Source organism: Cyprinodon tularosa, unplaced genomic scaffold (genome assembly GCF_016077235.1).
Source record: "Cyprinodon tularosa strain WSP-4 unplaced genomic scaffold, ASM1607723v1 ctg276, whole genome shotgun sequence".
Classification (NCBI taxonomy): Eukaryota; Metazoa; Chordata; class Actinopteri; order Cyprinodontiformes; family Cyprinodontidae; genus Cyprinodon; species Cyprinodon tularosa.
This window is the reverse complement of record NW_024038981.1, coordinates 357,342-645,699: the sequence shown is the minus strand read 5'-3', so window position 1 is coordinate 645,699 and position 288,358 is coordinate 357,342. Positions and strand designations below refer to the sequence as shown.

The window sequence follows — 288,358 nt, the reverse complement described above, 5'->3', positions numbered from 1 at the left end:
TCCGGAGCCGCAGTCGGCGGTCTCCTCTGTTCCAGTTCAGGAGCCGCAGTCGGCGGTCACCTCTGTTCCAGTCCAGGAGCCGCAGTCGGCGGTCTCCTCTGTTCCAGTCCAGGAGCCGCAATCGGCGGTCTCCTCTGTTCCTGATCCGGAGCCGCAATCGGCGGGCTCCTCTGTTCCTGATCCAGAGCCGCAATCGGCGGGCTCCTCTGTTCCAGTCCAGGAGCCACAGTCTGCGGTCTCCTCTGTTCCAGTTCAGGAGCAGCAGTCTGCGGTCTCCTCTGTTCCAGTCCAGGAACCACAGTCGGTGGTCTCCTCTGTTCCCGAGGTGGAACCACAGTCGGTGGTCTCCTCTGTTCCCGACACGGAACCACAGTCGGTGGTCTCCTCTGTTCCCGAGGTGGAACCACAGTCGGTGGTCTCCTCTGTTCCCGAGGTGGAACCACAGTCGGTGGTCTCCTCTGTTCCCGACCCGGAGCCGCAAACGGCGGGCTCCCCTGCTCCTGACCCGGAGCCGCAATCGGCGGGCTCCTCTGTTCCTGATCCGGAGCCGCAATCGCCGGGCTCCTCTGTTCCTGATCCGGAGCCGCAGTCGGCGGGCTCCTCTGTTCCTGATCCGGAGCCGCAGTCGGCGGGCTCCTCTGTTCCTGATCCGGAGCCGCAATCGGCAGGCTCCTCTGTTCCTGATCCGGAGCCGCAGTCGGCGGTCTCCTCTGTTCCAGTTCAGCAGCCGCAGTCGGCGGTCACCTCTGTTCCAGTCCAGGAGCCGCAGTCGGCGGTCTCCTCTGTTCCAGTCCAGGAGCCGCAATCGGCGGTCTCCTCTGTTCCAGTCCAGGAGCCGCAATCGGCGGTCTCCTCTGTTCCTGATCCGGAGCCGCAATCTGCGGGCTCCTCTGTTCCTGATCCAGAGCCGCAATCGGCGGGCTCCTCTGTTCCAGTCCAGGAGCCGCAGTCTGCGGTCTCCTCTGTTCCAGTTCAGGAGCAGCAGTCTGCGGTCTCCTCTGTTCCAGTCCAGGAGCCGCAATCGGCGGTCTCCTCTGTTCCTGATCCGGAGCCGCAATCGGCAGGCTCCTCTGTTCCTGATCCGGAGCCGCAATCGGCGGGCTCCTCTGTTCCAGTCCAGGAGCCGCAGTCTGCGGTCTCCTCTGTTCCAGTTCAGGAGCCGCAGTCTGCGGTCTCCTCTGTTCCAGTCCAGGAGCCGCAGTTGCCGGTCTCCTCTGTTCCAGTCCAGGAGCCGCAGTCGGCGGTCTCCTCTGTTCCTGATCCGGAGCCGCAATCGGCGCTCTCCTCTGTTCCTGATCCGGAGCCGCAATCGCCGGGCTCCTCTGTTCCTGATCCGGAGCCGCAATCGGCGGGCTCCTCTGTTCCTGATCCTGAGCCGCAATCGGCGGGCTCCTCTGTTCCTGATCCAGAGTCGCAATCGGTGGGCTCCTCTGTGTCAGTCCAGGAGCTGCAGTTGGCGGTCTCCTTTGTTCCAGTTCAGGAGCCGCAGTCGGCGGTCTCCTCTGTTCCAGTCCAGGAGCCGCATTCGGCGTTCTCCTCTGTTCCAGTCCAGGAGCCGCAGTCGGTGGTCTCCTCAGAGTCTGTTCCAGAGCTGCTGAAGAGAGGACGGGTTAGCCCCATGGGGCCCCTACCTACTGAAAGTGGGGCATCATCCTCCTAAGAAGCTGCTTCGCCTCCGGCCCCGCGGTCGGCCTCCAGAGCGTCAGCTTCGCCTCCGGCCCCGCAGTCAACCTCCAGCCGGCCACCTAAGACTCTGCTCCGCTGCCGGAACCTCGGCCGGCCCCCAGAACCTCTGCCACGTCTTCGGCCCCTCAGTTGGCCACCTAAGACTTTGCCTCGCCGCCGGCCCCACGGTCGGCCACCGGAGCCTCTGCCTCGCCGCCGACCCCACGGTCAGCCACCTGAGACTCTGCCTCGCCGCCGACCTCATGGCCGGCCACCTGAGACTCTGTCTTTTGAGTCATCAGAGACTTTTGTTGTATTCGTCCACCTTAAGTGCATTGTTTTTTGTTTCATGGACTCTGATTTTGTTTCTGGCCCTCCTTGCCCTAGTGCCCCCTCCGCCCGCCCTGGGTGGGTTGTTTTTTGTTTATTCTTTTTTTTCCTCTCATGGACTGTTCAGAGGGCGTCTGGAATCCGCCCTTGAGGGGGGGGGGGCTCTGTTGGGATCCTGAGGCTTGCCCACCAGAGGGCGCCGAGGATCCTCTTCTGTTTTTATTTGTTTTCTGTTAGGGACCGAGGTTACTGTTGGGATCTGGAGATTTACCACCTTTCTCCAGCAGAGTGCGCTGTGGGTCTCCTGGGCTGGAGCCCTCCAGCACACCTGAAACTCATCAGCCCATCAGGAGACCTTCCTACATAAGCAGCAGCCAGACCTTCCTTCAACGCTGCAGTATTGACCAAGTTTGGTTAGCGAAACCTGAGCCTCTGTTAATTTATAGAATCCTAGTACACTCTAGAGAGAAACTAGATTCTAACCTGCCTCTGTCTTCTCTGCCTTATAGGAAACCTGATCGAAGTCTGAAGCTCTGGATGAGCTTAGTCTGGAAACCTGCCTGCCTGCCCAAGGAAGCCAAACCAGAAGACATCAGTCTGGATTCCTCCAACAGCTCTCAAGGAAGAGCTAGGAAACCAAGTCAAAATCTGAAACTCACGAGTCAGAAGCTAGACGCTGCTGCCGCTGAGCTCCCTGCTGAATCTACAGTCTCTGGACCCCCAACAGCTCTCAAGGAAGAGCTAGGAAACCAAGTCAAGGTCTGAAACTCACGAGTCAGAAGCTAGACGCTGCTGCCGCTGAGCTCCCTGCTGAATCTACAGTCTCTGGACCCAACCGGTTCCCCCTCTCTCAAAGGATCTGCCAGAACCTAATCTAGGTACATTCTGAATTTACACACTCGAAAAACCATCTCGCTGCCTGGCTAATCAAACTATCCATCTCTGCAGATGTCAGTGATTCCAGTCCCGGACCTGTACCAGAACCAGTTCATAATTAATCTGTGTTTTTTCAATAAACTCTGTTAAACTTTTACTCAGCTTCCTGTGGTGTTCTGCATGTGGGTTCAGCCTCTTAAGCCTATCATGACACTAGATGCTGTTTATCAATGTTTGAAGCATCACTGGCTCTGATCAATGTGCAATTAGGACTTTTTTCCACTTTGAAAATGTTTGCATATAAACTTACCAGCAACTAAGACAGAAGGTAAATATGTTCCTATTGAACCAAATATAGTCTAAATATGCCTGTTATATGTTGACGTATCATGGGTTTTCTTTTGAAGATATATAATTGTGCAGAGGTAAACAGGTAAAACCCACTCTTATTTTTTTTATCTAATATGCTCTCTCTGTGTCATGCAAAATAATACATTCAAGGGACGGCAAATAAATGTATTGTATTTACATGTGCACTGGAACTATAAGAGGAACTGACACTGAGTATTTTGAAAAATTAACTTCACTCTACAAGTTGTACATCTGGGCTGTAGTTACTCTATGTAGCCCATTTCATATATTTTTTCTGTCTGAGCCACTCAGACCCCCACATACTGGCGGTATATATATATATATATATATATATATATATATATATATATATATATATATATATATATATATATATATATATATATATATATATCATTCCTCAAAACTACAGCAACACAGCAACATGGTGAACATAAAAAAAAAATCATAAATGTAGGAGACAGAGAACATGAGCTATGGGGATCATCAAACCTCCACTGGCTCAACTAAGCAAGTTTTTTCTCATTGCACTAATAACACTTTTAATAAGAAATTTTCCTGTTAATTTAATTTTAACAGCAGTTGGAAGGGGGTAGGAGTCTGTCTGTGGAAATCCACAAATTAATGACAGTAGATAGGGAAATGTAGTTTCTATAATTTGTTTTGCTTATAGGTATAGACTCTAGAGAGTAAAACTGACATTTATTAGTTAATTTCTAAAAATATATTTTACGTTTCTCTCTTCTTATCAGGGAGGGCGGTGCCCCAGCGCCCCCTATGGGCCGGCCGCCACTGGAATCATGCTTACGGGACGGATCAGGTAGTGACAGCTACAGAGCAGATTGGGCAGGAGAGGAAATGGTGCACAGAAACAAAATATAACGTCTGGTTAATAATAATACTTTTCTGTGGTAACTTGCCCTTACTTCAACATAATTGTCACTTAAGCCTCAGGATACGCCTTTTATAATTACTCTTGTAATGTTGTAGACCCTCTATAATTATTTATTTTATTGAATTACTTAAGTGTGCATATTTTATCTTGTTTATTTAATATTTATTCTTCAAGTTATTTATAGCCGTTTTTGAAATGCCATACTTTGACATTGGGCTACTCACTTTATGTTAACTAGTTGAAATTTCTAATAAAAATTTAAACGTGATGTCGAAATGGCGGAAAATGGTTGAACATTATTTTTTTTTCATTTCTATCATTTTAGTTTTTGACTGTGTCAATATTCTTCTCTAAAGGAAAAAAGGATAAGATGGAAAAGGCAGAGTCAAACCGAGCTCCATTTTGGGCCAACCAGCAAGAGATACTGTGCAAGAACTGTAAATGTTTTAAAAGTCAAACGTTACTTCAAGTATTGTATAAGATTATAATATTGTCTTAATTGATTATAAATATGTTCAAAAGCTTGCCTTCCATAACAAGACTGAACAGATTAGGCACTATTATATATCAACATAATAGTGTGATAGACAAATGGGTGCGTATTTTAAATTCTCAAGTTAATTTAAAGCAATTAATTTCAATTACAATGGAATGCCTTTTGTGACACATTTCTACCCAGTTGTAGATAGAAGCTTCAAAAGAAAGATGACATAAAGACCCAGTTTACAAGTTTATAATGCCTAAAATGTTTTGCAGGGAAAAATATATACATATTAAAATTTAAAAATTAGTGTGCAATTCCTTTATGGTTGTGATGGTCTGAGCAGTCAAAGGAAATTCAGGCACAGTTTTAGATTCAAAAAGTCTTCTTATTGAACCCAAAACAAAGAACTTGGGTCAATAAAGAACAAATTACAAAGTTGGGCCCATAAAAGAGGTCAAAGTAACAGAATTTAACTCAGGCTAACAAAATGACCTACTGAAACAAACAGACCTCCTGCATGAGACAAATGGGAAACTTAAATACTGGCTGATCAGGCCACATAGAAGATACCAAGGGGAAAATACACAAAAAACCTACCTGAAGCTAACAGAGGAAAATCCCATTCCACCCTCTTGCTGATGACACTGCATGAAAAGTGAGATTTTCGTCCCCGTAAACCCCCGTAAACTCCCGCAGATCTGCCTGATTTTCGTCAGTTTCCGACAATTTGCAACCCGTGCTTGTCCGCGTTTGTCGTGCCACAAATTGTCGAAAACGTACCGTGACATATGTGGAGAGCGATCAGCTGTACTAATGGCCCTAATTAGCATATGAATGCAGCAAGGCTGGCCAGGTCTGGCTTGAATAACCTACTCAGTATTGGCTGAAACCACTATTCTCAAACAAGTAAAATCGCTCGTGATTGGCAGCAAAACCACACGTGGCCACGCCAGGCTTTAATTTTCTTACTGAGTATTGGACGGAACCACTTCTTTTTAAACAAGTAAAGTCGCTCGTGATTGGTTGGCATATATATATATTTACATATAAATTTACATATATATATTTATTCATATATATATATTTATTTATTCATTCATATATTTATTCATTCATATATTTATTCATTCATATGGTGTGTATTTATGTTATCCTACACTACTACACAATTATTATGCTACCATCAAGGACATGAATGAATTTATACAGGAAATGAAGATTTGCCGGGAAGCTGTTTATGCAAAGAAAGAGCTTTATTAAAACACACACAACTATATACAACGCGTATCCAAACACATGCGTTTCTAAAAATTAAAACTCCGTGAACGGTCCGTTTGCTTCCTCGGGGTTGGAGGTAACTGGCAGCATTCCCTCCGAGGCAGGTCCGATGTGCAGACGCCTACTGTGCGTGGCCCTGTACTTCGGCATCGCTTCTAACCGGGACTGCAGCTTAACACAGAGTTCAGTGAGATCCGGCCTACGAAATGGCGGCGACCGTACAATCCATCCAGAGACACCGCCGAGGAAGGCGGACTTCCAGAGTTCCACTTCCTCATCTGCTAGCACACTCTGCCTCGCTTTCAGCAGCTGAAAAAAAAAAAAATGAATCAGCGCACTGCGTATGGACACAACACATCTATCAATGCACCTGAAAAATAGTCACCAAATAAAGTCTTACCCTCTTTCTTCTGGCCCGACTCCGAGCAGATTGCCTCCGCACGCAGCGTGTGGCTGGCTGCGTATATCTGAAGCTCCTGCGTACCGTCTGAAAATACGTCTTACAGGCAGCTGGAAAACAATTAAATGAGAGTGGTATGAATAAAAAATCAAACGCAAGTCACAGTAACAAGGAAGGAGAAAACATTAAAACAAGTCACTTACACACAATGTCGTCTTTATCAACATCGTGCAAATCTGGACTTGCCGAGATGGGAGGTCTGTGAAAACAAAATGTAGAGCTATGATCGGTATCCATCCGTATCCATTTCCTTTTACCGCAGAATGAAAGCATATTCTTTAAATCTTACCCTTGCTCCGGTTCATAGCGCCTGCAATTAGTCTCCGAGTTGTGAAGACGGCGTACTGCTACCTGTAAATCACAAAAAATACACTTTAATAAAGCTTGTTCTAGCAAGGCTACTATTAGCCGCTATTAGCCGTAGCTCAGGCTAGGCCGCTTTTAGCTTAGCAGGCAGTAATCGAACATATATTTACCGCTAGCATCTCTTCTTTGAGTTCGTCTTGTTCGGTGCAGAGTCGCCATCGCGTCCAAGAGGAGTTTTACCCCGAAATCCAGACGCTCCAGACCGCCTGCACAAAGCAAAGCATACATCCTCCACTGTGGCTGCACACCCCGCCGCTCTGAGTTTCTTGGAGATCGTAGAGCGCATGCGCGAGATGAACCAGGGTTTCCGCGGATCAATAAAAATAATTAAAAAATCATTCTTTTTTTTTTTTTTATCAAGGCCTTAATTGGCACTAAAATTATTTAAATATGTTTATCGAAGTATTTATAATTCTTTAATAAAAAATGCTTATAAAAACAATTTCGTCAGATATATTATATCGCTCCAGGCGGAGAAAAAGCTAGAGGATACACTGCATGAAAAGTGAGATTTTCGTCCCCGTAAACCCCCGTAAACTCCCGCAGATCTGCCTGATTTTCGTCAGTTTCCGACAATTTGCAACCCGTGCTTGTCCGCGTTTGTCGTGCCACAAATTGTCGGAAACGGACTCTGACGTATGTGGAGAGCGATCAGCTGTACTAATGGCCCTAATTAGCATATGAATGCAGCAAACCCGCGCGGCTGGCCAGGTCTGGCTTGAATAACCTTCTCAGTATTGGCTGAAACCACTATTCTCAAACAAGTGAAATCGCTCGTGATTGGCAGCAAAACCACACGTGGCCACGCCAGGCTTTAATTTTCTTACTGAGTATTGGACGGAACCGCTTCCTTTTAAACAAGTAAAGTCGCTCGTGATTGGTTGGCATATATATATATATATTTATTCATATATATATTTATTCATTCATATATATATATTCATATATTTATTCATTCATATGCTGTGTATTTATGTTATCCTACACTACTACACAATTATTATGCTACCATCAAGGACATGAATGAATTTATACAGGAAATGAAGATTTGCCAGGAAGCTGTTTATGCAAAGAAAGAGCTTTATTAAAACACACCCAACTATATACAACGCGTATCCAAACACATGCGTATCTAAAAATTACAACTCCGTGAACGGTCCGTTTGCTTCCTCGGGGTTGGAGGTAACAGGCAGCATTCCCTCCGAGGCAGGTCCGATGTGCAGACGCCTACTGTGCGTGGCCCTGTACTTCGGCATCGCTTCTAACCGGGACTGCAGCTTAACACAGAGTTCAGTGAGATCCGGCCTACGAAATGGCGGCGACCGTACAATCCATACAGAGACACCGCCGACGACGCCATCTTCTTCGTCGGACATGAGGTCGACGGTGGCGGACTTACAGAGTTCCACTTCCTCATCTGATAGCACACTCTGCCTCGCCTTCAGCAGCTGAAAAAAAAACAATGAATCAGCGCACTGCATATGGACACAACACAACTATCAATGCACCTGAAAAATAGTCACCAAATAAAGTCTTACTCTTTCTTCTGGCCCGACTCCGAGCAGATAGCCTGGCGGCCTCCGCACGCAGCGTGCTGGCTAGCAGCGTGTATCTGAAGCTCCTGCATACCGTCTCATAATACGTCTTACAGGCAGCTGGAAAACAATTAAATGAGAGTGGTATGAATAAAAAAAAAAAATCAAACGCAAGTCACAGTAACAAGGAAGGAGAAAACATTAAAACAAGTCACTTACACACAATGTCGTCTTTATCAACATCGTGCAAATCCGAGCAAATAGGAGGTCACCGCCTCATTGTGAGGCGACTGTAGTCTGAAAAAAAAAAAAAAGTACAGCTATGGTCGGTATCCATCCGTATCCATGTCCTTTTACCGCATATTCTTTAAACCTTACCCCTGCTCCGGTTCATAGCGCCTGCAATTAGTTTCCGAGTTGTTAAGACGGCATATTGCTTCCTGTGAATCACAAAAAATACACTTTAATAAAGCTTTAGGCTAGGCTGCTTTTAGCTTACCTAGCTAGGCTAGGTTGTCTTTAGCTTGCCTAGCTAAGCTAGGCTGCTTTTAGCATAGCTACCAGTAATCGAACATATATTTACCGCTAGCGTGGCGTTGTTCACCCGTCTTCTCTTCCTCGAGTTCGTATATCCTGCAAAGTTGCTCGACTGCAGAGCCGCCATCTTGTCCTCTATGGACTACAACCTGGAGCGCATCGAATTCTCCAGCTGAGTGAGGCGTTCATTTATGTCGGCAGTATGTTGGGCAAGCTGACGAGACAGTCCGCTGATAGCAATCAGCAGTTTCTTCTCGTCAGTCTGCGGGCTGGCCGAAAGTTGTGGACTAAGAGCAGTTGGAGGCGAGTTGAACGCGAGACGTCGTGCAGCCATTGTTCACGTAACAACAAAATACAAACACGGTAAATGGAGATGAAGTTCTTCTAAGTGTAGTAACACAAACATGTCTGCTAATATGCTGGTCTCGCGAGAAGTCGTAGTGCACAAAAGCTCACACGTGATTGGACGATGGGGCCGAAGGCTCATCAGGCTCCTCCAATCACATACGACGTCATTGTTATACGGAAGGACTCGCGAGAAGAGCTCGCGTCGCTCCATTCTGGAAGGTGGCGGTAATGCACCTATAAATTGTTTGCAATTGCAATTGTTTGTCTCCATAAGATTGAATTTGAGCAGGTGGACATTAGAGATAATAAATGCAACAACAAGTTTTTGAATCAATATTCTATAAATAATATGTACCCAGGAAGAACAAAAAGCACAGCTCTCTAACAAAATTTTAAGAAATCTATGATAGTCAAAATTAGGACAAATTATTTGAAATTCCCAATTCCTCCTAAATATAAAGAATTACAATTTAAAATAATAAATAACATATATCCTTCAAATGAGTTTTTAAGAGAGAGATTTAAGTTTAATGTTGAGAATTGTGGCTTTTGTACAACTCAATTGGAAACAACTAAAGATCTTTTTTATGAATGTAAAGAAGTATTAAACTTATGGGATCAACTTCGAACCTTTCTGTCTTCTAAAACAATAAATTTAGATTTTATTTCCTGGCAAAACATTCAATTCGGTTTATCCATTAAAGAAAAAAAATTTTGAATTTTTAATCAATATTCTAATAATTGTAACAAAGTATTATATCCATAAATGTCGCTATGCAAAATGCTCCCTCTCAATCTCTGCTCTCAAAAATGAACTTTCCCTTTTCAAAAGATGTCTGAGAAAGATGCAGAATTTAAATGCAATTAAATTGTTTGAGTTAATTGAAGAATTTCAGTTGGTAGTCCCCACTGATTAATTTACTTTAAACCCTATTATTATTTTATTTATTTTTATTTATTTTATTTTATACTTTGTTCCAGCCTGTGCATTTAATTTTATTTTTCAAAAGCAGGAGTTGTGATATTTCTTCTTGTATTGAAATATTTGTTATTGACTTGTTGTTTGAGATTGTTATTGTTTTCTTATATATTCAATAACAAAAAAAAAAAAAGTGGAAATCTAAAAAAATAAAATTAACAATTACAGCCAACTGATTCTGATTAAAACTAATTTTTGAAGTAAATTATTTTGTGTATTTTCTTTTACATAACATTTGCATACACAGTAATCTAGCGTACTTTAATTAAATAAATCAATTCAAGCTAAAATGTAAGAGTCTATAATTAGGCTATACTGGGCCTGATCTATTTCTACCATCTATTTGGAGGATATTTATTGCCACACTTTGGGCCACTTAAAACCAATTTAGCATGCTGACCTATGACCTTATGACCACAGTGTACCAATCTTCTGATGGCTACTTCCAACAGGATAATGCGCCATGTTATAAAGTGAATCATCTCAGAATCATTTCTTGAAACTTTTCCACTTAAGTAATTGTGAATTGAGCATATTGACAGACAACATTTTATTTTTTATCTTAAATGCAAATTTAAAAAAAAATAATTACTGCTCTAAATGTATTGCTCTGTCAGCTAAAGATCTGTTTTGGTCTCTATACTTTAATTAAATAAATCAATTCAAGCTAAAATGTAAGAGGCTATACCTGATCTCTTTGTATCAGAGATTTTCTTACCCAAATGCAACCCTGGTTTGCATTTGTATAGCTCACAGCATGTTCATTTACATGTTAAAGCCTCCCCTAGAATTCCATGGGGGGGAGGCAAGGGGGGAACACTGCCTAAGAAATTCCACGTCAATTTCTGACAATTTACGGGAGTTTACGGCAAGGCCTGCAAATTGCCGTAAACTGCCGCTAACCTGAAGTTCCACGACAATCTACAGTGCCGTATATTGACGAAAATCCCACTTTTCATGCAGTGATATATATATACGTATATATGTGTGTGTGTGTGTGTGTGTATGTGTGTGTGTTTACATACATACAGGAGTCATGGAACTCTGCTTGCAGCTCCTTCATATTTCATGTACACTAATAACTTGTGTACATGGTTCTTGATGATGGCATTAAAATCATTTCAAATAGCATTAAAATAGCATTAAATTAGAGTCACTCATTCCTGTATGAACCCTGTGAGCGCTTAATTTAATATGACATATTAAAAAAATCCCACCATCATCCAGCACATGTTCAGTTTCTGCCCAAATATATATATATATATTTTTGTAGATTTTTGTAACGGGGATAAGGATAATTCAAAACTGCTTTTTTTTTTATGAACTTGTTCACTACTTCCAAACTCAGCATCTCTTTTCATTCCTGTAATAAGAAGTTTCTTTTGAATGGATTTGATTAAAGTTTAAGTCCCTCGGTATAAAATAAATATTTTGATGGAGATGAGAAATCTGCTTCCTCGTTGGTGAATAACCAATAGTTTGGATCCAATCATTTAAATAAACGGTGTTAGTTTTTTTTTTTTTATATATATATATAAGAATTGTGCTATAATTTCTAGTCACCGATCTGTTGCTGCTATATTTTAATTTGACGAACCGGAATTTGTCGATGTTCTTTTTCCTGTTTGGTGCGATTGCAATTGCGGATCTTGACCTGGCCAGACCGTATGACCACAGTGTACCAATCTTCTCATGGCTACTTCCAACAGGATAATGCGCCATGTTATAAAGTAAATCATCTCAGACTCATTTCTTGAAACTTTTCCACTTAAGTAATTGTGAATTGAGCATATTGACAGACAACATTTTATTTTTTATCTTAAATGCAATTTTTTTTTTTTTATAATTACTGCTCTAAATGTATTGCTCTGTCAGCTAAAGATCTGTTTTGGTCTCTATACTTTAATTAAATAAATCAATTCAAGCTAAAATGTAAGAGGCTATACTAAGCCTGATCTCTTTGTATCAGAGAATTTCTTACCCTGAAAGATGTCACTTGGGGTAAAACCCCCCCTGCAACCCTGGTTTGCATTTGTTTAGCTCACAGCATGTTCATTTACATGTTAAAGCCTCCCCTAGAATTCCATGGGGGGGAGGCATGGGGGGAACACTGCCTAAGAAATTCCACGTCAATTTCTGACAATTTACGGGAGTTTTCGGCAAAGCCTGCAAATTGTCGTAAACTGCCGCTAACCTGAAGTTCCACGACAATCTACAGTGCCGCATATTGACGAAAATCCCACTTTTCATGCAGTGTGAGTAGTGGTGTAAACCAATTTGCAGTTTCAATAGGCTGGCTCCACCCCTTCTCCACCTCTGTTCTCCTGAAGGACAGGAGCAGCCGGCACTGAGGTGACTCAAAAACAAACACTTATTCGTGCGCACTTATTCCAGAATACAGTGTTATGCCTTTACTTACAAAAATAATTCTGTAAATTAAATCCTAAATTTAAATAAATCCCAATATAAATGTAATGAGACTGGCTGACCCATTGTGTGATGTGATCAAATGTTACCAGGAGATTGGAGGAGAGCTGCTGTCAGCTGGATAAAGTTTGGATAGATTCTAAGAATAAATTGGTTGTTTTTCCAACCAATCTAGTTCCTTAAAGCTAATTTGGTTGGAATAAACAATGTAATGATCGAAATCTGAGCAAACCACCAGACAAAGCCAGTGTTAATACGTTAGTGTTAAGAAGTATTTTCTCCCAGTTTGTACCATCTACATGAGTGGCATCCTCTGTAGGGGACAGGCTCTCACGCTAGAGGTTGATGGTTCAAGACCTGTCTCTCTCTTTTGAAAGTTGCGATTAAACTTAATTATTTTGGCTGATGAGACTAATTTGCATTGTTTTGCCCAAGTAAAAATATAGATTGGGAAAATTAGGTCGGTTTAGTAAAAAGATTGGTTGAACACAACTTCCAACCTGATTAAAACCAAAAAACATGGAAAAACTATCATGTTTGAATAAAAATGACTAACACCTTTCATTTTGTTCATCATTGGCCAATTTGCACAAACACTGTCACTGTCTGCTTGAGTTTATTTCACTAAAATGGCAGAAAAACTGTGCATCTTAAATGATTGTTCTAAGAAATTTTACACTTAAAAAAAAAACTTATAAAAATTTTATTATACACACCAACCATTAACAATTTCAAGGGAACTTAAAAGGGGAAAAAACGAAAAACAATTGCAAAAAAAATCACAGATTATATTACAAACTGTAGTTCTGCTGTCCACCAGTAAGTGGTGACATGTTCACAAGAAGCCTCATGAACTGTGGGGATGGTTGAAGCAATTTGGCCAAACGGTTCAATGCCTCATGAGGCTTCATCTCACCATCACTACTCATTACATAGGGCTCTGCGCAATCTATCAGCCCCGCCAAAACCTTCTGAGAAACATCATAATGTTGTCATGGTTCCATTTTGGCCTGGCTATTCCCCTCCTGTTATTTTCCAGCACCTCCTCCACCCACACAGCTCAGCTTCCACTCCCTCAGCAACTAGTCACACCTGTTAAACACCAATTAATCAACATTCACTCCACCTCTCGCTGTTCTCTGTGGATTACTGCAGCTGATGCTCACACCTCCAGTTCTAGTCTGGTACAGCCTCTGGTTACCTTCATCCACAACTCATTACTTTCAATTCTGAAAAATCTAATTTAAAAAAATTGTTCTTTAACTATTTCCTCTGCTTACATCCCAGCATATTTATAATATATATATAACCGAGAGAGCGGGTTTATTTCTAGGTAAATGCCCTCACTTAAAGGTATCTCCCTCTGGTGTATACCGGTATTGGACTTAAGTTGTACAGCAACTCCTAATGTGGTGTACAGTAGTTATGTTTTTTTGTTTGTTTGTTTTTATAATGAAAAAATTAAATTAAATAATGACAAATTTAATTAAAGTATGAATATTTTGAATTAAATATCTGGGTGGCTTCTGTTTAACAAATTAAATACTTAACCAATTTTGAACTTTTGTGAAATGGACTTGCTATTCCCACGCACAGCTTCAATACTTCCTGAACCTTAGCCAGCTATTTTGTTTCCTGTCTTTCATTGCTGGACAAGCTGATTAATCCAGTGTGTCTAGCTGGTTACTGGGATTTTTTTTCTTTATAGCCCTCTTCTGACTTCTGCCTGCTCTCTGCTTTACTCTTCTTAATAGATTTCTCCCTTCTTTTCAATAGTTCTTTCCATCAGCGTTTGTATTTCCCGCCAATCTCATTTAGTCTTCTCTCTATCAGTCTCCCATCTTCTTCATCTGTCCTCTTCTGTCAGTCTAAAACAGAGACATTAGACATAAAAACTTACAATTTAATAGTTAAAGATTTATATTTTACACACCTTTTGTAAGTTGGCCACTTTTAGATTAGCTATTGGGGCTTTCCTAGGATATTTTCATCATACATACTATTCTTAATACTAATATTATTATTATTATTATCGCACGTCAACAAATACTACACAAACCGAACATTAATCGCAAGTATCAGCCTAACCCTAACATCAGCACAATGTTCACATGTAAATTGTTATAAATTCTAAAAAAAAAATTATTAAAAAAAGGAATCACTTTAACCAAAACAAAAATTGTTAGAGTTAACCCCCCCCCAAACTACTGTCTGGAAGAGTTCACTGCTGAAATCTGCCTGCCGGCTCTCAGGAGCTCATCTGAAGAATCTGCTGTCTGAACCTGCCTGCCCGCCGTCAAGAAGAGTATCGGGAGTACCTCTGGATCTGAACACAAATAAGTCTTTCATTATTTTTACATTATATTACAATTAAGTCTTTCATAAATTGGTCTAAATCTGTAATACTATCAATTAATTGCTCTCTACAAAATCCCTCAGGTCTACAATTGCAATCAGGAAATATCAAATATTTGGGAATTACTGTGTCATCTAAACTAGCTGAGTTACCAAAACTCAACCACATCCCTCTTTTAAAGAAAATAGAAGAGGACCTAGAAAGATGGAAATCGCTTCCGATCTCCCTTATGGGTCGGGTAGCCTCAATTAAAATGATGGTCTTACCCAGAATTAACTACCTATTTTCAATGATCCCAAATAAACCATCAACCGAATGGTTTAAATCTCTAGATTCTTCCATCTCTAAATTTCTTTGGAAGGACAAACCCCCTCGTATCAGCTTAAAAACACTACAGAAAACTAAAGACAGAGGGGGACTAGATTTACCTAACTTCCAACACTACTATTTAGCAAATAGATTACAATACATCTCTAAATGGATAAAACATAATCCCTTAGATGAGCCCTGGATAGACACAGAACAGGATATATGCAGTAATATAATAATCTCAGATTTGCCGTTTATTAGCTCTAAGATCAAACGGCACCCATGTTTCAAAAATATTAACATCAGCTCTTCCCTGACAGCATGGTGGGAATTTCTAAAAATAACGAAGTCATCACTTATCCCGTGCAGTCGTACACCCATCTGGAATAACCCTGACATTCTACAAAACAATAATGTGTTAAACTTTCCATACTGGAAGAATAAAGGTATTACATATCTGGATCATTTGTTTGAAGGTACGGAGTTTATCACATTCGCTAGATTAAACTTGCAATATGGCATTAACAAAAATAAATTCTTAGAATATGAGCAAATCAAAGCTATAATTAGACATAAATTTAAGCATATTGATGGAGGTTTAATAATTCCAACTAAAATATCAGAGTTTCTAGAGTTAACCCCCCCCAAACTACTGTCTAAGTTATACAGGACACTGACTAAACTGGATGATACAATATCTCTTCCTATTACTAAATGGGAGGAGGATTTATCAGTCAGCTTTGAACAAAACATCTGGGCTCAGATATGTCTAAGAACGTTTAACATGACTAGAAACCCCAATTTACAATTAATACAATACAAAATCCTCCACAGAGTGCACTATACAGGTCAAAGATTATTCAAGATGGGTTTTGCGCAATCTAACATCTGTCCACAGTGCACAGGCAATCAACTTGATAATTATTTTCACGCGTTATGGTTATGCACGCCGGTTCAGAGATTCTGGGTACAGGTATGTAAGGATCTATCACTGTGCCTGGGTTGTAAAATCCCAATTTCCCCTTCAGTTTGCTTGCTGGGTGACTTTGAGGGAAGCTCTATGGGAAAAAAATCGGTTTGTTTGGCATTCACTGCATTATGTATCGCAAAGAAAACTATCCTCATGAATTGGAAAAGTAAGGATAAACTCCACATCAATCAGTACAGAGATCTGTTGTTGGATCATATTAATCTTGAGACAGCATCTGCATCCCCATCAGACCGATCTCTCTGGGCTCCCTTGATCGGCTCCATCACTTAGTGTAGTGGGGGGCTATGGGGTGCGTCTTGTGGGGCGCGGGGGCTAGTTCGGGGGTCCTTGGGTCCTGGGGGCTCGGGGGGGTGCTCGGAGCGGGGTGCCTGGCGGGTCTGGCCCGGGGGACTGTTGCCCCCGTCGGGGCGAGGTCTGGGGCGCCGCGGGGGGGTCCTGCGGTGGCCGCGTCCGGTGCTCTTGGGGGGTTCTGTGGTGGCGGACGTGGGCTACTGGCCTGGTAGCTGTGCTGCTGCTGGGTGGGGCTGGGCGCCGGGCATCGGTTCTTTTGTGGTGCTGGCCGGGGTGCTTCTGCTCTGCGGGGCGTCGGGGCGTACCTCGTCTTCCGGTGCCGGGTTGCGGTGGTTGGCCGTGGTGCTTGCCCTGGTTGCGTCATCCGGGGGGGTGCGTGGGTGGTCGCGCCTGTGGCCGGGGTTCATGTGTGTCTGTTGTGGGCTGGTTGCGGGCGTCGGGGGTCCCTTTGGAGTGCCCCCGGGTCGGGGTGTGGCTTCGCTCTGTTGGGGCGGGTGCCGGTGGCGCGTGGTGCGGTGCATCGTGCGCGGTTTGGGAGTGGAGGGTTGCTCGGTGTTTGGCCGCGGGGGGGGGGACGGGCCGTGGCCGGCGTGGCCGTCCTCCTCTCGGCGGCCTGTGGGTGGTGCGGGGCCGGAGCGGGGTGGGTCGTGCTGCTTTCGCGCCGGGCGCGGCGGGAGTGGTGGGGTTGCGTCTGCTGCTCTCTTTTTGCTGCTTGTGCCGGCTTCTGGAGGCTGGGGCGGCCTTGCTGCTCTGGCTCTCTGGCGTGCGCCGGGTGGTGCTGCTCTGTCCTTTGCTTTGCCTTGCGGCTGTGTTTGCTGTGGTCGGTGGGGGCGGGGTGGTTTCGTTGTGTTTTTGGGTGGGGGAGTCCGCCTGGGGGCTTGGTTGGTGCCGTCGGTTCGTCCATGTCGGCCTTCCGGTGTTGTTTCTGTTGGGGCTGCTCGGGCCCGCGCATGCCGGCGGTGCGCTGCCGGGGGGGTTCCTGTTTGGCGGGCTTGCTTGTCTCCTGGGAGGGCAGGCATGTTGACTTTTCTGGGGAGGAGCATCTGGGTGGAGGGGTCCTCGTGGTGTGGCGGTGGGTGTTGGGCACTGGCTTGTTTGCGGCCGTTCTTCTCCAGTGAGGGGGAGATTATTATTATTATTATTTTTATTTTTTTTTTTGTGGGAGGGGGGGTGTGGGCGGGGGGGTCGGGGCTTGGAGTGGGGCTCGGGATTTGCGCTTTGCTGTGTTGTGTGGCTTTCTTCTTCTTCGGATTGGTGCTGTGGGACTGGTGTCGGGGGGAGTCGTTCGGGGGCCGGGGTCGGGGTGGGGGCGCTGGGGCCGGCGCCGGGGGTTTTTGGGCATTGCCTGGCCCTACTTCTGGGTGGGTCTGGGGTGGGTCCTGGGGTCTGGGATCCCTGGGGCGCATTGCCCTTTGGTGGGGGCCCCGGTGGGGTTTCGGGGGTTCGGGTTCTGTGGGGAGTGCTGCTTGGGTTCTGGGCCGGTGTACGCCCGGCTGTCTGCCCCTGCTGCCACGGCCTCTGGTGTGCCGGGGTGCCTCGGGGCCTGCTGGGCTGGGGGGGGGGGCATGGACATTACCACCTATGGCATGGGCTTCCCCCCTCACGGGTTTGCACTCTGTATGTGGGGGATGGGGTGGGAGGGGGAGTAGGTATGATCTCGGCCTGGATGTCTTCTGTCGCTTGTGTGGTGAGTAGCTTGATTGTTATTGTAGGGGAGGGATTACATCTCCGGAGGGGGGGTGGGGGGTGGTGATAGTGGGAAGAAGATCTTGGAAGCGCTTTGGGTCTTCCCTTGGGGCCTCGGATCCCTGGGGCCTGGGACTGGATCCGCTTCGGGGTGGGGCTGGCTGTTGTTTGGGGATTTTCGGTGTCGGTGCCGGTGCCTTCGCTACGATGCCGGTTCCTGGGCGGTGTTTTTTTTTCCTATGCCGGTTCTGTGGTATCGGTTCGGGGGGGGGGGGGGGGAGCTGCACGGCATAGTGGGGTGCGGGTCTTGGGTCCTGTTTTGGGCCGCGGTTTATCCGCTCGCACTTCTCCTCTTGCATATTTATTTTAATTGTAATTATAAATGTATTAATTAATTAATTTATTTACCTATTTATTTATTTTTTATTTATTTATTTATGTTTTTTTCTTTCTTTCTTTTTTTTTCTCTTCCTCGGTGGGGGGGAGCGGTTGCGGGCGGGTCGGTGTCTGGTGTCCGCTGTCGCATTGTGGGGGCTCCTTTTTTTTTTTTTTTTTGTGGGGGTTTTGGCATGTCTGTTTTCTCGGGGGGCGGGCGGGCCTGCTGGGTGAGGGTCCTGCTGGCGGCGCGCCGCTGGTGTGTGGTGGTCCGGGCGGCTTCGGTGGGGGTGGTGTTGGGGGGCCGATGTGGGCGGGCTGGCTGCGCTGGCTGGGTATACGGGTCGGTTTTCCCTCTTGGAGGCATGGCGGAGCTGCTCTGTTCCCGCTGATCGCGGCGGGTGGGGCTGCGGGGCGGGTGGGGGCTTGGAGTGGCTATGGCCGGCGCGTGTTGGGGGGCCGGGGCGGCGGAGCTGCTCTGGCCGCCCGCGGCGGGGGGGGGGGGGGGGGGGGGGGGTGGGGGGCGGCGGACGTGGCTGTGCTGCTTTGGCTTCGTCCGGAGGGGGAGCGGCGTGGTTCGCTCCGCTCTGGCTTTGTGCTGCCCCTCGGGCTGCTGGGGGGAGGTGGTGGTTGCGCCGGCTGCGGTCTGCTTTTCTTGCGGTTTTGCGCCGGCCCGCTTTTCTGCTCTCGGGCGGATTCTGTGCGCGGTGTGTTTCGTTGCGCGCTGTTGGCATCGGTCTTGGTGGGGTGGGGCTGCGCTTTTGGCCGGGGGGGGCGTTTTAGGGGCGGTTGCCCCGTGTCTTAGCCCTCTGCCAACTTCTTGCCTCTGGACCCTCCTGGTTCCCTCCCTCTGCTGCTTCACCTGAACCCCGTCACAGGTACAACCCTGCTCAATACCTCTGACAAAGATCCTCTGCATCCTGGCTAACCAAACTGTCCCTCTCTACAGAGAGTCCTGTGTGACAAGTCCTGGATCATTTACCCACATCTGTCAAATAACCTTGTGTTTATTTTCAATAAACAGTTGAACTTTTTATCTGTCTCCGAGTTGTTCTGCATGTGGGTTAGAAATCTGAATCCCATCATGACAGTTGACCTGGATGAAGATACACAAGGAAAACGAGGGTTTCCTTTATGCTCAATATCTTCACAGTGAGAAGGAAAAAAAAAACAGTGAAAAAAAATACTGGTATCTTAATTACTGGTGTATTTTTAAATCTTTCAGGATCAAAGGCTGAAAATAAACCACAGCAACACATAAAAGCCCTCTGACAGGAATCCTGAGATATGAGAGCAGCTGACACCAGATCAAAACAACAGGCAACTTGCCAATAAAGATCAAATAAAAACCAGTTCAACCAGGAAAATGCCAAGAATGAAAATGTTCTCACACCCATAAAAACATACATAACCAAAACATTTAGCATTTGTAATGGAACATGTTGTGGGCTGCTTAACACTAGAACTGCCAAACAATACAAACTCAGTTCCTGCAGTCTGGTATGACTAGTTTAAGGTATGGTGGGGGATGTTCTTTTTCCAGATCATCTAAATCAGTGGTCCTCCTAATTGTTAATCATTCTGGTGATATGTTTACATACTGTAAGGCCGTCCTATATTTCTCCATGTTCACGTACCGGTGGTGAGTCTGACATAGTGGAAAAATTGGAAATCTTCTTTTGTAAAGAAGGCTTGTATGAGTGATCTAAACAGCAACTTTTAAACATAGGAGAAATGGGCTTGCGCATGCCTTTACACCCGTTTAATAGGCGTTCCCTCTCAGGAGCGAGTACAAGGTTGTGCATGTGCTTTTTTTTTAAGTGGAGCGGTTAAGTCTTTTAAAAAATTTATGAAAAATCCTCCAGTATACCTTTAACGTGACCAGGGACGTGGCTAGACCTATTTTAGGGTGGCTGAAGTCATCCCTTCGTTGGTATTAGCCACCCCATAATTATTTTGCGATTTTTATTGTTATTTTTTTATTTATTGATTTTTTTTCCATATAACCCCAAACAATTGCAGTAAAGCACTGAAAACGAGCCACCAAGAAGGCAAGTTAATCTGAAGATAAGTTCCTGTTAGTTTATTTACAAACACAATTATTTATACAATTATTAATATCGTTAGGATATTCATTTCCTTCATTGGCTCCGCGTCCAGCGTCACGTCACGTGGTACACGGCCATCAACTGGACCATAGCAGCTGTGCAGTGCAGCAACAGCGCGCCGGGGGGGAAAAGGACACAGAAGGCGGTGATTGAACTCAACAAACAAAGACGGCGGTAGGAGCTAATTTGGCGGATCACATAAGCTGTACATTGACTGTAGTAGCATGGCTTCTACATCAGGAGGAAGTAGTGGAAATGAAATGGAGTGGATGTTATCGAGGTCAGCAAGAATGAAAAGAGCAATCAGAAAGAGACATGAAAGGGCAAGAAGTTGGTCGGATGAAAGTGAGCTAGGAGCGGAAGGAAGTAAAAGGACAAAAATAAACCAGAGAGTGAGTTCACGGGAACAAGATAACAGTAATACAGAAGTGGAATACAAAGTTGTGGTGGAATTTCAGCAAGAAAGGGGTTATATTCATCCGATAAAGATAACCAAAGCAATAGAGGAAGAGATAGGGAAAATCAAAACGGCCAGAATCATGAACAACAGAAAAGTGATAATTCAAGCTATCAGTGAGGCACAACAACAGAAGATAATCAAAATGAAAACTCTGATGGGAGAACGAGTTAAATCACATATACCAGGTTTTATGGCAAGGTTGAGAGGAGTAATCTCAGGAGTTCCACTTGAAATGACAATGGAGGAGGTGAAGAATGAAATCAAAGGAGGGAAAATAACAAATGCCACCAGGATTAAAAGTAGAAGAGAAGGGGAACTCAAAGACACTATGGCTGTGATATTGCAGTTTGAAAATAACATGCCAGAAAATATACAGCTAGGATTTATGAACTATAAAGTTAGAGAGTACATCCCGAAACCGCTCAGATGTTTTACCTGCCAAAGAATGGGACACATTGCAAAAGATTGTAAGGGAAAAATTAGATGTGCAAGATGTGGAGGACCACATGAATTTGGAAAGTGTGACAAAGACGCCAAAATCAAATGCTGTAACTGTGGTGGTGAGCATAGTGCAGCCTATGGTGGATGTATAGTTCAAAGGGAAGCTAGAGAAGCCCAGAAAATAAAGATAACAGAAAGAGTTTCTTACGCAGAAGCATTAAAAAGAATAAAGAAAGATAGTAAAAGAGGAATGAGGCTGGGAGAAGCAGATCAAAGTTACACTTCTCAGAACACAAATCAAGGAATGAATGGTCAGAGACAAATACTAATGCCAACAACAAATACAAATAATACATGTTTACATAAATGTAAAATAGAGGAAAATACAATGATGGTGAAAAAAGAAAACTTTGTAGCATTTATATGTCATGTTATTAATGTTACAGTCCAAATGAAGAAGAAAAGTGATAAAATAAAAGAAATAGTAACAGCAGCAGGGAGATTCCTAGATATGAAAGAAATTCAAGCAGATCAAATACATACCATTTTGAGTGCCACTGAAATAACAGAAAATGGTCAGGATTAGGATACAAGCTTTATTGATGGTCATTCATATTCTACAATGGAATGCCAGAAGTATAATAGCTAATGGACAAGAATTTAAAAAGTATATTTATGAATTAGAAGTAATACCAGATGTAATATGTATACAAGAAACATGGTTAAACTCAAACTTGGATTTTAAAATTCCTGGATATAATATAGAAAGACAGGATAGAAGTAATGGTAGTGGCGGAGGATGTGCCACTTTAATTAAGGAAGGAATTGCTTACAAGAAAAACTCATTAAATAAAAAAATAGAATGTGTAAATATAGAAATATTTAATTTAAGGAAACAAGGAAATATTAAAATCATTAATTATTATAATCCGTGTAAAAATCTAGATAATGAAATATTTAAGGAAATAGGGAAAATACATAGAAGAGAAGTTTGGTGTGGAGATTTTAATGCTCACAACAGTCTATGGGGTAGCAAGAAAACGGATCATAATGGTGAAATAGTGGAAGAATTAATGGATGAAAGGTCATTAGTTTGTCTTAATAATGGAAAAGGTACAAGAATAAATATACATAAAAATTCAATCTCATGTCTAGATATTACATTAGTATCTGACTGTCTTGTTAGTGCATGTGAATGGGATGTAAATGGGGAATCTACACTAGGGAGTGATCACTTTCCAGTGAGTACAATAATTAATGATAATATAAATAGACAAGAAGAGTTTACATTAATAAGATGGTGCTTTAATAAAGCTGATTGGTTTAAATTTAAAACAAAATGTGAAGAAACAAGACATATAGTAACATTAAAAGGTAATATTGAAGAGTGTACAAATCAAATAGTAGAAAATATTCTAAATGCTGCAAATTACAGCATACCAAAAATAAAAGTGAAAGGTCAGAAGAAAGTAGTTCCTTGGTGGAATAATGAATGCAGTAAAACTATTAAAGATCGTAATAAAGCTTTTAAAATACTACAGAAAAATCTAACAATCGAAAACCTTATTGATTATAAAAGGAAAAGAGCAAAAGCTCGGAAAACTATAAAGGATGCAAAAAAGAAAACGTGGAGAGACTATTGTTCATCAATAGGTTCAGAAGTTAATTTACAGAATGTGTGGTCAATGTTTAGAAAAATGACGGGGAAAAAGAACAATGTCAATATTCCATCCTTAGTCAGAGGACAGGAGGTATTGGTTTTAAATAAAGATAAGGCAGAGTTATTAGGAGAGACATTTGCGGCAGTTCATAGTGGTGATCACTTGACAAATACCCACAGAAGGCAGATGATTCAAAAACTTGGAAATCATAAAAACTCACTAGAAAAATGTCAAAAATATATGTCAACATTGGATATGAATATAACCATGAAAGAAATAAAAACAGTATTGAAAGGGACAGGGTATTCAGCTCCAGGGGAAGACCAGTTATGTTACGCTATGTTTCGACAGATTCCGGAAGTAACACTGAAATTAATATTAGAATTATTTAATAAAATATGGAAAGAAGGAACAATACCAAATAGTTGGAAAAGGGCAATAATTTTACCATTTAATAAGCCAGGTAAAGATCCTTCCTATCCAAATAATTACAGACCAATTGCTCTTACTTCCCATTTAAGTAAATGGATGGAGAAAATAATGGTTAATAGATTAGGATACTATCTTGAGAAGAATAATCTAATAAATGGATATCAATGTGGATTCAGAACTGGAAGATCAACAATAGATGCTCTAACTAGAGTCAGTAATGACATAGAGAAAGCTTTAAAAATGAAGGAAATAATGATTATAGTATTTTTTGACATAGAAAAAGCATATGACTCACTATGGAAAGAAGGATTACTTATAAAAATGAAACAGATGGGAATAGGTGGGAGAATGTATAATTGGATAGCAAATTTTCTACTAAATAGAAAAATAAGAGTAAAAATTGGGAATGACTATTCAAATGAATATAATGTTGAAAATGGAATACCACAAGGTAGTGTAATTAGTCAAATTTTATTTAATATTATGATCAATGATATTTTCTATGAAACTGATAAATGTATAAAATCTGCACTATATGCAGATGATGGGGCCATATGGATGAAAGGGAAAAATATTAAACATGTTGTAGAAAATATTAAAAAAAGCAATTAGTAAAGTTGAAAAATGGTCTTATGAATGGGGTTTCAAATTATCAGCAACCAAATCTTGCTATATGGTTGTCACAAAGAAGAGAAATATTAATATAGAAACAATAACATTATATGGACAGACTTTAGAAAGAGTAACAGAATATAAATATCTAGGTTTATGGTTGGACAGTTCTTACTCATGGAAAACACATATAGATAACTTAGAAACCAAATGTAAAAAAGTTATTAATATATTAAAGGCTGTGGCTGGAAACAATTGGGGGGCAGATAGACAGTCATTATTAAGCATATACAGGGCTCTAATGAGAGCAATAATAGATTATGGCAGCATTATATATGGAGCAGCAGCTAAAACATCATTACAAAAAATAGAAAGATTACAGTGTAGGGCTTTACGAATATGTACAGGAGCAATAAAAACAACACCTATTAATGCTCTATTAATTGAAAGTGGGGAAACTCCACTTGAAATGAGGAGAATTAAATTAGCTTTAGCATATTGGATGAAAATTAAAAGTAATATAGATAATCATGTGAATTCAACTATTCTGCAAAATTGTTGGGAATATGTGAAGTTCCAAAGTAATGGATTTGGATGGATGGTTAGGAAATGGATTAAAAAGTATAGACTAGAAGACAAGGAAATAGCTCAATTTAACCCAATTAGCGTTATTCCTCCATGGCTAATACCTGAGGTTAATGTAGATTTGTAAATCAATACAATGAAAAATGATTGGAATATAAATGAAATAGGGATAAAAACTGATATTTATTTAAGAACTACATATAATAATTACCTTAAAATTTATACAGATGGTTCTAAAAATCTAAAAGGTTATGTGGGTATAGGAATATATATCCCAGAGTTTAAAAAATGTATTCACAAAAGAATATCAGATCAATTGTCGGTATTTACAGCAGAAATGGTGGCAGTTATATTAGGCTTGCAATGGGTGGAGGAGATTCGACCAATCAGGGTGGTGGTGTGCACAGACTCTAAAGCAGTAGTGGAAAGTATTAAGGGAGAAGGAAATAATAGAAAAGATTTGGTATTAGAAATTCATCATATTTTATTTAGACTATATAGGGGTGGCATTGATGTTTGGTTTTGTTGGGTGCCGGCACATGAAGGAGTAAAAGGCAATGAAAAGGCAGATAAATTAGCTAAAAGGGCTTTAGAGGGGGAAATAACGATTTCAATTCCTTTTGGAAAAGGGGAAGGGAAATCACTTATTAAAAGTAAAGAAATGGAGGAATGGCAAAAAATATGGAACGAAGATAGGAAAGGAAGAAGATTATATGAAGTGCAAAAGTCAGTTCGAATTCGAAACATTAATGAAAGAAACAGAAGAGAAGAAATAATAGTTAGTAGATTAAGAATAGGTCATACCTACTTAAATGACATGCTTTACTTAATAGGGAGGAAAAATAGTGAGAAATGTGAGAAATGTGGTGAAAAAGAAAATGTAGAACACATACTGATGAACTGTAAGTTATATGAACACGAAAGGGAAAAATTAAAGAGAATAGTTAGAAGTATAGGGCATGAATGGAATCTTAAAGGAATATTAGGAAATGAAGGAAACATAACAGATATTCATAAACTAAGGAAAGCATTGTTTTTGTATCTTAAGAATACAAAATAAAAAAATAGAATCTAATAGATGTGAAGTAACGCTGCTACACACTCATGGACAGTAGGTGGCGGTATGCACCTTAAAGTTGCTTGTGATCCGCCATAATAGAAGAGAAGAAGAAGAAGAAGCAACAGCGCGCCCTTTGAATCTCCACACAGTCATCGAGCTTGATTAGGAAAGTTATGGTTGCGTGCAGATACATACGGTGAGTTTGCCATTTGATGTCAGCGGTTTACATTTTCTTCACTTTACCTGGAGTGAGGAAAGAGAAAATATAGGCCTAATAGCTTGTCTGATTCAGTAGGAATTACGTTACCATGGTGAACAAAGTCAGTGGTGTGGGAAAACACGATGTTGTTGTAGCCTACTAGCATCATTATAATAGTTTTGTCACAGGAGCAGTGATGGGCAGTAGCGCCGCTACATGTAGCGAAGCTATTAGTTTAACTACATTTTCAAGTAGATTGACCGTAGCGTCGCTGCTTTATTTATCAAGTAACTTTCCTGTAGCGACGTTATTGTTTTGATCAAGTAGCGACGTAGCGTCCACAAACGCTACAAAATCCAGGGCAAAACTAAGAAATGAAACCAGGTTTTCTATTTCTAAACAACAATCAGCCACAAAACTACTGTAAATAGCAGTTTCAGCTGACGCTTTATAAGTGGCGTAGTAGCACAGGCACACTCCGTAGGGTTAAACAAGCGCACCTTTTCCGAGGCTGTCGTTCTATTGGCTGGAAAGGTTGCTAGGCAACGATCCAACTGCAGTCAGAGAGCAAAACAAATCCGCAAGCAGAGCGTAACTGAGACCCGTGCAGAGCGGAGATGGAGGCAAGCGAGAGGAAAAAATATCTGTGATAATATAGAAAATATCTGTTTAAATCTGAGAGAAGAAACAAAGATTTTTGAGAGAAGAGAAAATATTTGAGAGAGAGCGCATGTTTTGAGTGTGAGCATTATAAGTTTTGAGTGCAAGAAGATGAAATTCTTTTCTCTAATTGAAGTTATGTGCTCTTGCATTATGGCAGGATAATTCTCCCATATCTATGTGCCACCAGTCTGATAGGGCGACACTGTGTGATATGGTAGTGCTTCCTTGGGTTGACTACAGTTCTAAGTTGTACGTTTCATATACTGTTGATTTTGTGTTTTCATTAATACATTGTACTTAAAAATACTTCCTTTATTTGCATTAAAACTTTGTCAGACTGATGTGAAAAAGTCTCAAGGATATCCTTCTTTGCAATGATGCTATTGCCTATTGCCTACTGTCCATTTATGCAACTTGTATTTTGTGGTTAAACTTTAGATTAAGCAGAAATCTATCAAAGATAATGCTGCATTTATTGTTAAGTTCCTCACATATATGTGTTTCTCTCTGTGCCAGGTGTAGAGAAAGACATGCCAAAGTCCAGGTCACACACACACACCAAGCACACACACAGAAACAGGGTTATTGCAAAGCAGACAGGGGTTCCTGACAGGTTGTGGGTGCAGGGGAGATGGGGAAAGATGAATGGCCAGGTTAAGGGTTTATGAAGATGTTGGGAGTCTGTTGGTTAGACAACTGTCTTCTGTAGAAGGTTTCCATTATGATGAGTGGCGAACCACTTGCCTTCTTCCATTTATGCAGTAATGCATGGCACCTACCATTTACTCTTTGTAATTTAGCACATTTTAACTGGTGTAGTTTAGTTGGTGAAGTAGCATTAGTGAGGGAAGTGTTTCCCAGGTATGTTGCTCTTAAAATAATGAATTTATAGACAGCGCCTTAGAAAGTGCACTGAAAAAATTTCGGCGCGCGCTATGCGCGCGCAATATCTTACCTAGGGGCTAAGCCACCCATGTCTCTCAAACCTAGTGACGGCCCTGAACGTGACTTTTCTTATTTAAATACTGCAGTTTTAAAATGTTTTTTTCAAATCTTATCAAATTACATTTAAAAACCACAATTCCTAAATCTGAACATAATACCTTTCTTAATAACTCATATAAAAACGTAATTCCTTATTCCTTTTCTATTTTCTTTTTTACTCAGCATTTTACAATCGTTTTCTCAGTTGTATTTTCCTTATATTTTATCCTTTCTATTTACCTTTTTCATGACCAATCTGATCCAAGAGCACAGTGGAGACCAGTTAGACACATTGGTGAGTCTCAATGGTTAGATTGGTGACAAAATAACCAATGGGGGAGCTGGGTACTTCTGAGGAGCAACTGTGATTGGTTCAACTGGTTTCCGGTATGGTTATGGACCAGAAGGGCCACAGAAAGGTAAAAACGGAGAAGGTAAAGCAAAAAGAAAATCCAACTGCAATAAGAATTTCAAAATGCAAGGTTAACAAGAAAATGGAAATAGAATAAGGATTTTTTTTTATGTGTGATTAGGAAATGTCTGTAAAATTAGATTTATGAATAGAGGTTCTTAAATATCGATTTAGAAATAGTTTTAAAATACATTTCAAATTGCATTTTTTTAACAATGGATTAATAAATTCATTTTACAATTCTTCTTACAACTCTTTCTTGGACTGCAAAACAATAACTGTGTACATAGATAATGACCAGCAGCTATGGCAGTTTTTCTCCATATCCTCTTGAAAACAGCTACAAAAATATGGGAATCCTGTGCACAGCATATGGGTTTACCGTCCATCAAGAAAGAAAAGACAGCATCTCATTTTCATCTACAGAGGTCCAGAAGAGAGAGTGAGAAGAGTGGCTGCCATGTAGAGACAGAGCTGGCAACCAACTGCAACTAGCAGAATTTGCAGTGATCACTTCTTAAACTGTTAGTTGCTATGCTAAAATTATTGTTGTAGAGAGTTTTTTCATTAAGACAGATGTGGAAATTACCTCTAATGGTAGTCAAAAATAGTGGAGAGCTTTAAAAAGCATGAAGGGTATTATAGGCATATTATAGGCGTGACAGGCAGCCAGGCTCCATCCCCCACCAGAATAAGTATCCTCTTTGTATTTTAAATGTTTTTGAAAGCAACATATAACAGTGAGTAAGGTATTGGTAGCTAACACACAGGTTGTAATTATAGCCTGACACACATAGCACATGCCCCTCCTCCCAGCATTATGTTTGATAGTGTGAACTTTATGCATTTTTTCTTTTCCCACAGATACCGACAAATAGAATATGTCCTTGCTTCCCAGATAAAGTTAGTTGATTCGCTTTGTCACTTTTTTTTGGCAAAAGGAAAATAAATTGCGCTGGGCCTTCACTTAAATCCTACTATGCTATTTGGGCATGAGCAAAAATTCTGCAAGCTCCCAGAAATACATAACACTCTTAATAAGAGGATTTTTAACCACACCATGTAAAGGTGAGACAAACATTTATTATTACCCTTTTGAACTTAGAAATGCTTCAAAAATAGTAAGAAAAGTAGAGAAAAACATAATACTTCAAAATGAAGGCGGAAACTTTAAAATGCCTCTATTTTAATCTTTCTGATCAGTAGAGCAGTTTCTAATTTTACCACACCTGTAATGATATGTTTTTATATTTCAACTGTATTCACACCTATTAAATGTTTTACATTTTATTGCAATAGTCCAAATGCCCAAATAAAAATATTAGCCCAAATAAAAATAAAACATTTTTTGCCAGTTTACATTTATTATACTGATACAACAAACAGCTCTCCTACCAGAGGAGGGGGAAAAAAACAGGCAGCTTCAACAAAAAAAAGCTAAATTTTTAACAAATGTGCAGTACATTGTAAAAATAATGTCTGACAGACGTCAAAGTTTGAAAATGTTGAGGGTAAGACCAGAATAGATTTGAAACACACCCGTCTATTCAAATAAAGTAGGAGGGTCCATAGATCTGTTGAAATAAAACTGCTGATGTTATAACAGTACCTGTATTATAGGGGGGAAAAAGTCGGTGGAGTTCGCCTTGTTTGATATATGTCAACATTTGCATAAGTTTACATTTTCAAGTAAACAAAATGAGGAGATGCAAATCATTCTCTTTTCTAATAGTTTTTGTACCTGTTTTTTTACTTGTTTTGTACTTTAACAACATTGATCCAGAGAAAAATACAGGTATGTTTAATTTAAGAGTGTTGGTTCATATCGCTTTGCTTAAAGTAAGTGTGATTAACTCGTATACTGCTTGTACTGAAGATCTTGCCACTACTTTTCCAGTCACTTTTATTTCTTTCAAATGTGAAGAAATATAAATTGTTTTTTTTAAATTAATTTTTCTTCTTTGATTGTCTATCTTCCTGGCAGTCTTTTGGTCTATCTAAATATTTATTAAAAAGGGCCAATATTTTTATGTTTAAATGTAGAAATCCCAATGTAATTTTACATGCATTACATAATTAGAATATTTAGAAACTAATTAAATGAACGGTTAGAAAAATATTTGTTTCATTTCTATTATTCGTTATTATTTAACACTTGACTTTACCACATTTCCATGTGCCAAGTTCAACATAATTAAATTTTATCTCTTGCTTTAGAATTAAAAACCATTATAGTTATGGAAAACCCAATGATATGAATTTGGATTTGTGCAGTTGTCTGCAGCAGACTTTTAATATGTACTTTGGCACATGACAAAAAAAAAAAATAATAATAATAATTTTTCATTTTTGGGTATGACTTTACCAATTACAGTGAATGTGAATGATTAATTAGTAAATACTTTAGTGTAGATAGTTTTTTAATGATACATAATAATTTACTATAGGCTAAGATAATACATAAGGTTGAGTTGGGAAATAGGCAATCCACAAAAAAAGGATTTTGTCATGGGTTTGGTTCCAATTGTCTTGTTCTTGGCCCAACAAAGGCTGACAACTGGCCTGGTGCCGGGGCTCTGATCTGTTTGATTAAACAAGATGAACCTGTCTGTTCTGAAAAATTTCCATGTCCATAACAGAAAAGAATGTGACATTAAGACAAGCACAACGAAAAGAGCTAAGAAGAAAGATGTGTGAGCTTGGCAAAGAGACTCTTTATGGAAAGATACTTACAACTGGAAAAAACTTTGAGAACTTCATTGTGGACGACAGCCGCAAAATCCTCTACTGTTATATTCCAAAGGTAACATCCACCCAAATACACCTGTGTTATTGTACAGTTTCTTTTCATTTTCAGCTAATTTTTTAAACTTGTTTAATCCATTAATTTTGACATTTAATTTTATCTTAATTCGACAAAGTGACCTAGTGTGGCCCCAATGGAAATATCACCTTAAAAATGAATAAACTTTGAAAGTTATGGTTTTGTGATTTAAAGAAGATTGTTGCTTAACTTATAGCAAAATCCATTTTAAAAACTCCTTGGGAGATAAACTCTTTGGGAACCAGTGCCTTATGGTGAAATTTTTTTTTAGGGTGGCCAGGCAATAACCAATGTACACTGAGGGGTGGGCAAAAGTGGATTGGCACCAGAACCTCAAGGTCAATCTACACTGTTGCAACAGGAAAATTAATGAGCAAAACATCCATATTTCCTAAATAAAGATAAACTATACTTTCCTACAGCCTTTGCTAAAAAAAACATGCATATATTTAAAAATCCATGCTTTTTAGATAAAAGGTAAAGTGGATAAAATTCTTTCAGGTTTGAGTTCTGGGGTGAACATCTTTTCCATTGTCATTACTTAACTATCATCCTGCATAAAATTGATATTTACAAGTACTTATATCTATATAAACTGATTATTTAATACGTTTTTATAGAATTATTTATTTATCTATGAATTTACTAAAGACTCCTAGATGTTGCAGAGACACATCATTTTCTCTTTACCCCATATAACACAAAATCTAGTTCTGAAAAGAGCAGCAATTCTGTACTTATCATCTTTAATGTTAATATATTGATCTGAATAATTAACCACAGTGTTTTTGTTATCAAGTAATATGAATATATGAAAAATAGTAAGTAATATATGATTAACTAAAATGTTTGGAATATTCCACTTGATTATTAGGGGAGAAACAATGGTAGGGGTGGCCAATGATTGGCTAAGAGTGGGCATGGCCACCCCTGGCCCTCAATCTAGATCCGCCCCTGGTCACACCTTAAAAAGATTAGCACTCTTTACACAACAGTAAACACTGTGGAAATCAGAAAAACAATTGTTCAGCGGGAAACTCTTTCCCTAAGTTTACCAGAACTATAAACTTTTTTTGATCTGTTTTGGAAAAAAAATTAGGCTTCTCAGACTTTAAGAAAGTTTAACACAGGCTATTTTGTTTGATACGTTTTTGTCTGGATGGCCTAGCCGATAGGCTTTTGTCCTTTGTGTTTTTGAATTCCATATGAATTCCCAAGTCTGGCACTTTACAGTTACTCTTATAGACTAAGTCACAGAGTCTGTTTATCAGTAATTTATTTCTGAATATGAGTTCAGGACAACTTATCTTGAGCAGGGGTTGAAGAGTGAAGTACATTTAGGCATGTAGTCTGTTCTTCCCGATGTGGCCCCTCTCTTTGGAATTCCATCAGCAAACAGAAATAGTTTTTTTGCCAGTGAAACAGCCTTACCAAGGCAGGCTGGTTTAATTTCTGTGATGTTCACTGTTAATTTAACATTGTTTTAAGCACAGGTTGCCTGCACAAACTGGAAAAGGATCATGTATGTCTTGAAAAAGGGCGAGCCTTACATCGATCCTCTATCTGTTCATCGCAATAGTGTACATCAAACAAAAGCACTGGACTATCTGACAGACTTCAGTCCAGAAGAAAGGGAAGTAAGTAAATATGTTTATGTAATGGTCAAATTTAAGGTATCAAATCTTGCAATAATAAAATACAACTGTAATTTTATATCTTTTCTCAATTGCCAATTTCCTTAATGCCATACAAATACTCACCAAAAGCATGGGTAATACTTTTATGTGGATAAATATATGGATAGTATAATAAGCAGAAATAAAAAAGACCAAAGCTATCTCTGCCATAGCAGTAATACCAATAGTAAATAGTAATTATTAGTGAGGTAGTAGCATGATTTGTCTCAAAAGTCCAACAGAGAAAAGATTAGTTTTCTTATACATTCTTTTACATCAAATAATATCCTACAGAAGAAAATATATGCTTCATCCTGCCTCATCATCAAAATGGTTCTTTGGATATGAAAGGTTGCAGACCATGGTCTAAAGGAAGTCTAATCCACAGATTATTTGCAAAATTTAAGAATACTCAGTAAACCCAATGCTTAAGTAGAAGGTACAAGGACATCTAATAAAAGAGGCCGAACATTAACAGCTTTCAAAACAAATAACAAAACAAAAGTTTTAAGTTGAGTTCTAAAATGGACAGGAAACCAGTGAAAAAGAGATAAGGCAGGGGTGATGTGTTCACTCACCTGTGTTCTGTAACGCTACAGATACTTCGAGAAGACAGAGAAGCAATATTATTAAGAGTATTACAATAGACAGGTCCAAAATAGAGAAGAAAAAAAACATTGATGGCCGTTTTCAAGTCGGGACAGTTAAAACAAAGATTGCTTTGGCCAGTAGATGCAGATGGTGAAAACATTATTAATTGTAATGTGTGCTTACTACACATTTTTTTTTTATTAATCTTTCTCTGTTTGATATTAAAATTTATATTTTGAAACTAAGGTCTAGTTTGTTTTTTGTTTTTTCTACAGATCAGGCTGAGGACTTACACAAAGTTCCTCTTCGTTCGGGACCCATTTGTTCGCCTTATCTCTGCCTTCCGACAAAAGTTCCAAAGCATTGATGAGCCCTTTTATAGCATTTATGGAAAGACAATGGTGAGACTGTACCGTAACCAGTCTGATCCTCCCAAGACACAGAGAGAGGCAATAGCTTTAGGATTGCAACCAACATTTTACAACTTTGTTCAGTACTTGTTGGACCCACGAACAGAAAGATATGGCCCCTTTAACGAGCACTGGAGACAAATGCACCACCCGTGTCACCCCTGCATGTTAGAGTAAGAATCTTTTTCTTTCTGAAAGTGAAAGAAACATTTGTAAAAAAATATATATATACATATATATACATATATATATATATATTTAAATATATATATATATGTTGAAACAAATAACTTTAGAAACTGTGTTTGTTTTTTTACAGGTATGATTTTATTGGTCACCAGGAGACACTTGAGGAAGATGCTGGAGAGCTTCTTAAAATGTTAGAGGTGGAAAACAAAATTCAGTTTCCGCCCACTAAAAATGCAACTACATCTGATTTCATCAAGGAATGGTTTAAAACGGTGCCTCTGGAGGACAGGAGGATGTTGTACAACCTTTATAAATGGGATTTCAAAATCTTTGGATTCAGAAGACCAGATGAAATCCTAGATAGTTAATATTTATGTTGAGGTTTTGGGTTTTTGTTTCTGAAATATATTGTGTAAATGGGATTCCCTTCTGAAGCTGCTACCCCGCGACCCGACCCCTGATTAGCAGAAGAAGATGGATGGATACAGTGTAAATAAAAACAATGCATCTGGATGGTTTTATTAAATAAGTATTTATGGCAGGTTGGGTTGTGTGTCCATAAGGCATTTAGGAGTGTATCATCTATATAATTCTTTGTACTATTTAACTGATTTTTATGAGGGGCCGTTTAGGACAGAAACTATTTTTCCTCTCACGTACACCAATAAAACCATGCACACACCTCAGTAGACACACACACACACTCAACAAAAATATGTTTTCCTCTCAAACACATTACTATGACATGCACACATCACAGTAGAAACACTCACACACTCTCAAAAAAACTGTTTTCCTCTCAAACACACTACTATGACATGCACACATCACAGTAAAAACAGTCACACACAATCACAAAACTAAAATTGAATATATGTCTAATGTGTGTGTGTGCACTAATACTAGACTGTATGAGAGGGCATAAGTGTGTGTGTGTGTGAACTAATACTAGACTGAATAAGAGGCTATACGTGTGTGTGGGTGTGAACTAATACTAGACTGAATGAGAGGCTATACATATGTGTGTGTGTGTGTGCGCGCGCGCGCGTGTGTGTATGTGACTGATGTAGCAGACTGAATGAGAGGCTATACCAATGTGTGTTTGTGTGTGTGTGTGTGTATGTGTGTGCGCGCGCGCGTGTGTGTATGTGACTGATGTCGTAGCAGACTGAATGAGAGGCTATACCAATGTGTGTTTGTGTGTGTGTGTGTGTGTGTGTGTGAACTAATACTAGACTGAATAAGAGGCTGTACGTGTGTGTGGGTGTGAACTAATACTAGACTGAATGAGAGGCTATACATATGTGTGTGTGTGTGTGCGCGCGCGCGTGTGTGTATGTGACTGATGTCGTAGCAGACTGAATGAGAGGCTATACCAATGTGTGTTTGTGTGTGTGTGTGTGTGTGTGTGAACTAATACTAGACTGAATAAGAGGCTGTACGTGTGTGTGGGTGTGAACTAATACTAGACTGAATGAGAGGCTATACATATGTGTGTGTGTGCGCGCGCGCGCGTGTGTGTACGTGACTGATGTAGCAGACTGAATGAGAGGCTATACCAATGTGTGTGTGTGCGCGCGCGCGCGTGTGTGTATGTGACTGATGTCGTAGCAGACTGAATGAGAGGCTATACCAATGTGTGTTTGTGTGTGTGTGTGCGCGCGCGCGCATGTGTGTATGTGACTGATATCGTGACAGGTTGAACTCTCTCACACACAAGTACAAGCCTCTCATTCAGTCTGCTACGATATCAGTCACATACACACATGCGCGCGCGCGCACACACACACAAACACACATATGTATAGCCTCTCATTCAGTCTGCTACGATATCAGTCACATACACACATGCGCGCGCGCGCACACACACACACACACACACATATGTATAGCCTCTCATTCAGTCTAGTATTAGTTCACACCCACACACACGTATAGCCTCTTATTCAGTCTAGTATTAGTTCACACACACATACACTTATGCCCTCTCATACAGTCTAGTATTAGTGCACACACACACACATTAGACATATATTAAATTTTAGTTTTGTGATTGTGTGTGACTGTTTTTACTGTGATGTGTGCATGTCATAGTAGTGTGTTTGAGAGGAAAACATAGTTTTTTTGAGAGTGTGTGAGTGTTTCTACTGTGATGTGTGCATGTCATAGTAATGTGTTTGAGAGGAAAACATATTTTTGTTGAGTGTGTGTGTGTGTCTACTGAGGTGTGTGCATGGTTTTATTGGTGTACGTGAGAGGAAAAATAGTTTCTGTCCTAAACGGCCCCTCATAGATTTTTATGCATGTTGTGCACTATGTTCTCTTCTACTTTGTCTCTTTCTCTATGACTTTGACTGCAAATATTATGGTAGGATACACTTTACAAGAATTGTTGTACTACAAATGTTGCTACTGTCTTATTAAAGTATTTGTACTAGTACAACATTGGCATTTAATTTGAACATTGACCACTGTTGAATAAAGGAGGCAAAATCTTTCAATATTTCTCATTTTTTTGTTTGAAATTCACAAAAACTACCAATACAAATAAAATGAGAATAATCTCTATTCATTTCCCAGTAGACGATTAAGCTTTTAGCAAGTCAAAATGGAAAAAAAACTTTAAAATATTTAAGTAGAAACACATGACACTAGATTTAGTGTCTTCAAACAAGGGCAGATAAAAACAAAATATGTACCTTACTAAAACCCCATACATTTGGTAAAATATATATTTTTTATTTATCCAAAAAAAGGCATAAAAGTCTAGTCTAGAACAAATGAGTTAGCATTTATTTTGTTTCAATGACTCACAAAATATAAAATCTTTGTTTATTATTAAATATTTATTGACAGAGCCCATTAGAAGCACATTTGATGGTAGGAGGAAGCGACCACACAGAATCTATATATCTATATATATCTATATAGATATCTATATATAGATATCTATCTATCTATATAGATATCTATCTATATAGATAGATATATATATAGATATCTATATAGATATAGATCTATAGATATATATATATAGATATATATATATCTATATATAGATATCTATATAGATCTATATCTATATAGATATCTATATATATATCTATCTATATAGATATAGATAGATATCTATCTATATAGATATCTATATATAGATATCTTTATAGATATATATAGATATTTATATAGATATCTATCTATATATAGCTATCTATCTATATAGATAGATAGATATCTATGTATAGATATATATAGATATATATAAATATATATCTTTATATATAGATCTATATATATATATATATCTATATATCTATATATATATAGATCTATATAGATATATATATATATATATATATATAACACTTTTATTTGGGTGTGATTAATTATTTCACAGTCCTAATTTATTTATATTTACATACATACTTTTATAATATGAATATTATTGTTATAATAAAATATGAAATACTGACAAAAAAGGCTTATTGTGTGGCAACCTCTTGGTGTAGAAGCATAATCCAGGTTTCAAATTAAAGGTAACACTTTGAAGTTTCATCTAGACTATTTGGATTATATATCAGGGGTAATTACACAAAAGTTCCTATTTTTAAACCATTATAAAAGTGACATTTATTTGCTATTAAAATTGGTACAATAGTCCCCTTCACAAGTATATATAGAGGTAGCATGTTGAAATCCCCACCTACACTACTGTGATGGTATACACATGGAAGACAGAGATTTAAAAAATGACCCAAAAAACATAGCTTGGCTAATTCCCTTTGAAAAGGAAGGTTTTATTGAGCTTCTGTGTAATGTACAAGAGAGCGTTGTCCACAAGGCCATCAAAGCGGACAGGAAGGTAGCTGTGGTCATGTACTAGCGCAGGAATGTCAGCAAATGGGGATGGAAGATCTTCTCCTCCTGCTTACACATTATATAACCTGCAGAAACAAAAACAAAAGTGACCAACAACAATTCACAGTGTATAAGATTGATATATCAATATGTGATTAAATTTCAATGATACACATGCCCTTTGAAGATGAGCTGGAAAGTTTAAAATGTTTGGCACAACACCATCTTTAAGTCTGACAGTCTGCTCTGTACGGTCAAAATCCTCACTCCTGAAGTGCAGTGAAGACGCCTGTCATTTGCAACAAAACCGTCCCTTCTTAGGGCAAGTTCCCACAGCCTCCTCATCTCTCCGTTTTTGGGAAACCTTAAAAATGTGAGAAATGTTCCCAGATGTATAAATTATTGTCACATTTCCAACCCTTTTTCGTTCTTTTAACATTAAGGATAAGCACAAAAATACACACCTAAATGAAATTTGTTTGGGGTAATTGTATGTATGTATGCACTTGAGAATAACACAACCACACTAAACTACTTATAAAAAGTTGTCCAAATGAAACTAATACAAACTTATAAAAGCTTTGAGTCAACAAAAATCTTGTAATACTATTATGTCATAGCAAAAGTCTGGCATCTTCCTTTTAATAAACCCAGCAAATTCCTGTAACATAATGTAAGATGTTTTGACAAACCAAATCGATTGGAAATCATATGCAATTTTGCCTCTTCCACTGATGTAAAGTTGCTGGTTAACGTTAGCAGCTAGCTAAACTGTAACGTTAGCTGCTAACTTACTAACGTTAGGTCTCACTTTGCAGCTTCTTGTTATTAGCCAGCTAACGTTAGGCTAATAATGAAAATACAACAACACTCAGATTATTATTAGCCAACTAATAACTACAACCACATCCACAAAGATTGTAATTTACACCAAAGATTAATTGTCATACAATTGTTATTGGTGTCAGTAAAACCTATATGATTGACCAATAGTCTCAGCCTTGATAACTTGCGCAAGTAGCCGTGATGCACAACTATGCTGCACGATTAAGTCATTTTTCGACAAGAAAATCTGCAATTTCGACATGTTCAAGCATCAAGAATAATAGCCACGTTCATAATGTTTGTAAGAAACCAAACTGTTTGTAAATCCGTCAAGAATTCAATGAGATAAAAGTATTTGTGTTCGTGCTGATCACTCACCTTACATTAGGTACCACAGAGCAAACCAGAAAGCCTGCCTGAGGCAAGATGGCCGCCGGTGATGACGTTTGAGACTCCGCCGTAAGACATCTAGCCTTTATTATGGATATCTATGGCTCAAAGCAGTAAAGCTCAGGGCTGCTGGCCTTCTTTATGGGAACTTCCTCTCTTTCTACTTATCTCTGATGGAGACTGTAGAGTAAAATCCTCCACCTAATATTTGGGCTCCATCGTAAAAATATTGACTAGGCTACTGGAATTGATCTGCTCACTGTTTGTGTCAAAGTAAGTACTAGTGTGGTATCAATTATAGCCAAGAAAATGCCCGGCCATACCTGCTCCTGCTCTGTGATTGATATTTACCTTAAACGTTCTTTGACATCTGTTGGAAGAAAAGGGGGTCATCTTACAATTAATCTATTTAGCTTTATTCAAAGTCTGCAAACCCTTTTAGAAATATAAGAAATTTGCTCACTCCCCGTACCAAAAAAAACACCTCTATTGTTCCCAAATATGCAAAACCTCACCCTGCACATTGTTGCCTTGCACGTCATAGACTGTGATTGAACTCAAATATCCAATATTTGACACATTATGTACGGCAAAAGATGATGTGCAAACAAAACAGCTGGGAGTTTTAACACGTCACAGTATGTTCCGGTATGCATAAAAAGAAGAGAAACATTCTTGGGTCAATGGTCTTTTAAGAGCTGATCTAAAACAGGTTTAAGAGGACAATAAGAGAAGAGAATTCAGCACATTATCTGATCTGGAAAAAAAAAACTTGCCTAGCAAAACATTGTGTTAAAGCAGCTGATGCAGGAAAACTTAAGCTGCTACTCTCTCAGGCTTTAAGCAGGTATACAGTCTTCTGGAAGTCTGTTCCAGATAATTGCAGCATACTAGCTAAATACTGTTTCTCTGTGTTTGGTTTTATTTCTTGGTGTACTCATAAGCATCCTCTTGACAGGGAATGTTTTTCTTATTTTAAGGAATGTTTTTCTGTGAATTTACCTCAGAGTTCCACAAACTGGTTGTTATCCAAACTATTGATCTTAAGACCAGTGACTATATGTTAGTTCACAACTGATTTATTCTCCATTGTTCGCAAAAAATTTTAACATTGTATCCATTCATGTTTTGCTGATATATCAGTGACTGTAGCAAAGGAAGCAGAGCTCCTCAATCTGCCTCCATCATTCTTGTCCCAAAGAAGCCTCAAGTCACCTCATTTAACGGCTACCAGCCTGTTGCATTGACTCCCATCAGGATTAAATGCTTCGAAAGGCTGATAAAAGAACACATTGTCTCCAGACTCCACCCAACATTCTACCCATTCCAGTTTCCCTATAGATGGTACTGCTCCACTGAGTACAGGCTCCCCTCAGGGCTGCGTCCTGAGCCCCCTGAGCCCACCTTGAAATTTGCAGATGACACCACGGTGGTGGGCCTTATCAGAGATAACCATGGCAGGGACTACAGAGAGGAGGTGGAGCAGCTGGTGGCCTGTTGTAGAGTCAACAGCCTGATCCTGAAGTTGAAGACAATGATTCCTGAAGTCAAGATCATCGTCAACCTCAGGAAGAACCGGCCTAACCAAGCTCCAGTGCTAAACAACAGCTCAGTTGTAAAGGTGGTCAGCAGCACCAAATTCCTGGGGGTTCACAGACAACCTCTCCTGGACTGTAAACACCACCTCGCTGTTCAAAAGGGCACAGAAGTGCTTGCAGTTCCTGCAGAGGATGAGGAGAGCCCACCTTCCCTCACCCATCGTCACCACCTTCTACAGAAGCACCATAGGAAGTGTTCTGACCAGCTGTCTCACTGTATCGTGTGCAGGCTGCAGCACCAAAGACTGGAAGAACATGAGAAGAGTGGTAAGGACAGCAGAGAGTATCACTGGGGCTCTTCTTCCCTCCATTACAGACATTTCATCCCAGCGCTGCGTGTCCCAAGCCAGTAACATCATCATTGACCCCTCACACTCCCACCATGGACTGTTCTCCTTACGGCCCTCCAGGAAGAGACTTCGCAGCATCCGCTGCAGGTCCAGCAGATTCTGCAACAGCCTTTCCCCCACTGCCATTAGAATGCTGAACTGATGAAAAAAAAAATTTAATCAAGTCACAGACTCTGCATCACACTGATAACACCAAACTAAAATACTGCATATTTGCACCATATATACTTGAAATGCTCTGAACTTCCATTTCAATGCATTTTCACACCATGTTTTTTCTCCCGCACTGTTTATATTTGATCACTGCTGCACTTTATGGAATATAAATATTAATTTCTCTGCCCAGCTGCTGCTTATTTACTATCTAAAGCTTTAAAAAACAAAAATGTTGTTTTGTATACACTGTGTTTATACAAAATGAAAATAAAAAACTCTATAATTACACCACTGATTAGAATTTGTCAACATGAATTTTCTTTTTCTTCAATGAGAACAATGTAGTAAGAACAATTAAATTGGACAATATGAAAAAAAACAAAAAACAATAAAGCCAGCAGACTTTCTGAATGGCAGCTTATTAATCATTACAATTCTCAGCATAGTTTATTGCTTTACAGATGACTTAGCATTTAACTCAACTTTGAAACAATGTTAGTTTCTCTATATATTGCACCTAATCGGTTTGAAGATAATTTTGAATCAAAAATATTTGTGCGTTGTAACTTTGGAGCTTTTTTTGGATTTTTTTCTATCTTTTCATCATCACACAAAAGTTACACCTCTTGTGTATTTCACACAATAAAATGGAAATTAATTATTTAAAAATCATACATTGTATTTTTCTGGATTTTTGTTTTAGATTCCATCACTCACAGTTGAAGAGTACCTATGATAAAAATTACAGTCTTCTACAAGCTTTGCAAGTGGGAAAACCTGAAAAAGCTAGAAACTTTCTTTCGCTTCTGCACATGGTCCACGGTGCAATGTAAAGACACCATTGATATTACATTCAATAGGTTATCTGGCCTAAATCGAAGAGTAGTGGCACACACATGTGGAGCTGTCCTTGAGCTGCCAAGCAACTATGTGTCATATCCTGAGTTCAGAACCGAGCTAGACAACATCTTTACAGGGGACTGTTTTACGATGGACATTCTGTAGCATTATGCACTTCAGTGTTATTGTCCTTCAATTTGAATCTGAAAAAATGTGAGTGGAGAACCCAGGCAATACTGTAAAAAAAATTTTATTTTAAAAAGAGTTGCCTGTAAAAAACACAATGCTAGACAAAGTAATAGGAGTATTACATCACACCACCTTAAAATAAAATAGAAGTGACAAAAAGTTCAGAGTCGTTACGTTTATTTCTGACAGCTCTACAACGTAGAAGCTTGATTAAAAACAATGATTTAGTTAATCACAGTAGTTTGATGTTCTGTTTCTGGATTAAAAACTGCAATTGTTAACTTCTTTTCAGAAATTCCTGTTGTAGTATTTTCAAAAGGAGAAATGTACATTCCGAGTTTCATAATTAACCAAATTCTAAAACTGATTTCATCCCCGTATTTTTCATACACACTACTGAAAAGCTTTCATACGAAAGCTTTTTAGAAGTATTGTAGATTATCCTCCCACCACCACATTGTGTTAGTATTTCTTTTTCTTGCTTTATATTATATTACAGTTTATGTTTAAGTTGGTTATTTCTTTTAGACAGGTATTTTCTAATGGGTGCACACTTTAGTTAATGTCTGTCTGAATGGTTTATTTACACTTGTTTTTTTGTTTGAGGTGCTGCTGATACAAACCAGCTGGAGGAGGAAATCTGGAGCATACCATTTGTTTTATGAAAGACTGACGGGTGATACTTGTTTCAAGTGGTTTTTAATTATTTTTGTCACTTAAATACTCACTTATTATTGTTTCTGCTAAGTAAAAGTTAGTTTTGATTTATTTGTTTCATAGAATGCTTAAGTTAATTTTGTATTTATTGGTTCTTTTGTTATATCGGGCCTCCCTCATGTGGTAGACTTGGGTTACTCCATCCCTATTTAAGCAGCCTTTAGTTCTTTGTTTGCAGGTCAGTTTTTTTGTTTGAGTTGGTTTCCTCAGTTGACCTCAGTTAAGTTGGGCCCAGATCCATGTTATTTTTTATTAAAGTTATGAGCCTTTGTTAACTATTTTTGACACAATTAAATTAAAGTTTTTTTGTTTGTTTTTTTCAAATTTTGAACACCGTTTGCCCTTATTTAAGTTTGGTCCCTCACAAGTGCCCTACTGAAAAGCTTTCATATACACTACTGAAAAGCTTTCTCCTGCACATTCTGCTCTTTAAACACCTTTGGTAATATGAATCTGCTTCTGAAATTATGCAAGAGCTCTTTAACGCTGTCTCTTAATTTGAAAAGAATCAATGCCTTGTTTTGAAAACTTTTCAATATGGGATGGTGTCAGGCTCTTTTAAATAGCCCTTGACTTTTGATTTTCACTATGGGATTCAAAGTAAGAACTAAAAGCAGCCCACTGGTTTAGCGCATAATCCAAGCTTTTGCCCAATGACAGACATCTTGTAGGGCAGTGCTTCTGCACTCTCTGCTGTGCTACATTGCAGAAGTCCTGGAACTCTTTTAGTTCCTCTAGTCTTTTTGAACTTTTTCCGAAGCAATAGTAAAGATCAATGATCAATTCTTCGGGTGACATTCAGAGCTCTTTTGCACCGTTTTGGCACATACAGTTGTGGTCAAAAGTGTACCTACACTTGTAAAAAATCGTAATGTTATGGCTGTCTTGAGTCTTCAATAAGTTCTACAACTCTTATTTTTCTGTGATAGAGTGATCGGAACACATACATGTTTGTCACAAAAAACAGTCATAAAATTTGGTTCTTTCATAAATTTATTATGGGTCTGCTGAAAATGTCACCAAATCTGCTGGGTCAAAAATATACATACAGCAACATTAGTATTTGGTTACATGTCCCTTGGCCATTTTCACGGCAACTAGGCGCTTTTGGTAGCCATCCACAAGGTCCTGGCAAGCTTCAGGTCGAATGTTTGACCACTCTTCTTGACAGAATTGGTGCAGTTCAGCTAAATGTGATGGTTTTCTTGCATGAACCTGTTTCTTTAGCACTGTCCACATGTTCTCAATGGGGTTTAAGTCAGGACTTTGGGAAGGCCATTCTAAAACCTTAATTCTAGCCTGGTTTAGCCATTCCTTTACCACTTTTGATGTGTGTTTTGGGTCATTGTCTTGTTGGAACACCCAGCTGCGCCCAAGACCCAACCTTCGGGCTGATGGTTTTAAGTTTTCCTGCAGAATTTGGAGGTAATCCTCCTTCTTCATTATCCCATTTACTTTCTGCAAAGAACCAGTTCCACTGGCAGCAAAAAATCCCCAGAGCATAATACTACCACCACCATGCTTGACAGTAGGCATGGTGTTCCTGGGATTAAAGGCCTCACCTTTTCTCCTCCAAACATATTGCTGGGTGTTGTGGCCAAACAGCTCAATTTTTGTTTCGTCTGACCAGAGAACTTTCCTCCAGAAGGTTTTATCTTTGTCCATGTCATCAGCAGCAAACTTCAGCCGAGTCTTAAGGTGCCTTTTCTGGAGCAAGGGCTTCTTTCTTGCACGGCAGCCTCTCAGTCCATGCCGATGTAAAACACGCTTGACTGTGGAGACTGACACCTGTGTTCCATCAGCTTCCAAATCCTTGCAGACCTGCTTCTTGGTGATTTTTGGTTGACTCTTGACCATCCTGACCAATCTCCTCTCGGCAGCATGTGATAGCTTGCGTTTTCTTCCTGATCGTGGCAGTGACACAACTGTTCCATGCACTTTATACTTGCGTATAATTGTCTGCACAGTTGCTCTTGGGACCTGTAGCTGCTTTGAAATTGCTCAAAGTGACTTCCCTGACTTGTTCAAGTCAATAATTCGCTTTTTCAGATCCACACTGAGTTCCTTTGACTTTCCCATTGTAGCTTTTGTAGCTGAGTCTAATCACTGGGTCAAATGAGCCCTATTTAAATGGGCTCATGAGAAGTCAACAGCTGTAGTCAATCAGAATCACTTCGAAGAAGTGAAGAGGCCATGACATGAAGCTAATTTGATTGACACAACTCGCTACATCACCAAAGTTGACACATTTTGTTGCTGTATGTATATTTTTGACCCAGCAGATTTGGTGACATTTTCAGCAGACCCATAATAAATTTATGAAAGAACCAAATTTTGACTGTTTTTTGTGACAAACATGTATGTGTTCCGATCACTCTATCACAGAAAAATAAGAGTTGTAGAACTTATTGAAGACTCAAGACAGCCATAACATTACGATTTTTTACAAGTGTAGGTACACTTTTGACCACAACTGTATGTTTACCAGGTGACAAGGACAGCCAACACTGTATATGTGAGGCGCCTGTGCTTTTACTCTGGACAAGACAGAGTTTTCTTTTTTTTTTGCCAATCATGACATTGCATTTGTCAATGCTGAATACTATGCCATTGTACTAATCAATGCCCTTCTCTTCCATGGATGATGCAATGCAGTTGAATATATTTTCAGCTTTGGCATCATTGGATATTGGCATATCAATAAGTCCAACTGCCACCTTATCCTGTGCTTCACTGTAATACCTGGCTAAAACAGCACATTCCTTCTCGCACATGATGTCATTGCTTTCATCTACCAAAATGCTGTATGGTTTTTTTTCTGTGCAAAGTAGTTTGTACATATTCTCTGAACATTCAGGTTCCAGGGTTCCAAATTCATATTAGCTGTTGCTTTGGTGAAGGAGCAGGCATAATGTTTAGCTATTTCTGAATCTGCAAACATCTTCCTGAACAGCTTGCCAGTGTGCCTTCAGACATTGAATGGCACATTGTGTTCGACAACAAATTATGTAAAATACACCTCAGCTGCAGTGACCTTCTAAGTGAGCATGCTCTGAGCATATCTGATGTTGAACTAAAAAAGCTGGGACTCTTTGTGTCGGATTTAGACAGGGGGAACAGATTATAGCAGGTAGCCTGCTTTAATCTCTTCCCCCTTGCAACTTAACAAAACAAAGGTCTATCACCTCCAAAGTTCCAGGAGTGATCTGTTATCATAAAAGATGTGAACTCTTTTTGTCCAATTTAGACAGGGGGGACAAATGAAAGCAGAGACAGACAGCCCTATAAAATCTACATCAAACACTATAATTGATGAAGTTCAAGCCTAGTTCCAAATCATAATCTTAAGAATGTGTATATTCCTATGCTGGATGTGTAGAGTTAATGGGGATACCAATTCTGGCAATATGGGATGAAATAAAACGCCTGATGTTAGAAAAAGACTGTTTATTAAGGATACTACAACATAGAGAAATTTATAAGTTAATACAAAACACAAATATAGATTGAAGTACTAAATTTCACATAGGAAAAAGTAATTTTCCTTGTGGATATAGTCTTTAATAATTACACATACACTTCATTTTCTATTTAATTTTTATTACAAGTATATGGTTTACAACAGTTTTCATTGGGATGAGAACATTTAGACACTGAAACAACGAGAGATTTTTTTAAGGAATGTGTTGAAACGAACAAGGAGCTGTTTGCTTTCAGAGGAAGGAGAAGACGCTCGTGTTTATATATTCTTTTAATCAGTATTACTGGCGATATTCTACTATAACATGTGAATGGAAGAATAAAGCAGAAAAGCTCATCTTTCATAAAAATAAAACCTTTCAAATTTCATGTTCAGTACGTCGGAATTGAAGCGGAGTTAACTTGGTCAGCTCTTCCTACTCTGGCCGCGCTCCCGAGGAGGGGATACAAATTTTCTACCTTGGCACGACACCGGTGTGACATTTGTGTCAAAAGTAAAAATAAAGGCGTAACTTGAAAAGTTGAATTTGTGACTCACAGCAGCAGGTTTGTGCAGTTGTATTCATTGATTTGTATTTGTGTTCAGGAGAAAAAAAGAAATATATATATATATATATATATATATATTTTGTGTGTGTGTTTTAATTAGTTTTGCATTATTTTTTTTTTTATCAACTGTAGTAAAAATGAATGGAAGACATTTTTGATGTGCAACTCAGAGAACACAATTTGTTTACTTGTACTCAAGAATTTTGAAAGGTGTAACTTTTTTTTGTAATTGTGACAGATTAAAAAAAAATCTGCAGTTACAAAACACCAAAGTTACATTGCACAAATAATTTTTAAATAGTTCCGAACCAGTTGAAGCAAAACTGAGAATGTAAGAGGTTTTTGATGTGCAACTTGTAGAACAGAATTTGTGTACTTGTACTTTAATTTTGAACAGGTATAAAAAAATAAATTTTAAATTCTACGCATTACAAAACTTAGAATGTAACTCTCTACAACTTCAAATTCACACTTATGCACAAATAGTTTTGAAACAATATACCTTCATAGAAAACAGCCAATCAGGAAGAGAGAAGGCAGAACTTATGGCAGAACAACCAATGAAAGTGGAGCTAAACAGTAAAACAATAGGCAATACAATCGCTGTTTTGTTTGGTCAAAGGCCAAACAGCTCACAACTCAGCGATCCATTCTGACTTATTTTTTTTTTTATATCATGCAAGATCAAAGACTAAAAATAGTCATTTTTAACTGAAATGTTTGACTTGGAGTTAAATGACTTTCATTAATAAATTTGTATATTTTGAATTAAAAACAGTGAATTAATTCTATATGTGTGGAAAGTTCATTGTTTGACCAGGTTTTGAGCTTGAATCAGAGTATTATCTGTCGTCCTAGCACTCAACCGTTTGGGCATGTGTTTAGAGAACATATAACAATCCAAGTTATTTGATTTAGCGACAGAAATTCAAAGAAAGATTTAATCGCAAAACAGGAGAAATCCAATGTTAATGAGTGAATGCTCGTTAAAATTGTTAATGAAAATCAGTGTGGCCTAAACAGAAGTTGATTTGACACTCATTTACATGTCATTGCAGTGCATCTGACTCAGATCTTCGTTTGCATTTGGAGAAATATCTTCTTCTTTAACCAACAAACAAAGTGTTCACGAAGGGGCACAATGTAAGGAGTGTTTCCTTGATACTTGATAGTTTGCGGGTGAGAAGAAAAAGTGTTGACATCCATTCTGACATATTGTGTTTCCTAATATCATTAGGGATTAAAAACTAAAAATAGACCACAGCATCACACAAAAGGATCCTGAGATTAATCCCAAGATTTGAGACCGTGTAACGACATGAATAAAAACAACAAACACAAAGCTCTGAGGCAATTTGCCTGTCGTCATCTAATAAAAAAACTGTTACATCAAACTAGTTACACCCAGGTAAACATGGGTCATAACGATAACCACCTGTCATGGAAAAGTTTGTAAATTAATTAACTCTCATTACTGTATTGAAGGTTGATGTAATGCAACTGTTTTGTTCATATGTCAATGGAATCTGTGTGGAATACTTTTACCTGCCTTACACCTCTAAATGCAGTTTGCCAGATAACTACAAAAACAGAAGTTTTTGCATTAACCATTATCTTCATGAGAAGCTGGTTCTCATAGTTTGTCTTGTAAAGTGTAGAATCTCCTCCACACAAGGACTAGCAGCAGAAACTGAGCTGACTGAACAGCAAAATCTAGTTACAAAACTCAACATTGTCACATTTCACCGTTTCAGAAACTCAATATTTTTAATATATTAATCAAATATGGAGAAAAAACAAATGCAGTTTGAATAATTAAGGATTTCAGCAAGATAGTAAGAAACGACCAAAGTCTGTTTATTGTTTTTTATTATAAAAGATGAAAAAAAAAAAAAAGCAACAATACATTTAGGTTAAAATCCACTCACAGAATGAGGTGACAGTGTTTCTGAATTACAAAAAGGTCCATCCTTTAAGACATCATTTGAAAGACTTTTTCCTTGTGCCAATAACCTGGAAAGTTTGTAGGCTCCCAAACACTGCCAGAAATCTGATCCTCACTCTGTGAACCTCCTAAGAACTATAGCCGTGTAAACAGGGACAGCGCTGTCTCTGGTTTGGCAGACAACTCTTGGTTCTTTAGTCTCTGACAGGGATATCCTCGTCTCCTAGAGCCCAGGACCAGTGCATATGATCTGGGCTATGTATGGCTCAGCAGTCCCTTTGGTGCCTCTGGATTTGTCAAGGTGTGCAGTGTTAGCGGTGAATTAGGGACACCTAGTTACAAAGACAGGAGCTAAGACTGAAGTGCACTTTTCCTTTGCAGTTCCAACAGTACAGGTGAATGAAACAACAAAATATGGCTTTTCCATGCCTACACAGGTAGACATTTCATCTTTGATTTCCTTGTAACATTAGACTTACATCAGAGTTTTTATGACAGCTGACTTTCATATTGACAACAAAGGTATTTACATTTGAAATTTACATCCAACCAATGTAAGCTGTGGCTCTCCTGAGTGTCTAAGACAGCAGTGTATCACATACTTATATTTTCTGCTCTGCCCTTCAGTCAATTCATAGAAGTTCAGTTAGAGATTATAAAGCTCTGTAGTATCTCTTCATGTCACAGCTCCCATTCAAAGGCATTTGGTAGTACCTACAGTGGTATTCAGATTATTTGCAGGCTGAGGAATGTTTCCCTTCATATTGAGCTTTCTTCACATTGAGCCATTGGTGCTTGAAACTCTAACATAGGGAAACTGCTGAGGTCGTCCTCTAGTCCCCTCCTCTTATCTCTCGGCTCCTCATTCGCCTCGTTTTCTCTCCCAGGCTCCTTCTCTTCTCCCTCTGGCTGCACCTGCCCCCTCACCCCCGTCCTTCCCCTCAGCGCATTCGATAATAGAATTTCAGAGTTCAGCTTCAGCCCGCTGCTGCTTGTGTCACAGTCTGCGTTCAGTGAATGCCCATTACTTGGGCTGCTGATAATCTGGCCACCGCTGTAGCTGTTAGCAAGGTGGCCACCGTTACCTTGATTGCTGAGGAGCGTAGTGGTTGTGGTTGAAGTAGTCTTGCCATTTTGCTTTCCCATTGATCTGAATCCTTCAGAAACCATGCTAGAACTGCTTTGGGACTGAGGAGTTGTCGATGAGCCAAGCAAGTTCCGCCCTCTTCCTGATGAAAATGAATTATCTGGGGCGTGATGGTCCTGGTGTTTATTGGTCTGCTTCCGGTATACAAAGTTGAGAAGAAACGCTCCACACATTAGACCCAAGAAGAAGAACAAAATGTAGACTGCTAAGACATGTCTGCTTCCCGCAAGGGCCGTTGATCCTCCAGTACTGGGGCCATCCAGGTTCAGAAAGAAAGCTGCTCGGCGGCAGGGGGTCGGGTCTCTGATGTTGGGTCCTCCCTCCTAAAAGAGACAAAAAAAAAATCTAATATCATTCAGTAACCTTATTTCTTTGATGAACTAAAAATAACAGCTTTAAAAGCTCTCCTGTGGAACCAACTACCAGTTTTAGTCCGTGAGGCAGACACCCTGTCTACTTTTAAGGCTAGGCTTAAAACGTTCCTTTTTGATAAAGCTTATAGTTAGAGTGGCTCAGGTTATCCTGAGCTATCTCTATAGTTATGCTGCTATAGGCTTAGACTGCTGGAGGACACAGGGACCACTATTTCATAATTTTGCTTCATTCTATCTCTATTCTTCCAGTCTGCAAAATATGTTAGTTTAATCTCTAACGTTCTGCTCTCTCTACTTTTTCTCATAGTAGCTTCATCTGGTCTGTTCCTGTTTGGCTGTGACACCATCCTGGAGAGAAATATCAGCTGTGCTGCTGCCATCAACACCTTTGTTTATAGATGTTCGAGATCAGCCTGTTTTTAAGTGTGGTCCTGTTTCTCTGACTGTGACTGGATGTGCTCTCCTCATCCTCTGACATGGGAGCTGGCTCGGAGCTCGTCTGCCTGACTGTGTGTTTCCTGGACAGGGGTGCCTGTGGAGCTGATTGACAGTTGTATTTTGTATCTCTGCCACTTTATATAGATTTTTTTTTATTATTAAATCTTTGTTGGTCTATCACATAAAGACCAAACAACATGATTATTTTTGTAAGAAGATATAGAATTGAAAATAAATATGTACCTGACAGATGCAAACATATTTTCCCACATTTTCATCTGTCACAGTCACTGCCAAGTCAGAGTGGTGTTGCCTTGTGTGTCTGTGGGGAGGATACTCCCAGCTACAAGGACGAGGGGAAAGCTGGACACATGGCAACAGGATCCGCACCCCGATGGAGACTTTCAGCTCCCTGGTGGTTGGATTGCATCGTCCTAAAATAAACAAAACAAAGAGCTTAAAACAATATTCACAATAAGACATGAAGGTTTTAGAATAACTTTTTTTTTTTTTTTTGCACATAATATATTGCACATGGATTTACTTACCCACTGGTGGATGACACTTTTTTAAGGCCTCATCCACAACGTCACCTGGGCCGGGACTGGAAACAGAAAACATTTCATTTAACTCAAGGCAAATTTTTGTTAGTTTTGGTTCTGATTTTAATTCCAAGCCTTATTTTGGTTAATTGATATCTAATTGTTTTATCTTGTTGTTCTCATTGTTCAATTTTGAATGATAATCATGTGAAGCAAGAAACTATTAAACAAAATGTAACAATGGATAGGGCTATTTTATTAAGCAACCACTTTTAGTTAGTGATATTAACTGACAATTATTAACCCAGACTACAAAAGAAAAAGTAAATGAAATTAAATTGACCTAAGATAACTTTGATGAATTTTGTTATTTCTATAAAGTCGCTATATATGTGTTAACCAGGGGTAAATGTTAGCCAAAACGCCCCCATAATGCGTAGCAGTAAAAATTCAGGAGCGGTATACAGTACTGAACATGGAAGAACTGCTGCTATGAACCTTCAGCTTCAGCTTACTGTTAAGAATCTCACTGGTCTGCAGCTTTTAAGTCTTACACATGCTAATTTACTATGATATGTGTCTGGTGGGTTCTAAACTCTGACAAACTCTTTTCCACCAGCTGTGCTTAGCTCTGTCTGCACCTAAGCTTAGCCCTGATGGTGAGCTAAGGCCACTCCTTGCTCTCTCAAAATCAGCTGGACTCTCGGCCGTCTCTGCCCTCGCAACTTAATAAACTGTATGTAAATGACACAACACTATCAGCCAACAGGGCAAAATCCTTATGTCCAACTTGCAGGGTTTCATTTTTTCAGCCCCCAATAGGTGATGCAAAAGTTTTTTTTTATGATTTCTACCAAAGGAATCCCAAATATAACCATAGCAGATATTTCATTATTCTCGCTTTGGAATACAGACCCAGAAAAAAAAGACATTTTGACCTTGTTTGAGCATTTCTTTGTGTATTTCTATCTATTTGATTTGGAAATAAATGTGTCCTTTTATCGTCCTTTCTCTATGTCTTTTTAATATTTACATTTTTACATGAAACTCTGAATTGTCATGTCATCATTAGGTAGTCTTGCAGGTAAACTATGTAATTTGTATTATCAAGTCTCTATAGTGTGTTTTTAAAAAAACAACTCCAAGCTCTGTCTGTTAGGCCTAATCAGGTCCCTGAGCAAGACCCTTAACCCCACACTTTACCCCCGGGGGCTGCACCATGGCTGCCCACTGCTCCCCAAGGGGATGGGTTAAATGCAGAGAGGGAATTTCATTGCTCTTTACTTGTGACAGTGTAATGAAGATAAAAGCTGGAAAGTAGGAAAAAAAATATCTAACTGAAATATCAAGTGTTTTAAACAAAAACAAAAAAGACTCATAATTTCCTATTTCCTGATAACAGAATAAGGGCAACTATCCATCCATTTTCTGTCACGCTTATCCCAAGCGGGGTAGTGAGAGATGCTGGTGCCTATCTCCAGCTGTCTACAGGCAAGAGGCGTGGGTACACCCTGGACAGGTTGCCAGTCCATCGCAGGGGCAACTAGTGCCACAAAAACATCCATATTTAAACCAAATAGTTGTAATTGATTCAACCTTTTCACTTAGTGATTGTTTTTTTGTTTTATATTTGCCTGATTGCTATAAATGGTAATCTCTGCTTGATCGTTATCATTAATCGTTATTATAATTTATCTTTCTTTCTTTACATTACACAGTTTCAACTAAATTAGTGTATTCTTTAAGACCAAAAGGATTGAAGTTTTCCTTACATGCACTGCTGTGTTCTGATATGTGTAATCTGGCTTAGTTTTCCATTTTCAAACAGCTTCTTGTACTTTGACATACTCTTAATACTTACTCTGTGTCTGTAAAGCTGCAGGTTTGATCTTCTTCGCTCCACTCACAGCCCACTCCTCTGGCTCTGGCACAGATCTCACAGCTGGAATATAGAGCGCAGCCTTCAGCCTGGACTCTGGCCACAGACAGCGAGCTTCCCACCAGTGCTTGGCCCTGGAGACACAGGAAACCTTAGATACTCAAAGGAGTCTAAAAATAATCATTCAGTTTTAGTCAACAACAACAAAATATATAAAAGCTAAAAGAAATGTGAGCCTTGAGGTACAAAAGCAGCTGCTTTACCTGATATAGTAATATATTGTTAACAGGCTCTTCTGATGAGAAGAGAGGAATCTCTTGTAGTAAAGTTGCATTTTGGCCCGCTACTGCCACCTGGTGGAGTTCACCTCGATCTACAACACAGAAAGAAAGGGTTTACTTTTAAAATGATTTACTCCAATAAAATAAAAAAGATCAAACTCAATAAACAATCAATAAACTGAATTTTGCTAATCTGTGTTATTGTATACATACATAAAAAGTTTTTTAAGACAAGCAACCCCGATTACTGTTTGAGCTTTTTAAAGATTTGTTAAGCTTTTCAATGAGTTTTGGGAGAAATCTAATGGCTTCTTTGTCAAGTTGCCTTCTAAGATTTAATGCAAAAAATTCTTTATGCCTTGAGCTTCAGAGAAGCTGTCATGATTTTAAGAAATTTATCTTAAAGTTAACAGGAAAACGTTCCCTTTTTGGTTTATATACTAAATAACCCAAGACACATTTATATATATATATACACATATGGTATACTTAAAAGTGATTAAAATTTGAATGTTCTTTCAGAATTTTCAGTTTATCAATCTTCTCTGACCTGTTCCAAGATGAAGGACAAATCCTCTTTGGTCCTCTGCTTCACCCATTAGGGTAACCGCTAGCTTGGTGTATTTAATTCCCTTACGCACCAGCACAGGTGCTGCTGTGACACTGTTCTCCATTAGAGGATGGTCCCTCACAAACGTCAGCACCTTGTCAGGAAGTTTCAAAGAAGATTCGAATCCTTCAGCCCTTAAAGCGCTGTTCAAACACTGGGAATTACACGAAGAAAGACAATAGTTATACAAGGAAATAAACTAAACATATGTAAAGGGAAGCAGGCAGCTTGGTGATAGTTTAGTACCTGGCCTGGTCTCGGAGTTGGGACCGTCTCAGGAGTATTCCAGTTCTCACATGTCTTCTTTAGCTCTTTAAAGGGGCCGTCCATCACTTTGATGATGTCAAACTGACTGAAAACACACACCGCTGAAACATCATTGGGCTCCCTGTAAAAGGAAAGGCAATAAAGGTTTAGTTAGGTTTAAGGGTTTAGAAGATTGCTCTGTTTTAGTTGCGGATAACACTCTCATAATTCAATGGTTAAATATATCCAGAAAACCAGTAACATGATACTGATATTTACTGAAAAATGTTTGCCTTCATGTCCATTACTTAGTTGTTTTTATAGATATGAACAGGAAATGTACAATTCCTATATCTACAGATTTCTTTGGAACTGGTACTGGCGATGTCATTGAACATGACATTGCTTAAAATAGCACAGGGTCTTTCTAAAGTAATTATAGTCCTTGACATTTATCATCGTTTTTTACTACATATCTTCATTAATTTTATTAAGACTTTAATACATATATGAAGAAAATACTAAGATTATTCATACTAGTGAATATTTGGACAGACGAAGGAAAGGTAGTTTTGAATAAAGCAAGTCTGCTGTGCATTTATCAAGTACAAAAACAAGTAATCTAAATGAATAAATTATGGTTTTCAATATACAGTTTTATTTTCTTACAAGTGGTGGGCCTAGATTATCTTTTTATCTCGATTAATTTTACTGTAATCTTGGAATTTATCTAGATTAATCTACTGTAGATTAAAATGGCTCATTTGAATTCTGCCAAAGGGCTTCATTAATCAAAATTACTTTATTAATCCCTTGCGGGATTTTTTTCTTGCAGTGCAACCGTTTACAGAAAAGAGAAAAATAAGATTTTAAGAAAAAATAAGATATAAGAATAAAATAAGATAAGGATTAGAATAAAATAAGGTAAGCGTAAGAATAAAAAAAGATAAGGATGATATGTGTGCAAGACCTAAATAATAAAAGTAAGTCTTTGAACAGTTTTCTTAAGCCAGGTGGTGTGTTAGACCAGGCACTAATCTCCTATTTCCAAAATGCATCACAAACTCTTTGAAAAAGCTTTTCTTCCATTTTCGCCGGCCATATTTTTCTTTAGATTTGTATTTTCTCCCTATTTTCAGAAGATATACTGATTAAAGCTGTTAGATGTAAAACAAGTCAAGTTATCATATTATAAAGTCACATTGCTTTAAACTTCTCCACAACTATATTCTTTATCTTTCTAGTATATTTATAGATGATGCTTGTTTAGCAAGTGGCGCACAGAGCAAACAGCAAAAAGGGAATGTATATTTTCTCCTACCACTGGGAGGTAAACAGTCCATAGAAGTGTGTGCTGCTGGGGTCTCCTGGAGAGTGCCGAGCTGTGAAAACATCGGTCAGGATGTTGTAGCGTTGACCGCTGGGTTTGTCCTCACACACCAGCTGGGCCTTGAGGAAAGTGGTCCATCGCCGCTGCAGAGTCTTCATGCCTCCCACGTCAGACTGAACAAGTAACCAGCAGAGATTTAGTCGACTAAAATCTTAGATAAAGAAACAAGTTATCAGTTGAATCTCTGGATTACCTTGCAGACCCGTACCACCCTTGGCACTTTGGTATACAGATCGTGCTCTTTTGCCATCTCCGTGAAGAAGAAGTAGATTTTGTCATCATCTCCAGTTGGGTTGCTGTCAGGGGTCTGCTCTATGTAGGCTGAGCTAACAAACTCTGGATCTGAACACACACCCCCCCACCAAAAAAAAAAGGTTTACTCATTTCATTTGCATCATGTGATACTAAGATGTATGTATCAGGATATAAACACAATCTTACAATGGAGCCAGTTGATGGACTGTTCAGTTCGGACACGCTCCTGCTCAGGGCCAGTTGCCCTGGAGATATCATAGGAAGTTCCCAGGAAGTTACTGGTGGCTGCAGTGTATAGGATTCCATCTGAAGAAAATAAAGTGAAAGTATTAAAAAAATCTACAACTAACCGGGCTTGGCAAGCAGAGGATAAACAAGATAATTAATCAGAATGTTTTCCACTTGCCTGCCATTACAGCTGTGTAACGCTGGCTGGGTTCAAAGGGACACTTGCCCTTACCAGACTCCACCTTCACGTCTCCCTCCGCTGTTTTTTCCAAAGTGAAGGAGGAATGCTGCTGTAGGACGACATTAAAAGAAAATAACTAAACTGCCACTGTTTAAAGGAGCTATAACGGTGTTAATTAGGTTCTAGGGAGGGGGAGTGCTGTGGTGCTGGGACTCAGCTGTAAAATGTTTTCGGCCCTCCATGATTTGTGGGCGTAGCAGAGTGTTGCAATACTTATTGTTTATGATAACATCATCGCACAAATGAAATTCTGCTCTTGCTCTGTGTTTTGATAAGGTAAATACAAATATAAAATCTGGCTTTAAGTTTTAAATACCTTCTACAGACAGTACTGGGATTCAGGGCAAAAAAAAATTTTTTTTTTCATGTAGGCCACTGAATCTTATCAGTGTACGGCAACTGTAAAAGACTAAAAGGCTGCCTGGACAAAGATATCACCACAACAAGAAGGACTAAAAGTCAGTTTCCTTATAAGTTATCAGTTTATTTTTATTAAAATCCTATTTATCATAATATTTCTCAAAAAGTAAATAACTGGTGAGTGTGTACTCCAAAAGACAGCTGTAGCTCTATGGATAGGTGGCTCTAATAAGCCTTAAACTAAAGAGGTAAATTCCTGTTCGTCCGTCGATACGACGAGGACCATCTATTCATCCTTGATGGAAGGATGACAGATGACTTGCGCTATGACTTTGTTTAAAGTGAGGAAGAGTTACTCAACGTCGACCTCACTCTCTCGTCCGAGACTAGTCTAGATCCAGTGGCAAGACAGGGTAAGACAACTGGAGCCTGGAATGGATGCAGCGGATGGCCGTGGCATCCTACGTGTCCTGTCCCGCCCTATGCGCCCCACAAAGCATTGCTGGCAATCGCCTTTCAGCCCGTTGATCACAAGAGATAGTTCCTCCGCTCTGTCCGACAAATCCAGACTTCACACACTGGGTGGACAATCCCCTAATAGTTGGTGGACGAGGATCAGCAACTACCACATATCATGCAGTATGCTCACATGATAGTGGAAACTTATGGTGGTGGAAACGCCCAGCATCCCTCCATGATAGAGGATAAGACCTCTATCATCCCACTACCGGCAAAGAGGTAAATTACGAATTATACAAACACTCTCTTATTTTCATTTTTGCTAAGTAAATTGGTAAACAATCCATTCTTTTTAATTCACCGAGGAGTTTTTATCACATTAAATCTCAATGAAATGCATTAAGGGAGGGATAAAATATAAATATAAAAATAGTTTTGCACAAGATTTGAAAACAGTTTAAGAAATAAGAGATGTAAGATAACAATGGACACACTAACCAGAAATGCACACTGGGGGTCAAATGCGTAGGTCCCACACACATAGATGCGACCATCTTTCAGGAATTCCAATAGACGGATGTAGTTGTTGCAGTCAACCTGCAGAGGGAGCCAAAGGTACAGGAATTAAAGCCAAGCCTGAGCTCAACCCCATGGGTCAATTTACAAAATACAATACTTTTCTTCTAAACATTTCTGTGTAAACACTTTCCTTAAAAATAGTCATAACATATCACCCATAATTTAAACTAATGCACAAAGAAAAAAAAATTATATTCCAGCATATGTTTCTTTTTTTTCCTTTTTTTTAAAGATGATTCTGACCTTAAAAATGGTTTGGAATTCTGGTTCTTTTATGAGTCACATTCTTTCAAAATAATGTAAACAGAAGATTTATCTGTGTCTTTAACTGGATATCTGAAACCCCCACAGCTTTAGGTGACACTTGAGATCACAAGAGAAAACCGGCAACAGTCACCTTGACTCAAATCCCTACAATGAGATCTAAAGGGATAAATAACAGAAAAACCTGCATATATATTAGTATTTTTCTCTTTATTGTCTTTCTGAACTCTGTAGTGGAAAAATACCCTCACAGTCTCACCTCATTTAGCGAGAAACCATGACGCAGGTAATTTATGCCGAAGCTTGTGTGTGTGTACAACACAAAGATCGCCTGTTTTTCTGGACGTGCTCCAGGCCTGAGTCACCTCTTCCCCAGGGAACAGATCTTCTCCAAAGCCCTGATCATGTCACCTGAATCACCCCCACCTCTAACTCTCAACAATCACAGCTGCTATGCTGGTTCAGCTCAGTGGGAGGCCCAAAGCAAACCAGGAGGTCGAGGAAACCACACATTAAATATGGGATTAAATCAAATTAAGGATTCAATTTTAATACTTTAAAAAGAAATTTTTTTTTTCTTAAAAATTAAGTAGGAATTTTATAAAAAGATTACTTATTTAACCTTTTAAGACTGAAACATCATTTGATGAGCAGACTGATGCTTCAGTAGTTCAACGATTTTCCTGAATTTACTTCAATAGTTCACGCACTCTGTATGCAGATGTGACGTCAAGCACGTGAATGCTAAATGGGTCCTACAGTACCAAGCAAACTATCAAAGTATTACACATGACTGATTTTTATTGATACTCAGGAGCGACTGGCATCAACTCGGCTACCAAGTAAGGAGAAAAAAGTAAAAAAGAAAAAAAAATATGAGAATGAGCAAAAGAGGGCTGCAGTTCTGTGCTTTTGCCAAAGGTGGCAGTATTGATAGAAAACTGTAACGCATCTTTAAATTAACAAAGCAACATGCCTTTACGGAATTTATTGAATGCAACAGAGCCAGATAGATTAGGGTGTATCTTTCTATTAATGTTGCTTGGTGTGGGACATATTTTATCCATATGATAAATAAAATATTAAAATTGTCATTTGGACATCCATAATTGGTAACTAATCAAATCCTACTAGTTGAAGTCAGGCATTTGTATAATTCACTAATTTTCTGTATGCATGCTACCATCTTCACTTCTATAAAAGCATGATCACAAAGTGTTTTCCATGCTAGAATATATAACACAACTAAATTAAAGTGCTGTCATAAAACATACATCCCCATACTTTATTTGGATTTTCTCAAAAAAGTTGATCCTTTCCACTTTAATTTCACATGCATCATACAAGCTAGAGTTTATTAACCAATAAAAAAAACTTTTTTGCAAAGCCGAAACTTTTAATCTTGATTAAAAACTGAATTTACTCTCTAAGACAAAACAAATGCCTTCTGTAGACATTTATGTGAGATAATGTATGTATTTATTTAAGCCTTGATGTGCAATTCTGATCCTGTGTGGATACAATTAGTTTTTTTTACCCAAAATCTGTTCTCTGCTTAAATTGTTATACCATCGTAAGTGCATCCAAGAAAAGGCCATTAATGGCCCAAAATGAATGTGGCATGAACAGTATGTCATGGAGAAGAGAGTCTGATTGAATTTATAAAAAGTGACTATTATCTTAACTTTTCTAGTTCACCTACATGTCTGCATCACTTCCACTATAAACCACATCCTCTAAATGTGATGTTACTGTGAAAAAAGAAACGTCTTGGTTCTAGGAAGACTTATCACTTTTATGGTGATGAAAACCTTGATAAAAAGTGATAAAACCCTTGCAAAATAACCAGGAACACCAACATATACAGGTGATCTTCTGTTGAGTCTGTTGCCTCGGTTTTCTAATCATAGTCTACTGTAGCTTTTTTCTCACAGTTGCTTCCTCCTGTCTCCTTTCATTGTTCTTATTCCCTCTGACTCAGATATAATCTTTTAATCAATGTTTTTGCAGGAAAAAATATCCCTTTTTATTCCTGCTTTTATCAGTGAGTTAGCTCCCTTCTTTCTTTACATAGGAACAAAGAAAGCTGTTCAAAGCTATGAGTAAAACAGTTTAAACTGACTTTCTGAAAACCCAAAGGTTTACTGAAACTCGGTTGAGGGGGAGTTATTTCACAGATATTCAAAAGTGAAGTAGCTTTTTCAATCAATGAAAAAACAAGGCATGAATCAACAAATACACACTGAAACTAGAATTTTAGACACAGTAGAATCAGATGCAAAGCTTGACTGTATCTGTGAGCTGTATTTAATCACTTTCCAAAGACAGTTAATGGACATCTGTGACGTTAAATGCAGCCTGTCTCTCTGCTACTGCCTCTTTCCGAGCTAACACCTCGTATGGGGCATTGGCATCAGTCCCAGATCCTTCTACCTGATGTCCAGCAGCTTGAGGTTGTAAGACACACCCGCACACACAAACACATGTATGCTACTGAAAATAGGTGCAGAGGAAAATGCATTAAATCTCACCTTATAGTACCTTTTTAAGACAGAGCCTGTCCCAAAAATACGCAAACAGATTAGAAAATGTTTGAGGTATTTTAGGTATTTTCTATCAAAGGAAACAATTTTCTTTTCTTTAATTTGATCATTTCAATCTCGAATATATTTGACAGAGAATAAGACCACAAATATCCCGGAAAGGAGTTTCATTAATTTAACCTGGTAAACAAGGAGTTACCAATATATCTATTCCTTATTTTCCTGTTTTGTATTTGTTAGTATTGACATTAAGAGTATAGTTGTATGCTCTACATTTTTTCTTTTTGTATAACTGGATATATCATGTTAGTTTCTTCCTTGTGTTTATCCCAGCGTGCTCCTCTGAATGCCTCTCCATCAGCCAGAGCCAGAGCTGGAAATGAGTAGATAAAATTCACCTGTATATCTTTATTTAGCTCATAGCCTTCACTTGTTATCTCTGTTATTTAAGCCCAAAGTTTGATTATGCCACTTAGGCTACGTTCACACTGCAGCCAATTTTTTTGCCCATATGAGATAAACGATTTTTTCCAAGTGTGACCCAGGCCACTTGGCTATGTGGCACTAAATCCGATAGATATCTGATCTTTTCAAATTCGACATGTGTCTAAATGCCCAGGTCACATTCATCCACCCTTAACGTGACTAATACTCATCAAAGGCTGCTATTATACATCGAATCGGGATGAAACACATCAACCATGGCGGATAACAATGCAGAGAGGAGTCTTTCTCTTCCTTTTTAAAACGATTGCATTGTTAATGTTCTGGATCCATTTGGAAAAGAAATTAAAGATTGCTAGATGCGCTCCAGCACAACAATCCATGTTTACCTCTGTAAATACAGAACACGCACGCTACTTAATGTTATTGCGTCGTCGACTGGGCATGCGGGACACTTAAGTTGTATAAATGCAGTTCATACAGCAGTTTACATACAAGTTGCATATATTTAGAAATGTGAATGACCACAGAAAACAAACAGATTTAACAACAAAAAACGGAATTGAACATTGAGGCTGGCAGTGTGCATTCAGTATTATAAGGTGGAGCTGAAAGGGATAGAAAAAAACAAAACAAAATTATGATTTTGAAATTTGACTTTTTTAAACTGTATTGTATTCATAAACCAGAAACTTTTCGGTATAGCTGCTTTTCTATTATCCACTTAATTGTAAAAATTGTTATGATGAAAATAAATTTACCAAAAGGTGACACTACAATAAAAATAAAAAAGTATTGTTTTGGAAAAAAGTTTTAATTCTTCGATTAGGGGATTTTTTTGCTTGTATAAAAACTGCAATAGAAATATAAAACATTACCAAAGTCATGTGATCTGCAGCTGGTGGTGCTTAAAAAAAAAAGAAGCAGACTGGAGAATGTAGTTGGAGGATAATGGCGCCCACTAGACCCATGGCTGAAATGTGGATATACACTATATTGCCAAAAGTATTTGCTCACCCATCCAAATTATTGGAATCAGGTGTTCCAATCACTTCCATGGCCACAGGTGTATAAATTCAAGCACCTAGGCATGCAGACTGTTTTTACAAACATTTGTGAAAGAATGGGTCGCTCTCAGGAGCTCAGTGAATTCCAGCGTGGAACTGTGATAGGATGCCACCTGTGCAACAAATCCAGTCGTGAAATTTCCTCGCTCCTAAATATTCCACAGTCAACTGTCAGCTGTATTATAAGAAAATGGAAGTGTTTGGGAACGACAGCAACTCAGCCACGAAGTGGTAGGCCACGTAAACTGACGGAGCGGGGTCAGCGGATGCTGACGCGCATAGTGCGAAGAGGTCGCCAACTTTCTGCAGAGTCAATCACTACAGACCTCCAAACTTCATGTGGCCTTCAGATTAGCTCAAGAACAGTGCGCAGAGAGCTTCATGGAATGGGTTTCCATGGTCGAGCAGCTGCATCCAAGCCATACATCACCAAGTGCAATGCAAAGCGTCGGATGCGGTGGTGTAAAGCACGCCGCCACTGGACTCTAGAGCAGTGGAGACGCGTTCTCTGGAGTGACGAATCGCGCTTCTCCATCTGGCAATCTGATGGACGGGTCTGGGTTTGGCGGTTGCCAGGAGAACGGTACTTGTCTGACTGCATTGTGCCAAGTGTAAAGTTTGGTGGAGGGGGGATTATGGTGTGAGGTTGTTTTTCAGGAGCTGGGCTTGGCCCCTTAGTTCCAGTGAAAGGAACTCTGAATGCTTCAGCATACCAAGACATTTTGGACAATTCCATGCTCCCAACTTTGTGGGAACAGTTTGGAGCTGGCCCCTTCCTCTTCCAACATGACTGTGCACCAGTGCACAAAGCAAGGTCCATAAAGACATGGATGACAGAGTCTGGTGTGGATGAACTTGACTGGCCTGCACAGAGTCCTGACCTCAACCCGATAGAACACCTTTGGGATGAATTAGAGCGGAGACTGAGAGCCAGGCCTTCTCGTCCAACATCAGTGTGCGACCTCACAAATGCGCTTCTGGAAGAATGGTCAAAAATTCCCATAAACACACTCCTAAACCTTGTGGACAGCCTTCCCAGAAGAGTTGAAGCTGTTCTAGCTGCAAAGGGTGGACCGACGTCATATTGAACCCTATGGATTAGGAACGGGATGTCACTTAAGCTCATATGTGAGTCAAGGCAGGTGAGCAAATACTTTTGGCAATATAGTGTATCTCATGTTTGCATCCATCGCTGTACGTTTATTTTATTTTTGTTGTTATTGACCTTGTTAACTTCCTGCTCACATGCTTTCATCTGTACACACAAGCAAGTAAGTTTTATTTATGAAAAAGTAAAAAAATAAAATTGCGGCCATATTTTTTTCAGAGTTTGAGCTTGAAGAAATGTTTTCACATTTCACGAACTTTGAATTTTTGAATTTAACAGAATATACAATGAAAATGCAGCTTATTTAAAATTTTTTTTTGGGGGGGGTGAATTTCTAACCTTTTTATGTTTACCAGGGCATTTCAGTTGGAATAGGAGTCCCAAAAAAATTTAAACATACAAAAAGCTTTAAATATGCAAAAGTTTTCCACAGTACATTATAGCAAGTTTCAATCGGAGCTTTTTATATCTAAACTAAACCAAACATAAGATGTAGAGCATTCATGGTTCTCACCTCTGTCTTTCCCTTCCCCACACAAGACTTCCTCTTCTCTTTTGGTACAGCCCAGTCAATCTAAAACCAGGGTGAGAAGAAAAATGAAATGAATCATCATTAGCTGCTTACCTGTAATGGATTGCCAATCAATGTTAGATTACTCTTAGGGCCGGATTTATCAAGATCCAATTTTGCGTGCAGTAATTTGCGCTCGCAAACTGGAATTTTGCGCGAGGGGCTGAACCATGGTTTGCGGGTGATTTAACAAGAGTGATTGCGTAACTGGTGGCAGGTGCAAAACTGTTGGAGACGCCCTATTTAAATGATGGTTTTGCGCGTTTTGTGGTTTGCGGCAAAGTAGTTTCTAGTCTGTACAAACTAGTGCATTAAGAAATTTAAATCTTACAGTGACCCCCAACAAAAAAAATAAATAGGTAAATATATATATATATTATTTATTTATAAATTATAAATTGGCAACCTTTATTCCCTAAGGTGGTATGTGCTGCAGTAAAAAAAAAAAAAAAAAAAAAAAAAACAGGTGTTTTGTATTGGCCTGTGACTGTGGATGAGATCCCCGCAGCATTTGGCACGTTGCTCCACAGGCGCAGGGGGAGAACCCCGACCCCGTCAGACAGCTCTTCTGAAAAAACGAGATTGGGAGATCCCAGCTCACGCTGCAACCGTACGCTGGAATGACCCAGATGCAAAAAAGTGCAATGTTGCAAGGAGTTTTGTGATATCTGGTATTGCGTGGGTCCTCCTTGTGCCTGGCTCCAAATCCATTCGGAGTTCCCCCAACAGCTCCAAAATGGCAATATGCTGGATAAACTATATGTTTTGATGATCGTTTCCTCGTTCATTGCAAAAATATTCACACGGAGTGAAAAAATGCGTTCTCTGCGTCTCCTTGCTTTATTTCCATGTCTCCTTCTTGCGACAATAACCGCTGCCATGTGTGCGCAATTACGCATACAGACCATTTGCACCTTCTTTTGAAACGTGTTAAATATAGAGTCAGATACCGTTAGCAAAATTGCGTTCAAGTTTGATAAATCACTTTGCGACTGCTAAATTAATATATTTACATGTTCTCCTCCCACAAGACGCACTTTAGCGTGTAAACGCCCCATATTGCATATTCATTGCAGAAAAAGTACTAAATGGATCAGAGGCGCTATTTAGCACGTTTTAAAGACCAAATGCTATTAGCACGCTGTTGATAGATCAGTTTGTACATTTTTTAGCGTGCGCAGTGAAATAGCTCACGTTTTAATACACGCAAACCTTTGATAGATCCGGCCCTAACTCTTTAACCCTCAGTATATGCAGAGATGTGCTACTTCTGTACATCCAAATAGGCTGATCTTTAAAGGTAGTATAACAAAATTAGAGCGCTCATAAGATCAAGAGGCACAATCTTGCAATAATTTACAGGAAGCCTATACTTCTCACTCAGTGCGCCTGAAACATATAAAAGGACTAAATCAGTAAAACATAACAGGTAAAAATACTTTGCTGGATAAAATCATTCAATACTGTATGAATCATACATGAGCAACCGAAGTGGAAAAACTCATCAGATTTTTAAAAAGCCTTCCAGTGGTTTTGCACTGTCTTATATTGTATTATTTTCAAACAAACTCCTTCCTCTTTCTATAAAGTTTCTAATAAATCATCCAGACTAAGACGCAGTATGCAGGTTAATACAGTTAATCTAGATAACTCTGGATCTATTTGGATGCACACAGTTCACAAGGACATGCAGGTTCACTCTTGTCTGCTCAAGTTTTACCTTTTTCGGTGGTTGGTTCAGGTTCTTGGTATCTATAGCTAGTATGGCGTCCCTGGCACCCAGGAAGAGGGTGCCTGAGGAAGGGTCAAGCAGGAAGGAGCTGAAGTTTGTCACACTCTTGAATGTCTCTCTCCCCAAAATGTTATCTGTCCAACAAAACACATCAAGACATATGGTAAGAATTAGTACAATTTCTTGGATGAGTAAATTCTACCACTAACATCTCAGATCAGGAGTCTTTCCCCATGTTGGTTTCGCAACATCTCTTTGGATTCTTTGCATCTGTTTTGCATTTCTGTATTCTGGAATCAAATTCTAACCCCCAGGAGAATGTACAGTAAACAATAGACTGGTATCTAAATAATACATGGTGTGCTACATCAGCTATATTTGTCTCCTCTTCTGAAACAGATCACATAAATCAAATCCCAAAAGCTTCTGAATAGCGCTTCAGCTCTTGTTTGCTCTCTCAGTCAGTCACCCTCCCTCCTACTCTTTCCTCTTTACAACAAAGCATCATGTGTGTGAATGTGTTCGCACCCTCACTAAAGAGAGCAAAAAAGCAAAGCTGTGTGTTCAGCGTCTTTGGAGATCTAGTGGAAGACTTTGACTGCAACCTGTTTGTGTTTGAATGTGTGAAAATCAGACAGAATTAGCAACTTTTCATGAAGGGGAAGGAGCACTGACCTTTAATGAATAAAGGTTGGACATAAGTAGAGACAGAGGAGTTTCACGCACACAAACAAACAAACAGTTTAAAGTATACGAATGAAGACATTGGTCTACAAATACAAGCACGAGCTGAGAGGAAACAGCCATAATGTAACCCATGATTACAGAGGATTTAATACTAATGCTGATAAGTCAAGCATGGATGCTAATAAAACCAAGAACAATGCACAACAAACAAAAAAACACAAATAACTCAACTGATCCAAATCATAGCTTCCAAAGTTTGCATGCATAACATATTTTTTCTCCCTTTTAAGATTAAACAAGATTAAGACCATTTTGTAGATGTAAGATGTCACTTTACGGTTGGCAATGAAACAAACACACATCAGTTAGCCGTCTACAAGGTTGCAATATATATCTAATGAGCCTGCATTGCTTCTGGACAACTGGGCAACTTTGTTTACTCACTAAGACACTTATGTGTTCATCTGTGAGGAACAAAACAGTTATAAGAAATGTAAAAATAAATCACTAAACAGATCAACTGCTTGATATTGAATCTGACTAAATGTTTCCTTCTTCACGTCAGCTAGAATTAGAAAAATTACTTCCATTTACTAAACATCAGACAGAGGTATTTTTGGCGGGGGTGGTTAACGCCTTGCACAAGTATGCATGCATAAAATTTCTACTTTGCAGAAAACTAGTTTTTATTTAGATCTGAGGACACTTTGCAAGATTTAGTTCTATATATATTGAGTCTTGTTCCCTCTTTCTCCTAGTTGAAACTGTGAAAAAATACCGCAAATAACCATTGGAAGGACAGAACATTTTTATTTTAAGTTTTCAAAAAGAGCCAGAAGGATATAAATGATCAAATGAAGGACAGCAAATCACCTCGGTTCAGTGTTAGGATGTTTTTATAAATTATACAAAGCATCATCCATCTTTTTAAGCCTGACATTTCTAGTTTTATGTCCACTTACCCACTTTTTTTTATAAGGACTACCTGCACAATTGGCTGTGATGGTCAGTGCAGGACAGGACAAGGACAAAATATAAAATGATTGAAAAGGAAACAGAAGAAAAACGTCAGAAAACTACTGATACTGAGCACTTTAAAAGACGACTGGATGGTTTGGCTGCAAACCCGTATTGATAAATGTTTAAAAAATGGGTTGAGGAGCACTCTCACAGCTGTTTCCCAATCTCTGCATCAATAATATAGGAAAATATAGTTATGATGATGGAGACACAAAAGCAGATATGAGCCTGTTTGCCTGTGGAAAGAGTTCAGAGGAATAAATAACATTCATCTGATCATACATGGAAGTCAGCATTGAAGTAAAAGCTTAGTTTATATTCTGAAAATGGCAAAAACTGAGAATTATTAGAGATTACAGAGAGTAGTTCCAAATGCAATTTGAAGCAACAGGACTGTCAAAGTAGCGGCCTGTCAACTAAAAGATTTACACAGGAGCAAATGAGCGCCACGTCAGGGTATTCTAATAAATGGAAGTCAGAGTGGACATGGTTTTCCACTTAAGCCCGTCTGTCTGTCCTCTCTGTGTGGCTCTGTTCTCAGAAACGAGAAGATCTCAAAACACTGACATCTGCCAGTAACCCAATCACAGACACGTTCTCTCCTCTCGCCTCTGTCCAGACTCCATCATCAAGATAGTCTGTGTCTGTTTCCCATAGCATTTCACATGAATGTCATTTCTCATTTACTAAGAGGCCATCTGTTCGGCTAATGGCCTCCAGGCTGTCAAATCACAAGAACGGCCCTTATTTGCCTACAGAGGCGCCCTGTGATTCCTAGAAATTAATCAAAGTGAAGACGGAAATGTTGAGCAATACAATAAAATCAAATGTTGAAACGTTTTAGGCCCGGTTTCACTACCCTCACCTGACTATTCTATTGTCCTCTAAAAAAACACCAAGAGAGAAGTAAAAAAAGCTTTTCTTCTATTCGTGTCTCCTCCCGCCTCAGAACTGAGATCACTTCTTCAATCCCACAAAGCAGCATATTTCTTCTTGTCTGCACTTAAACATGTATGCATGCAGCCATGTGCAGTAAAAGAGACATAAGTGTTAGTGACACGTGCCAAAGGCAAGATCTGGAAACATGTCCTTGTGAACTCTCCTTACTGGATGTGTAGGACACAAACATACACACACCCACATACACACTTGTACATGATGCCACTACCTGCTGTTCACCCTAATGTAGAGATGACTCCTAGAGCTATGCCATCTGCCTCTATATTGTCAAAATGCAGGACTCTGAAAGCCATAGCTACAAAACAGAGGGTTACACTTTAATCTTGATGATACTAGCCTTTATTAGTGCATATAAAATCCCATATACTAGGTCTGTGCTGCATAAGAACTTTATTTTGGACCTCCCCCTCTTTATTTTTAGCATTTCTAATTGGTGTATGGGCAATTCAATCACATTTTAGTTTAACAAAAGTAAAATCATGCATAAAAATGCCTATATGTAATATATCAAACCACTAATTAGCCCCTGTATAGCAAACTCCCTTCCTCCCACAGTCCAAAAACATGACTGTTAGGTTAATTGGCTTCTCTAAATTCTCTTTATGTGAAAGCACTCCTCTATCCGCGATTGTACCTGAGGTAGTCATGGAATCTGAACCGGGTTTAGACTGCTTTGATCCAGTTGAACTCTCTGAATTAGCAAAATTATTGTCTTCATCTAAGCCTTCAACTTGTATGTTAGATCCAGTTCCAACCAGGTTATTTAAGGAGGTATTCCCTTTGATCTCCTCCTCCATTTTAGATGTGATTAATCTATCTCTGTTACAGGGATATGTACCTAAAGCTTTTAAGATTGCTGTAATTAAACCTCTGCTTAAGAAACCGTCTCTTGACCCAGATGACTTGGTCAATTATAGACCTATATCCAATCTTCCTTTCTTATCCAAAATTCTTGAGAAAGTAGTTGCCAAACAAGTTTGCGATCACTTCCACCATAATTAACTTTTTGAAGAGTTTCAGTCTGGCTTTAGAGCTCATCATAGCACTGAAACAGCTCTGGTGAAAGTCACTAATGATATTCTCATGGCCTCAGATAATGGACTTGTATCTGTGCTCGTCCTGTTGGATCTTAGTGCTGCATTTGATACAGTTGACCATAATATTCTTTTAGAAAGACTTGAATATTTTGTTGGAATTAAAGGAACAGCACTAGACTGGTTTAAATCTTATCTATCTGATCGAATTCAGTTTGTTCATGTTAATGATAGATCTTCAACACGCTCAAAGGTTACCTGTGGAGTACCACAGGGATCCGTGCTAGGACCAATTCTCTTTACTTTATACATGCTCCCAATTGGTAGAATTATTAGACAGCATGGGATTAATTTCCACTGTTATGCTGATGATACCCAGCTATATCTGTCTATAAATCCAGATGAAGCTAACCCATTACATAGATTACAGGCATGTCTTGAAGACATAAAAACCTGGATGACTCTTAACTTTCTGCTTCTGAATGCAGACAAAACAGAAGTTATAGTCTTTGGACCAGAGTCTCTGAAAAAGAAACTGATTAGCCAGTCACTTCATTTGGATGGGATTAAACAGATTTCAGATAATAAAGTAAAAAATCTTGGTGTTATTTTTGATCAGGACCTGTCATTTAAATCCCATATCAAAGAGGTTTCTAGAATTTCCTTCTTTCATCTGAGGAACATTGCAAAAATTAGAAATATCCTGTCCAGGGGTGATGCTGAGAAACTAGTCCATGCATTTGTTACTTCAAGGCTGGACTATTGTAATTCTTTACTATCAGGAAGTCCACAAACTGTAGTTAAAAGCCTTCAGCTGATCCAAAATGCTGCAGCCAGAGTTCTAATGAAAATAAAAAAGAGAGATCATATCTCTCCTATCCTGGCTTCTCTTCATTGGCTTCCTGTTAAATCAAGAATAGAATTTAAAATCCTCCTTCTCACATATAAAGCCTTAAATGGCCAAGCTCCATCTTATATCAGAGATCTGATTGTTCCTTATGTTCCTAACAGAGCACTTTGCTCTCAATCTGCAGGTTTACTAGTGGTTCCTAGAATTTCTAAAAGTAGAATGGGAGGCAGATCTTTTAGTTATCAGGCTCCTCTCCTGTGGAACCAACTACCAGTTTTAGTCCGTGAGGCAGACACCCTGTCTACTTTTAAGGCTAGGCTTAAAACTTTCATTTTTGATAAAGCTTATAGTTAGGGTGGCTCAGGTTATCCTGAGCTATCTCTATAGTTATGCTGCTATAGGCTTAGACTTTTGGAGGACATAGGGACCCCCATTTCATCATTCTGCTTCATTCTCTCTCTGTTCTCCTATTCTGCAGAATCTGTTAGTTCAATCTCTAACCTTCTGCTCTCTCTGCTTTTCCTCAGAGTAGCTTTGCCTCGTCTGTTCCTGTTTGGCTGTGACGTCATCCTGGAAAAAAAAACATCAGCTGTGCTGCTTCTATCAACACCCTTGTTAATAGATGTTGGAGATCGGCCTGTTTTCCAGTGTGGTCCTGTTTCTCTGACCGTGACTGAGTGGATGTGCTCTCTTCGTCCTCTGGCATGGGAGCTGCCTTGGAGCTCGTCTGCCTGGCTGTGTGTTTCCTGGACGGGGCCGCCTTTTACAGCTGCTTTTTGTATCTCTGCTTCTGTCTCCTTGAACCCCAGTCGGCCTCAGCAGATGGCCGCTCACACTGAGCCTGGTTCTGCTGGAGGTTTCTTCCTGTTAAAAGGGAGTTTTTCCTCTCCACTGTCGCTACAAGCATGCTTAGTGTGGGGGATTGTATTTGAGTCAATGAGTCAATGCAATCAACTGGTTTTCCTTAGATAGAAAACTTTGTATCAATTTGACTGTATGATCTGGTTGAACTGTAAAGTGCCTTGAGATGACATGTGTTGTGAATTTGGCGCTATATAAATAAACTGAATTGAATTGAATTGAAAGTGTGTGCATGAATGGTTGTTTGTCCTGTTTCTCTCTGTGTTGCCCTGCAATGGGCTGGTCACCTGTCCAGGGTGTATCTAGACAGCTGGAGATAGGCGCCAGCACCTTCGTGACCCAAGCTGGGATAAAGCGTGACGGAAAATGGATGGATGGATGGATTTTCCTATTTAGCCTACATTTGCAAAGACCATAATTAGAGTTGAGCAACAAAGTTGGGCTCTTCCTTCTTTTAATTTCACTCACTATTTCATATTAGCTTTGGCATTTAGCTTCTACGAAAGTACACAAATAGTTTTCTAAAGGACAGTTAGGAAATATTCCAGTGGACTAGTACAATATGAGCATGTAGATTCTACATGACAAATGGCAGATTTAGAACCATTGTCCTTGTCGACATCCGAGTCACGGGGACGGCAGCAGTCTCAGTAGGGACTCCCAGACTTTCCTCTCCCCAGACACCTGTCTCAGCTCCTCTTGCAGGAGCACAAGGTGCTCCAGGGCTAGTCATAGTCCCTCAAGCATGTCCTGGGCCCTCACCTAGGCCTCTTCCTGGTGAGATTTACTTGGAACACCTCCAGAGAAAGGCATCTGGAACAGATGTCCAAGTCACCTCAGCTGAATTCTCTCCAGATGGAGGAGGAGTGACCAACTCTCTACCAACTCCCTAAGCCACCCCAGGATGAAAAAACATCAAAAGAGTGACTAGCTACCCTGTGGAGAAAGCTAAATTCAGCTGCTTATATCCAAGATCTTGTTCTTTTAGTCATGATCCAGATTTCATGACTATGCATTAGGTGAGGGTAGGAATGTATACCACCCTGTAAATCAAGAACTTTGCTTTTTGGCTCAGCTCTCTCATCACACAACAGACCAGAGCAGTGTCTGAATTATAGTGGCAGCTACATTGATCCATTCGTTGATCTCCGCCTCCTTCCTACTGATGGAGGGGAGATCAATCCTAAGTTACTCTCTTCCAAGCTTAGGAAGAAAATCCACCTTTTTCTAGTCATGTACCATGACCACGGACTTGGAGGGGCTAATGTTCAACCTACCACTTCGCGCTTGTCTGCGTATCGCCCTAGCTTATACTCTCGGTTTGGCAGGAGGGAGCCAGTAAAACCACGTCATCAGCAAACAGTAGAGACAAAATACGTTGGTACCCAAACCAAACCCAGTCTCCCTTGGGTGTGCCTTGAAATCCTGTCCATAAAGGTTAAAAGCAAGACTGTTACAGACGGCAGCCCTGTCGGAGTCCATCTTTACCAGTACCAGGTCTGATTTAATGCCGGACCAGACTCCTGCTCCTCAAGTACAGCAACCGGATGGCCATTAGTAAAGGGCCACCACTCCATACACTGGAGCACCCTCCACACACCACATGGGGCATGGTGACACGCCTTCTTCAGGTCCACAGAATACATATCGACAACTTGGGAAAACACCCATGATCCCTTAAGTACTCTATACAGCGAATGTAGCGCTGGTCCAGTGTTCCAGCTCTACTAAAACCACACTCCTCCTCCTAAAGTCGAGATTCGACAATCTACAGCACCCTCCTCTCCAGCACCTTCAAATTCCCCTTGTTATGAAGAGGAACCACCACTCCAGTCTGCAGTCCAGAGGCATTGTCCTCGACTGCCACGCAAATTAGATGTATTCAATTAAATATGGGATTCAAGTAGACCTTTCTCATTCCCAATATTGAAAATGCTTTTATTGCGATGCCACATATTATACATCTCTAAGTAGAGGGACAGTGTTATTGTTTCTCTATGTCTCTGTGTTGCCCTGGGATGGACCAGAGACTTGTTCAGAGTTTACCCTGTTTCCCATCCAATGACTACTGAAGATAGATGGATGCAAGGATTACCTTGATTTATTTTCATTGTGCTTGACGATTTTCAAAATTTTGTATTATTTCCTCCTGTTAGATATCACTGGTTAACTTCCAACTCTCTGCACCTGTTTTTCAGCTACAATCAGCAGATAAGTCATCAATCAGTGATGCTTCCTGGACTTTATCAGATCTTACTGCTGTTTCCTGTTCCCAGTCAGTTTCTGCTGGCTTACGTCAAGTTGCTAGTTTCACAGTTTATATTTGGACTTTTTGGACTCTCAGTACCATTGTTTTCATTCCATTCCATTTCTGATTGTAGCTTAGGGGCCAATGAGATAAATCCAGAGATAATAGCAAACTGTTTCCCTTGTTGCCACAAGGATTTTTTTTTTTTTTTTTTTTTTACCTTTTTAGATTTTGGGATATCTGTGGATTATCAGATATCAATTATTTTGATTTTGTCCACTTTAGCTGAAAATGGTTTAGGCCTCCAGCGTTATTAAAATAGGAACTCTATGTCTAATGTAGGACTGTGAAACATGAGGAATCTCCTTGGATATGTGTAATTTAGAGTCATATTTAAACATTTATGTCCTTTTATAACAGTAAGAACAATTGAGATTTTGCTATAAGACAGTGACAGCGATTTTACTGTAAATACACTGTAACTTTTTTTAATTATCTTAGATAAGTTGAGAAAAAAATCTAATTCAATGTGAACAGAGAGTGGTAGAACTATAAATGAGTAAGTACTCCTAAAATACAAAATTCTCTCCCCTTCCATGAATCATTCATTCATAATACATTAAACATGACAGAGAGGCTTCCAGGGAAGGATACCAACAGTGTGTGTGTGTGTGTGTGTGTGTGTGTGTGTGTGTGTGTGCGTGTGTGTGAGTGTGTGTTGGTGTGGGTGTGTGCATGCATGTGTGTGCAAAAGAGTGAGTGAGATTGTGCATGCACTGGTTGTCCATTAAGGATTTAATAATCTGACTTTTGCTCTGAGGGACCAACCTCAGTCCTGTGGCTGCAGGGTACTGAGGGACCAAGTGGGAAGTGATAAATTATACACCTCCCTCCTTCTTCTGTCAATCAAAACTGACGGGATGGAGAGAAAGCTGCAGGGGGAGACATATATTCCTGCCCCCACAGTCTCCAACGCACACACATTTACACACAAGTGTTCCGTGCCCGCAGAGAAACAGGACACAGCTGCACCATCACCACAGTCGCACAGACACACATGTTTACAGCCATTCAGTGACATTTTAAATTAAGCAGCTTCAGCTTCCTCTAAATGATATGTTGGCAAAACTACTTTATAGGTTAATATAGAAATCAAGCCATTTGTGAACGATCTGAACAAACCGGTACTCTGAACCCCTCCATATTTGTACCTCGCCATAAATGAAGGCATCCTAAAGAACCAACACCACTGTGATCCAAAGAGGAAGCAGTCTTCCTGTTCTTTCATAAACACCTGTTGAGAGTTAATGATTACAGAAGACATTTCCTACTGTTTCACATATTACTCAGTTGAAAAGCCAAGCATAACATAACAAAAGTCTTTTGATTCTTTTACTGTGGAATAATCTGTTAGTTGTTTTTGTACATTTTATTCTTTGGCCAATTTATAACTTATTCAGTTTTTCTACAGATTACTCGAATCAGTCATGATGTAGTGTATTTTTAGATCCTTTTTTTTTCTTTTTATTGCTTACTCAAAACAAAATTCATCTCGTGGGAGTCTGTAAAATAAAGAGCCAATCTATAAAGAGCTAACCATGTATGGCTTATTCATACCTTAAGGTGAAGATCTTTAGTTTTTGTTATTTTACTGTATACTGTATGACAGATTAAATCGACTGTTAGGGGAGGAAAATCTTGTTTTATTGCTGAAACTATGAAGCTGAGCTGGAAACCCTGTTTCCTCTATTCACATAAAGTACTCTAATGTACAACGATGTTCATAACTAAAGCTCAAATGAATAAAAAAAGATGTATAAAAGCTTAATAAAAAAAAATGTAAAACCATTTTAGTTGTAGCAGAGTTTTGTAATTCAGATGGCAGTTAGGAGCTTCCTGTTTAGCTTAACTCAACGATTTTGTCATGTAATGTTTCTACTTTATAATAGTGTAATTTTCCGTTTGCTACAGTTGGTCCCTTTTCTGTAAACCACTTCATTGTCCTGGATATAGTTGTTGCAGTCAATGAAGGAATGGTCATGACTATAGGTGGCTCAATCTGGATTTTTCATGGCTGATTTCTGTTTTTGTTAGTTGGACAATTATTTAACCACCCCTGTTTTATTTGTCATTTTATTGTTTGTAATTTAACAAAAAACAAAACAAAAAAGGTTATGATACACCTCTATCTAGATATCCAGTCCTTGTGACTTTGAAGAACATATATCAGGTAAAATGTTGAATGTGATGCAATAAGCTGGTTAAGATTCTCAGTCATCCAGGTCATTCCAAAAACGTAATAAATCAATCCACTGGACTTTGTTTACAAGTTTGAAGAAGTTTCGCTTCCCATCCAGGAAGCTTTTTCAATTCAAAATGTCAGAATTAGCATTGAGTTTGAGGCTTTACAGAGGGGACCAAAAACAAACGGGTCAGCAACTTAGTTTGGGTTTTTTGTTTGTCTGCAATACCTGATACTGGACTATGTCTCTGAAAGACTCTGTCTCATTAGGGGCAATTGTTGGCCTGACTGAACAGGCGAGATGCTCCGGTCCCCTGTGTGGGGTTGTGAATCAAGATTCCTGCCCACAATAATTACACAGTATTGTATGTAATGTACAGAGAAATCCAATAAGTAGACAACCCTTTATTTAACTTTCAATACAACTAGGTAAACAAACCCAAAGCCAAGAAGAACTAAAAAATAGTGTAAACCATTACACCTAATCTCGTTCTTATCACAATAGCCTGATAGAAACCAATACACTGTGCTACTATAAAACTGGGTTACACTGTATACACAGCAATAGGCAAATAAATCTGCTAATATATCTCAGGCCAGTTATCAAATGTAACTATCAGTATGACAAACTATCACCCAGTGCTTTCCTCTTTCAATAAAAAAGCGACTCAACTTCTGGCTAACATTCTGATAGTTGTGTTAGGTCTGATGCATTATCTATTATAAAGACGCCTCTAATTAAAAACAAATTAATATGGGTAAATATAAGCAAAATATAAGCTTAGATTCACTGGAAGTGATATATTTTGCATGTTATCCAATCAGGGCTCTAGTTCCTTGCTGGTTGCTTCAATATATGGAGGCTCAAGCCTCAATGGAGATATGCATACAGACAGACAGGCAGCATCAGGGGAGATTGCATCCGAAAGCGGGATCAACAGCTGATTAATGCGCATTATACTCATGAAATCAAGTGCATTTTAGTGCACCTTTAATACAGTTTAATTTCTATATTTATCAAGGGAAAAAAATGCATATTTGCACAATTACTTATTAAAATTTACAGCAGAGGTTTAGCCTCCCTAGTACTCAACGAGCAATCGCCGCTAGGTAAAACCTTTCACAGTCTGAAACCTTGAGAAAGCTTAAAAATATACTTCCAACATAGAGAAAATGATATGTAATGTGGATGACTATTTTGGGGGTCAGGCTGGAAATAAGTGAACTTTTGTAATCTTGGCATAAACTAAATATTCATAATATAAATTTTAATTATACATCTACTATGACTTTAAGTGGCAGCTGGTGACACATGGATTGCTACTTATCAATAAAAAGTGCCATATAGAGTAGCTTTGTACCCTTAGTTTAGGTGAATACTATAAAAGACGCCCTAAAGAGCAACCTGTTTGCTTTCATCCTTCAGCTGTGATGTAAGAGTTTGCAAGAAACATGTTTGAGCAAGGGGGGAAGCCATTAGTCACAGCTCATAAACCCTTTTGTTAACAATTCCTTCACTCCAAAAGCTGGTGACCACTTCCACTGCAGCCTCACTCCTCTCCACTCAGAGGTAAAGACATCAAAATAAGCCAAATGACCCAGAGGCAGCCTTTGCATCTCGTTTGAGGTTCAGCTCAAGTGGGGGCAGCATCACAAACATCAATATGGTCCTGAGGGTAATGGAGGATTATGAACCATAAAAAAAGAGCTGAGAGAGAGCAGAGGAGTTGAAATCGATAAAAAATGTATGAATAAGTATAAAGGTTACAACAGCTGATTGTACACTTTATCATTTAATGGAATGTTGTTCTTCTCCTTTCATTTTTCAGTTTGTTCCCTCTATCCCTTTCTTGTGCTCAGGTGGGGATGGGGGAGAGAATTTGCGTGTTTAAATTTGGATGAATTTAGATGACTCCTTTATTGCTTTACCTTCAACTCGTCGCCACAGTATTCCTGTTTTAAACCTCCCACCCTCACTTCCATTTACTGCCCCCCCAGTTTCCAAATGTCTCTCCCACCCCCATTCCCCTCTCCCTCTGGCTGTGGATGATAAGCGGTGGCACTACTAATCAGGCTTGCCCTAAATTCGCCCATGCCCCACAGGATTAGCTTGTGTGTGCGCTGTTGATTCAGAAGCCAGGAGTAGGATTCACCACTTTGCAAAGATAGAAGTAAATAAGCCCAGTGTGAATGAGAAACCCAACTTCTGTTTCAATGAGTCATCGGGTAGACATAATTGTGCTATTTTTAACCTACACTAAATAAAACTGTATAGCTTAATAATTCAGCAGTGTGTTGTATAGGTATTTTTCTCAGAATATTTCCCAGAGGAGGATAAAAATATTTCTTCCTATTAAAAAAGACGCTTACAGCTAAAAAGAAGCTGAACTTTAGACAACCAACCCTAAAGGTGAATGAAAAGACGTAATAAGTACCCTTTTTTCTGAATGATACGACTATCATTAAAGAGAATGACTAATGGTTAAAAAAAGAGATGATTTTCAAACAAAGAAAATCACACACCTGCCTCACAAGCTTTGGTTTTCTTGGTGCTTGGCTTAGACTAAACAAGAGGAAACATCCTTGTTTCCTAGGCCAAAAAAGAGCTAAAGCAGACATAACAAGCCTGAAAAGAGCAGTTGTTCTTGCCATGTTTTTACAATGTAGAATAAAACAGTCTCTTCATTTTTCACTCAAAAAGCGGGGGCTGAGAGTAAGGTATGGGTCTGTATAAATGTTCCTATTAGATGTTTTAAAACCTTGAAAACATTACATATTTAATGGATTATATCTTCTACTTAGTTTTTAAACCTCTGTTTTTCCTACTGTTTTTAAACCTGTAAGAATACAATATATGCTCTATTGACTGGGTACACAGCCTGCATCCTGTGCTCATTTGAGTGATTTACAGATGTTTTCCCTCTGGTACAGATTAAAACAACAGGACACAGCATGTGCAAAGAGAAAGACAAGCAGCATAACAAAAAAAAATACCAAAAAAGTACTAGATTTACCAAAATGTCCCCACAGCAAGCTTAAGACATTGAGAGACTGTTTAATTTACTTAGCTTCATAAAAAGATTTAAAAAGAAAACTATATTTTTTATCTTCTGAGCCCACAACCACTCAAAGTGCCCACGCATTTCTTATTAAAACAGCCAAAACCACACAGTGGCAGTGAACATCTGCATGTGATAAAAACCTCACACTCAACAGTCTGACAGCATGTGTGACTCCTTTAAAGACAACTGTTCAATGTCACATACGAATCGCTGGTCATCTCTGGGGTCAGAGTGTCGAAGCTGTTCAAGCCAGAGGAAATTAACTAATGAAGACAAACACCAGGGCAACAACATCTGTGAACGATAATTTAGTTTTAACGCCGCTCTTCTGAATGATCCGTACTATTTTCTACGTTGCCCTGTTTTGTTTCGTTTTTTGGGAGGTTTTTTTGTTAGAGCTTATTTTTATCTCTTTCCTGTTTCAAATGAAAAAAGTGATGATGCTGTTCTGATGAAACTGGTAAACATAAAACCTCAGAGGTTCTGACTAATGTGTGCAGGGTGACAGTGTCCTAATTTAGCTCCAACTGTTGGTACAGTATATCAGTAAGCAGGAGAGTTTATGACCGACTCACTTGTGCATATAGCCGTTTAATATTTAACAAAGATAGCTTCCTGTCTCTTGCTAACACTGATATTTCTAGAACTGGCCTCCTAAAAGCTAACATTTAATTTATGCAAATAGTCATAATATTGTCTTTATAATCTTTGAACGAACGCGATTACATTTTATGAAAACATTTAAATTAAACTGCAAAGATAATCACTGTAGTATGTCTCTGTGAAAAGTAGTAGAAGCACAATGGATAGGAATACCCTATTTCCCTTTAATGTCCTATATTTGGTTATCACATTATATATTTTTCATTCAGTGATTACTTCATAACTATAATTCCCAATATTTCTGTATTTAAATGTATCAGTCAACAGCAAGTGCACTGAAGCTTTTTAGAACAAATGTGATTATTATTATGAACATATTAGACATATGCGTAAGGTTCTGGGGTTAAATCCCGGAGGAGCCCCCAATGTTTGCAACCCTTGTTGAAGGCCATAACAAAAAGGGAGACACACCATGTATGAGAAAGCTAAAATAGTAAGCTTTATTTATATAGCACCTTTAATAGACCAAAGTCACATCACATACAAGCACACCCACCAACAGGAGGGGACAAAGGAGTAAATTGTCCCAGGCCTAGAACAGAGGGGGCATTGACATTCTGACCATTAAAAATACAGGCAAAAATTATTTTTCAGCAAATATTTGTGATAAAAATATTTGATATTAGAGTAAATAAACCCGACAAAAATGACTGATTCTGAACGAGTAAATGCAGTGTGTTTCATGGTAAAAAGTTAGCAGCAGAACTGCCAGCAGATTCATAGGGCAGAGAATTCCCTTACTATCTAACCTATTCTACCTCCCACACTGGAAGGGGGAAAATTGTTAGGGACCGGCAGGTCAAAAAAGGCCATATTTTGTCAAAAAATGCCATATTTTGCCTATAAAGTACAGAAAAGATCATATAATGCACTAAAAGATGGGATTAAAATATCCAACATAAAATGCAGAAACTTTTATGTAAGATTTCCAGGGCATGAAAGAAACTGTGCACAAATATTGTTATTGGAAATGGGAGAACCTGCTTCATATTTTCCTATCTCTACCTGCGACTGGCTGGAGGCGGGCAGGTATTCAGTAAAATGAAGATAATTAAAAACTACCTGTACTGTAGGATGTCCCAGGAAAGGTTCAATGGTCTGGCAAATGCATTAGCCTGACAAGAAATTAGATTTTAAAGACATCATAAATGACTTTACCATTTATGATGGGGGGAAACTCAAGATACCTTACAATAGTATTTAGAAAGCAAACCTGTGCTCTATCAATGAAAAGTAACATCAGCTTTTTTAATCCTAACAGGTTTTGTTTAAACAGGATTAGGTTTGCCTCTTTTATTTGAACCAATACATAGTGACAGAAAAAACTAATATGAAAGAATCATTTAAATATATTTTATCGTGATGGAATCATAGATAAATTAAAAACAAAACAGTTTTACAATTGCAGCTTCTGAAATTAATATAAAAGAGAATATGGAAAATAAAATATATCATTATGAACTTATTTCAGCCATAAGCTAAGTTTTATAGCCCACTGTTTTTTAAACTGGATCCTCAAGGCACACCGCTCTGTATGCCTTGGATGCCTGATATCAATTGATAACATATTAACATGCTTTCCTGAAATGCAAACATCTGAATCAGGTGTGTGGAAGCAGAGAAACATCTTAAACACGCAGTGCAGTTTGCCTTGAGGACCACAGTTGAAAAACACTTTTATAGCCAACCACTCTGGATGATCCATTTTCTGACTGCCTAATAAACACTTGGGCATTTGACATTGGTTCCTTTTGGATTAAAACAGAGGCAGAAGCAATTACTAAAGTATCAATTTGATAATTGTTTGCTTTTCATTTTCGAATGAAACTTAACTAAAATGGATCACAAAATGAAAATATGGAATATTGAGAAGTGATCCACAAGGATTTCAGATAAAGACAAGGATTTTAGACGGATATGTTCTTGAAAGATTTACAGAAATAGGAGTTTTGATTCCCTTTAATGCAGTAGCTATCAATCAAAGTCACATTTTCTGCTAATTTTAACATGCTACTTCCTTTTCAGTTCTGTCCTTTGCAATGGAGTCATTGTGCCCTTAGATTGAAGCAAAAGGCAAAAGGTCATGCCACTAATAGTGATCTCATTGTCTCAATAAGATGTAAATTGGTGGAAAATCATTGGGGGTGAATGAGCATCAAGGATAACTGTCTTATCAACCAATGGCTAATGGCAGCTCAATTAAAAAGCCTCTCAATCCAGTTTAGTCAAAGAATCTGCCCTTAGGGACTGAAAAGAAGCATAAATGTCCCATGCGGATCATGGTTGTATTGCCACATGAAGGAGAAATCTACAGCACAGACACCTACTGGGTTAAATATCTTTTTCCATCTTAATAGTCGATCTTTCTTTTTTAAATTTGTCCACAAGATTCCCAAAGTTCAATCACAAGGAAAAAGAAAATGGTAATGAAAAGTAATTTATTTCAAATTTATGAAAACACAAGACTTCTGGAAAAAAAAGAGGAAAGGTAGTTCAGATGTGGTTGAAAAAAGGAAAAATGCTTCCATCTATGGAACCAGTAAGGCAAACCACAAAAACACATGCCAGGTGACCCCACATCCTAAATCTCATCATCTAAACCTCCAACAGCGTCATTAACATCTGTTTCCATGGAACACTTTTCCATCGTGTGTTGTGTTGGGATCTGGTTGCTGGGTTTGAGTAAAATAGTGGTTTTAATTAAACCTGCACTGCAGGACATTTGTCTGGCAAATCCCTCCAGTCTGAACCCAGTGTTGAATGTTCTGAACATTACTTTTAATTTATGAAATAGGAAAGATTTTTATACATGGAAATTCTTTTCACTTAATACTTCCATTGATTATTTTAATGTCTTCTCCTAATCAAGGGTCTTATTAGAGGGGCAACATGTCCCAGAAACCAGACCACCCGCAGATCTCTCCAGCTTATTCAGAGAAATCCTAAGGCATTCACAAGCCTGAAAAAAACAGTGCCTTCAGAGTCACTGACTCTACACAGTTTATCCAGCTAGGTAAAAATTATTGAAAAACCTTCAAGAGAAGATGCTAAGGAGGAAGGACTCAGCTCCTTTTTAAAAATCGAAGCAGCAGTTCTACTTCAAGTTAGCTCCTCTCTCAACTAGCCCACAAAAAAAAGCCTTGGATCTCACTCCTCAGGCATGATCATTGGTGAGGATCCCATTAAATTAAGAGATTTGCTTTTTTGAGGCCTGTTCTTCGCCGCAAAAAATGTGCCCTTAATAATGCAGCAGAGTATCCGCACCTGTCCATTCATCTCCTACTTTGCCTTGTCTTCACTGAAAGTAAAGACCAAACACTCAGGCTGGAGGGGTAGTCTCTTTTTCAGTCATTTTAAAATGCTGATTTAGCTGTTAAAATGTACCTATAGTTTAAGACGGTACGTAACAATTAAGCTATCTGGGATGATAGCTTAAGGAAAAGCATGAAAAATTCTGGAATTTTACATAAAATGTTTCTGTACAAAAAGAAAAAAATGGAAGCGCACTTGACATAAAGAAAGTTGTGAGACACATCTCAGATAATTGTTGCACAGTCAATGATAAGATGCAATTGGCAGAAGGCTGATTGCATCTTATCATTGATATATGACATATATATAAATATATATCACAGAGTTCTGTGTCATAACATTGGCGATCTATTGGAGTGTTTTGGTTTTTTTTTTATATATATAGTGGAGTTTCAGTGTGTTGCTGCATGTAGAAGACCCCCACATAACTAAGATGTCCTTTTAGTACATTTATCTTAGGTACTATTTTACTTCTGAACAGCAGACAAATACTTAATTTAACAACAATGTTAAATAAATCTATATTTTGTGTACTCTATTGGCTAAAAAAATGTACTCTGCACCCTTATTTTGTTATGGTTTGTAAATGATAATTAGCAGGACTATCTTATTTTGATGCCCATTGTTGCAAATATGCAACAAACCCTTTGTATTACGTACACAGCCAAAATAGCATGTGCATTCCCCCAGTGCCAGTTAGTACACATTCATTGTGGACCTAGGAACATTTGGCAAGCTCTTCTTTCCATATAACTGGTTCCTAAAGATGCATTTTATCTGTAATTGCTAAAAATACGGTCATAAATTTGTAATTAACCCCATTTCTATTCATATAAATTTGGCATCAAGAGGTTTATCAGATAGCTTGGTTTTATGATACAGTTAGGACTCACTTGTGCCTTTTTTAAGAGAGCCATTTGTTCTAATTTTGTAAATAAACACATATACTTCTAATAATGTTTCTTATTTCTCTGTTTGTCATTAGTTTAAGCTTGTTCGGTGAGAGCAAAGTATTTAAAAATGACCTTATAAATTTGGGTAATGAAACATACCATCATCATCCTTGCAGCTTCTGTGATGTTTGTACGTTTTTCTTGACGTGAAGCAAATTTGCCTATATGCCAAAAATGAACTTGGACACATTTTCGAGCTACCAAAACACTCACCAGTAAGGGGATATTTTAGCTAAACTGGAAAAGAGTAGTAGTCATTGTTTTTGTTTTTTCAGTTTAAAGCATCTTTTGAAGTCTGTATGTGATATTATCTTCTATCAACTGACAGCTGGTGCAAATATTTTTGGGATTTCTTTCTTTATCCACCAACTGGCCTCCTTCCAGGGACAGTGGCTGTTCTTCATCATATGTTCTTTGCTGAAAATCGCTTCCCTTAAAGGGAAGGACACTCCAAGCAGCAGCAGTTCTCTTTCTTATGAAGTTGAAAATAACAATGGACGCTTTGTTTCAATGACATAAGTGACACTTTTGGTCTCTGTCATATTATTAGAGTAATTGCCTCTTGCTGGGTTATATGCACTCCATGGTTGCCAGCGTGCTGCAAAGCAAAAGCCATGAAACAGGCACCTCACCATGTGGCAGCAGGTGTATTTATACAAGGAGTTTCAGTCCAGCGATTCTCAGCAGACACTGACATAAACATGGCAGCCTTTCTGACCTGTGATCCCTTCTCCATGCAGTCAGAGACTTTCACACAGGTTTAGCTCCACATCAGCTGATAATTCACTATGACTGTGTCCCGGTGCTACAGGGGAAGAACCTTGGAACTAAACAAAGATTCATTATATGCAGTGAGATTCCAAAACAAAGAGGCAAAGGAGAAGGAATCTATAACCCAAATGCTACTCGATGTTAACTTTACTTCCACTATTTATCCTTTCTGCCAAAATCACAAGCTTCATCAGGGTCATCACATTGCCATTTGTATTTTAAATTGCATCCATTAACAGCTCACTGCCTCCCTTACTCCCACTATAAGAGTGTGTCTGAGTGTTTTGTTAACTATTTAGCATAAGATCCAATCACAAAACTGGAAGCTCATCAAAAGAAGAAGAAACCCAAAGAGCGTGGAAGAAAATAAGGAGCAATGGAAACAGATTAAACAAATCCATGGGACTGATCCGAAAATATCTAAATCTGCTCATAAAGACAAAATCCACAAACGAAGCGTAAAACAACTAAATATAAAGCAAATCTGCAGTATAAGGAGGGCATAATTTATCTTTCATTTCATGAATCATTATGTTGAAGGATATCTAATTAATGTAAAACTATGTTGATTCACCAGAAGGTAGCAATAAGTGAAATTATAACAAGCGATCAAACTGAGACAAAAACACTAAGGTTCAAAAAAACCTTTTGAAAATAAAATGTATTTGTATCTTGTTTGTTATAGAAAATCAATATCAGCCTGTTAAAATTTGTTGCTTCCCGACATTTAATGACCAAATTTGTCAAACTTTTCAGCTAATAAACAAAAACGGCTGGGTGCCTGCTTGAGTTCAGCGAATCTAGAATTTCTTAAGTAATGAATCAAATTCATGATGGAATTTCTTGCCCAAGTGCTTGAATTTTCCATGACCAATGATAAGCACTATCTAGTAAAACAGCCCTCAAACTCTTCTACTTCACTCTAGATTGTTTGCAAGATTTGAGTTGGGCTAAAAATACTTTAAAATTTCTTTTTATTCATTTATTTCATTGCAAATTAATTCAACTACAGCAAGTTGGATCAACTTGTTATAAAATATGAATCATGCACAATGCTGAGAACATTCATAGGGACATGTAGAGTTATCAATAAGATTAGACTCACTCTTTTCTTTGTGTCATCCATGAATTGCTGACACCCCATATTGAAAGTGCATGGTGGGCGGTTATGGCTCTGAAATCTATCAAGGGTCCTTTTCCGAGGTTGCTTTTACCAGTAGCCCCGCTGCGGTTCACTTCTGGTGTCTAAGGTGATATATGTCTGCAAAGGTCAAATGGTTAACTGCTCTGTTCTTGTCAAATGAGTGCTGAGCTGCTCTGTGCCTCTGCTGTGTGTGTCCTGCAGCAACTCTCAGGACTTAGAGACCAAATTGAAAGAGCAGATGGAGAATTGCACACTATGAATCTCTGCACTACTGACCAATGGTTTCAAATGTATATATTGTGGAGCGGCTAGTGAGGCAATTCATAATCTAAGGTTCAAATCCACATGTAGAAAGCTAGTTTAGTATTAGTAAATTTCAAACCTGATATTTTTATTTTTATTATTACTACCCATTAATTAAGTCATGATTTTCTAAATGAAATGCCTTTATTGCCATAATACAATTAAACTCCTAAACTTTTAAATGTGCTCTGCATTTATGTGGGTAATGCATGAATATTTAGATTCTTAATTATTTACTTGTTGTCATTGCATTAGCAACAAATACTCCATAAAGGTTAATCTATTTGAAGATATGAGGCCCTAAATGTATTGTCCACCCTTTTCTTGTTGAACCACCACACCTTCTACAGAACAGACAGACTGGCCTGAAGACAACTGCTGTTCAAAGACATCAGGGTGTGTGCTTGTCATTATGCATCACAACAATAGATTTGCATAAAATCACAAAGGAGGAATGTCAAAAGACTATCAGGTACAGTAGGCATTATTCTGTCATTGTCTGAATGTCAAAGACTTCTGCATCAGAATAGCACAACAAGATGAAAAGTCTCTTTATGTTCCTTCTGAGTGTCTGATCTCTGTACCTTTTTGCTGTTGCTTAAATGAACGACCTGAACAAAAAACTTTGTATTTCTTCATATCAAAGGACACCCACATCACTTTTGTATCATGTCAACATGATTTTAGTTAATTCCGTACTTTAAGTACTGAGATTTGTTGAGACTTAAAGGGACTCAGAAAATTCATAATGTTAATTATTATCTATAAACATTAATAACTCAAATAGACAGATTACAGGCAGGAACTTTAACATTTTAATGACGATTTAAACTAAACCCAGAACCCGAACCTGATCTAAGGACTTCTGGATTCTTTTTATAGCTCTTTTTATCTAATGATAACCATCATTAGATAACAGAATGATATAAAACAGATATTGGTAATAGATGGATGAATATATGCTGACTGTTGCCTTATAATCTTAATAACTACGACTTTTACACAACTTGGTTTTAAATTTGATGCATAAACTTAATAAAAAACAATGAATACCCCCTCTGCATTCATTAGAGTAACCCAAGTGATTCATATTTGTTCCTCCTGACTTGTTTGTGTTTATCTTTATACTACTGGGTGTTTAGTCAGCATCTAGATGAATGTCAGTATGCTGCGCTTCACTTACTTAAGAGCGCCATGAACATGTTCGTACACATCTGGGATTAATATTAAAACTAAACAAACCTCTAAGGAAGCAAATCTGTCATTCATGATGTGCTGCAAACTAAACAAGGAAATTTACACAGCTCCTTTTGACATGTTCAATGTGTACACTTTAGGATGTTTACAGCTGTAATGTATTTCCATCAACCATCGATTTAGTTGTGGGGTTTTTTGTCAGCAAAACTTTATTGAACTACTTGTATACTGACAGTCACATCCAATGTGACATCTTAAGTTCTCTTTTGCAAGGTTGGGTTGTTTTGTCGAGAATCATTCAGATGGCAATCTAATGGCGTCCACATTTAGGTAAAAAATTTTATTTCAGAAAATTATCTCAGTTAGGATTCAACGTTGTCTGTGTAACCATAACGTTCTTGGCAAAGCATGGCACATTTTTATGCTTTTCCTTCCGTGCATAAAAGGATTTTGTAAACATTTCTGTCCAACCTGAATTTAATTAGACACATACTTTTAAAGTAAATTAGGGACTGAAGATGGTTTGCAACCCTATCAGCGAGACACATCTGTTCACAGAACCTGCAAAGAGATGCTTGAAGAATGTGTTTCTTTATCCCTAATTATTTCTTCATTTTTGTATCATCTGTGTACGTTTCCGTCAATTATGAAGCAAAGCTGCTCAGCTATTTCATCAGTTGTAACACTTTCTTTTTTACACAGATAAATACAAAAGATTTTGTATCGAAAGACAATTTTTATATCAGCTTTATATCTTTCTCTCTATTTTAATCAAATAACACAATATCACTCTCTCAATATTCGACACTCGATTGGAAATTTCCATCAACATCTAGCAATAAAGGTGGGAAAACCAAATAATTTTGTGGTAAAAGACTACCAAACACAAACACATATTTTGCAGTGCCAAAAACACACACACACATAAAGAAAGGGCAGTAGGCTAAGTTATTTAACTTATTTTGACATGGCTGAAGTTGTGCTGATTCACAGCCCTGTCAGTGAGCTGAGTATAGCAAGCAACGCATCATTAAGTTGTACTCCAACATAAGGTGTTTTCACAAGCTCAGGTCATAGACGCTGAACGCAGCTGAAGCATTTCTAAAACAAAGGTGGAGACTGAACACAGGAAGACCGTTCACATGATACTTTTGCTGAGGTGGTACCACGGGTGAGGCAAAGTTCAGAACCGCAGCAGCAAGCATGCATGCTTCAGCTTCAAAGAAGCAATGAACATGAGTTGGTGTGTTTACTTCTACCTAAAAACAGTGCATTAACAGGGAAGGTTTTGCTTACATGAACAGTTTTGTAAGTATCAAGTGTAAATGGAAACTCAAATGGAGGGAAAACCATCTTTCCCATGAGGCTAGGGCACCTTTTTTTTTTTTTTAACTATGTACATCAAGCTGTACCAGTGCAGGTTTCACTCACATTGATCGGATGTCAACCCGGTTTGGCTCCGTTTTGAGGCACGGAAACAGAAGCTAACCTGAGCTTATGAATACAGAGGAAACTGACCTTTTTTTTCCGGAAATTTTATCTCAATTCCAGTTGAAGCTACTATCGAAGTAGGCAAAAATAATTGTCCTGTTTCACAGAATAAGGTGGTTAATGAGACCTAATCACACCTTTTAACCCCCTACACGATGCACGATCAGGCTGAAAGTCGGCCCAATTGAAAAATTCTCCAACAACTGGAGAATTGACCGAAAAGGGCAAAAAATTGTACAGTGTTTGCCCGGTTGTAAGTGCAATGAAACAGCCTCCTTTGCTAGGAGGAGATAACCCCAGTTAATTAAAAAGCTAATTACGTATTTAGGCTCTCATCAACTGGGAACTTTTTTTTTTTCCTCAACATACCAGATGTTTTTATATTTAGAGTAATATGTAAAAATGAAACTGCCTTCTAATGTTATTCACACAAAAACAGCAAAACAATCATTAAGTACAAACATGTTAGCAATATTTTATGCTAGAAAAGCATCTTAAAAAAAGCTAAAGCCAAGTGGAGTAATTAAATGTATTTTACATTTAATTACACTACATAAGCCAAAGAACCAGAAAATAACCAATGCTGCATGAACAAAATGGCAAAATAATAAAATTTTAAGGGCGTATTTGTCCTCATCAAAAATAGTAGATTAAAATTTTGTATTTCATTGGATGACGTTAACAGTACCATTTTTATAATTTGATGTATTTAGAATTAGAAGTAATTGAACTTTATTTATCTCACATTGGAGAACTTTACATCTGCATTTAACCCATCCCATTGGGGAGCAGTGGGCTGCAATTGTGGGGCACCCAGGGAGCAATCTGGGGTCTTGCTCAGAGAGCCAGAGTGGTCTATAGGAGTGGGTTTCAAACTCACAACCTCAGGATTCTAAGCTCTATGCCCTAACCACTAGGCCGACACTCCCCCTTAATCATATAGTAATGATTTTTTTTAGCAAAATTATTTTACAAAATTGTAGATGATTTTTCTCTTCACAGTATCAATATCAAACTAATCTATGAGGCAATGATTATATTCATCTTAAGCATTCATCATTTATTCGTGTTTCTGTCTACAAAACTAATGCTGAAAATAATCCAATTATTCCACAGAAAGCTTTTTTTTTTATCTTACTCTTTTCCCCTCGTGTAATTAATGCCTGACCAGAAATCAATAATCCCCACTCAGTGTGTGAGTGGATGCAGACACTCAGGGATACCTCATTGACTACCTCTATGCTAATGGGTGAATGTTTGCATGTTTAAAGCCGTTTCACTACTCGCCCTGGAAAATACCAAAGGCACCCAACAGTCAGAGGGTAACGCTTTTAAAGTCACTGTGGTCTTATTCTCTTCTGCTGTGAGATACTGCTGTGCATTTAGGGGAAATAGCATCTATATTTACCTGAGAGGTTGCAATGGCTTGACATTTATGGTGAGGAAGACATATGCAGCTATTTATAATTCTGGTTTCACATATGCATACACAGCGGTGTTAGTTGAATGATGCATTTCAAGCCATTAAGTACGACTTTGTCCTTATAAACATACAGAGCAAGAATATAAAGATGCAACATTTCTTAATGCTTATCCTGAAAACACTGCTAACCATTATTATAGGGTGATATAAGGTGACCATTAATGTAAGCTTTGTAGTTAATTTTCCTTTGCTTTTATATAATAGGAATAAAAACAGCACTTATTCAGATGTGGACACCTGAATAAATAATGCTCTACCCTTCACCATCATGATGGTGGTTTTGCTTTTGTCTCCTCATCACATAAGCCCTTTGCTCTCATTATTAAAATGCCTGCTAACAAGCAGGGGACTCTTAGATTAATGTCATAAATCTTTCTCCTTTCCCAGGTTACACCTTTTCCTTTAACATAAAAAGGTTTATTTTTCTAATTTTTGCTTGTATGCATTATTTTATTGCATGCACACAGGTCTAAAGGTCATTTCCCACGTCGCTTTGCAGCTCTACTGTGACGTCATCATTACTTTGGGTGACAAGGGGAAATATAGAGGCGGGGTTTTCCTTCCTGACACAATCTCCAATACAATGGAGACCCACACTTCTTTGGTCCATGCAGGAAAAATCTCCTGGATGGTAACTCCATCTGAATTAGTGTGCATGTGTTTCTAAGTCTTAATGAATTTTGTGCTCCTGAATAAACCTCTGAGGGTAAAAATGCAGAGAAAAAAGTCTAGTTCCTGAATCGAGGTCAGGACTGGCTCCACCTGCAACAGGAAGTAGAAGTAAAGCTAAAGGGCAGGAGGTTTGTTTGTGAATTCTGACAAGCAAACAGAAAGGAGAAGTTTGAAATCATTGGTTCCTTTATCCCTATAAAATCTGTGTATGTCTCCTAAAGCATAAGATAGTAGAGCTTAGCTGCATTCAACTCACAGTCTACATGAAGTGGCAATAAATGTAGAATTCAAATAAGGAAAAAAGAATAAAAGAGCTCCAAACGCTAACAGGTAGGTGTTACAGAAGTCATTACAGTAAGCAAAGCAGACATAAAGATCGTATCATGTTACTGTGCAGCTGAGCTGTTACCAAGGAAAACCAGGATGTGCAATGAAATACACAAACAAATTACCTTTATTTTTCACACACATATGCAGAGCCTTAAGTACAGGGTGACTGATAGTCAAACCTTTGCATGTGTGGATGTGAACATTTGTGTGTGTAAGTAATCTGAAACTAAAACTGGGTTAACCTGAGGTTTAGTCATTAACCAGTTTGCTGCAATCCAGAAAAACAAGATAGGAAGGTGAAGAAACCGAAAGACCAGCAGTTCATTGTTGTGGAGATGTGGTTACAGCATTACACGCATACGGTTCCTGTCTCTTTTGTTTTCAACGTAACATCCTGCCCAGGCTTCCTACTAACAACTCAGTTACTGATAGGTTTTTCTGTGAGTTACAGTTTTTACCAAAATGATCAAACCTGGACAAACCGTTGGTTTCGAAATGATTCCAAATGACTCTTTTTACTTCATTTGTATATTTGATTTTGGTATAATTTGAAGTGTGCTATCACTATCACTGATTAAACCATACAATTTACAGTCAGCCCTCTGCAAATTCTCCTTATACCAGGCTTGACCATGGCAAGGGTTGAAAAGGCAATCATACAGTTAATGTAAAAAGAATGGAAGAAAATAAAAAGTTAAAAGATGCTTTCTTGACAGAAACAAATTTTAACGTTGGTTTTGATTGATTTGAGGACTCTAAATCATTTCCTACTACTGTTAAGAGCTGAATAATAAGAAGGATGATATACAGATAGGATATTTTTTCCTTTCCAACGTTTTATCGTCATCACACTGTCAAAAGTACAGAGCAATGAAATTAACTCTCTGCATTTAACCCATCCCCTTGGGGAGCAGTGGGCTGCCACTGTGCGGAGCCCAGGGAGCAATCAGTGGTTAAGGGTCTCTGCTCAGGGACCCAGAGTGACAGTCTGTGGGAGTGGGGCTCAAACTCACAACCTCAGAATTCCAAGCTCTATGCCCTAACCACTAGGCCGCCAATCCCCTCATATGATGAGATGTGGTAATGTACAGCTGATCTTAGAAACAAAGACACTAAAGCCAAGGCTGTTGGTGAGGAAACCGCCATGATGGAAAAGAAGGAGAGTAGTAAGAAAAACATACAATCACAATCAACACTGTCCCTTTTATAGATACAGTTAAAAATAAATAAATACATAAATAACAAAAGATAAAATCACCAAGTTACAGCAGCATTAATTAATGAAATTACCAAAGGAGTTGATAAAACAATCAGAACCAGACATAGACACATTGTGATTGTAACTTCTACTTCATGTAGACATGAACACATGCAATACCAGCACATACTGTTTGATAAAAGTGCACTCTTCTAGATACTACAATATAGTGTCTGGATAGAAATGGTTTAACTCAGTGGCATTTGATAAGATATCTCCATGTGTGTTCTGATAAACAAAGCTGTAATAACATTAACGACACTGTGTAACTATAGTGACCTACTTTTAATGAAATCATTTCAGCCACTACAATATTATTTATGCTTAGGTAAAGAAAGCTCAAAAGCAAATGAATAGCTATTGTAATTATTCTGTTGAAAATGTTATTATATCTACACATTTACCAAGTGTTCAGCCCTATTTTAATATTTTCACAATATGCTGACCACCTCAAATGAAACAATATTATCCACAGATGTAGATTTATGCAGAAGTTAATGCTGCGGCTTCATTTTTCTAGTCTGTTCCTTTTCACAAAGATTGATGCACACCAGCGTGTTCTCTACCTACAATGCAAAATTCAGTCTAACACTAATCACATTCAGGAGCATCTCTGCTGAAATGGACATGATGTTGCAGACCCTGTTTCCTTTCTAGGCTCAGCCCAGATGATTTGTAATGACAATTGAAAAACAAACAAAAAAAAAACAAACAAAGAAGACTATCTGGTACATATGTGAGCAAACAGGTTTGAAAACTGTCCTCACTGCATTCTGCTTCATTGTCTGAACTAATCAGAGGAGGTGTGACTCAGGCAAGATGAATTACTTTCTTTTCTGCAGCTCCTAGCACTACGATTGCAGTGCATGAATGTGAGTGACTTAAATGGAGTCACTCACGTGCAGCTGGGCATAAAAAAAACAACCCTGAAAAAAAAAAAGCAAGCAGCTCAAACTTAGGGAGAAAAACTGAAAAAAAAAATTATGTCATCACATTTTCGCTTTGCCTGAAGACATACTGTGATGCACAAAACTCTAGAGATCTGCTGCGCGATTACATAATCATCACAAAGATCAGTCATCCATGCGTGAGGACAGTGTGTGACCCGACGAAGAGGAAAAACACACGAGCTTTACCGTAATTTAAAGACTTGTAATGATATTTGGCTTTTGCAGCATCACTGTTGACCTTTCAAACATTATAAATAAGGCCCTCGATCTCTCTGGTGCTTCTAATTTACCTCCAGGCCAAAGCAAACAGGGATAAATCCTTCCCTTCTTCTCCTTTATCCAGTTTCTGCCCTCTCTAAAGGAGAGGCGCTTTCTTAAGTTAAATCACCATCTCTCCTTCACATGCCCTCCCTGCACAGCAATGTTCCCCTCAGCCACATCTCTCTGTCAGGACTGGCTCCATCCACCCTGTGAGCCAGCAGGGGAGACTACTCTTATCTAATAAACCCTTGTCACAGAGATTAATGTCCAATGATGATAGCTCTCCACCTTGGACTGGGTTCAAACAACTGTCCGCCTGATTAAAACCAAAGTACAAGACGGAGACAGAGGAAGAGAAGGGGAGAAAGACGAGGAGCCTCCAAATCCAACAACAAAAGTTGACATCTTGTTCTTCCAGGAATTTTTAGTTTTGTCAAATTCTTACTGATAATTTTCAATTTTCGCAACATAAAAAAATGGTAATAAAAATCACAAAGCAGTGTTGCTTTGACAAAGCCTTGGGAGTTTTCTTGCACAAAAGTGTCTTTCATTGCAGAAAGTTTTAACATTCACGGTCCTGATCCACAAAGATGAGCAGAACATGCATAAATAATTCATTTCAGACAGGATTAAAAATTAAAAGGCTTTAATCTTTTAAAAATGACCTTCTTTATTTTGCGTATGTATTTAATAATCTCATGGACATATGCATTCGCCCCCTTCAAACTCTTTACCTCCTCAAATAAAAACATTTATTTCAACTTAATAATGGTGAAATGTTTATAACTCAGGACTAATTGGTTGGATCATAAATTAAGAAATACACAAATTGCCAATGATATAAATGGATTCAAGATATACGTATACTGTAAATTGCACCATCATTGTTTTTTACATGAGGGAGTAAAAGACAAAATCATGTATGGATCCCCTAAACTTGTTGAGAAATTGAATTGTGACAAAACCCCACTCACTTAATTTTTTAGAAATACTTAAATGGTTCTATACCATTACTCTTTAGAGAGAATTAGATAATATGATGTCATTTACTTAGACCTAAACACCTTAAGACAAATAAAGAGGTTTGTATTGCTTTACTTTGCTTTTGAAGTGGCATAAGTAAGGTACTTTTTAGATGACGCCCTGTTCTGCTTTTACCGGCTAAAGTAAATGTATATTAAAATCACAAACAAATTAGATTTAGTGGTCTATAGCCAATACATTACTATCGCCTATAAAATGAGCTGTTCTAAAAGAAGAAAGAGAGCAAAAACATTAACTTTATGTACCTAAAAATACATATGGTTTCTAGTATAACATAAAATTAATTCCTCATCAAAACTCTCTCACTGCATTCAAGATTTATTTAACTAAAAAAAGAAATTTTGCCTTATTTAGATTTATTTTATGCATTTAACACATTGAGAATGTTGTACTACCTAACAATATGACATAATCTTCAGTAACCTGAAAAACAAAACAAAAAACTTATTACAACAGTGTTGTTTTCTTAAAGTTTGCTCTTTAGGTCAATGTAGCAGCTTAAACCTTAGCGCATTTAACTGTAGCATGTCGGTGACTCTTAGCTGAAACAATTAATGCTTAGACCAAAGGAAGCACGTAGTTTTCTGCCTTTGATAAGTTATACAACTTTGCTGCATTCGTATTGTTGTTTTACGCAGGGACAGGGTTGCAGGGGCAGCAGCCTCAGCACAAACAGCTGAGAGACATAGTCCCTCCAGCGTGTCCTGGGTCATCACCTGGGCCTCCTCCCAGTGGCACTGGGAGCCACCTCAGCTGACTCCCATCAATGTGGAAGAGAACCAGCTCTACTCCGGGCTTCTCCCGAATGACAAAACTCCTAAACCTATCTCTAAGGGAGTGCCCAGCCACCCTGCAGAGAAAGCTCATCTCAGCGGCTTATATCTGGGATCTTGTTCTTTTGTTCGTGATCCAGATATAATGACCATAGGTAAGGGTATGAACGTAGAACGACCAGTAAATCGAGAGCCTTTTCGCTCACTTCACCGCAACAGATTGGTGCAGTGTCTGCATAATAGTAGCAGCAGCCTTGATCCATCTATCAATCTCCCCCTCCATTCTCCCCTCACTCCAGAACAGGTCCCCAAGATACTTAACCTCCTCCACTTGAGGCAGGAACGCTCCTCCAGTTTGAAGGGGACAAGCCACCTATTTCAAAAAGCCTCAATGAAGACAACGAAATGGAAGCGCATGATGTTGCCTGGTATAGCACAGCTGTGACCCCACACTGGAGCCAGGCCTAAGGTTGGGGTTCATCAGTTAGAGCCTTGTGGTCAGGTTCTGCTTCGTGGGACCAGGGCGGGCCAAGCCCAAAAAAGCAATGTGAGGCCATCCACCCAGGGGGCCCACCACCTGAAGGAGGAACCATAACGGAGCGGTGCAGAAAAGATTAGGCCAATCCACAGTCACTGTCCCTTTCCATTTAACAAGGCTTGTAGTTACAATGAGAACGTCTCACTGACCTGTGATGACCCAGATCAAATGACTTGGAAAGGGACCCAGGTTAAAATCACCTTTAATTGGCTCACTGTGGGAACATCAGACCCGGGTCGACCCATTAATTTACATGATGCCATTGAACGCAACTTTTGGACGTCAACACACCTCGTCAGTGGCGTCTGATCTAACAAGTTGAAACAACTGTTTACATTTGACAAACATGGCGCAGCACCGGTAAGAGGGATTCAGGCAGATAAAAGAGTAAAACAATAAGGAACCATGACTACGTGCTGGCTCACTTCCATCTTCATTGTTTACTTTCCTTATTTCTGTTGAACTGGTGACATCATCAATGTTAATCCAGCATGATGGTGTCACCAGACATGCAGCAGTGGGGGCACAGAGAACAAGCAGCTTGCCTTGTCAGCCGGGGGTCAGACCCAGCTTCTTTTTGCCGATGGGAATGGAGCCAAATACCGCGGGTCACTGAAATTAGCAAGTTAACCCTGGATTGAAAAGGATGATTCAGGTGTTTAATACAAAACTTTAAATCCTCCAAATTTCCACTGTATTTCTGCATCAAAACCAAGGGTCTAACACAGAGCTTAGCACATTTAACACAATACTGAATTGAGGTCACAAGGTTGCAACCAACATCATCAATTAGAAGGAGCCCTCTTAATCTTCTCTACCCCCTGTGATTATAATCTGCACTAGGCCATAAAATCCACCTCTTTCCTGCAGCATATTCACACCACCAAAATCCATGTTAACAACTGCGAACAGTCATCTGCAATGCTTTCTTTGTTTATCAGAAGTGCACATTTCATAACTTCATGCAAAAGTTCAAACAAGTGTGACACAATTATAAGAAAACAAACTGAAATAAAACCAGCACTGTTCCACTGAAGGTGTTCCACCCAACTTCAGGGAGCTAAGTCACGGATGTCAACACTTTAAGCATGCAAACATGTGGTTGCACCTGTATGAGGGTAAACACCTGGTAGGAGGAGCTTGCATGGCATCGTCCTTCAAGCAAAATAATAAACATGGAGGGAAAAGCTAATAACTCAGAGAGACAAACAAGATGGTAGAGGTTCAGACCACAAAGGCTGGTTGTTTCCTGTCAACTCTATTCAGTACGTGTGTGTGTGTGTTTGCATGAGTTTGTCTCTGTGCACATAAACATAAATATTCAGTGCCTGCACACAGTTGAATTCAGTTGGTTTGCTGCAAAGCAAGATTAATGACCCTAAGCCCATTCCTGGTAAAAACAAATATCCCTGTGTGTCTGTGTGTGTAGTTGACCCAAAAAGGAATGCTTTGTCCTTTGGCGCCTTTTAACTGCAAGTCATCATGTTGGGGAGGACTTCCCACTTATGAGCAGAATTAGATTATATCTTTAAAGGGTAGTAATGTCAGTGTCACATATTTATTATTGTCAGAGCGATGTTCTTATAAGGACATGTGTCAGCACATCTTTTAGTTCCTCTGTGTAGAACCACTTCCTGTCAACTCTATTTTCATAATCTCAATGATGAATGATATTAAATACATATCAGTGCTTGAAAGCACAGAGATTTTCAAAAAAATATTAATCAACACACGTAAACAAAAGAAATTAAAATAACAGCAAGTACATTAGAGGACATTAAAGAGTCAACAATGACAATGCGTTTAACATTAAACAATGAAGTTAAAATAAAGGGTATTTCATAAAATGTTATAAAAATCTGTGATAGCCTGGTGAACTGTCCAGGGTGTACCTTGTCTTTCTCCCATAGACTGATTAAAATCACATCAGTTAAGTCAGAAGTAACTTAGGAAATAAATCTATTAGAACTAAACCAAAGAAAATCAAAAACAAGAATTAAAACTAAAATATATAATCAGGAAGTATAAAATAAGAAAAAACATAGTAAATATGAGCTTTAAGAAAACTTCATAACTTTCAAATTTTATGTATTTAAATGAACCATAAAACCGTAGCACACCGCAGACTTTGTGACCTAAAGAGTTTATGCGTGTGAGTTATTTTAAATGATTCCTCAGGCCAATATAAAGTACTTGACACTATCAATGCTAAAAGCAGGGCTCCCCTCTCGAAATACTGAATATTTTAAGTTGGGAGATGAAGCACTGTAGTTGACCAGGTCATATGACCCAGAAAAAAGTATCGCTTCACAGCCATAGGCTCTTATATCGTCATGGAGCTAAGACTAAGCCCTTTTCTCTACTATTTTTCCGCCTGCTTGACTGCTACTTTCTGAGGAGGATAAAAACAGAAAACGTGAAAGGCACAAGGGAAAAAATTGTCGATCTTAGAAAGGAGTTTGTTTGTTGGCAAAGACTAAAAGATGAAGCTGGATGTAAAACCGATCCTCTTTTCTCCACTTTATTATTAGACTGTTAGGTATTTAGTAGAAGCAAAATACAAGCAGTTATGTTTCCAGCTCTTCCAAGTATCTCTAAAGGTGTATCTACTAAGTACAACAACAAGTAAAGCACAACAACAATGACATGCAAACTCTCTGCACATTCTTAATGCAAACGTGTCAGGGTGAATAAAACAAACACACCCAAACCGTGACAACCAGTGTGACACTGACTGTAAACAGACTTATAAATACAAAAGCAGGCACATGCCCTTGTATTTATTGTCTTGTGAAAGTTCAGAAACTAGGTCCTCAAACAATAAAACAAAATATAAAAATGTGCCTTTAACATCTTGGGTCAACCTTCAGTGTTCTGTGACCTGATCATTCCCACTGTTTTCACCATAAACATTGTAAGACGTGTCATTTACAGGGTTCATTAGCCTTTTACTTGGGACTAAACTAAATAGTTCTTTAAAAGCAAAGATATGGGCTTTTATTTTTAGACTGAGCTCTTTTATGACCTTATAAAGAAGTTTCATGGTAAGTGTTGCTGTGATAAACCACATTCATGCAAATATGATTTCCACCATGAGTTCAACAAGTGTTTCATTTCACATTCAAGCAGGAAGATATAGCTTATATGATGCATTTTCCCACAACAAAATGAGTAACAAAATGCTTCTAGATATTTTAAATTGACTAGGTTTTTTTTTTCTAATATCATCAGTGTCTTAAAACTCATATAATGTACAGAAAGGTGGGTTGAAAAATATGTAGTTATTTGTATAAATGTGTTTCAATTCTAATTGTGTTTTAAAGTCATACATTTTTTTCTACATCACATAATAGCAAAATAAGTTAATTTATGTCTATAAACCATTACATAAATAAAGCTATGGTCTGTTCACTTAAATTACAGATATTCTTGAGAATATGTGTAAAATATAAAAAAATATATTGTTTTCTATAGATTCATACTGTATGAAACAGATGGTGTACATTATTATTTGGTGCTACAATAAGGAACTTGTACTGTATATAAATAACCGCTTCCCATATTTCCTGGGTAAATCATTAATGCTGTAAATCTTTAAACGCAGTAAAACTAAAGTAAATAATAGTTGACTCATCCAGAGAGACAAGGTGCTACTGTTGACTGGTAACCCCTTCTTTGTGCACATTTGCTTCAAAACATGACTTCATAATCATAAGCAGTTAATACACTAACTCTGTGTGCCATTACGTTACCACCCAGGGCGACATATTGCAAACACACACATACAGAAACCCACTCAAGCTTAAGAAAAACTCATTATTAAAGTAATTGACATAGGGTTCAAATGTTAAAGCTTATTAGCAGTTAACAACCCCCCCCCGTAAGTACACACACACACGCACACAGTTTGGCTTCACCCATATGTTAGGGTTGGATAAGTACACAAATCTTAGTGTGATTAATCTCAGTGTTTTATTTTATTTACTATTAGTGCAAAAGCAAAGCCCCTCATACTGTCCCTGATAAATGGCTACTCCTCCTTCAGTTTCCAATTAGTTTTGTATCTGCGGGCTTTCATTTGCAACGATCGTACTGATAATGAGGCTTTAAGTGGCCAATATATTTCACGTTTGACCTGCCAGTTCTAACACAGGCAAAAGCATCTGAGTAATCAATGTTTTAAATTACAAAAACAAAGAAACATGCTTCAGGTTGCTTAAAAAAGGTTGAATAGGGGGGCATATGTTTCTTCACATCTTCTACTTTTTAATTGGCAATATTGATTTTTGTCAATTCCAATCTCATTTTATCAACCTCAGTGTAAAACGTTACAAGAGCTGCATTCAAACTATTTTTTTCTTGCCCTCTTGCTGAAAGTGACTATAAAATCCAGAACTGTCTGAATCGTTTTACAATTATATAAACCCCATTGTAAAATAATGGGTTTTACAAGGGGTTCTTATGCAGATTCTACATTAAAAAGCTGTTGTAGTGCTAATTAGTGATAAACGCCATGGATTGCCACAATGTTAAGTAATTCTGCAACATTATCCTATGACGCCATGTTTGTGAAAGAGAAGTTTCTATAAAAACGGGCAGTACTGATACTTTAAATAACAAAAAATGATTGAAACAGAAAGTCTGCTGTAGTCTATTCCTCCTGTCTGTTATTTAGAAAAAAATCACCTCACTTTTACTGCAGCCCAAATAAGGCATTAAGTAATTAGCAGTGTTACGATACAGTTTTTGGGCATGCTACAAAAAACTAGAGGATGATACAGATGATTAACTTCATTCATAAATAACGTCATGCCAAAATGTTGGTTTGCAAAAGTTAAAAATTCTCCTAAATGTAGGAAAAGCTATTACTCTGTGCTAGTTGGATGCACATTTTATTCACTGTAAACCATATCTAATAAATGTAACAGGGCTGCAGGGTGACAAAGGAAGTACCACTGTAGCCTTACAGTTGGAGGGCTTGAATCCTGCTCTTCCTATGCATAAGTGACTTCTCACCAAATACTCTGACTTCCTTATATGTGTTGGGTTAATTAGTTACTCCAAAACTGTCCATGAATGGTTTCTGTATGTCTCTGTGTGGTCTTGTGAGGAACTTGCAGCCTATCCAGGGTATTCACAGCATTTTGTTCCATGGCTGATGGGTTAGATACCTACCATTCCCCCAGGTCCATGGAATAGAGGGAACAGACGGTAGATGCATGGAAGAAAGTTGAATGTGATAGACATGGAAAGTTGGTGCAAAAAATCAAGCTTTTCACCCAATAACGGTAAAGAAGGAGCTAATAGGAGGGTGTTTTCATTTTACCATCCAATGAATATGATCTGTTAGTAGAACATGATATATTAGGGTTGAGAATGCAAGCAACTCATGCTAGTTTCCTTTGAAGCAGACAAACAAGATAAGATGAAGGCTTGAAGATGAAGAGAGATAATGTTCATTTGCATCAAAAAAAAACGCAATGGGGTCAACTGGGTCTCTAATAAGGGGGTCTTTCAGTAGTGGTGGAGCTAGGCAAACAGGGATGGCAAGGTATTATTTGTGTGTGGGGGGGTTCAAAAACAAACTACAAACAATAAATACCTTCTGCAAAATGTATATTTATTAAACTAAAGTTGTTTATTTTCCAAACTGTATACAATGATGTACTGTACAATGTATTATAAATTAAGTATGTAGCTCCTCGGACTAATCAAATCCAGTAGTAAACAAAAATTTGAGCTAAATTTGGACCTGTCAAAACAGGGCAGGACAAGCAGCGGTGCACACTTAAATGTGTACCACAAGAAGAAGAATAATAGAACAACAAAATAAAAAAAAAATAAACATACAGCCCTTTGCTTGTGAAAGGGCCTTTAAAACTGACTATAGTTGACCACTACCCAGTGATATGACAACACCAAGTTCACAAAAACTTTCAGAACAGCAAAATTCTGTAGTTCTGGTGAGATAGATCTAAATGTTTTACAGAGACTTCCATATTTAGGGAATTCGTCCTCCTTGACTCAACACTGATTGTGCCCTGGTGACTTAATCTATCGTCTGCCATTGTTGACCTATGGTGGGTTTTTTATTAATTTCACAAGCCAAATTTCACTAACTGTAAAAAGTTAATGGAAAACCTCTTTGTAACGTACCAAAAACATACAAACTCAAGTAGAGAAGCTGGTCCTGCTCAACCTACATACCAGAAAAAGGAAATGCTTTTCATTGATCCTGTGTGCTGCTGTCATGTTGTGTTTGGAGCGGTCTGGAGCATGAAGGAGCTGCATGTCAGCTTATCCAATGAAAGTGCAGCAGAGACATGCATTCAAGTCTGCTTGGAAATTAGATTTATTTCTTCACAAATGATACAGAATGAGGTGACAAAGGAAAGGAATGTATTTTGGGCAACCAATTACCATTAAAAAAATATTTTTTTTTTGCATGAATTGTTGGAATAAATGGAGGGAATCCATGCATGGAAAGAAGGATCAAGCAAACATGGTGCTTTAAAGGTGGGGTTACAGTATGCTGATGCACGTACAATCGGCATGGAAACTGAGGCGCCACTCATTTTGCCCGCAGAATTTATACTGGACCCCTGGCGGGCTCCAGGGGTGGCATGTACAGCACATACACCAAGCTTACCAATCTCACTACAAAAATACAGCAGTTTACAACTTTTGCAAAGCCCCTGTGCTGTCCAAGAGCGACAGCCATTTCTTTTTAGAATTCGCAAATGGGAGCTGTTACTCGATTGCCATGTTTTTTCACACAGATCTGTCCGCATATTCAAAATTTTCCTGGTGCATGGTGCATAAATTCTGTCAGCCCAGATGCTAGGAGGCGCATGGAAGTAAAAAAGATGGAATTTCACCACAAGGGCCTAGTCAATCATCAACGGAGCTGTAGGCGACCGTGCCAATAGATGCACCATCATGGTAAATATGTCTTTAAAACAGCACTCATATGTAGGGATGTCCATTTTCTTTTCCAATACCATACAGGTATTGCAGCTCTAGGCATGTCAACACTGATTGACCTGATACGATAGCTGATAGCATACTTTATTACTTTATTTTTTAATGTAGATTGGTAAATAACAAAAAAGGCTTGATCAAATTATTTTACTTAAGCACAGAATATCATGTATTACTAACCAATGGGTCAGATAACATTTTTATCAGAAGTGGATAAAAGCATTTTTTCTATCCACTTGATTATACTCGAGATTCTAGATGCAGGCTGGGATCGCGACATCCCTACAGATGTCGGCTGTTGATGCTCTTTGTCTTTTCCTTTGGGATAAAATCAGAAGTGCTTGCTATGGATGAGTCCTAAAATTGCTCAGTGACTCATAATTATGACGTCATCCCAATATTCAAGGAGAAAAGACCACTTCTGTAAACCTTATTGCCTCTGTGTCTCCAAGCAGCCTCTGCATCAGGCAGCATTTAACTAATCAGCTCTGGACTGCAGGGATGTAATTTTCATTCTGTTCCTTGTGAACGAGGGACCGGTTGTATAAAAGCACTTAATCTGATTAGATTCACCAAGACGGGGGCTGCTGTGGTGTCATGATGCCGACTGACTGCACACTCTGAGGAGTGAGGTCATTCAAAACCTTTAATTATAGTTTTTAAATCCCATCTAGATTAGTGTCTAGATGTGTCATTGCGAATGTATTCGATAGTTCAAACCTTGAAAGGTGTAGTTCTAGTCTATACCTATACAAGATGTGTGTTGTCTGTAATTTACTGGAGCTTTGATCCTGATTATAAACAAAACAAAAGCTCAGTTGATGTGTTCTTAGTGTGAAAGCACCATCTACATCTACGGTGTGGCCATGTAGTGCTTTGTAATGTTGATATGCTTTCTAGATCAGTGATAATGCTTTCAGAAGGCTTTCCGGCCTATGATTCACGACACACGAAAGCACACATGGTCTGTCTCTCATTGTAATGTTAAGCTAAAAGATGAAAGTACAGTGTCTGTCTGGCACTAAAGACCCTCTCTCAGCGCATCTGTATTCCCCATGGACACACAGGCACGCACACACAAAATACACAAACAGGCTCCACAGACACCTCAATTATGATAATGTGGATCAACATTAATGTAGCCTTACAGCACAGTGGGTTTGCAGCGATGTTGGGCATGAATGTGTGTGAGCATTCCAGACAGCAGGAGAGGACGGGTCTTTACTGTACCTCATTTAACACAGGTTACTCCCAGCTGAAACTGCTGTGTCTCTGTACAGAGAGCCGGAACCAAAGGTAGAATCTAAAGTTTAGTATGAGTGAGAATTCTTTGTGAGTAAGAAAAAAACGAAATGGCTTAATTGGTAAAAAACCCTATAATATTCTCTTTCCCTTCATAATAAACAGCATTAAACTATTTTGCTGCAGAGACATCACAAATATGCAGAGGAGTGTTCTTTCAGACTATTTGGATCCTCAGACTATTCAATACAGATGCACAATTAAAAGAAAAGGCTTAAAACTCTAGGAAAAAGTCAGATTATTTATCTAAACATAAATTATTTTTTAAACATATAAAGCTGATGATATACTTTAAATCTTCACCACTGACCTACTTTAAAAGATGTCCCCATTCTTATCTTTCATCCAAAGCAAACATTTCCTTCTCTCCATCTCCTCCCCCTTTGCTTCCTACCTTCTCCTTCTCCTCCTCACCCAGACTCCCTCCCTGCTTTCTTCCCTGTAATTACCACCTCAGACTCCAATTAAAAGAAACCACAATAAGGAGAACGGAGGAGGGAGGTGGTTCAGGGGGGAGGTACTGTATAGGGGTAAGAGAGGCAAAGATTTAATGAGCAGTTTGTCCACAGAAGAACAAGCAAATGTAATCTTAATAAGCTATATTTATTGTAATACCAACTTCCATTTGTTTGGGAAAATTAACCACACTATCGTCGCTTCAATCAAACTTTACTTCAAAACATTTTCGCTAATCCCAACTAACTTAGAGATGATGCTCTGTTTCTTATATGTTTAAGGTCAATTTAACAATTGAGTATGGCTGTTTTTTAGGCCCCAAAGGTCATGAACACAAAGTCATTCATGAAAACAAACACTGTCCTTAGTTTTTACAGCATCCTACTGTAAATACATAGATTTTTCCTAAACTTTAGTCTAGTTCTAATTCAACTTGATTCAGTGTCTTGCAATATGACCATCTACATTGTCTAAGTTGAACTTTTGTGCCAGTTAGAATTATGTGTACAAAGAAGATCAGTTAATAAACCTTTTCTTTAACCTTCCAAAGGCTATGCTATATGTCAATTTACCATGCATTTGTTCCATTAGGATTGCTAACTCTCAGAGGGTTGGTAACTTTTTTAGTGAACACCATTAGGCATGGAAAAAACATTTTAACATACTGTACAAATAAAAGTGGTACAATTCACTGAATTCAAAGCAAACAAGTCCTTGAATCAAAATATTTGGCTCAGTAGTTCTGATTTATCTCACATGCCTGCATCCTGTACAGTAAACAGGAGTTAACAACTGTGCAAATAGAAACACTTTGGATCCTTAAAAAAAAGGTTAAAAATTAACATTCACCATCAGAACACAAGTAGATGCCGAATCACAAATCCTTATATCAAAACTGGATAATAAATCTTATTCAGGAAATGTCAAATGATCAATGCATGGGGTAAGAGTTAAAGAAAAGTCTGATTGAGAATCCCTCATATAACATGTTCATCCAGGTGCTTGTTTAATTGATGGTTCGTTTAATAGAGCACTACAATATGTGATAGCTTCATCTATAACACTAGATGTCCTTTAACAGTAGGTTCATGAGATTTTTCTATACGTTGCAAATGAAGGGATTGATACGACCTATTACTGCATCTGAACACCTTTCCATTTATGTCCCCACCTTCCTAGAGGTGTTTATCCGGGAGCGTTTGTGTTTGAGTCGAGATGGATTGCTGACAGCTTGCCTTTGTGTTTGCCTAAGCCTGTTTCCTGTCATTAAGGATCCTAGTGCACACACACACACACATATGGTCTTCCTGATACACAAAAACACAAGTGCACGCTTCCTAATGTGAAAACACAAATGAGACAGAAGGTCAATACGCCAAAAGAGCACCAAAACAAGACAGGACGACTGAAAATTAACGGGGGGAAAAGAAACACGATATGGACTTTGAAATTTGAGCTACACATACACACAGATGTAAACTAATACCACAGGACCTTTCAGTTGTGGAAGATTCGATCAATCCATAAACTCAGAGAGCGCAGCAGGGCAGCCCTTACTGTCAAGCTGTCATTGAGTGAGCAAGCTTGTGTGTATGTGAGAGAGGATGAAATGGGCCTCATACTAGTGTGCCAACTGTGACTGCCAAGACACAGACACACAAACACATGCATACAAAAGTGTGGGAGAAGGAGTGAAGAGAGGTGCTTTGATTTACTTGCCTGCCAAAGGGAGACCTGGCATAATTCACAGAGAGGAAATGGATATGAGTCCATTAAATGCACACAATTACAGACACACACAGACGCACAGCGGCCACGGTGGTTTATTATTTTATTCAAAAGATCCGTCTCTTCCGTTTTCTTAGAATACTGTGCACCATATGAGCTGCTGCCACGAATTTAAAACAATGCGTTGTACAGTCACTGTATGTATGGCTGAGCAGATTTCCTTTCGTATCTTCAGAAATGTGTAAATAAACAACACATCCTGTAAGAGCAGCTTCTAGTTCCTCTGCAAACCGGATGAACCAAGTGTCACTTTTGTAACCCCTGGCCTGTTAAACCTGAAAATCCACCTTCTCTGTTTCTGCGTCAAAAGGACCTGAGTGTCCAATTCTTACACTTTAGTTGCACAGATGATGCCTTAGCCCTTTGTATTATGAAGGCAAGTCTATTTTAATTAAATAGAACAAATATTTACCACTTATCTCATGTTACCTCTCATTCTCACTATCTTTATATGTTGTAAAAGCAAAGAATAAAAGAACTTTAACCCTAGATTTGCTGTGTTATAATGTAATAATGCACCACATCTCAAATAGGGCTGCATTTAACAGATATTGAGCAAATCAAGTTATCTACCGATTATTTATTCAATTAATTGATTAATAATCGGCCAACAAAAGGTTCCTTATGGGAGACTTTTAAAACAATTTAACCAGTTGAAACTAAACCTTTTCGAGTTCTGGATGAGCATATTGACAGATCAGAAGTTTTTTTTTTATCTTAAATTCAAAATGTTTATATATATTTTTACAATTTTGATATAATTACTGCTCTAAGGGGTTGCTCTGTCGGCTAAAGGCACGTTTTAGACTCTCTATACTCTCAGTCATTTACTATATAAAATCTCATAGCTAAGGTATGGCTATTCATTTTGTGAGTTATAAAATCAAAACATTTGCAGGTAGGTAATCTAATTTTTACTATGATGAACATAAATGTAAGATGCTAAAGAAAATTTTAAATATCAGCTCCATTATAGTTTTGACATTGTTTTAAAATATTAGTGGAAATAATATAACTTGATTTTACACATGACACCTTTTTAGCAAGCAAAAATGGGAATTAGAAGATAGAAAAATGCTTTTGAATGAACTATACCTTTAAAAACTATATATTCTCATCGCCCTTCCAGTTTTACTCTTATAATCATTAATCCATGGATTCAAATGCTGGACTATTTGGTCAAAATATGTAAGAAAAAGGTGAAAAATATATGCAAGGTAATTAAATTAGAAGTTGCTATAAAATCCCTCCTACTGGACCATCTATTGGTGTTTTTATTTCTCATATGTTCTCCTATGTTTTGCAGAAGTTCATACTTCTGTAAAAAAGACAGCTCCAAATCATCTATCTTCTATTTCTAGACTGAGACTGCAGTGCAATCGGATTATTTGCTGTTAGATTTGTGAGATGTTTGCTGCAGAAAACAGAAGATTATTGAGCTTTCCTTCAACTTCCCTAACGCAATGTTTAGTGTCAACAATGCAAACTTGTAGGAGAAAGCAGCCCACACAAGCAGCCGGCTCTGACCAATTACAGTCGAGCTCTGCCCTGCTGCTTTCAAAAGCACCTTACACCTTTTTGCATTTTACAGTGCAAGAAGGTTCAGACCTGTCTATAAGACTAATTGAAAATATTGGATTTTTTTAACTTAGATGATGCTTACATCCAAAGAAACCAGGCAGTAAATAACAGGTTTAGGTGCAGTGGAAGGTTTAATATCTTGCTAAAGGATACCTTATAATGGCCTGCGAGGAAAAAATAATCTTTAGACTGAGAAACGCTTTCTGAGCCACAATCAACTTGATTAAAGAATCACTTGTGATACTTAATATGTTTGAACCTATGCAAGGTGCTATGGTCTTGTGTGGCATAGCTTGTTATTCAGATCTAGTCCAGTGTCATGAGGAGAGAATGAAACTGAATTGAAACAGACATTTCCACTCAGTAGTCTGCACACAGTGGCTTTTTCCAGCTTTCAGCTGTCACTGAGGGCAAAACAAAAATGCTAGCAGGCAAAAATCAGGGGGGGGAAGCTGACTGCTTGCAGCGTTGATGAGATGAGGTTAACATGCCCACCTTTGAATCTTCTTTTGACACAGACCCTGGGACAACAGAATGCTGTTCATGAAGTCCCACTTGAAAAAAGGGAATCAAAGGGTTGCAAACAAGCATGGTTTGATAAAATGTGTCCTTGTTTATGTGCATTTCCTGCAGGAAAAGGTTCAAGGAAATGTAGAGGACAGCAAGTTTGCATTTCTCCTTCAGTTTCTACCCTCCTCCTCCTTTGCCTTACTGCTGACACAGGTCAAACACAAAGATCAAAACACACAAAAAAATTATCAGGTTCAGCAACTCATTTCATTATCAGTCCAATGAATAGATCAAATGATATTCAGCACACAAGATGTGGCAAAGCAAAAATTATGGAACATGAGATTTAAAAAAAAAAAAACTTTCAAAAAATATGAAAATGTGTTTTAAAGCATTGATTGAAGAATTATTCATCTGTAGTTTTCATAGTTACATATTATATTATATAACCCATATATTTTTACAAATATATGGGTTTTGAAACACACAAAAAATTTGTTTTAAAGAATTCCAAGCTTAGTATAGGAGTTATCAAGATTAGACAGTGAAATGTGGTCTAAATTCTTAATGATTGAGGGTTGATTAAAGGTTTAGATGCCTTTGCCAGATATTTTAATCTAAACAAACCATAAATAATTACAATAAGCCACTTAGAAAGAAGACCACTAGTAAGGTTCTGTCAGAGGTTATGTTTTGTAAAACTAGAGTGCATCTCTGTACTTTGTTGAGCGTGGTATAGACATCAAACCGAGTTGTCAATGGACTGGCCATTATATTAGGCGCTTTGTGGGCTATTATACTGACTGGTTTGAAGTGGGGCACTATGGGTAACCAGTAGAACTTGACAGAGAGAGGGTTGATTCAATTTCAGACGTAATCTCAATAATTTAAAGAAGATTCACAGCACAGACTTGGAGGCTATTCAAGAGGATATTGCAGTAGTTAAGGCAGGAGATAACCATAAATTATGAAGAGAACTGGGTGGCCTGTTGGGTTAGGTGGCAAAAGGTTAGCCAGCCTTGGCATTTTTATATTGTGTTTAAACTGTTTCCATCTTGGATAAAAACAATTGTTAGTTCCCAAAATGTACAAAATAACTGAGGATTCAAAAGCAGGTAAGGTCTCTTTAATGCATTGTACCTGCCCTTCCCAGACAAAGCCATGTTTGGTCATAAACGAATAATTCCTTGGTTGAATAGGGGGTCCCATCAAGATAAAGCAGACATGGAAATAATTTGACACCTGTGTAGATAAGTCAGACGCCTCTTCTCACGAAACTTGATACCCTTATCTGGATAAACAGTTAAGAAAACGGCATGTTTCCCTGTGCAAATCCGTATACACCAAGAGTACGAAATCAACTTTTTGACTCACCGGCCAAGTGGACCAGAAGATAAAATTATTTACCGAGCAAGCATATTTTTATCGTCCAGAAAAAAATCACATATTTTGTAAGGAACATACTTCACAAAGGCATTATGTTATGTTGCAAACAGCCACAGTGAAAAGTAATGTAGTTTTATAAAATAAAGTTGTAATCTACAATTTCATTAAAAAAACAGCCAAACAATATTTTCATCTTTGCGTATTTGCATTAATATAGACACCAGCGTACTAACAGTGGCTTAGGTTGTTTCGATTGAGCCTAAGACATGGACACTCAGCAAATGTTGCATTTAGTCCATTTATGTTCATGGATGCTCTCCAGTTCCATAGATTGATATCCAGTGACAAATTAATTGTGTCTGTTCTCTTCTGCATATTTGCTGCGCACCGAGCAGTATATTATCTTAGCATCATCGAGTGTTGCGGAATAGCGCCATTTTCTCAATAAACTTTCCCTTCATCTTTTGGGCCGTATATCCTTGCTACCCCTCCTCCTCATTGGCATGTTGTCTTTTAGAAGGCTTAGTTGCTCCAACTATACTGTATACCACCACTGTCTGCCTGGCGGCGGAGTTGTTAAATGACGGGGTGTTGGGGTTTGCTCTCTGTACGTGTGTCTATCGGCGTCTGAGGAACAGACAGCAGAGGAACAAATGGACAGAGGAGAGATTTACTAAAATAAAAGCTGAAAGGACGTGACTGAAGCGCCACTGTGGTCCAAACATTAACTAGCCTTGTGGCAAATGTTGCTCTGGCCTTAATACACCGAATTAAACATGTAGTCTCATTTGGCCTATGTTAATTTTGGACCCTGTACAGACCTCACCACCCTTACCACATATGCACTGATCTATAAACAAGAACAGGCTTCAGAATAGCGGCTGAGCTTTACAATCCCCGTTTTAGAAGCTAATTTAATTCACTTTGGACTTTAAAGTTGAACATTTAGCTTCTCTCCCATCGGTCAACACAGACACATCATTTCTCTCTCTATTATTTACACCCTGCTTCCTTCCACCTTCGTCTACCAGTTTCTTTGGCAGCATTACCTTACCACCCACTGAGGTAGCATAAGTATTATAGAGCCTATTATTGCTTCTCCAGCTTCAAGGAGTTTTAAATTTACATTTAAACCTGTCTGTGCAGATTCCTTATTTGGCTCTGAGTGGAAGTAGCGTGTATCTTGCTTGCTTAGGATATTTTGAACAAAGTCCTAACATTAATAGCAGCTAACAGCTAGATATAAATACAACATACAAAATGTATTTTGTATGTAGTTATCTGAGTAATTCTTTTTTTGTACCAAGTACCCAAAATTCTGCCACATAAGAACTCTAGGTTTTAAATAAATACTCATTATTTGCAGATGACAGGAAGCAATGTTCTGATACTTCCCTTAGCATTGTTAGCACCCAGTGTATAACTAGTTGCACATATCTTCACAATCACCCTTCAGGTATTTATTGTTTCTACAGAGTAGCAATAATTGATAAAGCTAAGCCATTAAAAAATAGATGGCTATCAGCCAACCCTAGACAATGTCTTTATTACTTAACTCAGTCAGCATCTACTTTAAGGAACTCAGCATAATGTCCATTTTAATATCTTACATTACTTTCCAATAGAATCAATGCATGTAATGAGATATCAAGACTTATGCTGTGCTGACACCAAAGGCGTTACGGGTGTTAAATACACGCAAATGCAGAAATGTGGTCGCTTAGTCTGACGCTGGCTCAAACGGTCAAGTTGCTTTGACGCTCCGGTTGTTTAACTACTCTGTTTTGTAGCTTTCACCTAGAGAGCAGCATGGCTTTAATTACTTAATGAGTTGGAAAAATTGTTTTAACGCATTTTTAAGTAAGAAAGTCCACCTCCAAACACCATCTGTGCAGTCAGTTGATCAGGATTATGATCCTAGAATATGAAGTTCCTGTTCTGAGCGCCAGACCTGCAGCATACCACCACTGTAAATCCCTGCTAGGATCTCGTTCCTGCCGGCAGCTTGTGGGGAGTTTCTGGGAGTGAATATAAAGTGTTTTGAATTTTTGTGGTAAAAACTGCAGGTACCAGAATATAAAATTGAATATTTTTCATCTGCAGCTTTTAACATTTTTAGTTAATTGGGGTATTTACAAACTGTTTTGCCATAGTTAATAAAGAAAATTGAGTGCAGCAATAATGATCTAAGCTCGCTCTGTTCCTTCTACATAAAAATCCATTCTTCCTGCTATTTTTACCTTTGCAGTTTAACTCCCTTTATATTTATTTATCTTTTATATGCAAAATATCTGCAGAAGCAATCACAGCTTGCAGGTAGTGTCTGTCTCCCCATAAAAAACTCCTGGATCAGTTTTTTCTGATTGGTTGATGCTCCTGCCTCCAGTCGCAAAAGTTCAATTTACTTAACTCCAGTGTTGAACGCTCCGATGCCTGTACGCTCGGACGCCAGCACACTCAAAATGCACTGTACCCAATGCTCAGACGCGGCACTTTACCCCTCAATGCAGTCCCCCATAGACTTTGCTTGTAAAACAGGCACTTTGACGCCCAGAACGCGCCCGGTGTGAACGCAGAATTAAGCTACATCCTAAATGTAATGTTTATTTATTACTCAAAAAATATTTTCAACATGTAACGATTAGAACATAATAGGTTGTATTTTGGATGCATACATGGCACACACCCTCACATCTATGGTTTTTCATTATTAAATTACCTGAACACATACACACTTATTGTTGTGTCAGACTATGCTTGTGGGGACTTTCAATTTACTTCCATTCTTCTTGCATTCATTTCTATTGCCTTACCCTAAACCAAACCCTAGACGCCACCAGCCAGTTAGTCTTAAACCCAACCCCCACTCCAAGAACAGAGCTTCTCCTCATGGGGCCCAGTCTTTGGTCCTCATAAGGGCCTATAATCCCCCAAAATGTAGCATATTTCTGGGAAATTGTCCCTACAAGGTATAAAAAACATGGAGGACCACACACATACCCTAACACACTGAGACAGACAGATAAATTGACAGGTCAATCAGCTGATGACCTTTGTTGATTCAGGACCTTTAATCTGTCTGAGTAAACAGCTGCCGTCTCCCTGAGGATCATCTCCCTCTGATAGCACCTGAGCACGTGTGTCTCCTTGTCTATGAGATAGCTAACATGCCAAGTGGATGCAGCATCTCAGAATAAGTAAAGTGATATGGTGTGCCCTCTGACCTTTTCTCAAACGTGGTGTGCATTTGGCCTTGTGTGTCTGGTTTGTTTTGTCTTAATTGAGCTGAGCTTTGTCCTATTGTTCATCAATAACTATTAGTTTCTGTAACGTATCTTCTGATAGAATTTGACCTCACTTGTTTCTTATTTCTGGCAACCCCAGCTTTCAGAATATTACTTCAAAAACCCACATTTATAAAGGAATCAATAATTGTCTTGCCACTTTCTGTTCTTAACTTTAAGTTCAAGACCATTTTACTCTAACCCATACTAATATCAGTAATAAATGGCAATACGTGGTAGTCTGCAGAATAAACAGAACAGCAGTTAACCAGCAGTTAAAGTGTGTTTTCTTCATCTAAATGCAAAAAGTACTCTCCATGCATTTTATTTGGTGTCAGCTCACCTTCTATCAGATGGAATTTTCATACAGCCAAGGGAAATGAGGAGGGAAAGCAGGTGAGAATTCCAATGAGTTCCTGATAAATGCCTTCACTCTGAGAGTAATTCACAGAAATGCAATCTTTGCTCAATTCCTGAATACTTAACTACCCAAAAAGGCAGCGTTTGAAACAATGCACGCATATTTCATGAACGGGGGAGTGAGAACCAGGCGGGCGGGATGAGGAATGAATGAATGAACGATTGAAGACAATGCTGGATTCCATCAAGCATGTCGTCGACCCGTCACACAGTTTGAAGAAATTCACCAAGGCTGAACTTGGTGAAATTGAAAAAGAACCCCAAATTTAGGAGATGGAAGAGAATGGCAAAGATCATGCCATCTTTCTTGCAAAAACATAAATTTGTTTGACTATGGTTCTCATTTGTGTGACCTTTGATTTCTGAGTCGTTCAGTCAGAGGAGTGCCACAGTGGGCTCGCCATTGACAAACAAAAGAGTATACATGGCCAACTATGCTTGTGAGCCCAGCCAGAGTACTTCTGTATATAAGAAACAGTGTCTGGACTTTACAGAGAAAACATTATGAGTCAGAGTGTATGGGAAGTGAATGAACTTTGGTAACAACCACGAAGAGCCATGAAGGAGGATTTCCTGTAGGTGTCCTGCGACAGCAGGCACTTACAGTAACTCATCTGATCATCTCTTTATTCAGTCTGTTTCCTTTCTTCTTTGTGTCTGAGATAATTTCAGATTCATACTCTAAGCCTCATTCTTTCTCTCCGAATGTCCAAAATAAAAGATTTTATTCGCAACTACAGGCATATATAAAATAGTGTCTATTTGAAGAGTAAAACCTGTTGATAGATTATTGTTCAACCTTTGCTTAGTTTCTTTGAGGAAAGGCCAATAAAGGATTTATGAGACAGGATGACATATTTTAATTTGTACTGTAGTCCTAGTCATCTAGTAAGGTTGGAGACCTTCTGGACAGTGACAATCAAATGAACTTTCACCTTAATCTTTTGCATCTTTTTGTCAACAATGGCTCTCTGCTTGGAGATGAAGGCAAGAAGACGTTCATTCAACAGATTCTCCTACCCGAACTTCAGATCTCTATGGTCCCTCCAGAGTAATCATGGGTTGCTTCTGTTTTATTATTTAATTTGTGTAAAACACTTTAACTTGTCTGAACTGAATTGTGCTATATAAATAAAACTTCCTTGCCTTGCTTCTCTGATTGATATTTTTCACAGCTCAGCCTGTCGTGTTAGGTTAATGTCTTGTAACTGTATATCATTCTGTTTTCTGGTAATGGATTGCAAATAGCTCTGTGAGATTTTGGGAGCTTGGAATATTGCTTTAAAACTTTATCCCTGACTTGTCTTTAAGTTTCTTAGCTTACTAATTAGGTAATTTTGGAAGATACTGATAGCAGCAGATTTTATATAGACATATTAAGTCAAAGAGGGCTAACTGGAAGTGTTTTCAGATTAAAAACTGCATATTATTTTAAAGGACAATAATGCACTACTAGAATTGGAATAGCAATATTATTTTGGCTTATTTCCTCTGCATTAACCATAAGCATTTATATTTGGCTTTGGGGTTTAATTGTCTGCAAGACACAGGATGCTAACTTGTCAAGAGCTCATTGTTACAAGACTTCTTATTTGCAGTAAAAGGTGCTTGCTTCTGGCTTGCATGCATGCATGGATCTGAAAGCCACCTATATGCTTTTTGCCACCACTTAACAGGTTGGATTGAGAAAGCTGGTGTCCTTCTCTGCGTAAATTTAACTTTATCAAATATTGATTTAGATTTTTAGATTTGGAAATTGCTTATTTTAAAAATGTGATTATGTTGCATGTCCAACCCTAGAGGAAAGCACGTGTTGGAATTCTTAAAAAGGCCAGGAAATGTATATAAAGTGTATAAAAGATATTAATTCCAGTTTTAGAATTTAGCACCTCTAAGTGGTCAGGAGCAGGATTTATCAGGCAGAGCTAAAAGAAGCGCTAAAAGCATCTTGCTGAAGCCTTCCACCATTCCCCTGGAAGCACTTAACTCCACCACACCCTATCAGCTCCATTTCCAGGATGGATAGAACAGAGGGTTAGAGAGGCAGACAATAGGATGGAGGGATGAGAAAGAGGAGGCCGTTTTTTGTTTTTTGTTTTTTTGTTTTTTTCTGTATAACCACATTATATTCTCCAAGGGGACAGGACAATGCAGCTTTAACCAAAACACATAAACAGTTAAGGTCCACGTGTTTTCTAACAGGCGCATTGGTGGTTAAAAAAAAATCCTAGTCAAATCCAAAGAAAGTATGATGAGCATTGTAAGGCAGACCATCCATTCAAATAGGAAAACAATGTAAGAGCCGTTATGCCTTACGTGATTGTCAAACTGAAAAACAATTCTTCCTAAATCTATACTTTTAGTTCAGATTAACATAACAGCAAATTCGCAACAAATAACCTCACCTCAGACATCAAGGAATCCGAATTAAATTGAATCAGTAAATATTAAGAATTAGATATTAGAAATTGTTCAATTTGAACCCTGATACTATAGAATCAAATTCAATTGTTCTTTTAATATTAATTGATGGGGATATCAGTCAGGCTTAGATGTAATTTAAGTAAATTAGTCATTGTTTCACAGCTGGAAAACTGACAACAAAGGATAAAGTCTACATATAGTTAAAAAAGAAAAACAAAAAAGTAGGATAATTAATTTTCACTGTAATTTACACTGTACCTTCAATGACTTAGTATTTTTTATTTCAAAAATGTGTCGCATACATTTACTGGGAAATTACTTTGGTACTTTAATCACATTTTCATTGGATATGCTTCTACTGGCCATCATGGTTTAATAAGTGTCACAAAATGTGTCACCGGATCTGGATTACTGGAGGCATCCTCTGACTTTATGTGTGCACCTGGCATGGGAACTCCCAAGAAGTACTGATTAGACCCAGTTAAATAACCCCTGAAAGTCTAGGTTCCCACAACAGGCATGCATAGAAACAGCAGTGTGTGATAAAAAGATGGTCCTTCCTGTATTACCACAAAGGAACCATCACTATTCGAGTATAAGTGTCAGCTTAAAAACATAAGTCGCAAGACGGTCATAAATCGTGAATCTAGTGGTTACTATGGTGAGACATGGTGCAAGAATGGAGATTCTGTTAAGCTTCTGTCGACTGCAAACACAGATTAAATATAGTTTGGAAGGCCCACTCAGGTGATACAATTGGTGGACCCTGGGTGGCCTCAAGAGCATGCTTATACACCTACATATTTTCTGACCAGCAAGGGAAATTAAAGACTCAACTTCCGTCTTTCTCACAATAAATCAGAGTTTCTATTTAGCCACTACAAGGGTGGGCGACAGTACCCTCCAATCCCTCTTGTTTGGTAACGAGTTTCATGTGAGAAGCATTAAAAACTGGTGTTAAACCAGTGTGACTGGTTGGAGAGGGTGGGGTAGGGGGTCTAAACAGCCATGTCTTCAACCTGAAAGGCAACACCCTCACAATAAACTCAATATGTTTTGGCATTTGAGAAAAGAACACAAACTGGAAGCTGGATGTTACCTGAAATATTGTTCTACCCAGGATACATTCTCACAAATCACCTGATTCACTGTGTATACCAACTACTGTGTCTTATGTAAGAGGCTTTTATGAACGGTAATACCACTTAGGGAAAAACAGCCTTGTAAGCATTCCCTTCCAAAGATGCTCACTGCTTTTGCTCAGAAGCTGAAACATTTTCATCACTCATTCAATCTGAGTGGTACCTGACCTTAGAGGGGAACTGTGGCGTTTAAGTCCTCAACAGAAGCCCATTTGCAACAACAAAAAAGCTAAACCCCTGTTAGATTAGATGGAGACGATCTGTGAATAGTAATTAAGCCTTTCCACAAATTCTCAGTAAGATTAAGAACTACACTTTAACTGGGCCAAACAAAAATTTGAATAAATGTGGATCTCCACCACATTTAGGAGGCGCTGTCCTTCTGAATGGTGGGTTTCTGTCTCTTATTGGGTTTCCTCCCAATCTGTCCCATATTTACCTCCATGCATCTTCTCATCACTTTGACCATCTCTCTGTGTTCCTAAAACGAAGATTCCCGACAGTATAATGTTGCAACCGCCATGTTTCATGCTAGCATTCTGCAAATAGCTCCACACATAATTCAACATATTTGCTGTATCACTGCATGAGTGTTTCCCCTCCATTGAGTTACAATAGGCAACACGTCTGCTTTATTACTCTCTTAGTCTGTCATCTTAGACCTTGACTTATTTTCCATCACTTTATAAGAATACACCACAGTGTGTTGGGCTATCATAATAATAAAAGGTAAACACTTTAAATGGTAGACGTACTTTTGCGAGGTGCTACTTTCATGAAGTTTTAAACAAGTTTAAGGTAAAACATGGGTGGAGCAGGTGGAGAAGAATAATGGGGTTTGAGACTTGTTTACCAATGAAATGAGTCTGGAAGATTGCTGGATGCCCCTGCTGAGAGTCAGTGGTAGCTTTTTCCAATAATTAGAAACATTTGGAAAAAAAAACAAATAGACTCCAACTAGTTGTTGTTGCATGCAAACAAACGGATAACGCATATCTTCATTTCTAACTGTCTTATTGCAAACATAAAAGACACCACAAATCTGAGGACTCCTGTGCCGCCCTTCTCTTGCTCATCATTCCCTTAAGCTGCAGTGGTTGCATCCTGCACTCATAAGTCAGTAGTTCGACCATGCTGAAAACAGTATCTAAAGTTTGAAACACTGCATTACTTCAGTTGGAATTATAAAGAGTTTGAGAGTAAAAACGTAGCTGCGGATGGGAAGCTCTGCTGCAGAATAAAGCTAGAGGGAGTAAAGCCCTTTAATGCCATCAGGTGATCTGAGCACAGGCTAACGGTCAAGGGACAGAGTGACGCAGCCTCTAAATCTTTTTCTGCCTACTGTGCCGAGATGTAAGCACCATCACATGGGGGAGAGAGAAAGAAGTTAGACTAAACAGTCAGGGATCAACTTTAGTATAAGAGATTAAGATTTACACAGATTTTTGGAGGGTTTGGAGTTCAAAGAAAGCAAAATCCTAATCAAATGCCAAAATGGGATCACAAAATAGATGCAAGCTTGTGGCTAAGGCTTTTTTTTGTTGCTGTTTTTTTCACCGGACCTCTTGGAGAAAATAAAAGCCCTGCACATCTGTTGATTATGCAAACACAAAGATTAAATTTGTTGGGCTTTTCTTATGCATTCATCTATACTCAAAGCAATATAAAAGAGATTTATATGACTGGCTGAGCATGAGCAAAATAATAAATCCCCTACCAGCTTACAAAGCGGCATAAACTGACCTTTGCCATTTCATGCAAAACCAGAATACATTTCTGAAATACAGAAAAACTCATTTGACCGAACTGGTCCTTTAAATTCAAAGCCCAGCGCGTGTTTGGATCAACCAGCGTTGCAGCCCGGAGTCTCTTTCCACTCAGCCAGCTCACTTGTTGTCGGGGTTGAAGCAGAACAAGTCTGGCACCTGCTTTCTTTGCCAAAAACCTCCATTTATCAACTCCTCCAACAAAGACTGGAGGCAGCCGCTTGGCTCTGCGCTTTGGCGTGCGTAAAACCCGGGATGCAGAGGATGGATACAAAATCAACACAAAAGGTTAGGGAACAAAGTATGTCATGCATTATTTTGTTCACATCAGCGAGGGAACATGTTGAATAAATAAGCACATAAATAAAAAAACCCAGGGACTCCATAAAGTTCCAGGTGGTTCCCTCTTCTGTTGGCGCGCTGGATAGATGTCACAAATGAGAAGTGCACAGAGAAATACTCCTGCGATTGTCACAGTTCACTTGCTCTAGACTTTACTCACCTCTAAGTCCACTAAGAGTTGCTGACAGGCAGGTCCCGGACATCAGGCAGCACATCGGGACAAGAAGCAGCGCAGCGCCGCTGAGGGTCATCCTGTCTCTCATCCCCGAAGGCGCAGCAGATCCGATTTCAACAACGGGATCGTTTCAACGATGCATCCTGCTGCAGCTTTTAGACTCGCAGAGTTATTCAAATAGGTTTTTCCAATAAAAAAACAAAAAACAAGTCGCGTTTTAGTTTGTTATCCTCCTACAGGTTAGTGGTTTCACCAGCTACTGTCTGCACAAAGCGCTCAGAAGTGCGTGCATCCGTAGGGGGATCATATTCCACTACAAAAGCGAGGAAAACTATTTGGATTTTTTTTAAATATGCCGGACATAAACTGCGCATGAAAGTAAGTCAAAGCACCGTCCTCTTCTGCTAAGGATAGTGTCCGCTGTCCTAAGCTGTAATAATCCGAATAACCTCGCTCTCCAATAACCCTCTGTGCCCTGCTCCCTCCGAGCCTGTCCTGAGATGAAAACCTTCTCTTTTTTTCCTCTTAAGGTTTAAATGATCGTAGAAAATTGACAGTAACTAGTCGCCCTCAGAGGGATCATTTCGGTTCGGAGCGCAGAAACGAAATACACGGAGAGACGAAGGACTGAAACGCGCTGATGTGTTGGAAAGGCGCTTGAGCGCTCAGTGGTAGCCGCTGGCCACGCCCACTACTGAGCCAAGCTTGGAAGAAATTCAGGTGTAGCTGGTGACGTCACACCGGCAGGTGCGACCAGAGGATAGATACAGGTGCTGGTCATAAAATTAGAATATCATGAAAAAGTAGATTGATTTCAGTAATTCCATTTAAAAAGTGAAACTTGTATATTATATTCATACATTACATACAAACTCATATATTTCAGATGTTTATTTTGTTTAATTTTGATGATTACAAATGACAACAAATGAAAATCTCAAATTCATCATATCAGAAAATTAGAATATTACTGAAGACCAATAAAAACAAAGGATTTATAGAAATGTTGGCCAACTGAAAAGTATGAACATGAAAAGTATGAGCATGTACAGCACTCAGTATTTAGTTGGGCCTCCTTTGGCCTGTATTACTGCAGCAATGCGGCGTGGCATGGAGTCGATCAGTCTGTGGCACTGCTCAGGTGTTATGATAGCCCAGGTTGCTCTAATAGTGGCTTTTAGCTCTTCTGAATTGTTGGGTCTGGTGTATTGCATCTTCTTCTTCACAATACCCCATAGATTTTCTATGGGGTTAAGGTCAGGAGAGTTTGCTGGCCAATTAAGAACAGGGATACCATGGTCCTTCAACCAGGTACTGGTAGCTTTGGCACTGTGTGCAGGTGCCAAGTCCTGTTGGAAAATGAAATCTGCATCTCCAAAAAGTTGGTCAGCTGCAGGAAGCATGAAGTGCTCTAAAACTTCCTGGTATGTGGCTGCGTTGACCCTGGACCTCAGAAAACACAATGGACCAACACCAGCAGATGACATGGCACCCCAAACCATCACTGACTGTGGAAACTTTACACTGGACTTCAAGCAACGTGGATGAAGTGCCTCTCTTCTTTTCCTCCAGACTCTGGGACCTTGATTTCCAAAGGAAATGCAAAATTTACTTTCATCAGAGAACATGACTTTGGACCACTCACCAGCAGTCCAGTCCTGTTTCTCTTTAGCCCAGGCAAGACGCTTCTGACGCTGTCTGTGGTTCAAGAGTGGCTTGACACAAGGAATGCGACAGCAGAAACCCATGTCTTTCATACGTCTGTGTGTGGTGGTTCTTGAAGCACTCACTCCAGCTGCAGTCCACTCTTTGTGAATCTCCCCCACATTTTTGAATGGGTTTTGTTTCACAATCCTCTCCAGGGTGCGGTTATCTCTCTTGCTTGTACACTTTTTTCGACCACATCTTTTCCTTCCCTTCGCCTCTCTATTAATGTGCTTGGACACTGAGCTCTGTGAACAGCCAGCCTCTTTAGCGATGACCTTTTGTGTCTTGCCCTCCTTGTGCAAGGTGTCGATGGTCGTCTTTTGGACAACTGTCAAGTCAGCAGTCTTCCCCATGATTGTGTAGCCTATAGAACTAGACTGAAAGACCATTTAAAGGCTTTTGCAGGTGGTTTGAGTTAATTAGCTGATTAGAGTGTGGCACCAGGGGCCATCAATTTTGAACCATTTCACAATATTCTAATTTTCTGATATGATGAATTTGAGATTTTCATTTGTTGTCATTTGTAATCATCAAAATTAAACAAAATAAACATCTGAAATATATGAGTTTGTATGTAATGTATGAATATAATATACAAGTTTCACTTTTTAAATGGAATTACTGAAATCAATCTACTTTTTCATGATATTCTAATTTTATGACCAGCACCTGTAGATCAGAGAATAGACACCATACTAATAATGATAGGAAAATGCAACTCTTGGTTAACTTGATTATTCTAAATGCAAAATTCCACATGCACAAAAACCTAATTTTCCAAAGGTCGACCTTTCTTCCCTGTGTTTGAAAATGATTTAAAAAATTACTTCAGTTGTATCCAAAGAATAAACAATGAAAAATGTATACACACTGTTAACGTAATTCAGGAAGTAATTGGAGAAATGTAATATATCTTCCTTTTTATTTATTTATTTTTTTGTTTAAATCTCTTCCGTTATTTATTTAAGTTAAAGTATGTTATATCTTAATTCTAATTGCACTCCATCATTGAACACTTATTTTGGAGATACTGTTCTATATCTTGTGATTTTTTTTTCTTTTTTTTTTTTGTCAATGTTTTGTAATTTGCAACTTTTCAATTAAGTTTAAGACAAATTGTCTGTGATGTTATAGAAGAAGTTAAAGGTGCACTATACAACCGGTGTTGATTTTCCAGCGAGGCTCCCCCCAGAGGGCGAAAGTAAAAGTGCACTGTCATAAATATGCACAGCTGTTCTCCTGGTTTCTCCGTCAAGCCAGGCGCGGTTGTTTTGAGCTTAGCAGACAGGCGAACGCAACGAATGACTAATGCTGCGTTCACACCGCAGCTGGCGCGACAGAAGCAGCGAGTTTACATGCAAAGTCAATGGTTGACGTGCGTCAAGGCGCAGCAAAAGGTCCAGCGGCGCGTTTTGACCAGCAGGCGCAGCGCGTCTGAGCAGCTGAAGCAGCGCCAGGCGCGTTTAATCATCTGACGCAGGGAGAGAGACACAGCGCTGATGATCAGAGGCTATGATCACTCCTCTTAAAAAACAGTTTATTGACGCCTAAATTAACTTAAAATGCAGAAATCTGCCGGCAGAATATGCAGTTTTAGATGAAAAACACGTACCAGCTGCCGCGGTGAACCGCGAGGAGGTGACCCGGCCAGAGGCTGCTGATGAAGGGATTCCTACTGTCGGCGCACCGCTGGTATGTGGGGGTCTGAGCGGCTCCGACAGAAAAAATATTAAAGGCAGGATAATAATCTGAATGAACTGATTAAGTTTTCAGGTGTATTTTCTCACTTAAACACATATCAAAACTACTTTATTCCCACTGATCACAGCAAATATAGCTGCAAGGTAGAGAAAGGATAGTGAAGCTCCGCCCAACGCGCGTCAGACACACTTTTGCACCGCGCAGCCAGAGCAGCAAAGCCGCTTCAGCCGCGCGTCAGAACTAACTGGTACAAGCAGCAAAAATGAAGCAGCAGACGCGATTTTGCTGCTTTTGCTGCTTTTGCTGCGTGAACGTAGCATAACTGCACAAAGATCGCCACTGTGCTAGCAACGAGCATGCTTTTAACTGGGGAGTGTAGCAGTTCTCACCGTAAAGCAAGACTGACTCTCGCGAGACTTCTGAGCCTGTGGGTGCGGGTCGGTGCTCCTGCAATTGCAAGTGCGGTATTTCCCCCACAGACCACCAGGGCGGCCGAGAATACCTTTGTTCAACCTGAAATGACTCATTTAATCATCCAAAATGTTATGGAACACATTAATTAACTGAAAAATGTTGCATAGTGTGCCTTTAAAACCTTAAAGGTTAAAATGTTATGTAGTCGGTTTTCTATTCATTTTCTGGCGCTGAAATGGAACTGATCTAACTCAGGGGCGGAGCTAGATGGGGGGCCAGGGGGGACCATGGCCACCCTCAACGAATCATTGGCCACCCCTACCATTTTATTACCTCTAATACAGCTGGTGGCAGCAGTAATACTCTCAAGTGGAATATTCAAAACATTTACATTTTTTTGTGGTTAATTATGCACATCAATATACTAACATTAAATATAAGTACAGAATTCTTGCTCTTTTCAGAACTAGATTTTGTACTATATATGGGGTAAAATGATAGAAATAAAAATATGTTTCTGCAAGTCATCTAGGAGTCTTCAGTGAAATCATAGATAAATAAATATTTTAATAAAAACTTTATGTAGATATTGGTACTTGTAATATAATAAATTATATATATATATATATATATATATATATATATATATATATATATATATATATATATATATATATATATATATATATATATATATATATATATATATATATATATATATATATATATATATATATACTGTATATATAGATATATCCGTCTATTTGTTAGCAAAGGCTGTAGGAAAGTATAGTTTGACTTTATTTAGAAAATATGGATGCTCATTAATTTTCCTGTTGGAACAGTGTAGATTGACCCTGAGGTTTTGGTGCCTATACGTTTTCGGCCACCCCTCAGTGTAAATTAGTTATTGCCTGGCCCCCCTTATAAAAATTTTCTGGCTACGCCTCTGCTGAGTGGTGGCTGAAAACTGATGCCAAACTTATGGTCAATCTATACTGATCAAAATAAACCAACAGGAACACGCACAGCATCTATATTTTCCAAATAACTCGCTGAAGACAAACCAGATTTTCATTAGAGCTGAACGATTTTGCCAAAAATGAAGACTGTGATTGTTTTAAACAAAAATTTAAATTGCAATTTTATTTCTTATTTTCCTATATTTAATCTGCACTAAGCACAATCATTTAACATCTACTACAGCGTTTAAGTCCTTTTAATGACTTTGAAAGCTTGCTTGTCCAGAAACCATTTTTTCAGGACTTTATTGTAACATTTGTGTGAAAAAGTGCTAAATTCTACATGCTGCAGCTCCCTCTTACCTTCTGTGTGGTTGCAAAACCACTTTAAGCATGTTACCTTCACCCAAAGGGCTGAACTAAGAAATGTAGTAACTTACTTTTGTTAAATATAATATGACAAAAAATTGAGTACCTCTGAGATTTAAAAATTGTGTTTTGACAAATTGTGGTTATATTGCAAATGCAATTAATTGCCAAGCCCTAATTTTCATCAGGGTCCCTGCTGATAAAGCTATATCCATGTTTTTTTAGTTGTAATTTAATAAATTTATTGCTGTACATAATGTATAAAAAATGGTTTGAGCAATGTTCTTTATCTTTACAGAAGACTCCATGATTTTTTTGCTGCAATTTTGTATTATGTTTTTGGTTACTATACCAGGGTTAAACGTCATTACAAATGATGGTATCATTAAATTCCAGGGGAAATAACAAATCACTTGGTAGGGGTGGACAGTGATTGGCTAAGGGTGGCCATTCCCCCTCCTGGCCCCCTTGCCCCTCTAGATTTGCATGCCAATAAGATGCCAATAAGAGTCTCCAAGAATTATGTTTTTGGACCATGGGAGTTCTCTGAGAGAACCAATGCATAAATGAAAAGAAAAGGCAAACCCAGTGCAGAAAGACCAGAGATTTGAACATAGGCAGGAGGACGAATGTCCTCCAAGGTCAGCTAAAGCTGAAAGATCAACCTGCACAACTGAGAAAATTGGAATTTTAGGACAGCGAGACATCTGTAAAAATCAGTCTCCAATCTCATTGGAGACTGAACTTCTGATGCCTACTGTAGGTCTGCTGATTGCATATCATATCAGCCACACCTTAGACAAGCCATAGGGCTGCAATTAGCTTACAGTACAAAAGAAAGAGCTTTTTTTATATTCACAGCTTGTAAAATTTTTAATCAGAACATGAAATGATCAGAACATTTTGCTGATCTAATTAATCTGCGTTAACGATGACTTTCGTGGTGAAAGAGAGGCAGTCATGTGACTCCCCTAATAAGGTTTTGTAAGCAGCCCCATAAAATGAACCTCACTGTTGTCTTGTTGTCTTTTCAAAAACAATGAACATGCTAAGCTATCCATCTGAGGTTTGAGGTCTTTAAGCCACCTTAATAAGGGTTGGATGAAAGAATAACTAAGCCCTGAGGAACCTATGATAGATGGGCAATATTGAACATTTTATATATCAGCACTAAAGGGATTCTAAATTTAATATGAACAATGATAGTCTCTGCAGCCTTAAACCCAACCCAATTATCAAAATGAGAGATAAATATGTAGTGGTCCATTAAAAAACACAGGAAAATAACTGTGTATTTTTCTGCACTCTAATGTTTATCGAGATTACAAGCATACACTGTATAGATGTATTAGACTATGACTTTAAATCAGCTAATGCCCATTTTGACCAACTTTAAACCGGGTGGGGTTTGATTTCTGCAGTTGCTGTCAATCAAACTATCACATAAGACTGTATAACTGAAATAAATAATAAATGCAACAGGAGGGAGGCAAAAAATTCCATAAAAACAGAGCAATCCTAAAAAGCGGAGATTTAAAAAATAGCAGCATTCTTTCTTGTTCAGTCTGTGCTTTAATCTTTCTTGATTACTTGTGCTTAATCTATAAGCTGCCTCTCCTGCTTCCTTTTTTTCCTCCTTCCCCAGAGGGGAGTAGCTTAGCTTGGAGCACTGACCAACAGATTTCATGGGGCATGGGTGCAGACTAGTACCCGTCGTCAGAATAAAGGAAAGGGTCACAGAAGTAGACCAGATTAAAGGATTTGGTAGACGATGAGGGTTGGAGGAAGAGGAGGGCAGGGGTCAGGGGTGAGGCAGCAATGGATGAGAGAAGCCAAGGGGAGCTAAGAGAGGAGTAAAGAGGCAAGCGGCGCCATCTCTAATCGAGCCTGATTAATGTCATGCGGTGCATGTCGCTTCTTTATGCAGGCGTTGACTTTTGAATGCATCGCTCCGTATATAACAAAAGATGTCTTCTTCATGAGGAGCAGCCACTGGGGATCAGGATTTTTTTTTTTCTAAGAAAGCTATTCTTGACCTATGGCTGGTGGGCATATTCATTAATGTCCATTTTTAAGTTCTGATCCGTCACAACAGTGATTATAATCTTTTTAAAATAATTGGACTCAATTAGAGCGGAGACAGGTGCACATGAAAGAGAAGTGTGTCCAGAAGGGGGCGCTAAGCACAGCTGCTGCCCCCTTCTGGACAGGTGAAGAGGTGTTTCTTTTTTATTCTCATCGCGGCTATTTTTCATCCAGATATTTATTAAAGAACTAAATAAAAATGCAACTCTGTCATACTAGAACCAACAAACCACTGTGAGCGTCATTTGCATATATTGGAGCTAAAGATTCGCATACATTAACCAGACATGCCAACAACAAAATGGTAGGCTCCTAAAGAGATTGTCACGGCTGCTTATCTGTTCACATTAATATTCAGAACCTGATGTAAAGGGACTGCAATCCGTGACCCTGCACTCCTTTGGCTAATCTTTGCGTCTTTGTGCATGCATGGCTCATTTTTCATAAATATAGATCTGTTTTAGTACTTGCATACATGTTGTTTTTGTCCTGGACCAACCGGGCTCTGGAGAAGGATTTTGTTGGTTGACATGGCGATGCATGCATGTGACTAATGGGTGGAGGCTGTAGAAGTTGTGGCGATGGAGGGTTGCGACAGAAAGGAAAATTAGATGGTGGGAAAAGAGTGAGGACAGATTGGGGACCACCTCCTTCAGCAGTCTTAATTATATGACTGAATAACTTGGTATTTGTCACACATGACATTAACCTTGTTCATGGACCAATAAAGAGTGATTTTGTTTAAAACATAATAGGATGACAAAACGTATTCAAGTCTTGCAAGTTCTACTGTGTTTTGGTGTAATAAGTGTTGCTAGACATAAAATTGCCTTCTTTAACTTTTTAGGCGCAGGTTTTGAGTTTGTATTGCAAGTGTAGAAGTCTTTAAAAGCTCATTCACTCTGAATCAGAGCGCCTGCAATACACAACGTCTCACATAAGTTTCATTTGAATAAAAGGTTTCATTTTGTGAATTGATTTATAATTAATTGAGTTATGATTGTTTGTCCCTGCGCTCCCTCAGCCTTGTATCCTGGGTTTCCATAAACAGAGCAATGCAGGATAAGAAAGAAAAAATAACATATAGGCATTTGCTAATGCTGGGCTTCACAACATTTGCATTTCACAACAATTTGCCATCAAGAAAAAAGATTAAAAGGAACCATTAAACTGAAATGAATATAAAAGAAAAACAGAATTGACAAAAAGAGGCAACTTAAATAATTATTTGGTGGCTTTCGTTAATAGAATCCTTTAAACAACTCAATTGTGGAGCACTGTCTGTTCTGACACTTGTTCTGAGAGCAGCACTATTATTGAATATACAGTATAGCATCTCTCCAACCAAGGCATTGTTCCAGCTGTAAGAGATCCAGCATGTTTAAGCCAGAATATGCCCCTCATAATCCCCAAGCCACGATGCATGCTAACATAGATGCTGGTGACAAGGCGTCTTTACAACCTAAGCAAGGACAGATATAACTGATATTGAATATTTTGATACTCAGTATAAAAATCCATTTCCTGTTTAGTAATCATATTAAGCAGAGGATTGTGGACCTAATCATTTTTGATTTTGCCTGGAATACAATGTGCAGCTGACTCCAGGAGCCACCTTCATTTGTTTATACATTCATACACAGCATGGTAGTGTCCACCCATGATACGCTTTTTAAATGATTTTGGTTCTCTGCCCTGCAAACTATTGTATTTTGGTGTGAAATATGCCCATTAATCCCAGGACAAAAGGAAAAGACCTTGTCTTGACCTTGGGTGGGACAAAACTCAGAGAGGAAGAAGACAGTTTCCCTAAAGCAACACAAAAAACAAGATTTGACATGGCAAGAAAAGAATATTATATTTCAATATCGGAGCAACAGCAACCAGGAAGCACAAAAAATATTCTAAACAGAGTTAAAACCTTCAGGGAAAAACTTTTGTTCTGAAAATTTAAAGAAAGAACGAGAAAACTATTTTCTCAGAAAAAGCATTTGTGGCTTTTCATGTGCTGTGGTTAAATATCTGGTTTAATTCATATCTTAGATCAGAGATGCTTAAGGCTGTTCCTTGGGGCCCACTGTCCTTCATGTTTTAGATGTGTCTCTACTCAAGTACATCTGATTCCAGTGATTGCACCATTATAACTCAACAGCCTAATAGCAGAAAGGAGAGAGGGTTTTCCACGCCTGTTCTTAACCCTTAACCGACATCATCTCAGTAGGTGTTTAACAAGCCGTTGGCTCAGAGTCCTGTATTGGTGGATGCTGCTGCAATATTCATAGGTTCTGGGAGGAAAACACCATTGCTAGTCCTTGGAAATCAAACTTCAACTTTTTTTTTTTTTTTCTAACAAGCTTGTCTTCTTAAACCATTTCTATGTTTGGTTTTGGGTTTCCTTCTGTTTTGGAAGTGGGTATTAGGAGGCATAGTGTTATCACATATGCCCAAGTAGTTTTCTCAGTAGATTACATATCAGGTATAGACAACTTTGGAATAAATGTGACTAGAAATGTGTGGCAACGTTGAGTAAATAATCTTTTTACAAATCATCAAAACTATAAAATTATGCCTTTTTTTATATCTTCGTGAAAATTAAATGGAAAAGTGAGTTAAACATCAAATTCCTTCCATATAAATCCAAAAATCAAGGAAGATCACAACATGTAATGTACAATCCTGCATGTTCTAATTTCATGCTCCATGCTATTTACTTGACTAAACAAGATTATCAGAGAAGCGTGCATGGAGGTCAGTCTTTACCCTACACGGTATCTTGGTTGCAGTCGGCTGGTTGTCGCCTGATCCAGACACCCATCTCCCCCCCCAAACCCCCACACCAACCACCCCCAATCCCACCCCCTGTCCCTTACCTCTGATGTGGAGGAAATGGAAAGAACCGCTCAAAAACCTTTACCTCTAATCCTCAAACAATGGATTGTGCTGTTTGATTTTGGGGGGTAGGATTCAAGCAGTGGAGCTGAACTACACTGAGCTCAGGTAAGCCTCCAGATTTGGATCAACACTCTGGGTTAAAACATTTCATTAAAGCCCATTCCACCCAGCTGGTTCATGAATAATCATGTTTTTACTGAAGTACAGAAAAGAAGAAGTGAGGTTATTTAAAAAGTAAAAAAAAAAAGGATGACAACTCAACCTTAGTTTTTTTGCCCTCTTAAAATCATAAGAGACAGAATTCCTGCAGAGTGTTTTGAAAGTACACCAACCCAAAGCTTGAGAATAGACATATGCAAAAGGGACTATAAATCAACTTCCACCTTTACAGTATGTCCCATGAGAATAAATTAGATACTACACATACACTTTCCTTTTATAGAAAACTGGTGGAATTATTTTTATTCATCAAACAGGTTGCCAAACAGCACTGATTGTTTCTACACTGACATAGAGGGATTTGTATATAATTTCCCTATTCGACCGCTCTTTATTTAGGAAGCAATCACATTCGGTTGTTTGAAATAAGCAGCAAGCGGGGCAACAAGTAATCCAGCATTTCTCACTCTAGATAAGACAAATGCAGCATTCCTAAAAATATTATGACAGAGAGAAAGACTATCAAGTGTGTCTGTGGTTGCACCTTGAGAAATTGTCAGGAGTTAAACCTTTTCATATGACATATATGCCAATAAATCCTATAGATAAAAGCAGTCGCTTTCTCTCTGTTATAAGCAGGACTTACATACTCAGACCGGTATTTTTTAGCCGTAGCAGAGTTCTGGTGAGCCATACTAAAAAGACTATCCAAGGAGACCATCCGCCTAAGGCGAACCAAGCAACTCTTTATTAAAAGTGCTGTTAAAGAAACTGTTCAGAAGAAGCTTTGACAAGGGAAAAAACAAAAGGGATTTTTAAGGAAAGCCACAGATTCTGTATAAAAGGAGAGTGTCTCACCTTCCAGGATTTCAACAATAACGTAGTTTTTAAATATGGTCTATTTAAAGGAAATACGCAATATTCACATATTCACTTCTCTAGAGGTGCATCGTTAAACAGGGTTCTGAGAGTTCTCACAGCGCTTAGGTAGGGTCATAATCAGAACGGGTACAGAAGCGTCCCCAGTCAGACACGCACAGATGCAGACAGGCAGGCTCAGTGGTTGAGGGACAGAGACAAGACGTTGTACCAGGATTTCAGCAGGACTTTAAACTGGTCTCCTCCTTGGAGGCAGACTTACTGGAATAAAACTTCTGAGCCAAAATCCTGAGGGCTCCACGGAGAAGGACCAGAACAGGATTAAAAGACAAGACAGACACGAAAACCCTCTCAACCAGCTGGCTGCCAGGAAACTGGACATAAACCATGGAACTACCTAAAACTAACAGAACCGACCCCAAACACAAAACAATAATCTGAGTGAAATTAACAATTAAGGGCAGATCATGACAATTGAAACAGTCAAAAGTGCTTAAAAACAAAGACTAAAAACTTTTGGAGCATATATCCATTAGGCATTTTAGATTCTAAGCCCAGAGTTGCTCAGCCAGCTCTAACATGCAGTAAAAATGTTTTATCTCAGGGGGCATTCTTATTCTCTGTCCAACTGGGAAAGCTGATAATCTAACCTGATATTATGGAGAGAGAGCACTATATCTTGCATGTACAACGAAATGTGTTTCTAAAATGTTCATTTAAATATAATTAACTTACTGTCATTAAAATTATACTTTTTGTTTGTTTTTCTGTATTGTAAAAAAACAACAAAAAAGTAACACTTTACATACAGGAAATAAACTGATTTTTCACTCGGCAAAAGAGAGATGGGTTTATTAAAGGTTTTCCTGCCCAAAATGATTGTTACAAATCAGAGTAATTACTTGGCTGTCAGTTTCTCCTATGGCTTTTTCTGTTTGCCTTGCTGCGACAGGACCTGGACAATTTTGCTGTAATTGAGTGAGCCATGAATTCTGTTCCTAACCAGAAACTCCATAGGGAGAAATTGCAGCCAACACAAAGGTCACATATATTCCAGCTGACATTGGTTATGCTACAGGAAAAATTATACAAAGCTCACAATATAGTGTTAAATGAAAAAAAGAAAAAGAACAGAATGAAAGTCCTCAATTGTGGTCAAATTGAAGGTCCTATATCAGGCCTTTATTAAACCCTCCAAAGCCCAGTACAGGCATATACCTGTATATATGAATACACATTGCTTTTGGCACTATAGAGTACTCACTGTTTATGAAATGTTCATTGTTTCCTACAAACCCCAAGAAAGACGCTTGTCTTCACTGTGATGAGCAGAATCCATTATTACCTAGACATACATGAATCCAGCAAAATACCATTTTTGAAAAGTATGGCACATGGTGCTATGAAAAATGTATTATGCTTAGGGGCCACACTCAGGGCCAGATTGGTTTTGATCCTGTTTTGGTTTTGTTTCTTCAGTACATTAAATTCCTTAAAATAAAATAAAAAACTATTTTCATTAACTTTAGAACGCAATTCATTAGTTGGCAAATACTTTTTCACCCCACTGTTTCTCCAATTTGTCTGCATTTTCTGATGACTTACATTTGATTTGATTGAATCCTCCTATGTTCTTTCTTTGTTAGGGTTACTTCTAAACAGATTCCCCGTTAATGGGAGTAAAATCTGGGCATAGGTTAAAAAAAAAAATATGATGAATGGGATTTATAAATGTGGGCGGTGCTGGACAGAAGTCATCAGTTTTTTCAGTAGTCCTGGTTCTTGCACAGAAACACACTGGTCCCTTGGACCTATTTAATCTAATATTGTCTATGCTTTACTTGTCTATTTTAATTTGACTATTATTTAAGGTTGTATATACAGCACTGTGATGATCTTTGTTATTATAAAGTGTTTATAAGTAAAGGTGATACGGTACAGCCCGGTGGAGTATAGTATTGCTCTGTTCTTTTATTCATTTTGTTCTGTGGCCCCATGAAAAAACACTGGCCCCATCCTGGCCCCTCTAATAAAGAAACCCCACTGTTTGTTTATAAATGACCTCATGCAACATTTGACATGATTTCTCATTATTTAGTAAAGACCCCGAATCTGCAGCTTGAATGCTGTTGCTACAGAATGAAAAACACATCTTTAATGGTTTTGTTTACAAATCTTTAATTTAATTAAAGAAAAAAAACATGTAGATACATTTGTGAGGTAATTATTGTTTTAATTTTCTATTCAGATATGGACACATTTAGAGTAAACCATAAAAATACCATCCAAATTGCGAGGAAAAAAGCATCTCGTCTTTGGGAGAGAGCACGGATAGAAAGAAGCATCACTCTTTGGGGGAGGTTCATCAGAGTACGAGCTTTTGCTTTGTATGAATAAGATGTAGAAGGGTTCCCTCCCTTATACCCTCTAAAGAACAATGCTGCAATATGACAAAGAAAATTGGAGGTACTTGTAATCAGAGCTTTTACCTTTGTTCTGCCTCTAAAGTGAATCTCTACAATACCCTTCACTCAGCTATGGTATCAGTGTTTCTCTGACAAGATTTCTCTTTTGCCTACATCGTAGCCCAATGAGTCCTGCTAAAGGAATCACAAGAGCTTTTTGCGCCTTTATCGTAATCCTCTTATTATCTCAGGCAAGCACAGCAGTGGGGTCAGGATGACATGGAAACAAAGAGGACAAGAAAATAGTTAATGGTTCACCGAATCAAAAAGAATCTTTATATTGAAGAGGTTTTCATTGTGTTTCAATAATTTATAATATATTATAATCATTTATTTCACGGATAAGTGAAACGAAAAACCTAAAGCTAAAAATGTAGATAAAACAGTATGTTTTACTTCTTCTATTGGGACATGGATAATAAAAGATAAGCCGAGTAGGAAATCCCACTCTTGGCATTAATAGCTTATCTTCCCTGTTTACGTATTTCCATGCATTTTGTTGTTTACATCATTAGTCAAACTGTTTAGGTTACTGAAAGATTAGCACATTATTTCCTGCCAATTCTTCCTCTGCATCGTTTGGGAAAACTGTGTGTTATCAGTCTGTGTGCTGTGAATTAAACATGTTAAAACAATGAATTATTGAGATGCCTTACAAGAGAACAACACAAACAGTCGGGTCATGTAAAAAACACACATGCACACCATGACTTGCTGATGTTCCTCTCAGATTCAGTGTAGAGGTCGTCTGAAATGTAATTTGTAGACTCATTCGTCAAAAATTTACAGATCACCACGTAAAAGCACAAAGACGTATGTGTCAAGGTCGAGGAAATTGAATCCTACAAAATCTAATCAGCTAATGGATAGATTTTTAACCAGATGTAACCGTGTCTTATGTTGAGCCTGAAAAAGCATGATGTATCCCAGAACTTTAAAGCATTAAGAAGGTCTCAAATTTGAGGCTCCAATGATCCAAGAGAGAAACATTTTTTGTTGTTTTGATAAAAATGAAAACTCAGTTTTGCTCAGTTTTTCTGAAGATTTTACAACACCTATCAAAGAGCATCATTCCAAATACAAAAAGTTGTAGAGCGAGCCTAGAGAATTGACAAAGACTCCTAGATAGATATGGAAATATCTTCAGAGAAACTGAACAAAGCCTGGTTAAAAGCTTATTTTGTGGGTCCCACGGCCAGGATGAATGACAATTTAAACAGGCATGCTAACTGCAACCTTTCTTTTTATAATACAACCTCTTCAAAACATTTCAAAAGAAGTACATCTAATTGCTTTGAATTATTTTACCCAAGCTCTATTAAAGATATATATATATATATATATATATATATATATATATATATATATATATATATATATATATATATATATATATATATATATATATATATATATATATATATATATATATATATATATATATATATATGTATGTTATATGCTGTTATTCATTGGTGGTTTATATTTACACTTTATCTAATGCTGTGCAATCTTAGGCTTAATTCTAACATAAAAAGTCAAGCGTCCAACCTGAGTCCAGCATATGGTTGTTGAATATAAAAAAAAATAAAAAATCAAGCAGGAATAAATTTGAGTGTCTTGCCATCACATCAAAACAGAGGCACACATTGAGCTGCACTGTTGCTCTCTGTGTGCATGTTTTCTTAGGCCCCGTCCACACGAAGTCAAAATGAACACGAAACGCTAATATTTTCCAGAACGTTTGTCGTAAAGACAGAGACGTAAAATAAGTGTGATCGACCACACGAATGCATGAAAACGCTGCAAAATGTATGCCAGGCCTGTAAGTGGCGCTGTGGTGCCAAAGCAAAAATAGGCGCAAACAGGCAACGAAATGTTGGGCATGCACAGTAATATTTATACATGGTTGCCCTGCGGGTCCATTTTCGTGGTTCAGTCAAATTCAGGTGCTGAACTATGTCGTCGATGTTGTTCTGTTCTTCCTGGAGATATTCCAGAAGAAGAAGATTCTGTTGTAAGCCCGACAGCAGGGTGAGTAGCATGAGCAGCAACCATTCAACACAGTACGGCGCCATTGTTGTTGTGACCCTATGTCGCGCATGCGTGTTTAGAGGCGACGCTATGACGCATGCGTGTAAAAAAAAAAAATGCGGTTATGCTGCGTTCACACCGGGGGCAGCTGGCGCGACAGAAGCAGCGAGTTTACATGCAAAGTCAGTGGTTGACGCGCGTCAAGGCGCAGCAAAAGGTCCTGCGGCGCGTTTTGAGCAGCAGGCGCAGCGCGTCTGAGCAGCTGAAGCAGCGCGTCGGGCGCGTTTTGGCATCTGACGCGCGTGACGCGCCGCAAACGTGTTGCTGCTCGAGATGGAAAAATTGAATTTTTGCTGCTCGACGCGCCGCGTCAACCAATCAGAGAAGCTGATCTGGGAGCTGGCTGGGAGAGAGACACAGCACTGATGACACAGACCGCTCTGATTACTCCTCTTAAACAGTTTATTAACGCATAATTAACTTAAAATATATACATCTGCCGGCAGAATATGTTGGCTTTTGTTATTCTGGTGCCTGCAGATCGGATTATTTAGATGAAAAACACCTACCAGCCGCCGCGGTAAACCGCGAGGAGGCGACCCGTCCAGAGGCTGCTGATGAATGGATTCTTTCTGTCGGCGCACCGTCGGTATGTGGGGGTCTGAGCGGCTCCGACAGAAATAACATTGGGAGACAGGATTGTAATCTGGATGAACTGACTGCACTGATTACGTTTTCAGGTGTATTTTCTCACTTAAAAACATATTAAAACTACTTTATTCCCACTGATCACAGCAAATATAGCTGCAAGGCAGAGAAAGGATAGTGAAGCTCCGCCCAACGCGCGTCAGAGCCACCTACAGCCAGAGCAGCAAAGCTGCTTCAGCCGCGCGTCAGAACTCACTGGTACAAGCAGCAAAAATGAAGCAGCAGACGCGATTTTGCTGCTTTTGCAGCGTCCGGTCTGAAGGTAGCATTAGAGCTTAAAGATGGAACCGCGAAAACGGCATTTCAAAATCTTCCCACTCTGAAGGCTTAATAAAAAAAAGATCGTTTACAGACCCCCGAAACGCCGGCTTCGTATGGATGAGAGGCTGGTTTGGTGAAAAATTTGTGCATTTAGGCCAGGGTTTGACTTCGTGTGGACGGGGCCTTAGATGTTCTTTATTTCCTGAAACTATAGAGAAGACACATAAACTGTTATAACCTTGCAAAGCTAAAACCTCCGACAAAGGGTGGAACATCAGCTTTTGATTTGGAGTGTTTATCTCACAGAATGTGACCACAACATAAGACACCCTACCAGAGATTGTTTTGGACATTTAAATCAATTTAGCCAATTAGTTCACAGATCATTTCATAGGGTACAGTCACACAGTTTATTCATATGTGCAGAACTTTAGCTGCAGACTAAAATATAGCAACCCAGTAATATAGCTTCACTGAGTCTTTAAAATGGAAGTAGAACCTCCATTTAATTTTTTTTTTTAACTCTTAGGGTCAGTCATAGGGAATAAAATATTATTAGCAATTGGTGAGATTATCAAGTAATATGAATAAATGAAAGAAGATGATGACATAAAATAAGTCATATCTCCAGTCATGGCACTGCAGAACACATGAATCCCTCTGACCTTACAGTACATGGTTCCATAGAGTCCAGCGCACCCCTCTGCAGCTAAAACTGGTTCTTAATGGTGAAGATTATGTTAATTCTATATAAAAACAACAGGAAGATGTTGGTTAAAAAATGGTTAAAACAATAAGATAAACATGTACTTATAATATGGGATTAATATGGACGGACGGAAAGACCTGTAGCTTCTGCATTTCAAGAAGACTACTTTTCTCACTGTAGTACAGTGGTCCAAAGATAGATAAACAGGGTTTTTCTAAAACCAAAGCAAGTAAAAACCCTTTTTATAAACTGAAGTTTAATTGAAATTTATTTGAAAATGTCCAAAATACTTTGAATTAATAATTCCCCTTCAGAACAGAGTAATTACGTTTTTAAGCTCAAATCAAAAGTGTTTGGATGGTAGCTCTATCAGCATTTGTAAGCATTGTACTTGTCCAACATTGCTTTTTTGACTCATAATTAGTTTTTGTATTACATAATAAGAAACGTAGATCTGGTTTAGTTCATACAAAAACAAAAACAAAAACATATAAACCAGTTCGCAAACCCAAGCATTCACACCTAACAAATTAGAGCTCTAAGTCTGCTGATGCTGAAATATAAGTTCTCAATGACTTGTATGATCCTTCTTTAAGATAAGATAAACATGTACTTATAATATGGGATTAATATGGACGGACGGAAAGACCTGTAGCTTCTGCATTTCAAGAAGACTACTTTTCTCACTGTAGTACAGTGGTCCAAAGATAGATAAACAGGGTTTTTCTAAAACCAAAGCAAGTAAAAACCCTTTTTATAAACTGAAGTTTAATTGAAATTTATTTGAAAATGTCCAAAATACTTTGAATTAATAATTCCCCTTCAGAACAGAGTAATTACGTTTTTAAGCTCAAATCAAAAGTGTTTGGATGGTAGCTCTATCAGCATTTGTAAGCATTGTACTTGTCCAACATTGCTTTTTTGACTCATAATTAGTTTTTGTATTACATAATAAGAAACGTAGATCTGGTTTAGTTCATACAAAAACAAAAACAAAAACATATAAACCAGTTCGCAAACCCAAGCATTCACACCTAACAAATTAGAGCTCTAAGTCTGCTGATGCTGAAATATAAGTTCTCAATGACTTGTATGATCCTTCTTTATCTCAAACAAAGGTAAAATGCAAATTAGCCTGTGGTGTCGTAACCTAATTCTTTGCATTGTGGTGGACCAGCTCCAGAGCAGATGGTGCTATCAATTATTGAGTCTGTAAAGATGAGAATGCCCTCAATCAGATTAAGCAGATTATGCCAACATGAACTCCCTCCTGAACCAGTCTCAACGTCTTGAACAAACACAGGGCATGTATGGAGCATGTAAGAGTGTGTTTGATATCTGCTACATTTAAATTAAATATATATGATTCATATTGTCAGACAGATATCTAACTTGATTGAAGAAAGAAAATAAAGACTAAGACCCTACCAAGATGCTCAGCACTACACCCAAACCAACACATGTCCCTATAATCCCATCAACCCACTCTTAAGTGTGTGAAGAAGCCGCAAGAGTGGGAGAAGGCCTGCAGCGCCTACAACATTGTAGTCCCTCCACCCTGCTGGGATCTAATTGAAGAAACAAGTGCTGGGTACAAAGTAAAGCCCTAAAGCTCACTGGGACATTAATACTTGGCCTGTGTGAAAAATACTTGAGAAAAACCTGGGAGAATTGTGGCGTGTAAATCTGAGAAACAGGATTTTAGTGTGGGGGTGCAGAAGAAGAGGAAGAGCATTTTAACACCAGCTTACGCTGCATGTATGGAACAGTTGAAAGCTGCCTGCATGGTGAATCATCTCTTCTACCAGGGTGGCCAAAAAGCTTGCAATCCAGTCAGCAAATTTCATTTTTTACTTTGCAACTTGTGGAATATAAATTGCATTTATATTATTTCAACCAATCTATCGATCAACTTTTGTTCTATTGTAACCAAAGTGCAGTACATAAAAACAAGTTAAGAGTAAATAAATAATAACCAGGTTCACAACAGAAGTGCTACACAAATCTATAACAATACAAATATGTTGAGATAAGTTAAACCATAAGTTAAACCATTGACCTACATGGTTCACCTACATGGTTTTCCATCATCAGATATCTTCAAACATTAAACAAATAATGATTTAAGAAAGAATTTCTAGACTTCATCTCACTCCTTTCAAAAGTATGTAGTTTGATTATTTGAGGATTTTTTTGTTTGTTTGTTTTGTTGAAACACACCATAAAGTTTCCTTTGATATTTAAAAAAAACAAAAATAAACAGATATCCATCTATATATATATGATATTATATATCAATATATTTGATAAACATGTTTGCAGAGAAATCTTCTGTCACATTTTGTGGAGATTCTTACATGTTGTGATTCATGTTCTTTCTTTGTAATTTCCGCCTGCAGCTTGATTGACTGTTTTTAGAGTCATTAACTTTCATGTCTGTTTTGCACTGTGGGCCAAAGCAGATGTGGAATATTCCTTTTTCAGAGTCTCTAAGCTTTTTTTTTTTTTTTTTTTTTTTTTTTGTCAGTCCCTTCAGAATCAAAGCACTTATTGTATAAGCCAAAAGAAAGCTTTGGTTGTACTAGTGTCAGACTCTTAAAGCTGCTGTGGGCAACTTCAAGACTTTGAAGAGCCGAATGCATTATGCATTTAATTTGGGCACCTTGTTGGACCATCTACTGCTAATAAACATCTCAATTTTGACAAGTGATTCAGTTAAGCCTCAGATTATTTTTGCAACTGACAATAAAAAATATGTCTGAGACTGATCCAACACAAGTAGACAGCTCTGAGTGTGTGAGGGAATCAATGAGAAGAAAAAAAAATTATAAAAAAAACAATAAAAAGAGTTTGAAACCAGATATTCACATAAACTAAGATGTAACCCTTTTCCTTTGTTTGACATTACGGTACATCAAACTAAGCTTTTACGGTGTATTACACGACACAGGATGCACGATGAGGCTGAAAATCAGCCCGGTTAAAAAAAAAAAGAATTCTGAAAAATCCCCCCCAGAAAGGGCAAAAAAATTAGTGTATGTCCGCCCTAATGTATAATAAATTTCTGCAACTAAATCCCTGTGATAGTCACTCACTGTAGCTTTTAACAAAACCACACAAAATGATGCTTCACCTCCATATCTTACAAACGGGATAGTGTTAATTGGCTGGCTTCCCTCATATTTTTTATTTGTAACAATCGTCATCATGGCCAGATTTAATGGCCAGATATTCATAACTTTTATGTAGTTACCAAAGGTAATTACATAAAAGACTGAGCTCTATTTATCTGAGCTCATTTGCAAAGTATCAACTGCTTCTTTTTATCCCAGTGGTCTCTTAACTCACATAGGAGACTCAGTTTAAAGTGGAAAAAGATGCACTATTGTTTTATCTGTGCTTGAAAATGCATGTTTTGGTCTTTAAGAAACATGTTATCCATAATTGCTTGACGACCCAAAAATTAAAAAGCAAACAAACTATGGTTTGATTCATGCTCTGTTTTTTCTATTAGTATAAAAGAAACAAAGCAGCAGCAGTCGTTTAATGGCTTTTGGGAACAGGTGCTAAAGTTATTACAGAGGATGGACCATTATTTCAGCTGTCTCCATGGTTATGTTAACTCCAAAATGCCATTTCTTTGCTCCATTTACTAGTTGGCATTTTATACTATTTTGTCCTCAATAACAATCTAAAACAGTCCCCTTTGTGACAGCTTGAGCTGTTTTATTTATCAGCCGACTGTCAACATGGGCAAGTTTGACTGAGTCACTTTCTGGAAGCTGTTTCCTGCCTTTTTGTAAAATCAACACTTAAACTGTGAATAATCCATGAGAACATAGATATGTATTCTTTAACCAGAGGTTTCAAAAACAAGGTTGCTTTTTCTGGACAAGCCTTTTTATGCTTTGCAATAATTCATATTGAGAAATCCTTAAAGGTTCTACCTGCTGTAGGATTTGTCGATGTAGTACTGAAGTGTCCTGATTCAAAACAGAAGGACACAGTTACGAGGCAAGACAGACCGTGGAATAATTTAAAAAAGTTGTTATTTAGAAATGGTGGATGAGAGTAGCAGTGGCTAGAGCGTCTGAGTCAGGAAACTCTGGTGGGAGGAAAACACACGTTAGTGACTGCGTAAATCTAACGGAGGAAAACTTTGAATGTGAGTCACTAACCTGGTTGGTAAAATTAGTCAGTCCCCTGAGAACAAGGTAGGATCCAGCCGGTGGGCTCCCAACAATATACGGCAGTTGGCCCCCAGAGTACCCCAGGCAGAGTCAGAGGTCCAGGAGCCCAAAAACAGGTCTGGCAAACAGATCTTAACAGGAACAGACAGGCTCAGAGGTGTAGGAGTCCAAAGACAGTTCAGGTAAACTGTTCAGACGGGAATAGGCAGGTTCAGAATCGGGTAATCAGAAACACTCAGGTATGCTAAAAAGACTCTCACCACAGGCTGGAGAGAACAAGAATAATCTGGCCCTGATGACTGCGCAAGCTGCTTAACCTCTTAATATCCACCTCATTCTGGGTAATCCTCGCCTATTTTGCATACCCATATGGCAAAGCAAATAACTTAGGAACTCAAGTACATTATTTGAAAGCTAAAACCTCTAGTTTTTGAATATATAAATTAAAATTGGGTGACTAGAGCACAGCTGTATCAGTTCAAACATGACTCAATGTTGTTGTTTTTTTTTATTCTCTGAAATGATAGGTCTTTTTTGAACAGCAGTAATAAAGATATTCTTGAGAAAATGCTGGTTTTATTGTATTATATTTGTTCTACATCATGTCAACCACAAATGTAGAAAATGTCAGTCCTCCAGCTATAACAGTTCCAGAGCTGTGGGGTTTGGAACTTTTGGTGTCATCTTGGAGTTGCGCGCAATGGCTCCACCTGCTGGTAAAAATTTTACCGGTGGAATTTTATGCATTCTGAATTATTACCCCCCTTAATGTCCACTGGGTCGCCGGCAACCCAGATGGATTTTAAGAGGAGCACGTGGAGCAGGTGGATAATATGAGGGGTAATGAGTAACCAGGCAGAATTGGACAGATGAATGAAATGAGCAATTGAGCCAATAATCAGTGCCCACATCATGACATGAAGCCTCAAACATATTTTTGACCAATCACACAAAAGAAAGAGAACACTGTGCAGGAACAGAATAATGTCAAGTTTTTCTTGCATCCCTGAAAGATAAAAATAAATCTGTTAATGCAGACCACGTCTTGCCTTTGCTTGGAAGGTATGTCCATTTGTCTTTTCCTATTTGAAGAATAACCAAAATAAATTGGTCCGCATTGTTCTTTATCTTGTAAAAAAACCCTTGGTTCCGAAAATGTTTTGGCACTCAAACTATGAGATGATTATCATGGGTGCCAATAAGTATGGATAGAGGGTGCTGTGCATGTTGATTATTTATTTTTTTTCCTTTTCACTAAAAGAGCTCTTTAACTTTAAAATGCTCTAACTGGAGATTGCTAGAAATCCAAGGGGAATCGGCTTGGGGTTGGTGGGGGTTAATTAGACAGCAAGATGTAAGGGAGGAGACTGAATGAGACATCTGTCCCTCCTAAACATCTGATTAGCAGAAGAGGGACAGCAGGCCGAGCATTGAAAATAAGGAAAGGCTTCTTTTTGTTCTTTTTATTCTAGTTACACACATAAATAGATGTGAGGAGATGAAATATTCCAGATTTTCTCTGAATTCTGCATGAGATTAGTGAATGCATTAATAATTATGGCAGAAAAGATCTCATCCAGCACCAACTAAAGCTACCTTCTTGTCTTCTTTCAAATGTGTAAATATGACTTGATTTAAATCTTTAGTATCTTGGTGCTATAAAAACCATTAAGTTCAATCCAGTTTACCTTAAGACGCATTAGGTTACAGTGAATAGTCCTCAAATTAAAAAACATCTAAAATCAAGTTAAATTGTTCATGATTTTTTGGCTCATTTGCATGAAATGAATGTTGATAACTATACAATGTATTGCTTAGGATTCAAAACAACTGCGTTCAAAAAATTTATACTTGGTGCACTCCAATAACTGTGCAGAGAAGAAATGTGTAGAGAGAATACAGAAAAATGCGATTCATCCTGTATCTTTTTACTTTGCTGTTCTTCATTTCCTATTTATTCATTTAAATTAGATTTTGGGTAAGAGAGGACAAACCTTTTATTTTTTTTATCACAATGGAATATAGGAACATACTTTTGTGTTATTCAATCTTTGCTTGGATTGTTGGGATCTGGAGCTGTACCACCTGCCTCCAGCAGAGTTCGCTGTGGATCCTCCTGAGCTGAGCCTTCGACACACCTGAAGCCCATCTCGTAATCAGGAGGATCCTCCACCATATAAGCAGACCTCGCATCAACGCCGCAGTGTTTATCCAGTTTGGTTAGCACCTGAGCCTTACTACCTCTGTGAATTCTTTGTTGTTTCTAGTCTCATAGTTGGATTCTAATTACCTCTTGTCTCTGCCTACAGGAAACCTGTTTTTGTCCTGTAAGCTATGGATGAGCTTAACCTGTCGAGCCTGCCCTCTGAGCCAAACATGAAGACCCTTCTCTGGATTCCCATGCTGCTCTGGACTAAGAGCTGGAAAACTAAGGTCTGTCCAAACGTTGGATGCAAGACGCTGAAGCTGAAACTGAACTCTGCTGAATCAAACAGTCTCTGGACCCAACAGTGCCTCTCTCAAAGCCAAACCCGGATTCTTCAAGGTAGATCTCAGAAGATAACATCTCCACATTCTTCTGCTACGTGGCTAACTGAACTGTCTCCCTTTCAGTATCCTGTGAACCAGATCCCCAGACGTGAACCAGTACCTGACTCTTTACATGTGCAATTATCAATAAACTCATTTTGAACCTTTTCCCTATTTCCCGTGGTGTTCTGCATATTGGGCCTCTCTGAACCAATCATGACATGGATGAGTTGTAAAGGATATAAATGAATAAATAATTGAGGGATCATTTTTATAAAAACCATCTGAACATGTCTTTCTCTTTTGTAAAAAACACCCATATAAGAATATTTACAATAAATGTATACTTTCTAGTTTTTCCTTTATCTAATTTAACTTAAGTGTTTTAATTAAGAGGAACTGAATTCCTCATTTGTGCTGAAAACTTGACATGAAAAAAGAATTCTATTGATATATTTTTAAACATTATCATGAAATAAAATTACTTTCTTTATCTGTAATCTAGGAATAAATTAGAACCCTAAATTCAACTCGGACCGACCAACATCATTGGAAATATTTCTAGTGGAGGCCATTGTAAATGTGGTGTTTTTAAGAAATGAGGCTAGCCCAATAAATACACTGTTGAAATGAAAATTAGTTTCTGATTCCATGAGAATCTATCTATCTATCTATCTATCTATCTATCTATCATCTATCTATCTATCTATCTATCTATCTATCTATCTATCTATCTATCTATCTATCTATCTATCTATCTGCTGTCTGTCTGTAATAGTCTACATTGTCACTATCAGTCTGCTATATACCACAGAGCCAACTGGCTAATTACACTTTAACAGTTTTGCTATGTGGCTTTACTGGCATTGTGGTCAGATGGTGTCAAAATGAATTAAGTCCTTTTTGTTTTTCCTTTGACTGTACACAAATAGTTCCTTTAAGACTCTATTTATCCTGACAGCCTTGTTTACTGCTGTTCCCCTTGGGCTAAACAACAGGGAATTCTGATCCACTTAAAGGATTGTGTGGGGAAAACTGACCTAAACTTCACCAGTAAATGTCAGAGGGGTTTACATCGGTTTAGTAAGATGCCTGCTGTTTTGAACACCCCTTGTCAAATAGTATTTGTGAGAGCTGTGAGGTTTTATTTTAGAGTTAGGCCAGTTTTTTTAGTATGAGTAACTATAGTTCATCAACAAGAGCATTCATCCTTCCAGACTTGTTGGATTATTGCTAAATCTAAATGTTTTAGGTTCGTCCATTTAAATCCTTTGGGTATGGCTTTGAACGCTGAAACGAGAATCAGCGCTAACCTGCTAAGCAGTCAGATCACATCTACTACCACTCTGGCTTTGAGCAAAGAAAGATTACCATGTAATTGTTGGCAGGAAGTTCAGAAATATTAATGAATCTGCTGAGAGAGTGAGTTTTTTTTACACCTTTAGTAAGTACTATGTTGTTATTCATGTTGCGTCCTGCCAGTATTTACAGTGCAAGTCTTTGAGAAATTGTGATGATAAAAGGTACTGTACCTTTGCCAAAAGCAACAACTTCACTGATGTCACGTAAATTACATTACTATTCAAAGCACCTTTTCAATCACTATAAACTCTCACAGATACCTTATAACTGAAATACAGAGAAAGTAAAGGTCATTATCCTTGGTAAATATCAAATCATTTATATTTTTACATACATTTTTTACTTCATGCACCCATCAATTTTTCCATCTCTTTTGCAAACATGCTCACAGAGCCTCCGAATCCCACAAGACAGGCAAGCCAAGGGAAGTCAGCTTTTTTTGGGGGGGTGGGGTGATGGTAGTGCTGATGGGGGATGGAGGGTGTGAGGAGCGGCGCTCTACCAGAATCTATACACCCACACATGTGCAGATGAATCTACATCCATATACACACACACACACACACCAACACTTACCAGAAAACGTAGACATCCGACTATCACCACACACACCAACTCCTACATGCAACTGCTGCCAGACTTTGCACACAGACCCCCTTCTGAGGCCCCTCCATGGTTTAATTGGTGTAATTATATTTGCATAGAGCCGTGCTGTTTCAGGGAACACACACACACACACACACACCCTACCACATACACTCTGTCAATGATGAGTTTTAATGGGCAGTATAATTGATTATAGCATCCCAATTGTGCTCCAAGGACCTATATGTTTGTAAAGGGTCAAGAGCTTTGTGTTGACTCTGAGAAATGAAACCATAGCTACAATCAGCTTAACTGCCTAAAATAAACCTCAAGGACTAATGTACTAGATAATCCAACGCAGTAAGTCATATTTTTTGCCTGAACAAGAGAAGCACTTAGAAAATGCTCAGTTTGCAATAATTTAGGCTCAAGGCCAAAGTTTTTGCACAGCTGTCTCTATTAAATAGATTTTTTGTCATGTTTTCAGATGGATAATAGGTAGAGTAGCAAATAGAAGGCATGTAACTCTATGCCCTGACACTCGTTTCTCCCTTTTCTAGAATGCAAAATATTGAAGCTCATGCATGCCATATATATATATATATATATATATATATATATATATATATATATATATATATATATATATATATATATATATATATATATATATATATATATATATACCGTATTTTCACGACTATAAGGCGCACCTAAACGTCTTTTTTTTCCCTCAAAATGTGGGGTGCGCCCTATGGTGCGGTGCGCCCTATCTGCGGACGTTGTTGAGACCACCATGAGTATGTGAGAACCTTAAAGGGGGAAGTGTGGGCGTGGCTTGTGTATAAAAGAACAGGTATGTGCTTTATGCAGAACATTGTTGTCTTAACAACCCTGGAAATGGCAAAGAGACACGCCTATGAAGCCCAGTTTAAACTGAAGGCTATCAGCTATGCAGAGGAACATGGAAATCGAGCAGCTGCGAGAGAATTCAATATAAATGAATCGATGGTTCGCAAGTGGAGGAAGCTGGAAAACGAACTCCGACTGGTGAAGAAGACGCAGCTGAGTTTCCGCGGACATAAGGCCAGGTGGCCCGAGTGGGGCCAGCGTTTCAACAGTCACTGTTCGTCTAAAAGCAGTAAAGCTGGCGGAAGAAATGAAAATTGAACATTTTCAAGGAGGTCCATCGTGGTGCTTCCGTTTTATGAAACGGTGCAATTTTTCCATCCGGACCAGGACTACAGTTGCTCAGCGAAGTCCGGCGGATTATGAGGAAAAGCTGGCGAGCTTTCACTCCTTCTGCAGCAAACACATCGCTGACAAAGTCATCCAGCCAAGCCACATCACCAACATGGACGAGGTGCCGCTCACTTTCGACATCCCGGTGAATGACACCGTGGAGAAGAAGGGGACCAGCACTGTAGCGATACACACAACGGGGTATGAAAAGGCGTCGTTTACTGTTGTGCTTGGCTGCCACGCAAATGGACAGAAACTGCCGCCTATGGTGATTTTTAAAAGAAAGACTTTGCCTAAAGAGACTTTTCCAGCTGGAGTTGTTATTAAGGCGAATGAAAAAGGCTGGATGGACGAGGAGATGATGAAAGCTTGGCTGAGGGAGGTGTACGTAAGGAGACCAGGTGGTTTTTTCCACGCATCACCATCTCTGTTAATTTGTGACTCCATGCGTGCCCATCTCACAGCCGATGTGAAAAAAAGGTCAAAGAAATGAACGCTGTGCTTGCTGTTATTCCGGGAGGTCTGACAAAGGAGCTTCAACCGCTCGACATCGGTGTGGACCGCCCGTTCAAAGTAAGGCTGCGAGCGGCGTGGGAGCGATGGATGACAGACGGAGAGCACAGTTTCACTAAAAGTGGAAGGCAGCGCCGGGCAAGTTACGCCACCGTTTGCGGATGGATTGTAGATGCTTGGACTAACGTTTCTGCTGGGACTGTTGTTCGAGCTTTCGCAAAAGCCGGTATTATTTCCAAGGAGCCGCACGGCACGGAAAGTGACTCTGACAGCGAAGAAGAAGGGGAAACTGGCATGTCTGATTTAGCGCAGCTGTTTACTCAGTTTTGCTCCCACTCTATTTTTCTACCTGAAAACTTAATTCAACAGCAGCCTCTGGGCCGCGGCGCATACGGGCTCACCTCCGCAGGTGTTTTTTCATCTAAATAATCTAAATCTTTTTAAGTGAGAAAGCCCACCTGAAAATTTAATCATTGCAGTCAGTTCATCCAGATTATTATCCTGCCTATGTTTTAAGTTAATTTATGCGTCAATAAACGAAGAAGAAGGGGAAACTGGCATGTCGGATTTAGCGCAGCTGTTTAATTCAGAAACAGACGATGAGGACTTTGAGGGGTTTGATTAATACTCTGTAATAAATACTTGAATAAAGCACAATCATACTCAGTTTTGCTCCAGCTCTATTTTTCTACCTGAAAACTTAATTCAACAGCAGCCTCTGGGCCGCGGCGCATACGGGCTCACCTCCGCAGGTGTTTTTTCATCTAAATCTAAATCTTTTTAAGTGAGAAAGTCCACCTGAAAATTTAATCATTGCAGTCAGTTCATCCAGATTATTATCCTGCCTATGTTTTAAGTTAATTTATGCGTCAATAAACTGTATCAGAGGAGTAATCACAGCCCTGTGTCATCAGCGATGTGTCTCTCACGGCCGGTTCCCAGGTTTGAATAATACTTTGTAATAAATACACCTTGCAGCTTTATTTGCTGTGATCAGTGGGAATAAAGTAGTTTTAATATGTTTTTAAGTGGGAAAATCCACCTGAGAGGACATGTACCTGTATATAAAAAACGCGCCCTATAGTCCGGTGCGCCTTATGTGTGTGTTAAATACAGAAATGGCACACATAACTGAGACTGCGCCTTTTAGTCCGGTGCGCCTTATGGTCGTGAAAATACGGTATATGTATATATATATATATAAGCTTCTGTCCTCTACCGAAGGCCTGGGAGCTTGCTGGTTCTTGGCAGTTTAATTGCTGTTCCTAGAACTGCACTTTTCTGTACCGAGATGTCTGATGCATTTCCAGGGGTCTACTGTAACCACTCCTCAAGTTTTGGGGTCACTACACCGAGTGTCCCAATAACCACGGACACCACTGATGCCTTGACCTTCCAGGTTTTGTCCAGCTCTTCTCTGAGCCCCTGTTATTGCTCTAGTTTCTCTATTCCTTTTTCCTGATGTTGCATTCACTTGGTATTGCTATGTCAACCCCAACGGCTTTCCTCTGCTTTTTGTTCACCACCACAATGTCCGGTTGGTTTGCCATTAGTATTCGGTCTGTCTGTATCTGGAAGTCCCACAGGATCTTGGCTTGATTATTCCATCTTTGGAGGTGTTTCCCACTTTGACCTTGGGGTTTCCAGCCCATACTCTGCACAGATGTTCCTGTACACTATTCCAGCTTGGTTATGTTACTCGATGTGAGCTTTCCATGTCAGCATCTTACACCCTGCAGTTATGTGCTGGATTGTCTCAGGGGCGTCTTTACACAGTCTACACCTGGGGTCTTGTCTGATGTGGTAGGTCTGGGCAACTATTGCTCTGGTGCTCAGGGTCTGCTCCTGTGCAGGCACGAGGAGTGATATTTTCTTGAGGAACTCCATTGAATTGTAACTGTCCTCAATATCCGCTATTGTTCCTTCTAGGATTGAGACCCTCTCTGTGTTGACTACCTACCCTCTCTTAGTAACCATCCGATCACACTTCTGTAGTCTGAATGACATCACGATATCTGTGTCGGGTGGTATGGATCAATGAGTCGATGCCTCACTCATTCTTAGCATACAGCTTGATCTCATCCATGTAGAAGAGGTAACTGATGGTGACCCTGTTCCTAAGTCAGAATCCATAGCCAGTCATTTTGATTATTTGGCTGAGGGGGTTCAGACCTATGCAGAACAGCAGTGTGGACAGTGTATCTCCTTGGTATATGCCACAATTAATGGAGACGTGTGCAAGTGTCTTGCCATTGGCCTCAAGGGTGGTTTTCCACAACCTCATTGAGTTTGAAATGAAGGCTCTTATAGTACTGTTGATGTTGTATAGCTCCATGCATTCAATGATCCAAGTGTATGGCATTGAGTCGTAGGCTTTCTTGTAAACAATCCAGGTAGTGCTTAGGTAAGCGTTTTGAGTTCTGCAGTCTCGAGTGACTGTTCTGTCTACTAGGAACTGATGTTCTGCACCTCTAGTATTTTTACCGATTCAATCCTGAGCTGTGCTCATGTAATGATCAATCTGCCTGCTTATCTTAGCCGCTATAATCCCAGACATGAGCTTCCACATTGTGGAGAGGCAGGTTATTGACCAATAACTGGATCCCTTTGAGGTATCCTTCAGGATCAGGATTGTGTGCCCTTTGTTTAGCCACTCAGGGTGGTTCCCATCTCTCAGCAGCTGGTTTATTTGTGCTGCCAGGCGTTCATGTAGTGCCGTGAGTTTCTTAAGCCAGTAGGTGTGTATCATGTCGCAGCCTGGTGCTGTCCAGTTTTTCATACCTGAGATTTTTTCTCGGATGTCTGCCACTGTAATGGTGACTGGATTCTGTTCAGGGAGGTTGCTGAGGTCCTCTCACAGAGCCACCAACCACTGTGAATCACTGTTGTGTGCTGCCTCCTTCTTCAATATGCCTTTCCAGTACCGTTCAGTTTCCAGCCTTGGTGGGGCTGTTCTGCTATTGCTCTCCTGCCACTGAGCGTACACTTTCGCTGGCTGAGATGCAAACAGCCAGTTTATCCATCTGGTTTTATTGTCTCTCTTGTACCACTTTTGGCGGCTGGCCAAGGCTTGGAGCGTTTGATTGGCAGTTTCCAGGGCTTCAAGTATGGGCATCTGGCTTTACCTCTTAGGTGCTTGATTTTTCATTGCACCTTTTAGGGCCTTTGTCGATTGACTCACTTCTCTCCATGTTGCCTTGATCTTAGTCTCCAGTCTCTTTTCCATGGTGGGTATTTCATCACATGGTTGTTCTTACAGCCAAGCATTTTTAGGATAACTGCTGCTGTGCAGCATATCAGCTTATTGGTGTCAGTGATGGTTGATGTAGGAATATCTTGCAGAGCTGCATTCTTGTCTTCTAGTAGACTTTCTGATGGTACTTCATTTGGTCTCTGTAACTGGCTTTGGGGTTTCCTGGATGACATTTTTGCCATAATCTTATTTTTCAGGGTCAGTCGCTACCTCATTCAGCATGATTCCGCTTATTGAGGTGTTGTACCCAATCTCTGGTGGGGGGTTGGTGTTTGCTTCCATCTGACCTGGGATCCTGGTTCCCCCTTGCCAGAACTGTGGTTTTGTACATTGCCGATCTCAAGTTGTGAGACCAGTTGCCGTTGGACAATTGAGCTACTAGTTTTTTCACTATGATTGGGGACTGTAGGTTAAGAAGTGTCCAGTTCTCCCATATCCTTTGCATTTGGCCATTTCCTTCTTGTACCGGTTGCCCTTTTTTCATCAAGGTGCTCTGGTTCCCCAGCACCTGACGCAGACCTTGTTTGGCCGGGCAACGTCTGAGCCGGAATGTCATTAATTTTATTGTCTCTCATCATTGTAATAGGTAGGCATTAGCATGAAGGGTCCTGCCTAAGGACCAACACTGGCAGTTTGCTACTCCAAAGCTGTCTGCTATCTGATTCCACAACACGCTTGTTTAGATTTGTGACAGCGCAGTGATACAGTGTGCTTTTAGAGTTTGTAAACCTGGAACTTACAGGTCTAACACCACTAGTGGCTTAAAGTTAAACAGTGTTGCTATAAATATATTCTATTTATATTCCCACTATTTCATTAAAACCATGTTCTTTCCAATCTTCTTTAGCTCGTAATAATCATTCTAAAATCCCTCCTTTAATTATGATCGTCTATCCCTAGTATAGATATTTTATTTGAACCTTTCCCAGTGTTGAGGGTTTGTCAGGTATATTTTTCTCACCATATTCCTTTTGTTTCTATTTCATTCATGAACTCCTCTCACCTTCAGCATCCATCCCTCCCCCCCTCACCAAGTACTCCACCAGGTTTTACCACATACACCAAACCCCCTTGCCTATGAAAAATCAAATCTGATTGTCCTCCGTCTACATCATTCATTCCCATCTCTCTCTTACTCTTACTCTCTCTCTCTCCATGGTGTGAAAAACAGAGTATCTGGCTCTTTTGTTCATCCACCAGCTCATGTGGCCTCCTCCGGTTGCTGTGGCAACCTGGTGTATACATTCTGCTTTAGGAGAGAGCTAGATACAGAGAGATGACTGTCAGAAGGGACGAACTGAGAGTCAGGCATAATCAGACTGCATACAGGATGGAAGGACTAAAGGATTGTAAAAATTACCGGGGAAAAGGGGAGAAAATGCCATGCATGACTCAGAAAGCTAATAATCAAAGAAAAAAGGGGAGGAAAAAAATTGGTATTTTTTAATACTCTAGCTTAAGCAGTATTTTTATCCAGCTTGGATAATCTTTTTGTAAATTAAATGGTTCAGTACAACCAGCCTCAGGCTAAATTTGTAGATAAGGTTAAAGCCACAAACTAGAATTCCATCCTTTCAATCAGATACAGCAAAGAGGCGAAGATAGGTTATTTAATCCTCTTTTTCATATGTTACAGAAGCTATTTCTAAAACAAAATGCAAACTTATCAGCCTCAAAGCATCTTAAACATGCTCCGATAAAAGCAATATGTTTTTCTATGGGATTAAAGGAAAATACATTATTCTGTGACTGAATGCTATTTGTTTTTACAGCTTACTTTTAATTGCAATGAGTTATGTTATCCAAAGCTGAAGATGAGAAACATGTATTTTCAGTTATCTTGTCTCTGAATTACCTTTTTATCTCAATGCAGCATAACCATTGCTGTATGTACCTTAAATGGTAAATAAAAACTATTACTGCACAATGAATGGACACTGCATAAGGGAAAAGAGTAAAAAAAAAAAAAAAACTGAGAACAATGAAAACCATCATCCTTGTCATGGTAGCATCTTCCTCCACCCAGTTGTCTGTGTTTGCCGTCTTAGAAATACTGCAGGAATCCAAACCCTGCAGACAAGCTTCCATCTGCCATCTTGGCTCCACTCCAATGCTGCTCTTTGGTGCAAAAATTGAAGAAATGCTTTCAAAATCACTCAAGCAAGACATGTTTTATTACATGGCAAGTCATGTTAATCGCCAGAATTGTAGCTTACTAGAAATATAACTGTGTAGTGGTTTTCTGAATGGTGGAAAGCTGGTTTGGTTGATACTGGACAGCTCTGACAGCACAGACAACGTAAAAATGAGAATTTAAATAATATATATAAAAAAAAAAAAGGAGAATTCTACTAGAGCAGACACTAGGAAGGGTAAAGTCGAAAGCAACTAATCTAACGTTCTCTTAAAAAAAAAAAGGTTTAGACACCTCTCCAAGAGTTCTTGGCAATCTGGATTTTCTCAGTGGGTTCAAAAGCAGGACTGATACAAGCTACAAGATACAGTGGGCTTTCTTACACATTTGGTTTGAGCACTGGAAAGAAATTAACAATTGACAGATTGACAGCATGCTAATTATTTGTAAGAACTGTGAAAGTAACAAGAATGGTTAACTGTTAGCAGCTAACCAGGATAAATTTAGAATCAGATTATCTTACTTTCCGCTGGTGCTAAATTCAAGCTTAATTTCAAAGGTTTTGACTCTTTAAACTCACAGAAATATTTCACTCAAATCTCATAAAGCAGTACGTAAGACCCAGAATTTGAGGCGAGACAGTTGGTGGGAACATTCAAATACGTTAATTAAAACAATAATAAGCTGCGGATCGGCAGCAGTTGTGCACCATCCATCACCGGATACTCTGGTGGAGGAAAAACACAGGTAAGTGACCATGATAATCTGTTGAAGGATGATTATCCATGAGAGTCACTTACCTGGTTAGACAGTTCAGTCCCCCTACAAAGAACGCGGTAGGATCCAGTGGAAGGGCTGCCATGGAGATGCAGTGGGCGCAGCCCAGAGTGAACCAGATCCTGCAGCCCCGGAGGGCAGGCATGAGTCCAAGACAGGTCAGGGAAACAGATCAGAAGGCTAAAGGTCCAGGAGTCTAAAGCCCAGTCAGGGAAACAGCCTGGTCCAGGGTTCCAGGAGTCAACAGAGAGCTCAAGCAGAACATTCAAATGGGAACAAGCTCAGAGGTTGAATGGCAGAACATGATGAGAAAATAAGGAACACTACGACACACTAAAAACCTCTCTGACCACTGGCCTCTGAATGAAATGCAAGAAATGCGGGTTCCATGAGGTTCTCGTGTATCATATATTGTTGTTTTTTTTGTTAAACATCTAAACATACTCAACGCAGGATAATTCAGGATAAAAATGGATCAAACGGCCAGTTTCAGCTGATTCTCTTGCTTTCCATTTCACAGATTTTGGTTAAAGTTGTTTTTAGTCAGTGTAATAAACTCACATATAACTCACTGTAAGACAGCTATTTCCTTTTCTTTGATTATCTTATGTGGAAGCATGTTGACTATTTTTTCACTTTAAATTATGCTTTCTTAAAATACACTGTTAAGCTCATCACTTTTGTTTTTTCATAATTCATTATTCTTCTTTGTTTAATTTGTGCTTAATACATGTAGAGTTATCTTCCATTAGATTCCCAATTTTCTTCTAGGTCTTAGCTACATTGTTTCAGGGAGGTTCTTACTCTCTTTGCCTGAAGTGCAACCCATAATAACTGGCTAACTAATTTTGCCATCATTTCTCCACCCATCAATGGTCTACGCTCACTGGTTTTCTTTGTTCCTCACAGGTTCCTTCTACAATCATTTCTCTTGCTCCATTGGATCACTTACGACTTTGCCCACTGTTTTGCCCACACTACATGTCCTTGTCCCTCCCCTGAGATGTATACAGTAAGTTCCCTACATTTTTATTATATGATCCTTTTTTTTTCTTTATTCTGCCTTTGCATTGCTGTTCTCTCACAAAGAAAAAAAATCTGACCATAATGAGACAATGCAAAATCGTTAAGTACATCATAGCACGTTGGCTAGGTTTAAGGAGTTGCGGTAGATTCAAGTCTGATTGAGGAAGCCTTGTCTGGGGCAAATCACTTATGTTTTCTGTCAAGGACACCAGATATTAACACTGCTTGACATTTTGGTGGTATTCAAAGATAATGGAGCAAGTAGTGTCTGCTTTTGGTTGGTGGATGTCTGAGAGGGTGGACGGTGACCTGCTTAGAAGTGGACCGATGGGCTGAGCTGGAGGCTGATAAGCCAGTTAAAGTAATGATGAGGAGAGACAGGAGGGGGAAATACAGGGAGACTGAGGAGCTATCACTATCAGAGCGATTAACCATGCCAAGTGCACATACATGAATGAACACTGAGACGGATGATTACATGATACTCTGATCTCAGACAAATGCAGACTCCTTGGCATCTCTCCATCTCCCCCATCAGCTATGTTAGTTCTCTATTTGTCTCTTCGTTTTCTTTTCTATGCATAAAATTAAAGTATTATAAAGCTGCCAAAATATAATTATGATCTTTTCAATTAAAAATAATCTTAATTCAGGCTTTTCATATTTCAATAAAATCCTTATGTTTGCGTTATTCAACAGTTTTTGCAGGATTAATTTCTATTTGGCAAAAGAAAACAAATTGAAAATGATGTCACGTGATTGCTTTATTTTTGATTAAGCTAGTCAAAAGCTAAGGATAATTAAAGACTAGAGACGGTGTATTATAGGCACCCCTGAAGCATCTCAAAGGCAAAAGCAGAAGTAAAAATTTGACTAAAATTTAGTCCATATGAAAAAACGGAATGAGACATGTATAAATGCAGAATGTTTTTTTGCTTTTTTTTTTTTTTAAATCCCAATTTCTAACAAACAGACTGACCTCATTGGAAGATGACAGCTGGTAGTTCTGTTCTTTTGCACTAAGCAATTTTCTGAGAGGAGTTTGAATAGGTAGATTCACTCACACTAGGGTCTCCAGCTTCCCCACACCCTTCAAACACATGATTATGTCCGCTCATCCATTTTCTCCCACTTATTCCGTCAGGGTCGCAGTGGGGCCAGTGTCTATCCTCGGCAGTCTATGGATGAGATGCGGGGTACACTCACACACTCACACCTAAGGATAATTTAGAGAAGCCAGTTAACCTAACAGTGATGTCTTTGGACTGTGGGAAGCCCAAAGAAAGTTCAAACTCCATGCCGAAATAACCTGGGCTGGGAATCGAACCTGGAACCTTCTTGCTGCAAGGCAACAGTACTGTAAACTGTTCCACCATGTAGCCCCTTATCATTAGGTTCTTATTCTAATTTACCTTAAGTATGGGTGAGTGTATGCATGGTTGTTTGTTCTGTAAATTTTTTGGGTGGTCTGTCTGTTTCCCATGGTAAATACTGCCTCATGTCCACGGATCCCAGGAGACAAGTTTAATGGTTGGCTTTGCTGGTTCTTCGACATTCAGAATTAGACTTGCTGGTAGAGTCATTACCTTGCTCCATGATCAAAGTACACTTGAGAATAAGGTCACCAGATCATTTATCCTCTGTTCTGCCAGATAGCAGAATTAATGGTTCCATCAATTAGGCGAAGTTGTCCTTGTGAACCAAAACAGCCTAACACCATCCTCTGAACGTCACAACTATTGGTATGATGTTGGTGTTTGAAATGCTGCCATTATTTTACTCCAGATGAAACAAACCTTTAGAGAACTTCCACTCAACTTTGCATTATTTGTTCACATAATTCCTGCTCCTTATTTTATATATATATTAATGAATCATGTACACTGATTAAATGAATTAAATGGGGTGTGCAACACTTTGAATAATATTCTTGGTTCTCTTATGAGCTTTTGGGTGTGTCATTAATGTGCTCTTGGAAAACAAATGTGTATGGCCACCCTATGACTCTTTTTACAGTATGTATTTTTTGCTGTCCCTAAAGCTTAAATGACCTGTTACCCTTCTGCAGTCTGATATTTGTCCTTTTTGTTTTTTTGTTATATATTTTTTTTAAGATTCAGGGCATAATGTTGTTTTTTAGACCCTTATGCCCACTTTATGTTGGTAGGCAGGTTGTGTTAAGTGATTTTTGATTACTTTGATCAGGCAGAAATCACAGACAGATGAGGTTGGTAAAACTTGACCCAAAAAATTTGGATAAATCACAGTAAGCTTCTGATGTCTGAAGAATTCCTGATTACTAAAGAAATTCCAATTTCATTTTAGTGCATGATTGACGATGGCCTTTTTTTCTGATAAAATTATTGTTGATTAGTTTGGTGGAACTAAAAAGCCACAATACAAGAAATCTGTGAAGTTAAAGAAAAAAGAAGTTTTAGGAAAAACAAAATCACCAAATAAACACTGTTTTACAAGTTATAAACCAAAGGACTAAGGTTCTGGTTTAAAATCCAGCTGATCTTTTTAAAAGGTTTTTCCTGTTGGGGCATTTTGCTACTGTAGAAATCTAAAGCAAAACTATACAAGAACATGAGTTTGCCTTTGCCTGAAAAAGTAAACATGTTGCTGACCCAAAATACAATCTGATCAAAGCCCACTTCACATGTCAAGACAATGCAATTATAACCAAGATCTGTACCAGGTCCGACGGATGGTACATTGTATTACACCAATGTCCAGTGTTCATTTAATTGCAGATTGCATGTGATTAAGCAGCTCACACAGACATCTGCATCAATATAATCCCCAACAACATGCTTCTTCTAACATGTGATAGCAGTCAGCATGTTTTTGTTATTACTAAAACCAATGGAGATTAACAGATACATAATCATGGCTTGTGCCCGAGTGGCTGCACTACAGAATATGTCTGTATAAAAGAACGGCGTGTTAGTTTGTGACCTTTCAGAGGTTATCCCTGCATGCCGAATGCATGTTTGATCATGTGAAGATATGCTGCATTGAAGCAAATGTGAATGTGAGTTATTTTGTTCATGGTCTCAGCTGGTGTCATGTGGTCAGAGGTTGCTGTTAGGGGATTGTCCCACATAATAAAGATGGTGATAATAATATATGTGTGTGTGTGTCCCAAGTGAGTAATCCATCATCTGATGGATTAGTGCCTGTGGACTGAGATTAAATGTGCCAGGCAGGAGCTCTTAATGATGGAAGACAGATTATAAGCAGTGTATAAGTGTGAGGTCCAGTCCTGTTACTGGTTCAGATAAAAGAGACAACAAGAAACCAAAGATTGTAATTTGTAAATGAGGCTGGGAAACTGGGAAAATGATAACACATTCCTTTGTGCCTAATGAGACAAGATTTGACAATAGCTGACTATAAATAATTTTTGAAACCCTTCTGTCAAAATAAGTGGCAAAATTTATAAAAACAGTTCAACCTTATCTACAATGGTAGATAATGCTTGGATCAGCATTTTCCTCAGCTTGTGTCAACCCTAAATTTCACTTTTATCTGTTTGCCCTCCCTTTTTAACACAATTCTCTATTGACAATTAATTAGCAAAGTGCAAATTTAGCAGAAAACGCTTAAAAAAATCTTTAAAGCTATTTTCAAGACTAAGAGGGTAAATTAATAATTCATTTATAGAACCCAGTTCAATACATATAGAACTTAGATTGCTCTGAGTTGATGACTTTGCAGCAATCCCTCATCTTTACTCAGAAATAGGAAAAACTCCTCTTCAATAGTAGGATACTCTGACAGATCATTGCACGTTGACACACTTTCTATTTTCATTTTGTCTCTGCTTCGTCTTTTATAATGAGAAAGTGTTGGAAAATTATCAGGATCATTGTTCTCAGTAAAAAAATAAAAAAGTTTTTTTTGTGCATTTGGTCCAACTGTAAATGCTTTGGAGGACTTCCTGCAGCATGCTGAAGCCTAATAATCACTCACACTCAAATCAAACCCTATAAGCAATGATGTTCATAGCATGAAGAATTTATGTGAGGAAGAACATTTGGTTGTGAATTTATTTACAAATCCAACACTAAAGGGATAGAAAACAACTGTTAATGCAAGGCAAACTTAAGCTAAATAAAAAAATATCTTTATTTGTATATATATTTTTGAAAACTGAGTACCAAATCAATAACTATTTTTTTTATCTGACAATTTTTCAACCGGCAATTTTTCTAACTCATTGTCCTTTCTTTCCAAATATCTCTTTCACTGTCTTTTACAAATGCAAACACACACAGTGAAGCCAACATGGTTAGATCTGACCTTTAAATCCACTGTCAGTTTTTTATATGATCCAAATCTGACTGTTGAGGCAAACACAATCTGAAAGGGCCTGTGGGCTTCTTCTCAGAACCTTACAATCAATGCCTTCTGACATTCGGAGGGGGAAGGGTGTGTGAATGACTAAACATGCCTTAGCTTTATTGTGTGCAGGAATCCCATCATGTACAGTAGCTGGATAAATCATCCCTGATCTACCCAGCACCTGTTTTCTCTTTTATTTTGAACATTGTATATGACATAGTACATGTAGATTCTTTTATTTATTATTTTTCGTTTGTTGTTTTTTTGGGTTGAGAACAATAAAAAGTCAACATGACGCAGACAACGGTTCCATTTTAGTGCTGTAAGACAATTTCTTTCCTAGTATCATACTTTGCTAAAGCAGTGTGAGTAGATCTAAAATAGAGGTCTTTCATAGTGGAGGTACTGCAGGTGGGTGGTGCCATTTCTTTTCTCTTTAGCCTTTAACCTGAGTAAGCCCAGAGCTATCGGGGACAATAGGCACCATTATTAATTACTTTTGTTTTACTTTTGGTTTATTACAAATTAATCAGGCATATTAACAGCTGCAATATTGAATAAAATACAAAAATACCCACTTCTGCATGTAACCTTTAAAAGGCTAAAAAAACATAGTACTTAAACTTGAGGGCTGGTGCTTTTCTTGATTTATTCTGAGATTTTTTTTTTTTTTATGTTAAGAATTTTTGCTTTTATCTCTTCGCCTTAAAGATATAGAGGACGTAATGTTGTTTCCGGGTGGATCATCTCAATAACTGGTTTTCCTAATTGTCAATCATTCTGGTGGTATGTTTACATAAGGCCGTCCTACATGCTCTTTCAGTTACAGTAGCTATGTTTTTGTGTGCATGCGCACTTTTAGCCGTATATTTGTGGTGACCTACAGTTTCAGACAGTCATTGAAGCCCAGCTTTCTCACCGCAGTTCTTTGGAAATGGTCAAGAGTTGTAAGAGAAAAAGTGTCTTGACAGATATATCCCAGAATGCTTTGCGCGGAGAGCTCTCCTTGCAAAGCACTATGGGATTTGCTGTCACAGCGGCCCACTGTCGCTGCCCAACAGCAGCGACTAATACAAAAGATGGCGCAGGCACCGTGCGGAAGCTGAGTTATCATTTGTACAAACGGTCAGTTAACTGAGTTCGCAATAAAGTCCATTATATATTCCCTGCGGTTTGTGGACACAGTAGGCATGTATGAGCTATGAGAACAGCATATTTTAAACAGTGTGTGCATGAAGAGAAACGGGCTCATGCATGCTCTTGCAAGCGGTTTTTTTTTAAGTAGAGAGGGCGGGTCTTTTAAAGGAAAAGTCTGGTCACATTCAGAATACAAATCCCTGAAAATACTTCAAGTATGAAATTATAACATACTTGGTTTTTTACATTTTTATAAATCAAGGGTTATAATTCAGAAATAATTCAGAAACGTATTGGTTCTGCAAAAAGATATTTTTATTTGAAGGCTTTTTACACATGTTTACCAGGGTCACCAATAATTTTGGAGAGAGATGTATGTACGCCTACATAGCCTTAGGCAAAATACGTATGAAAATTATTTGAACAAAAAAATTTGTGTTAGACATGTCATAAAAGTATTTCTCTATTTTGTAAAGTAGACAAACTGCTGTAATACATACAGTCACAATCCACTAAAAGCTTTGTCTGTTAAAAGCTAAAATAAATAAACATCTGAACTATTAATGGGGGGTAAAGTGTATGGAAAAAAAAAGAGCGTAGAGTTATTGACAACAGATATACAACACCATTGAATCAATAGCCACTTTTTTAGTTGTATATAAGCCTATACATGAAAACAATGATTAAAGTACAAAAAAGCAGAATAATCTCTATATTGATGCAAGACCTCCACAGAGAAAGGAGCCTTTATTTTAGGCACTGACGTGTTTTCCTGTAATGACCTATTGGGAAATTGAATTGTTCTGCTGAGTAGTCAATAAGGTAAAGTTCTGCAGGAGAAGAACTGTCAATATAAACTCATATATATCCCATCAATGACTGTCCTTAATGTGGCTGCCATTTCATTGTTTTTGCCGTGACTTTTTTGTGACTACCTGTTTCTTTCATTCCATCTGTACCCCAAAATGAAAACTGTTGGTTGACTACACACTCTACAAATTCTCTACCAGCCGTGATTGGATGACAGCCTGCTAAACGCCACTTCAATCATCAATCAGCAAAACCCCCACAGCTGTTATTTCTGGTAGAAGTCTGTTGACTTCATCTCGAAGTGTTCACTTTTTCTGTATGTAAAGTTCTACCTGTTGTGGGTTTGTGACAAGAAAATAACTAATATTATTAATTCTCATGTGTTGTGATTATACACTAATATGATTACAGTCATTGTTTTTTGATTGGCTATTCATATCAAGCTGCTAACATGAGGTTAGGAAAGCTTATTTTCTCTGAAAAGAAAAGGATTATTACTTCACTTTGGGGAAACTTTTGAAGAGATTGGCTTTATATTAGAGAAAAATGTACTGTTGACTTTGAAAAAATTTTCCAATCAATATCTTCATAGCGGCTCTGAAAAATATTTTATAAACTCTTCAATTAAATTTTTAATTGCATAGTTCTCAACATGGGTAATTGCTCACAGCTCCCAGTGGCACAATGTTAGGGTTTCTCTTCTGTCCAAAATTAGCTTTCTATTGCTTATTATCGTGTCCTTTGTTGATGGCGGACTTATACGCTAGTCTATATGTTTATATAACAGTATACATACAATAGTATACACGTGATTTAAAGTGCAAAAGGCATTAAAAACATAGTACAGTGAACAACAAAGACAAAGGTAGATTTATTCTTGCAGATCTACTGGAAAGTTTTTGAGAAGGGTCTTGACTGTCCCCGGGTTATTCTCTTATTGTTGGAAGAGTGTCCTATAAAAGGTTAGGATGTGCTCTGGGGCTGAAAGGAACAATGGGAGGAGGTCAAGTTGCAAGGTCCATTTGAGAAGGATTATATTGTCTTTTATTCCCCTGTGGTCAAACCCTGTGTCTAAAAATGTATTTTTACTGGAAAGCAATGAAGCAACATTGAATATAGTCGGAAAAATGTTTTCGGAATCAACAAACATTTGTTTCATTCCCAACTTTAACCTGGAGGTACTATATCTGCATGTACTGACTTCAGTCCTTCTCTTTGATCTCAAAATTGGAGTAAGTCAAAGTAAGAGAAATAGCTGTCTCTGGACAAGACAAAGTATGTGCAGGAAATTTCTAAGAATCCATAATTGTGGACCTGACACTAGCTGAAGCCACTTTCCTTAGTAATATTAAGCTTTAGCTTTATTAATTCTTCATTGCTGTGCAATAGTTTTAGGAGGTAAACAATGGATTAGTCCAGCATGCACATTTAATCATCTGACATCACTAATGAGAAATCCAGAGTCAGATCGTTAAAATATTTGTTTTGATCCAACTGAAATTAAAATTTTAAGTGAACTTTAAAAAGTTAAAAAAGGAATGTAAATTTGCAGTGTTTCCATTTCATTTGAAGCAAATTACCCAAGCAACACAAACCGTCATGTCGTCATACATCATGGTCCACATAACAATGTCACGTATGTCTGTAATGAATAGAAATTAAAGGCTGCATTCTAGCATGGACCAGAAATCAGTATTGGACGAAGGTTTTGATGAAGTTTTGTGGATTCACATGCAAAACATCTCCATACTTGGTGAGAGTAAATGATAAGGTAGATTATATTGAACCATGAAGACCGGTTTGTCCTATTTTTGTTTCCCTGCCACGTTTATTAAACTCAGCTATAAAAAAGTAACAATGTTTTTATTAAATTAAATTAAAAAAATCTAAATCTTTCAATGTAGAGCAGACAATCACTGGACACTTCCAGATCAGCCTACAAAACCCATGATCAAATTAAGATTCACTGGAAGATTATTGTGTTATAAACACTCAAAGGTATTCAATTACATGTTTTCCAGTATTAGACACAAGATAAAAAAAATAATGTCATCTGTCTAGACAGTCACATAATCACACCCAAAAATGCATTGGCCCCTAAAGCCAGTCAACTGAGAAATGTTGATCCTTTTTAAGCCCCAATGCCTGACAGCAGTGAAAAGGAAGCACAATAAACTGTTTTAAAGGAGTCCTTCCTGTGATCCTCATTCTCAGTTCACAAGAACAATACATTCCTAATTAATCATCTGAACTCAAACAAGCAGTGCTCTTCATTTGGCACCTCCCCCTGCCAAAGGAAAAGAAAAAAAGTAAGTTATTTCTATAAACATTGTTTGGCATAAGCTATTGGTGATAGTGGTGACATTTGAGCAGTTTTAATCAGTAGTCTAGTTGTAAAAAAAAAAAAAAAAGAAGGGGGATGGTGGATTTTTTATTTTTTTTTAGAAGAATTCATAGCTTAATTAATATATTCTATTAACGTAAAGCCCTATATATGGTACGGTTGTTACATGTCAGGCACGCCGGTCATATACCTCGACCAAGGCATCTTACAGTAGAACTGCAGTCAGTCCCTGGACTGCCATGGCTATCACTGCCCCTATATAATTAGGGACTCATTTCCCACTGGGATCAGCTTCATAGTCATGGTAGGCCACTTCTTTGATTTTACTTTGGAAAAACTTTTGGCAAATAATCTATTAAGATTTGGAACAAAACCTCACAAAACATTGCAAACGAATATCTGAATCCAGAAGTCAAGTTTTTTTTTTTTTATTCCATTTCAATCAATTCAATTGAAACAGGTGAAATCTGAAAATGGACAGAATTTCTTGATGGGCAGACTTTCTAGGTGCAGCCAAGGTGTTGAGGGGATCCATTTTGGTGGCCTTAGGATTGCATCTCTGCTTTTTGCAGATGATGTGGTCCTATTGACTTCATCAGGTCGTGATCTGCAGCTCTCGCTGGATCGGTTCGCAGCCGAGCGTGAAACGGCCGGGATGGGGATCAGTGCCTCCAAATCCAAGGCCATGGTCTTGAGCCGGAAAAGGGTAGAGTGCCTTCTCCGGGTCAGGGGGGGTGTCTTTAAGTATCTTGGGATCTTGTTCATGAATGAGGGAAGAAGGGAGCGGGAGATCGACAGGCGGATTGGCGCAGCATCTACCGTGAAGTGGGCGCTGTACCGACGCGTCGTGGTGAAGAGAGAACTGAGTCAAAAAGCGAAGCTCTAGATTTACAGGTTGATCTACGTTCCTACCCTCATCTATGGTCATGAACTCTGGGTCATGACCGAAAGAACGAGATCGCGGATACAAGCGGCCGAAATGGGTTTCCTCCGTAGGGTGGCTGGGCTCTCCCTTAGAGATAGGGTGAGAAGCTCGGTCATCCGGGAGGGACTCGGAGTAGAGCCGCTGCTCCTCCAAGTCGAGAGGAGCCAGTTGAGGTGGCTCGGGCATCTGGTTAGGATGCCTCCTGGACGCCTCCCTGGTGAGGTGTTCCGGGCACGTCCCGACCCCGGGGAAGACCCAGGACACCCTGGAGAGACTATGTTTCTCAGCTGGCCTGGGAACGCCTTGGGGTTCCTCCTGAAGAGCTGGAAGAAGTGGCTGGCTGGATGGATGGATGGATGGATGGATGGATGGATGGATGGATGGATGGATGGATGGATGGATGGATGGATGGATGGATGGATGGATGGATGGATGTCTGAAAAAACTGCTTACAATTTTAAATACATTCAAATTAGCCTGAAAATGAAATAAGCCTTTATAAAATCGAATAATTTTCCTCACCTTTTAAATATTCATTTAGAGTATTTATTTTATAGAATAGACTGTTTATCAGAAAACCAGTATTGCTTCTATTGGCTAATTTAAAGTAAGCTAGACAACATGCTGGCAATGAATGAGTTAAAACTATTCTAAAAGGTCCATTAAACTATATTTACAATTGATCAGACAAAAGGCATTCTACAAGTCACACGAGGAACCTTGCAGTCAGATCTAAACATTCAGTTCATTTATGATATTTGGCCAGACATTCCCTTAGCAAAAAGTAGTATACTTGAAGTAAATTCTATTAGGAATACTTAAGTATAAGTTTAGAAAGTATACCGAACAATGTACTTTTAGTGTACTTGAAGTATTACTAAATTAATACTTCTCGAACTAAATTGGGAAATTTTTAAGTTTACTAAAGTATAGTTTAAGTATACTTTAGTAAAGAATAAAGTTATATGAATATATATGAAATATAGTTTAGAATAAGAAACCCTAAGTGATATTAAGTATGAAATTAGTGCGCTTTTAGTATACTTGAATAAACTACTTTTTGCTAAGGGTTCACATCACATTTGGCAGTTCTTTCAAGATGATAATCTTAACATGTGTCTTAAATTGCTTAATTAAAATGCATTTTTCAAACCTTTGATACTCTTCTCCGGGTTTCCTCCACTGCTCTCGGCCACAGCTCCTCATCTCACCAACATCTTCTAGATTCTGGCTGTCATCTAGCAAAACAGCAGCGGTCTACAGATTCATTTTATGTACCATTCACAACCAAAATTTCGATTTTGAATGTTTAGCAATGCCTGTACACTCTACACTAATTTGCGTGTGTCAAAACGCAACAGAAAAATGTTTGCGCTTCAAACTAGTTTACCTAGTTTTTCATGCTATTGCTATGTCCAGAGATTAGGACTTCTACATATTTGGTGACACAATATTAAGATTATAAGAGGTAATGTCTTCTGACTCTTGACTTACCTGAAGTGTTAGTTTTTGCCTTCTATTATTATAATATTATTGCACATTACTGTTAATATATAATATAAATTTACACATTCAGTGATGAAATGTCACAGGGGATGGTATGGGGGGATGGTAACTTAAGAAGGGAGATGATTTTCCCCCCTCAACTCGAGTACTGGTTTTAATGATACGTCAATATCCCGCAAAAGTCAGTGATGCTCTGGATTGGATCAATTGGTAGGATATAATCCAGACTGAAGGCACCATACATCTGGATGTGACAGGTCTTTAAATCTAAATTAGATGGTTAAAATAGGATCAGCTAGGTCAAGGTCATTCAGATATTGGGTATTTCTGGAGAGAAAATAGAAAAAATCCAGAAACAGGTTTATCACTGCTTGTAGAAGGAAAGATATGTTACCAGGTGTGGCAAAGGTTTTTCAACACGAAGGGTTTAAGCTTGCATTGTTTTTCACGTGTATATTTCTTTGGCTTTTAATTTTCAACAAATGTGTTGTTGTTGTTGTTTTTTAACATACACAAATGGAGAAAATGCTTTGAAATGTTTTTTAATATTTTTAAATTTTGGTTTAAATATTAAAAATTCTAATTTGTCACATTGTAATGCTAGATATACAATATATATAATGCTTGCCACAACAAACCAATCAATATGAATATGAAATTTTAAAATAAAAATAAAACCCAGATAAGCAGTTAGGGATATGAAGCAAATCTAATGTTATGATATATTTGCGCTATATCGAGATACACGATATATATGAGGATATGTTTAAATTACCGTTAAAAACAACAGAGGGCAAAATTTGCATTGATATACTCTTTCAAACTTTTGGTTTCAAATTCAAAACATTGTATTTTAACCACCTCAAAGCTTTTCACAAATAATACTGCAGCATTATGTCTTTTGGTGCCATTATTAGACCTTTGACAAGATCCCAGCAACCAAACAGGAAACAAAGCAAAAACACGCAATACTACGTAAAATGCAAAATAAACAAGGTCTCTTCTGTGCTTGATAAAAAAAAATGCAGAATGAAAAAAGAAACTGACCTCAAATTACAAAAACAGATGTGTGTACTGTGCAAAAAATTAAAGCGTTATTAGAGCATCTTAAAATTATTTGCATTGATCTTTATGTGCTGCGAAATATAAAGAAGCACAAAAAATGTATTTTACGTTTTAATCGGTTTGCACTGAGATGCTGGCATTCTTCATTTAGCAGGATGAATTTTTAGGTGGTGGAATAAATTTGTACTCCTAACTTTTGCAATGATTTTGCGGCAATGATTTTGCGGCACGTCTTACAAATTAGCGCCTTTTGTTTCTTTTTGGGTGAAATCCACACCACTGCCATATATTGCTTAAACGAAACACCTGCTGTCGCCATATTTCGTTTGCTCTCAGTGAATTAGATGCAGATGGCTTAATGTCGCCATGCTAATTTGTACTCAATGGTTGCGATTGAGTCGTTTAACTATCGTGCGTGGGAAAACTTGAGATACATCGAGTATATTCGATATATCGCCCACCCCTATAAGCAGCAGCTAACTGTTCCATGAATAAGAAGTTGATATATCTGTATTCTGTCTTGTTTCAATGTTTAACTTTGTGACTCAAGTCATAAACAAACCTCAAACCCAGGTGTACATTTTTGAAATTTGTATTTAATTATTCTGAATATTGAATTAGGCTTTAAAGCTTCAGTGAAGCAGTTTCTTTTTCATCAAGCAGTTTGTACAACTCTGGAAAATCCCCTCTATCCTTTCATTTCAACTGCATCTACAAGGATAGAAGTATTCAAAGATAATATCTAAAAGATAAAAAAACTTCCCAGAGAGACAGGCCAGAACTACAATTTGAAAAAGCAGTCAAAGACATGGGCTGATGGTTTATTTGATTGTCAGCAGGGATGTTTATGTATATATAACCACAGTTTATTGTATATTCAATGTCATTTTGAGGGAGTGGTGGCCTACTGGTTAACCAGCAGGGCGTAAGGCAACCCTTATCCTCAGAATGCTCCTTTGGAACGGCATGCTGCTGACTGCATGCTGAGGAAATGGTTAAATGCGGATGACAAATTTCTAGTTTGTCTTACCAACTGCTATTGCTTACAATAATGCATGTGTTTAGTATTCACATCTTTTGTGAGGAAACCTACGTAACTTAGATACTTTCTCTTCCTTGCTGTTACTTGATGCATGTCCATCTAATTCACTTTGATGGATTTGCCTCAGTAGCTGATACACACCATGATGCAGCCCTAAATCTGCTAATGTGTTTTGTTGGAAAGATGTGGCATCTGCTGATTCCATCCCTAGGTCACTGACGGAGTGTTCGAGTGTCGGTAGGTCCTCAGCTAGCAGCGGCTCAGCCTGGTCTGACCCTAAGACACGGGTTTAATCCCCAGGGAACAGCCTTGGCGTCACAGAACACACACAAACACCACCTACATAAACACACAGCTGGCTGATCATAAGACACACTCCCCACAGCGTGGGAACACACTTCTTTGACAGCTGACAGAGGAGCTCTGAGGTGTAGGAGTGGGTATTATTGTTTTCGGGGTTTTTTTCTCTGTGTGAATTTGAGTCCCTTCATTGCCTGCTCGGTCAACTGCATGCCTTTGATGGTTCTTTATTTGTGCTTGTGTGTATTGCACTGTATGCTTCAGAGGGGAGCAATAACGACGATATCACTTCAGACTCTATAAACCTCTCTGTGCCTCCCACTGGGCGAGGAGTGGTGGGAGCACAGAGAAGAAAACAGGGGTGTCACAAATGAAAGATAGGTGTGTTTGTGCCTGGTGGGAGATAAGTGTACCGTATGTAGGAGGGAAAAGGGGGAGATTAAAACAAAAGAGGTCTCAAAACATAAAGGCTGTTGCGTATGAGGTAAGAGAAAGTAAATGTAAACTGAAGAGACCAGGACAAAGATCAGAAATATCTTCCTGTGATCAGTTCATCCTCAAAGAGTCTTTGTGTATTTTACATTCTAGCTGTAGTTCTGTGTATTATCAACAAAACACTTCAGTTAAGACACAAGAAATTTAATAATCTGTTAGAGTCATTATGGAATTGATTTAATAGTGTGAAATTGTCCTAATTAATACATAGATAAACAGAATACATAGATAAATATGAAATATAGGACATCTCCAACAATGGGTACTTCACACACAACAGTATTTTACATTTCAAAAATCTTATTTTTTATTAATTATAAAACTGTAAGTAGCATTATGTTTAAAAGCTATTACATATATTGCATAAATAATTGGCATAACAATGCATAAAAACTGTGTGAAACTTCCTCTACTTTTTTTTAAGCATCAAAAAAAACCTTTGTGTTCAAATACAAATGGAGGCGTTTAATAATATTGGTGGCAGCAAATCAAGGTTCTTGATGAAGCATGCATTATCCTTATAACAGCATTAATAGATTCCCTGGGACTGTGGCCTACATGCAGGTTGTGGGGATTAGTCATTAAAAATGTTAGATTGACCATGCTGGGAAGAGCCTGCGGCTGTACAGAGTGATCAGTGGGAGAAGAAGCAGCAGATAACAGCATGGATGACTGGCCAAGGCTTTGGTGGAGCTTTGACAGTTTATTCAAAAAGTGGTTGAAGCCTCAATAAAACAGAGGCCATTAAAATTCAGGCGATATGTTGATACCACTAAATATTTCTCCGTTTTATTCTGTTATAAACTTTTAAAAAAAGCTGCTACTTTAATCAGATGCTTTCTACAAATCCAGATGTGAATGTACACATTATGTATTTTAGTAAAGCTTTGTTTGGGATGTGGTTAAAGATTAAAGACTGTATATCAGGACAAGTGGTTTGTTTACAAAGAGGTTAAATAATATTTTAAACTGTTTGCTTTAGATAGACTCTTATAAGATGTTTTCTTGATGGCAGTCAGTGTTAGCTTTACTACTCTGTTTGGTTTTAGTTGCTGTTTCAAGATGAGTATTGATCCTCATGTTGCTAATATTAAATCTGAGTGGCTGTTTGATTGACTTAGATATGGTTTTTACATGATTCTTTTTGACCGTTTGCTTGGCTCGTACAGTATAAGCAATTACTGGCTAGGTTTTATTAACCATCAAACTGCAATTGCAAAAATAAATTTGCTGAATGCCTTTTATGATTTGGGGTCACACCAAATTTTAGGTCACACCAAAATTTCCCAAAAATGCAATGGATAATTTATTTTTCCCCCATTGCACAAGTCATGTAATCAGCATGTCAATCTTGTAAAATGACGAAGAAGGACACCAGAACTAGTTAAAGGATGATAGCATGGCATATTTGGATTCCGCTGGGAGTTTTAACTACATTTAGTTTGCAAGGATGAGCACGAATGAGCACAAGAGCTGTGACTGAATTACGGATACATCTCATGTGGTTTTCAAAATTCTGTGTGTGAACAAACATATATACAAGCTATTTAAATTGTATTTATTACTTAATAGTGTGACGGCTGTCGCCATCATATTTGTGTTTCACTTTTTTCTTTATTTTTCCTCTTTCTCACCTGTGCTCTCTGTGTTTTATTAGCAAGAATCCCCTTTGTTTAAATCTGTAGTTAGGCACAATCCTCTTTTTGAGGTTCTCTTTTATTTAACTTTGTAATTTTCACAGCATCCTCATCCACCCTCCTTTTGTGTGTTTATTGCTTGCACCTCTTGTTATCAAATAAATCATAATTTTAGAAGAATTTACCAGTTTCTGCCTATATGTTTATGCTCCCACTCCCCTAGACCAACAGGGAGTGGTAACAATAGAAATACCACAGTTGCGAAAATGGGCATTTTCAAAATATGTAGAATATCAACATAGCTTTGTGCTCATTTGTATTGTAGAGGAAGGGCAACTACTATCATATCCACAGCACATTGGGAGGTTGTCTCCGGTACTTTCTCTTATTTCAGGGTGGGACCTGTGGGTGTGGTCTAACAGCTGGAGCTGATCAAGGCTAATCAGGAGCGATCATGTTAAAGAAAGGCAGATTCTCTGAGGCAGGTGAAAAATATATTTTTTTCATCTCAGTGGTAATCAGGCTTCTTGCTCTTTGTGATATGTGTTTCTAGATGTTTTGAAAATTACCTTCATATTCCAAAAAGTACATGCTCTGATCAAGGACTACAGTGTTCTCCCCATTCGTTCCTAATGTTTTTGGGGGAACTAATCTTAAACTATAAGGATCCGTTGTAATACCAAAGAAAAGTCAGAATTTTGTGCTGCCATCAGGACATATCAGTCCAAAGTCTTCTCCAACTTTTTCGGGTCACCTATTATGGGTAAAAAAGCAAGAAAGTTCTTTGGGACATTAAAACATTCATTTTATTTTGGTCAAACCAAAAGGATTCTCAATCCTGTGCTTCCTAATTTAACTCCTTTCCTCCGCTTCCACTTTCTCTCCTCTCCACCCTTTTCCTCTCTCCCTCTGCTGAGCCTTTTATGTTCAGATCAGAGAAGCCTTCCACTTATCATAGGAGTCTGAAGAGGCTTTCTCCTAAAAGCTGGCATTATATGCCTGATTTACTGAGGCAGACACACAAAGTGTGCTCTATCTCCCTGTCTTTCCTATTCCTTAGGATATCCCCCTCTCTTCCTTTTCTCAAATGCATTTTCCCCATACTGAAAATAATGCCACACTCAGTCTATTTTAAACATACACACACACTTCAGCATATTGGCAGGCCTCCGCTCTTGTTCTGTCACAATGGGATTAGTGGTGTGATTCCTCCACTCCTTTTAAGTGGGCGCACTACCAATCCACTTACGATGGACTCTCCTGAATACTGAATGGACTGAAGAGGAGGGGATGAGAGAGAAATAGAAGTACCAAAAGGAGGAAGAGGGAAAAAGAGGCTAAAATAGGAAGATGGAGAAGAAGAAAAGCAGAAGAGAAAGTCACTTATGATTAAATATGTGCTCTTAAACTGAACTATTTTCATATCGGGGTAAATCAGAAGCTTAAAAAAGGAGGATAAAGAAAACTGGCTGCACACTTCTTGGCAGAGTTGATGTATTGACTGCAGACCTGTTGCCTGGGTGACCAGAGGCAGCAGAGGCCCCACCTTCCCCACTGTGTTTCACAGAGTGATGTCATCAATTGCCGGTGGCGCCGGTCAGGACCTCAGCCAATTGGACAAAGGAACAGGAGGACGCAGAGTGTATTTTTTCACAAATTTTCTTTATACTCTTTCAAATTCTTCCTGTCATCAGCTGCTCTCTCACTCACCCTGATTTATTTTTTAAAGCCTAGTTTTCTTTTGACTTATTCAAACCACTCAGCGGGCAGCAGACAAGTTCTGTTTTTTTTTGTTTTTTTTCCCCTTAGAAATGAAGCTAATTTAACTGCCCTGAAGAACTTGTGACAGCAGGACACGCTACAGTGACCATAAATGATTATCTATTTTTTGTAGATAGCTTTGAAGGAGGTCATTTTTCATTTTTTAGGTACTTCTTGAGAAACATTGTACACAGCATTAGGCTATAACACAGAACAGAACACTAGAGATCAGTTCGAGTGTCTCAATCTCAAATACTGGCTCAGGCTATCAACAAAGGCCATTTTTTGTTGTTGTTTTGTTGTAATCAAAGTTCCTGAGTAAACTTTAGTCTTAGTCTCTACGTTTGTTGACTTTTGGTATCCATAGGTAGTCACAATCAAGACTGTCTATGGAAACCATCTCAAAAATGGGGCATCCATCAGCCACCTCCTGTACAACCATGACATCAAGCATGCTAAGAATGAGCGAGCCATTGACTCACTGGTCCACACCAGGATTTACAGCAGGACCATTAGAATGTCATACGAGCTGGAAAAATGGATGTTGACAGAGAGAGGGAAGGTTATCTATACAATGGGCATGCACTCCCAGAGGAGATGATTGAATAGATCTAGAATAGAGCTACAAGTACTTTGAAATACCACAGGCAAATGGCAACTATGAAGAGGTCATAAGGAAAGCAGCGACAGCCAAATAACTGGAATGATTGAGGCAAGTTCTGAGAAGAAAGCTTAATGGTAAGGTCCAAGCAATCAACAGCTATGTCTTGCCAGTAATCAGACACCCTGCTAGGATAATGCATTGGCCTAAGGAGGAAATTCAGGCCATTGATGTTAAAACATGAAAGCTACTCTCCATGCATGGTGGATTCTAACCCAAATCCTGTAACCACAGACTATACGCAAAGCGCAAGGAAGAAGGAGAGGTCTAGTGAGCATCAGAGCCACCATGGAAGATCAGAAACATCCAAGTTCCAAGAATATATCAGGAAGATGGCCCCAAGGGATGAAGCACTCAGTGAATGTCTCAGGGAATGGAAGCTTAAACAGAATAAACTAGAGGAACCTTTATGGGAGGAAAAACCCCTGCATGGGAAACACCACCGACAGATAGCTGAAGTAGCTATGACCAATTCCTACCAATGGCTATAGAGGGCGGGGCTCAAGGACAGCACAGAAGCAGTGATGTTATATATATATATATATATATATATATATATATATATATATATATATATATATGTATATATATATATATATATATATATATATATATATATGTATATATATATATATATATATATATATATATATATATATGTATATATATATATATATATATATATATATATATATATATATATATATATATATATATATATATATATATATATATATATACATTTATAACAGAAAACATATATATATATGTATATTATACAAGTTCTTACTTTAAATTTACTGTTTAGAATTATGAGTGTGTGTATCCACAGGCATATCCATGTATGACCACAATATCAACACAAATCAAAATACCAGCAATTGGAAGATACTCCCCAGATCAGAGCTTAATATGAATGGATGCATCATTCAGAATTAGCAGAACATTTAATCACATTCATATTTATACACATTATTTGCACTTTGCATAAATTCATTATCAAAACCATTCCATAAAAAATACTGTACATGCTGATTTACACACAAGTGTTGCAGTCACATGGTTGCATTAAATTATTTTTCATTATTTTGCATTATTATAATTATTATATTTTTTTTAGCTTTAAGCATCACCAGAGCAGTTTTAAAGTGTACTAAGTCCATAAATTTCATGAGTTTTGATTTAAATAATGTGTATGTTCCCAATACCAAACATTTTATATCATCCTTAATGCCATTTTTTGTATAGTAAATACTTTTATAAAGAACTTTCATATGTGATACTCCAGACTTCAACACAGTATTATATATAAAGTATTATATGCTGTTTATTTTATGTATTATGTATTCATGTATTAATATTCAAACATGAAGATGGGAACTGGCCAATTTGACTATATTGATGTCTATTAGCAAGATAACTGTTCAACCAGTTACTTGCTGCTACTTTCACTCTGTATATTTCCATTGTATACAGTAGTAGTGTATCAGCCACTGCATAATTTCTGTTTTGTATATATTCCATTATAGCTTCCATGGCAGTACAGGAGCATGCTTTGAGCACCGCAGCAACAGAGGCCAGATCTACCACACCAGGCAAGATCCCAGGTGCAGGCTATGCAAAGAGGCCCCAGAAACAATCCATCATCTCACAGCAGGGTGTAAGATACTGGCAGGAAATGAATACAAGGATCATCATAACCAAGTGGCTCGTATATTGTGCAGAATACAAACTGGAGTCCCCCAGGTCAAAATGGGAGCTGCCTCCCAAGATGGTGGATAAAAGAGCACATGGGGCACTAACCTCCAGATATGTGGAGAAACATCAGAGATCTCAGTCCAGAAATTCACAGTTCTAGGGACAGCAGAGATACTGCGAAGAACTCTCAAGCTCCCAGGCCTTTGGTAGAGGACATATTTTGGTAGTATGTATTTTGTTTATTAGGCAAGAAACCAACCTTTTTCTTAGTTGTTGCCAACAGTTAGGAAATAATCCTGAAATGTGTTAAAAACTTAGATATTGATAATTCACACTGTTCCTTTCTTTTCATTAAGCTGTTGTTGGCTTTCCTCTTCACCAATCCCCTGGCAGTCTTCCAGGTAACAGCTATCAGATTCTTATTTCCACCACATTTACTGTAAGCAGGGGGGGGGGGATTTACCCTTAGGCATTACTAGACAGTTGCCTAGGGCCCCAAGTCAACTGTAACCCCATCCCCCCCTCATAAAAAGGTTGCTGATGATTGTGGCAACACTTTGGTTTTCATTAAACTTCATAAAGCACTCCAAATAGACAGAGTGCTGAACAAAAAAAAAAAAACTAGAACATATCTTGGTAACTGTTAAAACAAATGTGCTGTAGATATACGTGCCATTTTTTGGTCTATAAATGAAATCAGAAAGAGTGTAAATATCCTAATCAGGCATACACTAGACACTGACATCACAGACAATATAAGATGATGGTTTGTTTTTTGTTTTAACTGTCGACCTCTTGGTGTTTTTCTCTATTGTCCTCTCTTGCTCAGGGATAAATGCCCTTTTCCAGTTGCATTTACGACTGCCTGGTTAGTCTTTATTTGCTGTCAGACTCTGAAAATATCTTGTCAGAAGACATTAAGCCTTAGCCTAATAACTTTGCAGAGAGTCCTAAATAAAAGATTTGGTGGTTGTCTTTGTTCCTTGTGGTATATAAATTTAAAGTTTATTAAATGAGAAAAAATAAATTATTGTGGATGTGGTAAATTAGCAAAAGTGCTTCTCTGTTATATGTCAACTTGGAGTTTAGCATGCATGCACATAATCCCCTGCTTCTTCATTACCCCATTTCATTCCAGTATGTCTTCATAATAACCTTGTTTTTCATGTATTTTTTCTGTGTGTGTGTTTTCAGTTTGCTGTAATATCATTTCATTCTAATCAAGTGCTGGCTTCTAAGGCATTACCTCGTGTTTTTGCCTTTCTTTTGTCACAAGGGAGAAGTATAGAGAGAGCCGTTGTTCTTTCTTGGCCGAAAGCTGCAGCCTGCAAGGATGCTTTGTTGCTCATAATAGCTTTTTGCAGACAAACACAGACATGAGTAGATTAGAAAAGATAATTTGTAGGTTTGATGTCAGTAATGCAACCTGCTTGTGTGTGACTAAGTGTGCAGCAGGTCAGTGAATGGAGCCTCTGAGGTGAGACTGATGGCTAATTATTTTGTTGGAAATTGGAAGCATGTGGAAAGTAGATATGATAAATGTGGAGGTTAAATTGTCAGATATATACCAGCGGACATTGCCTTTATAAAAACCACACACAAAGTGCAGATTAGCACACCTGTTATATGAATTTTCAAACTCCGACATCTTTTTTTAATGGGCCTGTCACCTACTGACACTTTGAGGAGTTTCCCCATCACACAGAAGTGTATGTAGCCAAGTCTTTATTGACCCTGCATACCTGTTTTTAACCTTGTGTGCTGTCCATTGTGGACCGTCGACTGTTTTTTCTGCAAAACAGGAAGTTAATAAGCACAGAGGATTCCGGTCTTCTATTTTGAAAGTTAAAAAGGGTGGGTTAAAGTTCAGTAGACTCTCTCTTGTTGCTTGCATTATATTCATAGCATTTAGAATGAAGTCAGTTTAAAAGTATAAATCAAAGTATGGCAGAAGCAGAAAGTTGTTGATTTGACAGGTTTCAACTCAATTGTTTTAATTTTAGCCATAAATATGTTTCTAAAATACAGAAAGGGAAACATTCATCAGTGTTATTTGTATTAGAAGGTGTCCTTAGAAACATTTTGTGGATTTAATGTCATTAATGCTACAGATGGACCCAGTATTCAAGGCAAGTCAGACAATGGGAAGTTTCAAAATGTTTAATGACAGAAAAATATTACAACAGAACAGACAAGGATGCGGCTGCTGAGGATAAGCGAGCTGCAGTGGCTGCAGAAGACAGACGCTCAGATGAAGATAGGCAGGCTCAGTGGTAGAGAGGAACATAGACAAGACAGAGCACCAGCATAAATGCCGGACTTTAAACTGGTCTGCTCCAAGGAGCCAGGCTTACTGGACTAAAACTGGCATACGGGACTAAAACTCTTAACCAGCATGAATAACTGACACAACAACATAATGAACTAAGAATACACAAATAAACTAAGAAATACGAATAATGATCTGGCAAATATCAAAGATGCTCACTTACTTCACTCCACCAGATTTTATTTTAAAAACCTTCTTCAAAAAGTTATTAATTAAAGCTTAAATTCTATTCAAATAATCATAACCCTTGTGAAAATAGTTTACCCCCTCCTTGCTATGTTATACATCAACTTTGGTTGGATAAAATTATGGCTCAGTTTTGCAAGCCACAAGGAGCTTTGATTGCAGTCTGTAAAAGGAAAAGGAGCTTAAACAGATCCTGTTTGACAATCTATAGAAGGGTAAAATATTTGAAGAAAGCAACACATTATTCTCTGATCAAAAATAGATGGAGAACAGCCTAACCTTAAACTCAAGTCCACTGTGATTATTCAGCATATTCACCTTTAAAAATAGTAACAAGTTGAAAATGTTGGGGTTTTCTTGCCAGAGTACTTAATCGAGTGAATGGCCTTTAATAGGTCATTTATAACCTGACTGCGCCAGATGGATTTGCTCTGCATATCCATCTGGAAACCTTCGGTTGAAGTAATTTTGGGAAGGGGCGAAAATACTGGTTAGCTTATTGGCCTATGTTGGTGATAGACGGGCCAAATAAACCAATCAGATCAATGAAGCATATGACGTACTAACTGCCAGGCTACTCTTGCCGAAACCAGTCGGGAGAAGAGCAAAAACTCTTTTCCTCTGAGAAAAGCCTCCAGAGCAGTGTTTTGCTGTTCTTTCAGTGAAGAAATACTCTGTAATTCCGATAAAACTTGCTCGATAGCCACGCTAACACTAGTTTCATCAGCTGAAGCCGCCATGTTCTCTAGACTGAACTGTCACGCTTCTCGTTGCGTCACACCTCAAAGCCAACGCTGATTGGACGTTTGTTTAGTGAACGGCTCCAAATTTACTTCAACGGAGAGTCTCCAGACTGATTAACGAGTTAAATCTTGAAAGCTTGTGAGATCAGGATAGTCTCTCGAGGCTAGGTCATTTACGCTTAAAAGCCCTTAGATCAAGACAGACAAGGGTCGACAGATTAGTCACATAGTTAGAAATATTTATCTGTAACTCTTACTTTAGTGAGATGTTAATTTTTTTCCTTTGTATGTTTAGTTGCAAAATTTCTTCTGCAAAAGTTACCCAATAAGCTCTGACATTTCACATTTTGGACTGACTGAACCCTACAGCTGTTAGTTAATTATAATGTTTTATCCAATTCAATATCTGATACCCCATACTGATACAAGTCAACTATTGATTGAATGAACCATGCATTTTGCTATGTGAGCAAAGGCTTTAGCCCTGACATAAACATTATTTACTTTTTATTATTATATTATGATATTATTATACAAATAAGCAGCAAAGATAAGAAATAACAGTTCAAATTAAAGTGTACTGGGGTGTTCTGGCAAGAATAATAAAAAAAAGTGTGTTTTTTCAGTGAGTATTAATACTTTAAAGCTACAGTGTGTAATTTTCAGCGACATCTAACGTCCAGACTGCAGACCGCAGCAACATGAACGTCTCCCCCCCACCGCTTCTCCCCCCCAACAGTACGGCGAGCGTTACGGGACAAAATGTCTTCCACGACGTCCGCATCACCTACCTTCTCAAGTGATGAGGTTTGTTTACATAGATAATTTTACAGATAGTATTTCATTAGTCTGTGTAGGGTATAGATTTCATGTAGACTTTAGATAATAAATATACCCGTTATTTTTTCTACGTCGTTGTGACGTTTTGGTGAGCTGCTTTGCATGGTGATATAAACAGACAAAGTAATTGTAGTCATTAGTTTAACAGCGAGATTGTGTTCGCTGGAAGAATATATATTCCCCGTTTACAGAGTCCAAGTCATGTTTGTGGCACGGGGGTTACAAGGCGAGGAAGAGGGGGAGGAAGAGGGAGAGGGCGAGGGCATGCAGCTAGGGCCAGGCGAGAGAGGGGTGCCAGCGGGAGGAAAGGCTTGAAGATCTCCAAAGGAGCCGGAGAGAAGTAACCGAGGTATATATCCAGAAAATTATTTTACAGAAAATTACTGAATCATTACCTGTGAAACGTCAGGGACGTTGCTGAATAAGTATACTGGAGAGTAACAGCATCATCACGCAGCATGTTATTGTTTTAGACAGGTCTGAGCATCCTGTACTCCAAAAACTGCAGTGATATTAGACAATTGTGTGTGTAGGATTAATTACCTGTCCAACAGAAAACTGGCAACTTGAGCGTCACTTTGAAAACCTTTTTCCTCCATCAGTGACTTCCATCGTGTAAATGCCGTGCCAATGTTGATCCGTGTTTTTTGTCGTTTCTTGTCACGCTTGCGTTTATTCTCGTCGTGTTTCCGCTTCTTAGATGACGGGGGTTCGGTGTCCGCCGCTTTTCGTTGTGATACAGAGTAGGCATGATCCTCCATTCGTCTGATGTTTGGCCACACAGTGCCAAACAGTTTGCAAAGTCACTCACGCCTGCCGCCTTGTTCGCCTTTCTTGTTACTGAGGCGCAGTATACCTGCTTCTTCTTCTTCTTTGGTTTCAGGCAGACTAAACGCTTCTCAGGCATAATACTGCCATCTACTGTTCAGTACCGTCTCAGTTCATTTCTCTCAACTTGCCGTAGTTATTTTCGAGCGTAATGGGAGATCTCGCAATCGCTAGTTTGTTGCCTCTGCGCTTGCCGTAGCGCAAAGATGTCTGCCTCCATGGCTGCGAGACCCGCTCCTATGTAATTATAAATAACGAATTCTAAGGCAACGCAAATGTTATGGTTAAAAGGCTGAGCTCATAGGTGATGATAAATAACATAGTTATGTATAATATATTACATTTCTGACTTTATATCCCTGTAATAATTACACACTGTAGCTTTAAAAGAAGTTGAGCTGCCAAACTCATAGAAAGTCCCATCACCTGTAGCTTATTTCACACCCCCACAAGAAAACTCCAGAGCAGCACAAAGGCAAAGCAGGTATTTTCAGACTGATCATCAGGAGAGGAAGACCAAAATCCTTTATATTAGTTAGAAGATGTTTCATATAAATGTTCATATTTTGTCAAATAGAGTACATACACTATATTGCCAAAAGTATTTGCTCACCTGCCTTGACTCACATATGAGCTTAAGTGACATCCCGTTCCTAATCCATAGGGTTCAATATGACGTCGGTCCACCCTTTGCAGCTAGAACAGCTTCAACTCTTCTGGGAAGGCTGTCCACAAGGTTTAGGAGTGTGTTTATGGGAATTTTTGACCATTCTTCCAGAAGCGCATTTGTGAGGTCGCACACTGATGTTGGACGAGAAGGCCTGGCTCTCAGTCTCCGCTCTAATTCATCCCAAAGGTGTTCTATCGGGTTGAGGTCAGGACTCTGTGCAGGCCAGTCAAGTTCATCCACACCAGACTCTGTCATCCATGTCTTTATGGACCTTGCTTTGTGCACTGGTGCACAGTCATGTTGGAAGAGGAAGGGGCCAGCTCCAAACTGTTCCCACAAAGTTGGGAGCATGGAATTGTCCAAAATGTCTTGGTATGCTGAAGCATTCAGAGTTCCTTTCACTGGAACTAAGGGGCCAAGCCCAGCTCCTGAAAAACAACCCCACACCATAATCCCCCCTCCACCAAACTTTACACTTGGCACAATGCAGTCAGACAAGTACCGTTCTCCTGGCAACCGCCAAACCCAGACCCGTCCATCAGATTGCCAGATGGAGAAGCGCGATTCGTCACTCCAGAGAACGCGTCTCCACTGCTCTAGAGTCCAGTGGCGGCGTGCTTTACACCACCGCATCCGACGCTTTGCATTGCACTTGGTGATGTATGGCTTGGATGCAGCTGCTCGACCATGGAAACCCATTCCATGAAGCTCTCTGCGCACTGTTCTTGAGCTAATCTGAAGGCCACATGAAGTTTGGAGGTCTGTAGTGATTGACTCTGCAGAAAGTTGGCGACCTCTTCGCACTATGCGCTTCAGCATCCGCTGACCCCGCTCCGTCAGTTTACGTGGCCTACCACTTCGTGGCTGAGTTGCTGTCGTTCCCAAACACTTCCATTTTCTTATAATACAGCTGACAGTTGACTGTGGAATATTTAGGAGCGAGGAAATTTCACGACTGGATTTGTTGCACAGGTGGCATCCTATCACAGTTCCACGCTGGAATTCACTGAGCTCCTGAGTGCGACCCATTCTTTCATAAATGTTTGTAAAAACAGTCTGCATGCCTAGGTGCTTGAATTTATACACCTGTGGCCATGGAAGTGATTGGAACACCTGATTCCAATAATTTGGATGGGTGAGCAAATACTTTTGGCAATATAGTGTATAAGGCATGTCATGTAAAATATAATATAAATTCAATTCAGTCTATTTATATGTCAATTCACAACACACATCATCTCAAGGCACTTTACAATTCAACCAGATCACTAAGTGAAATTGATTCAAAGTTTTCTATCTAAGGAAAACCAGTTGATTGCATCGACTCATTGACTCGAAGGCAATGCCTCACACTAAGCATGACTGTAGAGACAGTGGAGAGGAAAAACTCCCTTTAAACAGGAAGAAACCTCCAGTCGAACCAAACTCGGTGTGAGTGGCCATCTGCCTGGCTGCAGCATTTTGGATCAGCTGAAGGCTTTTAACTACAGTTTGCGGACTTCCTGATAGTAAAGGATAACAATAGTCCAGCCTTGAAGTAACAAATGCATGAACTAGTTTCTCAGAATCACCCCTGGACAGGATTTTTACTTTATGACTAAGATAAATTTAATCTCATCCAAATGAAGTGACTGACTAATCAAGCTTCTTTTTCAAAGACTCTGGTCCAAAGAGTATAACTTATCTTTGTCTGCATTCAGGAGCAGAAAGTCAAGAGTCATCCAGGTTTTATGTCTTTAAGACATGCCTGTAATCTATGTAATGGGTTAGCTTGATCTGGATTTATAGACAGTTGATCACTGTTTATACACTTGATTGTCATCAGCCTCAGTGGAAATTAATCCCATACTGTCTAATAATTCTACCAATTCGGAGCATATATATATATAATATATAATACTATACGCCCAACGTGGGGCTCGAACCCACGACCCTGAGATTAAGAGTCTCATGCTCTACCGACTGAGCTAGCCGGGCTGACGGTGAGGGGAGGCTGTGACGTCGGACCGTGTCCTGATCACTGTTTATACACTTGATTGTCATCAGCATCAGTGGAAATTAATCCCATCCATCCATCCATCCATTTTCTTTACACACTTGTTTCCAAATGGGGTCGCAAAGGATGCACGTGCCTATCTCCAGCAGTCAATGGGCGTGAGGCGGGGTACACCCTGGACAGGTCACCAGTCTATCGCAGGGGAAATTAATCCCATACTGTCTAATATTTCTACCAATTCGGAGCATATATATATATATATATATATATATATATATATATATATATAGTAAAGAGAGTCCTTGCACAGAACCCTTTGGTACTCCGCAGCTAACCTTGGAGCATGACGAAGATTTAAACAAGTCCAAAACAGTTTGTGTTGTAGTTCAGTTCTTTTAAGAGTCCTTTGATGTCCATGACAAACATAAGCCCAGTCCCATTCCTTTCACTAGGCTCTGAGAACACTGAGTTTCCTCCACAGTGAAGTCTTCTCAATGAGGGAAGTGCAAGAAGAGAGTTTCTGCTTAATACCAAAGATGGCTCTGCCACTATTTTGACCTTATTAATCTAAGTACAGTATGTGGACTCATTTTTTAAAGCAATAGCTTGCGTTAATGTTCTAGAATTCGTTTTTGGGTGGAGGGCAGGGTCCAGTACACTATTGGAGATTGACAATTTTTGAGGGAAATTTTAAAAAATCTAATTCACAAATGTTGGTAATTAATTGATAGTGACTGCATGCACAAACTGGATATACTGTTCGTATGACTTTAAAAGCTTTCTAATGGCCACCATCACACATATGCTTTTGAATATTGTCTCCAACCTCTAATACCCGATACCTGTCTATAGTCCTGAAAGGGGGGTCATTAGAGGGAATTGTTGGCCTGGCTGAACAGCCAGGGTGTCCTGTTCCCCTGAAATCTGAGTCCACCCCCTCTGTTAAGTTTTTCTTTCCTAACATAGATGCCTTCTTTCACACCCCTCTCAAACCAACTGTCTTCTTTGTCCAAAATGTGAACATTCGGGTCCTCAAAAGAACGTCCTTTGTCCAAAAGGTGTAGATGCATCGCCAAGTCTTGTCCGGAGGAGGTAGGTCTTCGCTGTTGGGCCGTGCGTCTGTGGAGAGGTTGTTTGTTTTCTCCAATATAAATATCAGAGCATTCCTGAACTGCATAAACCACTGTTTGGTCTTGGGGTTTTGTCTTTAGGATGCACTAGTCTCTGTTTAAGGGTCTTGTTTGGTTTAAAATGTACTGGGATTTTGTGTTTGGAGAAAATCCTCATGAGTTTTTAAGACTCCAGCAACATATGGGATGGTAATAGTATAGACTGAATGAATGAAATTGAAAAGCATTTGCAGTGCAAATAGCTAAAGCAAAGCATTTGACATGGTTTATAGATTCATTAGAGGAGCTTTATTTAGATTGGGTGCAAGTTATGAATGTGTGCAATTAATTTCTGTCTTTTGTCTTTTTTTGAAACTGATATGATTATATTATTTGGTTCACCATCATTTCGAGGGTGTTATCATAATGTAGTCAAGAGATGAGTAAGTAGAAAATTATTTGGAAACAGAGTTTGTTTCTTTTTTTTCCTCTGTGTTTTTAATGAATTGCACAGATCCATGTATAATACTGATGCAAAGCAAATACAGCAGATCGAAAGATAAGGTTCTCTGAGCCAAATTAGCCAATTAGATATTTTGTTCTAATATTTTGATAGATATTAATAATAGTTGTCTATTCTACCTATTTCCAAAATGAATGGCTCAACAGCCTGTCCTGGAATGTATTGAAGAATGGAAAAGGAACAGGAATAACTGTAGTACATGAGCGATACGAAAATAAACTTTTTAATCTAACTTTTTAAATTGAATAAGCAATATCAGCTCAGCTTAATGTCATCTGAACACAGTGCATTATGTTAGAAAGAGGAAAGCTTTTGGCAGAACAAATGATGTCTTATGAGGCAGAGAAAAACAAAGGGCTCATTGAAATGTAATTAGGACTATTTTCACCAAAAAAATATGAATGGCTGAATAACAACAGCATCATATGATGTGGTGGCAGCTTACAGCTGCAGTGAACTTTGTGCTGAATTGGCGAGGACAGAGTTCAGCATAGATAACATGACTCAGGAGGAGAGAAAGATAAAGGAAATGGTCCAGAGTAAAGATATACGCTCTGGCTTTGTTTACCGGTAAGTAAATGATAACTGATGCTTTAAATCAATTAACTTATGCAATTTCACAAATACATATATCCCTTGATCAATGCAAGAACCTGCAACAGAATTACTCTATAAATACTCAGATTTGTTTATTTACGTTATATCTATTTCCACACAATATCTCTGACCATGTATTTGGTCAGAGGTGGTTATGTGGTGAGTGGCGGCCTAATGGTTAGGTCATAAAGCTTGGAATGCTGAGGTTGTGAGTTTGAAACCCACTCCTGCGGACTATCACTCTGGCTCTCTGAGCAAGGCCCTTAACCCCTGACTGCTCCCAGGCGCCCCACAATGGCAGCCCACTGCTCTACAAGAGGGTTGGTTAAATGCAGTGTTAAATTTCTCCAATGTGACATCAATAAAGTTCAGTTATTATGATATAAGATGCAAAAATGTTAACAAACCCACAGAAAATATCATGGCTTGCAAGATCTTAAATACATTTAAAAAGTTAGTTTAAGTGAGAAATTTACAGATAATCATTATGCGACTCCTTGTCATTAATCTAGGAGGAGGTTTTTTAGAGGAGGAATGATCAAACAAACTAAATTTAATGAGGTAAACTAGTGAGGTGGCTTCATAAGTTCTAATTCTATTGATTTATTTAACCCAGCATATTTAAAAGAAATATTGAAACACAGGCTCAATATGAAGCTTACTTCCCTAAGGATACTTAGGGAAATAAGCTTCCCTAAAAGGTGTCATCAATAAACCTGTAGTATTAACCTGATGGAATGCATTTCTGGTTGCTTTCCTGGTAGAAACTTACATTTTAGCAATTGCTCAGAAACCATTTTAACATGGTTTAACTCAGAGCCTTTGTAGCTGTTACCTTGCTTTATCAATTACGAACGTTCACCCTTGTCCGAACGTTCACCCTAACCCCTAGATTGCTCATCACTGTATGGAGCGGGGACTAAATAGCCAACATTATAGTAAACTGACCATTCGGACAGATTCTCACTACTTTTCGCTCCCGCACGGTGCATGTCCCATCCATGTCATTTGTCGCCAGTGTTGCTATCCAACAACGAGCTGCTTTCACACCAAATCCCATAAAGCTCTAGCAAATCATTCCAGGATAAACTGTATCCTCTCTAGTGACTATGGACGATCACTACTTTTGAAGGTACATTGTAGGAAATTTCCAGTCCTTTTTTTCCCACTAGATGTTCGGACGTCAAGTGGATAAAAAATGGCATAACCACTACATAGTGCCCTATATAGGGATTAGGGCGGATGTTTGGACACAGCTTAATGATGTTATAAAACCGTACTTTGTCCACTGTCAGCTATGTGTCCCTAACTGTCCTGGCCTACAAAGAAATAATATTGACTGCTAAAAAGGATTCTAGAACCACCAAGACCATGACAGGAAAATAGCTGAATTAACGGTTCAGCATGGGAAACACCATAAAGCCAGTTACACAATAACATGGACTTAGAGGATGTGAGCCAAGAAAGAAGAGCTTGCGTCAACATAGTTTCCTTCAAACTCAACTGAAATTTGCAGACACCGACGATGACCATCCATTATTTAAAAGATGGTCATATTAGACAAAGACCAAGCTGTTAGCCACAGTAATGCTATGCATTATTTAAGGAGTCAAAGAGCATATTTTAAACTTAAGAAGACTTTACCAAAAGTGTTTAGGTAAAATCATGCTGTAGGGCTGTTTTGCTGACAGAGTTAATACACAAAGAACAAACAAAATACGATTCTGTAAAAATCATACAATTTGCTCATACATTAAAGCTACATGAATAGAATCTGAACATGGCTATGAAACAGAACAACAATCCCAAAGATGCAAGCTATTCTGGAAATCAATGAAGCAGATTTTTACTAAGCTTTAAGCAATAGCTTTCCTGAAGATTTTAACTCAGAATTATTTAAATGTGTTATTTCTCAGATGCAATGTGTACCAACATATTTAGATTGACATTTAAATGTTAAGCTGGAATTTGGAGACAAAATCTTGAACACAAACTTCAAGAAAAACATTAGACCAGGTTCTGGAATAAATTTAAGTTACCTTTTAAAGCTCCAGTCTTCAAAAGGTAATAGGACGAGTCATCCTTTTGATTGATTTCACCAAAGGAAAAAAAGACAAAACCTTTATTCGCCTTCAAATAAAGCAAATATGGAGTAAACATGATTTCTATTGTGATGGTTGCATTTACAGCCACACAGATGTTGTAACACTATAGTGTATAGATATGGCCACTTGTCTTAGTTGTTTCAGCTGAAGATTTTTTAAGTCTTATATTTCTTTAATTGGATGATCAGCCACTATTTAGGCGCCCCTCTTTGTTTGAGTTAGACTATTAGACAAGTTTACCTATCATTTTTCTAGTGTTTACTGTCATGATCTCAGCACTGATGTTGTTCACACCTGCTCAGCTGCGCCCCATTCTCATCGGTCTGTGACAGTGTACGTCACTTCCGCAAAAGCGCAATTCATTTAGGGTAGTTAGCGCCATTTCTGTGGTGAAGAGACAGCAGCAACAAACAAAAGAAAACTAACAGAGAGCAGACGTGTTCTAGTTGCTTCTTTGGAAATAATGGGACACTGGTGCTGCGTCAAAGGATGCAATAGTAATTCTAAACAGAAAACAGCAGATGGGGCCTGACGGTTTTTCGTATTCCCCACTTGGAAAAAAAATACGGACCGCAGACAGAGGACTTAAAGGAATAGTACACCCAAAACATGATTAGCCTTCATTTTCTACTCACCTCCATGCTGAACAACACTCTGGAGTACTTTTTTGATATCTCAAATGCATCTGGAGATCTGGGAGGCTTCTTGCTGTCTGCTGACATTCAAATAATGGAGGTCCATGGCGCCCGAGACAGAAAGGTCCATAAAAGTCCACAAAAACGTGTCAATATTCCTCCATACTGCTCGTCCAATGTAATCCAAGTGTCCTGAGTGGGTAGCATCCAGAATTTACTCGAAACGAAGTCATTTAGAATGTTTTTAGAGCATAAACAGTAGTGTATAGGATTTCCTAATAGCGCCCCCATGCGCGCTCACGATTCTACGGAAGCCGGCAGACCAAACCGGAAGGAAGTGCGCATTCAGCGTCTGGTCTGCCGATAATGCAAGCGTAGAAGAAGAAATGTGCTGTTTACCTGTGCAAAGAAAGAAACAACGAAAGAAAAATGTCTGAGGACTTCAGTGTTGAGGAAGAGCATGAGTTCTTTGCCGAGCTGAATGCGCTGGTTTGGTCTGCCGGCTTCCGTAGAATCGTGAGCGCGCATGGGGGCGCTATTAGGAAATCCTATACACTACTGTTTAGGCTCTAAAACGTTCTAAATGACTTCGTTTCGAGTAAATTCTGGATGCTACCCACTCAGGACACTTGGATTACATTGGACGAGCAGTATGGAGGAATATTGACAAGTTTTTGTGGACTTTTGTGGACCTTTCTGTCTCGGGCGCCATAGACCTCCATTATTTGAATGTCAGCAGACAGCAAGAAGTCTCCCAGATCTCCAGATGCATTTGAGATATCAAAAAAGTACTCCAGAGTGTTGTTCAGCATGGAGGTGAGTAGAAAATGAAGGCTAATCATGTTTTGGGTGTACTATTCCTTTAACAAAGAGGCGTCGGGCTCCGTGGGTCGCTGCTGTAAGAAGGAAAGACATCACGTTTCATAAAATATCTCCTCATGTTCGTGTTTGCTCTCGGCATTTTCACAAAGATAAGTCCTTATAAATATACACTAATAGAAATCAACACGCTGAAATGGTTTGCTTATAAAGTTGCAGGAGTTCATGTAAACCTACTGAAACATGCTGTGGAAGAGAAGCGGAAAGTGATGTTTGTTTTATTTCTTTTTTAGACCGCTAAAATTTAATAAATAATGCATTATCTGTATATAATCATTTACACAATCTGCAATACAAATATGTTTTTTTTATGAATAAATATATATAAATACAGTGTACATATAAAAACACTGTACATACCCACTCGTCAGCCAACTCACTGCATTTATTCATCCTGTGTAATCTACTTAAGTTTATTTATTATAATCCTTTGTTCGTCCTGTAAGCTTTTCAGTTTATTTATTTACCTCTGGCCTTACTAATACGATGTACTTGTGCTTTTTCGGTATAGCAAATTTCCCCACTGTGGGAAACAAGCATATCTTATTTTATAACACATCTAATCTAATGGGCTCTGTTATTAAGGTGCTTTATATAGTGTTTTGAATAGATGTGTAAAACACTCAACCTTTCATCTACTTTGCAGGTCAACCCGCATATGAGATGATGGAAACTGACCCAGACTGGGCTCCATCCCTGCATCTGGGCCACACTGACATCAAACCAACAGACACAGACCGCTCTTTAAGACGTGGTTATCGGGAACAGCTGAAAAAGAATGCCCTGCAAGCAACTGAAATGGGGCTCCATCAGGCTGATGAAATCCTTCAGCGACAGGATGAAGTTACACATGAGGCGACAGAGAACCCTAACCAGCAACAGACTGACACGCAGAAGGCTGCTGAAAACGTTGGCCGGCCAAACACCAAGGATGACACAGAAGGTGGTCGTCAGGAAGGACAGACAGAATGTAACCTGTGTGTGCTCAGGTGTGCAGAGATGAACCGTCTTTTGGAAGAAAACAGAGAGCTGCGGCGTGAACTTGATGAGCTGCGGATCTCTGATTGCTTCTTTGGAGACAGTAATGAAAAAGTCAAGTACTATACGGGTCTACCAAACTTGGCGACCTTTATGGCTTTGTTTAATTTTCTGCTGCCTCTCATGTCTGCTCAAAATAAAATTCTCAGTCCATTTCAAATGCTTCTGTTAACCTTCATGCGTCTGAGATTGGATCTGCCCTCAAAACACCTTGCTTATCTCTTCCGTGTTTCACCAAAGACAGTGTACAGAACATTCAATGAAATGCTGTCATTTTTATATGCAAATCTAAAGCGTGCAATTGTGTGGCCAGATAGAGACACCTTGCACAAAATTATGCCTCATCAGTTTGTGGATGCCTTTGGACATAGAGTCACAGTGATTATTGACTGTTTTGAAATTTTCACAGAGAAACCAGCTAATAAATGAATGCAAGATCAAGTACTGTTTCAACTTTATTCTTTTTTTATTCTTCTTTTCACACAAATAGAATTTTGCTTTTTTTAAAGTTACTTTTGAAAAATAACAGCAAAACAAATATAAGTTTCACCATCACTTCAAATATTAACAATGTTTCTTAGGTTGTAAAAATGTGTGTACAATAAAGAGTGGATTTGAAACAAGTGTTGTTATTATCTTTTCAATCAAGCAGAGAATGTATGAAAATGCAATACAAAATCTCAAATACATAAATAATGCAGAACAGTGCAAAGCTTCAAATGTTTTACTTTGTCTTCCTCCCTCGTATATAGCAGATTGCTCTTTAGATTAAATTAGAAGATTTTCATTTTCCCAGGACTTGTTTTCACTGTGGTCTGTGGTCTTCTGTAGAGATATGACCTAACAGGTGATATCTGTGAAGAAGACTGCAGATCCCAGTGAAAACAGGCCTGGATAAAGTGAACAGCAAATACAGTGTGCAACTTATCAATGTGCAAAAATTATGACAAGTTTTTCCGTTCAGTCTGATGAGCAGCACAAACTGCTCTAATAACTGCAGCTATCTGTGCAACTGCCCACAACATCTGCCTTGTCACTGTAATAATAATATATAATATCGTTCCCTAGCAGCTTTAGAAAGTTTGTCTGGGTAGGGTATCCGTTCAGTTTTCTTGTTCTTTTCCATTTAACTGATAATCCTCACTGCTGGCAGCGCTCTCCTCTTGTTTTCTGCTGTTTTGTTTTTCTTCCGCTCACCACAAAAATGGCGCTAGGGGGCGTGTCAGTCACGTGTGTGACAAAGACCGATTGCTACTCATCTGATCCACCTGCACCTATCAGTATACAAGCAGCCTTTAGACCAAACATCAGTGCCAGATTATTCCAAGCCATTGGTTAGATCTATTCCAGCCTTCTGATTCCTGACTTCCTGCCTGTTTGCCTGACCTGCTCTGTTGGTCTTCCTGCCCGTTGTCTAACATGGAACTGTTTCTCGACCTCATCCTAGATTTCCCTCTGGTGCTTCATTGGACTTCTGATTACCAGCTCTGACCCTGGACTTCGCCCCCAACTACAGGTTCTGGTTTGTTCTCCTGTTCCTCCTGCCTACTATTGTCTTCACGGCTGGAGTTATTCTCTGGGACTTCCTGACCAGTGACAGCAACATCAGCGCTACTGTAACGCTACTTGAACCTAACCTTGTGGTTCTTCCCAGGCTGAGGCCTAAAAGAAGGTTAGTGACCATCACGTTTGTGATGTGTTGATGCATACCTTAACACTAACCTGGTCACTAATCGTCCGTCTCTGTTTCCAGAGGTTCCTGTCCTACTCGCTGACACTACCTGCAGTAGTTTTGTTTCACTAAACTGCGTTAAGCTTTTATAATGGTTGTCTGGTTTGAATTCTGGGTCCTTCTTCTCTGATCATTAGTATTTACTCTACAGTGTTACATTTTTTTGTCTCATTCTAGTGATAGAAAAATCACCCACTCCTCTAACATATAAGCATCCATGAACATAGTTCTCTATTAATGTCTGGAAAAACTAAATGTCTAATCAAGTGATTTTATACATTCTTTTTTTCAGTTTCTATGACAACCAAAGCCTCAATCATTTGAACAGCAGTAACAACTGTTCAAATACAGCGCTACTGTACTCCTTTATCCACTGCTAATAGAGAGCAAAATGAGAATGAAAATGGAACTTGGAGTCCACTATTCAAATGTTTGGGAGAGAATAAAGCAGTGGGTGATAAATAGTGTCATTTAAGACAGAACGGCAGCCTGAAGTAGTTATCATTTAAACCTCATATAAAGGTCCATTTCAATGGTGATTAAATTATCTCTGTTGCAACTGTGAACAGGGAGCAATTAGATTGGGAGAAAATGGATTCTGGCTTTCACTAATAATGTCAGTAATGTATGGGACCCCATGGGTACATATAAAGGTTGAAATATTCATAAATGCTCCAGTGGTATTAATTTCATTGCAGGCAGTCTATTCAATTGAATGCAATAATAAGTTCTTGTGATGCAAAATAATTTCAAACAAGTTTTGTAGATCATTCCAAACTGAAGATATATTTTGTTATTGAATTATGATTTCAGTGTCTAAGGTTTAGACATGAGAAGTGGGTTGAGTAAAAGGTGCAGTTAAAATGGGCTTTTTTTGTGTATGAAAAGTTAATTTCACATTGCTCCTTGTATGAATTTTCCAAAAAACATTTTTATTACACACTTCAGCTCAATATTTTCAAAAATGGCTTTTATCTGTGTTTGCAAGTAAACTCTTTTTTTTATTTTTATTTTTTATAAACATTTTCATGAAGTGCGTCTTTCTAGGACATGCATGGAGAACAATAATACCTAATAAACAATTAAAATCTGGAAAATTAACTAAATAACTTCACATCTTTTGAGGAGGACTATAAAAGAAACAAACACATACATAGATATCCACCCCAGTTATTCTGTTTTTGTTATTTAGTGTAGTTTAGTTTTATGTTTTTTAGTTTAGCTTTATAGTTACACCTATTCTCCAATTTTAATCTGACTTATATCAGCTTATTGTCAAACAAATTACTGTTTTTATGCTTAGGATTGATGAGGAAGAGCAAAACTAGTGGACTGTATGCTGTGAATTCTGAAAGAGTATAAATCAGCATAATCATTCTTATCTCTCCAATCTCCCTCACCATATTTTAGACTGTCAATTAACAATGGAAAATTCACATCAGCACTTCCAAAATAAGGAGAGTCAGCTTTATCTCCTGCAAAGCGCCGAACCTAATTTTGCAGCAATTTTAAGCCCAAAATAAATGTAAACAAACGTTTACATTAATATTGCATTAAGAAATCTATGACCAAGGCAGTGTTCTTTATTCAAGTCTTCTTAAGCTATACCTTTTTTTCTTTCTTCTTTTCTTTTTATTTGCTGTCTTCTTTTGAAGAAATAGTGGTTACCTGCAAAAATCCACCTGATGGGCTTCCTCATAGAAAGAAAAACCTCAAATTCATCATTCGGGTTTCTTGTTAAGAGGCCTGAATGTAAGGGCAGCTATTTGGAGAGCCTGATTTCCATGACAACAGGTCAAAGGATTAGGGTGAAAAAACTGACACGCCAGAGGACTTTGCAGAGCACCTTGATTTAAACCTTTTGTGTATAAAGAAAAAGGGCAGGGGATGTAGTGGAAACAAAAAAATGGAGTGCTTCAAAGGCCCAAGGCAGGAAAGAAGAAAGTGGTACAAATTGTCCGGAAGATTGCTTTGCCCCGCTCCCTCTTTTATTGTGAGCTACTATAAATCAGTGTCACTAAAGGCTAGCACTAAGGAAAGCAGCCATATGGATTATAAAAGAAATATTAAGGAAGATGCATAAACAAAAAAAGAATTAAAAGAAAATTTGCAACAAGACAACTTCCTATTAGTCAAGCTTCTTAATTTGTTGCTTAACCTCTTAGGTAACATTACCATAGCAAAGAAGTGAATTAAAATATGTTTATGCTATTTTGTATTATTATTATTATTAGTAGTAAAATAAACAGAATAAACTGAATAATCTTCCAAAGTGGTGGTTTTAGACCAAAGATTACAATACTCGTTTGCTTCTGATGGTACCAACATGGTACCAGAATTGGTCTCATGATCCAAACCTTTAGTTAGAATTTAAAAGTTTCTAACCATAGATATAATAGTAATAACAACAGAATTAACAACAAATGTATATTTGGGTTAGTATATTCATAAGTGATGTTTTAGTATTGTTAAACACATCAAAATAGTCTTCATTACCATTTTTATTGCTCTCTAAATCGTTCTCTAAAAGACCTCAAGTCCGCGTTCTTGTTTATTTGTTACCCCAACATTGGGAATCAGTCAGGAATAGCATTGAGTTTGAGGTTATAAACATAGCCCTACTGTAAAAATTGGCTACTGTATAAAACCTTGAACTCAACACTATTTCTGACATTTTTTATTGAAAATGACATCTTAAGCGAAACGTCTTCAAACTTGAAAACAAAGTCCTGTGGACTGTTTTTAATTTTCTTTTTTTGGAAAGACTATGATCTGGATGAGTGAGAAACTTCACCAGCGTTTTGTTTAGAGTCCTAACGTCTTCTGAAGAATGGGTATGAAGGAAGGTTGGAAGGTTTCAACCTTTTTAGTAATAAAATGGCCAATAGTTGGTCCTTTTTATTCACAGGATAAAATCTAAACTCCATGCATTTGTTAAAAGCTACACCAATATTTACTCTTGCCTTATTCCATCCCTGATTAGATTTCAATTAGTCTCTTTTCATCACACTAGGCAAAAGTTTTATTTTTCTACTTTAGGTGGGGGAGTCTGTGATGTAGACTGAGGTGCCCTTGCTTGGGGCCTTTCTTTTGTTATACATCTTCAAAACAGTGGCCTGTATTCTCTCAATTTGCATCAATGGCAGCGGAGACGCCAAAAAGTGGCCGGGTAAACAAGTGCACCCATCACCTCACACAAACGAACAGGCCCAGAAAATATGGGGCCTTTATGCAACCTTAAGAAATACACCTAAAATTCATTGACATGTGAAATAATTGTAAGGGCTTGTATAGAAAATAGAAAATATTTAACTTTCAAACTTGACAAATTCACCTGGGAGACCTGCTGGAGATTAAAGCAACATGGAGTCCTTTTTTTTTTAAATCATATGTGATATAAATGATGTACTCTTATAAATATCTCTAAATGTTATGGCTGTAATCAAGCAGGTGGTTTCAGTTTCCCACACCCTCATCCTATAGGTGAACATGTGCATAATATTATATATGTTCTATTAACTAAAATTTGAGGCTGCTTGTGGGAGAGCCAAGAGTTGAGTCATGAAGGGAAATTCTTCCAGTAAGAAGAAGAGAAAGCATGTTCCCCTTCTTCAAAACCAACATACCCATGAATTATTGTTAGCTACAGAAATTATTTCAGGGACATGTGCCTGGAGGAGACTGGCAGCAAGTTGAAGGAACAGCGTGACAATTCAAATTTGAGTTTATTTTGCTCCATCTAATCTTTCTGGGACAGGAGGAACAGCCTCCCTTGAGATTTATATACATGTATAGTCAAGGTAAAAATTAACCAAGTATGAACAGGTTGGATGTGGTTCCAATTGTGGCAGCTTGTCAGGCTCCCCTTTACATTCAGCAGAAGTATATGGATCTACTAATGTAATTCTTTTCAAATCCAGGGAAAACTGACAGGCCTTCGTGATGTTGTATTGTGCAGTGCTCTTTTTTTAACGTATTTCAGCCTGTTTATAAATCAACAGCGGAAAGATAGTGGGGAGTGTTGGCCTAGTGGTTAGAGCAATGATCTTGTGCTGTGAGAATTTTGCAAGTGCCCGGTTTGATCCCCACAGCCTGCACTCTGGATCCTTGAGCAAGACCCTTAACTCCCAACTGCTCCTTAGGCACCGCACAATAGCAGCCCACTGCTACCCAAGGGGATGGATTAAATGCAGAGGTGAATTCCTCCAATCTGAGGTCAATGAAGTAAATTCAGTTATTATTACAAACAGACTTAAGCCTGTCCATAATTTGTACATCTTTTTATTTTATTAGAACACCAAAACTGCATCAACAATCTCAAGCTTAAGTAATGTGGGAATAATATTAAATATCCCCATACATCTCTAAAAGATCTTTGAGAAATTGTTTCATACAAAAATTTAGCAAAAGTTAATATACCAGATGTTACTCATAGTGGACAATTATGTAAATTCCTACACATAAACAAGACATCCTTGTTTTAATTATTAAAGATCATTTATCCTTCATAATTAAAAAACATTGTTAGTGTCAACTCACCCTGACAACGTTACAGTCGGTTACTTCTTCGTTGCCCCCTACACTTGTCTCACACACGTCTAAGAGGCATTCCATCTCAGGAGTAGGTACAGGGTTGTGCATGTGCATTTTTGTTTTTTAAGCGGAGAGGGCAGGTCTTTTCAAAAATTCGTGAAAATCCTCCATTATAACTTTAAGTTGATCTTGATCTTCACAATCAAAAGCTGATCTTTGGTTGACAGTTCCTATGAGAGACTAAATGTTAATTCTTCATGGCACTTTGAATCAAATAAAAAGTCTCGCATAGGAGCTGTCAAGCAAAGATCTCTGTGTGTTAGTGACATTTTTCTATTCAGTAATTTACACTCATATTTAGTTATTTTTGGTTATGTTTAGTATTTGCATATTATATAATATATTATATTATAACTACGTTAATGTTAACAATTTAATGATTTCCTTCTAGTTTTATCTGCATTCAGTTTAATGCTTTGAATTATTTTTGAATGGATAGTCAATAGGAACTGACGCTGAGCGATGACAGCAAGAAGAAAAACATGTTTATAACCGTTAAGCATGTTCTGTTTCATTGGCCTGTTTATTACATTGAACCATGCGTCCTACTTTTTATCAGTTCACAGCTGCTACTGATTAAAATGAAAGGTCACTTCCATAGTCATCAAAGCTGAAGCAAACCTTTGACTCCATCAATCAATTGTTCTGGTTTGAAACTGGTCAGGAACTTACTGTTTAAGCTTTTAGAAAGAAAATAAGACAAACAAATCCTCTTGATTAAAGGCATGGGCATGTCGGCACAGTGCAGTTGGGTAAATCTTCTCCCTCTGTTGCAGCCTGTTCCTTTTCTGACAGTGGCACAGAGATACAGAGGAACAACGGGGGAATTGTTAGAGAAGATGGGGCCATGCAGTTCTTATACTGTTATTGTGCCGAAAGATACAGAGGAGACAACCGGGAGGCGCTATCTGACATCTCAGCATCACACATATGCTACCAAGGACACAAAGAGAACCTTTGTTCTTTGTTACCTTGACTGCAACTTAAGATCAACTGTGATGTCATTTTTTTATATCTAGAAAACTTCTGGAAGTTATATATGTATTTTCTTTTACCAAATAAGTATGCCACAGTATAGAGCAATGCATGGAACACATGGTCATAAAGGATGTGTTTGAAAAGAAGCAAAAAAGATTAATTTGTTTTAGGATACAAAATATACGGAACACAATTGTTAGAAACTAATACAAGCCTAACTCAGGCATCACACACTTTTACAGTCCATCCAAAATTTTTCATTACGCATAGGTGTATTTTTGTTTCAAATGTTACAAAAAGTCCCATAAGATCCAAATAAAGAATGACAATATTTGTAGATTTAAGTTTTTGAAATTTATCTGCCAGGTTTTACAGAATTCTGCCATTTCAGGGTTTTCACCACCACCAAACTCTTATTTAGCCTACTAAATCCCCACACTGTTTATAATTTATAAAAAATTGCAATGTGGAGTATTTTATTAGAGCTGTACACACAGAGAACATATTTTAGTGCTCTATTATTAAGAAAAGGGAAGAATATACTCAGCTTTGGATATTTCTTGCTAAATAAAATTGGAAAAGCTTTAAAATGCATTTTTTTATTTTAAGATTATTTTTAGGCACTAGTGGCATTTTTTGAAAGTATGTAGACAGGAAAGTGGGTTACAAGAGAGTGGAGAGACACTCAGCAAAGGTCAGCAGGACCGTGATTTCAACCTGTGACATTTGTTATATGGTCCTGTGCTCTACTAGCCTGACGTAGTCCGACTCAATTCTAGTCAGAATATGAGTCTGATACTGCTTCATAGAGCTGTGATTATGGGGCGTGTTTCGAACGAACCAGGAAAAAAAATGCCTCTGCACTCAATTGGATAGACCTACAACCAATAAGAGCAACGGAGTGCGTGACGTATGTTAAGCGAGGCATAGTTGTTGTCCACAAAAATCAAAGCGTGCAATTGCATGCCTAGAATAAGAAGATGAGACTTGATCGCGTTTCTCTGTTCCTCTTTTAAAATTAATTTGCTGTCGATATCTTCTAGAACAGACCTAATAGCAGAATCTACTCACCTAAACTCTCCAGCGGCAGCCATTATTGTTGTCACCCAAGCGCACATTGGTCACGTGGTTGATTACGTGACTGTTGGTCATCTGTCCATCATCGTATAAAGCCCGCCCTGACAATTTGATTGGATCGCCTGACAGTGGGCTTTAATACTCGCGCTACTATGGAGCAGACCCAGACCGAACTTCCCCGACCTCAAACTTTGTGGGCGGGACTAAGTTCGGAATGGCACCCAGGCTAGTGCTCTACCTCCACCCCATAGTAAAACCCCTTAAGATGCATTTTTATTTAGCAACGACTCAAATGCCTGTACTCTTCGGAAGTCACCTTAATGGTAATACAAATAAAGTTGTGTGTAATATAATATTATCGTAAAGTCAGCTTTTTTTTCCAAGGCCTATAAGTTAGAGAACATCAACATCTTTACACATGTCGGCAGACCGCAAAAATCCCAAAGTCATTTATTCAGGACTGAAAAATATGGTGGCCTAGGCTTGCAAATGTAATGCAAATACATAAATGCGGAACAAATACTAAAAATACTACAAACACAGAAATTGTCTGGTAATAAAATGGGGAAACAAGAGGTTGGGTCGTACAGTGTGTTTTATCCAGCGACATGACAAGCACAAAAGAACACCACGTATACTCAAGAAATTTAGGTGTCACATGGGAAATCTCCACAAACCTCTAGAAACACACACATTCATGTATATGATTTAAAATTTGTGTTGCTTCAGGAACTAAAGGGTCTAAGTAGATATTGGACTCCAGCACCAAGTCAGGTAGGGCCGGTACACTCAGGTAAACCTTTAGCGACGGGTGGAAGATAAAACTGTATTATTTCATCGGTACAGACACAGGTATAAATAAACACTACACAGAATGTTAATACTTATTTTTACTTTTCTTAACACTATATATCAGTAAGCGGATTAACTTCAGATAATGCTATTTTTAAGCATGCAAAGAGGCAGCATACTAAATGTAAGACACAAAAGGAGAAAGCTTTGGATTTTAGGGGAAAGATCAACCAAAAATATTCTTGAATCTGGCACTGATAATGAGTTTGCCTTCCCTGCATCAAGACAGTGATACTTTTTCTCAGGGTACTGTGATTCCAGAAAAAAGGAGAAGTCAGCCAGTAAATGTGAACAATATTCTTTTTCTGCACACCACACTTATCAGTAAGTAAACACAATTTTTAATAAACTGAACTGTAACAGTGGATTAAGTTCATTTGACATCTGTGGTATTGTTGGAGCCCGAGGTAAATGCTCCTGTTATGCCTCTAAGTTATAAATTCATAATTTTACTGTCTTTATTTAATTCAATGTCAAATCAAGAGGCTTGTTTTGATTGGTGTATTGTATGTATTCTGGTGTGAGGGCTTTCAATTTTTGTACTGCTGGTTGCATGTGAGCATCAGGAAATGTGCAAAGGCCTTTGATGATAAGACAGTATGAGGCCATAAAAATAAAGCCATTTGTAACTGAAAGCACTTAATAAAAATGAGTGGCTGCCTGCTCTAAATGAAAAGAGAATGATGCTGTTATGGAATGTTTCTTGTTGTCGGAAGGAAAACAGACCAAGACAGTTTTGGATCAGAACATTTTGGATTTCTCCGATTTGCAATAAGAGCTTTCCCTATATGTGGTCCTCTGAGCAGACTTGAAATAGTATGATGATATTGCTTTTTGAACTCTCATTAACAGACAATAAAATACCATAGGACATTTGGAGGGAAGAAAGAAAATGTCAATTTGTCTTTTATTTTAAATAATCTATCCAAAGATGTTTTTTTTTTATATTTTTACTAACTTGTGTCATATGAAATAATTATCATCTTCTTTAAGTAATCTAGGGCACCTCTGAAACGCTGTGCTAGTTTTCAGCTTTGCAGTTGTTTTTGCTGCTTGCAATCTAATTTTCTCCTTTATGCATCACATGTTTGTCTTTGCTAGTCTCATTTTTGCATTTGCAAATTACATTTTCATATTTGCACCACTTTATTCACGTTATGGTGCATTACTTTTACCATAACATCACCGTTATTTATATCTATTTTGTTGAAGTAATCCTTAGTGAAACGGTTAAGGGCCACTCCAAGCATTCAGCATGTTAAGGTTAGATGAAAGTCTCTACATTGAGTAAAGTAAAATTAATTAACATTATTAAGGCAAGAACAAAACTGAACTCTGTGGTCTGCTTATAATAATGAACATTACACTAAACCCACTTTTATCCTGGTAGAGGTAACATCCTGTAGGGAACGTCTAAATTCTAAATTCAATTTTAAGTCTCCTGTATATTAATGTTTTTCCACCTCACATCTATGTTGCAGTGTCACATTAAATCTCAGTAATTATACTGAAGTTGCTGCTGTATTGTGATAAAATGTGATGTCAAGTGACTGCAATACCGGTAAAACCAGACAGATCTTAAATGTGTCAAATTACGTCCTAAAAGGCCTTTTTGATCATACAGTGAGTCATGAAGTCAAAGTTTACAGGTTAATGAGGTTAAGAAAGACAGAGGATGAACCGAGCAGCATTAAGCTTACACCACTTCCCCAGGATGTAATCATTTTAAGTCAAAGATGAGTCACATATGCTCTTGAGGTCTCTCTCCCTTAGGGATTTGTTTTCATTTGGTGCATTTTGAACACTGACTTATTGATGAAGCTGCAATCACAAGATCGTCAGGAGCTTCCTTTGTTCCGGGGATAGTCCCTTTCTTTCTCCCCCAACTGAGATACCTTTCAGTTAAACGGTAACAAAGATGAAACAGGACACAGCCCCGTGAGAATCCTCCAATGATTAATCAAAGGATAAACCCTTCATCTCAGCATTATAAATAGGAAATTAAAAGGTTGTGATATCAATAATTCCCCTCATGTACATCATCAAAGAAGAAAAATGTTGTCTGGCGGCAGAGTAGCAGGAGCTGTCAGGTTCTTTCGATCTGAAAATGGAAATGTTCTCAGGTTTCAACACAGTAATAGGATTGCAACTTGATACGTAATAGTTCATTAAATTTAATGTTGGATAAGTGGTTTCAGTTACATGTTAGGTTAGCAAAAGGTAAACCTGGGAGACCAAAGGAAAGACATTCCCTGGAGCGCATTTTCTTAATCTGTTAATTCAATTCAATTCAGTTTATTTATATAGCACAGGGTTCCTACAGCATAAGGCAAGTTAAATTCAAGACTTTTTAAGACTTTTTAATGCCATTTCAAATAAAAATTTAAGACCAAATTCACAAGAAACACAAGAAAAACCTGCTTGCGACAACTTAACCCAAACGCTTATTTTAACATAAACCACTGCACTAATGTTTCAAATTTTGAAAAGCTTCCCATACAGGAAGAAAGCTAAAAACGCACAAATGACAGATATATTTAACAATTATTTAACTGAATTCACAAACTTTGTTTTAGAAGGGAACAAAACAAATCAGTTTTAAAGCCACAACATAACCAGTGCTAAGTCTTTTTTGCAGCCATTTTTCTTTGTATCGTTTTCTTAGTATGTTTGATTTGGTGATAAGTTGAGGCGTTGCAGAGACAAGGGTGGAACAAAACTGAGAAATACCGGCTGTTTCTCGTTAACTCGATTTTGACGCTTTGTGCTTTGCATGTGCGACTCCACTGCCTTAATTCCCATCGTTCTGAGCTTGAATGACTTCTTGCACAAAATCAACTGTGCCTCATGTATGTTCCTGGTACTGGTTTTAGCCATGGAGAAAACTCTTGGCTTGTTAGCCAATTTTGGTTACATTTACACTTGCTCATATTTTCCAGACAAAAAGTTAATGGTGCATCTCTCAAATGACCCGGCCGCAACAACGCTTTTATTGGTCCGGCTATCGGGACGGAACCAATAATGGCGAGCCGTTATTTATTTAAATAAATTTAAAAATTGTTAATTTTAATGTTTTATTTAGATTACAAAAATAAATCGTAATAAAAATTAAGACCTACGAAAGACTGATTTAAGACATTTTAATACCAATTAAGGCCTTAGTTTTATTTTGAAGAATTAAATGCCTTTTAAGACTTTTTAAGGACCCGCAGGAACCCTGTAGCACCAATTCACAATACGTCATCACAAGGCACTTTACAGATCATCAGATCATACAGTCAAATTGATTCAAAGTTTGCTATCTTAGGGAAGCCAGTTGATTGCATTGACTCAATTACTTGAATGCAATCCCTCACACTAAGCATGCTTGTAGCGACAGTGGAGAGGAAAACCTCCAGCAGAACCAGACTCAGTGTGAGCGGCCATCTGCTGAGGCCGACTGGGGTTCAAGGAGACAAAAGCAGAGATACAAAAGGTTAACAGTTTTAGAACAAATTTCTAAAGAATTTCAACAAAATAATAATGCCACAGCTATCAGTTCTTAAAGTAAAATGTTTGGTACATGTGTAAAGTTGACTATTTTTTCTCTTTTTTCAGCCCATGCATTACAGCAGATACTAGCAGTTACTATTTCTGGTATATTTGTGATATGGGTTTAAAAACAGCAAATAAATACAGCTCTCAATTTTTGAGTTTGGAGTCAGATTTTGATTTTGAGAGCTGAGAGAAAATTTTGAATTTTAAATCAGAAACCCTGAAATGAATAGATTCTGTCCCTTTAAATCATCTTTTCAAATTTGTTTGATACCATAAATTTCCTTCATGGTCCAAACGAGTAAAATACACTCTGGTAATACAGATTCAATACCATTTCTGCAATTACTGTCACGTTTTGTTTATGTTTAGAGGACCCAAATGCAGAGGCGAAGAGGCGGAGGTGATTTCTTGTACTTTAATTGGTGAAAACAGTTAACAAAAGCAGCAATCCAAAATCCAACTTAAAATGTAACACAAACCAGAACCATGGAGACATGAGGGGAAAACAATCAGCAACAGTGACGGGGAACCAGCAACGACAGAACCAGTGACGACGGAGGCAGCAACAACAGGCAACAACAGAGGAACCAACAAGGAGTGACAGCAGAGGGAGAGTATATATAGCTGACTGAGACAAAGGCATGGCTAACGAGCAGACAGGGATCAGGTGTGAGTGGATCAATGAAGGAGCCAAGGGGGAAGGAACACACACAAGAGGGCAACAGAGGACAACAACAGAAAAACCTGAGAACTAAAATATATCCAGAAAATACAACAAAATAGGAATTACACCAATAAAACAAGGAAACATGGAGCAAAGTAAAGCATAACAGCACCGAGACCATGACAATTACACCTAATAAGTTTGTTAAATGTCCAAAATAATGTAAAAGCTCTTTAACTTAGGCTTTTAAACTAAATTCCCACGACTTACATGTTTAGCTGTTTCCCTGACTTAATAAACAGGTGATTAATAGGCCTCTCTAGCCCTTGGTGGCTGCTAGGCAGGAATGTAATAATCTGCTGGAGCAGAAACACATCCAAAAAAAGAAAAAGTGACTCAGATGTTTGAAAATCACTGCTTTATAACAGCCTCTGATTCGAAATTACTTTTAAATATTTAGTTAAATAAATACTTTTATTTTTAACCGTCCGATAAATTTTTTTACACTGAAAAAAATTGAAATATAAATCAGTCATTTTTTCTTAAAGGTGTCATAGAATGATTCTATAGGGTATTTGGTGCTGGTCCTTAAGGTCTCTGATTAGGGTGTTTAACATTGGTTGGACTGAAAATTGCATATTTGCTGTTCTATGAGCCCTAATGCCGCCTGGTTAAAAGCCCCATTATTATGGTATGCTCATAAATATTTAGATGAGCGGTGCGCTGATTGGTTGGTTTACAACGAGCAAAGCTGCTGAGCAAAGACGCATCATAGCAACAAGCACTCACTCACTGAAACATCAAATTGTGGATATGGTAGGGTGACCAGACATCCTCTTTTTCCTGGACATGTTCTACTTCTCATACCTAAAAAAATGTCCGGGAGGGATTTCAAAATCATCCGGGATTTAGGTCGACTAAAGTACACTAAAGTACATTGTTCGGAAATACTTTCTAACCTTATACTTATACTTAAGTATTCTTAATAGAATTTACTTCAAGTATACTACTTTTTGCTAAGGGAAATTAAGAAATATATATTGTTTTATGGTTTGGACAATATCATTAATCCCTACTATTGGCTTTATCAGTTTCTAATTTGACTTTGGTGGGCTTTGGTGGTGCAATGGTTAGCACACAACCCATGTATGGTGTACTTAATCCTCAATGTGGGAGACCTGGGTTCAAATCCGGTCTATGGTCCTTTCTGGTATGTCTCTCCCCCTTTCCTACCAGCCTGCTGTCCATAAAAACAAGCCATAAAAAAGAAAAGGTTAGCATCTACAACTAATAACACAGAATGCCTTTGAATTACATGCATTCTGAGTGTGTTTCACTCTTACCGTGTGGGTGTTAAGACTTGGTCTAAACGACAATATGCCTCTAAATCAGTCATCCCCAAAGTCGGTCCTCGAGGGCCGCTGTCCTGCAGGTTTTAGAGGTTTCTCTGCTCCAACACAGCTGATTTTAATTGAAATCTCAGGCTGTTGCTTGACTTCAATCATCATAATCAGCTGTGCTAAAGCAGGGAAACCTCTAAAACCTGCAGGACATCGGCCCTCGAGGACCGACTTTGGGGATGCCTGCTCTTATCAATAAAGAAAGACTAATCTTCTTGTAAACTGTTTAATTTGGCGATGATGTTTTCATCTTTATACACCCCAACAAACCATAATAATACTGGAGCTTTATGCCCACGATTATTTTGAGATTGTTGACAGAGGTTTGAAAGTTTTGAAAATGTGTCTCCCTATTAGACTTTGTTCTAATGTTGAAAATTTTTACCAGATGACGTGGTAGGGTTAAAGATTAGCCCTTTAAAAATGTATTCCATAAATGAATCTGAACTTTTGGTAATTTTATCCCTAGACTGATAACCCTGATACCTTTCTTACACAACATATTTGAAAGATACCATGCTTTGTTTAAAAAAAGTATTTAATCTTCAAGCAATATATATTTGCATAGGGGCTACATTTGAAATATTAACTTTCTCAGTATTTTTTTGTTCACTAATGTTATGCTCTGATCTAGATCTGGCTTCTTTCAATTTATTATCCGTCTTAAAGTCCTTGCTTTAAGCTTTTTCTTTTTTTTTTTTTTTTTTTGCTGGTTGTCACTAGGGTATAAACAATCCACTTCTGCTGCTTGTTACTCTGGAGTAGTTCAGCATCAAAGTCCATGTCCTAACATCTCCAAGAGCCTTTTTATTTCCTGCTAGGAGCTTGTCAGTAGAAGCCAAGAGTTACTATAGAGGGATTCCGATCTTCGAAAAGGTTGCCATAGCAGCAAACACTTTTCCCACGAGAATATCCAATGGCTCTTGGAAAAAAAATACCTGTCATAGTACAGTGTCTGTCCTCTGGGGACCATCTGTGTTATGTATTCAAAGTCAAACACAAAGCTACTTGGACTCGTGAGGACAGATAGCTTCAAAATAATTTGGATTCGACAAACCCTAAACACCAGTCAGTAACAGGGAATACAGTAATTTGATCATTGCTGATTTGGCTAACCAATCAAGACTAAAACAAACTGAAGGTTTCTTTTATTTACTTACTTGCTTTCAAGGGTAGACTCAGTTTGTCTAAATTCTGTGTTAAATTTGATCACAGACCACTTTCAGCAAAGATCTAACAATTTATCTTGAGATCTGGCTCAACTGTTATGCAAAACTTTGTTATGCCGGCCAAATTTGATTCTTTTTGTATCTAAAATGAAATGCATTTAAACATTTGTGTGACATAGGTCAATAATGATGGCCATTCTAATAAACACCAGCTCTCAGAGCTGATGCTTTGCACTAAATGTCATAAGAAAGGGCATAAAAAAGGTCTGATGACCACATGAGCATATCTGGTACCTACAACATCATGACAGCCTTGTGACCAATCATACCTAAAGACATTGGATTATTTAATCTGGCATAAACTGCAAAGGGGACAGCCAGGAGGAGATTGCCCCTCTTTCTGTTGTGGTTATGCTTGGTGTATTTGATGTAGTGTTAAAATAGTATATAAAAGAAATAAGAATGCTTCTTTTGTAACATAACAAATGTCTATAATTAGGCAGGTATTAGGCATCTCATAAAAACATTAAATGCAGATTTATTTATTAAAATAAAAAACACTTTTATTTACCAACTGAAGCTAAAGAAGGAGTTCAATGCTAATGATAAATAGAGCACAGCCTCCTATCACTAAAGGTCTTAGGAAGAAAGAAAATCAAGAATATTTTTTATGGATTAGCAAATTTAAACAGATCCAGTCATATAGCAAAGCAATGAAAAGAAACAATTTGATTTCTTTTTTTTTTTTAGATTTACCATGCTCATATTTTGCATATTTTCTCATGAAGAGAGTCTGATTTGGAAATAATATTGAAAACATAGCAAAAAACACCAGATATAATACAATCCCAAAAACTGTAAAGTAAACTTGTGAAACTAAGTTTCTGCCTTTCATCATCTTCCTAATGAAACTACAGGGATAAAAGTGGAATTTTTCATTCTCCTGCCTATTTTCAAATTCGAAGGAAGTGAACCAAAACTTTGCAAGGAAGGAAAAAAAACATGCTTCCCCCTGAATTTCTAAAACACTGTTGGAACTAGAAGTAGTACGCAAAATAATCACTAAAACTTCTGGGCAAATTTTCCACCAATCCCCCAGAGTCAATCAGAAAGGAACAGCGGATTAGCTGACTGTTGTAAAGCTCCCTTTGACCCAGAAGTATGTGTTTGTGACAGCTAAATTAGAAAGCACATCCACGAGTGCGTTTTATTATTCAAGTGTGAGTTTGCAAGTGTTTCGGTGTGCAGAAATGATTAAGCTCCAGTCATATCGCAGCATTTAATCCCTTTTACAGAGGCCTTGAATTTAAGACTGAATGCCCCACATTCATTTCAGAGAAAAACCAAAGGCTGCATATCCCGCCAAAAATAATCTTCACAATCTATACTTTAGATATAAAAATAAATCATTGCAATATGACAGGTGTTAGAAGCTAATGGAGTGGAGCTAAATGAAAGAAACCTGTGAGAGGCAGAGGCATGATGAGGACTTCTGATGACAAATAGGAAGAAATCGAGAGAGGGGTGTTGTATGGAGAACTGCCAGTACTTTAAAGAAGACACACACAGATGCAGGAATTCACAGAGCTTACATTCAAACCACCACCAATGGGAAAAAAAGGAAGATCAGGAAATGGTTTTGCCAGGTGCAGAGAGTTATCTCTAAAAAACAGATGTTTATGTTCCATATTTCATTCACCCCAACAAAGAGTAAATAGTGCTCAAAGGGTCTGTGACCAAGCAGCACGTCAATTACATAATCCCTTGATACCTACACATATTCATCAGTAAAGTTACATTTCACCCCCACTAACCACTGATTAGACTGTGATTCCACTAGCAGATTGCAAGGTCTCTGTCTCTCACACATATTCACCAGCTGTAAGGACTAGAAAACACTTCAGTCAAGTAGGTCAACCATCAGGAACACATTTCCATATTGCTCTTGTAGTCTGCTGCACTGACTGGCCTCTCATTGATCTTTTCCCTCCATTCATCTGAAAAGATGAAAGAAACCAAACAGATGGATGTGGGGCAGCATAAGATACACAAGTACTTTGGTAGTTTTTTCTTTTCATAACTTCTTATTTTTACGATACGAAAAGTATTTGCATTTGCTTATCAACATCTTGCACATTTGATAGAATGACAACTTGTTATATGGTGTAAATTCATGAGATAAAAAGTAATACATGATATTGGCATTAAAGTGCTATCCTAAAATGTTCTGACTTAACTCTTTGATGTATTAGACTTGGAGTTAAAGCTGAAGGAAAGGAAAGGAAAGGAAAGGTAAGGAAAGGAACGTTGGCTCAACTGATATATCGAGAGGGATCTCCAGCTAACTGCAGCCATAACGTTGGCAAGTCAGCTGGTCATTACCCGTAAATCATTTAAACAAAAAATATCATTTTGAAATCTTTTTAAGAGTGAAAAACTGCCTCCAAACTTCACCTAGGTAGTCGGTATATAAAGCTTTTATTATAGTGGCAGTGTCCCTGTGAGAGATCAGCTGCAGGCAGAGCCGATGGGCTAACAATTTATCCCCCCGTTGGACCTCAGCAATATGGCATCTGGGGTTGGGCCTCTTTCGGGTTTGGGCCCTGAGAGTTTGGACCAAGGGTGCTCTCATGATCCTTGTTTCCTTCTAATGTCCCAGTGATCTAAGATGCCTTTGGATATCTGGGGCTCGCCTCACCTCTTTTTCTATCCAGGGCCCTGTAGGGCTAGTCTGGGGCCGCCCACACCTGCTATTAAGCATATATTCCTTCTGTAGAAGTAAAATATTGTAAATCTTTTATACACATGCATACCCATGCATACATACGACGGGAGTTTTGTTTCAGGTGTTCACGGATACACAGTAATACTAAACACTAAGCTGCAACTACTATACCAATACTTAGCACCCTGAGTAATATTATGTAATTGCCATAGGTTTTGCCTTCCACACACATGGATATCTAAGGGATACCCTCTGCTCTGGAAGCTTAATTTTATGTTTATTTTGGTTGCCTGTTGTCTAATTTACGCTGTTGTTATGTGTTTTCCTTCCCTCTTGTCTCATGGAGGTGTAGAAGCTGACATATAGGAGTTACTTATATCTTGTGTGTTGTCTATTTTTGCTGCTTTATTTTTTTCTCTTTTCATTCTCTCTTTGTTCTTTACTGTCTCTGTTTCTCTCTCCATGTCCATTGTATATGATTGTACTCCCTAGATCATTTCCAATAACGTTTGATGTACTATAAGTACCAAGCAGAACCTTACGGCAACAGTCATAAGGGTGTGCTTGTGTTTGGGCTATCGTCTAGCATTTGACATCGATTCCTTGAGCTATATTGGCAAAACAGGACACACACACACACAAAAAAGAGGAGAGATCACAAATTTGATCATGTTTTTTGGCGTGTGGAGGTCCATTTTTATCCTTATATTGTGACTCCCCTGTCTACAGATTCTACTTGATATAAATCTATGATTATTATAAGGTCAAGATATCAGTTCCTGGTAAATGCGGACTAAATTTTATAAATGACTTTTTGACAAAAACAATTTCTGTTTGTGCAGTTGATATTTGAGATATACCTGGTTATTATCATAATAATAAAAAAAGACTATGATAATCTATTGGTTATTTTAAATCATTCATGCAGCTAAAAAGAAACTCGGACCAGAGGCAGGTTGACAAATGAACTGAACCATTATAATCCTTTCAAATAGGACACAACTCAATATTCTACTGCATTTTGTGTCAGGATTCGTTGTGGATTGTTGACCCAAAAGCAGAGGCAGGAAGGCAGAGGTGAATTACCGGTAAATGTGGATTTAATGTTGAGTTGACTGAATCCTAATATGAAAAAACAAAGTCCAAACAAAAAGGCAACCAGGAATCCAAATTGAAAACGAAGTCCAAAACAAACAAAAAACCAGGAGTCCAAAAATAAAAAAAATAAAACATCAAAATAAGTAAAAACGAACCAGAAACCATGGAGACATCAGGCTAATCACTACTCAAAGGAGGAAGGCTCAGAGAGGCGAGGTTGGAGCATGTTAGACGTAGACGAGGGCCCAGCAAAGAGGAACTGAAGAGAGAGGGCTTTTAAAGGAGACAAAGACAAAGAGAGGAGTGATGAGAAGATTGGAAACAGGTGAGGACAGAGCAGAAAAAAAAAACAGGAGCTAGGGAGAAAGGAGAACACCAGAGGGCAGCAGAGGGCAACAAATGAAAAACCTGGAAGACTGGAAATAACAAAAAAATAATAATTAAACCACTAGGACTATAAAACATGGAGAAAAGTAAAACTAAACACTCAAAAGAAAAAAATAACAGAACCAAGACGAGGACAGTAACTGAGAAAAAAAACAAAGAACACATTAAACTAAGAATTAAACCATAAAAACTAGGAAACAAGGAGAAAAGCAAAACTAGTTACTCAAAAGAAAAACATAACAGAAAACAGAAACCAAACATTTTGAACCATATTTATTAATGCACTGCACTGAACTTTTTCATATTAATGCCCTTTTGCACCATTATTTAAACTGTTTTCTTTTTTCTCCTACATTGTTATATTTGACCACTGCTGAACTTAGTATTGGTAATGTTTATCTTACTGCAACTGCAATCTTATTACACTGTTATAAGCTGTATGCAACGAAATTCCGTTTCTGTGCATACAAAATGACAATAAAGGTAGTCTAAGCCAAAGTCTAAGTAAATTAATTGTGAAATAAACTTTTTAAGCTAAGGTATTTACTTCTAGCTGGTTGGCAATGGAGGTATTACCACCACAGGTTGGACTGAAGATAAAGTGAAAAACCCAGTATTCTTATTACCTGGGTAGTAAGATTTCTATAACATTTAATCTTGTGGCTTACAGTGAAGAAATAGTTTTTCTAGTTTTTACTTTAGAAGTAAAGTGAATGGAATACCCTGGCTGCATTGCTTACTTCATCCCCCCCTTGAATCCATGTGGGATCAGTCTGTTTGTACAAGAGAAATAGAACAAAATTGGCTAATCGATGATTGGGATTCTTTATGGTTCTCCCACTCACCACACTGGGAGCTGTTTGTTTACTGAGCAAATTTTATAAATTCGCTGTATATGTGGCTCTTTAAGTCAGTCATTAAATCGAGTAAATGTCAGTAAATAAAAGTCAACAGCATAGCAAACTGGTTGTCATTAGCACAGAGGGTTTAATATGTTTTGTATGGGCTTACCCCACATACTCATAGTGTACAAGCCACACCTTCATTTTCTTTACAAATATTTAAATAATTTAAAGGATATTATACTGGATTTTTCAGCAATCCAAAATTTTACATCAGAGAAACAAATACATAACAGAAAGACCAATCATGACAATAAAGTGTGTTAATATCATCGATAAAACTACTCTCCTGGTGTATTTTGGCATTGTTAATATTTAACATTAATGTGAAAAATCTAAACCGTTCACAAAAGAAATTCAAAAAATTATGCAATAACATTTTTTTAAATATTTCTTGAGCATGAATCATTTAACTAAAAGTCGACAAATGTTTTGTTGATGTACCAAACTGTTTATATCTATGCACAATTTGGAACTAGATTTTCAAATGTACAGTAAATATGTAAAAAAAAAACTGATCCTGTCGAATGTTGTGATATTTCACTAGATGGTACGGTATTCTTAATATAAGATACCAATATCGGAATATTTTAATAGTAGATATTGGAATTGATTAAAAACACGATTAAGTTAATCTGAAATATTTAAAACGAGAAAGTATAGAGAAATATCAATTTCATTTTCGTACTTTTAAATAACTGTTAAACCCTGAGTCCCTAGTTTAGTACATCGCAGAGAGCCTGTTATTCAGCTGCTTTGCGTCATTGTAGCAGTGCAACAGAATACTGTGAGGTTCTCCAGAGCTATAGTATCATAAAAATCTCATTATATCGGAATAAATCGTATCAATACATCCATCCATTTTCTTACACGAGTGCTGGTACCTATCCAGCTGTCTACGGGCGAGAGGCAGGGTACACCCTGGACAGGTCGCCAGTCCATCGCAGGACAAACAGCCAGTCACACAAACACTCACACCTAAGGAGGTGTTAGAGAAGCCAGTAAACCTAACAGTCACGGAGAGAACCCACGCATGCAGCATTGCTAACCACTGCGCCACTGAGCAGCCTGGTATCGCCAAATTCTTGCCAATTCACACCCCTAGTACTTTAAATATGAGTTTCTGATATGTTGTAATATTGAACTTCTGACCAATAATGATGAAGCTATAGATTAAAAACCTTTTCTAAATGAGTTACAAGTGGGCAATTATTTTTTTTTATTAAAAAGGGATATTGCAAATCTATCTAATAACTGCTTTATAACTTTCCTCTATTTATTTATTTTGTGTGAGGCAAGTATCAATGAAAAGCTCTTCCACTGCCTTTTTCACTTATTATAAAAATTTAGAAAATAATTTAGATAATTTAAAATTTACAGCTAAAGATTGCTCATTATAAATCTTTAAAACAGTCTGGTTTTTGTGCCTCAGCCAATACTATCAACCTCATTTATCAGATTTAATCATATTTAAATTTAAAAAGAGGATATAACTCCAAGGTAGGTTTGATATTTTTAGAAGAAGAACCAATTTAACAGTAACTTCGACTAATTTTATAACAGGATAAAAGCTAATAAGTCTAGTTAGCATGTTGTTAGCCGTTAGCAAATGATAGCCTGCTAGCTAGAGAGCTTTTAGCATAAAGTTAGCAGCCAAAGTTTTCTTGTGTAGTTACTGAAGTTCATTTCTGGACTCATTTACAGGTATAAACTCTTCACTTGTAGCACATTTAGCACATTCTTGATTTTACAAGTTACAGGAGAAGCCGCTTTAAGTTGCTAAGTTTAAAGTTAGCTGAAATGAACGCAGGAGGATGTTAGCCAAATTGGTGAAAAACAAATTAAATAAATTATGGACACTGTGTGTCAAAACGATTTCACCTCAAAGAGCAATAAAATGAATTATGTTGAGATTATTTCTGTTAGATAATGAATGAGAAATTGCTGCAGTTTAAGAGCTAAAGTCCAATACAATTTATGTCCTCAAATTTACTATAACATGTAACTTTGAGAGCTGGAAGCAGAAAAGATAAAAGCAAATTGTTTATGTTTATGTTTACTAGATGTTATCATGAAACATTTAGCAAATACAGGGTTTTCCTTAAAAGTCATTAAATAATACTTTTTTTTTTCAATTAAGGCCTGAATTGGCATTAAAATTCATTACGTTTGGCAATTAAAATGCTTTATTTTAAAAAAATGTTTATAAAAACAATTTCTTAAATGATATATATATATATTTGCAAACATGCAAAATATCCCGATATATATTGCTAAATTATGCTTATGCAATAAGACTATAGAAAAGAATAACAGAGCTTCCACAAATGAGCCAATATATTGGGTGCTGATTCTGTTTAAAGCCGTAGAAGTCATGGCATTGTCAGGGAGTTTGGGTATTATTTCTGCATAGTTTAATATTCAACCGTTAAATACAGCAACAAAGAATATTTTGCATTTAAATAAATACCTTTCATCACCTTACTTTACATTATTCTTTAAAGTTAACACTATCACTAAGTTCCAAGATTAAAAAAAGACTTTAAATTACTGAATGCATCAAGATTTTTCACACGCTAGCCGAGCCATTTTTTTTATTATTCATTAAAAATAACCATTTAATATTAGTTTAGAGAGAGTCCATGTTTAAAAATGTGCAAAATTCTCATAAATCATAAGCGGTTTTAAATTAATCAGTAATAATGAGTGATGTTAGCAAAAACAAAGCCACAGGCTAGCTGATATTAAATTATAAAAGCAGAAAACATACATAAATGGATTGTGCTATACCATGTAAGTTCCTCAGTCCAGTTTTTTATATTTTTTTCCTCCATTAAATACAATAATACCTTTAAAAAATACACTTCAACCCATATTTGACTAATACCAGCATGCCTACAGAGACCATATTTCACTGTTGGACTGAATCTGATAAGTTTTACTTCTGAGAAAAGTAAAAAAAAAACAGATGATGCAAGTGGAAGGTGTGAGGGTGAAAGGTGTTTGATGTGATCGTCATGGGTGGCTTAGTTTCCAATAGAAATTCAGTCTAAGACAGCTGGTGGGAGCTCAGGCTTTGAAAAAGGAGAATTATCTGTCAGTTTTCTTTTGGACATGTTTTTAACCAATAATGACACCCTGGTTTAAAAAAAAAGAGGAAACTACTTTTCAGGTAGTCAGTCCAGAGCTTTCCTCACCCTGCTTTTTATTTATCTTTCTAGCACAGGCTTTATTAATGGCGTGGTGTGAACGTGTTTCCTTGTGCTTAAACTCCTAACAAGGAAATGCTATAATAGAGCCTCGGTGCCAATTTATGGCAAAATGATGAAACAAACCAGAAATCTTCCCAATTCCAAAGAAAACCTGGAGACAAAATTGACTCTCTGTCTATTCCATTAAATGTAACCATTGGACAAAGGTTTGTTGTCTTTTTTGAGCTTTAAAAAGGTCATGCTTTTAATAGACTGATAGTTTAAATGGTGTGTTTTCAAGATTATTGACATATTCAATTATTTCATCAATGTTAAATGGTAAAAGAGGCCCGAACAACATGCTCCACTTTAATTGGCACCGTTACCAAGAAAACCCAGTTTCACACTCAAGTCTAACGAACGCTCCTTCCTAAACATCGTCTCACTAATCTGGGGCTTGTGCACCTTTTTTAAGAGATGTAGTTTTCCTGTGATTGACTGACCTCATTTTGATGAAGCACTGTTTCTGTCTCACTGGTGTCAGAAGCTTATAATTTGACTTCTTTTCAAATTTCCTTTGCAATCTATAAATTTTGGTTCAGAAACGGGATTTTTAGTATCACTCCTGTGTGTTTTTGATGAATTAAGGTCCAGAGATCAGTATACACCTTTCTTCCTGGTGTGTTTGTGGGCTGTTTTGCCCAGCCCCTACTTTGAAGGCAATTGTTTTTTGGGTTTTATCGGAGTTGGAAAAAAAACAATAATTTTAAAACAAATGAATACTCATGTAGTTCTAAAGGCATTATATTGTGATATATTTGCATATGGTGGCTTTGAAAGGCATAAGAAAGCATGATATAGGACTTTTAAAGTCGTAGGGAAGTCATATTTAAATATCCAATCATTCTGGCTTAAAGATGTATATAAATGTACTCTTTATCAGAAAATATTGTCCAAAAATTTTGAAAATCTCTATTAAAAAAAAAATCCTGTCTTAAAATCTGTGGGGGTTTTCTTTATCTTATGCAGTCCAGTTATACGTCAGCTTGTACACCTAAATTCGGCCAATCCTACATCAACGGTCATCAACGGCCTTCTACACCAAATAAAGCTTCTGCTGCCCTGGTGTCCTCTTCTACAACATCTTCGTCCCCACTTTCCTCCTCTAAATAAAAAATGTATGATGAAGGAGATTCATCCCCGACCTCTGACACTAAACTCTCCTCCTCTTGCATGTTTCCTCTGTCCATAGCGTTCCTTGACAGTGTCGTTTCTAAGTCACCAATTTAGTGCTACTTGGTCCCAATGGAATTTCCTATTGGGACCAAGTAGCACTAATTTGCTAACTGGTTAGGAAGATACTTCAGAGAAACTGGGCACAATCAAACTTGCTTGCGAACCTTCCACCACAACAATCCTGCCCCCTTGATAATCGACCAATCACATTCACTTTATTCACTCGTGTAAAATCGGGCACAACTCAGAAGAATTTGGAAATGCAAACAGTTGGAACCGCCGCTTCCCTACGACTTTAAGGTTACTTAGACTTTCTGGGAGGAAAGCTCTAAAAGATTTGTTGGCATTTTTGACATATTTTTAGATTTAATTATCGTATTTATTGAAGACATACTTTTCAATAATTAATAACTCATTAAAATAAAAATCAGGGCTATACATAACTTGGTTTTCTATTACACTACTGTTCCCGATGTTGAAGTTCCAGCCATATGAATATGCGCACTGTAAATAATCTGCTTATCAGCTATTGGCTTTTAGAAGATAGAGATTATTGGATGTGTTTAGTATTATTTATTTTTTTTTTTTAGGGACCAATGGACAATAGAAAGAGACCAACCAGTTCTTCCAGTTTGGTCTGTTGTTCCTCATTTGCACGGCAACCAGCGAGGGTCCTAATTGTGGAGGCATTGCCGCCCTGTTGGTCTGACACTTGCTCTGTGGTTTGTGATGCCCTGGATAACTTCCTGTCGCTGGCCTGTAGTCTGGATGGACCCTGCAGGATTCCCCTGCTGAGCCTATATGCCATCAGCAGGCAGCAGGAGTGTCTTCTGCCATTTGTGGTTAGAGAAAATTACCCCCCCAAAAAAACACATTATCCTTTCACCACTTTATAGTTCAGTTCTTTTATTATTCATCCTCCAACGTCCCCTTTCATCCTCTCTACATTTGTCTCGCTGTTTTCTGTTTATAGCGGGTCCATGGCAATTTACCCAGACTGCATTCCTGTGTGGAGGAGCTACGGTCTATTCCAGGTGAAGGTTGCATCAAAAGCACAGCCAAAGGATGTGATCTACTGCGACAGGCGGTGCTGGACAGTCTGCAGCAGTTTAAGCAGTATATCAGACACACCAGCCCTGGCAACCAGGCCTACAGCAATGCGTTTGTGGAGGTAAATAAAGATAGAGCCTCACCTTATAGGCATTTTTTTCTATCTGAACCGGATGTCCTCTGGAAAGTCTCAAACAAATATTTGGCAAGGGATTTATTGAACTCCTGGCTTACTGCTGGCTAGCTTCAATTTCTCAGATCAGCGGAGGAAAACAGGTCAATTAATCATACTTTTGGAAAAGTCCCAAGTTCGAAAAATGTCAGAGGAATCTTAAAAACAAACTTTTTTAAACTCAACTTCCAGACCTACCATCGTCGACCGTCCTGAACCATAAAGATATTGATCTGTTAAAAGCTGATCTCTATATCACCTTGAATTGTATCTTTGAAACCAGATTTTTACTTTTAAGTTGAATTCTGAGGGCTGATTTGCTCCATGAGAACCTATAATTCTTGACACTTGTACACAACTTTGATCCATTAATGGAAAGTTGTATTACTGAAAGTTAAAAAGCAAAAAAAGTAATGGAGATGCTGGGGATTGAACCCAAGACCTCATACATGCAAAGAATGCGCTCTACCACTGAGCTACATCCCCTAGTAATCAGTGTGCATGAGGTCAATTATTTCATTTTACACATACTCTCGCATATCTCTGTTATTCTATCCATCTTGGTTCTGGTGGCGTTTATGTAAACATTTTTTTCTTTTATCCAGGCTCTAAATTCCAAAGCTTTTAAGTCATTAGACTTGTAGTAAAAAACAGCTGAGAGATGAACCAGCTCTGGATGCTTTTAGACTTCAGACGCAATCTTTTTCGGGATGAAGATTTCATGGATGACCCTCTGTTCCCAACATCAGCTAGTATAAATAGCAACCTTTACCACAGTGACACTATGCAGAGACAGTAAAAACTATGTGTGTCTGCATGCCTGTTGCCAATCTACTAATACAGTGCTTGTTTTCATCCATGTGCATGATTAGAGCCGACAAACAGATGAAATCAGAGCTACTCATACTTCATGAAAAGAAAGATGACCTTTCTATTTTTTTCTCTCACATTCTAATATAAAACCAGCATCATCCGTTCTCTTTTATAGAAAAACAAAATGTCTTTTTTTATAATTGTAAAAGCTCAAATTATTAATATTTCATGTATTTCATGTAATTATCTTCTTCAAATTCAGAGGTTTGCATACACAGGGACTAAACAACACAAAGTTGTTTCACAATCCTTACTTTTTTAACAATAAAATAAAACTTGTAATCCAAATAATAATAAATTATTGAATGTCTTTAAATACAATGTCTGCAAAACATCTGGTTTCAACTGTCTGTTCTTCACCCTGACATTAGAACTAGAGATTTCCTTCTATACACAGATATTTACTTTAGCATGAGCACTTTGGACCTAAAGCCTAAAGGGCAAACTGCTAATCTAAGCTCTGTAAATTCAATGCACCTGTCTATAGTTTGAATTATTTCTAGACAAGTTGGTTTTAATCAGTTTGTCTCCATATTTACTAAGGTTACCGTGGTAACCAGCCAGCCAGGACACAGCGTTGTTCATCAGTTGGAAAGCGGGCTCAAAGATGCTGACCTGGTGTCCCTGAGGAGGCTTCTGGTTGTTCAGATCATCAGAGCGAGTGACTGGGGCCAGGAGCCCCACTCACCTGAAACCACAACCACTGAAGGTATGATGCAAAAAGAAGCATTTTTAACAAATTACACTTGAAGGCAGACTATTTATAATTTTAAAGGGAATATAAGCTGTGTTTAAATTAAGGGTCTGCATCCTTCAATGGGCTTGTTTTTATTCCTGGTATTTCCCAGCGAGGCAACAAAAACTGTCCAAAATTCAAAGGTTCCTTAAAACGCAATTTTTTTCTCAGATATGAAGGATAGATCCCGTATATCTTTTGTGGCCCACCCCCATCCAGTGATGGATTGCAGGTTGGAGCGGATTGGGGAAGAGAAATCAGAGAAAAAAAAAGCCGTGATAGAAGTTTGATTTCTCACACTATGATAGAAAATGAACTTTCAGGATGTCTTTAGGTGAGAATGTAGCTGTCTTCTAGGGATGGAACGGTTTATGAAAACCATCTGAACCGTTCGGTTCGACTGTCTCAGTTCGATTCGCGTGTGTTGCGTTTGGGTCATGCGCTGCTCCTTTTTCTCATAGGCGAAGCGATTACCCTCCAGAGCAGAAGGTGGCGCTACTGCGACCAAAGCCAACCACCAGTAGTAAACAAGAAGAAGAAGAAGCGAAGCAGCGTAGCCGGGTGTAGCAGAAAAAAAATCTGTTATTGTGGAGAATTGTGTCGGAATAGCGAGTGGCAAAGAACAGGAGTTGGAAGACGCGCCAGCAGCACTTTATAGGTCTACTGTATGGGACCGTTTTGCATTTAGAGTGACCTACGAGGCCCAAGATGGCGGTTGAGTGGACGCTGGCGTGATTTCTGGCGCCGCTACTCTCCGACAGCTGTGCTCTACAATTTTTGCGAATAATTTCATGGACTAAATGAACAATCCTCCACAACCCAACGCTTGGAGCTACTCTGAAACTTTGTTACGGATACTCTTCATGCTTCGTCAAGTTTCGGCAAAAGTGTAATCTTACCTGCCTCTCTATCCAGCCCTTCGACCCTCCGGACCAGCTGCTGCTACAAATGATGTGGCCTCCACAGATTTTCACCTGGACCGTAATAATCCTGATCTTCATGTTGCCTCTTCTCCGTCCTGGATTTGGTCTAATCCAGTACACCGCAACAGAGCTCCTCCGCATCCGCTCACTTCTGACTGAACCTCCGCCAGCATCTTTAAACTTCTACCCTGATATTGCTCTCCTACCCCGCCGGAAATACACACACCGCGGATCTCGCCGACTCTTCCATCCCAGCGACTCCAAACCTGTTAAATCCTACTGGTCCTCAACTCGCCGCTCTCAACGTAAATCCCATCGGACTGTGAACCACAGCGTGCTAGCCAGCCCAGCTAGGTCGGCTAAGCCTCCAGTCAAACTCCAAAACATCACCCTCAACTTCGGTCTCCTCAATATCCGCTCGCTTACAAACAAGGGTCATCTCGTCCAAGACATCCTTGTTGACCGTGAACTGGACTTTCTGATTCTAACGGAAACTTGGCAACAGCCTAATAACTATTCACAACTAAATGACTCCACTCCACCCGGGTTTGTTTACCTTTGCCAGCCCTGCGTGACGCGCCAAGGAGGCGGTCTCGCGGTACTCTACAACGAGAAATGGAAGGTGGTTCCCGTCACTGTGCCTTCCTACAACTCATTTGAATGCCTGTCCTGTACACTCTCTGGCCCTACACCTACCATTGTTGCGGCCGTCTATTGCCCCCCCAAGCCACATAGTGACTTTTTAAATGAACTAACAGATCTTCTAACCCTCCTCTCCTCTCTCTCACCCAATGTAATATTGGTGGGGGATTTTAATATTCACATGGACAATTTTAACCTTCCCCTCGCCAGAGATTTCCTATCTTGTCTGGACAATTTTGGTTTTGATCAGTTTTCCAATTTTCCAACTCACTCTAAAGGTCATACTCTTGACCTAATTTGTTGCTCTGGTCTTACCCCCTCTAACTGTTCAGCTGAGGATCTTCACATATCTGATCATTTCCTCCTTTTATTCAGCATTTCCCCTCGTCTCTTCACAGCAAAGACCCCACGGCTCCTTTCATACCGGAACATTAAGAACATTAACTTGGACACTCTCTCTTCACACATCCTAAGAACTTTAATCCTGGATTCTTCTTCCTCACCGGATGAACTGACATCTCAATACAATAACTGCTTAAATGATATTTTGAACCTCCTTGCCCCAACAAAATCCCGGACTGTCACCTTTTCCCACTCCGCCCCCTGGTTTACCCCTGAACTCCGGACCATGAAGGCTAAGTGCCGTCAACTTGAAAGACTTAAAAAGAAAACCGGTTTAACAATTCACAGTGAAATGTATATAACTCAGATAACTCAATATAAAGAACTAATCACTAAAACTAAATCCACTTACTATTCCAACCTGATCTCCTCACACGAAAGTAATTCTCTGACTCTGTTTTTGGTGTTTAACAATATTTTCAAATCCCCAGCTTCTCTTCCTCCCCACCTATGCTCAACCGACGCCTGCAATTCGATTATGCAGTTTTTCAATGATAAAATCAAAATAATTCACCAGTGCCTGCCTCCTATCCTGTCACCCCCTTCCCCTATAACCCCTTCACCCTGCCAGCCTTTTTGCAGCTTTTATCTCCCTACCCTCTCCGATATTTCTGATTTTATCAACAAATCTAAATCTTCCACCTGCCCACTTGATCCCATCCCGTCTGCCCTGGTTAAATCCTGCCTTCACGCTCTCCTCCCCTTCATAACTGCCATCATCCACTCCTCTCTTGGTTCTGGAATTGTTCCATCTCTTTTCAAAACTGCTATTATCACTCCTATTGTGAAGAAACCTGGACTAGATCCCAACAATTACAATAATCTCAGGCCAATTTCAAATTTACCTTTTATTTCAAAAATATTGGAAAAAACAGTCGCTTCTCAACTTCATTCTCACTTAACTCACAACAACCTTTATGAACAGTTCCAGTCTGGCTTCCGTCCCCGTCATAGCACTGAAACCGCCCTCTTAAAAATAATCAATGATCTTTTAATAGCAGCTGACTCTGGTCTAATTTCCATCCTCATTCTTCTTGATCTAAGTGCAGCCTTCGACACAGTTTCACACTCTACCCTACTCCATCGACTTTATACAATTGGCATCACTCACACTCCCCTAGCCTGGTTTCAATCCTATCTTTCTGGCCGCACTCAGTTTGTTCAGATTAAGTCATATCGTTCCAACTCCTCTCCAGTTACCACCGGTGTTCCCCAAGGCTCTGTTCTAGGACCCCTACTTTTTATCATCTACATTCTCCCCCTTGGCAATATCTTTAGGAAATTCAACATCAATTTTCACTGTTATGCGGATGACACCCAGCTCTATCTTTCTTGTAAACCAAACTCTTCACTCCCACCTCCTTCATTAATCTCCTGCTTAACCGAAATAAAATCCTGGTTCACCTTCAACTTTCTTAAACTGAATAATGACAAGACCGAAATCCTCTTAGTGGGAACAAAATCTACTTTATCCAAAGCTGACAGTTTCTCCCTTTCATTTGACAACTCCATAATTTCCCCCTCACCTCAGGTCAAGAGTCTGGGTGTCATCCTTGATAGTACCTTGTCCTTCTCCTCTCACATTAACAACCTTACCCGTTCCGCTTACTTTCACTTACGCAATATCAATCGCCTTCGCCCCTCTCTCTCCACTAGCTCTACCTGCACTCTTGTTCATAGTCTGGTCACTTCCCGCATTGATTACTGTAATTCTCTTCTTTTCGGTCTTCCTCAAAAATCCATTCACAGGCTTCAGTCAGTACAAAACTCAGCAGCTCGCATCATTTCTAGAACCCCTTCTTTTCATCACATCACCCCAGTCCTGCAGCAGCTCCACTGGCTACCTGTGAAGTATAGAATTCAGTTCAAAATCCTCCTACTTACTTTTAAAGTTATTCACAATCTCTCCCCTCCATACCTTTCTGATTTACTTCACATTTCTACTCCCTCCCGCACTCTTAGATCTTCTTCTACCACTCACTTAGTTGTTCCTTCAGCCCGTCTTAAAACCATGGGGAGCAGAGCTTTTTCACGTTCTGCGCCCACACTCTGGAATTCTCTCCCCTCTGACATCTGCAAAACCGAGTCTTTACCCGTATTCAAATCCAAACTCAAAACCCACATGTTCAAGATTGCCTTTTCATTATGATTTTATATTACTTTCCTCTGTGTAATTTGTGTTGTTTCTTTTAATTATGACGACTGCTTTTTACCATTTATTGTTTTTATATGTACAGTGACCTTGAGTGTTTTGAAAGGCGCTTGAAATAAAATGTATTATTATTATTACGATGACAGCGGAAAGAAAGTTGTGGATAAAAGTGCAACAGTGTGCAAGCATTGTGCAACATGTTTTGTTTATGCTAACAGCAACACGACCAAAATGTCAGGCTAACAACCAACATATACCGAACCAAACCGAAAACCGTGACCACGAAACCGTGAACCGAACCAAACCGTGGATTTTGTGAACCGTTCCACCCCTACTTTCTACTAAACCCCAAATATCTGCTCTCTTTTAAAACAAAATGTGAGAAGTGCTTGAACATTTTCGGAGATGGGCTAAATTTACCTATCCAGACTTTAGCTGAGAAGTCGGCCCAGGATGGCTACACCCAAAGAGAACGCCTAACTTCCATCACTTAATGGAGGTCAAAAACATAACTCAGTCAAAAGATAGCCAGGAGGTTGGATTATTTCCCTGAGCAAATTGGTCTGGCTCAGATTAAAGTTAGGCTTTATTACCATATAGTTTTATTTTTTCCTTGATGTTTTACTGAGCAGCTAAGGAGTATTTTGAAAGGAATGATAATGCCTGGTCTTTATCACACACTTACAACAACAGTAGCTATAACTCCAGGAGTTCCTCAAGGATTTAATAAACTACAGCGAAGCTGAGATCAATTTGGGCTCCATCTTCACCGCTCTGTGCCTCATGCTGTTATGACAGCTGGTAAAGTTCAAACCATCCAGTTTCAGTTGCTCACTGCAAGCCTTCAAGGTCTCAGTGTTCTTTAAAGGATCCAATCATATGCTGGATGTGGTGCCTCTATTTGGATGCAGATATATTCCTATGTTCACCAAGTTCTCTGTTAGCTGTAAGTTTAACTCAAACCAACATTTTCCACACTTTTCAATCTATTCATCACATTTTATTATTCACCTTTTACAACTTAGGTTTGGGCAATAGTCCTACAATAGGTGATGTTTGCATTTTGTTTTGCTTTATTTATTTAGACATATATTAAACAAAAGAAAAATGGGCAGACTGGATTTTGAAATTCAAATGTGTGCTTTAATGCATTGTGAAATATTCATTCTGCTATTAAAAGTATGAGAGGAGTAAATTATTAAGCATACTGGAGGTTTCCCTCAGAAGTTGAAGTGATGAAAACAATTATACTAACGATGATGTGAGTTTTTTCCATCTGACACAGTTTCATCAGTTATGTAACGCTGCCTCTAAACGTGCTTTCTGGTCTCGGTTTTTTACATAACATCGCAACAGAAATGAGTTCTCCCTTGTCCCAGTTCACCCCATAAAACCTACAGTTGCTATCTTTAGCATGGATGTTGTTTGGGATCATCAGGAGCGCAAAATAGAAAGAGCACAAATAAATAAAAATGACTTCTCTCCTATGGCTGGATACTAAATCCAAACAACTTTGTATTTATTGAGTAAAAATATTTTTATAAGATTTTTTTTTTTATCTCCACAGCATTTAATCAAAGTAATTTTACTTTAAATACTTTGAGTAAAGCATTGAAACGGGATCAGACTGAGTCTGCATCCTCTGTTCTTGTATGGCGGTGCTTGAAACATGATTCAAAATTTCAGTCTGTTCTGCTGACACTTTTACTACCAATGCTGGTGTCCCACATAAAGTTCTTTATTTTTAACTTTTCCTGACAATTTTTCCAGAGAAAACATGATTATGTTTTTATATTTTAAATAACTTTCTTATATTCATACAACATCAATAATAAACTAGAAAAAGCTGTTTCGGAGAAACATCAAAGTGGGAATGCTTTTGCTGAATGAAAAAAGCTGAAATTACCTGAAAAACATATGAAAATGAGATAGGAAGTCATCAGAAACTTCAAACTGCAGAAAACAATTGAATCATCTGAAGATTTTGTAGGGTAGAATCATTTGGCAGTAAAATGGCAGAAACAAACTCATCTTAAAAGCTGCACAGCCAAACCATACATGATATCAAAAAATGTCTTGAATGTGGGCACTAGAAGGGTCTTAATATAATGTCTCCCAAGTTTCTAGAAAAATGTATAAAGAAATTTTGAAGGGGGGTTTACCTACTTTCCAGAAACATGTCAGGCGTGTTATGAATTAGCAGCAAACAGAAAAGCTTAATTCCTGTCCAGAAAAAGAGCAGAATGAAGCCAAAGTTCACAACATAGGCTGAAAAGTATGAAATTAGCTGAAGTAGAAAAGAAATTACAAAGAAAAACTTTAATCTTATCTGGTTGAAGAAAAAATTAGTAGCTTAAGGATGGGATGTAAAATGTTGAGGACGATGGTATTGAATAAGTATTAACATTTTAAAATCATATGTGGAAATGTCAAGACTTGGCAAAACAATTGGAAAATTATTTAAAATGTGTCGGTTGATCAGCATAAAGAAAACAGTGTTATCCTTAGAGGATTGAAAATCTACAAACCTATGTGCAAGACTTACCATGAGAAGCAGAGGAAGGACAGAGAGAGAAGCGTATAGAAAGAGAGCTAATACCACTTAAGGAGCTGAATTTATCAAAAAATTGAACCTGCATGTTATGAGCCGCTGTGGTGATGAAAGCACTGTTGGCAGGCTTAGGCTGCATGTTACAAGGTTAGCAGATGCTTTATTACAGTGTAAATCTTAGAACCTGATTAAGAAATATGCACTGAGGTGTGTCGTAAACAGGCCTTGGTAGTGTAATTTGAAGAAATTGGTTGACTTTGGGTCATAGCTACAAGCCACACGGCACAATGAATGAGTGTGCGTAAGGAAGAGGCTTTTATTTTGTAGGTTCCCTTTAGTCTTATTTTGAAAGTCTATCATGGATGTGTGTCAAGGGAAGGGTCATGCCCAGCAGTGATATAGAATCCATTTCCAAGTATGAAATCACTGGTTTTCCATGTTATTGGGTGAATAGATGCTGTATTAGAGCATAAATGGGAGACTTTTATTGTGAAATTTGCTCTGGGGTATGTTTTGAAAAGGTCCCTAGAGTCTAATAGAAACAAGCTGGTAGAGTTTGGGTCATAATGCTGAGCCATTTGCATCAATTAATAGGCGAGTATAATATAGAGGCTTTTATTGTGTAGGGTCACTCTTATTTTGAAAGTCTAGCAGGGTTGTGTGTTGAGAAAAGGGTCAGACCCAGCAGTGATACTTGATGACTTTCCAATCATTAAATCACTCTTTTCCCTTGTTATTAGGGCAGTAGATAAAGTGGCAATGGGAGGCTTTTATTTTGAAATTTGCTGTGGGGTGTGTTTTGAAAACCCCCTAGAGTCTCATTTTTAAAAAAGTGGTTGAGTTTGGGTCATAATCTTGAGCCATATGCTGGGAAAAAAATATGAGTTTAATTTAGGGGCTTTTATTTTGAAGGGTCCCCGGAGTCTTATTTTGAAAGTCTATCAGGGTTGCGTGTGAAGGGAAGGGTCTTGGCCAGTAGTCATATTGTATCCACTTCCTAATGTTAAATCAGTGTTGTCTCCCTCCATTAGATTAAAATGTGCTGTTTAAAGTGGTGGAGGTAAAATCTCTTTGAAGCACGGTTACCTTGACGACGTTAACGAGCCTGTCAGTGAGAGAGAGAAACGCGCTTCACTTTCGTTCCTTAGTTCTCAGGCTTTTTTGAATGGGATTATCAGCTCCGAACAAACGAGTGCTGAAGACAAACCGTAAATGGTATCTAAAAAATTCTTTCAGTCTAAGCGACATCTATCCTTTGTCTCCAATTGGGGTAACTTTCATGGCTGTAGCTCATTCATAACCTTAATGGGAAGGAGGAATAAAAAGGTTTGAGAAATCCTGCTGGTCTCATTGAATAACATGGAGTTCCACGGTAGAGCAGAACTCTCAAAAGCAAAACTTTCCCTCCGAACAAACGACCAGTGAGCCAAAACCGTAATAGGTATTCAAAAAATTCTTTCACCGTGAGCATCAGCCATCTTTGGACTACAACTGGTGTAACTTTCATATTTCTACAATATTTGGTCTAGGCGTGGTGACGATGTAAAAAAGTGTATAATTGTCAAAATCTTGATTTTGAGGTTCGGACAGATTTGTTACCCCCGAACAAACCTTTTTCCTAGCTAAACGATAAAAGATATCGACACACTTCCTTCAATGTGAGTGCTAGGAAGGTCTGAGGAACAACTTCAGCAAGGCTCATGTTGCTACATCGAACGGTGCCCAAATGGGAGCGATACGAAAAAGTCTGTTGTTTTGAATTTTCAGTTCGGATTTTCAGAGAGCTCTCATTGGATTTCTATTGGGGAAGTGTGGACTTCTTCGTGGTCTGGGCCAAACTGTCGGAAAACCGTAAATGCCACACAGATGAGAGTTACATTTCCTGAATCCTGACAAAAATCCCTACGTTTTGATGTTAAATTTATCTAGATAGAGTAAAAAATGAGCGAGTGAGTTGAAGCTGTTCGGCATGAGTGAAATGTTTGAAAACGCTAGAGTGGCACACTCTAGCTGCTGAACATTCCGTCCATAGACTTCCATTATAAATTTGAAAATCTGTAAAAATTGTTTAAAAGTTTGAAGCTTCACTGAAGCAAAACTGTAAAAGTTAGCTGAAAGCCGAGTTAAACAGTAATAGCAGAAAGATACGGAAACATTTTAAAAGTTGAATGGTGTTTCTAGCTGAAAGTATGCTGAAGTAGTTAAAGGGCAAAGTAGCTGAAGATTTAGTGGAATTTTTGAAGTTTTACATGTATTTCAATGGGCCAAAAAAAGTAATAAAAAGCTAAATATTTAAAAAAGTATAATAGCTGAAGTTACCAAAAGTCATAGCACACTAGCCCAGAAGAAGCTGAACGTTTTGATACCAAATTTGTTGAAATCGGATGAAGTATGAAGGAGTTGAAAGAGTCCGAAAAACGTACGGAAAGTGGAATAATAATAATAATAAAGAGAAACAGAAAAACAATAAGTGGGAATGCATAAGCATTCCCACTTGATAATTGTACTAATTCAGCCTAGATAGATAGATAGATAGATAGATAGATAGATAGATAGATAGATAGATAGATAGATAGATAGATAGATAGATAGATAGATAGATAGATAGATAGATAGATAGATAGATAGATAGATAGATAGATAGATAGATAGATAGATAGATAGATAGATTAGATAGATAGATAGATAGATAGATAGATAGATAGATAGATAGATAGATAGATAGATAGATAGATAGATAGATAGATAGATAGATAGATAGATAGATAGATAGATAGAAGTTACAATTATGCTATGTTTCTCAACATTCCACGAATCAAACGATTTACCAAGAGTTGCAAAGTCTTGCTATTTCCATTTATCCATCCCTTCTAACTTAATCAGGGTTGCGGTGGGGCTGGTCCCTATCTCCAGCAGCTTATAAGCAAAAAGGTGGGGAACACCCTGGACAGACTGGCAGACCATCACAGATCTTTATAAAGATTCATTACATTTTGTAACATCACAGGATTTAGTTATGGAACAAACACAATGGATATAGATACATCTTTAGATCTGGCTTCATTTGCACCAGTATTGTCTTTAAATCAGTACTTGCAAGAATCTATGAAGAAGATTGCGATAACTAGGAATGAGGATTTGTTAAGACTATTGTTCAATTCAATTCAGTTTATTTCTATTGCACCAATTCACAAAACACGTCATCTCAAGGCACTTTACAATTCACAAGATCATCCAGTCAAATTGATTCAAAGTTTTCTGTCTGAGGAAAACCAGTTGATTGCATCGAGTCATTGACTGGGATGCAATCCCTCACGCTAAGCATGCTTGTAGCGACAGTGGAGAGGAAAAACTCCCTTTGAACAGGAAGAAACCTCCAGCAGAACCAGGCTCAGTGTGAGCGGCCAGCTGCTGAGGAGGACTGGGGTTCAAGGAGACAGAAGCAGACATAGAAAAAGAAGCAGAGATACAAAAGACAACTGTAAAAGGCAGGAAACACACAGCGAGCCAGACGAGCTCTGAGCCAACTCCCATGTCAGAGGATGAAGAGAGCACATTCAGCCAGCCAGTCAGAGAAACAGGACTACACTGAAAAACAGGCTGATCTCCAACATCTATAAACAAAGGTGTTACAAAATAACAAAGATAACCAGATATTATGCACTTGGAATAAGAGAATCCAGTTGTTGTTTTTTTTCTTAGTTTAAGTGTAAGTGTCTTGTTCCATTGGAAAAGTGTCTCACTTACCTGCTCAATTCAAGGAAAAATGCACTTAATTTAAGAAAAAACTTCCCAGCTTAGTTTTTTGTTTTTATTTTTGGCAGTGTAGACTTAACCATAACCATAACTCATGATTCTGTGGAAAAGATTTTCAGCATCTACTGCTATGGAGTTAATCAATTAAATTAAGTTTATTTATATAGCGCCAATTCACAACACATACAGTATCATCTCAAGGCACTTTACAGTTCACTAGATCATAGAAATTGCATGCCGAACAGAACCAAGGATCTGGTATGATGATGTCCATGATGTTGATTTTTGCTCAGACTTGTAATGGGATTTCTCAATGTACTATTTGTAGTCTATTGTTTTGCAACAATCTCAAACAACCCTATTCACATGGTGATGATGAGGTACTGTGTGCAAGGGCTGGAGCACAGGGATTAATTAATTAACATTTGGAATATTTCTCTAACTTAACTAAATGTGGAAAACGTGCAGCACTATGAAAACGTATCCTTTTATGCATTATAACGATGGCTGTTGCCCACCTTGCACTCCCTTTGTGCCACCTAGCAGAGGTCCAGATACATTCATGTGTAAGATTTAACATGTTAAGATTAAAAGTAGAATGGGATTTGTATGATACTTGAACCAGTTACTCTCCTGCAAAAGAAAATCCAAGTGCTCAGTGCTAAAATAACCCACCATTGTTCCTCAGCTCGTCTAATTACAAGAATCTCAAGAATGATGTCATCTTGGGAGAACAGAATGTGTTATTCATTTAAAATGGCCATCAATAATAAATAATTACACTGTGAAACCTATATTTGATCTAAAGCAAATTGCAGAAACGTAAACCGAAAGAGCTAAATCTTCCTTTAATTCTTCTTGCAGATATTTCTACAAGCCTTACCGATAAAGACTTGAACTCCTCACTAAAGACTAGAAAAATATGAACTCTCTTTCCTTCCCCATCTTTGGTTGATATTACAAATCTTTGCAGTCATTGTCAGGGCTGGGGGATATCCCAGTGACAAACAGCAATGCTCTAACATGGACATCAGTGATAAATTTCTACTGTCTGACTGTCTCTAGAGAACACTGTGGCCTTGGGAACAGGGGGTAGTCTTCAATGATTAACGAGTTTCATTTCAGGCTGGATTTTCTGGGTGAACCAGTTCTTTGGTATTAAAGAATTATCTAGAAATCCCCACAAGTTTGTTTGTCTCAATGGCTGGATATAAAATTAATTGGAGACACAATGGATTTGTCAGTGTTTTTGGGTCTTGCAGTTTTTAGCTGCTCTGCAAATGAGCTATGACCAAAGAACATGGCACCTGACTTAACAGTCTGGAAGTTTTGGGGTTTTTTTTCTGGAATATTGTGACCCTTGTTTAATTTGATCACGAAGTATACTTTATTTTTGTGAAATTCCTTGTTTGTTGCAACCTGCCAGAATACAAGGTTCTAAAACATCTAATTTACTTTCCTGCTCTTTTATTTCACAAATAAAAATATTATCACATCTACATATTTATATTGCTGCAATGGAACCACACATGTAAATTACACCAAGATTCATATTTAATGCATTCAGATATCTTGTCCTTTTAATTAATTATTGAATCCAGTAAATAATAAATTCTTCTACATTTTGTATCATAAAAAGTAACTGCTTTGACTAGTAACTAGTTACTTTGGTTGTAAAATGTTTTTGGAGAAGTACAACTATAACCATTTAATTTCTTAAAGTAAGGTTCCCATTGCTGCTCTTTGATCCCGACTTAACACAGCTTCAAATAAGACTCTATATCTACCGCCTACCATGCTAGTGGTAGAGTCATGGTTCGGGGCTGTTTTTGGAGCTTTGGGCTATAAGCTGATGGAATCACACTGCTGCCTACCACAAAATTCTGAAGGAGAGTGTCCTTTAATCACTTCTGGCCTTAAACTCTAGACTGGTTTTGAAGAACGAGAATGATGTGAAACAGAACAGCAAGTCCAGCTCTGAGTGTCTAAAAGAGTGTCTTTGAGTGGCCTAGTCAAAGTCTGTTATTGAATCCACTTAATATGATCTAACAGGGTCTTAATGTTTGATCGTGCCACTCAAACAGATGTAAAATGCTCAGTAGTTACTCATTGCTATTGTCAGGTGTATTCACAAAGGATGGTACCACTACGTCGGTTCGTGGGCTAGTTACTGTTTTACCTAAAGTTAACAAGGTTTGAACAGTTTTTCTCCTTTAGTAGGTAAAATCAGAGTTAGAGAACAGAATTTCTATTAACTCTGGTTATATTTGTCAAATATTAAATTATGTGAAAAATATCAGTTGTACAAAATTAGAAGAAGCAGAGACAAATTATTATAGGTACTTGTCTAAATGTATCAACATGAAGATATATACCGTATTTTCTGGACTATAGAGCGCACCTCACTATAGGCCGTGCCCACAACATTTTTTGCAAAAACCGGAAACATATAAGCCGCACCGGGGTATAAGCCACAGATATCTACTGAACTGCCTTAAACTAAACCTCTAAGGGGAGCTCTACATATAGCGCCTGGAGTAGGGACGAAGACGATGGAGCTTCACCTGCTCGTAATTTCAGCTCTGCAGGAATTAAACCCAGTGTCTTCATTGGTTTGGCAGCTTTAGTGCAGCAAATAAATGTTAAAATGTGTGAATTTGGGACATTGTTCTGCGTGCTGCTAGCAAGTTCTTGAGCTAAATAGAAATTAGGCGCTGATTCTTTCATTTCCAATTTTAAAAACTTCCAGAAAATCCTTTTCCAAGTGACTACCCAGTAATCCCATCATATTTGGACAAATAGCTGTAGCAAAAAGCTTTGTCCTACTTCTCCACATCATCTCTAATCTGTCAAATCAAATAATTTCAGCAACAGCTTTATTTACATTTCGCCCCAAAGATATTTATGCCTAATCCAAATTTATGCAGGCTCCAAAAATGGTTATCTATACATTCCGTATTGTTCATGGATCAGCTCTCCACCAATGCACTTGTCAGTCTCATGTGCGTAAATAAACTTCTTTGCTTTAGCTGTAGGGTAAACACATCAGCACAAAGACAATAGGAAGTTGAATAGAATGGCACAGATCTATTTGCTTTGGACTCAGGCTTAAAACTATCATCTTATCGTAGCTCCAGCTGTCTGCTTGTAAGGAGATAAGTTTGTAAGCTTGTAAGGTTGTTTAATATGAGGAATAACGGCGGTGTCATTTCCAAATAGTATTAACCCTGCAAATTCAAAGAACAGCATAAATAACGTACACATGAACAGTCAGAGCAGGATCTTATTTTCCCAAGCATTTACTGCTGTCAAGCATTTAATATTTATAGTGTTTATAAACTTCACAGTAAACAACAGCTGCTACTTATGAATATGCAATCTCAAATGATATTTCAATCAAATAAATTGCTGCTTTTCCTAATTATGTTTAAACTGTAAATACCATGAGCTGGTGTATAAAATGTTTTACGATATTTTCAGAAAAAAATTTGTAGTCTTTAAATCAGTTTAAATTTGTAGTTACATCAGGAAGCATGTATATGTGGATAGATGTATTAAATACTTAACTGTTTAAGGTGTAAAACTTATTTCACGAAAAAGTTATAGAAAGTAATGAAAAATGCATCAACTAAAAATCTTTTTTACAATGCTTTTCAAAATATGTTTTCTTTGAGAAAAAGAGGGAAGTTTAAGACATTAACAACACCATCCATAACCTCACACATGGAGCTACATCGTGCAGATAAGTGGGAACAGTTGGTCCTAAAGATCTAATGCCCTGCAGATTTTAGATTCATCCCTCATACAACACAGCTGAATCCAATAAATGGCTCATTAGCAGGGCTTTGCCAAATTTGATGGCATGCTGAAGAGGTAATTCAGTCATTTTATTCAGCTGCGTTGGAGTTGGGATGCATCTGCAGGACAGTAGAGCTTGAGGACCAGGGTTAGAGTCCCCTGCTTTGAAACATTAAAAGACTACGGCCTGCAAGGATTGGAGTCATGACTGTAGATAAATAGCATAGATATCTTCCTGTATATAACCAAAAAATATAAGTAAAATGTGTTTTCTTTTCATCCAAATTACATTCATTTGGATGGTTTGTCACCAGGAACATCTTTTTTCATTTAGTTTGAGCGGGCAACTGTAAAACAATCAGAGCGCTCTTAAGTATCATAGTTCTCATCTCCTCTCATCCAGGAACTAGTAATGGGGGCAGTTGTCTCATTAGAATCCCAGACTTCCAGACACCTCCTCCAGCTCCTCTTGGAAAAGCCTGATTTGCTTCAGGGGTCGTCCACTTGCCCTCCCTCCGAGGGAGGCGTCCAGAGGGTATCTCAGCTGAATTCTCTTGATAGGTAAAAGAAGTGGCTCTACCCCAAGCCTCTCCAAGATTACTTAGTTTCTCAACCTATCTCTAATTCCCACTGGCCCAAAAACCCTTTTATACCCAGGAACAATCGGCTTGGATTGTGAGCTGGGAACAGCTCACTGACGTGTGTCTACCTTGGCCATAGGACTCGGTAAGCAACCCGTGTTAAACTCGCCTCAGCTCTTATCGGCATGCTGTAAGAACGGGTTGACCTGCATGATACATGATACCATTAAACGCAACGTACGGACATCAACACACCATGCCAGTCGCTTCTGATCTACAAGCCGAAACAACCCTGTTTGCACACAGTAAACATGGTGTAGCGCTGGTGAGGGGGATTTAGACTGATAAAAGAGCGAAACATAAAAAAAAAACACTAACCCTAACCCTAACCCTTACTATGCCCTGACTTCCTTAAATGTTGCTATCCATTGTTTACTTTCCTGATTTTTGTTGCACTGGTGACAGCATCAATGCTAACCCTGCATGAGGGTGTTACCAGACACGCAGCTGCGGGGGGAAAGACGCAGAAGCGAGCCAAATGCAAATTGTGCTTGACCTGTGCTTGAATACACACGTTAACCCGCTATTTTCAGGTGGATAGAGGCTTATGGGAGTGCCCTGCAAACTAAGCTAATTTCAACTGCTTGCAATCAGGATCCTGTAATTTAGGTCTTGATCCACATGAGAAGAGGTGAGGCTAGGAATGGTAAATCAACCAACTGGTAAATTGAGAGCTTCGCTTTTAAGCTCACCTACCTCTTCACCGAAATAGGCCGATGCAGAGTCCACATCATAGCGGAAGTAGGGCTGATCCGTCCAGGTTCACTTGATACTTGAACTCTTCCACTTGAGGCAGGAGCTCTTCCAACCTGAAGGGCCCAAGCCACCTTTTTTCCAGTCAAGAATTATGGCCTCAGACTTGGAGGAGGTGACATTTATCCTGGCTACTTTGCACTCAGCTATGAACCGCTCCAGTACATACTTTAAGTCTTGGCAGGAGGGAGCGAGTAGAATCACATCATCCAAAAAAATCAGAGATGAAATTCATCCGTCCCTAACCCAGAATCCTCTCTGGCCCTCAACTGTCCCTAGAAATCATGGTAAATGGCATGTACTTATATAGCACCTTTATTCAAGTTAGGAGACTTGACCAAAGCGCTTTACACTACATTCATTCACACACTCACGGTGGCAAGCTACATTGTAGCCATAGCTGCCCTGGGGCTCACTGACATTGACTTACTGCCATACACTGGCGCCACCAGGCCACCAGTAGACAATGCAGGTGAAGTGCACAATGCACTGAAAGTCAGAGCTTGAACCGTCAACCCTTCGATTTCAGGGCAAACTCCTACATCCAACGCCACTGTTGCCCTCATGTCCATGAAGTTTTCAAACAGGACAGGGGGAAGCCCTGTCAGAGTCCAACATGCACCATGAACAGATCCAACTTAATGCCGGCAATGCAGACCGGACTAGTTGGCAGAAGGGAGAAACAGGAACGCATTGGCATCAATTGGCAACCTGCCAGTTTGTGGCTGGTTACGCCGTTTTGCCGGTCTACACAATGCCACCATAAGCGATAGCTTTAAACTTTCCCACTCCGGTAGCAGGAGTATGGAGTAGTTTTTGTCACCATGGTTAAACAGCTTCCTAGTCTTAAGAAATACAATAGATTTCATAAATTTTAATTTACTACAAAAACACATTTGCACTGAATTTTAAATTGTTTTACACATTTTATTACAGACATTTACATCCTTTTTAATGCCTAAAAACAACAAAACAGGCCATATCTCCCTCAAATGATTTTTTTTTTTACATTTTTTTGGGAATGCAATGCTGAGAGCTCTCATGAACATACCAAATAAAACTAGTATTTTATGACTTATAGTGAGGAGTTAGGCCGAGTATTTACAGTTAAGGTGAGGACATTCCATTAAAGTGGCAGAAGTCTTCTTTATTGTAGCAATTAAGGTAGGGATTTTTAGTATTCTTTTTACTGCTCTGCCTAAAGCCTCTCAGCTTAAAGCCAAAGCAGCCACATCTTAGATCAATTGTAAGCTGTCATTCTCTCATTCTTGGATTTGCCCTTCCATAGAGGCAGATTGTTAGCACATTATATCACCTGTAATCCTTTCTTCTTTTTTCCATCTCCTACTCTAATCGATTTTTTCCCACACCTCTCAAGCCACAGCACTGGCTCAGAGTCGATTCTACAGCATTTTTTGTCCTGCACGCTTCTCATATGTGTGTCCCCTATAAATAAGTGACTCATGACTATCTCTACTAGCACATTTTCCCCTCTCTGTTTCCCTGTGCTGAGATGTCAGAATGCTGTATGAGTGTGTGGTCTGTGCCAATGTAATTTTCTCTCATGATTTTCACTTTTTCTTTAATCATTCTCCACTTCAGATTGTACAATTTTCCATCAAACCATGGCAGAGTGATGGCAGGACCCAGTGCTTCTCCTTCCTCTCCAGCTGTCTAATTACTTTCTCCACTTCCACCTCCTCAATTTATGTCTTTTTTGCTGCTGTATTGTCTCCTTCTCCTTCCTTTTTGCAGCTATATATCTAATGTTCTCTGTCATTTCATCCGTTTATCTGTCTTACCACAGATTGATGAAGGTGTAACCCTTTTTTTTTTCGTCATTTCATTTTTTTTTATTAAATGAAATTTAATTTCTTCAAATGAAATTAAATTAAACCTCCTTCAATCCAAAGTCATTTTAAGTTGGTGGAAATTTACTCATTACTCTTCATGTGAAAAATAAGTATTAAATACAACTAATAAATACGTAATTTAATAATAAAGTGATGAAACCCTGTACCAGCACGAATCATTTGGATAAAATATAGTATAATAATAGTAGTAGGGCAGTATTATAAATATTTTAAGGGTTTTAAAATAAATATTGCAAATCTCCCAAGAATATGTAAAACGATGCAAAGTAATATTAAGATAGCACCCTATTGACATTGTTTATACTGTTGAAGAAAAGTTTAAATTCTTGGTTGAGTAACAATGTAGGTATATTACAAGTTTGTGACAACATTTATAATAGTTAATGCTAAACCATTAGGCCCTAATGATTAGGGACTAGGTGTGATGAAAACAGGAGCTTTCAGAAGCATCCTTGGTTCGCAGTGAGTGTGTAATTACTGCCATTGAGGGAGTGCACATGCTATCCTTGCTGTGTACATAATACAAAGGGTTTGAGGCATATTTGTAACAATGGGCATCCATGGGTTAAATGACTTTTATTGTGGAATTATTGTTTGTGCCAGCCATCATGTTAAATCATTAGGAAAGTTCTAAGTATGTAAGAAACTATGGGTTCTGTCATTAAGACATTTGTTGTGCTGTTAATTTGCAACATTTATTCCATGACACAATTTATCTTACAAGGTATCTTGTTCAAATCCCATTTGTTTCTTAATTCACATTATCTCTGATTTCTATGAATCACTATAAAGATCACTGAAATGTATTGATATTAAAACCATGGAGATGCTGGGGATTGAACCCAGGACCTCATACATGCAAAGCATGCGCTCTACCACTGAGCTACATCCCCCATGTAATTGTTTTGAACAAACTGTGCAAACAGGACAGTGCTATCACTATGCTCTACTCTTATAGAGGTATTACCTTTAGGTATTACACCTGTTGTGCTAAATTATATCCTGCAGATAATGAATAAATAATTACCTAGAGCTGGAGTTATATGATTGAACTTATTCAAAATCGGATGTGAAATCAATTTAGTGTTCTTAGTTGAACAATTGTAGCTCTAATTTGCTTACTTACCAGTATTTATGCCTTTAACCTTTGGATGGTTCCTGAACCGGGTGTTAAAATCCAGGTATCCCCACCAATTTAGTGACCTAGGCTAGGTTATCAGCAGAGCTATTAATCATAAATCAAAGAACTATTTATCTCTGTTTATTCAAACTACTACCAAATGAGGGTGGATCTGGCCTGAGTGATAAACCATCCGTATTTATGAATCCCAAACAACTGCAAGTTAAACAATTACGTCTTTATTCTAATAATTCAGGATTACAGAAATCTAACATCTATCTAAATACTACACTCTATTAGAAAGGAGTGCACATGCTATCTTTTCTGTGTACCTAATACAAAGGGTTTGTTGCATATTTGTAACAATGGGCATCCGTGGGTTAAATGACTTTTATTGTAGAATTATTGTCAGTGCCAGCCATCATGTTAAAAGAATTAAGACAGTTCCACATATGTAAGAAACTATGGGTTTTGTCATTTTCACATAAGAATAGGAAACATTTTATTGCATAATAACCAACATCTGTTGTTGTGCTGTTAATCTGCTAAATTTAATGTGTGACACAATTTATCTTACATGAGATCCCAGTGCTTCTTAATTCACATTATTTCTAATGATTACTATGAATCAGGAGTCACTGCAATGATCAGAGGAATGTATTGGTATTAAAATCATGGAGATGCTGGGGATTGAACCCAGGACCTCATACATGCGAAGAATGCGCTCTACCACTGAGCTACATCCCCCACGCACAGCTCATTAATAAAATGTGTGAACAAGAGAGTGCTATTGCTATACACTACTTCCATAGTCAACTGGTGAGTTATAATTGTGTAGGTTCATAGTTACATTACATTTTGAAAAATTATTTGAGATAGGGCCAAGGATGAGAGGTCATGTTGGTCTCCGTCATCTCTCGATACGCTCTTCCCTGTGTCCGACCTTTCAGACATAACCAATGAGTGTTTGCGTTATATCACTCATCCAATCCCAATGGTTTTCACTAGATGTGGATGGCGCCAATGATCTGTGTTGAATCAAGAGTCACAATTGCTCTGTTCGAAAACCTAGGAAGCATCCTTAGAAGGCCAGACTCGAAGGGCGATTACATCATAGCGCGGCGCCGAGGTCTGGTCGGATTCCAAGAGTCCTCGTTATGCGACCTTAAAATGCGTCCTTCTTTTTGCCTGATTTGAAGGACGGGTCTGATGTATCCTCGGTATCCTTGGTTTACCCAGGCTTCATTGCGAGACCAAGCAAGCCGTGATCAGAGGAAAGGTTACTTGGCGCCGAACAGTGGTGAAAATTGGAAGTTCAGTTTAATATAATACAAGCCTGTGAATAGTTCCGTCTGAGATTAATGATAATAGTTGTTTTAATGGTTATAGAGTCAGATATGTGGTGGTAATGTTTGATTTATCTAAAGGTTTTTATCTGTTACTCTGTAAATGAGTTTGGCTGTAATTTAAGGACAGATTCTAATACATCTGCAGGGTGGAGACTATAAATCTGATAGGATTTTTATCTTTTTATTGTTGTTTTGCACAATATGCTTAACTAAGATTTTTTGTTGTTAAATATTAGAGATTTTGCAGACATATTTTTAAACATACATTGTTTAGATGTACTTATATATTTCTACTCCTTTTATAGAATAGAATAGAAAATCCCTTTATTGTCCCACAATGGGGAAATTTACAGCAGCAGAAAGATAGTTGAAAATGGTCACACAAATGCGGACCTTAGAAAAATGTATAAGAAATAACATAATAGGAAAGAGTTAAAATATAAACAATAAAATACTGTAAAGTGTTTTAACAATATAAAACTGAAGAATAAATAACCAATATGCAGCTATGGACATTTTTACAGTAATGGATATTTGAAAATAGCAGCAACATCAGAGATGTGCAGAATGACAGCAGCATGTTATTTAACTGACTAAGGTTTCTATCATTACATTTGATTTGATTTGTTCCTGCTCCCGGTGGTTGGAACCTTTATTCCACTCTGGATTCTTGTGAGTGTAGTCTTTGTTCACTTTATAATAATAAATAAATAAATAAACAGTTTTGAAAACTTCGGTTTTCATTCTTTTCCTGCTTTGTGTGTCAGTAAAACCGGATGAAGGATAGACCTGTTTGAATTCACAGCCAAAAACTCTTCCGGTCTCCTTATTTTCACGGACTTCGAAGGATCCAGTCTAGGTAGACCACGTCCTTGGAGGATGCAGCCTAGGTTTTTGAACAGAGCATATATTGATCAGAGTAATGTTTTGATATTAAAATCATGGAGATGCTGGGGATTGAACCGAGGACCTCATACATGCAAAGCATGTGCTCAACCACAGAAATACATTGAAAAAACATAATTGTAAAGGTTCCACTGTAGTATTGAATAACACTGAACTGTTATTTGGAATGGCAATGAAACAGAGATCTTCCTTGTATCTTATTGCTTGATAACTAACATCTGTGCTTCTGCTGTTAATTTGCAACATTTAATGCATGACACAATTTATCTTGCATGGTATCTCGGTTAAACCTCATTTTCTTCTTAATTCACATCTTTTCTAATGATTATTATGAATCAGGAGTCACTGCAATGATCAGAGAAATGTGTTGATATTACAATATAAGTAACCTTAAAAAAAAAAAAACAGCCAGATGCCAAGGATGAGGGAGGTCATGCTGTTCTCAGTCTCCATCTCCCAATACGCCCTCACCTGTGTCATTATTTCTAATGATTACTATGAATCAGGAGTCACTACAATGATCACAGGAATGTATTGATATTAAAATCATGGAGATGCTGGGGATTGAACCCAGGACCTCATACATGCGAAGCACGCGCTCTACCACTGAGCTACATCCCCCATGTAAATGTCAAATAAAATGTTTAAAAAATACAGTGCTATCACTATGCTCTACTCTTATACAGCTAAGAGCTACATCCCTCCATGTAAGGCTCCTTGATAAAATGTGTGAACAACAGAGTCCTATCTCTATGCGCTACTTTTATAGTCTACTGGAAATATGTAATTTTGTAGGTTCCCCTAGTATATACTAACACTCAATTGTTATTTGGAATAGCAATGAAACAGAGATCTCCCCTGTATCTTCCATTGTATCTCTTGGTAGTTGGTAGGATCCAATCCAAGTGACCAGAAGAATTTTCTCCCTGTTCTGACCACTAAGTATTACTCCTAGAGGTCAAACTATTACCAAAGGAGGGTGGATCTGGCCTGAGTGACAAACCATTCGTATATGAATCACAAACAACTGCAAGTTAAACAATGACGTCTTTATTCTAATAATTCAGGATTACAGAATTCTGACATCCATGTAAATACTACACACTATTAGAAAATAAACAAGAGGTAGACTAAGTAACCAGTTTGAAAGAAAAAGAAAAAAACCCTACTTAATTCAAATGGTTTCTAATGATTACTATGAATCAGGAGTCACTGCTATGATCAAAGGAATGTATAGATATTATATTCATGGAGATGCTGGGGATTGAACCCAGGACCTCATACATGCGAAGCATGCGCTCTACCACTGAGCTACATCCCCCATTTAACTGTCTAATTAAAATGTGTAAACCATAGAGTGCTACTGAGTCGATGATCGTTGGAATCAGGTTGATAGCAAAGGACCATTTGTAGCTGTTGTGGTAATCTTAAATTAATCATAGTTAAAAAGCAACCGTGGCCAGATGCAGGTTGATTGAAAATTAAAGGTCTGATAAACATTTTTAGCACAGAGAAATTCTTATAGCAGTTCAGCACACTTTGCTCTCATTACCACTACCTGCTGGACTGAACATGTAATGCAGAATATCTTGTTCTGGTAGTCGGGTGGCTTCCAGTGTTCTGGAAAAGAACAGATGATTAAGGCAGGATTCCTATTACTTGGGGTTTTAAATCGCAGGGCTTTCAGAGGAAAATGGGTACTCTAGCATAGTGCTTTTGTGTCATGTTGATGTGTTTTGTGCAGCTTCTAGGTGTTTCAAAATTGCCTTTTAGACCATTTTTTGATGTCTGGTAAATTTCTAAGAGCTGTATTTTTAGGATTGAGTGATATATTAGGCAACAGTGAAAACATTTATTTGGATATGCTGAAGATTGAAGCCAGGACTTCAAAGCATCCTCTCTACCAGTGAGCTACGTCCCCTTTGGCATAGGTGTCATCATAAAACAATGAGTGAACTACTATTGCATGTTCAGTCCTTTCTAATGAAAACACATACTGCAACTGAGTCTTGCAGCATCGAGTCTTTTCAACTTGCTGTGTGTTAAAGCTGGTTTAGATTTTTTGATGAATAAATAATCCTTCATTTGCATCATACTGTGTTGTCACAGTTCTGCACAAAATATTAATAGAAGTAAAAAAAAATATGAAAAAGCACCATTCTAAAATTGCTGGGACTGCTGAATTCAGGGATCTGCATGAAGCTTTTTCAAATCTCTAATGAATCCTCATCCGAGGTACTGATTAACAGCAGTCCTACAGTATTCCCGCCTCTGTGTTAAATCGTACTTTTACTTTTCAACTAGCCGCTTTCCTTTCATCTGCTGTTACAACCACACAGTGGCAGCCATTTACCTCAAATCGTTTTCTCGTCCTCATTTGGTTAATTTACTATCTCAGTCAGTCAATTTGGCTCAGTGTGTGTGCTCATAGGCAAAGCTGCACCCAGACCCGCTGATCTATGCGCGTGCACCCCTACAACACACACCCACTGGCATGTTTGGCTTGAAATCATAGAGAATGAGGTTTTTAATTCTTTATTTTTTTCTCACTGTAAGTAATTTAATTATTTGTTGCGTGCAGATTCATTCAGTGCCAAGGTTAGCCTGTTCACACCTCTGCATTAACAGAACAGCAGGTGGTCACACAGATGGAGACCAGCATTTCTGTTGGCGCCAGATTTCAGTCTGTCAGAGACACTGACTGGTTTCTTTGCATCATGACAAATCAGAAACACACAGATGTCCTCGTCTCACCTGTATCAACACCTCAGCAGTCTGTTTCGTCTTTTACGTTTTCTGCTTGTCACACTATATTCTCACAATTAGAGATATAGAAGATATTCAAGAATATTAAATAGAGGGTGTCTGACACATAGTAAGGTGTCAGTCATAGTTCAGCTGGCAAAACAAGCAGCTTAGATTTTCTTCTTGCTTTACCCAGGAACAGGACAGATGGTTGATAAAGAGAAAAGTAAAACGTTTGTCAAAGAGTCTCAGACTGTGGATTTAGTGCCTGTCTTTATGCCTTTCAACTGCACAGTCATGTGCTTTGTTATTCATATCATGCATAAAGGGCAGGATTACCTATATATTAAGAAATCAAAAGCTTTATATTATTATTATTGCATTTTAAAATTGAAGAAAAGGTAAAAATAAAAAACATCTTATTGTCATTATCTCTTTTAGCCTGTTTTAGGCATTGGTATGAACATGTGCTCACATGGCTTGGATCCACAGCTATGGTAGATCCCTATTTGAATAAAAATTTTCTTTTTTTCATCTCTTTAATGGGAGAAGGACAGAGAAAAGTAATTGCTCAAGAAAATACAGAAGACGTCAAATTTGTAGGCCAAGCACAGGAACCAAGAAAGGCAGATAATGCACACCAACACTGGTGTTATCCTCATACAGGCTAAGAGGAGACAATCTGGCAAAGACTGGTAGAGAGGGGCAAGTATAAATAGACACAATAGCAGCTGTGGGTAAACAGAGCAACTAATAGAGAGGCTGATGCATCTGCTCATTTTAATTACCAGTGAGACGGTACCTACATTTAACTTTTCCAACATGCAAACCAGGAAAATTGTCTGAAGTTGTGCCTGCATAGGATCTACGCAGCAATTTAATGGGAAATAATTAGTCTGACAAAATTAAACAAAACTACATCCACTTTAAAGCTACAGAGTAAAATTTCTGAACCAATTGGTAGACAAGCCTATTTTGTCCAATATAGGTTAACCAAGAAAACAAACATGACTCATTTTATCTGTAAGACATACACAGTTAACAAAACAACTCAATAAACAGCACATATACCCACAGTAGAAGCTCAGGAGTCACTGAAGAAAATAAAGTGACCTTGTTAGAGCAGTAACTAGAGATTAATGTCACCACCCTCCTTGTTTATGCTGGGGAATTTACCATTGCCTGTAAAACTTTCACTAGACTGGTTGTTGTTTGGGGACCCTTTACACACACAGAAACATAACTAATCGGAGCTTTTAGAGTAGAGGAGAGTGATGCGTTTTGTCCTAAATCAAATTGTTCCTATTACAAAACATAATGTAGGCAGGAATAGGACCACAGTTCGGGTAACAGTTCCAGGTTCAAGACACAGAGAAGCATACAGTCTGGACAAGGGCAGGCAGGCTCGGTAGTCAGGAAATAAATCTGCTGGGTACACAATGGAAAGAGATCAGGCAGGTTGCCAGGTCAGGCGGAAGACAGGTCAGGCAATCAAAATCAGATGGGAAGAGGCAGGCTCAGAAGTCGAGAGGTAGATCGGACAGGATCAGAAAGTCAGAACTAAGAATGCTGGAACAAGTCTGACCAATGGCTCGAACTAATCTGGCACTTGGAAGGGTCTGAAGGCTGGTTATGTAGTAACTAATGCAGGTGGATCAGATGAGCGCAAAATGAAAACTGGGCCGATGTGTAAAATAAGTGATTAGACCAGGCATCAGTGCTGAGATCACATGTCTGTAAGAGACCGATAATATGGAAAAAATTTAAGAAAATCACCAAAAAAAAAAATGATATGATGAAACATGGTTTTATACGGGGGGAAATGGGGAAAATGTACATAAAAGTGAGCACTCACCTTGAAAAAACAAATGTTTTTGTTTACTTTAAATGTCTTCTAATAAAATCCGGAAGCAATATTCCTGACAGTGCAGGTCTAGGTCCTGACAGTGCAGGTCTGAGTCCGGATAGTGCACGTCTGGGTCCTGACGGGCAGGTCTGGGTCCTGACAGTGTAGGTCTGGGTCCTGACGGGCAGGTCTGGGTCCTGACAGTGTAGGTCTGGGTCCTGATAGTGCAGGTCTGGGTCCTGACGGACAGGTCTGGGTCCTGACAGTGTAGCTCTGAGTCCGGACAGTGCATGTCTGGGTCCTGACGGGCAGGTCTGGGTCCTGATAGTGCAGGTTTGGGTCCTGACAGTGTAGGTCTGGGTCCTGACAGTGCATGTCTGGGTCCTGACTGAGCAGGTCTGAGTCCTGCTAGTGCAGGTTTGGGTCCTGGCAGTGCAGATCTGGGTCCTGACAGTGTGCAGGTCTGGGTCCTGACTGTGCAGGTCTGAGTCCGGACAGGGCATGTCTGGGTCCTGACAGTGCAGGTCTGAGTCCTGATAGTGCAGGTCTGGGTCCTGACAGTGTAGCTCTGAGTCCGGACAGTGCATGTCTGGGTCCTGACAGTGCAGGTCTGAGTCCTGATAGTGCAGGTTTGGGTCCTGACAGTGCAGGTCTGGGTCCTGATAGTGCGGATCTGGTCCTGACAGTGTAGGTCTGGGTCCTGACAGTGCAGGTCTGGGTCCTGATAGTGCGGATCTGGTCCTGACAGTGTAGGTCTAGGTCCTGATAGTGCAGGTCTGAGTCCTGATAGTGCAGATATGGTCCTGACAGTGCAGGTCTGGGTCCTGATAGTGCAGATATGGTCCTGACAGTGTAGGTCTGGGTCCTGACAGTGCAGGTCTGGGTCCTGACAGTGCAGGTCTGCGGCCAGACCCCTCTCAAATATTTAGACTTGTATTTTTTCTTTTTTTTACAGAGATGATTAAATCGCATTTAATTAACATAGTTTCCATGAAATAGGTTGGCTGATATTTTCTATCATTTTCTCTGCTCTCAGATCCTTCTTTGTAACCCAGTACTCTTTCATGTGCCTCCCTGATATGAAACATACTTCTGTCTTCTTTTTTCAAAGTACTTCAAAGAAGGCAGACAGATGCTGTCCTCACTCAGTCTCTGTGTCCTTTTCTGCCCTAAAATTCTTCCTGGATTGCGTATGAATTAAAGTAGTACATCTTATCTCACTATTATCTTTAACCTGTTATTAGTTGCTAAACAGCTTAAATGCTTTTTGGCTCAGATATTAATACTGTTTTTGTTGTTGTTCTCATAGTTGTCCTTTATAACATTAATTCATGAGAAAAACATGCATGAAACTTTGCCGACATCCAGTGTTTTAAAGTAAAAAAAAAAAATCTGAAATCTTTTGGCATTACATTACCATATTAGATACAGTTTTGCACTAAATACGTATGTACAACAGGGTCCACTTGTTCATCTCTTTCTGAATATCTTGTTCTATCTCTCCTTTGACAGCCACATGACAGAGCTTTTTCTTTCCTCAACTTCATGTCCTTTTCAACTATCTGCCTGATTTAATTTTCAATGGAACCACGCTACTGTAACAGAAGTGACGCTAAAGAAATCAGGCCTGTGGTATGGCAAGGACCCACATTTCAGACCAGATGATCAATGTCCCATTTGTCATCAGCTAAGACCGCATCAATGAGCCATTCATCATTAATATTTACACAGACACGCTGACAGGCGAGGACACAGTGGATGCTGTCAGCGTCATTGTGGAGGAAAAATGTTGATGTCAGTGGGAAATTCCACAGACAGCACACATTTTATGTTGATAGCACATTTTCAAGTTTGCATTGATTAGAGGTGGCGTCTATGCTGAATAAAGTCAACACATAGGAATAAGAAGGCATAATTCTGCAGGAATCACAAGTTCTTTTAGCAACCACATATAATATTATATAACGTCTACAAAAAGTTCTGTTTAGAGATTTGTTTATTCTAGAGCTTGTTTGGGTTTATTTTTTTTCCTGTTTTTCTTTTTGCCTGAAATAATAATACACTCGAATCTTCCAAAGGTTCAGGAAGTTACAGTAAATTTGTTACAAACTAAGAGGCAAATTACATTTAAAAGTTTTTCAACCTCATGTGCAAACTGTGGACATGGATTTATATCAAATTCCTCTTATACCACTTTCACACTAGCTGAAAAAAAAAACGTTTAAACTCATGAACAATCAGCTTTTAGTGGCAGTGGGAACGGCTCACTGACCTGTGTCGACCCGTGTCAAACGACTTGGTGAGCGACCCGGGTTAAAATCGTCTTCAAATGGCTCAGCTCTGATCAGCATACGTACAGTTGGAACATCAGACCCGGATTGACCCTCTGAGCGGCTCCTATGAGTGCAACGTACAGACATAAACGCACCGCGCCAGTCATGTCTGATCTAGCAACCTAAAACAACTCTACTTGTATTCGATAAACATGCCGCCACACTGTTGAGATAGATTTGGAGGGACAACACAAAACAATACTGACTAAGTGCTGGCTCCCTTTCATGTTGCTCTGCATTGTTTACTTTCCTGATTTATGTTGCGTTGATGACATCATCAACGCAAACCCAGCGTGATGGCGTCACCAGACACATAGTAGTGGGGGCACAGAGAACATGCAGTTTGCTGTGTAGACACAGCGTTTTTTGCCAATGGGAAGGGAGCCAAATGCCGACTGTTAACCCACGTTTGAAAAAACTGGTAACCCGAAATGTTAGTGGGAAAGAGGGCTAAGTCAGCTGCAAGTCTTTAAGTATATCTACCAGCTTTGCATAGAAACACTAAACTATCTTATTTTACTTTGATTTAATTCTCTGGGAATAATTACTGGATTAGGTAGTGAAATTTTACAAGGCTTTTCTAGGAAATGTATATGTTTTCATCCAAACTAATCATTGAAGGTCTGGTTGCATGTTTAGGGTCATTTTGCTGAGACACTCTTTTGGAGCTTCTAACAGATTTTCTGCTTATCAACTGATGAGCTTCCATTCTCCATCAGCTCCTGCAGATAATGTTTCAGATCTTTGTAGTTTTGCCTTATTAATTTAGCTATTTTAGGCTTGCCATACGTGTTGGATGTTTTTACTTATCTATTTTTTTACTCTCTTTGTAGTGTTTTTTTGTTGGTTTTGTCTTTAAATATATTAGATTTGTATACTTCTCTGCTAATCATACATCCATAGTATAATGCCATAAGGTGTCAATTCTAGTGTTTTGTTTAATCTCCTTCAGAAGTCATTTAAAGAAGAGTTTCCTATTTTTCCCCGTTAAAATTAATCATCTTGATTGCTTAAGTCACAAGGTTAGAAGAAAATCAGGTAATATAAAAATTAAATTAATTACCTTTATAGATATTACCTCAAGCTTAATAATAAAGTTATTCCTTTCAAAGGCCAGGTTTGATAATAATTTTTGTCTAGATCATGGCAGTAAGAGTAGCAGGCCACTTATAGCAGGGATTAAACATCAAATGATGACACACCCAATTAGTTAGACTTCCACCTGATGTGACACATAGTTTTCCTGTTGGTATTAAAACCAATGAGAAATGTTTTTCTGGACTCATCTTAGTTCTTTTGATGGTGATATTACGCAGGAGCTCAGAGCTGTTAAACTCTGCATATAATTTCTCTGCTAAACTTCGATTAAATCACGTTAATTTTTAAGTCCTGTTTGAGAGGCGTTTACTTTCAGAAGTGTTATTTAAAGTGCCATTTAAAGAGTGATTACAGTAGAAAAAAGAACTGGAAATAAGGCCCATAAGCTCCCATCAGGGGGTAACAGACTACATTAACATTTCTCTAGTAATTATTTCTATATTTTTTGATTGGTTCTCTTCGTTTCTTGTATTTTTTCCCACTTATTTTTTCATCAGTAATTATGAAGTGGGGGAAAAATAGCTCTTTGTCATTTGCCAGTCATCATCTGCCAGTGTTTATACACATGGCCTTCTTCATCTACCTCAATTTTTCATTAAATTCTCAAAAAAAACTCAACATGCTGCTTCCGAGCATCAATCTGCACTTCGGTCTTCAACCTCAGACCATCACACAAACCAGCTGAAGGGAGGTATTCCCTCAGCATAATGCTGCTGCCACCATTAGTTTAACAGCATTAAGTTTTTCTATCAAACCATCTGTCACGTATTTTCTGTCGAGGACATAGGAAACACCGGTAATTTTACTTCTCATGGGTTTGTTTAAACAATGGTTTTATTGCCTCTCTTCCATTAAGGTCAAATTTGTACTTGCATAGCTTCTAGTTTTCCAGACTGATTATTTCACCTGAGCTGCAGCTCCTCCAGTGTAACTACCACCTCTAATTTACTCTCTCATTGTGCAGCATGTCTGTTTAAATTGAGTGGCGTGCGTTTGTTTAGATGAGGGATGAGCAGCGCTCTGAAAGATGTCTGAAGTTTGGACAATGATTTTTTAACCTAACACCTATATATAGTAGATATACACTCACCGGTCACTTTATTAGGTACCCCATGCTAGTAACGGGTTGGACCCCCTTTTGCCTTCAGAACTGCCTCAATTCTTCGTGGCATAGATTCAACAAGGTGCTGGAAGCATTCCTCAGGGAGTTTGGTCCATATTGACATGATGGCATCACACAGTTGCCGCAGATTTGTCGGCTGCACATCCATGATGCGAATCTCCCGTTCCACCACATCCCAAAGATGCTCTATTGGATTGAGATCTGGTGACTGTTGAGGCCATTTGAGTACAGTGAACTCATTGTCATGTTCAAGAAACCAGTCTGAGATGATTCCAGCTTTATGACATGGCACATTATCCTGCTGAAAGTAGCCATCAGAAGTTGGGTACATTGTGGTCATAAAGGGATGGACATGGTCAGCAACAATACTCAAGTTGGCTGTGGCGTTGCAACGATGCTCAATTGGTACCAAGGGGCCCAAAGAGTGCCAAGAAAATATTCCCCACACCATGACACCACCACCACCAGCCTGAACCGTTGATACAAGGCAGGATGGATCCATGCTTTCATGTTGTAGACGCCAAATTCTGACCCTACCACCCGAATGTCGCAGCAGAAATCGAGCAGGCAACGTTTTTCCAATCTTCTATTGTCCAATTTCTACATGCCTAAATGCACTGAGTTGCCGCCATGTGATTGGCTGCTTAGAAATTGAGTGTTAACGAGCAGTTGGACAGGTGTACCTAATAAAGTGGCCGGTGAGTGTAGATCAATATAACTAGAGAGCATTGTTATAAGGTTCTTGTGGAGTTTGCAAACATTTTTCAAAGAGCTTCAAGGATTTCCTTCTGTACAGAGAACACAGTCCATTATCCTTATCAGCAAAGCTTATCTTAAAAACAGGATTGGAAAGACAAGCCTCCTCAACTAGTACAACATTAGTGTCATTACTTAAAGGAGCTGATGTTAAAACCGGCTAATGGTCATGAGGCTGAAGCACTCCTCCCTAATGCACAGATAAAAGAAAGCATTACTGCGCATTTGTCAAAGAGAGTGGAGGATGAGAGGAAGAACAGTACCTCTTATAGAAAGCATGTAATGCGGTTATCTTCCAACTTACAAGGAAAAGTAAAAGACTAATGGGTAATGGGCGAAACAAATTCAGTATATGTTGGGCTTTTAGAGCTTTGTGTGGGCAAAAGCAGATTCATTTCACCTGTAGGGTTTTCTGGAAATAATACTTGAGACAATATATCCCAATGGATTAATCTGGGTCTTTAGCTTGTTTACAAGCCAACACTCGCAGAGTAGAGAGGGATTAAGGGAGAGCGATATTCCTGCTCAAATCACCAACTCATCATCGTTCAACTGCTGCTGGAAATATCTGAAAGAGAGAAATTCAACATTTAAGCTGGAATATGATACGTGATGTTTTTGTACGTTAATAGAAAATATTTCACACACTTTCCTAAACTGAGAAATTCATTTTACTTTTATTTCCCATTATCAGTTTAGATGATACTAATAAAGTCCATCCATTTATCCATTCATTTTCTGTCAGGCTTGATCCCTTCTGGGGTCCCGAGGGGTGCCTATCTCCCGTTATCTACGGGCGGAAGGCGGGGTCCACCCTGGACAGGTCGCCAACACATCGCAGGGCAACACAGAGACACACAAGACAAACAACCGTTCACGCACACACTCACACCTAAGGAGAATTTAGAGAAGCCAATTAACCTAACAGTCATGTTTTTGGACTGTGGGAGGAAGCCGGAGTACCAGGAGAGAACCCACGCATGCTCAGGGAGAACAATCAAACTCCATGCAGAAAGACCTGGGCCTGGGAATCAAACACGGAACTTTTTTGCTGGCAGCAGTGGTACCCTTTAAGTCACTGCACAGCTACCAATAAAGTCTTACTGAAATAACTGAACTGCAGAAAGAAGTAATTTTGGTAGTAATATAAACATGGGACTGTTCAAAATGTAAGCATTCACAAGTTATTCTTAAAGGACATTTGGATTTCGATTTACTTTTAATATCACTTATAATTTTTATTAGTAACATTTTATGTTCAAGATGAAGGAAAACAAACGCAGACTGAAGCTGTCTTTGTTTTTGTCTTTGCTTCAGTTTCTCATCCACAAAGCAAGGATAATGGCTCCCTGCTTTGTGTTTCTCTCCTTGTTTGCAAGAAATTGATTTATAAAAGGAAAATTCTGTATTTTTTTCAATTTTTGTCCGAATTTCTCCACATATAACGTTTTTTTTTATATATAACTTTTAATCAACCGTCTATTATATGCTGTACAGTTAATGAGCAGTGTTCAGCTCATCTTTTTTGCCATCATCAGCATTTACATTTACTTAAACAATGCAACTCTGATTACTTTGTTTGCCCCAAATATGAGATTTGTGTGTTTTTCTAAGAAGAATCCTCAACAAATAGATTTTACATCATAAGAGCCCCCCATTGTTGTGTATATTTGTAGATTTTGCTGCCTTTTTTTTTATAAAGAGGCCCGGAAAGACACCAGGGGAAGCCATTAAAGGTTTCAGCTGCATTGAGGACAAGTAGCCTTCTTAAATTGGAGACCTTACCACTGTGTCACACGCAGCCCTGCATGTAGGTTCTTTTTTATTCAAATATCATTTGCATGTAGAAAAGGAGTGTAAAGATAACTGAACATTTCAGTAGCTCTCTTCTGGTTGAAAGAGCCTTATCAACTACTGTTTAATCATACCTTACATGCAGCAATTCAGAAAAACATGATTACATACAAGGGAGGGTCTTTGCACACTGATACATTTTTAATGAGATTCCAGTGCCACCCAGTTGTTGTAACCTTAACATGCATAGCATGGTTTTCACACACATGTACACATAGAGGACAACCTAATGAGATTTTAGGAGCACTATTAGACTTGCAGATTAGGGCTAGGTCACTCGCTCCAGCTCTTGATTTAATGAATTTTTCATCTCTAATCAGAGTAAGAGGAAGAAAAAGACAGAAAGAGTGAGGAGAGAGAGAGGTTTAGGGAGGGTGGGAGATTTAATTGATTTTTTTTTTTTTTTATCTTACCTGATTTAAATACCCACTATTAACAAGCTAAGCAAAGACTGAGAAAAAGAGATATATTTGGAGAAGGATTAAATGCAGATAAAGCTACTTTATAGCTCTCTGCTGTCTCACCAAACACACTTGAGGGTGAACCGCTCTTACCCGTTCTCCCTGTTTATCGCATCATTTTCCAGCAATTAAACAACTAAGAGAAATAAAACTCACTGTTTATTTCCCTTCTATTGGTTCCCTTTTAATTCCTCAGACGCTCGTAAACACAAGCTTACTTGGTGGTCTAATTACTAGCAGTGCTGACGGTGTGGTCTATCATCCATCACTCTGCTCACCCATCCATCTCCTCTCTATCTCCCAATCCTCTCCTGACTCCTCCCTGTTCTCCCCCTGTTTTTTTTTTTCTTTTTTCTCTCCATGTATTTATTCCAGCTCAGATAGCGCCAGATCTCTGTTATACTTCTTTCCCAGTTCACCACAAGGCCATCAGTTTGCCCTAACCTTCCCTATTCAGACACTTTTCAATCTATTCGTCATTTTCACTTTTCTCGTACAAAAGAAACGTATTCACACCCTGAATGCTGCACCCTTTATATTCTTTCAAAAAATCTGCTTTATATTGAACCAAAAAAATCAAATATCAAAAAGTTCATTGAATACAAAAGTGGTTAGTTGTTATATAAATATTCTCCCCCTTGAAGTCAGTATATATTTTAAACGCTGTATGTTGCAATTGCAGCTGTGAATGAGTCCCATCTGGACACTAAAAAACAGCTCTGCTACGATGTTTATGTCATCTTGCTGCACCCTCCCCCCCAAAATAACTCCAATTAGTCTCTAGGATTTTAGATATTTCTGTGGATTTGTCTTCTTTTTCATAATCTTTAAGCACCATCCATAGTCAGGTGTTGAAAGGCATCCCCAGAGCATGATGGAGCCAACACCATGCTTTACAGTTGGGATAATGTATTTTAATGTTCGGTGTTCAGCAAACATAACATTAGCTTTTAGCCATTAAAATCAGTTGTCATTTCATCAAACCACAGAACCGGAATAAATGTAATGTTCCTACTGTCCAATAAAGCTTAAACCAGTAAAGAGCCTGGGCAAACACTGTTAAGTAGGGTATTAACTACTTCAGGGAAATGTATTAATAAAGCTTTCAATTAGAATGTCTGGTTTTTTGAAGAAAAAATAGTGCAGAGGTGACATTACTGCAGTTCTGGTTCTGCTATTTCAAAGAGTCGATCCCCATCTGGTCATAAACTGTGTTGGAGGAGCCGCTAACAGCCTCTGACCTGAAGACCTCAGAGTGTGGGCAGGGATGTGGGATAGGATCAGATCAGAGATCAAAAGGGGGCTCAACTGCAAAAGCTTTAAAGCAAGAACCAGTACTTAAAAAAAAAAAAAAAGAGGGGCTAAAACTGATAATGTAATTTTGATTGTGGGTGAAAAGCTGAACAACAGAATCTTTACTGTTTGAAGGCTGTAAAGTCGTCCTTTTTATTTTTTTAAATGTATTTACGGTACTTAGTTCAATAAAAAGGTGTCAAAATAGTTATGAGGAACTGTTAAAGTCGATGCCTAGCTTCCTGAGATTGAGCTGAATGATCAAACCAGTGGATTTTGTCGCCCAGTGTGAGGATTAGTCTCTCCCATCTAAAGGGTGTAATTCATTCCTAGGTGAACTGTCAGTTTGCAAGCCCAGCCAGATCTAAGCAGAAATAATGCACGGCCCATAGTAACAAAGATTCTCAGATAGCTCCTACGCTAGCCTAAAAAATCCCCAGAGACTTTTAGCTTGAATGTGATTCAGCATTTCACTCGGCAACGCTAAGCGAGGAGCTGACAGAAATTCCTGTCTCACTGAGGAGGTGTGGTTGACCTTGTTGCTAGGGGTGACGCTGTTTTTTAAGAGCTGTCATTGGTGGTTTCTACAAACAGACAAAGGCGCTTCTTGTAATAAATGCAGAGAAATTAACTAATCATGATGAAACTTGGCAAAAGTAAATTATCAGACAGCAACTAAATGTTTGAAAATACCTTATTTACATCCTAATTTTTATCATTTTTATTTTACTCTAGTTGAGATTAATGTGCAAATACCTGTGAGCATTGATTATTATCGCCTAGTTGAATAAACTGGCATCATTTGACAAAACAAAGGTAAAATGGAGGAAAAAGGTGGAGGAAAAACAACCTGGACAGAGTAGTAGCGCTTCTTTCTGCACAGCTCTGAGAGGACAATAGATGAATGCTGACAGGGAAATTGTCTGTGAGAAGATGGAGACTTTGAGGTGCATTTCCAAGGCTGATGCATCTTTCCATTTGACATCTTTTACTCTGATTTGAGAGGAGATGGCCTCACACAAGCAAATAACTAGATGGCCATTTTGACTGTGGATACTGAGATTATATATTACAGAAAATACCTGCTCTCTCTTTTGCAAATCTATTTGTAGTGTCTTCAATTCCAGTCCCAAACATTTTTAGATATTCCTTTGAAATGGCTGCATTACCTCCACAGTATGGAGAAAAAATCTCCAATCCTGCTAGCGATCTTACTCTTTGATTCTAAACTCTTATATTCTGAAATCACTTGACCAACAACACCAAAGGCACTCAGGTGATCTCCTTTCACTCATTGTCTCAATGCGGTACGAACTACAGGAACTCAGAGGGACAATCCTGGTGTCTGAGGGCCATTGTCCCTCCATGTTAAGAATGTGTCCGTGCTCCAACACATCTGAAGAGACTATGAGACCTATCTCAACAGACCCATGCCCTTTGTGAGGCACGTGCTAGCAACCATTTCACGTGATTAAAGGATTTCCCACTGAACTAGCTCGACAGTTGTTGTTTTAAATCAGTCGCCTTAGTGCAGGTAGATATATATAAACTCTTCTTCTATACTATATGTTTTCAATTAGCTGTCATTTTATTTATAAAGTGCCAACTCATGACACGTTATCTCAAGACACTTTACAATTCAACCAGATCATACAGTCAGGTTCGTTCAAAGTTTTCTATCTAAAAAAAAGCAGTTGATTGCATCGACTCATTAACTCAAACGCAATCTCTCACACTAAGCATGCTTGTAGGGACAGTGGAGAGGAAAAAACTCCTTGTCAACAGGAAGAAACCTCCAGCAGAACCAGGCTAAATGTGAGCGGCCATCTGCCGAGGCCAACTGGGGTTCATAGAGAGGGAAGCAAACATAGAAAAGAAGCAAAAATAGCTCCCCAGGAAACACACAGCAAGGCAGATGAGTTCCAAGCCAGCTCCCATGTCAGAGGATGGAGAGAGCACATCCAGTTAGTCACAGTTAGAGAAACAGGACTACACTGAAAAACAGGCAGATCTCGAACACAGCTGATATTTCTCTCCAGAATGGTGTCACAGCCAGATTCATTTCCATTTTGATTTTTTTTTTTATGAATTCCTATTACATGGCTTAAAGGAATAGTACACCCAAAACATGATTAGCCTTCATTTTCTACTCACCCCCATGCTGAACAACACTCTGGAGTACATTTTTGATATCTCAAATGCATCTGGAGATCTGGGAGGCTTCTTGCTGTCTGCTGACATTCAAATAATGGAGGTCCATAACGCCCGAGGCAGAAAGGTCTATAAAAGTCCACAAAAAACGTGTCAATATTCCTCCATACTGCTCGTCCAATGTATTCCAAGTTTCCTGAGTGGGTAGCATCCAGAATTTACTCGAAACGAAGTAATTTAGAATGTTTTTAGAGCATAAACAGTAGTGTATAGGATTTCCTGAAAGCGCGCACATGCGCGATCCCGACGCTACGGAAGCCGGCAGACCAAACCAGCGCATTCAGCTCGGCAAAGAACTCATGCTCTTCCTCAACACTGAAGTCCTCAGACATTTTTCTTTCGTTGTTTCTTTCTTTGCACAAGTAAACGGCACATTTCTTCTTCTATGCTTGCATTATTGGAAGAGCAGACGCTGAATGCGCACTTTCATCTGGTTTGGTCTGCCGGCTTCCGTAGCGTCGTGATCACGCATGTGCGCGCTTTCAGGAAATCCTATACACTACTGTTTATGCTCTAAAAACATTCTAAATGACTTTGTTTCGAGTAAATTCTGGATGCTACCCACTCAGGACACTTGGAATACATTGGACGAGCAGTATGGAGGAATATTGACACGTTTTTTTGTGGACTTTTATGGACCTTTCTGTCTCGGTCACCATAGACCTCCATTATTTGAATGTCAGCAGACAGCAAGAAGCCTCCCAGATCTCCAGATGCATTTGAGATATCAAAAAAGTACTCCAGAGTGTTGTTCAGCATGGGGGTGAGTAGAAAATGAAGGCTAATCATGTTTTGGGTGTACTATTCCTTTAACATTGTTTCTTAATGAACTGGTTCTCTTAACAGATGTCTTTTTATAGATGACCCAGAGTGAATCAGGAAAAGTCTGCATATCCATGTTCTGAGAAGAACAGAATGCCAAGTTTAAATTTCCAGCATGAGTCTTTGGCTACGTTCACTCTTCAGGCCTTGATGCTCAATTCCGTTTTTTTTTTAATCCGATTAGTAATAATCTGAATAGTGACCACTGTCGGGTATTAATGACATTAAGGTAGGATGGATGCGACCTGGCTGTTCACACACAGGTCGCATTTCAAAAAATCAGATTCGTATCAGATTCAGGACCACATATCCAAGCGGCCTGGGTCGCATCAGAAAAAATTGCATCTGTGTTGTTCAGACAGTCATTAAAAGATCAGATCCAGGTCGCATATGGGCAAAAAAAATCGGATTTAGGTCACTTCAGGCAGCAGTGTAAATGTTGCCTTAAACAAATAAAGGCTGACTAATTAGAACGGTTTTAAATCTTCTCTTAGCCTCTCCGACTTTCACTTAGTGGTCAGTTTCCAACTTTTAGTGATGAATCGGAGGAGAACAATAAAAAATGATGATTCTTTCTCCTCTACCATATTTCTAGATGGAGATCTACTGATGTTGCAAATGAATCAAAATAAGCTAGAAGCTTATGATAGACGGGGAAGTACTTCAGTCTGCTGTAGGAATTTTAACTTACTTAATTTCATCAAAAAGTGGATTGTGTGGATATTTTGTCTCCAACTTATCCTCCCTTCTGCTGACCTCCTGATCCTCTGCTCTCCCTTTAGTCCCATTAGTTATCAGCTGACGGCTCATTAACTTTTAAACAGCAGGCAAACAGGGAGGATGAAAGACATAAGATTAGATAAGATTTGTGTCAAGCCTTTGGTAAAACATAGAGAGAAGAAAGTTTCGAGTTTATGCTTTGAAGTAAGCCGTAACAACAAACAACAGGGTAGTAAATTATGTGAAAAATATGAAAAATAAAGATTTCACACAGATTTCTGCTTGACAACCATCAGATGGTGGAGGTCTTCGTCTGAGGGCAAATATTTCAAATGACAGCCTAAGATGGTTTGGGTCACAGAGATTGTGGTCCAATTGTTGTCACATGTGTTGAATAACGCTGCCATCTAGTGGTGAGATACAAACCATTGCCTAGGCAACACTTCCTCTGTTGAGGGACGAAAGCATAAAAGTTTGAGCACTTTTTTTTCTGATGTAGGATTCTTTGACAACAAAGGTTAGGTATTATCATCTTTCATTAATGGAATATATATTTTTATGGTTTCTTTCTTGTAACCTTTTTAAAGTCATTAATTTATCTTCTTACTTTCTTAGCTGATTAAGTCTCTGAAACTTGGGGCTTTAGCTGCTTATTGCTCAGTAAGTGCCTCACCACTATCACCTCTGTAGTGATAACTTCTTTCTTATCCATGTTTTTGTCTTTTTAGGTTGCTATCTGTTATCTCTGTCTGCTTGTGAGAAGGACTTTAGACATGTTTGCATGGTTGTAGATTAGCAGTACAACATTTAAAAAGCTTCTGTCTTAAGTTCTTGTAATGTTTTAGATCACTCAATCAGACACAAAGAGACAGCAAGCACAAATACAGCAGTTTAAAGCATTTGTTTTTGCTTATTTTAAATTCAAATATTGTTGTTGATTAACTAGGATGGAGCGTATTGTACACCTGTACCAAGCCAGAATTGGCCAAAGGCTCTTTTCATCTTTAGGCCAGTTGTACAGTGACAACCCAGGAAAGGTGGAATCTATTATAAACAATTATTTAAAAAACTGTAGAGACAGCATAAAATTACTCTATTAGATTGTTGCAGTGAAGGTGCATGAGGAAAGCAGAATGATTGTAAGTGAAAAGTATCATGAGGTGCAGATAAATGAAGAAGAAAATGTAAAAATGGCAACAGCAAGATTCCCCTGTTGACAGGTCAGATTACTGATAATCCACCGGTGTAAATATATCTGAAGAAACGCTTTATGGATTTATGTCTATATATGTCTTTGTATATGTATAAACATGGAATTGTTTATATAAAAAAAAAACGCTGACCAACTAAAAGCCCTTTTTAAAGTGGGATAATACTCTTCTCAGGGGATTTTCTGAAGCTTTTCCTTCTTTTGGCACCTTCTTCTGGCTATTGAGATGATGTGACAAGTGAATTTCTCCACTGTGAGATCAATAAAGTCTATGTTATCTTAAAAAAGTTAAATCAAAGAAGATCATTGAGTGGATGGATGAAGGTTTGACTTGGGTTTGATTACCATTGATAACAGCTTATTGAAACCTAAACTATGTTTATTAAAAGAAAAACAAAATATTTTTTTTTTTTTTAATATACTGTATAAATCCAAGGATAATGAGCTCAGTACTCAGTCAGTGCTCCCTATGCATGAATTACTGAATCAGTGCATGGTGGATGAAAGCACGTGGTTCTAATGAGGCATTAAGGAAGAGCAGGCTGCTGCTGGGGTTGGCCTCAGCCATTTGCTTTTCCTTTGGTGTCTAATTTTCCTCCTGATAAAATCCCTTAGAAAGTCTTAGCGATTACATCCGCAGTAACAGTCACTGAACAAGCTTGTAGTACCTTTGGAAGCATAAACAGGTGAGAGATCCTGCTGGAAATTAACTCAGCATCTCCATAAGGCTTGTTAATGAAGAAGCTCTACAGACAGAAGGCAAAGAAATATTTGATCTTTGCCTTTTCTTTTTCTACCAAACTTTATCCCTCCATTAAATTTACAAATACACTTATAGGCAGCACTCAAATGTTGATTACATCTCTCTTGGCAGTCTTCAAAATGTCAAATAGATTCAATAAAGATAAAGGTGCTGCTGCTTGTTTGGGATCATTCAGGAATAAAATTGCTTTCAAACTGATGGGGTGCATTAAAGCTGTGTCTACACAAAAACAACAGGGAGATAATCAGTTTTAGATTAAATCTCTTTGCTGCCAGCAGTATACCTCAAAGACACATTCTGGTCAAAGATTGGAGTTAAAATGGTTGAAAAAGCGGCTGAAGTCCAAAGTGAAAATTGATAAGTTGACTTAAAGTTTGGGAGGAAGTGTGCAGTGTCCTGCAGCATATCAGTCTTTTACTGAGGAGTGTGTGTGTGTTTCCCTGCAGATTCACTGATGTTAGGGACTGAGGTGGACCTGCAGCAGGTGGAGGACAGCGTGTTTGCCATGGAGACCATTTTAAAGATGTGGCTTCAGGAGCAGGGAGGTGACAAAGAGCATCTCCACCTACTGCTTCCTGGCACCACTAATAATCCAGGTCAGATAGATCCAAGATCCGCACAAACCCACATTTATTCACTTGAACAGATTTAAAGACATGCATCGCTCACACTTTTTCCAGTTTGTGTGAAATGTGACATGCTGGAGCGTCTGATAAGCCCCGCCCTCATCCCACTTACCACCAGCCTGGGAGTGAAGACCGAAAGCATCCAAGACTTCCTGCCTGCGGTCCGAGGCCCTGGCAATCAAAGCCCGACTCCACAGAGTCTGAGAGCTGTCAAGTAAGCACATATTGGGGACAACAACTGTCAATAAAAATGTAGGAGTCATAATTGGTTAATATAAGTCCATGAAGGTTAAGAAATTTAAAATGTATTGTGCATTATTGCAACAAACTGATAAGGAGTGCAACAGCTCTATCAGGGATTTTAGGTTCATACTCCTAAATTTTGGATTTTTACTTTTTTTGCAAAGTTGGAACTTTGTAACTTGTATGAACTTCTAAATGCCAGGTTTTGGTTGGTGTTTGTGGACCCAAATGCAGAGGCAGGGAGGCAGACGTGAGTTCTTGCAGATTTAATCAAAGGAAACAGTTTAACAAAGGCAGGAATCCAAAAATCCAACTAAAAATGTAAAGCAAACCAGAACCATGGAGACATCAGGGGAAACTAAACACGAGGAGCCAGGGAGAGATGAGGTATGAAGACAACAACATGAGAAGCCAGCAACAACAAGGAACCAACAAGGAGTGACTGCAGAGGGAGAGTATATGTAGCTGACAGATAAAGGGAGGCCTAACGAGCTGACAAGGAGCAGGTGTGAGGAGACAACGAGGGAGCCAACGGGAAAGGAACACACACACACAAGAGGGCAACAGAGGACAACAACAGAAACACCTGAGAACTAACATAAATCTAGAAACTACAACAAAATAAGAATTAAACCAATAAAACTAGGAAACATGGAGCAAAGTAAAGCACAACATAACCAAAACCATGACACTAAACTTTCGCACAGATTAAACATCTGATTTCACATGTATAAAATAAATACAAATCTGAAATTTGTTCGCCTTTATTGACAAATTTAGACACCCCCACATATGTTTTAATCAACAGTTATCTTACCCAATATGCGTGTGAGCCTCAGCAGTGAACAGACCTGCTCTTTGAATTATAGCATCTGTAATATATTTTACTTCCTCTTGGAGCCATTCTTTAAATTGGATTCATCAAAAATGTAAGTTTTCAGTTAAGTTCAGTTTATTTATATAGCATCATTTCACAACACATGTCAGCTCAAGGCACTTTACAATTCAACCAGATCATACAGTCAGATTGGTTCAAAGTTTTCTGTCAAAGGAAAACTAGATGATCACATCGGCTTATTGACTCCAGAGCAATCCCTTACACTGAGCATGCATGTAGCGACAGAAGAGAGGAAAACTGCCTTTTAACAGGAAGAAACCTCCAGCAAAACCAGGCTCAGTGTGATCGGCAATCTGCCAAGGCCGACTGGGGTTCAAGAAGACAGCAGCAGACAAATTATCTTCTTTTCTAAAAAGCTGATTTCATTTCAACCAGATGCACAAAATAATAAGTTTAGAAATATGTTTAATAGCTATTGTGTAGGTGTAATATGTATCACCTGGGGCGTAGTTGCTGTGGTGACAGCTAATTGCTTAAATGGGTGTGTTCACCTGCATTCCGGAGGACAGTACAATCTGTTGTGAGTGACTATATAAGCTACCAAACAGTATTAAAACACCAACAGCGTATTCTTGGATTCAGAGTGCATTTCTGATTAAGACTGCAGCACATCATACACATACAGGGCCCTATCTCTACCGAGCGACAAGGATTGCTATGGAGTCGCTACATACTGTCTTCATTAAATAGCAAGATTGAGGAAATCTAAGCTTTAGATTTAGGCTTGTCTAATCTCATACTAAAGTAAGAATAGGTGATCACAATGAGATTGTTTGTGACTTAGTTCTACAGATTGGTAAATCCTTGTGGACATACTAAACAGTGCAAAAGTCCTGAACTTGTCCTCATTTTTCATAATTTGCCTCCAAGTAATCCAAATTTAATGCCATTTACTGATGTCTCGACTAATTTTTCCTCCAGTATTTCAAAAACTCTTTTGAATTTTTTGGAAGGACTGTGGCTACTTCATGACCTATTTCTTAGATCTTGAATATTTACCTTAATCATGCACATTTCCACTTTTATATTTATTATTCAGTCTACTTAGTTAGATGGTAACAAGTGGGTGATTGAGTCAGATTGTTTCCAAAACTTTTAATCTTGTTAATATTTCTGATCTGCAATGGTTTCTGTCAAAGGGCTCCAGACAGAACTGGTGGTAAACCAGCAACAGGTTTGTTGATGTCTAAACCCCAAAGCTGAATGACTATGAATTAACATAGGCACATTAGTGACTAAATCTCCTTCATACTGACTGAAGGGTGGCGCGATCTGAAAGAAGAGCTATTTATCTATCTGCTGTCATCTCCTCACCCAAGATCAGATCAGTGGGTAAAGATCCCCCAACAGCTGCTCTCTCCAGAGCCATTTTGAGGCTACTAAGATGTTTCTTGGCTATCAGAGATATGCAGTGCCTCTAATGCTTTCTGGGTCCACTACTGTTCCTAAAACTGCTAAGAAAACTAAACTAAGTTTTTTAATAGTTTTTCTTTTCTTGCACACAACACGAATTCCCCCTTTTCCATATCATCTGCCATGTCCTTGAGCCATTTACCGTCCGTGTGATGAAACCTACCTCCTCTGGCTATGAATGCCTTCATTCTGACTCTATGAAGTGGTGGAATGTTTCTTAGATGGAACTCTGTCTCATATCAGAGGATGCTTTGTCCTGCTCTGGTGTTTGAAACATCTTAAAGCGAGCGCAGTTGAGCGGAACAAAAATCAGTTGGGCTTAAAGAAGTTTTCTTGACTGGCTTGTTTATATCCTCCATATGCTTTACATCCTTTCATCACTATTGTTCTATTTCTGGACCAGCTGGAACACAAGGAAGCAACATAATGAGGCACTTCTTACTGTAAGATGTTTTGGTGAAGTTTTTAATGAATAAATGGAAAATGATTCTGCTAAAATAAAAATAAAAACACCAAGTGACTTGCAAAAAAAAAAAAAATTAAGCTTTAATCACCCATATTTTGATAGCTTCTTGTCTAAATTTGAAAGTCCAATACAGTTTAAATCATCACTATGAAGTCAAGTTACATTTTGTGTTTTCAGTAGTTGTGTTTTAGAAGTTATATAATGTGATGTTTTCAGGCTTTCCCAACTTTTGACATTAATGTAAGCTCCTTTAGCCGTTTTTTCTTTTTTCTCCATTTACATCCCCATTAAATCATCAACATCACTGCTTTGAGAAAAGTATTCCCAGTATAATGCTGTATTGTGTTTGCAGGATGAGCATCAGCATCAAAGATTCAGAAGAAGCGCTAGTAGTCACATGAAATCTTTAGAGCCTGCAATAAGTGTCTGTTTTGCAAGTTATCTACAAATATTAGGACGTGCAAACAGTTTTAGTTTCAACCAAAATGAGCAGATTGCATGTGACCGTCAAGAGTGGTTGTAAGAGAAAAATTATGGTTTAAGTCATGGAAACAGAGGTAGTAATGATAATAATAATAATAAGAAGAAGAAGAAGAAGAAGAAGAAGAAGAAGAAGAAGAAGAAGAAGAAGAAGAAGAAGAAGAAGAAGAAGAAGAAGAAGAAGAAGAAGAAGAAGAAGAAGAACAAGAAGAAGAAGAAGAAGAAGAAGAAGAATGCTTGCTTATCTTAAAACGGGTACAAATGTATAAAACATAATTGTGCATAAAAATCTTTGCACACACTGTCTGCTGAACTGCGAACACAAATCATTTTACTTCTTTTTTAAGACCGGCTCTGCACGTACAAACATATTTACACCTGTTTTAAGACATGCAGACATGAAGATCAGCCCCAAAGTGTTTTAAATTAGACAAATGAGAATTTCGCTGCACTTCACTTTGGTGTGTAGTACTATAAATATAATCCGAATCCACATCATACAGAAGAGAATGATGTGAGAGCAGATTAGTTGTTCCTGTGGAGGAAAGATGTCCAAACAGTGTTTAGTTTGTTACTTCATAGGAGTCTCAATCTTTAAGGGTTTCAGTTTGTGAGTTTCTCTATATCTCTTTTTCTTCCTTCCTGTTTATGCTTCCTAGTTTTTGATGATTTATTTCACTTGTATTTGCAACAGATTCTTTGTTCATTCTTTCCTGTTTTGTATTACTCATGTCAGATTTTTTTTTTTTTTACCGTTTCTCTCCATTTCTGTTATCATCTCCCTCCCTCAGCCCCCTGCATTAATTCTCCTTGTGACTAAACACTCCTGAGTCTTTGGCCATTTAAAGAGTGGTACTAATGTAATTAGAAAGGATGACATACTTGTAACCTTAGTCTATTTGTTTCACAAGAACTGCCTCTAAAAGTTTCAACAATCTTCATTTGAATTATTAGTTTTATAATATTTCCTTTTATTATCTTTGTTTCTCATGTAGATGCATTTAGCCATGCAGCTGCTTTGAATACATTTTTAGCCATTTTTTTTCTCAGATGCCAAAAAACACCTGGCTTATGTTTAAGGGCTGATGTCACCAGCACATAAACACACACACACACAAACACACTGTGTCCTTTGTGTCCTCACATCAGAAAGCAGAAAACTAGGTGTTTAGAGACCTGTTTGCTTCTGTTAACCACTCTCCTGATTTGCATGGATTTTGCATTTCAGCAGAGCTACAGTTAGAGCCGACATGAGCCTGTGTCCAGGAACAAAAAGGTGCTTTACATAAATGAGTCACAGTTTTTGGCTCATATATTTAAGTAATGATGTCATCATATCTGGCTTAGCTCCCATCACAGGCATTTTGAAGTTGTAGTCACCAAACCTTTTCGTTGGATGGTTCAAGATGGTGCAGCAGAGCAGGCAACCAATAAATGATGCAACCATGGCTCCTTAACCAATCATGGGAACATTTCTGCATTTCTTTTTCCCCTGATCCCTTTCTGCACATTTCCTATTGTAAATAAAATCCACTACTGCCCCAAAACATCTCAAATAAACAAAAACATGTACTGCTGTTTTATCTTTTATGCTGTGTGTTTTGAAGGGTGCTGCATGCAGACGGAGTGTGTGAGAGTGTGCTGTACGGGCTGCCGCTGGTGATCCGACCCACAATCTCCTGGCAGCTGGACTGGGACGAGATGGAGGCCAACAACAGCCTGTTTCATGCTCTCTGCCAGACCCTCAGGGTGTGTAAACCATTTAACACATTCCCTTTCTTACAGTTGTATTAAAGGTTTGAGCAAAGCTTTCATGTCTAGGTGCACTTATTGATGTGGGTTTTTTTTTTTTAGATTGTATAAGGTAATTTTAGGGGGAGATATGGCCCCCTAAAATTACTCCAACAGCGAAGCCATTTTTTTTTCTCTAGTTATCTGAAGCTGTTTGGGTTTGATAACAGATGTTGTTTAAGAACCTCATGTGACTGCTGAAAAGCTGCCTACTCTTACAGAAAAGGAGAAGTTGCTCTTAAGACTAAAAGCTGAGAAGGAAACTGAAAGTGTAACATATCATGGGAAAACAGCTGTAGACCACTGGTGATGTCACTAGGTTTCAGGGTCAAAGCTGTTCAAAAAAACAAGGACTTTCTACTTTTATTATCCTGGTCCAACAGTGGCTTCCTTAAGGATCTGGTGTTTAATTGGAAAAATCTGCTACCTTCTAAGCTCTTTGATTGATCTGGAACTAAACATTCTTCACAGTGGGTTAACGGCCTCCTGTGATGGTCTACCACCATTTAAGCAACTGGATTATAGCAGATTTAGAATCTCTTCAGCCTGAAAAGAAGCATGACACTACTGAGCCATCAGGATACTGGATCTAAAGGGCTGTGAAAAAAACTATTGTCATTTTTCATACAATTTCAAATGTAGTTTTCAAACTGTTTTGATTTATTAAAGGAAGCCATGTGGTCCTGTGTGAAATCAAAACCCCTCCTTGTCAATATGTTTTTTTGGGTAACTGTTGTGGGCTGGATACTTTGGAAAGGTTCCCTACTGTTCCATGTGTTCTCCTTTTATAGATAATGACTTTCAGGATGGATCACTGGAGTGCCAAAGCTTCAGAAATACCTTAGAAATTATTTCCAGACTTAGAAATGTCTATGATTTTCTTCCTCATCTGCTTCTGAATACGTTAAGATCAAGGCTCAATGTGTAATCTTAGGATCTAGGACTAATCGCGACTGTGTCTGGCTGCTGAAAATGAACTCAGCTTTCTAAACGAAAATTTTACAGGTAATTCATTGTTTGAAATGTGATTTAGTTCTGAAACACTCAAACTACTTTTATTGATAAAACATGGAGACAGTCTGTTTTTTCTGTATTTTTTCAGGTATCTTTTTATCGTTTTTAAAAACTATTTAGATAACAATTTGAAGCATTGAAGTATTACAATAAAACAAAAGCTAAAAAGAAATTTTCCATCCTTGTTTTTATTTTCTCCTCATCGCTAAACAATGAGGAGGTTTCTCTTTTAAAGCTTGACAGGTTTTTTTTGTTTATAATGTATCTAAGGCCTATCTCCTAAAAAACAGCATCTATGTACAATTTGGAGATGTGGGCGCTTCTCAGAGCCTTAAATTACAAAAAATGGAAGGTATAACAGATGTTATATGAAAGGCGGCTAAACATGGTTTGTGTTTTGTTTCACAGTCAAAAGATTCTTTATTTCAGCCGCTACCTTTTTGTTACCTGCAGGATCTTCAAATTTCTAAACTTAAAAAAAATAATTGTGAAATTTAACCTCCATGAAAGCCTCAGATGATTTTTTTCAGGGCATAGTCCTTCATTTTTCAGCAGAAATAAAGGAATCGACCTTGTTGTTGCAGTAGGTTTTGAGAGATCTCTGCTAATCCAGTGTTGAAACTAATTAAACTTTTGTTTGGTTTCGCTGTTACTGTATGTCTCAGTCTGCCAAAATAATTTTAAATGGCATGTTACTGCTCTCTCAAGTTCTCCATATCTCCCTGTATGCACTAAAAGCCATTTTCTGATCTAGTATCTCTTCTCTCTGACATCAGAGTCAAGACTTGTTCCTCTTGCTGAAGGCGGAACCTGATAAAAGGTCCATAGCCGGAGGCTCAGGTCAGAGTACAAAAAAAAAAACATATCGCAGAAAAAGAAGTCCACAATTTGTCAGTCCATCTGTGTTTTTGCATTCACATCCTCTGATCGAACCTTTTTCACAGGTGTATATTCCCACTACATCCTCCAGCCGTCTCCATATTTCTCCCTCCTCCTTAAACCCGTCGCCTCCAGAGAGCTGCTGCTGCCTTGCTCACTGCCCGGCTCAAACCAGGACTCAACACCTGATTCCCTGCAGACTATACAGGTTCAATACACTTTAAATACTTTACAGTTTACTTTACAGTTTTGGATGGATATAATGCTGGTTCTATTATTTTATTGTTCTATTATTTGTTGTGCTTGTTTCTATACTAGGTATTACTTCAATGTTTATTTTTGCTGGTTAGCTTTTTCTGACTCACATGAGTGCGTTATGTGAGGTGATTGTGTTTTCTGTGTGTCTCAGAGTTGTCTCTCTCAGCTTGATAAGGAGTTTGTGTTGAACCCTCTCTTACTGAGCAGTAACCTCTACCAGCAGCTCAGGAGCAGAGGTCTCTCACAGCCACGATACCCCTACAGGTCAGTCGATTTATCCCTCTCAGGATGAAACACCTGAGAAACTACCTTAAATTCACACTAAAAATAAATGGGTAAACACAGCCTTTAATTCAGGGATATATGTCATGTAACTGGAGTTACAATTAGTGCTCCTCGAAAAATTCCTTTGTTTTTAAATTGAATTCTTAGAAACTTTTACCTGATAATCCCCTGGAGTTTCCCTGGGCTCTTAGAGCAGGCTTACTCTCCTCAAAACAGGTAAAATATCTTGATGCCATTAATATGACACAAATGTCGTTCTTTAATAAGTCAGGGAATTGGTGAAAGGTTGAACCAACTTGCCTTAACTTACTTTTAGATACTGAGAGCAATGATTTAAACCAGGGGTGCGCAAGTCCAGGCCTCAAGAGCTGCTATGAGCTACTATTTTGATGCAACCATTTTTAACACACCTGAATCAAATGAGTGGCACGTTACCATGCCTCTGCTGAGCTAAATGAGGGGGTTGATGCTTTAGATTCAGGTGTGTTAGAGAGGAGATGCATCTAAAAGTTACAGGATGGTAGCTCTTGAGGACTGGACTTGGGCACCCCTGATTTAAACCTTTAAATCAACAACTAAAACTAAGACAAATGAGGCCATTCTCCACATTAGCTATGTGCAAAATCTCCCTGATCCGATCTAAACCTTTGTTGATCAGAAATTCAAAACCCCTTTTGGCAGAAACCTACAATGTGGTCATGTGGTGTCATATGTCTCAGAAATATACGACAAAGAGAATATTCTGTATCACAGAAAAGTGGCCAACATCTCAAAAGTTTCGTTTTACACAATGGAACCATAGATTTGTTGACTCCAGGATTAAAGGAGTCAACAAAATTTTCTTCAGCTCAATCAAAACAAAACTGAAATATTGTTTTTCGAACAAAGGACGTTAATTTAAACGGTAGCGGACTGGTTTAGTATATATACATGTAAAACTAGAAACAAAATTCTAAAAAAAAAACTGTAAAAGTGTTGAAATTGCTGAAAATTCTGATAGAAAATATTTATTTAGCGTGACCATTGACTGTGCTACTCACACATTACTAGTCCAACTTCGTTTTATGCTATTATCATATGTTTTTCTTCTTTTTTAATGAATGTAATTTTCTGTGTTATGCTATTGTATGCAGCACTTCATTTTCTTACAACAAAAATGTGCTATATTAATGGACTTAATAACAACATATACATAAAAAACACCTTATATAAACATGTGCACATAACATACAACTTCCTTGGGCATAAGTACATAAAACATAAACAAAAAACTATGCATAGACACATAAACATATTTTTGGTTCTAATGGAACTCCATAGGATCTGAGTTACTGTATTGGATCAACTGTGAGCTAAAATATCTAACATTCAACTCCAAACTAACTTCATAACTGTCACCATAACGCTCTCGTACTCTTCTGCGTGCCTTCAATTTGACTACCTGTTTTCGCTGCCACATAGAGGCCGTATCTTTTAACTCAGATATTATATTTGTCCAGCTGTCAAATGCATGTAAATAAACAGCCATTTCTTTTCCAAAGACTCAGGGAACCTTGTTAGAGTAGATTGTTAGAGTAGATTGCATCAGCTCGATTTAGGGCTGCAACTAACAATTATTCTGCAAGTCGATGAATCTTTCGATTATCTATTTGATTAATCAATTAATAATCGGATAGCCAAAGGTTCCTTGAAGAAGAATTTTTACGAAATGAAAGCAGGTGAAACTAAAACTTTTCCACTTGAGGTGTTCTGGATAGAGCATATTGAGAGATAAAAAAAAGTTTTTTATCTTTAATGCAAAATGCTTATATATATATTTTTTTTAATCTTGATAGAATTGCTGCTCTAAGTGTGTTGCTCTATCAGCTAAGGGCATGTTTGAGAGTCTCTATACTCCAGTTACCAGTTAATTGATTACTAAAATAGTTGACAATTATTTCAATAATCAATTACTCACGATTAATCAGATTAACTGCCCTAATTCAAATATCAATCAGGTAGGCTCTGTCACAACATAGAAATCCCTGGGTCTCTAAACAGGATCATGATCCAAACATAGGGGGAAAGCAATTGAAACACAAAACTTAAAAATGGTGCAAAAAAGTTTTGAAATATAGCAAAAATGCCTTGAAATATAGCTTAAGATTGTCAAAATTTTACACATAATTGCAATAATTGTGGAAGACACTGTATGTGATGGATGTGCAAGAAATGGACATTAACAGCAAAGTATAACAACCACATGATAAATTTAACATCTCCTTTACTTCCAGGCTGCAGTCGACAGCCACCCACAGAGAGCAGCCTCTGGCAGCAGAAAGCAGCAGGAACGCAGTCAGCCGTCAGCACCGACAGGTATGATAAACAGATGGGTAAAGGTCAGCCGCTGCACCTCGTGGGAATCATAAGATAAATGGAAACATTGTTGGTGAGGCAGTTTATTACTAACCTCTTTTAGGCCATGCTCTGGGTAACTTCCTCTTTACTTTCAGAGTTCCTTATTGGCCCACTAGGTGTCGGTATGGAGTAAACACAGACAGCTTTAAGAAAGATTAAACTAAAATCAAATGCAGTAAAATGTTAATATACTTAAATTTTTTTTAGATTTAGTACCCAGAGATTGAAAACAAAAATGTGACAAAATTAAAGCTTACTCGTATACATACATATTGGCTAGAAGTTAAAAGCCAGACAAACTGCACTTCTGGGATGTTGCTGCAAAGATCATAAATCAGATTACATTTAGATCTAAACCTCAAGCGTTATGATAGAAGGTCCTGTTGACTCAGAGTAATTCTGCATGTTTTAAGATCAAAAGCAGATAACTCTGAATCAGTCTTTTGTTTTATATTTTAGGACAGTGACTCATAAATGCCAATTTATCACTCTACCAGACCAAAGGAAAGTTTAGGTAATAGAAAAAAGCAAAAAAAAAAAAGATATTTTCTACGGAAAGAGATTTCTGATCCAGATTTATAAGTGAAATTTCTTAGAAAAGGACTTCAAATATGTTATTATCTCTCTGGTGGACAGTTTTTATGTTGTGTTGTAAAAGATATTCCCAAGCTGTCGCTTTATTTCCTTCTATCAGCAGAGGCTGGCTGTGACCCCAGAGTGTCATAGCTGTAGGCCCTGTGACTCACTGGGCCTGATAAGGCTGCTGACATGCAAATAGTTGGCTTCAATACATGTTCAGGACTTTGATGTCTTGTGTTGCGCCCTTTTGTTAGCTCTGGAGCCAAACTCTGATGTCTTAATATGAAGTTATTTTTATATTTCGTCTTTCTGTTTTTAATCCATTTCTTTTCAGTTAGAAATCTGGTGGATTCAGCTGTGTTTTTTTTGATAAAAACATGTTCTAAGAAAAGATTATTTACTCAATAGGATTATAATGGACGGATAAATGGAGGAATCTCATAAAGTCTCTCCTTTTTTTGGTAATATACTTTGACTAGGCCACTCTAAAACACTGTGGTATTCTTTCCCTGCTTCCTCTTTTAGCTCCATCCGGTATTTATGTGGATCAAAAAGTTCTGTTTAGGTCCGCATGCAGTTTTGCCATGTTTTAACGATGGACTATGACTGTTCTGTGAGATTTGGAACTGCTCGCTAAGGGAATTTAACTTCTTCAGGCAATTAGCTGCGTCGGATTTTATTTAAGGGTGTCAGAGTAACCAAGGGTGAACAGAGATGCATTGAACAACTTTAAGATTGTCATTTTTTAAAGGCCGCTGTCGTGGTGCAGGTTCTAGCTGGGTGGGTGAGGCCTCTCTGACAATGTTTCCTCTGACTTCCTCCTCCTCAATGAGCCGCTCTCATTTCAAATCGGGGTCACGCTCTGATCTCTGCGTGACTCTTTGTTTTAGATCAGCTCTCTCCAATTCCAGTTGAGAGGCCTGGCGTTCCCTGTCTGTGGTAGCTGTGTTAGCTGCTCAGCTTATAATCAAGTTCAAAAGGGACGCTGATGACCCCCTGGTTTGAATGCTGTGTGTCTTTAACATGGAAAATACGGAGAAAGTAGCTCCTGATGAGCTGGAATCAGAAACAGCTGTTTTAGGATTTTTCATAGGTTTCATTGTCAGAAATGGAAGAACAATCACAATCTGCAGTTCAGATGTAATTCAATTTCAATTCAGTTATGCTTTTATCACTCTCAGTTGGGTGTTAAGTAAATATATATTTATGAAAGTAAAAAAAAAGAGAAAGAAAATGGTTTGTGGACTTAGTTTTCAACACATAAGAGGACACAATGCGTGTGTTGTCTCAATACAGCCTCCAAACCGCCAGCTTGGATCCAGTAGCAGGGTCAGGGCCACTGTGGCTCCTCTGCCCTCCTCCTCCTCCCCGGTACCCCCTCCCTCGAAGGTCTCCCGCCCTGCTCTCAACTTCCTCAGCAGAAACCGCCAGGCCCCTACCCCTCCTCTGCAGGAAGAAGACAGCGACACGAATGACTGTATGAATTTAAAGTAAGAACAATGTACGTGTAGTGGAAGGAAGGAGTCAGAGAGCAATGAATAATCCACTTCAGAGGGAGCTCTCCATGTTAACATAAAAGCTTACTCAGCACAGATATACACGCTGCTTTGGCTAATTGGTCTCGTTGGAAAAACTTGTGAACAGCCAGACGGCTCATAAAGCATTAAATCCCATTGTAAAGATAAATTGCTTTAATTAAAAGCTATAGTTTTCCCGTTAATCTGCTCATAGCCTTTTTCCCCTTTTTTATGTTCCAACCAAAAAAACTTCAATATATGTTTTATTGGGATTTAATGTTACAGAATGATCCTTAGTGGAGCATAATCGTAAAGTGGAAGTTCAGTTTAAAATGGTGAACAAATTTTTTACACAATGAAAACCTGAAAATTTATGAAGTATCCCAGAGTCAGTACTTTGTTGGGCCTCTTTAGGCCTCTACTAGTAGTTCTGATTGCATTTCTAGCTTACCTGGCCTGTTGTAAAGCGAACCTTCATCCTGCTTTCACATTTATCATCCAGGATCCTCCTCTATCTACCTCCTTTCTTTATTCCATCAAACTTATCAATCCCCTCTGCATGTTGCAGCCAACAATATGCTTCACAATAAGTATGGTATGTTCAGGTTGCATTTTTTTTTGTTTATTCTGGTTTTAGTCATATTATTCTGAGATTAAATTAAACTCAGCTAGTGCAGTTACTACCTAGGTGACTTTAAAAAGGCTATTTACTCTGCATTTTATTTGCAGGTATCAGATTAAAAGAGGAATGAAAACCAATGCCTACCAAGCCATTTATCATTTTCATTTCACTTCACAGTTATGTTCTACTTTGTATTAGTTTATCCCGTGAAAGCTTTAAAAAATACACCCAAAGTCTGTAACATCACACAAAGTTAAAGTTACATGGCCTCTTTGAGACTCTTTAATGTTCTATTAATTCTCTTAACAAAAGCATTCTTAGTCAGGTTTGAATTTGACATCTTAGTGTGTGAAGTGGTGAACGTGCCTCAGTGCCACGTGCAGAATGCTGAAGCGGCACGCTTTAGAACTGTGCCCCATAAAAACATGAAATGAGGGGAAACAGCAGGACAATGAGGGCTTCCTCCAGTAATAAGGGGAGGAGGGGGTGGACAAAAGATGGCTAATGTAGGACATTAGAGGCAGATCAAAGCTTCTGGATGTAAAAAAATCACTTCCTGTACTTAATATAGGACCCCCCAAAAGATAAGAGTAAACACATCAGAGACACCATGTGCAGTAATGTGCTCATAAAGCCAAGCCTCAAAAACACACAAGTGCGCGCTTCTTTTTCCCATTTTGCCCTTAGACCCCGGTTTGAACACAGCTCCTCTGTAAAAATGAGCCACAGAGTACAGTAGCAGACAGAGGGGGGGGGGGCTCTCTGGTGGCCCTCATCCCCACAGCTCTCACTCCAAGAGGTTAGAAGGCTTCAAGAACAAAAAAAAGAATAAAATCTCCAGCAGAGATTCCCATCGTAAATATGACATCTTTACAGAGAAGGTAGCACATTTCTTTAGTGTTTTCACAGGTCAAGAGGTTATTTTGTTTCCCCTTTTAGCTTAAATTTGCACACATTTAGAGAATGATTAATGTTCTTACGCAGATCCTGGTCCGTTAGATGTGTCTGTCGTCACTCTCTTTAATTTATTCCTCACTAAGGAGCTGCATCATCCTTACACACAGACGCTCACTCAGACTTAATCAGGATCCCGCCATTCCGCCCCCTTGCTGAACCTTATAGGACCAGTGAATGACTTATATGACACTGCAGCTCAAAACCTCAAACAACAATGAGACTTTTGTTCACAGCGGGTATATGTTCGGAACTTAGAAGGTTTTTACGGTGACATTGTTGCCACCCTGTCACCCTTGTTCTCCTCTGCAGTGTCCTTTCGTTTTACTGACATGCCTGGAGTTTCTCTTTTAATAATTACTTTAAAAAAACAGAGAAGTTGAGTCACAAGTGCAGATTTCAAAAACTTGTTCAGAAAGACAAACAGTGGCGTCTTTATTCCAAGATTGGGTCAAAAGGTTGGAGCTAAAGGTTCCTCCATTTGATCCAATCACTGTGATGCATACTTCACATTAACACTGTAGAAATGTAATTGTTTGCACTTAAAAATGTATTGTTTATCAGTTACATGTTGTTCTTAATGTTTCCATGACATCAATATCCTAAAGTTCATTGATTGCATTGTGTCTAGTGTCTAGTTGCTGTTCTCCATGCGGCTGTGTTGCATTATAGCAGTTCATAAGTTCATCTTTTAATTCCTTAAAATCTTCCAGTTCAGCTGTTCTGTATATTTTAGCAGCAAAGTGTTTTCGCTGTTCTGTATTTATACGCTATACATAACATGTGTTTTTAAATAAAAGCAGTGGGAGCTTTATCTGCTTAAAATTTCTGTGAAATCAAGTGACTGCAGGAGAATCTTTTTACATGTTGTCAAAGATAAACAGGAACTCCCTATGGTGAGAACAAGCAAAGAGAGCATAAAGTTAGAAGTTGAGCTAACAAATATTAAAGAATTAAAGAATAGAGATAAAATTAAGCAGATTAATGAAAGATGGTATCTATGTCCTCCAGCAGCCTAAACCTATAGCAGCATAACTATAGAGATAGCTCAGGATGACCCGAGCCACTATAGGCATTTTAAAAAACGAAAGTTTTAGGACTTATCCTAATAGTAGACAGGGCGTCTGCCTCACAGGCCAAAATTGATTGTTGATTCCACAGGATAGGAACCTGATAGTTTCCTGTTTCCTGGGACGGGGCCGCCTTTTACAGTTGCCTTTTGTATCTCTGCTTCTGTCTCCTTGAACCCCAGTCGGCCTCAGCAGATGGCCGCTCACACTGAGCCTGGTTCTACTGGAGGTTTCTTCCTGTTAAAAGGGAGTTTTTCCTCTCCACTGTCGCTACAAGCATGCTTAGTGTGAAGGATTGCATTTGAGTCAATGCAGTCAACTGGTGTTCCTTAGATTGAAAACTTTGAATCAATTTGACTGCATGATCTGGTTGAACTGTAAAGTGCCTTGAGATGACATGTGTAGTGAATTGGAGCTCTAAAAATTAACTAATTGAATTAATTGTACAGCAGTTTTCAGTTATTTCCTTCAGGTCTGGATTTTGACTTGGCCATTCTAACATAGGATATGTTTATTTGAGAACCATTCCACTGTAGATTTTGCTTTATGTTTTGGATCGTTGTCATATTGGAAGATAAATCTCCATCCCAGTCTCAGGTCTTTTGCAGCCTCTAAAATGTTTTCTTCTAGAATAGTCCTGGATTTAGCTCCATCCATCTCCCCATCAGTTTGAACCATCTTTCCTGTCCCTGCAATAGAAAAGCAGGCCCAAACCATGATGGTGCTACCACCATATCTGACAGTGGTGATGGTGTGTTCAGAGTGACGAGCTGGGCTACTTCTTTACAATATACAATTTTTTTATTGTTCCAAAAAAGTTTGATTTTGGTTTCAACTGACCAAAGCACCTTCTTACACATGTTTGCTGTGTCTCCCAGGTGGATTGTGGCAAACTTTAAAAAATACTTTTTATGGCTACCTCTAAAAAATGGCTTTCCTCCATAAAGTCTCCCAGCTCAGCTGTAGATCTCTGCAGTTCATTCAGAGGGATCATGGGCCTCTTGGCTGCATCTCTAATCAGTCTCCTCCTTGTTGGAGCTGAAAGAAGAGGGACAACCAGGTCCTACTAGATTAGCAGTGGTCTAATAGTCCTTCCATTTTAATATTATCGCTTGAACAGGGCTCCTTGAGAGGTTTAAAGCTTGCTAAATCTTTTCGTATCCAAATTTAGCTTTAAACTTCTCCACAATAGTATCTCAGACCTGCCTGGTGCGTTCCTTGTTCCTAGCTTTAAACAGACTTATGAGACTATAAGAGAGCAGGTGCATTTATACAGAAGCTAGATTACAAACAGGTGGATTCTATTTATCATCATCAGTCATTTAGGTAAACAATGAGTCATTCAGAGATCCTCACTGAAATTCTGCAGAGAGTTCTGCACTGAAACGTAAAGGGGACGACACTTTTTGCACGCCCCTTTCTTCAGGTTTTATATTTATTTAAAAGGTTTAAAAATATTCATTAAAATTTGTCTCACTTGATGAATATGTCCCACTTGTTGTTGATTCTGCACAAAAAACTTAAAATTTGAGATCTTTATATTTGAAGCCTGAAATGTGGCAAAAGGTCAAAATGGGGCCAAATACTTTCACAAGCTACTGTATGTATATATCCCATATTCATATTTATATGAATATTAAAAGTGTGTGTGGGGGGGGGGGGGGGGGGCGGGGGGCGGGGGGGGGGGGGCTTTCAGCCTTCTCTGACACCGAGGGAAAAAAAGGACATTTAACCACCTTTTCCCCTACAATACCTACTGACTTCATCTACAGCAGCATTAAACTCCAGGAATTTCAATGGCTGCAAAGAAGTAAACAAATAATATACTGATAACAACAACACCTAATATTGATATAATGTGAATAGAAAAGGACTAAAAAAATAATACATTTTCAAAACCCATTTTAAAAAAAAATAAGATACACTCATATGCATTATGTCTATGTTGCACAACAGCAGCTCATAGAGTGTGAACCATAGGTGAAAAGAGAGAGAGAGAGAGTTGGTCTTTGTCCAGTCTGGTTAAAATTAAACTTACTACTGCATGGCTCTCTCAGATTATCTCAGTATGTCCAATCAGAGAGATTAATGGTCACAAACTGCCGGTCTCTGTGTTTGCGATCTGATATCTGTAAGATGATCTCCTGTTTCTGACGTCTGGAGTAGTTTTTCTTTTGTTTTCATTTGATGACATATGACTCTCTCTTGTTTTTAAATCACTTGAATCATATTGGATAGCATATATAAGTATTTGTCAATATACTCAACTCTGGCCACACATTTCCAGTTGAGTTTAGGTCTGAACAATGATTCTTCAGTTCTAACCCATAAATATGCTTTGATCTATGCTATCCTTATGGAGTTTAGGCTGTATTTTTTGGCTTGTTGTCCTGCTGCGAGGTGCAACTCAACCCTAATCTAATCTCTTACATCTTCTTATGGCAGATTTTATATTTTCTATAGTTGTTTTCTTTCCTGAACGTTACTCTCCATGTCTAAACATTCAGTCTAGATGGACAGACATGTGCAGTGCTCTTAGAGATATATATTTTTTTATAACCAAAATTGCTGTGTTCTCTGGATTTAATACTTTGGATAATACTTTGGATTTATAGTGAAATTAGGTTAACTCTGTTTACTAATCAGGTGACTTCTAAGGGCAAATAATCCCACTGATTTCTATGTCTGGGTGAAGAGGACAAGGAGGCTAAATAACGAAGCCCAGAACACTTTGTTTAAATTTGAATACAAATAAAATCTTTAAAAATCACCTCATTTTTTAATTAAAAAAAAAAGTTAAATATTTTGGACAATGTGAATGACAAGAAACGGTGTAAAATAAGTCAGGAAGAGGTTGCAGGTGTTTTTATTTCACCAAATCTCCCTTCTCTGTATCTTCTTATTCCAAAAATCCAGAATATTCTCAAAACTTGCATACAACATAACATACATTTTTGTATATATATATTTTTTTGTCTTTTAACATGGTCGGCATTATTTGCTGGGAATTGTTTACAGCCTTTCACGGTATCAGCATTGTCACATTTGAAAGCAGCAGCAGGTGAAGCTGAATCTATGCAGACTGATAACACATCACTTTGGACAGAGAGCTGAACTCCTCAGATGTGCTTTAAATGTTCATACCAACGTAATAATCACACTGTTCATCTTTTTTTAAGCTTTTTTTGCACTTCCTTTACAAAGAAATAACACCAACACAATCATCTGTAAATATATACATTTTTTACTTTTCTGTTTCCATCGTAAAAAAAACAAAAATAACCTTCTATATTCAAACTGTCTAAATGTAGTATTTTTTTTAGCTCCTCTACATCTTTGCAGAGATAATATTAGGTGTGTGACTTCCTGCTTTATTCTTAATGTTCCATTTCCTTTTTTGGAGCAATCTGCAGCACAGGCAAAAAGAAACAGCAAAAAGAAAAACAACGTTTTAGCCTTTCTTTGTGCCTCTTTCCTGTGATTGTCCACTTATTTAGGTCACAGGAATCAGACAGGCTTAAAAGAGTCACAATTCAGATTTAGGGAACAAGACAAAAAAATATGATCTCTTGTACCAGCAGAGCAGAGAGAGAATTGGAAGAGGAAGTTCATCTCTGTGAGGGAGGAAGTGAGGAGGTGAAGTCAGGACCTTGCAGGGACGAAACAAAAATTGTTTTTAAAAAATTAGGAAACATTTATCCATTCTTAGTTGTCTAGACATTTCTGTCCTTTTTTAAGACTAAAACTACTTGAACATGCATAATCTCATCTCCTTAAAAAAGGTTTAAGACCTGAAGTTCCTGTATAGATTCTTTCAAATAAAATTATTTCACAGTGAATGCTCTAAAAGATCACCCCTTCCTTCTTAAGCCTCGCTTTTATGCCATTAGAACCCTGTAGTTTAGACACACAGACACACGTGCCTTTATTTTTAGGCGAGCAGATTGATGACATAGATTAGGACCTTTTATTTCCTTTAGGTATAGACCTGAGAAAGAAGAAAGAAAGAGTGAGATTCTCTTTCAAAATCTGATGAGTATAAGGGGCTTGCCCACGCAGAAGCTAAAAATAAACAGGGGTGGTCTTTAGGCTCAGAGGTGAGGGAATCGCAGTTTCTGGGGTTTCTAAATGCAGAACACGCAGATCTGTGCTCAAAGTACAAAAGCGAAAGGGGTTGTTGCTTTAACTTACCGCAGAGTTGAAACGGGAGGAGGAAATATAGCCGTGTTTTAGCTGAAGTTTGTTTTAGACGCATGAAGTGCAGCTGACAGCTGTCAAACTTCCTCAACATGAAAAGGGAAACCTGTCCCAGATCACAGTCATTAAATGTCTGAAAGAATTGTTTGAAGAGCAGTTTTTTTCAGGCTGTAAAGCAAACGTCTTTTAAGTTAAATCATTTTATTGTAATGAAGGTACATGTATAAAACATTAGAATACCACAAAAACGTTCACAAACAACTGGTCCATCTTTTTCGAAAGTGTAACTCATATATTTTATATAGATTCATTATACATAGAGGGAAATATTTGAAAAAATAAAAATTATCACTTATAATTTTTATTGTTTATGGCTTGAAAATTAGGAAAACCCAAAATGCAGTGTCCTGAAATATGTAAACATAGTAAAAGCTGAACAGAAAAGCCAGTCGTCTTCTATTTATGCCGATTTCTATTAACTATATCCTTGGTTGGTTCAGTATTTGCATATATTAGTACATTAATGCAGTGTGGCATTGTGGTTCCTTTGAATTGAAACTTATGTTCCTGTAATAGCACATCTACATTGTCGACTCCGTACTCGCCGTATGTCGACATGTGCCAGCGTACTTCAGCTTGTTCATACCTTAAACAAAACTTACCCATAACTTATCCAACATATGCCAATGTTTTTGCCAGATTTTCCGTACGCCAGGCCTATACTAGTCTAAATCGTCAAGGAGTGTCCGGGGCTCTACCCTTGTGTGCACACTCCTTTACTCCTTTAGTTTATTTATATATTACAATATCACAACACATGTTATCTCAAGGCACTTTACAGAGACAATTCAACCAATCCTGCACACCAAGCATGCTTGTCACTGTTGACAGGGCGAAAACCTCCAACAGAACCCATCAGCAATTACTTTTTGGTGATTTGTGACGATTACTGGGGGACCACAAAGCAGAGACAGATTCTGAAAGCAGCCTTAAGAGTTTATTGGCAAAAAAGTTTGGAGCAGAGAGTGGTGGCAGGGAGCTGGTCCACCTGATTAGATTGAGTTTATCGAGACATCAAGAAGTGGCAGGTTAGCACTACAGATTAAAGATAGTCCAGTCAAAGAAAACAAATCAGGAGTCTAATGCAGCTCTACCAAACAGGACAGAATGGTGTGGCAGCATGGTGCTGAGACAACCAGGCTTTTCAAACAGAGGGTGGATGAGCTGATGGAATGCAGGTGTCTCAGTCCACAGTACCACAGTGCAACAAGCCACGCCCCCTGGCAAAACACTGCTCCACTGAAAATCAAAAGTGAGAGCAATCCACAAACCAAACCACAACATTTGCTAGTTATTCCCTTGTGTGACAGATAAAATTTAGAGGCTCAAGAACCCTTTGCAGTTGCTTTACTTAAATAAGCATCATATTATACATTTTTACAATTTTCACATTATTTTAAAAACACTCAATTTTTGTTTTTTACTTTCTGGGAGCCATAATTATCTAAATTATAGGAAAAAATATATATTTGCACTGTGTGTAATACATCTGTAGGCTATAATATATATGGATTTTGTTTTCTGCCCTGAATAACAACAAATGCTGAACTGGCTCACGATATTAGATGTACAAGATTTTGGACTTATAACTACCTCTATTAAAAGTTTGTAATTTAATTTTCTTGCATAGATGGCAGGCTGCACGTAGGGTAACACAGCTGCCTTGCAGCAAGGAGGTTTCGAGTTCGATTCCTGGCCCATGGTCTTTCTGCATGGAGTTTGAATGTTCTCCCTGTGCATGTGTGGGTTCTCTCCAGGTACTCCGGCTTCTTCCCACAGTTCAAAAACATGACTGTTAGGTTAATTGGTTCCTCTAAATTCTCCTTAGGTGTGAGTATGTGTGAATGGTTGTTTGTCCTGTTTGTCTCTATGTTGCCCTGCAATAGACTGGCGACCTGTCCAGGGTATACAGCTGGGTGGCTGGAGATAGGCACCATCGCTCCTCAGGACCCCAGCTGGGATTAAGCGTGGCAGAAAATGGATGGATGGGCATAGATGGCATTTAAACACAGTAAAACTCTTGGGGATTTGTAAGGTCGTTCCAGAGGCTAAAATCAGGCAGCTTTGGTGTGTTTGAAATCATTGCTCTACTGTAGCTCCAAGTTGCCTCAATGTTTTTAAAGAATCTGGCTGTCTGTTTGAGATCAAATTTAGAAATGTAGATTAAGTCATTCTTCTTGGCTAATGCAATTATCTTGTTCACTACATCCGCCAACAATCTCTGAAACGACCCCACACCATGATGTCAGCCAATGATAGCATCATCTGTGTAAAAAATAGAATGACAAAACTACTGGGGATTTTTAAGGTGGCGACATTGGATATGAAACATCTACATTCCTCTGATATTTTTGTTTTACTTTTGAGATGCTGGAATCATGAATAGAAAGAGATGTCCATGTTAAGACTAGCAAAGTTTGTTTTGCATCACTTTTAACTTCCATGTTGGTATAAAACAAAAAAACAGGTAAAGAACACAGATTGATCTTTATGTTTACATATTCCTTTACTTGACATCTTGATCTTCCCTCTTGAGGTTTTATAGTCCTATTAATTGTCAAATTTGCAACTGTATTTTATAATATTAAATATTTTTTGATTATTTTTATACTTTTCCTTCAGATGTTCAGCTTAATAGGAAACAGCTTGGTGCCAAAGCTAAACCAAACCAAATATTTGCTTTATATTGTCTAGTGATGTTAAAGCATTATTTAAATACTAATCCCAAAAATGAAAAACAAAGAGGGGGAGAGGAATAACAAGAACAGAGTTGCAAAAAAAAAAAAAAAGGAAGGACTGACAGAAGAGACAGAAAGAAAACATAACGACAAAAACTAGGAAACCCGACAACCAGCTGCTACATTAAATCTTCTTATGGCCATCATAGGGAAACGATGTAAAGAGAGTCCAACACCTGCGAAACTAGCCAAAATATATATACAAACAGACCAGATAGTAAAAACATCAGCAACAAGGATATAAACAGAACTGTTTATACTGATGGCAACTAGAGAGCAACAGTGTGAGCGTGTGAAAATGCAAAAATGTGGTGGCTTTACACGGATCATGCTCAAGACCAATGAAACCAGAATCCCCACAGAGCTGAGAGGCAGGCAGCCAAACCCAGGAACACCACGCATCCAGCCTATAGCAGTAAAGAGCCAGGACAGAGCCTCTGCCAGCCCCGTCTTCCAATAATGATATTTTTCGATTAGTGTTTTACTGATAGTAATAAGCCAATATGAAGAAATATCCTTTTTACCTTTTCCCTCAGAGGGGATATTAGTCCTCTGTTTAAAGCATTTCTCAGAGAGCAGTGGGCTTTCACACTGACTAAAACACATGGAGTCATCTTGGGTGAAGGTTATTGCTCAGTGACAGTTTTAAACCAGTAATTTTGCAGCTTCAAACACCACAAACATCCCTCTCTCTAACCACCAGGCCACCACTCCCCTTTATTACAACTTAGGTTTAATATATGCTTCTTTCACATGAAATCCACATTTGAAATTGTCCTATTTTTTGTATTTAGGTCTCATCAGGACCAATTATACCTACAGACATTTAAAAAACACTAGTTCAAAGTAAGGCCTTATGCAGAGGTGTCAAGTAACGAAGTACAAATACTTTGTTAATGTACTTAGGTACACTTTTTAGGTATCTATACTTTACTCCATTACTTATTTTTCTTCTTACTTTTTACTTCTACTCATTACATTTTTACACAAGTATCTGTATTTTCTATTCCTTACATTTTTAAAACAAATGTTACTCGTTACTCTTCTCTTCAGCTTAATGTTGATAAATATTTATTTCACGCCATACAATGCAGATCACTGGCACCATCTATATCTAGTGAAAACCACTGTGATTGGATAAGTCATAGAACGCAAACACTCATTGGTTAGCTAAAGGAAATCATCAGAAGCAAACAGGTGTTCTTCAAACTGCAAACGTGAATTGTCTATGCCATGCTACAATGTTGGATTCAGAAAAAGATGTTGAAATGTTTGAAGGGTTGGACACAGGTGAGAGAGTATCGGGAGATTGAGATGGAGACCAACAAGACCTCCCTCATCCTTGTCCCTATCTCAAATAATTTTTCAAAATAGTCGAAAAATTTAGCTTTCAATTCATATGGTGGCATCTGGCTGTTTTTTTTAAAGGTAAAGAGTAAAGAGGTCAAGTTGATCCTCCAAATTTTACCAGAGTTCATTTAAACTGCAGTATCTATACTTCAAATTAAGTAACAAATGTGTGTACTTTTGACATCACCGGCCTTATGGTAGGTTACCAGGACAGAGGTCGCTTTTCACTGAATGACTCATGACAGACAGACTGACATTATCCAAAAGGCAGCTGACTCTCAGTTTGGCAGGAAATCCTCAAATAAAACCCAGATCAAACTGTTTAGCTCAATTTCCGGACAGGTTGTGCAGCAGAAACAAGGAAGTGAGCGCCGCCTTATAAATACTGTCTGTTGGGTGGTAATGGCAATGGAGGCATTCTACATTTAAGCTGTGCTGACAACTCTTTCTTTGAAACTTAGTAAACTTTAACAATTAGCCAAAATGGAGCCTTAAGTTTCATGTTTATACATTAAAAGAAAAATAAGCTTTTTTGTGATCTTCCAAAGTGTTGCTGTGTCATTTAGTTTGTATAAAAATGCTAAAAGTATGACTTATCAACTAAATATATTCTAGTATAGTTTTTTGATACAATATGATTAGAATGTTAATTTGAAAAGGTATCAGTTAATTTATAAAATCGATCCTCGCTTCACGTTTCTTGTGTAAATCTTTTCCCAAACAGGACTCTTCAGGATTTGCCGTCGCAATATAAGTCTAATAAAATGAGATGAAACAGGGAGAGTGGCTTCCAGAAGGCTCTGTACTGAGAATGCGTTTCTGCTTCTATTTTGGTTTTTACAGCTTTACTGTTTCAGTTCAGTTTTTCATTTCTCAGCCACAAAACAACAAAATACACAAAATCAAGTCTTTAGACACCACAGAGCCCAATATTCCAATTAAGATTTATTCCATGACATAACTCAGCTGCAGGATATTACGAACTTTATTTTTAACCATTTTTTAATCATTCATAGCAGTATTAGCTAACAGCAGTTTCACGCAGTTTCAAGTGAGGAACAGGCCGATGCACCAAGCAAATGCTGGATCACTGTTAGGAAGCAAATAAACCGCATTGGAGTTTATTATTTTGGAGAATTGCCCATGCATTTGTTGTCTCATTTTCTTTGTTTGAAAAGTGTCACACCAAAGCACCTGCTTTGGTTCAAATCCAGTTTCAGTGCCTCTTACAGTTGTACCAACTCTTCTCTTTTTGTACATCTGACATGACCTTTAAAAGAAAGGCGGTAGAGAAAGAGAGACGCATGGATTAGTAGACCGTCTGAAATGATAAAGGTTAACAGCTGAGTGTGAATGTTGGTCTTGTGATAGAAGCATCCACAAACACTCACCCACACATTTTAAACACGAATGTTGACTGTTTTCATGCACAAAATATCTCCTGCAGCAGACTAACAAAAGGGGCTTCCTTCGAATATGGCTCCTCTCTAAGAACAGGGTGAACTTGTAAGAGTTGATCGGAAAAAATGAAGAGGTGAGATTTCAGTTTGAGCTTTGCCTATATTGCTCACACATATTACTCAATTCTTCAGAGAGAAGTGGCAGCAGTAACTGAATTTATTCTCTCACTTCTATTCTACCAGATGTAGGGTTTATCCATTTTCACACATGGATGTGTCTGAATTCAGCTCAGTGGTGCAATAGGTGCTATGCTGCTTGACAGAAGTGTGAAAGGTCTACACAGTTGAAAAGATACAAAGTTATAGAGCGATAAAAACATTGAGTCTAAGTTGACCAGGCTCTAATCAGTCAATATGAGGGTACATGAAATAAGATATAAGTCAGTTATTATATATTTCATGAATTTGGTGCTGATGGCTGGTTTGATTGCTCATTTCATTCACCTGTCTAGGTCTGCCCTGTCTCTTATCATTGATCATCTGATCCACCTGCTCCTGCTTCTATTTAAGCCCAGCCATCAGTGCCAGATTACTCTTGAGCCTTTGGTTTAGAGAGTTTTCGAGTGTTACTATAGTGTACTGTTTGCTTGATCCTACGGAGCCCCCTGGGTGTCAGGGTAAAAAAAAAGAAAGAAAAAAAAAAGCTGGTGGAAATCCGTGGGCACAGATTGATTAACTGAACACACAGTTTTCCAATCCGTGTGTGCAGATTGAGAAACTGTGCTCTCAGTTTATTAATCTGTGCTCTCAATAAACCGAGAGCACAGTTTCTCAATCCGCAGGCACAGAATAATAAACCGAGAGCACAGTTTCTCAATCCGTGCCCATGGATTTCCACCGGCTTTTTTTGTTTTTTTACCCTGACACCCAGGGGGCTTGGTATGATCCTGACCTGTTTCTGTATTCTGACTTTTGAGTCTGCCTGCCCCTTTCTGATCTGTTTGTCTGACCTGTCTTCGGAATCCTGTTGGATTTTTCCGTGTACTGCACCTAGATCTGCCTTTTGACTTTGTTCATTTGTTCATAATTATCCTCCGTCAGATTATTGTGGTTACTAACCTGTGTTTCTCTCCTATAGACATTCCTGTCTTAGATGCATCCTGTTTTTAAATAAACACCTTGAAGTTATCCCACTGTCCGTCTTGTCTAAATACTGGGTCCCTATGTTGTAAGTCATTACAATATGAGCTTTTGACGTCATACTCTCCCAATGTTCTCTCTAATACTTAAGGTTCCCATTCATGGTCTAAGATAGATTAATCTCTAATTTTCTCTTTGGTGTATTTGCGCCTTGTGGAGCACTAGTGACACACACAAGACTTTCATCATAAATGGATGGGTGGATATGACAATTAAAGTATGAAGACATAAAGTTATATATTACAATGTTTGATGAAATTACTAAAAGAAATGGGGGAACAAGTTTCAAGTTTACTGTTTCAGTCCAAAATGCAGCTTCAGCTTAGTGAGGTGTGTGACGTATAGCCATGAAATAAATATTTACATGGCTGGCATATTAAACACTGATTGACCCAATATTCTTCCAAACTGTAAGCTTGAGCCCTCTCTGTAGCTCCACTGCCATAAAAATATTTCCCTTTCTATTGGAATAATGACATAACACTAATCACTATCAGTTATCTAAACGGTGCAGGATTTCTGATTAGGAAAGTAATTCTTAAAAATTTCTTACCAAGATATATGTTTTATATGTACCTCTTAAATTGGCTTTGTGAATGGTTTGAACACATTTTAATTTCTCTAAATTGGTTTTAAGAGTTAATATGACCTTATAAAAAATCCATCAAGATAGGTTCTCATACATAAAATACATGCTTAACAGTGAATGCATAATCTAATGGTAATGGCTATGACCATTTTTAGTTGTCTGCAATAGACTGGCGAACATGTCCAGTGTGTACCCCACCTCTGGCCCAGTGACTGCCAGAGATAGGCTTATGGATGGATGGATGGATGGATGGATGGATGGATGGATGGATGGATGGATGGATGGATGGATGGATGGATGGATGGATGGATGGATGGATGGATGGATGGATGGATGGATGGATGGATGGATGGATGGATTGTCAGTTGTCATTTTCTTCACTTAAGTTAAAATCCACTGTCTTGGTTTAGAGTTGTTGATGTGTGTTTAACCTGAAGCTGAATTATTTTAGTGTATAAATTCTTATATTTTTAATGAAAGTTATACATTTATTCCATATGTGAGAATAATTTGACCATTACTTGAGTTCCAATCACACTCTAAACTGTTGTCCTAACATATAGCTATTTGGTTGTATGTTCACAGGAAATCATAAGACAGTCCAAAAAGTATTTAATTAAAAATGTAATAATAGAATACATATTTATGTACTACAACACATACTAGGAGATGAATCTCCAGATACACTGAGATGAATTATCTAAAATGTATTAGATTAGTTTCTCTATATTGAATATAAAAATATATATTTATTTACATTATTTATGCATTGCTAATTATGCATTAAAATTCATTAGTATTTATTACAGTGCATCATAAAAAAGTGAAACTTTCCCTCGGCTGTCACATGAATTTGTTTGATTCATTTTAAGAGGAAGTCCAGTTGAGACTAGTGTGCTAAATCAGGCTTGGGCAAATTAGTAAGGAAACTTCAGCCGAAGTTGAAGTGTATCTGCCCTGATAAGTGCTGTCCGCATAGGAAAAGGATGCAGGATGGTTCCTATCCTTTCGTTCATCTAGCATAGGGAGTTTCCAATGATCCTATCCGGCACTTAGAAGATATATGACTTGAATGAACGTATAGGCACAGCCCATCTCCCACAGCTTAACAGCAATGCATCATTTCTTCACATGTATTCTGTATGACATGCAAATATACACACCTTATATGCTGATGAAGATTCTCAGCCATCCAGGTCATAGTCATTTCGTAAAAGTTCAAAACAAAAAAATCCACTGGACTTGGTTTCCAAGATTTGAAGACGTTTCGCCACCTCTCCAGGAAGCTTTCGCAATTCAAATGTCCATGGGAATGGGAATACACACCTTATGTGCTGAGTTTTATAATAGCTTATTTATTTTTATTTTTTTTGGAGGGCTGTGGTCAGGTTTTGACTTCTATCATCACATGTGCATTTTAATTCCACAACAATATCAGTAAAGCTCAACACTGTCTGGATTAGCACAGCAGTCTGGAGTTCCTTTCCAACCCAGGATAGTGTTTCTACTGTTGGCATCACGAAAGGTGAAGGAAACTGCAGGAAGAACAAAGAGCTTTAAAAAGTTTGACACACTGAGTCACAAGATGTCTGTAATAAGTTTGGACATCAGGAAATTACCCAACTCTAATGGGCAACCCCCTGTAAAACCCTGATCCTGCAAAAAAATAAATAAATACAACAAACAACGTTGTTGTATACAACAAAGGACAAGTTTTTAATTCAGTTTCAAAACCGGATCCAAATGTAACTTTATATTTATAAGTCATATATGTTTGTTTTTTTTATTTCTTTATTTATAGCTTTTAGTTATTACAACTGAATCACCTCCAAGTGAAAAACAGGTTTCTAAAATGTATTTCTATTAAATAAAACAACAAAATCAAATATAAGCTTTCATTGAAAATGGGATCATTTGAGAAGTCTTAAACTAAAAAACTAAAGTTTTTCAAAACAGAAGTTTTGAACTCAAAGACGTGATGTTTTTGTGCAAATCTTTTTAAAGAAATTTATTTTTTTCATTAATAAACAGTGGCAGTCATATTTCTTAGATATTTTTTGCTTCAACAAAACAGGAACTGGAATGAATTAATTTCCTTCCGTTAAATTAACAAGTCGGCTAAAACTATTTTAAGAATTTTGATTAATTACTAAGTCTGGATAAGAATGGAAATCTGGTTTCTTAAAAATATTTTTTTTATTTATTTACATTAAGATTATGTCTTTTTCCTTAGTTTTTAGCATATTATAACTTGCGTATTTGTACAGTTTTACTGATCATATTGTTAACAGAGAACCCAGAGAATAAAAACAACTTCATACGAATTTGAGTTTTTTTTATACTCATTGCCCTTTAGATCAGTCTGGGTTTTTGTATCAGACATGTGGTACAAAGCGTTGAACCCACTGAACGTGACCACAACCCACAAGCTGTGTTTAAAGAACCAGTATGTGTTGAATAATCCAATACAGATTTGGTCCAATACGACTGGCATAAAATCAAATACAAACAGCATAAAAATAAAACAACAAGCCGGTCCCATCTAGGCTTAATCAGAGAAAATGACAGACGAAGTGTGCTCCTGATGTCCAGTCTTCTCCGTAGCTTTGTTTTGGTCGCTGTAACCGCAGAAAATCCCGCTTCACAAAGATAGGATGTTATAGATGGGATGAGTCTTGAACTGAATTAACCTGTGTCAAGAGGCACAGATGCACCGACTGATGTAATTGGGAGAGAATACCGCAATTTTTTATATTTTTCAATATAAAACATCACTCAGACTCTGATCGTTGATACTTTGTTCTGTGCGGCCCAGTACCAAATCACCCAAGGACCGCTGCCGGTCCGCGGCCCGGTGGTTGGGGACCGCTGGTGTAAGGAAAACAGCAGACACCTGGGAAACAACACTGTCCTCACATCATTGTTCTGTTTGGGAAGATTTTCTTTAGCGGGTAGAGAAAAACTGGTCAAAGTTTACGGGAAAATGGAACTAAATGCAAGAAAAACCCTTAAGAAAACCTGTTAGAAGCTAAAAAAGGAATTCAGTCTGGGATTGTGGAGGTTTACCTTCCAGCAAGGCAATATCATGCAAAATCAGTTATTTGGAATTTGTGAGGCCATTCCTGCTAATCCCCTTAACTCCTGGTGTCTGAGCATTAGCCACTCCCTGTCCTGAAGAATAACTACATAAGAAGCCCCTTCAGGAAGCACCTACCGTGCCAGCACTGTACTGTAAATGAACCCAGACTTTCTCTGATCAGGGAAGGCTGATGTCAGGCAGAGCGGGATATTTAAGGCTGAAAGTTGAGGGGAAGTTGCTCTTTTAGCAGCTAATCCACACAGTTTGACATCTTCATATATTTTTGTTGGATTTCAGTTATCTTGGACTTTGGCCTTCAGAGGTAGTCTGCGGCGACGACATCATAAAATGGATGGCACCAAGACAACGAGAAGCAGCTTCGCTTCGAAGTCAAGTGTTTTTCTTTGAGGTTGGAAGAGCACAACTAATTTTTCAATACTCATACTTGTACTCGTCGTCTCCCAGTTTATCCGGAACTGGGTCGCGTGGGCAGCAGACTAAGCAGAGACTCCCAGACTTCCCTCTCCGCTGACACCTCCTCCAGCTCTGTTGGGGGAAGCCCTAGGCGCTCCCAGGCCAGCTAAGAGACATAGTCTCTTCAGCGTGTCCTGGGTCGTCCCCTGGGCCTCCTCCCGGTGGGACGTGCCTGGAACCCCTCCCGAGGGAGGCGTCCTGGGGGCATCCGAAGAAGATGTCCGAGCCACCTCAACTGACTCCTCTCGAATAAATATTTAATAATATTTAGTTCTAAAGGCATTATTTCATCATATATTTGCCTATGGGTGACTTTAAAATGCTGATAAAAGCTGGAAATAGTTTCTTTAAATCAAAGCTCATTATATTGGCCTAGTCAAAGTCCAGGCCTAAATCAGGATAGGAATCGATGGAAGAACTTGAAAAATGATGTGAATAGAAGATCTCTATCCAATCGGCCAGTGCCTTACCTTGTCTTTGGCAGAAATTCAGTATGTAGATGTGCAAAGGTGGTGGAAGTTTACCTTAAAAAGATTTGGAGCTGGAATTGATCTATAAAACATTTACCTAAACGAAGCAGGATCTTCCTTTCATCTTTGTGTTTGTTTGTCACATGGTCTGTGAAGACCATGATCTCTATGAAAATAAAATAAGTCAGTCTAGTCTAGAGTTTACTCTGTATTAATAATTTTAAAATGTCCTGTACATTTAGAGGAACCTTTCAGCACTTTACAAAACCAGTAAAGCAATAAATCCACTTCTGTAGGAGATAACTTTCATTCACTCAGTTGTGATAAAGCTGCAGTTAAAGCCAGTAGTTGAAATAATGTCATGCAGGCTTCCTTATTACAAGGATGGCTTTATTACCCTTGTTTAGAAATTGTCTTCCTCATCCTGAAACAGAGACTGTAAATGTGTAAATAACCTGTGTACACATTTACAGATTGATATTCC

At 38.5% G+C, this 288,358-nt stretch overlaps 5 protein-coding genes, 1 long non-coding RNA gene and 6 other non-coding genes across 13 annotated transcripts; 4 read left to right on the top strand and 8 right to left on the bottom strand.

The window, feature by feature from the left end:
• Positions 1 to 16,859: 16,859 nt before the first annotated feature.
• On the bottom strand, positions 16,860 to 19,479 carry LOC119786629 (serine/arginine repetitive matrix protein 1-like). The gene is made up of 3 exons (XM_038290124.1): positions 19,385 to 19,479; positions 17,587 to 17,702; positions 16,860 to 17,542 (listed from the first exon to the last, which is right to left on the bottom strand). Exons 1-3 carry the CDS (start codon positions 19,477 to 19,479, stop codon positions 16,860 to 16,862), a joined length of 894 nt encoding a protein of 297 aa, XP_038146052.1.
• A 9,747-nt stretch (positions 19,480 to 29,226) lies between these two features.
• LOC119786653 (carbohydrate sulfotransferase 12-like) lies at positions 29,227 to 34,475 on the top strand. The gene is made up of 5 exons (XM_038290149.1): positions 29,227 to 29,245; positions 30,817 to 30,980; positions 32,495 to 32,638; positions 33,544 to 33,851; positions 33,998 to 34,475. Exons 2-5 carry the CDS (start codon positions 30,867 to 30,869, stop codon positions 34,233 to 34,235), a joined length of 804 nt encoding a protein of 267 aa, XP_038146077.1. The 5' UTR covers positions 29,227 to 29,245; positions 30,817 to 30,866; the 3' UTR covers positions 34,236 to 34,475.
• A 14,704-nt stretch (positions 34,476 to 49,179) lies between these two features.
• On the bottom strand, positions 49,180 to 119,863 carry sema4f (sema domain, immunoglobulin domain (Ig), transmembrane domain (TM) and short cytoplasmic domain, (semaphorin) 4F). 2 transcript variants are annotated; one of them, XM_038290142.1, is made up of 15 exons: positions 119,172 to 119,863; positions 65,511 to 65,656; positions 63,734 to 63,793; positions 57,713 to 57,811; positions 56,333 to 56,444; positions 56,113 to 56,232; positions 55,865 to 56,013; positions 55,603 to 55,784; positions 54,282 to 54,423; positions 53,976 to 54,189; positions 53,408 to 53,517; positions 53,127 to 53,278; positions 51,272 to 51,327; positions 50,967 to 51,157; positions 49,180 to 50,234 (listed from the first exon to the last, which is right to left on the bottom strand). In XM_038290142.1, the coding sequence occupies exons 1-15, from the start codon at positions 119,272 to 119,274 to the stop codon at positions 49,524 to 49,526; spliced, it is 2,547 nt and encodes an 848-aa protein (XP_038146070.1). In that variant the 5' UTR covers positions 119,275 to 119,863; the 3' UTR covers positions 49,180 to 49,523. The 2 variants fall into 2 exon arrangements, with proteins under 2 accessions (XP_038146070.1, XP_038146071.1); XM_038290143.1 differs by having other exon boundaries at positions 56,333 to 56,441.
• A 9,481-nt stretch (positions 119,864 to 129,344) lies between these two features.
• On the top strand, positions 129,345 to 287,536 carry LOC119786638 (meiosis 1 associated protein). The gene is made up of 14 exons (XM_038290132.1): positions 129,345 to 129,421; positions 154,026 to 154,128; positions 214,483 to 214,734; positions 214,866 to 215,063; positions 216,531 to 216,696; positions 257,272 to 257,421; positions 257,500 to 257,665; positions 262,559 to 262,700; positions 264,533 to 264,596; positions 264,701 to 264,843; positions 265,045 to 265,157; positions 267,452 to 267,533; positions 269,451 to 269,644; positions 287,228 to 287,536. Exons 2-14 carry the CDS (start codon positions 154,120 to 154,122, stop codon positions 287,460 to 287,462), a joined length of 1,914 nt encoding a protein of 637 aa, XP_038146060.1. The 5' UTR covers positions 129,345 to 129,421; positions 154,026 to 154,119; the 3' UTR covers positions 287,463 to 287,536.
• On the top strand, positions 160,559 to 174,492 carry LOC119786644. The gene is made up of 2 exons (XR_005281211.1): positions 160,559 to 160,759; positions 173,705 to 174,492. It is a non-coding gene; the product is annotated as an uncharacterized LOC119786644 (long non-coding RNA).
• trnak-cuu lies at positions 181,374 to 181,446 on the bottom strand. The gene has a single exon. It is a non-coding gene; the product is annotated as a tRNA-Lys (tRNA).
• LOC119786640 lies at positions 187,306 to 188,792 on the top strand. The gene is made up of 2 exons (XM_038290134.1): positions 187,306 to 187,405; positions 187,960 to 188,792. Exon 2 carries the CDS (start codon positions 187,977 to 187,979, stop codon positions 188,778 to 188,780), a length of 804 nt encoding a protein of 267 aa, XP_038146062.1. The 5' UTR covers positions 187,306 to 187,405; positions 187,960 to 187,976; the 3' UTR covers positions 188,781 to 188,792.
• Positions 215,529 to 215,600, bottom strand: trnaa-ugc. The gene has a single exon. It is a non-coding gene; the product is annotated as a tRNA-Ala (tRNA).
• Positions 235,037 to 235,108, bottom strand: trnaa-ugc. The gene has a single exon. It is a non-coding gene; the product is annotated as a tRNA-Ala (tRNA).
• Positions 236,011 to 236,082, bottom strand: trnaa-cgc. Its single transcript has one exon. It is a non-coding gene; the product is annotated as a tRNA-Ala (tRNA).
• trnaa-cgc lies at positions 238,140 to 238,211 on the bottom strand. The gene has a single exon. It is a non-coding gene; the product is annotated as a tRNA-Ala (tRNA).
• On the bottom strand, positions 238,840 to 238,911 carry trnaa-cgc. Its single transcript has one exon. It is a non-coding gene; the product is annotated as a tRNA-Ala (tRNA).
• Positions 287,537 to 288,358: the final 822 nt, after the last annotated feature.

What these genes read in the sequence shown, in the direction of transcription:
- LOC119786653 (XM_038290149.1), top strand. Translation starts at nt 30,867, where the DNA reads ATGTGTGAGCTTGGCAAAGAGACTCTTTATGGAAAGATACTTACAACT. An exon ending in TCTACTGTTATATTCCAAAG is followed by an intron (nt 30,981 to 32,494) that starts GTAACATCCACC and finishes TTTTAAGCACAG; the next exon opens with GTTGCCTGCACAAACTGGAA. An exon ending in TGTCACCCCTGCATGTTAGA is followed by an intron (nt 33,852 to 33,997) that starts GTAAGAATCTTT and finishes GTTTTTTTACAG; the next exon opens with GTATGATTTTATTGGTCACC.
- LOC119786629 (XM_038290124.1), bottom strand. Translation starts at nt 19,479, where the DNA reads ATGCAGAGGATCTTTGTCAGAGGTATTGAGCAGGGTTGTACCTGTGAC. An exon ending in GGAACCAGGAGGGTCCAGAG is followed by an intron (nt 17,703 to 19,384) that starts GCAAGAAGTTGG and finishes GCAAATCCCGAG; the next exon opens with CCCCACTCCAAGCCCCGACC. An exon ending in GAACGGCCGCAAACAAGCCA is followed by an intron (nt 17,543 to 17,586) that starts GTGCCCAACACC and finishes CCCTCCACCCAG; the next exon opens with ATGCTCCTCCCCAGAAAAGT.
- LOC119786638 (XM_038290132.1), top strand. An exon ending in TGGCACCACTAATAATCCAG is followed by an intron (nt 257,422 to 257,499) that starts GTCAGATAGATC and finishes CGCTCACACTTT; the next exon opens with TTCCAGTTTGTGTGAAATGT. An exon ending in CTCTCTGCCAGACCCTCAGG is followed by an intron (nt 262,701 to 264,532) that starts GTGTGTAAACCA and finishes CTCTGACATCAG; the next exon opens with AGTCAAGACTTGTTCCTCTT.
- LOC119786640 (XM_038290134.1), top strand. Translation starts at nt 187,977, where the DNA reads ATGATGGAAACTGACCCAGACTGGGCTCCATCCCTGCATCTGGGCCAC.
- sema4f (XM_038290142.1), bottom strand. Translation starts at nt 119,274, where the DNA reads ATGAGAGACAGGATGACCCTCAGCGGCGCTGCGCTGCTTCTTGTCCCG. An exon ending in TGAACCAACCACCGAAAAAG is followed by an intron (nt 63,794 to 65,510) that starts GTAAAACTTGAG and finishes CCCTGGTTTTAG; the next exon opens with ATTGACTGGGCTGTACCAAA. An exon ending in CAACTCCGAGACCAGGCCAG is followed by an intron (nt 54,190 to 54,281) that starts GTACTAAACTAT and finishes TGTAATTCCCAG; the next exon opens with TGTTTGAACAGCGCTTTAAG.